This window comes from Alosa sapidissima, chromosome 6 (assembly GCF_018492685.1).
Source record: "Alosa sapidissima isolate fAloSap1 chromosome 6, fAloSap1.pri, whole genome shotgun sequence".
NCBI lineage: Eukaryota > Metazoa > Chordata > Actinopteri > Clupeiformes > Clupeidae > Alosa > Alosa sapidissima.
Window position 1 is genome coordinate 2317506 of NC_055962.1, and position 219389 is coordinate 2536894.

At 40.6% G+C, this 219389-nt stretch overlaps 3 protein-coding genes and 2 long non-coding RNA genes across 10 annotated transcripts; 3 read left to right on the forward strand and 2 right to left on the reverse strand.

Moving 5' to 3' along the window:
• Window positions 1-12761: 12761 nt before the first annotated feature.
• Window positions 12762-78587, reverse strand: mettl14 (methyltransferase 14, N6-adenosine-methyltransferase subun). Of its 2 annotated transcripts, XM_042095028.1 has the most exons (12): window positions 78265-78587; window positions 71727-71815; window positions 69243-69330; window positions 67452-67490; window positions 57873-57950; window positions 48821-48908; window positions 34334-34424; window positions 33934-34075; window positions 31541-31633; window positions 23555-23671; window positions 19924-20134; window positions 12762-13566 (listed from the first exon to the last, which is right to left on the reverse strand). In XM_042095028.1, exons 1-12 carry the CDS (start codon window positions 78328-78330, stop codon window positions 13268-13270), a joined length of 1401 nt encoding a protein of 466 aa, XP_041950962.1. In that variant the 5' UTR covers window positions 78331-78587; the 3' UTR covers window positions 12762-13267. The 2 variants fall into 2 exon arrangements, with proteins under 2 accessions (XP_041950962.1, XP_041950963.1); XM_042095029.1 differs by lacking the exon at window positions 67452-67490 and having other exon boundaries at window positions 78265-78584.
• A 4202-nt stretch (window positions 78588-82789) lies between these two features.
• aig1 (androgen-induced 1 (H. sapiens)) lies at window positions 82790-190684 on the forward strand. 5 transcript variants are annotated; one of them, XM_042095037.1, is made up of 5 exons: window positions 82790-83026; window positions 149028-149183; window positions 158747-158848; window positions 165911-166026; window positions 190320-190684. In XM_042095037.1, exons 1-5 carry the CDS (start codon window positions 82886-82888, stop codon window positions 190498-190500), a joined length of 696 nt encoding a protein of 231 aa, XP_041950971.1. In that variant the 5' UTR covers window positions 82790-82885; the 3' UTR covers window positions 190501-190684. The 5 variants fall into 5 exon arrangements, with proteins under 5 accessions (XP_041950971.1, XP_041950973.1, XP_041950975.1 ...); XM_042095040.1 differs by lacking the exon at window positions 82790-83026 and adding an exon at window positions 145338-145389; XM_042095039.1 differs by lacking the exon at window positions 149028-149183.
• On the forward strand, window positions 101865-103338 carry LOC121711438. The gene is made up of 3 exons (XR_006032325.1): window positions 101865-101955; window positions 102854-102859; window positions 103090-103338. It is a non-coding gene; the product is annotated as an uncharacterized LOC121711438 (long non-coding RNA).
• Window positions 148628-172887, reverse strand: LOC121711442. Its single transcript, XR_006032328.1, has 3 exons — window positions 172877-172887; window positions 163097-163100; window positions 148628-148696 (listed from the first exon to the last, which is right to left on the reverse strand). It is a non-coding gene; the product is annotated as an uncharacterized LOC121711442 (long non-coding RNA).
• On the forward strand, window positions 174518-175334 carry LOC121711429. The gene is made up of 2 exons (XM_042095043.1): window positions 174518-175226; window positions 175264-175334. Exons 1-2 carry the CDS (start codon window positions 174578-174580, stop codon window positions 175308-175310), a joined length of 696 nt encoding a protein of 231 aa, XP_041950977.1. The 5' UTR covers window positions 174518-174577; the 3' UTR covers window positions 175311-175334.
• Window positions 190685-219389: the final 28705 nt, after the last annotated feature.

The window sequence follows — 219389 nt, forward strand, 5'->3', positions numbered from 1 at the left end:
AGGTGCGTCTTTTTCGACAGTGTCCACTAAGCTTACCATGCTTATTTCGGCCCTCTGCCCAACATAGCTGGAGGTGCCAGTGACAATAGTGATGATAGTGTCCGTAATGGACATGGTATAGACAGCAGGGGTTGTAAAAATAGGGCTCTGAACTGATTTGACCAGGCTACTTTATTGTATAGTAGCATAGGGTTTGTGATTATAGTAATAGTTTACTATTGTTGGTTTACATGTGACTGTTTTCCTGTTCATTTTTTATGTCGGTGAAATGACAAAAAAAGAAAGTAAAACTGCTCAAATATGTTCAACATCTAGTATTTACTGAAACGTGCATAATTCACAGTGGTTGCCATCCAGTGATGTCATAATATGCAAATTAGATGAGTAAATTTACCCCCTTCATAAACTTCTGGTCATACTCAATGATTTTCACATTTATAGTAGGACTTTATCTCTGACCACTTGCAAGCCATGGCCTTTTGAAATTTTGATGTAAAAATCCAATTTATATTCTTCAAAACCCTGGCGGCTAAAGGGTTAAACTACTCAACTATTTAACTTTTCAGCCATTCCAACTGTCAGTTGTCATCAACTATGACTTGCATTTTCATGCACTGGTAATTCCTCGGAATTACATTTTCAGGGTTTCCCCAGGTTTGACCACCCCAAATTTAAGACTTTTTTAAGACCTTTTTAAGACCACTTAAATGAAAATAAAGACCTACATCGCACCCATTATGCGGTTGTAAAACACCAGATCAAATCCATAATGACAATTAAAACACTTCCCCATGATGTGCTGTCTCTCCTCTCGACTGATTATATTGATTCATTGCCGCCGGTGCGAAAACCCAAAGTATTGCGCATACTCCAAGAAATTAGACTAGTGTAGTTGTCACGATACGAAAATTATTATTTCGATACCGATACCACGTCAAGAATTGCTCCACCATACTTGACATCATCAGTAGTATTGAATAGTGTGATCATTCACACCAGTGGGCATCCTAGATTCTGCACGACTCTTTCCACACACATACACAAACACACGGAAAATGATGGCTTATTTCATGTTACTATTTCATATATCTTGGAATTCATATAAAGTGTATATTTTGTTAATAATGTGTAGTATTTTATAATCTGCATAATTACTATTAGTTAAAATATTTATTAATTTAAATACTTCATATTTATTTTACTATTTACATAACTATTACACGTAGGCAAATCTTTAAGCGTACAATCTGGCTCTCTTCAGACTACAGATCCTGTTCAACTGTTTCCTCTGCCCACAAATGTTTCAAAATAAAAGTTCTCACTACAATAATTCCCTATTAAATAATTTAACAATTTAAACTATCCAGTTATTTAACTGTTCAGCCATTCCAACTGTCACTATGCCATTCCAGTTATCATCAACTATGCCTCCAGCTATATTAAACCACCACCTACCTAGCAACCAATATAGCAACCATTAATTTAAAGCATCTGCCAGTTTCCATAGCAACCAACAGGTTGATTACCCTAACAACCATCATAGAAACAGCTTTATTTAGCATTGCAACAACCATGTCTACCTAAGCAAAACCATTGTAACTATCTCTACATTATCTGTTTTAACATATTTACAGTGGGTCCCAGTTAAGTTTGGACGGGTTCCTTCATGAATCACGCACCCCATTTTCTCAGCAGAAATGGCACAAACTGCAGTTGACACAAACAACCACAAGGTGTCACTTGGCAGTTCTGCCACTACTATTTTTGATGCGACTTGACTTAACTGCTTCCATGACGCAGTGAGCTAGGCCTGTCAAACTCGATTCCTTTTAAGGATCCGGGTTATTCTGAGTCACTCACTAAACTGATCCGGGTTGAACGAGTCACTTGAGTCACTTGAGTCAGTATTACTAAATCGCAAAGAAATTCAGTCCTACGTTCAAGCAGTGCCATGGGGTGCTTCATTTCATTAAGTGCCTTCTCATGTTGGATGTGGATCCTCCATGATTTGAAACCAGGTTTTTGCAGCACTTGCATTTAGCCTTTAGAGTTTTGCTCTCCTGGTCAAAGTGCATCCACACATTGTTCATCTTTTTGGTGCTCATGTTCAGAAACTTTGATCTTATTGACAGAGAGGGTAGCCTATATTATAATAATTAATTATTTGTTGTTGTTTTGTTAACAATAGAAAAGTTTGCCTAGGTCTAATGCTACTCTGCTACAATGTTTATTACCACTACTACTAATAGTAGGCTACTAGGAATTTATTCTAATAAGTATTATAGGCTGCTAATAGGCAACTAATATTACTATTAATCATAGCTCTACTGTTAGGTAGCCTATTATAATATCATATAATATAATATAACCTAATATAATAGCATCAAAACCTCCACCCACTCACGGGAAAGAAAGCAGTTTGAGCCAGACTGTTGATTTATTGTCTTAACAACCTAAGCAATTGACTTTCAATGTAGACATAGAAACAGGAACGTAGAAATGCCCTGCAGTGAAATTATTATTGTTATTATTATTATTATTATTACTACTACTACTACTATTCTCATTAGGCCTATTATTATTATCACCTTGACACGAGTAGAAACTAGGCTACTCGCTCGTCTACAGATCCACTCATGTAGCCGGCTGATTCGACTGACTCGCACTCATAACAACATAACGTAACCGGTCCGCCAGGCTGATCCAAATGACCCAGGTAGGCTAGCCTACTCAAGCAACTCCATACAGAGCTTGCAATGTTTCGGACTGTCTTCGCGACCTAATTGCATTTTAAAGTAGGCTATGCGTGCAGAACATATGTTATTTCAGAAGTGAAAGCATGGCTTTTGTTGTGGATTTGTTTTTCACCTTGACGAGGAGTTACTAGCTGCTCTAAAGATCCACTCATGACAACGTAGCCGGCTGATTCGACTGACCCAGGTAGATACTCAAGCAGCTCCATGAGCGTGCAGTTCGGACTGTCTGCACGACCTAATTGCATTTTAATATGCTACATCTATACACCAAATCTAATTATGTCTAGGCTACATGCAGAACATTGAATGTTATTTCAGAAGTGGAAAAATGGCTTTTGTTGTGGAATTGCTTTTCACCTCGAGGAGGAGCTACTCGCTCTCGCAGATCCACTCATGACAACATAGCCGGCTGATTCGACTGACTTGTACTCAACGTAGCCTAACCGGCCGGCTGATCCGACTAACCCGGATTGCTAGCCGCTCCAATCTGAGTCACATGGTCTGTGAGTCTGCAATGTTTCCGGCTCTGCGGGAAGTTAACCAGTTATCTCGGACTGCCTGCTCACTCAGTCGCTTGAGTTGATTTGTGGAGTTGTGGTTGCCTACGAAATTGTTAAATTTTTGGCAGCTACGATGGCTAGGGCTAGGAGGCTAGCTAATTTTGCAAGAGGTTTGTGTGTGGCGCTGTTTATCGTTTTAGATTGAATTGTAGTAGGACTCAACTGATCCGAGTTAATGATACTAGAGACTCGCGACTCATGGGTTAATTTAAAGACACGGGTGAAAGATCCGAGTGAATCACGACTTAAACACCTTTACAGTGAGCCATATATGATAATACAATAGCGTGAGTTTATATATCTTATACCCTATTTGTCACGGTTACTTATAGATTTGATAGTGAAACGATAAGCGCATGAGACTTTCAGCGGGGGCACGGGAACTTAAATTGATCACGGTAGTTTAAGCTTACACTTACACGTCCGAATCCCAGGACATAACGCACTGGACCTTATAATAGGCTCGAGATATAATTCCAAAGGGGGCAGATAGGGGCCTACTGCACTTAAAACGTTAAAAGATTGAACAAAGCTTCCCGAAATTTGAAATTGCGATCAGTGACTGGCATCGGGTGAAGCTTTTCGAAGTTGAACAGGCTATTAAAACTATTTGCGCACCTCAATGTCACAGGAGAGACTGGGCTCTCCCTTATGAATTGAAAAAGACGTTATGCTACCTGCAAACTGGCCTATGATTTCATTGCTGAGTTTGCGGCAAAGCAAGACAATGTTTTTTCAGAGTCAGGATATGGCGAGTCAGTGTCATTTATTTGTCCAATGGCTACAGACCAGTTTCCATAGTGCACATCTTATCAACAGTTTGAATGTCGTGTGTGTTTCTGCTCATTGACAAATAGGCTACCGTTCAGCACAATGATTCATGCCCAATTAATTTCCTCTGTTAAAGTGTTCGCCTTTGTTACACTATTTGGTTTCGTGATGTAGCCTATGATAAACAAATATGTGACTCAGCTAATCTTATAGGCTATACAATTTCCCCTCTTAAAGACAAGCTGGTGTAGCTTATTAGACTAGGCTACTAAAATGCACCGACGGTAGCCTTGGCTATGTGTAAAGTAAGCTATCGCATGATTTCATGCACGTAAGTTCATGCATCTGTCAAGTTCACACAGGGCCCTGCAGCTCCTCCTAAGACAGCGAGGAAAAAGTTAAAATACGCGATAAACCCGGGAAAAGTTGACAGGTTTGTTTCGGTCCCGGTCAGGGGCGGATCTAGAGATTTTTTCCTGGGGTGGCATGAGGTTCCAGGAGGGGGCCATGGACATTATTCAAAACTTAAAATTCTACGGATTTCATTGAATATGTTTTGTTCTCTACATTACATTACACGAGGTGGGAGGCAAATCGGAGATGTAGCTGGCGTTTTGGATGATGTGGGTCTTAATATGTGAATTTCTTTCTCTGTGTAATCACTATACAGTCTGTGTAGTCTGTACTTAAATTATACAGTGTCAAAAAGCAATTCTAGGGTGGTTTGGAGGTATGTTCCCCCAGAGAATTCTTTTAAAAAATGACCCCTCAAATGATTTCTTCTAGTTAGTTTTGAGGGAATATGGATACATTTATAAAATAAGCCATCAATAGATTTAGGTTATAGCCTACCTACCTAACCTAGATTCAGGTTATATGGATTGAAACAAGATTCTGATGATTTGGGGGTATTTTTAAAACATGACCCCTCAAATGATGTCTTCTAGTGAGTTTTGAGGGAATATGGACAAATGTAGTCATACAAAATAAGCCATCAGTAGATTTAGGTATCTGAATTGAAACAAGATTCTAATGCAGGATTGTTGCAATGATAACCATGACTGTGACTGTCAAAACATTTCCATCTGATTCCTTCTTGGTCAAAACATTCTTTTTTGATTTATTATAATACAACAATTTAAAATGTACATAACAAGAGTGTAATTCTTAATTTACCACCTCACTAATAAACATGCAAACACACACATTGGTGGACAGTAACTAAGTACTGGGTATGGGTATCTAATTCAATTATTTCATTCTTTGGAAGGTTTTTACTTCAACCCCCACTACAATTAAAGGCCAAATATCTTTAGCAGGGATTAGAAACGGTTCAAAGAATGAAAATGAAAACCGGAAACGAACACAGTTTTTGGAAGGACGTAACTGAAAACGGGAGCCAAACCAATTGTTCCGGAGTGAAAACGTCATTTTCAAATTTAGATAACCGGTTAATAATGGTATTTATCATTCTGATTAACCTTTGTTTGAATATTATTCAAAACTCCATAGGCTTGGAAAGTCACCTGCCCACACAGTGTTCCCCAGACCCCTTATAAGATGAATTTAGTCAGATGTTATGTATCGGTATCTTCCCTGCATAATTGGCTAGAACTACTAGTTGATATTAATATCCAACACTATGTATGTAGTCTAAATTACTTAAACAATTTGTGAAATAAGATACCAGAGACACTAGGCAAATATTTAGGCCTGTCATGCTGGTAGCACCATACATAAGTTAGGCTATTGCAAGCCTTAAAGCTATTATTAGGTCTTATAATATTATAAGACCTAATATTATATAGGTATTATAATATTATGATATCAAATAATGTTTTTGCTCAGAACGAACCTAAATGGAAATCAGTCCCCCTCAGTCCCTGATCTTTAGTGCCAAATTATGTTTAGCCATTCACAATTTAGGCTACTCACTCACTCACAAAGTGGTGAATAATGAAGTACATGTATACTGTATTAAAGTACCTTTATAAATATACTATTAAGAAACGACCTCAAACACGAGTGAACAAGCAACATGTTCTTGAGGACACAAACTCCTGTGCTGGCCTCAGCTTGTTGGTTCATCTACCAGCAAATGATTGAAATCTATCACCCAATGGAACTGGACGATTTAACTGGAATCTAAGCAATTCACTCATGCACAAAGCTTCATATGTGATGTGCTTTGACATCATCAAACGTCTAGTCTAGCCTACTCTGAGTAGGGTTTGTTTGAAAATAGTAGGCTACTTTTACTTATTGTGATTGAGTAGAATTTCAGTCATGTAACTGTACTTTTACTTGTGTAGATTGATTTACACCGTGTATGAAAAGAAAGGAAAAAGAAAAACGCAACCGCCACCAGCTTGACACCGATTAGATAGGCTATTCTAGTTTGATTTGACATGTCGACCAAATTTAGATAGTCATAGATGCAGGGAGGATGCATGACAATTTTGAGAACCCGTGTTGAATTATCACGTGTATTAATGGGTTGACATCGACAGCAGTATTTACAATCAAAGGTTATAAACTAGCAAAACACACAAATAGACTTTAGACTTCAAACGTTAAGCTACGCATGAGCATGCCCTTATCTGACCTGACCATCATCGAAAATGACGTAGACTAACAGTGAGGTTGTTGCCGGGTTAACTGATTTATGGACTGACTATGGGTCTGATTATGGACTTTTTCGACTTGGTGGTCAAACTTACCACTTCTTTGTAGGCCTACAGACTTGACACATAGTTGCATGCACTGTGCAATCTGCTGCCAATGGTGAAATTTCGCGGGGGTCACTGCGCTGATGGTGATTCTAAATCGGCAATTTCTGTTTGAGAGGAGTTTGGTGCGGGTTTCACACCTTCTCACAGTCCAACATGTATGAACATAAAATATACTTAAAAAAATATTATCTGATTTATAAATGGGGTGGCAACAGGGGTGGCAAGACTGTGTCCCAGGGGTGGCAGTTGCCACCCTTTGCCACCCCGTAGATCCGCGCATGGTCCCGGTGATTATTTGTGAAATTGTGCAAACGCCTTTTCAAGGCATTTCAAGGAAGGTGTCGTAGAATGCAAGCTCCCAAATTGACCCAGTAGCCTACAGAAGGCATCAATAAATTGTTGGGACTGGGGAGGGTCATGCGTTTTTTCTCAATCACTTTGGAGGGTCATAGAAAAATTTCTTGCTGGCGAGGGAGGGTCACGTCTTTTTTGACTAACGCTCCCAAAACTCCTCCGGTAGCCCCTTAAATAAATAACGAACAGTCCCTAATTGATTATAGCCTGTAGGGTGGTTTGGAGGTATGTTCCCCCAGAGAATTCTTTTAAAAAATGACCCCTCAAATGATTTCTTCTAGTTAGTTTTGAGGGAATATGGATACATTTATAAAATAAGCCATCAATAGATTTAGGTTATACCTACCTAACCTAGATTCAGGTTATATGGATTGAAACAAGATTCTGATGATTTGGGGGTATTATTAAACTTTGACTAACGTTTCGATGTGTCGATGTTTTTGACTAACGAACATCGAAACGTTAGTCAAAGTTTAATATTTTGGCTAAATATTTCTAAAATCATTTGAGTTTCACTAGTCACATGTTTTAACAAGGAACACTTGTTATTGAACTAATAACAGACGTGTGTCAAAAATTGACTTTATTTTCCATACGGAGAAATAACATATGCAGAGTCTAACCAAGGTCAATCTTGCCAAAAAAGCCCTCAAACCTGAAAACACATTAGGGAAAAGTGCAAAACATCACAAAACTAACTAAACTAACACGCGCATATGTTTGTATTGCAATCATTGTAGCCTACAGTTGTAACAGCGCGTAACAGTTGTTTTACTCCCCGTATGCGCTCATTATAAAGAATGTTTAACGTGTCCCAAAAACATCAACTAATCACCAAACGTCTTATAAACAAGTATTGCCAGGAGCACCTTGCAACACCTTGCAAAAAATGATAACAATAGGCCTAGGCCTTTATATGGCTCTGCTTCTGCCTAGATTTGAACTCAGAACTGCCTGAAAGTTGCAGACCTGTTCTGGAAATACGCGCATTAACCCAGTCGACCATCAGACAACGCTACCTGCCTCGAGTAGGCCTATTGGGTAGGACTGTAGCCTACACTGGTTGCTGTGGCACAGTCTTAAGTGACCGAATTCGTTTTCCTTTGTCATATGAATGCTGTCATTTAACCTCGTTAGTGTAGTAAAACAAATCAGAACTATTCACAAGGTTTCTGGGCAGCATATTTATGTTCTGTTAGCAAGCGAACTTCTCATGACTGCCGACAAAGTAGCCTACTGCCAGCTGACGAAGCTCTCATTTTAAAACATTACTGAGAGACAGGCACTGTACAATCAAGACATCTTGCCACTGAATCCAAAACTATGTTTAACATTACGTACAAAGCTTATAGGCTACAGTGGACTAGCATGTTGCAGGGGCTGTAACGCACTGAAAATTCGGCCAATCACAGCCCTTGCTGTCGAATGCTCCGTCCGGTTCGACCGTGGAACGCCACAGCGGACTATGCTGCCCCCAAGCAGCTGCAGTTGTACTTACATTTCACCCAACTGCGTGAATCACCTTGATGGTGAATGAAGTGTCATTTCTGGGCATTTTGTATTTGAAATACGTATTTTAAATACATGTATTAGAAATACTGACCATCCCTGGCAACATGGTAAAAAGATGAAAATGATTTTACTTTCAATTCCTTTTACATTCTCCAAGGTATTAACATTAACATTTTTCATAACTTCATGTAGGACGTACATAAATGTAAACACTGTGGCAGTAGTAATGCAATATTTAGAAAATGTAGACTACTCTTGTACTGTTGATACTCAAGTACTTTTAAAAACAAGTACTTCAGTACTTTTACTTAAGTAGACATCTGACTGTTGTACTTTTACTTGTACTTGAGTAAAATTTAGCAAAGGTTATCTGTACTTTTACTCAAGTAATGAAGCTGTGTACTCTGTCCACCTCTGATTAAATGTAACGTTTCATGTGAATCAAATTAAAATGTTTTCTTTGCAAACGTAGGCATAGGCATATGGTGACAGATTAATTTAATAATGCTGCTGTGTGAATCACGGCAAGCGCGAATGAAGTGGCCACTTCTTAATGGGACGCACTGTATGGAAGTGGGCTAAGTAAAATAGAGATGTTTCAAATAAGATAAGGTTAATCAGAATTCTACGATATGCCCGCTTGACAACGGCAGAGAACTGGCCTTTGGCCATAGCAACCATCCATTTAGAACGATTGGCCTTCATAGCAACCAAAGGTCTGAGCTCTGTTGCAATGTGAGGCAAAGTATAGAAAGGTGATGAAACATACAGAGACAGGTGAAGAAATATAGTGCAATGTAGACCGTAGTATACAGTTGATTTACAGACGGTGGTTTAGAGTAATATGAAGGATTCCTTTATTCTGAGATACATCTGAGATAGGCTACATCAATAGGCTCTCAAAACAACCCCAGGCTCACAAAACAATCCCAAACAGACATAAGGTCTTTATAGAGCAAATCCATATAGATTATTTGTCAAATAAACCAGTAAAACATAATTTGTGGGATGGAATATATAACATTCACACTCATATTTTTTAAAAATAAATCAGTGAAAAGTATCCTGACAAACAAGCAGCTTTTTAATGCCTTGGTCATATTTCATAATTTCAATTCCTCTGTAGGTTACCTGATAGCCCAGTTTGAGAGGCGCAAGACGCGTGACATTTATTTTTACAGCCAATCACTGCTGTCATTTTATTTTATTGATTTGATCTCAGTCATAGAAGCTAAATTCGAAGGCAGGCCAAAGGTAAAATCCAACAAACCGCATTCAACCCGCAAGCCAATAGTTGAATAGTCCTCTCCTAGAGCTTTTGAGATATTGCCACTGCTCCAACACTGAAAGGCACTGTTACAATGCCTGGATCAAGCCAGGTTCAGCATAGTGTATGCCACTGTCTGCTCACGTTGGTGACCGGACCAGGGCAAGCACACTTTCGCAGTTCCCGCCGGAAATGCAGTCTACATGTAGTTATACATTGTTGTTTATTATTGATATTTTCCTTAATGTAGTCTTACCATGCTATTGTTACTATTGATTAAATTGACATTGTTATTTATTATTGCTATTCTCCTTAATATAGGTTGACTAACATCTTAAATTGTTCCCCGTTAAATTGAAGTATTATATCGTTTTGTATTTGTATGTCGCTTTGGACAAAAGCGTCTGTCAAATCCCATATCCATACTGAATCACAGGGTCAGTTCCTGCCCTGCAAGTGCCTTATGCATATACATCGCTACATGTGGATCTTTGATTTAGTATCTTTTACTGTCCATATTATTTATGTGGATTTGTTATTTTATCATACTGTTTATAGACTTAGACTTCTTTAATGTCCATAAAACTTACATAAAATGGAAAATTGTCTTTGATAGTGGCACAACACTATGCACAATAAATAGATAAACATGGGTAAAAACTATGAAATCAGTCCAGTTTGCTCCAGAAAAGAGTTAAAAGATATAAATAATAATGAGTAAAATACATAAAGTGCCTAACCGCATACATTTATCTGACTATGGGCAGTTCTTTGTTAAGGATGGTCACAGCTGATTGCCGTTGGGACTGCTCCGTTGGGAAGTCTCCATCCTGATGGCAGCAGCTGGAAAGCACAGTGGAGGGGATGAGTTGGATCTTGATAAACCTGTAATGCCTTTTTTAATAAAATCTGTGAATACAGGTTTATGTCCAATGATCTTTCCGCCCTGGTTGACTATTTGTGCCAGTGTGTTCTTTTGTTTGACCGAAAGGTGCCCATACCATGACACAGTGTTGAACGTCAGCACACTCTCGGTCAGTGATTTGTAGACCATGGTCATTGTGCGCTGGCTGGTGTTGAGGCTTCTGAGTTTCCTCAGAATATGTAGTCCACATGGTTTTGAAATTTTTTTTTTTTGAATATGTAGTCCACATGGTTTTGACATTGTAACTGGTGATCTATTATTGTTCCGAGATATTTGAATTGAGTGACAAGCTCCACTTCCTGACCCTTCATGCTGATTGGCTTGAAGGTGGGCACAGTCTTTGTTACCTCCTCTCCTGCTTCCCAGCCACATCTCCTTGGTCTTGGCGATGTTGAGATCCAGAAAGCTGCTGTCGAACCATGAAGTCAGGGTGTTGATGTATTGCAGATAGGGAGAGCTGTTTGAGTCCTGAAGGCAGGCAATTAAGGCCATGCCATCTGCATACTCAACGAGGGAGAGGTCACTGCTATTGCACTGTATTTAGTTTGTATATATGGAGAAAAGCAAAGGGGATAATACACATCCTTGAGGGACACCTGTGTTCAGGACAAGAGAGTCAGAGAGGCAGTTCTTAATACAGACTCGCTGGGGTCGGTCTCTCAAAAATTCCCTGATGAGGAGGACCAGGCCACCACTGACTTCCAGGTCACGAAGGCGCCCTAGGAGGAGGTGAGGCTGAACGGTGTTGAAGACTGAGGAGAAATCCATGAAAAGAATGCGAGCATGAGTGTTGGGTTTGTCCAGATGACTAGATGCTGTTCAGGAGGGTGAGTGTGGCTTCCTCCACCCCTCTGTTGGTTTGGTAGGCAAATTGCCTGGGGTCCAGTGAGTTGATGTTGTAGGTGTATGTTGTGTGTAATGTCTTAAGCTAGTGGGACCTTGAATGTCCCCTTGGGGATCAATAAAGTATCCATCTATCTATCCATCCTAATATTGGGGGAAAAGTGAGATGTGTGAAACACTATTTGACTGAAATGGTAACCAGAAGTAATTTGTTATTAAAAAAGGCTTAAATGTTTTAACTAAAACTTGACAGAGATACCTCTAGTTCTCTTTTGACTAAACCTAGACTAAAATGACGAGACTTTTAGTCGACTAAAACATGACTAACAAAAATTATATTTGAATGACTGAATCTGACAAAGACTAAAAAGGACATTTCGTCACAAGACTAAGACTAAATTAAAAACAGGTGACAAAATTAACATTAGTGTCCAAAGTCCCTAGGCTTCTCCCACTATATCCAGTTCAGCGTAACACTGGTAATGTTAGCCTAAAAGACTAAAATTTGCTTGACATTCAAAATACAGGCTAGCTAGATCTCTATTTAGAAGTTGAATAAACTTGTAGAAAAAGTACAGGCCTACAGAATTGTAAGCACGAGCAAGTTTTTCCTGCTACACCAGGCCGATTGCTTTCTCACTGCAAACTAACCGCTCGAGTTTAATTGGAAACGAGCCAAGACCATCTTCTCCAAGTGGTCTCAGTTCATTTGTTTTGTTCCAAAACAGAGTAGTATTGCAGCTTTCACATATACCCAATTGAACCAATCTTTGGGGGAAACGCTCCACGTTCAAAGAGCCAGGTGTGAAAGCACCCTTAAATTCAATGTTAACGCAATGTTTATTGACATTATTGTAAGTGACTTTGGACAAAAGTGCCTGCTAGTAAATACTATAAACAAACATACAATTTTTTGGCCACCTCATTGATGTCCGTGGGGAAACAAGGAGGGGTTATTCTACATTCTGCATCCTTCATGCAACAGCCCAAGACCACTAATGTTGTTGAAAGTGAATTTTTTTCCAAATCAACAAAGGGAAATTTACATTGCATGTCAATTTAATGCACAATAACACTTTCTTCTTGTATCTTAAATTTATGAAAAGTCAAAACAGCATAAATTTCTCTTGAGACACGACAGTACAGCAATTTAATTTGTATGTAGGTATATAATACACACAGTTCTAGGAAAAACAAAGATATCTGCATCTATACTGTATACTGAGTTTCAAAGTGTCTATGTAAAATAAAAAAGGTCCTGCTCCACACCAATTTAAAGACTATGTCCTACCACATTATATCTGTCAACGAAATTATGACTTTATTTTAAAAAAATAAAATAATAATAATAAAAAAAAAAAAAAACATATTTAGAGTGTTCAGCATTCTAATTCTAGCCTACAAAATGCAAAGTAATTTAAAAAAAAAAAAAAAAAATCAGGTTTGGCATTTACATCAGCACTAACTATACAAAGGAAGTCTCAGCATCCTGTGACTTTTCAAATTTATTTTTGTACTGGTGTTCAAGGATTGATACTGCAGTCCCTTTAGCGTGGGGGAAATCCTCTGTGGGGTGCTCCACGCCCTCTAAAGCCACCTCTCTCCCCACGGAAGTTGGGTCGATTGCGCTCCCGACCGCGATCACCTCTAACAGCTGCTGGCCCACCCCTGCCTCCCCTTTGAGCTCCCCCACCTCTCTCAGCCTTGGTTTTGGGAGGTGGAGACTTGGGACGAAGCCTCTCAATGTCTTCTGTGCAGCCAGAAAGGTGGGAGAGCTGGAAGAACTCCTCATAAGCCTCTGCATTAAAGTTACTATTTGTCAGAGTGGGACCAACAGTTAGCCATCCTGTAATAAACCAGAAACACACACAAAGTGCCATTTACATATAAGACAGACAAATGTATATATAATAAAGTAGAAACAGTATGTAATGTAAGATGGCAAAACAAAATGACCAAGCTCACTTTTCCATAAAAAAAAAGGGTGCAGACATCTTGATGTTTTTTTTTTTTTGGCCTTTTTATGCCTTTAATTAGACAGGACAGTGGAGAAAGACAGGAAGTGAGTGGGAGAGAGAATCGGGGTGGGATCGGGAAAGGACCACGAGGCGGGAATCAAACCCGAGTCGCCGGCATACGGTGCAGATGCCCCAGCCAGTTGCGCCACGGCTGGGGCAAGACATGTTGATTTTTTTATTAGAAAGAAAGAAAGAAATTCACTTTTATCTATGTCAAGGTAAAAAGAAAACAATGTGTCAGAAAATAATAATTCCACTAAAAGCTCTATGTTGCAAAGACCATCGTAAGCAACGAACTCAGGCCTAGTCCACACGTACCAAACCGATCTTTTTTTCCTCCGTCTTCCCTGGAACCATATCAAGAATATTTGCGTCCAAACGGATCCATCTCAACACGACTCAACACATTACTTCATACCCCAGGCCTATAGGTGGCACTGTTTCTTTACAGAAATTGACCAAAACTTGCAAAACTTGCACTTTAAAAACAGACAGAATAGGCTACGACAAAATGGCTAGTGCAAGGAAACCAGAATTGTTTGTGTGGACTGATGATGAACTGTCAACTGTAAAACTAATAAACTTTATTTTACGGTTTGTGAAGGCTGCAGTCCCGTCCTTTATTTGGCTAACGCAGGTAGGCCTACTAATCACCTAGGCTATTCTGTCGCCGCATTTATAATATTGCTATAAAACCTTCGTTAGTAACAGTCAATACTTTTGCCTGCATCAAATCGTGCATTCGCATTCAGTGTGCTACCATCGGCTTAACGTGAGTTCTAAGCGTCTTTGTATGCTTATATCTGATTTCACTCGACTGTGAATGCATGTATATATGTTGTAAGACATGTAAAGTAAATGAATGACACTGGCACTACGCACAAATTAATGTAGCCTAAACTTACACCGCACTTTCCACAAGTTCACAAGTTCTCTCGCGTCACTGACAGTAGCTAGAATGCATAAAAAAACACCGGGAAAAACAGTGTTCAGTCCACCAAGTCATAAGCTATCGGCGCTGCGCAGCACCAGTTGTGATATTTATCTTACGGAGTGTAATTGTAGGTAATGTCATGTATGAAAACTAGTATTGTTAGGCAATACTATAAGTGCAAGTCCAGGGCAGCTGAGGTGTGGCGATGACATCATCGATACGCAAGCAGGATGTGCGGTTTCGCTGTCTAAACGAACTCAAACGGGCTACGGTTTCAGATTTCTCCACTCTGGGACCAGGTTTCAGAAAAGTGCGGTTTCGGGCAATGCGTTTACAGGATTCATTTGGACGCTTGGCCAAGACGAAGCAAAACCTCTGCGTTTAACCTAAAAAGCGTCTCCGTGTGGACAGGCCCTCAGAGGACAAGCAAACCCAGAGCCGTATAAGTAACGGTCCTCTCACTGCCGGACCACAACCAGATGTCAAGATGGCCATGGATGGGACTATGTTTGTTTGCTGGAAACATTTATACACATTTGCCCTACAACCCAACATTTCATTGCAGATGCAGTGATGCAAAGCGTGGAATGCAAGTGCGGCTGCAATTAGCAGGGTAGCAGAAGAATTTTTACCTCATATTGTTTTTTCAGAATGTACTGCCTCTATAATTGACAAAATCAGTTAGCTTCACTTCGCACACAAATAGGCAGTTGGTTATTTTACTAGGCTATTTATTATAGGTTTGGTTGGTTCCTTGTCAAGATTGTTGATAAAAGCCTGTTACAATGAGATTCCATAAGCCTATATAGGCTATAGCCTAGACATCCGATATGACCTGTTTTGGGCTACCTTTTAACATGGCCACTAGTTCAAATGTATAGCCTATTTCTTTATGCAAAGGCTGACTGACTTAGCCCGACGAGCCAGACCCACATCAAGATGTAGGGTCTGGGAACTCACCATTGGCAGTGCTCAATCTGAGGAGTGGGATAAACTGTTGTCTTTCAGATTCCCTCTGCACGCAATAGGATAGCGTACAACTCATGAGTCCCATGCGTTTTCCCACCAGTGGAGCTAGTTGGCTAGTTGACCAAACTTTTGGCAACTTAAAAAAAGCTTAACTCGAGTCGCGATTCAAAGGCCGACTGACTATCATTAGCTCTGAATGAAGAAATAAAACCATGGTTGAAGAAGAAACGTGTTTATAGAAAGCACAGTGAACGTTATTTTAAATGATTCTGTCCTCCTGCACTCCTCACACTCTATCCCAGTCCTGTAGCCTGATTTGTTTTTGGAAAGATTTCATTTTTATTTGGTACCAATTAGGGCTGTCAGCGTTAACGCGTTAATCACAATGTGATTATGTTGTTCAATTGAATTAGATTCTGTTGTTCTTCTCAATACAACTCTGTACACCAGCATCGCACTTTGCCGCCGCCGATTCAGTTCCATTTTGTTGCCACCATTCCATAAAATCCAGTGTTTACCAGTTAAAAACTTTGGCGCTGATGTGCGTGGCAATTAACAGTGGACTTTCAATTTTATTTGAAATAATCAAATGTCTTAAAGGTTGTATCAACACTTTTTGTTAGAAATTGTTTTTGTGTGCAGATCGCAGAGCCTAGGCTGCCTACAGACGCGTTTTTTTAAAATGGCCTGTTTATGGGGCGGGCAGCTAATGGATCGTTAGGAAAGATTAGATCAGGGGTGGGCAAACTGCGGCCCGCGGGCCGGATCCGGCCCGCCAAGCACTTTCATCCGGCCCGCCGAGCATTTCATTTAGTTATCAGGCTGCTCGCTATTTTTTTCCTGCGATAGAGACGACGTTGGTTAGCTCTACTGCAAACTGCTTTTCACTCTCCTTAAAGAACGTTTACAATGTCAATGTCAAAACATCATGTTAAATAGAGATAACATCATGTTAAACTAAGTTAACTCTTAGTTATCTCCTTTGCAGCAGATCTAACGTGAACATTATGCAATCCATTTAATTGGGAACGCGTCTGCACTCACGAGAGGGAGAGAGAGCCGCAGGTTCCAGCTGGCTTGTGATTGTTGATAATTGATATCTCCTTCTTATAAGAAAGTTTTAAAAGAAAATCATGAAGGCAACAGTAGTTCCCACTACTGACCATTTAAAAACTGTGAGAGGGCCCAGCCGTAGGTACAGCACTAGCCACAGCGGAGCAGGCAGAAGATCATTGAGAAATGATCTCAATGAATTGAATTAAATCGACGTGAATTAAAGCGACAGTGCACACAATTTATACGTTTGTTAAACAGCATAAAATTAGCAGCATTTTTAAGCAATTAATATTTTAAAACAAATACTTTTCATACTAAATTATAGGCTATAAATGTATTTAAAAAATTTATTTTTTTTATGCGTGTGGCGTGGGGGGGTTGTTGTGCGGCCCGCCGGCCAATTTTCGAAACCCAATGTGGCCCTTGAGCCAAAAAGTTTGCCCACCCCTGGATTAGATGCATGTGATCATTTATGTTTGGGCCTGCAATCGCTAATACAACCTTTAAAGTTAAGTTCATGAAGTAACTTTCTTTGCTTTCATTTGATTCCCAAGCAAAGAGCATGTGTCTTGGTGAATAGGCTAACCAATGCTGGTGATTGTTTTTTTTTTTATCACAGTAGCAGGCAACTATAAAGTAGCTTGCAATCACATCACAATATAACAAACTACAATAAGAAAGCAAGTGATTTCTGTCTGTGTTGTAACACAGCAGGCATATACTGCCTAATCCAAAACTGAAAATATGCTAGCTGCTTTATCAACTTACATTACTTTTGGGTAACTACAGTAACAATAGCCAGCAGATCTTCCACAATAGCAGACTACCTCAATTGCCAGTTTATAGTTTTGCCTATACCAATTACAGTTTGTCAATGCTTGTTAGGTAGCAACAAAGATCACAGCCTTTTACATTCTCAGTGTCATGTATTTTGAACCCAACAAACCAGTTTCTGTCTGGACTGTGACAGCCACATAATGATAGCCAGATAATGATAACCAGCTAGCTTACTGCACTATAGTAACGGACACTGAATATTAACATGGTTTGGTAGGCTATGTGCATGGTGTACTGTCAATTCATTTTTGAGCTAGTTATATATTTTTTTTGTGGATGTGTTTTGTATGCCCCCCCCCCCCCCCCTCCATCTGATGGAAACGATCATTTGACTGTTACCACTTGTTGGTGTTGTTGAATGTATAGCCTGAACTATCTTGTCAGTGATTTTATATTAGGCTATTTTATCATTTCAATCGGTAGAACAAAGCAGACAAAGTTAAAGGAAAATTCCGGTTTCTGTCAATGGAACTCCACAAACCACTCGGTGAGTTGCACAGTTTTGAAAACGAACGTTAAGGGTTGTTTTAGGACATGTTTGAGTAGCCTACTACAGTATGCCCATTGCCAGCCACCCTGAGAAGCGAAAAGGCGATTCAAAACGAGTCAGAAAAGTCGAGACAGGACCAATCGTCAAAATGTCGGTGTCCACCACTCTAGTTCATCCAAAACAAACCAGAAAAGGGCCTTAAAGTGCTAAAAACCGGAATTTCCCTTTTAAGACATTTTATCGATTTAAAATACCTGAACAAGGAAATTAGATGAAACAGATACATGCCTAATGCTCCATGCTCTAGCCAGGGAAAGCTAGTGACAGACAGAGATATATGATGACAGTGATGTATGACACAAAAAAACGTTCAAAAGGACTGCTTAAAACCGAGTCATAAATCATAAAATATTATTTTTTTAATCAAAATTGTGTGCAAAAGTAACACATTTAACCTGACAGTTGCCTTTAACCTGACAGGGTATGCCCATGGCCGTATTATCATGACCACGAGCCCTGGGCATCGGAATGGGCCCCCTCTCCCACCCCGCACGCACGCAAATAGCCAACAAGCTCACTCTCGCAAAGGAATTCTGGCAGCTAACTGGACGTTTTTCACACAATTTTGGACAGAAACGTTAAGCTGAAGACAGGTAAGCTGCCCGTCTGGCTCATCCAAACCACACACTGCATGCGTGAAACAAACACTAACAACTTGGACATCCCAATAAATGAGGATACCCATAAACAAATCTGCACTGATAAAAGATAATTGACAGAAATAAATTTCATTTGTGTAGGCTATCATCTAGAAAATAAAGTCTTTCTAAGCAGCCCATCAGTGGTTCTTAAAGCTGCTGTAACCTAATGATTGTGCTTTAGGATTAGTGAGTCTGGCCATGCGAGCCAGCATCTTACCTGCTGAACCAGTAATATGTTTACCTTTAGCTTCGTCTCTGGTCAAAACGTGTGTCATATTCATAGCATGTAAGACTTGTCTGCATTAGATTGCAATCTATACCTGGCATTAACAAACACGAATGCGCTCGCTCTATGCGTAAAGCCACTAAATTATGTGTGTGCTTACCGTGCTACACTCAAAAGTTTAGACAGAAGTAGATTTCATGTTTGTAGGTTGTTGAAGTGTGGACTAACTGCTCAATTGTGTTCAAGAAACCGCTATGTTAGCTAAAATGACATCTCCACACGACGAGTAGCCTAGTCTGGATGTTATGAACAGTTTCGACGTGATAGCTCGCCTTCACTCACTGAGCGTGTCAGTGTCAAAGCTGACGGCAGGCGGCATTTGTGCAGGCAGCTACTGACACTGTTTCTGACTTGATTTAACATAATATTTTGATCAAACGGGTTGCACAAATCTGCATATGATTAGGGAAGTGCGGACTGCTTTTGTAACGTGATCGAACATAATATTTTGACTGTGCACAGGGCCCCTTACTGGTCCTGCTAGGTTAATTAGCTTATTTGCCGTCTCCCCCAGTTAGATAAGATGATGCATACCTTTCTCGTCTATATACCAGAGACTTTCTAATGAGGAGACACCTCTCAAAGAATCTCCCATAGAAATGTATGGGGTTAGTTCGTAACGCAAACATGGCAGTCGTTTACACATATTCCACTCCTTCCGCCGCCAAAAGTTGACGTGAATAGATCATGCCAATCATGTGGTATGTTGTGAATACATTGTGACAATCATGTGTTGTGATCTCGCAGCTGGAGCGAGGTTGGTGTCGAGAAGCCTTGCGCACGCGCAGTTTTGCCTGAAATAGATGTCCGATAAGTGCCCAAAATGCGTTACAAGATGGCCGCCGAGTGGAGGGACTTGCCTTAAAGGACTTTGTCTATACAGCAAAATAATGTGATATTTTTATACATCACCTGGCCTTATGGTACTGTCACGACCAAACAGGTGCAGCCTTCGACGTCCAAGGCAGAAGTGCTCAATGATGTGGAAAATCTCAACTGGTTTCTCAATGTTGCCAATCTCTGGCTCTTCAGTAATGATCAGGTCAATGTCCACATTTGCATGGATGAAGTCACCATCTGTGCTGCGCCGCACTGTACCTTTAATACCCATCAGACAATGCTCCTGGAGACAAACAATGATGCACAGCAAATAAGTATTTACAATTCAGTGTTGAGAGTATGAGTCATTCTGTGTCAAATCAGACAAAATCCAGGAAAAAAAAACAATCTTTTTGTGCAATTAATAATTTGGGTTACAATTTGTACCCACCCACCATTATGAATTCAGGGGTTGTTTAAGTTTTGATTTCAGTGGACAATTAGGTTTTAACATTTCAATAGTAATCGCCCATACCACCCTAACATATGAAGACTCCTTTTAAAGTTATTGCACACCTGAAATCTCTCCATGATCTAACAAAAAAAGGTAATGCACAGTCGTGCTCAGTCATGCATGCCACAACATTTTCAGCGCTATTATACAGCAGTAGCCTACGGAGGAGAAAAGGCCTGTGAGCTAAAGCAATTGTTTTTCAGTCCTTGAACAATCATGCAAGAACCGTATTTGACGAACATGGAATGGCCACAGAACTTTTGCAAAGATATGCTTCCATTGGCTACACCAGACGAGCAAGTTTTTTTCCCCTTTACTGTCTATGCGTGCGAGCAGCGTGTAGCCTATGCACTCCGCTTCCGTTGTAGTTTAAAGATTGAATGGGAAACGGATTTGGAGCCAAAGGCTAAAATTTAATGCAGCTACAATTATCAGCTACAATTAAGGTATCACCAATATCAATTTAATGTTACAGATGTATGTACCATTCATTATGTACCATTCTTAAAATGGTTCTGGTCTAGACTTAAATATCTATTGAAAACTTCAATATGGAGTGTGTTTTTAGAGCGTGATCTGCAGGCGACCTGTTGGCTATTTTTAGAAGGTGCGCTGGGGGCGCCTCATAGCCGTCCCGCGGGCTACCTGGTGCCCGCGGGCACCGTGTTGGAGACCACTGGTCTACACAATGTTTAGGTTCCATAACTAAAACCTGTAAAATATTTTTGTTCAATTCTATTGTTTTCATAGTCTTTTTGCCCTTGATTGTTTACACTCTCTAAAAGGCCATAGCTTGGAGGCCATGTTTGGACATTCATATATTCACATACAAAAGTATTATTCCTAGCCTGACCAAAATTTGTAAAATGGAAGAAAATGTTCACATTTTGATTCCATAACTGCTGCTCAAACAGGGAACTGTTTATATATTATAGCCTCCACAATGCTACACAAATGCAGAATATAGATAGGTACTTTACTGATCCCCAAGGGGAAATTCAAGGTCTCAGTAGCATACAGACATCACACACAACATGCATTTACAGCAGAAAAAGTAATATAAGTATATGAATATAGCCGCAAGCGGCAATGTGGGGGCCTAGCAGAACACTAGCAGAAATGGCATTGCCATGGCATGAGCAAGCACTCACAGCAACTTTCATGGCAATTTGATAAAGAATGGCTGAGATATCAGCTTCACTATGTTACAGAGCCCCTAGAGGCCAAATTAAACCAATGTCTTTGTGAGTGCCTACAATAAAGTGCAATACAATAAAGTCCCTGTACTAAGTTTGAACTTCATACATCAAAGCATTGCTGAGATATGAGCTCACTTCCTGTATTGCAGCGGCCCCTATAGAGGCCAAAAGATACCAATTTCCTAGTATGTCTTCACAATCAGGTATCAAGTCCCTATACCAAGTTTGGACTTTGTACATCAAAACGTTGCTGAGATACAAGCTCACTTCCTGTATTGCAGCACCCCCTATAGAGGCCAAATGAGCTCACTTCCTGTATTACAGCACCCCCTATAGAGGCCAAATGATGCCAATTTCCTAGTGCGTCCTCACAATCATGTACCAAGTCCCTGTACTAAGTTTGGACTTCATACATCAAAGCGTTGCAGAAGCTTGTACGTTCTACTGCAAGTGCCATTCAAATGAGGTCCAATCATTTTGTGGCCTATAGTCAGACAGTGTTGAAGCGGACCGAATGAATTACGTTGCTTTATCAGTATTCAAGAATCTGTGAGTAGCCTAATTTGTTCCTCATCATTGAGTGAAAGTAAGCAATACGTTTCTATGCACCATCTGAAACTTTGTGTGCCGACGTTTATTTTCTCAGCAGATGCATGAAATGGTAACCAAATGACTCGTAAGACTCGTGAAGTTTCTTTTTATTGTTTTGGCAAGTAGCCGTACAGCCTAATAAAATGTATTGTCCTTCTTTACGCTTCTCTCATATTATCAAAGGAACTCTTTATCTCATTCATAGAGAACATTTGGTCCTTGGTTACCTGTCGTATTACTGTTAGCCTGAGTGGCCAGATCTAGGAAGACTGTTGGTTGTTCCAAACTTTTCCATTTGCGAATGATGGAGACTACCGTGCTCTTGGGCACTTCCAATATTACAGACATGTTCTTGTACCTTTCCCCAGATCGGTGTCTTCACACAACCCTGTCTCGCAGGACTACGGGCAATACTCTAGACCTCGTGGCTTGGTTTTCACTGACATACATCAACTGTGAGACCTTATGAGATGTGTGCCTCTCCTAATAATGTTCAGTGAATTCATTTAGGCACAGGTGGACTCCAATCAAGTTGTAGCAGCATCTCAAGGACCATTGATAGAAGTAGGATGCACCAGAGCTCAATGGCAAGTGTCATAACAAAAGGTGTGAATACTTATGTAAATGGTCTATCAGTCTTTTATTTTTGTATACATTTACAAAACACTCCAAACACTAGCCTTTTTGTGGGGTGTTGGAGTATTGTGTGTAGATTGTTGAGAAAAAATAAATAATTGAATATCTTTAATTAAAAAATAATTTTAAGATGAGTCTGAAACATAACAAAATGTGGAAAAAGTGAAGCGCTGTGAATACTTTCCGTATGCACGGTCTCGTGGACTATGTGTATTTACAGCTTGTAAAACCAAACCCTCTGTGTTTGATCATTTCTTGATGTATTGGATGATCCAGATTCGATGATCTGGATTTTATTACGTAATTGTATTGTTATTTGCTTTAAATATGTATGCCATTATATTATGATTTTACACATGTTTTTTTTTTATTTTGAATGAAAATAATGGCTTTATTTCATTTTGAAAATGCATTAATTATCTGTCTGTTTGGTTGATTTTGCTGTATTTCCTTTGTACAGCACTTTGTAACTTGTTTTTTTTTTTTTAAAGCGCTATATAAATTAACATTATTATAGATTATTATTATTATTATTATTATTATTATTATTATTATTATTATTATTATGTGAGTGCTGTGTTTGTATGGCTACTGTAAGACTATAATTTCTGTTTGGGGATGAATAATGTCTGACTGTCCACACATTTATATTCCAAGAAAAAATATTTCAAATGAGTTCGCCTTCACAGAATTTCCAACCCTCAGCCCAGCAAGTTTGGCGACTCCTGCACCAAAACATGATAAGTATAATCATGGCTCAGAGAGATGTTTTAAAGCTCCAAACCTTTGTTCTTTGGAAAACAGCCTTTGGGTCCAGAGTTTTTGTCTTCCCAGGATTGTTCTTATTGGTCTTGATCCAACAAATATCTTCACATCTTCGAAATCCCCATTTGCGCAGGCACTGCAAAAACATATAAAAACTTAATAGCTCCTCCATATTTATTTTATGCTTCTACTGCCGTCATACATAAAGGACTACACCAAATGAAGATAACTGAACATTCAAAAAAGGACAATTTCTGCATCTGAATGAATGAATCTGGATGGTGTACAGTATGTTCTTTTTTTATTCTATTAAAACTACTTTACGTTCTTTTAAAGGGACACCAGGCAAGCCTGATACTTTTTCTCTACGAAACTCCCCCTTCGCTCGGTCTGAAGCTCTTTTCCTTTTCTTTGCATCTTCCGTCAAGGGTTTTCGCTGCTTTTTCGCCGGCTCTGCCATTATACACACGTTTGCAACAATGGAGATCTATGTGATTTCTCCTTTAATGGCGCTATCCCTTTAAATGCAAGCAAATCACACATTAGGCTACCTTCCTTAATTAGTTTACACCTTTGTTGAAATGAAAGAAATTGAAGACTGAAACTAGGAAGTAAGAGAATTAACATTAGCTCAGAAGTCTTGTTTTATATGCTCACATTATTTTGTGTGAAGGCTACTCTTCGTGGGCTAAAGGTTACAGTTTACAAAGCCCTGACAGGGCCACAAAAGGCGATGACAGTTTTTTTTTTTTTTTTAACAGAACTTTCTGGAAGGATGCATCGTAGACATCTATGACCCGCTGTTATCTTCCACCGGCAAACCATGGCATTGGCTAACGCAAGTGTTAACTAACTTAGCTCCTGTCAGTATGGTCAGAAAATTAATGGGATAACAGTCGAAAGAGACAATTACAGTGCTGTTAAGTTATTCAGTATAACCACGTTTATACACCAACAATCAAATTAGCCTCCATCACTCAACCAATGCTAACGTTAACGTTATTTTACCTTTGGACGTAGCCGAACATTAAGCTGGTGACCAATGGCTCTAAGATTAACGTTACTGAAGTAAAAATCAAGCATGTCCAATAAACACTGAGGTGTATTTAGGGTTATTTAGGTGAAAATCAGTGTCTTGCAGCAAGAAGCTGCGCTATCTGGTGGACAAACCACATAACAATGGCGGACATTTAAATTAAGGATTTCCTTTACTTAATTAAAAAATATTTATTTATCAGCCATTATAAATGATGATACCAATAGTTGAAAACTATTATAGAATATAATATGTAAGGGATAATAGATGACACGGTGGTCTGTTAACAGAAATTAATGCATGGTCGAGGTTATAAAACGGCTCTGACGCGCAGCCTCGTAAGTGCATTCATTTCCGTTAACAGACCACTGTGGAGTCCATTATCCCGCGTATTCCGTTGTCACTTATATTGTGTTCATTTCCTGTTATAATTTCAATGTTTTAAATCGCTAAAGCTGTCTTGTTTGTAGAACTACTTCTTTCCAACACAAACAAATTTCTCAACTTGCAGGACAAACTGTCGTTACGAGTTCTAAATGGATAGTTGCTCTATCTCTCCCGTTGTTCTATCTCTCCCGTTGTCAAGTGGGCATATCTATGCTATATTTTCTTAGCCTACTGCCATCAAATAGCTACAAGCCACCTCCGTCATATGTTAAATATGTCATATGGATCTACTTCACAGGTGTTCAACATATGTCATTGCATGTTCTAAATTACGCAGGACATGTTCAACCAAGCAGTGGAATAAATAATGATAATATCAGCCCACCGATAAATCGTCCGGGCTTTAATCTAAAATGATGTGTTATCAAAAGTTGTGTGTAAAGGTTGCAATCAAAATGCATTCATTCTGTTACATCCTGTGGGCTGATAGGAGTTGTCAATGCTTTATGACATTCAATAAATCATAACAATGATTTACTACAACTGAATTTATTACAATGACCTTAGGTAGAATATATGAGCTGCAGAGCTGATTAGGGCTGGGACGGTAACTGCATTACCATAATACCGCGGTCACATGACGCCTACCGCGGGTCCGAGCTCGTCATCACCGCAAAAAAAAGAATCTGTGAAACATTTGGGGGATTCGACTTCATGTACCCGCTTGCAGAGTTCTCAAGCTGACTGCATAACGTGATTATGTCTGACATACTTTTCAACCATGACCTAGGCCTATGCACAATTTCGGGTTAAAAACGAAGCAGAATCTCAGAAATAATCACGTTATGCAGTCAGCTTAAGACTTCTGCAGGTGGCTACATGAAGTCGAATCCCCCTATTGGCCTGCACATGTGTGCGCATAGTGTGGAATGTCGTGATGTGTAATGTGATGAACCATCTTATGACATTGATTCTCAGAGAACCACAGTTACGTTAACCTACTGTAACCTTCCTTTTTCAAAACAAAACTTATCATTAAATGATGAAGCAAACCCGACCTTTTGCGTTTGTGTTGGGGAGCGCAACATTCCATTTGTTTACTATGCGAGAGTAGAGGAGAGCTGGGACAATCGGAACACTTTTCTATTCTCTCCGTTCAAACTTGATTTACCCAAAGCTGTTAAATGTGAAAACTGTGAAATTTGGCCAGAAAGGAGTCATACACTGTTTACTCCATGAAAATTGAAAAAGAATTTAAAAATATGTTCTAGTTTGTTAAGAATTTAACTTAACAGCGACATTTAGGCCTAGGCTAGCCTAGGACCTACCTTTGTTACAACCTGACGCAGCCATTAAAACGTGCAGTAGCCTACCCTTGTAACATCAGTTCTAAAATCGTGATAGCCTTGTTGATAAACTGCTGATTTCTTTCATGTCTGAAGCATTTGGTCCAGTGATCTTTTAAGTTGCTGCGGCTGTCTGGCTGTGATGGCGGTACAAAATTCATAATCCATAGCCCTTTTCACACAGAGATCACGCAAAATTTGCAGGAAGAGGAGACGTCTTTTTTGCCGCATCGTGTGTCTGAAAACGAGGTGAAAATTTGCCGGCCTGCAGATCTATTCACATGAGCCGGCATTTTGGGGAGCCAGGATCAGCTAGCAAACGTGATGTGCAACAGGGGGCGTGTAGAGTGGTAGTAGAGTGAAATTAATGTATGAAAATAAAGTTGTGCGTCATGTTATTGAAGGCCGATAACCGATATGTAAAACCGATATGTCAGTTGTCAAAAAGGGGGGTAGATAGTAAGGGCAAACATTTCATTCAAAAGCATTTAATTATGCAAACTTTTCTTTCTTCTTTTGATACACAATTGTCTATCAGCTTGCATCACAAGTGTAAATGCTGTGTATCATGTCAATCCAAGAGCTGAGTGATGGCAATTATTTTCATAGACCAGGCCTGCACAATGATGTGCTTGTAAGGGACCGGTCACAAAGAGGATGCTTTCCCAGTGTGTGTGAGTGCACGAGAGAGGGAGATGAAGAGGTGCATGCGTGATGGCAAGTGTTACGGTTGAATAGTTTAACAAAACAGTTTTAAAATAGCTATTTAAGCATGCAATTTGTGTCCATATGTAGGCTATAAGCTACACTTTTGTGAGCCTAAAAGGCACGTTAATAGCCAGCTCAGGACAGATTTAGTTCAGGTCGGATTAATTACGTTTTTATTTACGTAATTAATTACTTGTCTACTATGTAAGAGATATAGTCCGCCGAGGTGTCCCATTATTCACAATTAATGAACGAGGCGGAGGCGAAGAACTCCCCGAGTTTGTAGGCTAACTAGTAAACAGCATATCACTAACGTGCATCAATCGAGAATTAGCTAGGAAGTGGGTGCTTTACTTATTGATCCGGATCAAAGAGACAATAGTTTACAAAGTGGTGTTTTTGCAACTTCAGTGTAGTGGATTGTGATTCATTGCAACCTCAGCAATGTAAGGTACCTTACCTTCGAAAAATAGCTCCGTACCACTGGAGCCCATTCTACGATCTGCCTCAATGAGAAGCCTAAACTTTCTGTATTCAGTCTTCGATCCTGATTGGCTGCATTCGTGCTTACTAACAAATCAGATGGTGTAGTGGGAGTGAGAGACTTTTTACAGACAAAGTAGCGTTTCAATTTTTATCTATTTCAATATCGGTCTATGGGTGGAAAAAAAGGGCCGATACTGATTATTATAAAAATGCTAAATATCGGCCGATAATTGGTCGACCCCTATCAGATGTAGCTACAGTTCAGCCTGTTGTCGCAAGTTTTGGGCAAGGTCCATAGGCTATAGGCTACAACAAAGTGTTTCGGGAGTGAAACTTTGAATTTGGCGAGACACTTTGTGTCGCCTCGGTCTACGTGAAAGGGACAGGCGTTCCGCGATTCACTGGTACATAAAATCGTGGGGATTTTTGCAGTGTGAAAGGGCCTAATCCATGACCCATGACTCGCAATCAGATAATTCACCTATCTAATGGCGTCTCTTCCGTTTTGCTACGTTAAGACGGATCGCTACTGCCGGTCATGGGAACACCATTCATGGTGAATGGCAATTGCACAGATGATTTGCACAAGGTGGTATTATGTACCTCTGTGTACCAACAGCAGATAAAAACAACCATATTTGAGCTTTCATAATTTTCCCCGCAATGTGGACCGTCGATGAACTTCGTGTTTGTGTTATGGTGAGTGAACGGCAAACGTTTCTCGCTCATTGTAATCGCTTTTAAAAAGCACCTAAAGATGAATGCTTCAGTTGTGCCAAAATGTATGAAATACAATTTATGCAAGTGTTTTACGTTTCTTAAACCCGTGGGCAGCTCCATGAAGCACTGCTGTGTGCCAGTCTGCTCGGTTTCAAGTAGATATTTAAACGCAATTTTAGCTTCCACCTTTTTCCTAAATACACCAGCCTACGGCATGACATGAAAGACGAACTTTGTGTTTGTGTTATGGTGGGTGAATGGCACACGTTTCTCGCTCGTTGTAATCACTTTTAAAAAACACCTAAAGATGAATGCTTCAGTTGATGTAAGTGTTTTACGCTTCTTAAACCCGTGGGAAGCTCCAAGAAGCACTGCTGTGTGCCAGTCTGCTCTGTTTCAAGTAGATATTTACGTGATTTTAGCTTCCACCCACCTACGTGCACTACGTGGAGTTTGTCTCTACCTAGTGCTGCACAGAGCCAATAGCCCTAGGTAACAAAGATATAGATAGTAATGTTAGCTAGGTTTAGACCAGGCATGCAAACTGGTCAGGGGTGAAAAAAGTGTGAAAGGCACGCGAAGTGACAATAGTGCATAGCTTCCACGGAGTATGAAATGGCCCAAAACCAGAGATTTACAAAGAAAACAAACTATAAAAATCACTAAAAAAATTGTTGTGGCCAAAAATATCATATGTATGGTAAAAATAAGTGAATATAAAAAAGTGTCTTCTTCTCCTATTTCTCCTTAAGTGTGAGGGGCCTGTTGCACTGTTTGGCAGCATGCTTCAGCATGGCCCTCCTCTCCTCCTAAGCAATCTACATGAGTTTTCTTTCTTTCTTTTTTCTCTGTGCCTGAAGTTCAGACATTTCTGAAGATTTCAGGCCTATTGGACATGAAGACATAGTAGGCATAGTATTAGAATAAAGATGATAAGTTTGAATATTTGTTGAACCAAACCAGGTGAAACTTGCTTGACACACACTATTTCAGACTAACATTATATAAAATAGGGTAGACTAGACTAATTTGTAAAATCGATTTGAAATGTTTTAACTTCCTATGGAATAGGCATTTTTGTGTCTAGACCTCTTGTGAAGCCGTGTGCAAAAGTAGATCAAAATAAAATGAAAAATGAGTCATTTAGACCATTATTTGCTAAGGTATGCTCATGCGTTTTGTAAAATGCCCAATGGAAACTCCCCATAGGACTTTTGGTTACCACAATGCATACTGACAATAAAAGCCTTACTGTGTGGTTTCTGGACTATTTGGATTGTTTGTCAGAGGTTCTGATGGAATGACTACACTATGGAATAATTACAGAAATGTCTTTGCATTTTCTTTGTTGGTTCAATGGGTGTGGATAAGATGGATTATACATCTGCACAAGAAATATTGGATAAAACAATGGATAAAAATATGGATTCCTGTGACTATTTCAATACCCAATTTTTATATATATATATTGGTTTATAGTTTGTTCATTGTGTTCATTTTGGGTGTTCATGTATTGTTCCATGTTGTGTATTTCTATGATGTCCACAAGTTTTTCAATGAAATATGTTTCTTGTTTACTTGTTACTTTGACACTAACCTTTATAGGGCATATCTAATTTGAAGAGTGGATTTCACTCTTCAGCGTCCCGATGTTTAGGTTTAGGTTAGGTTACGTTTACCTGAGTGCGTGGCATGTGCAACAATGTGATTACAGTCCTCTACCAACACACAAAACAGCATATCCCCGCAGTCTTGCTGGCCGAAGTAGTGTTAGTAATAGCACGGTGAGTGGAACATATTAGCAAAAGTTTCTGAACCTTAACTCGTGGAACAACAACTAAAACTTTTGGGAAAGAAATAAGAGCTTTGTCTTCCATAGTGTTGCAACACTTTGTTAGTTATGTGTGTTTCTATGGGGAAATGTTTTGGATATCATACAAATTATGATCATATGAAGGACACATACACACAAGGCATTTAATCAATGATATACCAGCTTGGTTTTTTTTGTAAGATTGCCTTTTACAATGTACCTACATAAAAGGCAATCTTACATAAAAAGCCAAGCTGGTATATCATTGATTAAATGCCTCGTGTGTATATCGGTCCTTCATATGACCATCATTTCTATGATATCTAAAACATTTCCCCATAAAACACACCTAACTTTCACAAGTTAGGCTCCTTACTGTAGTCTACACAGGAAGGTGCATTTGTTAGTAACATGCAAGATGCTCAAACATCGCCCACGTCTCAGACATCGACACTGTTGCATCCTTCAATCAACTAGGCTTCAGTGACGTTTAGCACGAAAAACAAGGTAGGTAGCGTTTGTTTGTCAATTATTGATGCATACTCTAGACAACGTTTTTGTTGACAAACCATAGCCATTTGTGTTGAATCTTTTTAATATTATTTGGCCAACGCACCCCCTTCAAAAAGACTGTTGTAAACAATAGCTATTTCGGCGTACTTGTTCCTTTTGCCCCTGACAGATTCAATGTTCACTACACCTCATTTGCGCGGCTCCTCGTTTTTTCTAAGAGATTGGTAGCACAGTGATCTCACAACGACACTATCATCTAGGCCTACTACGTTGGAGACTATACAAAAACAACATGCACACAATAATTTCAAAATAAAATACTGGATAATTTCTTTACACAGCTTTATTGAAGTGCATTTACAAGCTGTTTGTATCTGACGTTAGCCACCTAGCTAGCTGACATCAACATTACCTTCACAAAACATAAACTGTTCATGGAACAATCTATATCTACAATCCAATTCTGATGGTTTAGTAGAAGTAGGCTACAGGATAATTTTGTTACACTGCTTTATTGAAGTGCATTTACAAGCTGTTTTGTGTCTTATCTAGTATTACCCATCTAGTTATCTGGTATTAGCCATCTAACTAGCTGACTGACTTTACCTTCATATTTATATATAAATTGTTCATGGAACAATTTATATCCCCGATCCAGTTTAGATCGCTTAGTTTTCGTGTGATGTTCCACAATATCTGCCACCTGTGACAGATTAATATTTGCCAGATGCCACAAATTCCTTGTAAACTTGTAGATAGCTCCGATAACGTTAGTTTCTCCATAAGACATTGTTAACCGGAAGTGAGTTTATAGATATCTATACGGCTTATAGATATTCAAAACGGCGGCGTGAAATAGGCGAATGCGGTAATTTCTTGATTTCCAACTGCGGTTAAGAAAACTTCCATACCATCCACGCCCTAGAGCTGATACTAAAATGTTACCAGCAGAGATGGAAGATGGGATACAAGAGTTGTAATTAATGTGGGACTTACCATTCTGCCCAAGTCCAAGCCTTCTCCTGAACCACACCATAGAAAAACAAATGACCTGAGAGCAGATATCTCTTCAATTTCCAGCTTCATAATCTGAAAGAGTTTAAATGCACCACAATTAACTGTTACAGTAATGCACATACAGTTAGGAAAGACCTTGAAAGGAATCTAGTTTTAAAGGTGCCCTGCCAGAAAAAACTGTTTTTACTTGTATTTGTTGAAATATGTTAGGTCCATATGTATTTGTTATGTCGTGAAAGTGAAAATGAACTGCTACCTCCTCTATCAGCTCTAGCCACTGAAAAGAAATAAGCGGAGAAATCAGGCCAATTACAAGAGCTGGTCAGTGTGACGTGGAATTGACTGAGCTCATTACTATTCATGGGCACACCCAGTTGAGACCACAACCACAGAATTTGTTTAGCTCAGTGACAGTTTTTGCATGCAAGGATGGATGTTGAATGATAACGGGCTTGTGTGCTATGCATGAATAGAACTTCAACAATGCATGTTGCCCAAGAACCCAGAGTTGAGGATTAAATGGCTTCAGTTTATGTTTTGGAACAATGCCACAGGCTTTGCAAAAAGATTTCTGTTGAATCCTGGAGCAGTAGGCTACCATCGCGCCAGTCTACGACCAGTGCCCAGTCCATAAGTAAAACGCTATTGTCAACTCAAGGAAATGCTATGTTGTACAGGTTTAATGCACTCGCTAACCTAGTAGGTTTTATGCCCATTTGGATAATACTACACACTCGCAAGCCAAGCTAAGTTCATGCCATGAAGCTAAGATTAGTTGATAACAGCGGTCATGTTATGGACGAAACAGACTAGCTGTTAGCCAATCAGTCAAGCAGCTTAGCTTGTTGAATATTAATGAGAACTGGCTTAAATCAAGCCTTTCTGCAAGCTTTCTATATCATGCTAGAATGGCTTGAAACAAGGTAACCAAGGCAATTTCCCACAAAAAATGTTAGACTCCATGGTAGAACTTCAGACATTACCACAAAGTAATGAAATACGTGTGACAGGGCACCTTTAAAAGGTCTCATTCACTGAGAAACCGTTTAATACTTGTTACTTTCGAAATACTATAGCTCACTCCAAGTTGCATATGCATGCTGCACGTGAAGATGATCTTCTACCCCCATTGCCCGCATTAGCCAATGAAAGAAAATACATGGAAAAACAAGCGAATCAGAAAGAGCCCTTCCCAATGACGCCGAAGGGAAACTGATTATTCATGGCCTCGCCCACCTTGGCTTGTGACCACCTACAGGAAGACTGGAAGATTTTGTGGCTAGGGGATTGTCTCTCTGCAGCTAGTAGGAGCTAACAGCAAGTTGCTAACATCGCAGAAAAAATTCGTGCCTGTGTTATTTGTGGCAATAACACTTCAATGTTGCATGTCACTCTTCAGCACTCTCAAACATTTCCCAACTCTGAACTCACACTATACTGACTTTGCACTCATTCACTCCTCAGCACTCATGCCCCCCCCCCCCCACACACACACACCTACAAGACTTTTAGCACTTTTACATCCCTCACCCTATGCTATAGACCTTTTATTATTTTCTTATTTCATCACACGTCAAAACACACACACACACACATATCTGACTTTCTCCAACTTTTGCACATCTCCATAGAACTTTTTATTTATTATTTTTGATTTCTCCTCCATCTACCCATGTCCTTGATTGCCTAGCTTCTCCAACACACATCCCCAACATACTTACAGCACACTGTTGCGCCAGCACATTGTCTCATGAGGAAGCTTCTCCAACACACATATTGCACACTGCCCTCTCCCCACATACACAGCACACTATCACATCTCCCCTGTCATCCCCCCAACACACACACCAAGACCCCTGGCAGTTGGGTTAGCCCCTTGAGCCGTGGATCTGCCCAAGGTTTCTTCCTTGGTAAGGGAGTTTTTCCTTGCCCCTGTTGCTCTTGGGTGCTCCTTGTTGGTGCCCCCCCCCCCCTCCCCCCCAATTCCTATCCTCCCTCACCTTTCTTATGCAGCCCTTGCCACTTAATCTACTAAACCCCTCTTCTACTGCACTTTTTACCCCCCCCCCCCCCCCCCACTTTGCACAAATAGGCTGACACCAGACATAATTTCACTGCATTTCTTACTTCCAGTAACTATATGCATGTGACAATAAACTTCCTTGTATCCTTGTATCCTTGTATTCATGACTAGAGGCGAAATCCAGTCGTTCCTCCCCGCCCACCTTCCCCACCAAACTAGAACAGCATGAAACAGACGCAAGACAGCATTTTTTTCACTAAAACCGGCTCACAGGGCATTCATCAATACTACAGACCACTGCAAAAATAATGAAAAAACGATGAGATGAGACCTTTAAGCAGTAACTTACATCATCCCAAGTCCAAAAGCGTTCACTAGCGATGATACCTGACTCCCTGTAGTACTCCTCTAGGGGTGGCTCCAGGAGGATCACATCAAACTTGCACTTCAAATCTCTAAGGTCAAAAACATCCAGATCTGCCTGCAAATACCTATCACGCATAAAGCAAATGTTGGTTAAAGACCAGAAATATCAAGTAAGTTACATAACTTGTGTTTCTGTTTCTTGTTTACTTACCAGATTTTATTTTTATAAATTTAGATTTTAAAGTAACATAAAATACCAAAACGCCTAAAATGATATTTAATTCAAGGTCAATGTAACCACACTTGTGTATGCTCATATGAGATGAGTAACATTTAGTGTGTTTATATATTTTTTTTTATATATATATATATATAGGACTTACATGGGTGGTGTATTAGTGGAGGCAATGAGTTCATCTTTAAGTCGGATCAGCTCTCGGAGTTTGGGATACTCTTCAAAGCGGTCTGCTAGACCTAGAAAGAAAAAAGAAACACAAACAAACAAACAAATATATGGATTCATCAAGGACAATGTGACCATTTTCATGATGAAATTCAGTGGACATAATCAGAATCAGCTTTATTGCCCAGGTTTGCGTAAACAAACAAGGAATTTGACTCTGGTTAATCTTTGATCTCAAAGTACAACACACATATAAGAATAAAAAAATAAAAAACGTAAAAAGAGTAACAGAATAAAAACAGAACAGTGAGAATAGAATGAAGGGCAGTAGAATGTGGCTATGTATAAGAATAAATAGTGGAGATAACGTGGGTAGCAGCAACAAACAACGTAGCCTTTTTAAAGGTCTCCTTCACTGAGAAACCGTTTAATACTTGTTACTTTCGAAATACTATAGCTCACTCCAAGTTGCATATGCATGCTGCACGTGAAGATGATCTTCTACCCCCATTGCCCGCATTAGCCAATGAAAAAAAACAAAACAAAAAAAAAAAACAAGCAAATCAGAAAGAGCCCTTCCCAATGACGCCGAAGGGAAACTGATTATTCATGGCCTCGCCCACCTTGGCTTGTGACCACCTACAGGAAGACTGGAAGATTTTGCGGCTAGGGGATTGTCTCTCTGCAGCTAGTAGGAGCTAACAGCAAGTTGCTAACATGGCAGAAAAAAATCGTGCCTGTGTTATTTGTGGCAATAACACATCAATGTTGCATGTCTTGCCTTAGAAACAAGAGGAAGAAATGGTTCGGATTTATCGTTGGAACACCACCACCGAAGTAGTGCAACATTAGTTCTGTGTTCCAATCATTTCGACCACACTCACTGCCTACAGTTAAAAAGTGGTTTTGCATCGATGTTCTGAAAACCTGGTTCTGTACCGTCATGACGATCGACCACAAGCTCACAGGCTGTAAGTACAAACTTTTCCACCTAACGTCTGTTACAAAATAGCATGTTCATATTCTTCACGTTAGCATGCATGAAAAGGGTACAAGCTAGGCTTAGGCTAGCCTATATTACAGGAAGCTACACCAGGCACGTAACTGAAGTGTTCTGTTCGCGACGTGTAAAATCAGAGAATGAAAGGGCTCTGGTAAAATCCATTAGAGGAATGGTCTATTTTCCCCGAACGTAGCCTACAGGCCACTAACATGCCAGGTGTAGCTACTTCCATTGATTAGGCCTATTGGAAGCTAATTGTTGCAGTACATAACGCGAACGGAATGCTTCAGCTACACTCATAAGAAACTGACCACACTACCGAGAGATTTAGCTTGTGGAACCTATAATCTTCTAACCTAAACGTTAAACCACAAATAATAATATTAGCAACAATATCTTATGTTCAACTAAGTACGGGTATTGTTCTAGTCTAAACAGGGAAAATCAAAAACACAATACCCGTGCACTATTAGGCTAAGTTTCTATCACTAGAGCTCAGGTATTTACACTTCAGTCTAATTTATGTCTTCTTGCCATTATTACATTGACCTTTGTAGGCCTACAATGATGTTTTGTTTGATTACTTGCTGTTTACTTAGTGTTTTGTATGTCTTCCAGAGCACATCCTGATGTCAGGCTACACAGCTTTCTAGCCTACATTAGGTCATCACGTTAGAAGCAAAGGTTTGTGATCTAACTTTTATTTTTGTGCTAGTTAGTTTCTAGAAGTCTTTTTCTAGTAGGCTAATACAGGTTGTTATGTGCTCGTCAATGTTTGGGAAAGTCAATTCATGGGTTTCTTCAGGTCACTTTCCACAGGTGTATAAAATCAAGCACCTCGATTATGAATGCAGACTGCATGGTGCTTGATTAATACACCTGTGTAAATGGACCTGATGAAACCCATGAATTGCATAACAGATAGAATTGATATTACTGAATGTCTTCTTGTGGGTGTGCTACTTAGTACATCATACACCTTACCACAGTCACTAAAATATTTTTTTTTCCATTGTGCCAGTACAGTTTTGTGTGAGATAGTGAATGTCCTGTGTACTATTAGTATCTTGTAACTTGACAGTAATACACATTTATTTACTTTAGGTACCCAACAAGAATACTTCATGAAAAGCATGAGTATTGATACAAGCACTTCGGATATACCATGGGCATGGGGGCCTGCTACCTCTATTGCCATCAAGCCTGTTCATCCAAGGCCAGCTAGAACTCATCTATTATATTTTACCACATTTACTTGTGGAACACTTGAGATAGCTTGTGGACCACACTTTGAGTACCACTGCTGTATGTAAATATAATAAAGTTATTTATTGAAAATGTACCTGTTTTGTATTTGTTTTAGGAGTTTCATCAGTTTTTGTCCCTTTTAAGCTAAAGGTTTATCTTACCTTTCATATCTTCTGTCTCACAGAGGGCCATAGTCGTCATAGTCGAATGTTTAGTGCATTTTGAAGGGGGTACATTATGCTAAGGCAGACTGGTTCTAATCCTGGGTACAGGGTCATACAGACAACAGGGGTACTGGTGTTGCCCATTTTTCTAACCACATGAGCAATCCCCTTACGAAAAAGTAGTATAGGAATCTTATAGTATTTGGGACAAAATATTATAGTAATCTTATAGGAATAATTGGGACATACTGTAGAAGTACTACTAATAACTATAATATCCTGTAACCGCTATAGTTTTTCTATAGTACCTATAGTATGTCCAAATACTATAGTATTCCTATAAGATTACTGTAATATTTAGTCCCAAAATACAATAAGATTCCTATAGTAGGCTACTTTTTCAGTCATACGTGACAGAAAACAACTTGAGTAGGCTAGCCTCTGCCAGATGTCAGGCTATCAAAGCCATAGTTCTCATTACCGGAGAAGTCTTGCAGCACACATTCTCTGCTTCTGTAGGCATTCTGGTACAATTCCAGCAAAATATAGCTAGGTAGGTGTTTTTGCATTTAGATCTATATATATATATATTGGGCTATGACCAAGTGGTCTTTCAATGATAGTATCATGGAATTCAAACCATAACAATCTATTCCGATAGCATTAGCAGGCTAGGTCAGTGGCTGATCTGCATTTAGGGTGCTTACCTGTGTTGTGAAGTAAAATATCTACTAGGAAGATTGCAAAGACTTTTGACTGTGTAAAGAAATAGGTCTTTATTTTAAAACGTTTCCAACTGTTTATTACTTGAAAGCAAGATGACTATTGTCACAAACGTTTACCTCTTTTAGGAGAAATTTTAAGCTGACAGGCAATTGTTACCATTCTATTAAACCAACGTTCACCGACAAACGATCAGGAAGCGGTTCTTCTTCCTACTCGGATACTAGGATCAAACACATGAAGTTGTATCTCCGAAGACATTTTGTGCAACAGGTTTGACTCGAGTTTTAGCACTGTAAAGTTGAATATGGAGCATAGCACAGGCAGAATCGGATGAGGACGCACTGGAGGAAGCGTCACAGTACTGTTAGCCAATCAGAGGTGAATTCATTAGCATGTCATTAATATTCATGACTAGAGGCGAAATCCAGTCGTTCCTCCCCGCCCACCTTCCCCACCAAACTACAACAGCATGAAACAGACGCAGGACAGCATTTTTTTCACCAAAACCGGCTCATAGGGCATTCATCAATACTACAGACCACTGCAAAATTAATGAAAAAATGATGATGAGACCTTTAAAACAACGAACGAAGCGGACTCTTGCTGTCCATGAAAAGATACTGGCTAGATCTTGTTAGGCATGTTTAAGTTAGGCTAATGAACATGTTGCAGTCTGTAGCCTACAGCCTGATTATGTCATTCTTTAAGCTACATAGCCTGTCTCCAGTTTTCCTCAATTTGACTAATTAAGAAGGGAAAATAGGATATTTGACTGGCATATCATCAAAATGTCCGGAAAACGAAACCTCTGCCGGTCACTTTGACCGGCACCATTTTTTTCTAGCGGAAACTCTGTGCCATCTCTAATATGAAATTCTTTCTAGAATCGTTTCTTTACTAGGGTTGGATATCGAAAACATATACAACAGTTAGGCCTGATTGAACTATTTATTAAAATTTAATTGGACGAGGCATTCTTGAGAGGCAATATCTAAGAACATCCCCTCTCTTCCATTTTCCACCAATGCAATTCTGGTACTGGTTCAGAATCAGTTACAAATCTCTGGAGACACCTCCATCGTCCCTTTAATCTCCCAAAAGATCTCTACAACTGAGTGTGCACTGAACAGTCTGTGATTTTAGGCATGTTGTTCAGGTGACAGTGTGCCAGTGTCAGAGAAGGGCTTCATCAGCCAGTTCAGCAAGCCAGGTCACCGATCAGGTAATGTCCAACACTGAAACCAGAGATGGTCACTTTGTTTTGCCCTAGTAATTCCCCTTTATTTAGGACCTCACACAAATGTGACTGCCTTATAGTGGGGCTGTTAAGCTCTTAAGATAAGGACGATCTTGCTTTTTATGAAAGAAGCATGAAACTTTCAGGGTTTGTTCTTGATGACCTAAGCTTTAATTTAAGATCTGGAGGCATTCTCAGTTTGACCTCTGAGGTCAGATAGAGGTCACTGACCTCTGTAATATGTTGTGACACTACAGTTGAATGGGGTAAAAAAATGAAATAATATACATCACCATGAAACTTTCTCAGTTGATTACTCATGTTAAGCTAAGAAAAAAATGTAATTAAAGTTTTTTATATTTTAATGTTTAAATATGCAAATTAGGCCTTCTCATTAAAAATGCGCTAATTTGCATACATTTAAAAAAAACAAAATCAGATTGTCTGATAAAGCCAGGCTCAAAATATTTTTTTCATTTTCATTTTGTTGTCATATGAGATGGGAAAAGAATTACTGAGGGGTTTATGGACATCTACTTCTATTATCCTGTAATTCACCTGTACCTCTGTGATATGAAATTTCTAGGCCCGAAATTAGAAATGGGTGTATCTTAGGATCTAAATGTGATACAGATATAAACTAAATATGTTTTTCCATGTTTCTGGGCATGAGGAACTCATCTATAGCATTGATAGCACTCTAAGAGGTCAACATCATTAAGTGCAGTGAAGATCACTGACAAAACATCTACTTCTGTTATCCTGCATATACAGTTAAGAACAAAATTATTCATACCTCTGGCAAATATTGATGTAATGTTGATTTTCTCTTAACCAATGTGTGTGTTCTGACTAAAAATACACTGCCACATGCCAAAAGGTTGTAAGACAATGTGGTAGAAACATGGAATAAAATAAATAAATAAATAAATAAAATAAATCGATTTAATATTTTTGAACATTTTTATGAATAATGGCAAGTCCAAAATTATTCATACCCTATTTAAATAATCAATGGAAACACTGATTATTTACAACTCCCAAAATGGTTCTTATAATATTGATTATTTGCCATCACTCTGGCCTTGTGCTCACTTTTTTGACGGATTATTTCCTCCAGAATCTCAGTGTAGCCTCTTGCTTTAGTGTTACCGTTTACTTTGAGAAGTTCACCAGGTTCAATTGTCTGAAAAACACCCAAAACTAATACATTTCTATCGCTATTCTCCACATTGTGGATGGTGTTTTGGTGGTTGAAATTTTCACTCCATCTAAAAATGGATCACTTGGTCATCTTGGATGCTGATCATGGATCACACTTCTCCAAACATGCACAACTCAGCTAAACCTTTACAGTATAAGGGCACACCTGAACAAAGAATTTAGCTTTCGTTGGAATTCTTTTTGACCCAGGGACATGGCCTAAGATTGGCATAAAAAAGAAGCATTAAATTCCAATGACACCATGTCCATTTCAATTGTGGGGGTTAGAAAAGTATTCTTTTGGGATATTTTTCAACCAGGGGGACCAGGGGCCTCATGTACAAAGCTTGCGTACGCACAAAAATGCTGCGTACGCCATTTCTCACGCTCACGTCCGGATGTACGAAGACTGACTTGAACGTGAGAATGTGCGGTCCTCCACGCAAACTTCATGTCTGGCGTACGCACATTTCTAATGTGTATCGTCAGTTGGCGACACTTAGAGGCAATGCAGCGCAACAACATTATATGATCGCGAGTCTAGGCCTTTATTTGCACAGTATATTGTGAAACGTGGGTTATATAAAAATAGGCCTATGTTTCTAAATTTGGACATGCAACATGCGCAAATTCTACTAAGTTATGCAACAACCTATCTATGACAACTGTAGACTTATTAGAGGATAAAAATTAAAAGGGAATGTGAAACATAGCCTACACAGCCCCGATATTTGGTTACGCGATTGTTGATGACTGGTTATCAAACATTTCAGATTCTGAAGAGCTTTCCACAAAACCTGTGATAAATGGGGTCGGCTTCACGCATTTGCCCATGCCTTAACATTTGCCGAGTGTTTTCCCTTCATATCTCCGATAGTTTTCATTTTAAAAGAAATACATATGGGACAGGATCATGCATGTGAATAGAAAGGCTGACTAATAAGTGCGAATATAAGATATTTCCCTGATTGACTGCATGGCTACTTTGACTTTCCTTGAGTAAGCATTTGCATTATTGTCACACTTGTGTGCAAATATAGGGATATGATCCAGAAATCGTAATGTTGTGGCGAGGTGGCCTGGACCAACTGAGTTCATTCCATTCGGGTGCACGATGCGTGGTACTTGGACACGATTTATTTAATGATTTTTTAATAAATGCAGTTATGTTGTCATGGTCCAAATGCATTCAACCCAGTTATGCGAACCCTGTCACCTACTTGCAGACTGACCAATTCTGCCACGGTCTCAGCCTAGCCACTGCCACGCTCTGCCACTACTGTTTTTGTTTTGTTATTAATTAATTACAGATGATAAAGACATAAGATTCTTGCCATTTCGTCAGATAAGCACTTCTACCTCGCATTCGCTGGAAATAAACTTTTTTATTCATTTGATGATTTCAATTATTAAACTTTGCAAATTGCAACAGGTTTGAGTATGAATGGATCCACAGATGAGTTTTCATTGTTATTAATATTGCGGGATAGGCCATTTTGTCTTCGCAGAGGTCTGCTCTCGAATGTCCTTCTAGGTAGCATATTAAAATGAGCGTGATTGAGGGAGGAGAGAGGGTGGAGTGTAATGCTCGTGCATGTACGCTTAATTTCACGTTAATTGGGATGTACAAAGAAAAGCTGCGTGGAATGCTGCGTACGCACAGTTTCATACATCAGGATTTTTTTGTGCGTACGCTACTTTTCAGGTTTGCGCGTACGCAATGTTTTAGTATGAAATCCACGCAAGTCTTTGTACATGAGGCCCCTGGTGACCTTCTCAAAGTAAACGGTAACACTAAAGCAAGAGGCTACACTGTAGTGCTGGGCGGTATACCGGTTCACACCGTATACCGGTGTATATTTTCGTTATGATATGAATTTTTAATATACCGCCATACCGGTGTATTTGATTACACAACGTTTGGAACGCTGCGCCGCGCAACAGTGTTTCAGACGGGACTTTTTTCCCCACACACAGGCATGGTGCAACTGCGAGGCATGGTGAGGGAAAACACAAAACACCTTAAGTTTTTCCCCTGAAGTATGACCCTTAAGGCTTAATTTCTCCTTAGGTAAGGGGTTTATTTAAGGGTGTTGCACAGAATACCTTAAATTGTTTCTTTAGTTAAGGAAAAACGTTAAGGGATACTGCATTGAAGGGGTTTACCGTCACAAAAATTCTATTGAGATTGTTCAACAGCTGTAACTAGCTGGCTAGTAGGTGATGTCGTTAGTTAGCAACCCACCGAACACAGTGAAGTTTAATGAACTTATCATTCGTCTCACCTTAAGAATCTGCTGAAATTATCCAGGTAGCAAGTAAGGCATGTTATAGACATGAACTGAGCAATACTAGCTGGCTAGTTAGAAATGATCCTGACTGATCCTGACTTTTTTGTTAATGTTTTGCCTAGCGAACCGAACCGAAACTCATGACAGGCTAACAAGACATCCACATCCACATGAAGTTAACGTTAGCCTACCACTAACGTCATGTAAACCACACAATAACAATAAGGCATGTTTCTGATAGTCCTATTTGACAGAGTAATAAGCATATTAGCAGAGAGGTTTTATTTTAAATTGTATAATTTTCAAAAAAGTATATTATTGCAAGTTGCACTACTTTTTGTATTGGTTTTATACAAGATGTTTGTGATTTGCACAGTAAAAGTTCTGTATTTTGACTGCAATTGTCTTTGCATTCTGATTAGATTCTTCATTAAAATCATGAGTGGCTCTTTGTAAACAGCATCATTTTCTGGGGCCATGGAAAACTGCATTACCCCTTGTGTGGAGTTATTCTACATCATGACAGTAAAATAGACCATCCTTAGTCAATGTACTGCAGCAATTCCTCCCTCAACCTGTAGAAAATGCTGTGAACATCTGATTATGCATGAAAAAAAATACCGTCATATACCGTGAAACTGTAAGACGTTTGAAAAATACCGTGATATACATTTTTGGTCATACCGCCCAGCACTACTACACTGAGATTCTGGAGGAAAAGATCAGGCATTGTGCCAAGAGACCTGCCCCAATAGGCATCATTGGACCATTAAACCATACAATGATCAAAAACATACAGCCAAACAAGGCAAGAAATGGTTAACAGAGAACAATGTCAACATTTTAGAGTGGCCCAGCCAGAGTCCAGACCTAAATCAGTCAAAAAAGTTAGCACAAGGCCAAAGTTATGGCAAATAATCGTTCCTGCCTCAAAACCCAGATTGCTGCCAAAAAGGTGCAGTCTACAATCATTGTGGAGACATGGAGACGCTTGGTAGGTATTATAAGAACCATTTTGAGAGCTTTGATGGTAAATAAAGATGTTTCCATTGATTATTTAACCTTCTAACACTGTTCTGGTCAAAAATGACCGATTTACACATTCCCTGTACCATAAATATGGCATTTTTCATCAAATTGCCTCAAGACCTTATGATATCCTTCACAAAAGGCATTTGAACACATTAAATTTATTGTGACTAATTTCTTTGAATTTTGAGGGATTTATTCAACTTGGTCACACTTTTTTTGTTAACGGTCAAAAATGACCGCCATAGGAAATGAATGCGAAAGAGTATAATTTTCATCAAGGAGATGAAAAGGGCCAGTCACATTACACGCGGCATGCGCTATGAAATGCATTATAGTCAATGGCTTGCGCACGCAAGAACTGGTCTGCCACTGCGCTGAGCAAAGCGCAGCACAAGGGGCATTTTGCCGCTTTGCCACCCTTGTGCGCGCAGCGGTCAAGTTCAATCAGGTTGTACCGCGGCACGCTGTACATGTAAGTCATTGGTATTTTGCGCTGAGCCCAGTGGCAAGCACAACAAAAATCTTTGAGACGTTACTTCAACCAAGAGCAACCTAGCGGCGAGCGCAGCGAATACCGTGTACAATGTGATAGCCCCTTAAGACATCTCCATACATGCACTCCTACAAATAAGAGCAATTAAAACTGGACGGTCAAATTTGACCGCGAACAGTAAATTAAGGGGGGTAGCAACGAACAGTGTTTAAAGGTTAAAAAGGGTATGAATAATTTTGGACATGCCATTTTTCATAAAAATTTTAAAAAAGATAAAAACTTTTTTTTATAAAAAAAAAAAATGTTGATTCCATGTTTCTACCACATTGTCTTACAACCTTTTGGCATATGGCAGTGTCCTTTTCAGTCTGAACAAACATATTGGTCAAGAGAAAATCAACATTACATCTATATTTGCCAGGGGTATGAATAATTTTGTTGTTAACTGTATAGGCTATAGCAGGGTATTCGTTTGTGAAAATATTTCTGTTTACAACAATGATAAAAACAGCAGGGGAAGGGTGAAATGAACACTTTGAGCAAACAGGTGGCCAATCAGAGATTCGAAAACAAAGGAGAGACCAACATGTCACAATGCAAAAACGCCAGTTTCCCTATTTACATGCAACTGCGAAACTAGAGTTTTCCAAATCGTTGTGGTTTTCGTGTAAATAAGAGGTCAAACCAAGTTGAAAGTCTGCGTTTTCCCTTCGTGTAAACGGGATCTGTATTACTTACAAGCTGCTTTGAGGCAACACATCAAAAGAGCAATGCACCAGGCTAACATATGGAGCCTTGCCTTGGTTCCTAGCCCACAGTTACCAAGTCCTTCAGACTGGGGATTGATTGATACAGATGCAGCCACGTTGGACAATACTCCCTGAGGCATTACAGGCATGCTATGAGCTTGTGCACTGTGGTTGTAAAAAGGGTTGTACCGGACACTGTCAATGCAAAAAGGCAGCATTAATGTGCACAGCACTCTGCACATGTGCTGGTGACTGCAGTGACTAAAGCCGTTTTGTAGGCCTTTTTCTTACCTCCAAAAGCTAAGGGCTCTACAACAACTTTCACTGTACTATTTTAGAATTCTGATATGTTACCTGCTCAGTGTTACATTGGGGATTTGTGATAGGAGTTCAAGTTGTGAGTTTCTGATAGCTCAAGTTCAAGTAGGGCTACATTTTTGTCATGTCCATATTTATATGGAATTGTTTGGTGAAATTATACATTTTGTACTTGGATTTGCCCAATCATTGGATCTTTTGACAGTGATCTTCACTGCACTTAATGATGTTGACCTCTTAGAGTGCTATCAATGCTATAGATGAGTTCCTCATGCCCAGAAACATGGAAAAACATATTTAGTTTACATTTCTATCACATTTAGATCCTAAGATATAGGGCTGGGCGATAAAACGATAGCGATATATATCGCAATAGACATGTAATCGATATCAATAAAAAATGTGTTCGATAGAACATTCGATAATTAAAAGCAACACACACCTCCCGCCTTACGTTGTCCATAAATAAATATATCTTGCATTGTAAATATATCTTGCATTGTAGCTCGTATGTGCAACTCTACCAGAGTAGACGATAGAAGTAGGCCTACCTCAACACAGACTCTCAATGAGCCCTTGCCCTGTGCTCGCTCGCTCGCGCTCTCTCTCTCTCTAGCATGCACATGTAATCCAAACATTCACAATCGTGCAAGACGACTGAATTGCTATTAAATTCGGTTAGCATCATTAGCACGCTGCACGAATTTGTTCAAAACTGTTGCATTCAAATTGACTGCTAAATTCTAATCAACTCAAATCCCGATGCAAATGGAAAAGTATTTTCCAAGACTCAAACGGGCCTGTCCCAAGGAGAAAAAGTATTCATTTGAAACTTAAACACACGTGGGGAAACTGAACAGTCTAACCAGTAGACTTACTATGATAAACTAGCAAATTACTTTGTTTACAATATTTCCAGGCTTCAACCAGTGCTGCTCATTCAGACTTATAGCACAATTATTTATTTGAGTGTTTTTCATGATTGTGTTGCTATCTCTTTTCCCTGTTTGCTTTGATTGATAACTGAGGTGATTCAAATCAGAGGAAGGTTCAGTTAAAAATAAAAGTGTTTAAATTGAAGTTTTTTCCCCCTTCTGGTCCTTATCTGAAATAGATAAAAAAAAAAAAAAATCAATAATTATCTATATCGACCGATATGAAATACTTATATCGTGATACAGTTTTCAGCCATATCGCCCAGCCCTACTAAGATACACCCATTTCTAATTTCGGGCCTAGTTACAGGATAATAGAAGTAGAAGTCCATAAACCCCTCAGTAATTATTTTCCCATCTCATATGACAACAAAATGTAAAAGATATTTTGAGCCTGGCTTTATCAGACAATCTGATTTTGTTTTTCAAAATGTATGCAAATTAGCACATTTTTAATGAGATACGGCCTAATTTGCATATTTAAACATTAAAATATAAAAAAAACTTTCAATACATTTTTTTCTTAGCTTAATATGAGTAATCAACTGAGAAAGTTTCATGGTGATATATATTATTTAAATTTTTTACCCTATTCACCAGTAATGTCACAACATATTAGAGGTCAGTGACCTCTATCTGACCTCAGAGGTCAAACTGAGAATGCCTCCAGATCTTGAATTAAAGCATAGGTAATCAAGAACAAACCCTGAAAGTTTCATGCTTCTTCTTGAAATGCTTCATAAAAAGCAAGATCGTTGAGCTTAACAGCCCCACTATTAGTATTCTTGCATCGTGCACACTACGTGGTTAGCTCACGCATATATTCCACAATAGACCTTTACCATCCCCAACTGCTTTCAATACAATGGAATGCCATCCTTTCCTATTAAAGTAGTCACAAGGATACTCTTCAGGTGCAATGATCGGGATGTGGCTTCCATCAATTACACCAGTGTTTCTTAACTGGTGGGTCGGGACCCAATAGTGGGTTGCAGAACCATTCTGGGTGGGTCGCGGAGCTTGTGGTTAAAGAAAAAAAAAACTATATCACCCATTTAAAATGCTACCTTATCAGATCTAATATTGGACCTTTATTTTAATAGACTTTATTTGTATAGTCATTGCTATTGATATAGACAATGTTTATGTGACAAGTCATGTCGGACATCATTAGCCTAGGCTACGACCCTGAATATTTGAAGTAGGATATGGATTCACTTAAATTGAGACAAAATGGGACAGAAATCCCAGTTCACTGAATTGCTGGCACATGAGAGAAAATTCACTTGTTCAATGAAAATAAAGTTGAATATACTCTAATCTAAAAACTAGAAATATGAACTAAACTGATACTCGTTGAAAAGTCAAACTGCATGGAACTGACAGGGATTGTTTTTTTTGTTTTTTTACAAACACAAATCAACCAAATAACATAATAATATGCTGATAGCTTTTGCTCTTTTCAAACACAATGAAGCCAGGTGCGACATGACCTTTCATCAATCCACTTGCAGTAGGCCTAAATCCCAAACACAATTGATAAACAAACTGCCCAATTTGTGATTGTTTTTAGAGATTTTAGAAATGTTATACAGATGCTACAGATTTTGTGGCTGGTGCTGCAAATATTTTAACCTCTGTAGCACCAGTGCTACATGCAAAATAAGTTAACATATAGCCCTGTGGATTGCTGCAATAAATGTGTGGTCTAGAATCATTGTGGAGAAATGGAATGTCTGGGTAGCCATCATGAGAACCATTTTAAGTGCTGTTATGACAAAAAAAAATCATTAATTTTTTTTTGTCAGGAGAAAGTCATGGAATGTAACATTTGACCAACTTTGTTCTAACAGAAGCAAAATACAATACGGCCAGTAAAGGGGTGACCTTAATATTCCAGAAAGGAAGCCTTGAGTATTGGACAAGAAAATCAGTCCATGCTAGGCAAACTCCGATTTATCAGACCTGTTTGCATCTGAGGTGTACCTCTATTTGCTGCATAGATTACTTCAGCAATACTTCCTTCAGGCTAATGAGATAACGTGAGTGTTCACTGACTTGACAAACTCTAACTATAATGATTCCATCTGTAATTCAGAGATAACCTCTTTGCCATGGTGTAAGGATTGTTTCACAGAATAGCATCTGTGGTAATTCACAGGATTATTTGTGTTCAGATTCTGCAATGTTTGACAGACATAACAACAAAGAGGCGGGCTTTGCTTAGTAATGCAAAAGATATCGTTAAATATATCGGTAAAAGAAGCACACATTGGGTTTCTCGGCTCTATGCAGTGGCTATTCAAAATTACGTAAAAATTATGTGCAATGAACTGACACTTCGAATAACTCGGGCTACTTTGGACTTGAGACTTTGAAAAAAACAACGACAATTGCGACTGATAATATTCAGTATTCATTATTGAATGTTTAGCTGGAATGATGTATGTTTAAAGCATGCATACCTGCGGTCATGTAATTGGGCTATGGGTTTTCTACAGGAATGGCATGTTTGAATAGCCTGGTCCTACCAGACTCTGGTACATTTCATAATGTAGAGAGTCTGGCCACTTTCCATTGCCAAGCGTTAACTTCCTTGAAGGCGAGTACTCTGTTGAAGTTTAAAACTATTGGATCTGCCATAACCAATCGCTAACGTTTGGTCGTGACGCATGTCTGGCTCAAACTAGCTCACAACCTCAACGTCATCGTTCTCAGCCACTCCCTCTGTTCGCTGATTGGACCTGCAGATTTTTGCAGGAGAAAACCCACGAATATACCGCAGACCCAGACGACGTACTGAAGGGAAAATTGAGCAGAAGTACGTAGGAGAGCGGTGCCAGGCTAATGTTTGAACAGGCACTGCACTAGTTTAAGCAAATCCAATTGAAAATGCATTTGCAACACCATATTAGTAGTCTGGAAAATACATTTGATAGTAATTAAATGGCTAAAACAGCTCCTAATAAAACAAAATACTTAAAATGGATCTTGAAAAAAGGAGAAAAAATGCCAAACAAATCCCAACACTTACTGCTGAAATACTGAATAAAATACCCTGTGCTTACCAACATCTCTGATGAAGTTCTGTGGACGATACCCTGTGTCCACAAAATGCTGGCAATAATCATTATGAGGATTTAGGCTTTGTGTTCCCTGGAACAATGTAAAGAGAACACAGTGAATTCATGATTTTAACCTTTATTGTAATTATCAAAGGACAAATGGACTGAGCACTATTCAGTGATTCCAACATCCCTGTGACTATGACGCTACACAAATGCTCTTTGTAGACTGAGTGGAACATAAAATTTCTTTTATATTTGTAGCACAAAAAGGTTTATTGTGTGGCTATGGTACAGGCCAGAAATCAAAGGGAATATAGAAATCTAATAAGGGAAAATAGCCCTTTCAAATTGTATACAACATAAAAAGTTAAAATGCAACACTTGTAAACATTTGTTCAAAATTCAAAAACAAAAACACCAAAATAAAACTAGAAATGCAATTCTAAAGAATAACCTGTGCATGAAAATGCAAAAAATGGCATGGAAAATATCATATACGGTTAAAGGAATACTTCACCGATTTGCATTAAGCTTTGCATCATTAGAAACCCGGTAGTATTTTGGAATGATTGTGCTTACCGCCCTCATTTCCCCTGAGAAGAGAGATATCTGTATTTCTGGGCTGGAAAAAAAATCCCCCAATGGTGCAAAAATCATCATTTTGAGTCATCGGAGGATTTTTTAGCCAGAGGCTGGAGACTACATTGCTAGTTCTGCATGTTTTCAATCCGGCCATAGGGGATGGGAATGTACAAATACTGTCTGCCATCTTTCTTTGAAGCTATGCTAACAGGCAAGGCTCTTGCTCTGCTCAGACTTTGGGAAATTGCCTGTGTGTTCCTGTTTGCCTGCATGTGTATGCGTGTTTATGTGTTTCTGCCAGGGATGGTATTTAAAAATGTTGTCCACCTGCCACTGTGGCTGGTGGATTCCAAAAATCTACCAGCCACTCAACATTTTTACCACCCACTACAGATACATGAAAATGTGATATGATCATAGTAGCCAAAATGGTCACGTTATCGTCATTATTGCTGACATTGTTGTGGAGATGAAGGATTAAATAGAAAATGCAATTCCAGAGAATTACCATTGCATGTAAATGCAAAAAAGCTGCTGTGTGTAACATATTACTTACAGTATGATTATTCAGATTACATAGTCTTACAGTATTCTTGAAAACCACTTACTTGGTTAGATGTTAGCTTAGAGTATATGACAGTCAGTAAAAATAAATTGTCAATTCAATATTGATCAACATTCTTTGTTTTAATACAGCAGAATGATACTCAGAATACACTAATGAACACTTACCAATGTAAGCTTCAAGTAAAAATCACAGTTGTGTATATTATATATACAGAACTTGATAATGCCAATCATATTATCCTAAGACAGATCTATTTATCAGTGGTAACTCTGAACTGGCAGCAACAGCTAGAGGCCTCAGTTATTCTGGTATTAGGTCAAATTTGATGGTGATACATACACTGAAGAATACAAGAGTCAGCCCTTCAGATGATCAGTTTTAGACAGAACTTAGGTTAGAATCTTATTTTTCACACAGCACAGCTCAGGTCTAAAAAGAGAGGTCTAACAGCACAGCTATGTTTCACAGATGTTACAGCACAGGTATGATTAAAGGTATGAATGGTTGACAAATATGATTCAAAGGTATACATGTTCCATATAGTTAGTGAGTATAGTCCTCACACAACAATATATTTCTCAGAATGTCTCAGTGTAGATCTCAGATAAGTCTCAGTATGGTTAAATGGTATGTGCACAGATATGGTCACATGTTTGTAAGAATGTAGTAGGTATGTTGCTAGCAACATTGTCAGAGATGTATGGTTGACAGGTGTGCACACAGACATCACCACTGGTCTGGTCTGGTCTGGAACCTAAAAGGCAAAAGCAAACAAGTTTAACAGTTATACCAAAACAAGGAATGTCTGCAATTGTACAATTGTCCAATAAAACAAAGGTATTTAAGTGAAGTTGTTACATTACATTAGGCTGACGCATTATAACCTAACGACTAACATGGTAAACAGTTTAAGCTTTTTAAACAATTTCAGTTTTAGTATAGGTGATAGTTAATCATATTTTTTTAAAATATAAAACGTAAACAGCTTAGAAAACTTTGCAGGCAAAGGGTCTGTTGTTGCTGTTGATAATCATATGAGTAAGGACGGATCATTCTGATACTAAGTATCTTGATAACCAACTGCTAGCCTATAACTTAAACAGCTTGCTAGGTCTGTCAGCCACATTTTTTCCTACAGATTACAATGTACTACAACTGGAAAGTTTGATTCACGTGCCAGGCTACACTTTAATTTATAGACCAGAACAATGCAGAAATGAGTAGGCCAAGTAAACATTGTAGCCTATGTTGACAACACAAACATAATAGCTCAACTTCTGTTGTGTGTTTTAACAAGACTTTAGTCGTATTGTCCATTTCCTAACAGTAGCCTATTCATGGCTTTCATACGGTCCCTTTCCACAGGAGTATTAATAAAGCACCAATGCATTCATAATCTAGGTGCTTGATTGTATACAACTGTTGAAAGGGACCTGATGAAACCCATCAATACTCACATCTATAGTATACCGTGATAGTGTTTACTTAGGCTACGTAAGAATCAGGAGTGTAGAATGAAACGTAGCCTGGCCTATTTGATACACAAACAAGCGGTGTACAACGTTAAACATATGTTAAAACAGGAGCATATATTTGTTAACTTTAACTAAAATGTGAACGGTAGAAGCTATAACGTTATGACCATCAACAAGTAACGTTAGCTAACGTTATTCATGCCATGAATGAAACCCATGATGGGTTTCATCAGGTCCCTTCACACAGCCTAGCCCTAGGCTATAATCAAGCACCACGAAGTCTGCATTCATAATCTATTCTAGGTGCTTGATTCTATACACCTGTGGAAAGTGAACTGATGTTGAACAGAGCCTAGTATCTGTAGGCCTACTTCTCTGGTTTACGTTAACGTTCTAGTTAAAATGCTCCTGGTAGGTAGGCCTTATGAACAAATGTAACATTAGTGCATTAGCTGCTACGTTTGATTGTCGTTAGCTATCGAAACCTACAGCTATCGGTCACTGTAAAGTTGACGACATATTAACGTTGATTAACAGTGGGTTTCCTTACATAATACATATCAACGTAGTAAGGTGCTAACGTCAACTATTTAACGTTAACGTTACCTTAAGTTATAACGTTAGTTTAGTTATTTGTGACCCATCATTTCATACACGCTAACGTTACATAATGTTTGACGACATAAATGACTCAAATACCAAAAACCGGAACACTTACCTTGTCTGTAATTAGAGAAATGTGCCTCTGAAGGAGAGTTTTACGAGCAAATAAAGTGACCAAGGCACAGCAGGTGAAGACGTTCAGAAGCTCACGTTCAACTGTTGATTGCTTTCAGCTGGAGGTCACGTCATAATGCTAAAAGTTGCCGCCACGGCAGTCAATGTTAAGTCAATGGGAATTTATTGCTCTTTTTTATCGTAAATATCTCAAAAAGTATAAAGTTCACAAATGTAAAATTACTTCGTACAATTGTCCATTACAAGACCTTTGTAGGAGTGTTTGAATGACGTCAAACGGTTCAGTGGTTTTAGTGTCATTAAACGTCAAATTTGGTCGGAAGAAGAATAATAATAACAGATAATAAGAAGAAGAACAGTGATAATAGTCCATGGCATTTACATGCAATGCAACAACAGGCAAAAACTATCTCCAAAGAGCTATATTTACTGAAAAGATAATGTTTCACGATTCTCGTGAGATTTGTCGTGCCGCCGTTCTTGAAGTTGCATGGCTGGTTTTCTCGGAAGGGATACGCTACGTCTATAGCTATGCTAGGTGAGAGATTCGCCTATTACAAGTTCGTTTACCATCAAATTGGCTTTGTAATGGTTATATTAAGGTGTAAATCTTGCATAGTGTACCTTTAAGCACAGCTCAGCTTTAAAAAAAAATAAATATTTAGCATTTAGTGAAAATAACTTATTAAGGCTACTAGGGCTGTCACTTTTGTGAAAAAATCCTGTTCGATTTTTGAGACATAAGTGTTCATTGAATCGATTGTAAAATCGATTTTTTTATGTCTAAAGACGTTTCCATTTTCAACGCCAAATATAGGCCAATCCACAAACAACTAACAGGCATTAGGACGATCGTAAAGAGGGCGCTTGTAGACGCAAGCCAGCAATATTTCTGATGATTTATTGGTGTGAAGTTTCGTGCACAATGACAAACAGGAGTGCAACATTCTCGAAAAACAATAAGCCGAGTGGACTGCCATTACATCAGTGACAAACATGACTGCAGGCTTCAACATAGCTGTGTCTGTGTTTACGATTAGAAATGTCAAACAAATTTTGCCTACGTAGAACTCGATTGCACAGTTTGCATAGCCTACCGCTTTGTTCTTCTCCATAGTTTGATATACCAAAAATCCGAAGTACTTCCACATCGAACTCCTCAAGTTATTAGGGCCCATCACTCGTCTCTCTACATGTCGCACAGGTTGATCGCGTTGTCCTCCATTTTTTGGCAAAACACGAGCAGCACAGCAACTGATTGAAACAGCCGTTTCCGGTGCGTAAAATGGGTGGGAATTTTCTTCTTAGCTTTCGCAATGCTTACTGCACTTCGGAATTCTTTTATATTCTTGTTTGTGAATTTTGTTACATCTATCTTTTTTATTTGTTTAATTCGTTAATAGTGTACATATTTGGTTAAACTCGATTCCCTATTTTAGTTTTCGAAACTTGTGTTGTTTGGTCCAATCGATTGTGCAATCGATTTTTGAATGTAAAGTGACAGCCCTAAAGGCTACATCTACAAACTCTTAGCCATGAGCTGTATATCTTCTGATTTTAATATTTACAGCTATCTAGGCGATATTGTTAACATTTATTTGGTATTTGGCCTTTAATGAAATAATGTATTGAACAAAAGCCCAAAGCTGGAGACCACATAGAAATGTGCTACAATTTCAAAACTGAATTACTCTGGAACCGCTAATTGTACAGGGAAATGCTTTACACCTTTGTGTTCCGTGAGGTCTGCCATTTATTCTGATATATGGGTTGTAATTGGCCTAGAAATCTAGACGCGCCCCTAGCAGCAGCAAATTACATTTGCTGCCAGGGCTAGTCTAGCAACTCTCCGTTGGCTTGTGAGCTCCAGAAATCGAAACTCAATCAGGCCAATGAAATCGTGTATAGAGTCGTTAGGTGGGCTTAACATAATGATTGATGGCAGAGTTGCAACGGTTTGGCTTGAATTCCCTGCTACTTGAAAACAAATAAAATGGATGTTGCTGTTGGCGAACAGTGTGACACGAGTTAAGCTTTTATTAAGTTGGCAAACGTTTGAACTAGCCAACTAGCTCCGCTGGTGGGAAACGCATGGGACTCATAGTGCGGCCGCTGTCCTATTGCGTGCAGAGGGAATTTGAAAGACAACTGATTATCCCGCCCCTCGGACTGAGTACTGCGAACGGTGAGTGCCCAGACCCTACATTTTAATGTGGGTCTGGCTCGACAGGCTAGGTTGTAATATGTTGAGTAAAGAGTTTGTGAGATATTCCACCATGATGAATGGGTGTGGATATGTGTGTCTGTCTACCTCATAGGTCTAAATAGCAGTGTCATAGTTTTCTGTGAATGTGTCACGGTCCGGATTAAAGTAGTAGCCTATGCTGGCCACTTCAAAAAAGAACTATTCGCATGAGAATATTAGCCTGTGAAGACACAACACAAATCCACAGATCTTGCTAGGTTTATGTTTATGCAGTCATCCTGAAATAACCGTAACAGTGGCACATGAAAGCATAGCAACAGTTTCCACAGTAGTGGTGGAAAGTGAAGTGCTGCACTAGTGCCTATATGCTGCGAGTGACTGCTCACTGGTAGTTATTGTAGATAACTTTAAAATCAGCGTGATTTATGTGTGCGCGTGCGACGTGCGTGTTTATACAGTGGGTTGCTTAAGTTTACACCCCCATGTTAAAGTTGACTAAAAAGAGGAATAAAAAACATCTTTTGAAAATTAAAAAAAAAAAAAAAAAAAAAACGGGGAAAAAAAAATCCACCTTTTTAGGACACTATTTTTTTTGTGAATCAATAATGTATCATAAATAAAGAAATGTTCTTCATTAAAGTATATAAGTATATATACACTCTTTTGATCCCGTGAGGGAAATTTGGTCTCTGCATTTATCCCAATCCGTGAATTAGTGAAACACACTGCACACAGTGAACACACAGTGAGGTGAAGCACACACTAATCTCGGCGCAGTGAGCTGTCTGCAACAACAGCGGCCCTCAGGGAGCAGTCAGGGGTTAGGTGCCTTGCTCAAGGGCACTTCAGCCGTGGCCTACTGGTCGGGGTTCGAACCGGCAACCCTCCGGTTACAAGTCCGAAGTGCTAGCTAACCAGTAGGCCACGGCTACCCACACAAAAACAGGGTGCATAAGTATACACCCCGCTATGTTAAATTCCCCTAGAGGCAGGCAGACTTTTATTTTTAAAAGGCAGTTATTTCAGGATCCAGGATACTATGCATCCTGATAAAAGTTCTTTTTTGGGGTTGTGGAAATAACAGATAAGGCTAATGTGTGTATGTCTTTATGTGTGTGTATGTGTATTTATTTGTGTGTGTGTGTGTCTTTATGTATGTGTTTCTGTGTGTGTGTGTGTGTGTGTGTGTGTGTATGTGTGCGTGCATGTAGCTTATATGGGCCACCATGAACGAAATTCCACGACACTTGGCATGCATTCAGAGGGTGTCATAATGATCCTACACTTCAAATTTCGTACAGTTTAGAAACTGTCAGCCAAAGATACCTGCGATTACAGTGCCTCGTTTTTGTCATTTTATTTTTAACTAGGTGGCGCTATACCTCAAATGAGTGAAAATGGGATGTGCCGACATGAACCATGGAGACCAACATACACAAATAATTTACTCATTCTCGAGATAGTCACAGAAAACTGTGTCCGGCCATCTACAGGCCAATTGGAGTTTAGTCATCAAATGTACACATTAACTTATAGAATGGGCCCCCCATGAATAGAATTCCACGAAACTGGAAACTGGCATGCCGTCAGAGGGTGTCATAATGATCCTACACTTCAAATTCCATGCAGTTTTGAACATGTCAGCCAAAGATACCTGTGATTACACCTAATTTTTGCTTTTTCATTTTTAACTAGTTGGCGCTATACCTCAAATGAGTGTTGTCTGTCTTGTATGTCTTAGTGTCACGGGAACGCTGGCGACTACGCCGCTCCGTCCGGCATTTTTTGTGTTATTGTCTTTTGTTTTGTGTCAGTGTCTTATATGTGGAGCGCTTTGGGTAACACTCTGTGCATGTTAAATGCGCTATACCAGTGGTCCCCAAACTTTTTCTTCCGATGGCCAGCTTACTATGCCTGGCTGTAAGAGAGGGCCAGAGACTCGGAATATATCAGTAACCATAAATAGCTTAGTGCTGTGAACAACAGCAGTCTAACTTAGTTGAATATTCCATTACATTTAATCTATAGGCTATTGCAATTTAATACCATTGTTAGCTGTGTTTATATTGCCATCATGCCATATCAGTGTAAAATTTAACTCAAATTAAATAATACTAATAAAAAGACTTTTGCATTCCCAAAAGTATTAGCAGGTAGTCCCAAAAGTATATTTCATCAAAAATGTGTGAACTCTGAACATTTAAAAAAATGACCACCATTCTAACTTTCACCCACCTGAACTTGTGAACATTGTATGAACATTTGAACAAATAAAAATAATTATCCCAGAAAGTCCCAGAAATATGACTTGAATATAAGTTAGTTAGTTATTAACAATTCATTGATAAACTTTTAGAATACTTTGAGCACTGATGCGGTCAGCATAGGCCTCTTACATTGTTTGCAGGTAGGACTACATTTCATTCCATTTTGATGGCAAACGCAAAACAGCGCCAAAACAACCACCAGTGGACAAAAAGAGTATTACATGTGTACTGTTAAGACTCGCCATAGAGAATGAATGGGGGAAATTGCGGAGGTTATAGTTTGACGATTTCATACTCCCGTGCGGGCCAGATGCTATACTACGGACATGTTTTGGGGGGCCACCCAAAATGAGGTGGCAGGCCGTATCCGGCCCGCGGGCCGTAGTTTGGGGACCACTGAGCTATACTAAATAAAACTGACTTGACTTGACTAAAAAGGAAAAATACTTGTACTTTTGAATTCTTAAGTATTTTTAAGAGCAACTACTTCTGTACTTCAACTCAAGTACAAATTTTCCTTTGCAACGTTCACTTGTATCGGAGTAAAATTTAACAAGGTGTATCTGGCGGCAGCCGTGGCCTACTGGTTAGCGCTTCGGATTTGTAACCGGAGGGTTGCTGGAACCCCGACCAGTAGGCATGGCTGAATTGCCCTTGAGCAAGGCCCTAAACCCCTCACTGCTCCCTGAGCGCCGCTGTTGTTGCAGGCAGCTCACTGCCCCGGGATTAGTGTGTGCTTCACCTCACTGTGTGTTCACTAGTGTGTTTCACTAATTCACGGATTGGGATAAATGCAGAGACCAAATTTCCCTCACGGGATCAAAATAGTATATACTTATAATGCACTTATTTATACTTTGACTTAAGTAAAGGAATTGTTTACTTTGTCCACCTCTGGTAGAGTGAATTGTCAACTCAGCACTTCATCGTCAGGTAGTAGAAAAAACTGGCGTCACAAATCCCTTAACCAATCATATTGCCATTAAGCTTATTATTTGATGTTTATAAGGAAGTTTTCCTTCATAAAATCAGTTGCTAGATGGCAGGGATATTAGACTCAATATAATTGGTGCTCAGGTACCAATATTAGAACGGTCAATCTGCAAAAGGTTAGATATTACAAATAGATTTTTCAGAAACCAAAAAGATACAAAAATGCTTACATCAGACAACATGTAGTGACATGTTTACTAGTGACATTAACTCTGGTCTCTACCTTAAGGAAGGTGCTTGAGTCTTTGTAAACTTCTTCATATGGACTGTTCACATCTGGCTGCGGAGGTTCCATCTCATCCTTTTTTGAAAAAGAAGAAACATTAAAATACGTCACTCATAAACACCTTGAAAGGGAATTCCAGCATTTTCAACCTGAGACCCTTTTGTCAGATGTATGTACTTTAATTAGTAACAAAACGATAATCCATTTAGTATTATACTAGCTAGCCTGCTAAAACAGGAAGGGAATTTATATGTTATGCGGATAAGAAGTTTTACCCGTCTTTTTCACCTGATGACTACCATTTCTGCTTGAATGTGTGCATACCTCAGGGATATTTCAGTCTGGATGAAAGTGAGACATTTTCAGCTCAGTCTCTTCAAAAATTTATTTTGAAACCACTTTTTATTTTGAAACCATTCCTTCCGCGAGATCAGCTACTAAATATAACAGAAAATTAGACGTGAACATGGAGAAATTAAATAACACAGGATGATAATTTGACTGTTATAACACAAGGCGAAGCGACACAAGGTCAGTGTTCAAACAACACAACAAACAGGGCAGCCGTGGCCTACTGGTTAGCACTTCGGACTTGTAACCGGAGGGTTGCCGGTTCGAACCCAGACCAAGGCACCTAACCCCTCACTGCTCCCCGAGTGCCGCTGTTGTTGCAGGCAGCTCACTGCGGTGGGATCAGTGTGTTTCACCTCACTGTGTGTTCAATGTGTGCTGAGTGTGTTTCACTAATTCACGGACTGGGATAAATTCAGAGACCAAATTTCCCTCACGGGATCAAAAGAGTATACTTATATATACTTATACTTCAATTCTGATTATTCCCCGAATAATCACCCGATAGCAAAAGTAGCGCCTGTTGTGGAAATGGCACGTCAGAAATTTAGGATGTATTACCAGCATGGTTGCGACATCTCCATTCATGAAGCCATCAAAGGATTTAAAGGCAGCACAGAGCTACGGATCTAAATGCCTTTCAAACCAGAAAAGTTTGGCATCAAGTTCTGGGATCGGTGTAACGGCAACACTGCGTACATGTCAGACCTCCAGTTGTACTCAGGCAAACGAGACCAGACACCTGTTCAGCGGCTCTAAAGCTTAGGATAAAGCAGTGGTTCTCAAAGTGTGGGGAGGGCCCCACTAGTGGGGAATGGAGACATGACAGGTGGGGTGCCACGAAAAGGAGGAAATGTATTTTTTTGTGCAGGGTTCCCACGGGTCATGGAATTTCTGGAATATCATGGAATTTTAGAAAGTCTATTCCAGACATGGAAAGTAGGGGAATTTTATAATTTTTGGGGCAAAGTCATGGAATATCAGGGAATTTTGTTAGCCTGGGTGCCAGCCGAACTTAGTCCCGCCCACAACATTTGAGGTCGGGAAGTTCTAGCATTGCTCTGTTGTGGAGCAACCAGGAGGTCAAGAGCGTGCAGATTAGCTTCGGCATGTTAGCATACGCCATTTTCAAATATGGCGCTGCATGGAGCATTTGGAACCAGATCCATGCACGAAAATCCGTGTTGGGCACGAGCTCTCATGCGCGTACATGTTGGTGGGCGGGTACCTATCCGGCGGCTACAGCCAAACGTTATTCAGTGCATATTTCTTGAGGAGCCTATGAGAAGACGTGCATATTGTGGTTGTTTATCCATCATATGACAGATAAAGAAAATTGTATTGATCTTGTTTCGTTGTTGTTTGTCCCGAACAAAGATAACCTAAACATGATTAAAGACAATAAATTACACAACAGCGGCATAAAGACCTTGTCTCGTTACACCATGGGTCTCCAACATGTTGCTCTCAACCTATAGCCGCCCCCTTTGGAGCTTGCCAGAGGCTGAAGCACTAGGCTACTACATTTAAACACAATTATTGCCGCGAGGCATTCCAGCCTACGAATTTAATAAAAAGTAAACCATGCATAATTAAAAAAAAAACTCAATGTAGGCTACTATGCAATAAGGTTTCCATTAGAGCACAGCGCACGTTCAATGAATGAAGGAAAGGCCTTCTCGCAATAAACAGCTGGAAATTCCAACACTTTTTCAACAACACGAAACTTTACAGTGATCATCAAATACCCTCTAGATCTAAATGCCCATCAGTCTCAACATTTAACTATATAATAAAAGTCAAAAAGTAAATGAAATCTCATACCAAAACCGAAAATCATCTGCGTTTGATAGCCTGGTATGCTGCTCCAAACAAAACGCATGTCTCACAATAACGTAGAAAAGGTCTGCCTCGAATAAGCCTACCTCAAATAAATACCTGTGTTTTGCGCAGCCTAAGTAAATAGCAGACGCCGGACATAATTTAGGATTTACGGAAAGTATGCCATCATATGATGTTGGACGCCTGGCGATGCTCTGGCCGTCTACTGTGCCTCTGACACCGCTGCCTCATTTGGATGGTAACTCCACAAGTGAGCGCGAAGATTGGATGTCGTGGATGCGCAAGTAAACTGTTTTTTGCTGAGCCCGCAGACAACATTCTCTTTAACGGTTACTTCACCATCTGCGGTGTACAACTCAAAGTAAAGACACCACATTTTAGATGAGTTGGGGATGTAATTGTCCGCTCAGGCTGACCGTTCTGTGCGTTATCTTCAATAATATTGAATATCTTCAATATTATTTTCAAAACAGGGTGGCTATTGAGGGCTCTGGCTCCAGTCATTATTGTGGCTACTGGCTATTATTGGCTTGATTTGGTCATGGGCCAACACTAGAATACGTTTAGAGCACCCGCTATGAGATGGCAAACAATAAAAAAAACAAAAAAAACAATCATAGACTGTAAAAATGCGCTACACTTGGCACTAAAAACCGAATAGTTTATTTATAGTTCGACTACGGATATTTCACGTCATGTTCGAATGCATATTTGCAGCAGGACAGCAGGCAGACCGCTCTTAGTTAGAGCCGCTGTTATCCAATGAAATTAAGTTGCGCTTCAGGGCGACTTCACTCGGACTCCATGCGCGTTCCCGAGCAACTTTTTCTTCTTCTTGTTATGAGGCAAGGACTTTATGTGCATTATCGCCACCCTCTTACTGGAGGAGGACTCTCTTTTCACAGAATATCCAATAAAAATCGACGTTGGTCCATGCGTCATTTCCAGCTTTGTAACTTGGCGCATGGTCAGAGCCGACTGCCGCTGGATCCGAACCCCAGTGTTCAAGATGGCGTTGACTATGAATTGGCCGGATTTACTAGCCTAGCCTCCACCATTCATTTGTATGAAGGGCGGGACTTAGTCACTCTCTCCAGTTATATATAATACCTCCATGGGAGCAACTATGCTCAAACCAGAGCTGTTAGGACCAATCAAATTGGGCTTTACGATGATGGACAAGTGAGCAATAGCGCCTCATCTACCACGTCATCATTTCAGAGATGGCTGCAGACATACAGACCCAATAAAAGGTAGTTCATCTTTTCCATACAATTAGATGAAAACAGACATCAGCAATGCTGCATTACTGCTGGTTTTCGTTCGCTTTTGCTGTGGAAGTGGTCTGCTTTTCTGTGGAGAGCTACCAACACGAACCATGGCCCAGGAATGTTTTCGATGCCTTGATGATTATTTCACCCGTAATGGCTTTTACGTAACCAACTTTGTTGGTGTTGGATTATTTCAGCACTATCAACTATGAATATCCAAAAGCAGAAGAAAAACAATTAAAGATGCCCTGCCACACGTATTTCATTACTTTGTGGTAATGTCTGAAGTTCTACCATGGACTCTGTAACATTTTTTGTGGAAAACATGCCTTGGTTACCTTGTTTCAAGCCATTCTAGTGTGGTATTGAAAGCCTGCATGAAGACTTGGCTCGATTTGCGCCAGTTCTCATTAATATTCAACGAGCTAAGCTGCTTGACTCTGATTGGCTAACAGCTAGTAGGTTTCGTCCATAACATGACAGTCGTTATTAACTAATTTTAGCTTCATGGCATGAACTTAGCTTGGCTAGCGAGTGCTAGCATTGTCCAAATGTGCATAAATAAAACCTGCTAGGCTAGCGAGTTCATTAAACCTGTATAACATAGCACTTCCTTGAGTTGACAATTACGTTTTACTTACAGGCACTGGTCGTAGACTGCGATGGTAGCCTGCTCCAGGCTTCAACAGCAACCTTTTTGCAAAGCCTGTGGCATTGTTCCAAAAAATAAACTGAAGCCATTTGATCCTCAAGTCTGGGTTCTTGGGCAAAATGCATTGTTAAAGTTCTATTTGTGCATAGCGCAGAAGTCTGTTGACATTCAGCCATTCTTGCATAGGCCTACGAAAACTGTCAGAGCTAAACGAATTTTGTGGGCATGGTCTCAACTGGGCGAGCTCATGAATAGTAATGAGCTCATCAATTCCACATCAATCTGAAGAGTTTTTGCAATTGGCCTAATTTCTCTGCTTATTTCTTTTCAGTGGCTAGAGCTGACAGAGGAGTTAGCTGTTCATTTTCACATTCACGACATAGCACAAACACATATGGACCTAACATGTTTAAAAAAATACAAGTAAAAACAGTTTTGTGTGGCAGGGCACCTTTAAAACAATAAAAGTGTAAAATGAATACAAAATCAAAGCTGGATGTGCATATTGAAATTGTAGTTACTGTATTTTCCGGACTATAAGTCGCTCCTGAGTATAAGTAGCATCAGTCAAAAAATGTGTCATGAGCAGGAAAAAATGAATTTTTTCAAATAGAAATGTATTTCACAAAATCCAAAACCAAAAACAGAGACTATGTAACTGGATTATTGAGGCCAAAAAGATTAATGAAGATGGAGTGAAGGGAGCCAAGAGGAGGGCAGGAAGGTAATTGCAAAGCAAAAGATTCACTGAAAGAAAATGCCATGAGGTGCACCAAAATGTTACTAAAATGTGGAGAATACAATGCAATCAAGCATTTTGGGCGATGTGGAGTCACAAGCTGGCAGCAGATTAAATGCTCATGAGAGAGAAAAAGATGCCGTTTTAGAGGTGACCGAAACAATAGGCCTATAGGCCCGACGGTAATTGTAAAGCAATTTACAAAAGAGTCACTGAACAAAAATGCTGATATGATACATGAAAATGTAGCTAAAAATGTGGAGAATACAATGCAATCAACCTTTTTTTGGCGATGTGGAGTCACAAGCTGGCAGCAGATTAAATGCTCACGATAGAGAAAAAGACGGTTTTAAAAGGACGTGACCTAGCTGAGGCAAGCCATGGCAATAGGCCAATAGGCCCGAAGGTATTTGTAAAGCAATTTACAAAAGATTCACAGAACAAAAATGCTGATGTGGTACATGAAAATGTAGCTAAAAATGTGGAGAATGCAATGCAATCAAGCATTTTGGACGATGTGGAGATACAAGCTGGCAGCAGATTAAATGCTCGAGAGAGAAAAAGATGCGGGTTTAAATTGACGTGCAGACCGAAGCTGCAGCAAGCAGGTGATATTTAGACATGTATTTCACAAAATCAAAGACTAAGAACAGACAGACGTAACAGATGTAACTGTACACATTGAGGCCAAAAATATTGAGAATTCTACAGGGAATGTTAATGAAGAAGAAGGAGTATAGTGGCAAGAGGCAAGCCGAAGGCTGCTGACAAGGCCCGACACTAATTGTAAAGCAATTTACAAAAAAAAAAAAAAAAAAAAAAAAAAATCACTGAACTCAAATGCTGATGTGGTACATGAAAATTTAGCTAAAAATGTGGAGAATGCAATGCAATCAATCATTTTGTACGATTTATTGGCACAGGCTGGCATGCAGCAGAACAATTGCTTGGCTGGCCACCTCAGAGAGAGCGAGAAAAAAAGATGCACATTTAAAAGGGTCTAAATTCCAGCGCGGAATTGCGGGTATTGCGAATAAATTATTACTTAGTATTGAGCATAATAATAAAAGTCCCGCAAATCTAGCCATCATAATGCGAGAGATTCCCACACATTTTACCCTGTACCCTGTCTGACATTACTATAATAATGGAGCGGCCTGAGTGCGGGACTATTGACGGACCAACTCTGACTTCAATTGAACCCCAATTGAACCCCATGCAGAGACACACACGCGTGCACGCAGGACCACTTTGGGGGTGCCTCTCTTTCGTTGCTCTCTCTCTCTCTCTCTCTCTCTCTCTCAGCAGGATTTGTCACCGCTGAAGTCAAATTATAGCCTAGGTGCTTCAACATTAACCGCTATCGACAGGAAAGGAAAACAAACATTTAGCGATCAGGAACCGCCAGGAATTTTGCAAATACAGAAGCATGACCGCCTAGGCTATAACGTAGAGAACATGGATGACTTCTCTATTTGACGTTCGATTGCGGACGTGAACAGACAGCTACAGACACGGAGCGCACATTAGGCCTACTTTCACTTTCTGTGCGTATTCATTACGTGAAAGATAATTAGTAGCAAAACAGCGATCAAATATTACATGGCAGTGCGTTTTGTTTTCAAATGTTTTCATGCATGTCTAGAAAACAGCTGAGGAATGTTTAGGAGACTCGTAAATCCTCAAATTTAGGCTGCGCAAACCACAGCACCTTTATTTGGCCATGGCTTGTATTCGAGTCAGCTAAAATATAATCCTTTATTTCTTGCGTTTTATTGTGAGACATAGGCCTACTTTTCGTTTGGAGCGGCATGGGTAGGCTATCAAAAGCAGATGTTTAATTTGAGATTTAATTTACGTTTGGACTGTTGATTATATTGCTAAATATCGGGACTGATGACCACTGATCTGTGGGGTATTTAATGGCTTACTATTAAGTTTCATAGTGTCGGGAATTTCGATTGCCATCCACTTATTGCGAGATAAGGTATCCGCACTTTCATTCATTCGTGTGCTGTGCTGCAAGGGAAACCTTATTCCGTATAGCCAAAGATGTCTAAGATAGCATAAATGTAGTTATTTTTTAAATTATGCATGATTTACTTTTTTATAAAATTCATAGGCTGGTGCCTGGCAGCAACAATTGTGTTTAAATGTAGGCTTCAGCCTCTAGCTCAGAAGGGTGCGGCATGCGACTAGCTTGAGAGCAATGAGAGCAACGTGTTGGAGACTCATGGTGTAAATGACTTTTCATTGGCAACAATACCAACCAACAATATAAAATATTAAGAAGAGCTCTTTTATGAGTTAAATTGAAACAAAATTATACTGGCTTTTATTTGTCCAAATCTGAGGCCCGGCTATAAATAGAATCCCTGACATAATTTGACGCACATGTGTTTCAGGCTTAGTGCAAGCACTAATCTCTGACTGAAAGTGCACAGGACTTGTGCATTTGAGAGCGCTCTCTCGCGGCTGTAGACGTAATGTTTCACGTAGGGTTCATGTCAGTTAATATAAATTAACATTTTAAAACATGTTCAATTATATATTTTCTCATATATATGTCGCACCTGACTATAAGTCGCAGGACCAGCCAAACTATGAAAAAAAGTGCGACTTATAGTCCGGAAAATACGGTACTGCACTTTGCCTTTGTATTAGTGTTTTAGTTGCTCAGAGTAATAAAGTGCAGTATCTACATTTTTGGGGTCAAAGGTCATATCAATGGTGTTTTTTTTACTATATATACACATTTCCACGTCTTGCTACTTATGGCACGACAGCTGCGCATATGTGTGTGAGGAGAAAAGACGCGCAGCCACAGGCTAGGGGAGGAGGCACAAGAGGCATGCCTTGCGCACATAAATGTTACTTCAAAAGCACACGGTCTTAAGACTTTTTAAGGCCTTAATTTAGGAACATGACTTAAGACTCCGTGGCTACCCTGCAAGTGGCCAAAGTCGTTATCGACATGTCATTTTCCAGTGAAACTACTTGAATTTCGGGTTAAATAAAAATCCATTTATTTCCAAAAATGAAAAAGCAACCAAAAATGGTCACAGTTCTCATTGCTTTCTCATCTCTTTGCCTTTGTAGGGCAGAGTGCATCAACCACATTCAAGCATTTCATATAGCCTAGCCCAGGGGTTCCCAAACTTTTCCACGACAAGGCCCCCCAAATACCACTAGGTTCTGGCCAAGGACCCCCGTGATGTGTTATTAAACCCATCGAGAATACTACGGCAAATGTAAAAATACATTAAGCTAATCCTAATAATTATTTTAGCCACAAACACTTTGCGATGGAGCATACAGTGTGTAAAAATTGTATTTGGGGATTTCTGCTATATGAGAGCTATCACTCTACTATTATTCCCAGTCATTATCATGGAAAATATAATGTTCAGATATGCGACACATTATTATAATGGCATTGTAGAACAACCCTAATAGTAATAAGTATATTTTAACATTTTGAAATGTATTTATTTGTTGCTTTTATTTTTCCTTCCAACTCCCTGGCACCCCCTCGCGGCCCCCGGCCCCCACTTTGAAAACCACTGGCCTAGCCCACATCTTAAATAAACTGAGTCATTTAAATAAAATTACTGTAGTCAAAGTTTGAATAGTCAGTTTGAGAAGAAAGAGAAGTTAACTTGGCCAGGGAAAAAGGCTCACATTGCATTTCATTGCTTCTTAATGAAAAGCGTCAGCCTCATGACTAACCCCCCCCCCCCCCACACACACACACAATGGAGGACTATTTTTTCGTTTTCTTTTCTCCATCTCTTTTTTTCTTACTTTTTCTTTTTTTGCCTGCACGAGGTATGTGAAGGTATGTGAACTGTGACACTATCATATGTATTAATCAAAGTTGTTTTACCATGAATTGTTAATTTATTGCCATACCATGGTTGCAAAATTTTAGACACTCTACTGAGCTTATTATTAAAATTAAGTAATGAAAAATGTTCTATGTTTTCTGGAATATAGATAGGTTCATAGAACCATCTGTCCATTTGATCGGTAACTCACAAGGAAGAGTAAAATTGGTTTTCTTCAGTGGACCAAGTCTCATAATATTACATTTATCATAGTTAGGTTTTAGACCAGACATTTTTAAAAAAATATTTAAATCTAATATTAAGTTTTGCAGAGATATACTATCAGAATTAATCATGAAAGTTGTATCATCTGCATACATAGACATTTTGGATTGTAAACTGTGTTTTGAAAGTTATAATATTATTATTATTATTGTCTTGAATCTTATTTTCAAGTATCTCTATTGCTATAATAAATAGGTAAGGGGATAAAGGGCAACCTTGCTTCACTCCTCTTTTAAGTGTAATTGACTGATTGATTGACTGACTGATCCGTTGATCATTATTTTACTTATTGAACTATTGGAGATCACTTTGATCCAGGCTATCAGGGTCTCCCCAAAATGAAAACAATTTAAACATTTGTGTAAAAAGTCCCATTTTATTTTATCAAAGACTTTTTCAAAATCTGCAACAAAAATTAATCCTGTCTTTTTTAATGATATTCTATTATTTCTAGTACTATTATTTTTTGGATCTTTATAGTGTCCATTTGAATCCTGTTTTAAGAGCACAGAGATTGCACTCTCTTTGGGTACCAGAGAGAATACCTTGCTCATATGAATAACACATGATGAGTGGGTTTTTGATCTGCTCATAAAATATCTGGTATACCTCCACAGGAATTCCGTCAAGACCAGGAGTTTTCCCTTTCTGAAAAGACATGATTGCATGTTGAAGTTCAATACTTGTAATTTTACCCTCACATGTTTGTTTTTGTTCTTCTGATAGTTTAATACAACTTTGTGGGAAAAAAGCTTCTTCAATTTCTTTAACATATCCAGATTCCATTATTATATCTCCTGTAAATAGTTCTTTATAATAATTTTCCATTTCATTTAAGATTGCTGTCGGTGTGCTCAGTATATTTGAGTCATCTACAATAAGTTTTTGTATATTCTTTTTAGATATATTTCTTTTTTGTAATTAAAAAAAAAAATATTGCACCTCTCCCCTTTTTCCATCCATGATAGATTTTTCTATAATAACATTTTCATATTCTTTTTGCTTTAGCTCCAATTCATCCAACGTATCTTGTGTTGTTTCTGATTTATCTGCAGTATATCTAAAATCATAAATTCAATTTCTTTTTTGATGTTTTGTTCTTTTTGTCTATATAATTTTTGTCTGAGTGAAGCCCATTTTAATACATGTCCTCTAAAAGCTATCCCAAACCATAAGTGGGCTTGCCGATTCAACATTATCTATATAAAAAAAACTATAATACATTTTTTAGTTTTTTCTACAAATACACAATCATTCAATTATTTTTGGTTAAATTTCCAGTACCCAGGTCCTCTAAGACATTCTGACATTTGCATATGTAATGAGATGAGTTGGTGGTCTGATCTTAATTTGTCCTTCACTTTAGATGTCAGTGAGAATGATGAGAAAATAATCAATTCTGCTGGCCTGGCCATCTTTGCAAATTAGGATACTTTAGTCTCCAAATATCAACCAAGTCTTTTTCGTCCATTATTAGTTTAATCCAGGGGTGGGCAAACTTTTTGGCTCAAGGGCCACATTGGGTTTCGAAAATTGGCCGGCGGGCCGCACAACAACCCCCCCACGCATAAAAAAAATACATTTTTTAAATACATTTATAGCCTATAATTTAGTATGAAAAGTATTTGTTTTAAAATATTAATTGCTTAAAAATGCTGCTAATTTTATGCTGTTTAACAAACGTATAAATTGTGCACTGTCGCTTTAAGACAGTCGCTTTAATTCACGTTTATTTCTCAATGATCTTCTGCCTGCTCCGCTGTGGCTAGTGCTGTACCTACGGCTGGGCCCTCTCACAGTTTTTAAATGGTCAGTAGTGGGAACTACTGTTGCCTTCATGATTTCCTTTTAAAACTTTCTTATAAGAAGGAGATATCAATTATCAACAATCACAAGCCAGCTGGAACCTGCGGCTCTCTCTCCCTCCCGTGAGTGCAGACGCGTTCCCAATTAAATGGATTGCATAATGTTCACATTAGATCTGCTGCAAAGGAGATAACTAAGAGTTAACTTAGTTTAACATGATGTTATCTCTGTTTAACATGATGTTTTGACATTGACATTGTAAACGTTCTCTAAGGAGAGTGAAAAGCAGTTTGCAGTAGAGCTAACCAACGTCGTCTCTATCGCAGGAAAAAAATAGCGAGCAGCCTGATAACTAAATGAAATGCTCGGCGGGCCGGATGAAAGTGCTTGGCGGGCCGGATCCGGCCCGCGGGCCGCAGTTTGCCCTACCCTGGTTTAATCTCTTTTTGAGCTTGAATATGATAGCTGGTGGAGTTATTTCCTTTACGATCCAAAACTCTATCTTAAGTTACATTATAGTCACCAACCATGTGTAAGTGAAAGTGTAGTATTACTGAGAAATAAATATGCAATCTGCCCAGGGTGGCCACTCACCCGGTGCTCCACTACATCATCTTCAACATCTTCTCCCTCCATCTGGCACTTCCGCTTGGTGACTGGAACCAATGTGTCCAAAGATACCCTTCAGAGCAACAAGAGAGAGAAACCACACCTCATAATTTTAAGAGACTTATTTTTTACATGAATTTAGATTGAAATAGACTGTAGGGAGATAGGATCACATCACTGGGTCAGCAGTGTGTTGGGCAAGTTTTAAGTTAACCCTCTATACCCCAATAGAATTCTAGAATACTGCAGCTGTTTACTGAGAACAATGAAAATCCCATATTTTTTGTCATCCTGAAATATATAATAAAATTGAAAAATATAACAAATTGCTATATTAAGAGAAAAGGAAAAATGACAACAACAAGTTTGCTTTGTTTTTAAGGGCATTGACAGATTTTCTTTGAAAATGTTCAGGTTCATACACCTTTATTAGGTTCCCAAGGCCTTTGGGAATAAAAACAGCCCCACAATAGCACAGCCCCTTCACCATAATTCTCATTAGGCATGGGGTTCTTTCCAGTATAGTCAAAGATCCTTTAGAACACCATCTTTATCAACCGTCTCTGGTATAGTCATTCTTCTATGTACGCCAAACACATCTAAAGTGTTTCTAGCCAAAGAGCGCAACTTTAATTTCATCTGACAATAGACCACACTTCCAGACAAAGTCACTGTACCATTCATTAACTCCTGCCGTTTAAATTGGTAATTAAATGACTGGACAGGCTTTTACCTGGCATGCCCTCTAAATAATCTATTAGCAGTGAGGTCACAAGTTTTTTAGGAACTTGGTGACCCCAAGATGATACCTTTGTCTGTAACTCTCCCATACTGTAAGTGGGGGCAAGATAACCATGGGTCTTTGTCCAAGCATGCTCACTGCGCCGGGATTAGTGTGTGCTTCACCTTACTGTGTGTTCACTGTGTGCTGAGTGTTTTTCACTAATTCACGGATTGGGATAAATGCAGAGGCCAAATTTCCCTCACGGGATCAAAAGAGTATACTTATACAACAAAAGCATTTTCATTGAGTACAGGGGGAACAAGTCATGAGAAGTAGGCTATTTACGACGGCAAAGTAAAATAAAACTAAACAGTTAATTGTTGTTATTTAGTAGGTTTAAATAATTGCTTACAGAGTGTTCCTCATCATCACTGTCAAGAAGCTCTTGCATTAGTGGAATTGAGTTCTAAAAGACACATAAACCCTGTTTCACAAGTGCTGTAGTGGCGTCCATATCGTAAACCATACTGTCTGTAATCCCAAATAACCGTTCGTAAACTCATAGGGAGTTAGAACGCTTATCTTTTTCGAACTTCAGAGCGTTATTCTATTTTCAGAGTGTCAGATTGAATTTACGAACGCACTCAAAATATAGCCTATTTAAGAGCAGAGGAGTGTGCCATGTTCGGTAGCCCAAGAGTTCATGTATCCACACACAGCAGCTGAAATTAGCAGCACACCTGCAGCCACGAAGCTACTGAGCCTCTGTGCTTCACACACACTCTAAAAAATGCTGGGTTAATTTTTCAACCCAAGCACTGGGTTGACACTGTTGGGTCAATTTCTGGGGTTGTTTTTACTCATGTTGGGTTATTTCTGTAACCCAGCTTGCTGGTTTGATAGCTTAGGAAAGTGCCCCCTCCATGTAACTTACGGGGTGGTTTTTGGTGGTAACATTATACCCAACTTGGATTCACTGAATAATGTGTTAACATTAGCTAGCTAACGTTAGCACTGCCAATACTTAACTTGTGTGTCAGCCTGCTAATGTTATCTAGCTAGCTAATGTTATCCAGCTCATCTCCATACGCACGTTTTGTATTACCGGTACGTTTAAAACAACTCCATAATGTGGTCATGGTTTTCGAGTGTGTTGCGGTAATATTTTGTTTCCTGGTGGATTTTCACTGATAATGGTTTCTGAAAGTCTATAACAGTGATTAATGCACTCTTTTTTTTCTTTGATTGACAGGGCTGACCCCCAAAGCGGACCGTGGAATCTGCCTGCCTTCATGGAAGTATCACATGCTTTTCAGGCGATCTGTTCAAAAATAAATTAAATATCAAATAAATAATTCGGTCTAACTGTTTTACTTCATTACATGGCTATTGTTGCCCATTTTAATGTACATTGTCTACATCAGGCCAAGCTGTTAACAAAAAGGTGTGACTTTCAAGTAATGTGGATTGTGGACAATAAAATATTAAAATTAATATAATGCATCATCCTATTTCTATTTCGGCTGATACAATTCCGCCCTATTTCACTTTGATGTAGGCCTACTTAAGTAAAATAAAGTAAAGAAATCTGGTTTTGTAAATCCATAAGCAAAAAACAGAACTCAATAGTGGGTCAAATACATAGAGGTGAATATAAACGAGTAATGGGTTATAACCACTTACCCATCAAATAAAATGTTACCATTTTGCATGCAACTAAGTGGTTATAAAATTCTGCCGCTCACCTGCAAATCTCTCTCGTCTCCTCAATCTCCTTTTGTTCATCTTTACTATTGAGCACAGCACCAATACTGTCTGCACTCTCAGCTCCAAGCTGGAAGAAAACCATACAAATCATTAGCATTAAGCATTTATAATTGCACTAAAATTAGGGCTGTCAAACAATTTTTTTTTTTTTTTTTTTTATCACGATTAATCGCTGAATTTATATAGTTAATTGTGATTAATCACCTATTTTATCACATGATTAAAATTATATTATTTTACATTTCTAAACATTCCAGAAGTCCATATTAACAATGCAAAGCCATTTTACCAGTATGTTGATTGGGAATCAAATGGAAGCAAAGAACGTCATTTTATGAACTTAACTTTAAGACATATTTGATTGTTTCAAATAAAATTTCAAAAGTAGTGGGCCTGAGGCAACACATTGTATTTTTCAAAAATATAGCTAATATAAACTGAAATAAATGCTACAGCAGAAGTGCACGTACAAAATGTACGCATAAAGGGCATAACAAATAAAACACACTCCATATAGCCTATATTCATCATCTTTAGAGTTCAGTTGAACATATGGAACTTTTTAAATTGAGAAATATGCAAAACCCAAATGCAGCGATTAGTTTTACAACTGACATTTGGACGTCAAATGTGAGCCTGATGTCCATGCTAAGCCTAACTGCACAGTGGGTAGATGATGACTTCCAACTACACCAAGTCATGTTACAATGCCAAGAGATGGTCGGGTCCCACACTGCTGCCAATCTGGCCTTTGCACTCGATAGAATGTTACAACATTGGGGAATCGACAGGAGTAGGTGCATGTAGTGTTGCGAGACAATGCAAGGAACATGGTGAAAGCAATGAATGACGCCAACTTGGCTAATTTGCCCTGCCCATGTATGCCCATACATTACAGTTAGCAGTGAACAAGGGTCTGCTGTCCCAACGAAGCATCACTGACATAGTGAAAACTGGGAGGAAAATTGTTGGACATTTTAAACACTCACCACAGGCCTACTCGCTATTTCATGATATCTAGGAAACAAGGAAGTGCCTGCAGCAAGATGTCATCACAAGATGGAACAGTACTTTCTATATGCTAGAATCGCTGATTGAGCAGAGACGTGAGCTAGGGGTATTCGCTACGGAGAATGACCTGCCGGCCACTCTCACTATGCACCAGTGGGGGTTAATTGAGAATGTGCTCATTATGAATTTATTTTATTAATAAATTAATGAATATACATAGGCCTATCATATAGTCTGTTAATATCTGATTCTGAAACAATACTTTCTTAAATCCTTCTTTTTTTGTTTGTGCAATAGGTACAATAATTGCTACTTCTCCAATGAAGTGAAAGATCAAGTGAAACAGGAGCTTCTGACTGCACTGCAGAGGGAGACCAGATGCCCACCAGAGGAACAAGCTGCTGAGGTATCCACAGCTCGTGGACCTGACCCAGAAGAAGCACCGCCAGTCAAAAAGCCACGTAGCTTACGGTTTTCAGTTCATGACGAAATTCTTAAGGAAAATACTGGAGGTGGAGCAACAACTGGCCAGCCCCTTGTCTGTGCAAGTACAGAGCTACCTGTCAGAGGCGCCCATTGGCCGAAGTGAAAATGCATTGACCTACTGGAGGATCAACAAAGATCATTTCCCTGCACTTGCTCCACTTGCCCAAGCTTACCTCTCTGCACCATGTACAAGCGTTGACAGTGAGCGCTTGTTTACCCTGGCTGGACATGTGGCAGATGAGAGCAGAAACTGACTATCTGGTGACAAAGCAGAAATGCTTCTGTTTGCGAAGAAAAACTTGCCATTGATGTACAAGTGATTGCAATAGGCTTGTGTGTGTGTGTTTTGAGAAATATCTTTATATAGCAAGATGATATTTTATTATTATTCCACTGCTTGGTTGAATTTCCCATTGTCCTACGTAATTTAGAACGACCATTAACCGTATGTTATCTGCACACCTATGAAGTAGATCCATTTTTTTGGCCGTATCACACTTGTATATTAATTCGCCGAACTCGTTTTTTTCGAAGTTTAAATGAACCGTCACGTTGCATCCGAGCTGTAAAATGCAGACGTTCAGAACATTGCAACATTGTAGCATATGACGGAGGTGGCTTTTAGCTAGATGGATGACAGCAGGCTAAGTAAAAGCGATGTTTCAAAGCTAAAGTTCATCAGAATCTTGGGATACGCCCGCTTGACCACGGGAGAGATAGAACTAACGTCTGGCCTGTGAGTTGAGAAATTAGTTGATATGTGTCGAAAGAAATTAGTTCTACAAACAAGACAGTTTTAGCTATTAAAACGTTTAATCCGCTTCGCGTCGGGGCCGTTTTACAACCTCGACCGTGCATTAACTTCTGTGAACAGACCACCGTGTCGTCCATTATCCCTTACTTATTATTATTATTTTTATTTGTTATTTATATATATTTTTTTTTATTGCCATTACCCGTTTTCATACAGAAGTTTAGTTTGCTAAATATATCACAATTTTTAGTTGGATATTGGATATGAAAAGAAAGAAATGGTTCTTCCATACCACTGCACTTTAGATGTGTGTGAACTTCGCACACCAGGAGTAATAAACTGGTCGCAGGTCGCAGGTCTGGCGTATAGCAGGGGATACCATGGTCCTTAAACCAGGTAACTGGAAGCTTTGGCACTGTGTGCAGGTGCCAAGTCCTGTTGGATAATGAAATCTGCATCTCCATAAAGTTGGTCGGCAGCAGGAAGCATGAAGTGCTCTAAAACTTCCTGGTAGACAGCTGCGTTGGCCCTGGACCTCAGAAAACACAGTGGTCCAACACCAGCAGATAACATGGCACCCCAAACCATCACTGACTGGAACTTTACACTGGACTTCAAGCAACATGGATTCTGTGCCTCTCCTCTCTTCCTCCAGACGCTGGGACCTTGATTTCCAAAGGCAATGCAAAATTTCCTTTCATCAGAGGACATAACTTTGGACCACTTAGCAGCAGTCCAATCCTTTTTGTCTTTAGCCCAGGTGAGACGCTTCTGATGCTGTCTCTTGTTCAAGAGTGGCTTGACACAAGGAATGCGACAGCTAAAACCCATGTCTTGCATACGTCTGTGCGTGGTGGTTCTTGAAGCACTGACTCTAGCTGCAGTCCACTCTTTGTGAATCTCCCCCACATTTTTGAATGGGTTTTGTTTCACAATCCTTTCCAGGGTGCAGTTATCCCTATTGCTTGTCAGTGTTGTAGTACTCGAGTCCGAGACTCGAACTCGAGTCCGAGTCATTAGCTAAATTTAGAGACTCGTGACTTGACTTGGACTTGAGCACTGAATGACTCGAACTTGGACTCGTGCATTCACACTCGCGATGACTCGTCGAGGACTCAACTTTTTTTTGTAATATATCATAAGGCTATAATTGTAGTATGTCAATTTGCTATATGGTTTTAATATCTACATTATTTGTAATAATAATTTTAGTTCAAGGGAATGTTAGGCTACTGCTTCGTGTCATAGTAGGCTACATCGCAAGTCACATCATGTTCACATGCAAAGCAAACTAACGTTAACACCAAAATGCCTGGAGACATGGCTGCCGCTATTTCAATGTAGTATTGCCAGGCAATATTAGTTCTCATACATGACATGACATTACCTAAGATTACACTCAGCCCCTGGCTAAACATCACACACTGCTGCTGGATAGCTGATCATCGTGACTTGGTGAACAGTGTTTTTCCTGACTGACGCAAAAAACGAGGTTCCATTCATTCATTTTCATTTGGGGCGTGCCCTGCCGTGCTTCTGTCTGTTAATTTGCAGCAGGCTATTATCGGATGAAAGAAAAATAAACTGAAAAGTTTTCCCGATCAAGATATAGCATACTTCTTAATTTTGGTGTCATAAAATATAGAAGCATAACATTAAATTGCCTAGTAGAGTGTCCATGTAGAGCAGGGGTGGGCAAACTGCGGCCCGCGGGCCGCATCCGGCCCGCCAAGCACTTTCATCCGGCCCGCCGAGCATTTCATTTGGTAATCAGGCTGCTCGCTATTTTTTTCCTGCGATAGAGACGACGTTGGTTAGCTTTACTGCAAACTGCTTTTCACTCTCCTTAGAGAACATTATGTCAATGTCAAAACATCATGTTAAATAGAGATAACATCATGTTAAACTAAGTTAACTCTTAGTTATGTCCTTTGCAGCAGATCTAACGTGAACATTATGCGATCCATTTAATTGGGAATGCGTCTGCACTCACGAGAGAGAGAGCCGCAGGTTCCAGCTGGCTTGTCATTGTTGATAATTGATATCTCCTTCTTATAAGAAAGTTTTAAAAGGAAATCATGAAGGCAACAGTAGTTCCCACTACTGACCATTTAAAAACTGTGAGAGGGCCCAGCTGTAAAAAAAATATATGTTTCATACTAAATTATAGGCTATAAAAAATGTGTATTTTTGTGTATTTTGTGTATTTTTTTATGTGTGTGTCGTGGGGGGGTTGTTGTGCGGCCCGCCGGCCAGTTTTCAAAACCCAATGTGGCCCTTGAGCCAAAAAGTTTGCCCACCCCTGATGTAGAGTGTCAATGTAGGCCTATGTGTCGGCGCAAGTGAAACTGACAAACTGAACCTCTCATGGGTAGGCCAGAAACAACTATATTTAAAACCACGAATTACTGTTCAAACGAGCGATTTGATAGCCTAATCCACTGCACGAAAAAAAAGTAAATAGCAACTTGTTATATTTCTAACAGGTGAATATCGTAGCAAATAGTAGCCTATGGCGATGGCAGCTTAAAAAAAATATTTATTTCACTCATCTCGCTGAAATGAACGTAGAATGTGGCCTGTTGCGCAAAGAAATGAATTAGGCAGATGATCTGCATCTCCGTTAACCGAAAGCTAGTTTTCATCTCTATTGTTGACGTGAAATATGTCTCCATAGTGTCAGTGAAGTGATAACATTATGCAGTTGCAGGTAGCCAGTGTTCACGTCACGGGAGTCAGAAAGAAGACTTGGACTCGACTTGATCAATAGGGACTCGACTCGGACTCAACGTGGATCAATAGTGACTTGACTCGGATGAGTAGTGGACTCGACTCGGACTTGGAATTTTTTTTTAATGACTTGGGACTTGACTCGGACTTGAACACTGGGGACTCGAACCTGGACTCGGACTCGAGGCATAGTGACTTGACTACAACACTGTTGCTTGTACACTTTTTTCTACCACATCTTTTCCTTCCCTTTGCCTCTCTATTAATGTGCTTGGACACAGAGCTCTGTGAACAGCCAGCCTCTTTAGCAATGACCTTTTGTGCCTTCCCCTCCTTGTGCAAGGTGTCAATGGTCGTCTTCTGGACAACTGTCAAGTCAGCAGTCTTCCCCATGATTGTGTAGCCTACAGAAATAGACTGAGAGACCATTTAAAGGCCTTTGCAGGTGTTTTGGGTTAATTAGCTGACTAGAGTGTGGCACCAGGTGTCTTCAATATTGAACCTTTTCACAATATTCTAATTTTCTGGGATGCTGAAAATTAAAATAAATTAACATTTGAAATATATCGATCTGTGTAAAATGAATGAATATAATATACAAGTTTCACTTTTTGAATGGAATTACTGACATAAAAATCAACTTTTTGATGATATTCTAATTATATGACCAGCACCTGTATGTGTGTTTTCAGGCATTCAAACCTTTTATAAACTTAAAAAAAATGCTGTTGGATTGAAAAACTAGACGTCACGTCATTGACCCACATATCTATCTAGGTTATCTACATATTTATCTATAATGTGCGCTACCGCTGAACACTCCCTGTCTCTCTTTACTCCTCTCTCTCGTTACTCTCAAGGGTCTCAAGGTGGGCTTTGGTCTGTAACGTTTTATGATATCCATTGTATTTGATGTTGTTGGGTAAATGTTTATTACCAACCATCAACTTTTGTTGCTTTTGTAGCGCCACGGTTCATTAGCAGCCTCTGGTTTGTGGTCAACCATTTGCGCGTAAAGCGACGAGCTATTAGGACTTATGAATGGGTTTTGAATCTTTGTACGATTAATAGCCGGTAGGTGAGGTGAGGTGAAATAGAATGCGAAATATTTTTTAAAAACAGGCATTTGACTCGTAACTTACACATGTTTTGCATTTTCACACTGCATCGCAATTTCGTTTCGTATCTTACAGACCTTAACTTACCGATTAGAAGAGTAGATTCGATGGATGTTTAAACTAAAAGATTGTAGATAGGTTGCCACCTAAGTTACTTCACGTGGAAGATAAAGTAAACGTTACAGCCACAGTCCTAACCTCAGTCAATGTAGCATCCCCTAGCAGTTCCAGCTGTAAATGTAGGCTAACGTTAGTATTTACTGCTCTCTGAATTAATGATCCTGGATATTATTGTATGCCATTGTTAGGGCCACGAAGTGTACATTAAGGATACACCCAGCTCAGCTTTTCCGACGTTAACTTAACCGTTGGTGCTGTCACTGGCTGACATAGTATTGCTGGTATAACTTAGCTTACCTGTTGTGCCAAAAGCTGCCGCCTCAGCTTCTGTCTCTCTCTAATTTCTTGAAGTCGACTGTTCATTCTGAAAAATTGGCTATTCTCAACAACTTATCAAGTTCGGTGTCATTCAGTTCCTCTGTATAGACCATAAAGTCGCGCTAGTCACTTCGACACAACTTCCGGTAGCCAGAATAAAAGTCCCTTCAAAATGTATTTTTCGTCTTTGAAAATGTTGTGTTCTATCGACAAGTAGTGCAGTTCTCTATGTATGGACGAGTTTTTTTGTTCAATTTTCTTGCGGATTAGTAAGGGCACTTTCATAACTATTTTGTTCCGAAATTGAAACAGGGCAGACTCGAAAACCAACCCGGAAGTTCGAAAAACTGCAATGTACGTAAAAATCCGCCAGGGGCAGGTCCCAGACATCCCAACCTGGATAGCTAATAGTCGTCATTTCAGGTAGGCCCCCTATCCCGATACGAAGGGAAGTGGGATTCACTTGGTCTTCATGTATTCTGCACTGCAGAAGTCATCTCTTGCCAATGTGTTCACACGTTTTCATTGGGTTCACACATTTCTCACACCCTTTTGCAAAGCAGTTAACACAGATGTCATTCAAAGACCCCAAACTCTATTGGTTTCCCTGTGCTAAACAAAAGGAAAACATCTATTCACGGGTGGTAGGGACTTTTTGCATAAGTCTGAATCTCTGATGATACATGTGTGAAACTCCTTTGCACAATTCTTCAATCAGCAATCATTCATCGTCCATAAGAGATACCATGTCTGTTCTGTGTTGCCATATGCAAGTATGGATCTAAGGCACATTTAGAGAAAATACTGTATTGTCTGTTTGGTGAAGAAAACTGCAAAAGCTGACAAGTCCATGTGTTTAATGTAGGTCTTACATGTCAATGACCGTGAACTATTTCAATGAAAAATTACAATTTGTAGTTAAATGAAATTTGTCTGTAGGTCTTACATGTCAATGACAGTTAGGCTACATCTTGGGAGGACTGAATACAGTTAAGTTTTCAATACATTTACTCTTTTCAGAGTTTTTTCTGATACCAGAAAAATGAGAAAGAAATTAATTTTTAATTTCTGTAATTTACAGAAATTACAGCAAAAATTACGGCTGAAACTCACAGTGATTGGACTACAAGACATCACACAGTCACACAGTGATTTGACTACAACTGCCAATAGCGAGTACTTGTTTACCTCTAGTGGCCAACCTTGGCAAACATCCGGCAATATTTTTTCCCCCCCACCCCCATCCCCATCCCCAACACACACACTTACATCATCACTGTCATCACTTCACATACATACAGCACACTGCTTGCTACAGTAAGCCTCCTCTACATACTTGCTGCACACTGCCCCCCCCCCCCCCCCCCCCTACATACACAGCACATTGTCTTCAGGATCTTCTCCAACACACATCCTCTACATACTTACAGCACACACACACACAGTCACTGCTCCACTCCCCTCCCGCCCACACACACATCTTCACTGTCATCACTCACATACATCATACATACAGTACTCTGCTTGCAATAGTAAGTCCCTGCCCCCATCCCCCCCCCCCCCCCCCACATACACAGCACATTATTTCATCAGGAAGCTTCTCCAACACACATCCCCAACATACTTACAGCACACTGCCCCCACCTACACACACACACACACAGTCACTGCTCCACTCCCCTCCCGCCCACACACACATCTTCACTGTCATCACTCACATACATCATACATACAGTACTCTGCTTGCAATAGTAAGTCCCTGCCCCCCCTACATACACAGCACATTATTTCATCAGGAAGCTTCTCCAACACACATCCCCAACATACTTACAGCACACTGCCCCCCCCCCCCCAATACACAGCACATTGTCTCATAAGGAAGCTTCCCCAACACACATATTGCACACTGCCCTCTCCCCACATACACAGCACACTATCCCATCTCCCCTGTCATCCCCCCAACACACACACCAAGACCCCTGGCAGTTGGGTTAGCCCCTTGAGCCGTGGATCTGCCCAAGGTTTCTTCCTTGGTAAGGGAGTTTTTCCTTGCCCCTGTTGCTCTTGGGTGCTCCTTGTTGGTGCCCCCCACCCAATCCCAATCCTCCCCCACCTTTTTTATGCAGCCCTTGCCACTTAATCTACTAAACCCCTCTTCTACTGCACTCTTTACCCCCCCCCCCCCCACCCCCCATTAATGCACAAATAGGCTGACACCAGACATAATTTCACTGCATTTCTTACTTCCAGTAACTATATGCATGTGACAATAAACTTCCTTGTATCCTTGTATCCGTTAGGGATATTGAACATATTTAACATTCTCTAACCATCGTGATTTCGAATTGGTGCAGTTTTCAGCACAAAAACTCATTTTATTCTTTTGCTCTTTTGCATTGCTCTATGCCAGTGGTCCCCAAACTTTTTCTTCCGAGGGCCAGCTCACTATGCCTGGCTCTGAGAGAGGGCCAGAGACTCGGAGTATATCAACCATAAATAGCTTAGTGCTGTGAACAACAGCAGTCTACCTTAGTTGAATATTCCATTACATTTGCTAGCTGTGTTTATGTTGCCACCATGCCATATCAGTGTAAAATGTAGCTCAAATGAAATAATACTAATAAAAAGACTCAAGTTGTGAACAAGCAATATCCTACAAATAATTTAAAGTTATCAAACTATGAGAGTTTAATGAAGTGCTGGCAAACACATCTGAAATGACCACCATTCTAACTTTCACTCACCTGATGAGAACTTTGAACTCTGTATTCATGAACATTTGAACGGTTGAATAAATAATAGAAATTATCCCAGAAAGTCCCAGAAATATGACTTGAATAGAAGTTAGTTAGTTATTAACAAATAATTGATAAACTTTTAGAATACTTTGAGCACTGATGCAGTCAGCATAGGCCTCTTACATTGTTTGCAGGTAGGCCTACACTTCATTCCGTTTTCGATGGCAGACGTGAAACAGCGCCAAAACAACCACCAGTGGACGAAAAGAGTATTACATGTGTACTGTTAAGACTCGCCATAGAGAATGAATGGGGAAATTATGGAGGTTATAGTTTGACGACTCCCGTGCGAGCCAGATGCTATATACCACGGACATGTCTTGGGGGGCCACCTAAAATGAGTTGGCGGGCCGTATTCGGCCCGCGTAGTTTGGGGACCACTGCTCTATGGTGTTCTATGGTGCTTTCTGCCTCTTGGTTGCGCACCCATGTTTTCGTGACGTTCCATAGAAATCCATGTATAGGTACATTTCAATGATATAGGATGGCCCGCCAGGTTACCCTTTACCGACTTTTCCTCAAATTTGCCAACAGGACTTTTTCTGAATGTTTGTTAGCTATCGGTGGGGTGTACTACGAATCTCGATTGGGTTAGCGAGGTATATTGCGCTCAAAGCCAGGGTATGCTGTGACACGAAAGTGGATCTGTTTTAGTGTCGCCATCACCATGCATGGTATCTTATGCTGTCAACCAAACTTGGTCGGGAGGAGGTTATGTGCTAAATTATAGCTCAAATCGTGTAATCTACCGCCCGCTGACCAATCAATTGTCTTAAAAACGAAGTTATCTCACGTGTAGGATTCTGTCATATTTACAGGTGGAGCTCCGCCTCTACTAACATTTTGGATCTCGAATGCGCTTTAATAGTGCTGTGCGTGCAAATATCCAACTATGGACGTGCATACCATACAACAACTGATGACAATTGATGTATTTGATGTTATAGGTTAGACACAAAAAATGACCGCAGTGTAGCTATCGCTCATGAATGCGGAAGTAATTGTTTTTAAATAGAGGCGGTGTGCGTCTCCACGTTACACGATTGGCCAAAGTCATCCCAAACACCGAGAACGCGCACAGATCTGAGCTGAAAGCCTAGTTTGACAAATATATGACATAACGGCAATCGTAGTATCACTTAACGTATACCCCTGAGTCAAGGCTTTGTCAAGCCTCGATATGTCTACATAGCAGATATGTCTAACGTGCTTCGTAGCATACCCCACTGAAAGCCTTTGACAAATATATCACATAACTGCTATCGTAGTATCACTTAACGTATACCCCTGAGTCAAGGCTTTGTCAAGCCTCGCTGTCTACATAGCCTAGATATGTCTAACGTGCTTCGTAGTATACCCCACAGCTCTCCCTCTATGACCATTTGCCAAGCGCAAAACTTGTTGGGGATGGTCTCTTTTTCCAATCATTTTGGAGGCGGCCGGGTCTATTTTGACTAAAGATCTCAAAGCTCCTCCGGTAGCCCCTTAAATAATAAAAAAAAAAACAGAAAAAAAACAGCAGTCCCTTATTATTTTTTGAGGAGTAACAAAAACACAACAATGTTACTCTCTTATACCCATAATGAGATGTAGGCTAATAAAGACAATCTTGAAATCTTGAATCTTAAAACAAGCACCCTCACTAGCACAGGCGACGTCGATGCATGTCGCTATAGTAACAGCAGCCTACTAGCCGTACTGTCCTGCGTGCTCTACGCTACAACACGGTCTCAAAGACGAAGGATCCGTCACTCCACAGTCCCCACGGATGAGAACAATTACTCGGCTGACAGAGCTAGAAAATGGCGCTTATCCCCTCTCAAATATTGAGAATAGCTATTCTTCTGTCGTATTTCTCTGTTCTGTGCAATTATAAAGCTATCGACATGCCTGCTCATCAAACCTATGGTGGTAGCTGGAAGTTTTTAACGTTCATAAATCTGGTAAGTGTAAATTGCTCCATTCCTACACCTTTTGGATTGTGCGACCTAGCCTAACTGTCCTCGTGTAAAAAAAAAACGATACATCGGTGTAGCCGGCAGGTAGGCTACATGTCAAATGGAGCGTTTGACGTTATGCGGCTCTATGAAATGACTCCAAGGCTAATGCATTGTAGGATGAATTAGATAAATTAGGTGGGGCTACCGTTAACGTTACGTTAATCCAAGGTCTTGTATTTCTTACATGTGGGCCAGAATCATTGTTGTGCTGGATGAATGTCCTCATGGACATCTGGTAACAAGACATAGGCTACAGGAGACCTACCAAAAAATATCACCTGGAAGCTAATGCTTCTATGAAGCTTGTATCTCATAGGCGTAGATGTAGCAGTAGGCTACGACTGTCACATGTGTTGCCATGTTATTATCCGAAGGAAATAAAGCATAGCCTACACGGAAAAACAAACAACAACAACACACTCTGGATTTATTTTATTTTATTGTAGGCCTATGGACTATGGTTGCACATGCATGACATGTCTCTAGAATTAGTCTAGAATTAGTCTCTTTCGGCTTACAAAATTGATTCATGCTGTGATTACCAAATTTGAGCAAAATTGTTTAAATTAAGTTTACATGAAATATTAGGCTCAAAGGGCCCTATCATGACATTCTAAAGTGCATCGTCACTCGTCAAAAGTCTATTCAAATTTAGTAGGATGTCCAGTTCACATTGGGAGGGGTTTCATTATCAAACGTGGAGCGCATGGCGCAACAAGGTGTTCCTAGGTTTTTTAATCAGTGATATGGGTGTGTTTGGGGCGTAACATCATTTTAAACCAATGAGAATGACATCTGTCATTCCCTTTAAAGACGCAAAGCGCGATATGTCAAATAAATGCATCGGTATTTTGGCATTCAACAGCGCATTTGAACGAGGCTGCTTGCGAGACCGTATGGAATAGTCAGGGGGTTTCTAGACTTTCGGGACAACCTGGGCTTAGCCCGGCTGGACCGGATGTAAATGTAAAGATTAGCTGAGGATTTTTTTTATATATACAGTACATAAAAGGTGTTATTGTAGTAGACAACAGACTAGACTGCCCAAATTATTTATTATTGAATTAGGTACACGTTTAAGTGTGAGGTTGCATGTAATGTATCATTAAGCACCTCCTTCTATTGATCTCCTTTCTCTCTCCATCACCTGATTGCTCTTTTGTTGTTTGATCTATGCCAGAGATCTACCAAAAAGATGTTTGATGTTAAAATGGGATTGCACACACAGAGAGAGAGAGAGAGAGAGAAAACAGATGAAAATCATGGAGTCAGATCAGTGTGTGGCAAACCAACAAAAACATACTACTACATTGCAGGATACAAAGAACTTTTGAGATTGCAATGTTCAGCTCTAATTACAAATGCTTTGCTTATGCATAGGGCATTTGCATACATTTCAGTGGACATTTAAATACATTTCCATGGAACATGTTCATTCCCATGAAACTTGGGTTTTTTAATGCTGTTTTATGTTTATGTCATCAGCTTTGTAATCACTTTGATGGTTAAATGGCTCATTACAGGGTGAATGAAAGCTGTCTCAGCCCCCTCTAGATATTTAATGGTTTATAGTTTGTCACTGTTAAAACATCTCCCTTATGAAAAATCCTACATTGCAGGCCTACTGTGTATCAAAACTGCAATTTTTTTGCTATAGTGTTAGAGAGTGTAACATCCTCGTCTGCTCTTCAGAACATACAAATGTTCAACAACGGGGGGAAAGCATTTAGCCCTTCTGGCTAAATTTAGTTATTTAGAGCTGAGTGTAATAAATCTCTCTCTCTCTCTCAAAACGAGCACTGACATGTGTCGTGCCAATTAACCTGACCAGATGCTTGCAGTTGCCTGCTTAGCCTACTAGCAGGGCTCAAAATTGCACCAGACAAATGCTGGTAAATATTGAAGTTGGTAGATTTCAGACAGAAAATACGGATTACCTATTGAATGGTGGGTGAATTTCGCCACTTCATTTGTCAGTGAAGATATTCAAGATAGTGAATGGTACATTTCAAAAAGTTAATTTTGACTCCTGCAGTGTTTACTAATGATAGCTTGCTAGCCAGCTAGCGATAGGATAGGTAAACAACACTAATAGCTGGCCTTTATGGAGTTGGTCGGACAGGACTAATCTTATATTTCAGTTTTCAAACATGAATTCTTACCCTTTTGCCTTTCGTTTGAAAAAGCCAAACAGTAGTTGAGAGCACAGATCCACTGATCTCAGACCAGACCGCGAAGCGACCCTCTGCCGCTCTCCACCCACCCCCAGCCCAGCCCCGCCCCGCCCCGCCCCGCCCGTTCTGCTTCTCCTTGTCAGAGTTCGGGATTCCTTGTTCTAACAGGCTACGAGGGATAGAATGCACAACGAAATAAAAAAATTAAATAAAATTTTTTTGGCTACCCGGGCTGAGCTCAATTTACCCCGGGCTGAAGCCCCGGTAAAATCGGCTGGCGACGCCTCTGGGAATAGTCATTCTTAAACCATGCTTTACTAAAACCTAGCTTAGCCTTCACGCATTTGCACTCGTCTATTATTTGAACTCATTGGCAAAGTGAAACTAACTTCACCAAGGAGTCAGTCAACGACAAGACAGTTATATGCAGTTACTTTCACTATTGACTGACAATGGGTTACCACCGAAAACATAGGCTGGAAAAAGCAACACTTACCCTAATATTGCTCAAATGACTGAATAAAACAACATTTATCCTGCAGAGGAGTTGCTTATATCTCGTGACAGGGCGTCTTCAGCTGTGCTCCATACGTGTCTCTCGCCTCTCCCCTAATCACTTTTAACCATCATTACCAATTTGCAAATGATGGTGAATAACTACTCATCATGAGATGTACAGTATTTCGTAATATCTTTATTCTAATTATGTTTCCCATTGTAATCGTGCAATTTGTAATGCTTTCAGTGGCGGATTTAGCAAATTGGGGGCCAAAGGCGAAGGTATGTATGGGCCCCCCCCCCATACAAAACATATTGATGTCAATGGTGCATTTTGCCCATGTTCAGGGTGGATAGTGAAAAAGAAAGATTTGCATAAGACAAGTCAAATTGGTGTTTTTAAAAAGAAAAGATCATGGAGAATAAAGAAAAAAATATTTAAAAAATCTTTGTATATTCCCACAAGGTGTTTAGGTGCTCTGAAAATGAGAATCAAAATGATTTTTTAGACTTGTAAGGTCTGCTGTTCAGACCCTGAAATGATTTATTTTCTGTTCATTGTTTTTTGTGAGAGTGTTTCTACTTATCTCAGTAAGGAAAATAAATCAAGAGCCTATGTTGAGTACAAATATGACTTCTGAAGGCTTAAACAGAGCCCAGCCAAAAACTCCAATAAAATTTGTATCAACTTTGAGGGACAGCTATGACCATGCAGGATTATCCAGACCAAACGTGACGATTTTGCTACATACTATTCCTATTTATGTACCAGCATGCAAAATTTGAGCCTCCTACATGGTTTAGTTCTTGCGCTGTGGGCTTGTGAACTTTGACAAAAAAAAGAGGCCGAACAAAATCGACACCCCCTCCCCCTGTAAAACTGGCTGTATCTTGGAAAGTATTGATCTTACATAAGAGTAATTTTACAGTGTTTCTCCTAGGTAACATAGGTACACCTGGTAATTTTTTCAGAATTTTTTGAGACCTAAGTGCGTGGGCCCTGGTTGAATTGACGTGGAATGACCTGCCTGTTTGCTTTTCTCCTACTCATATTATAGGCAACTTCTTGAAATATAATTGTTTTAATACTTATATACAGTATTAATTGGTACACTTTACATTTCTGTATACTATCTTGTCATAGCCTACACCAGAACGAGCATCAGGTGGCTGAAATGCAGTCATTTCTAACCTATTCCCAACTGCTGCATCTGCTTTGTACAGCTTGACATCTGATTATAACTTCACCATAGGGTAGCCTACACAATTTAACCGGCAATTGCTATATTTTGGATATAGGCTATAGGCTTAAATGTCACTCGGACAGACCGAGAGAAACCGAGCCCGCATTGACAACATGCTGCATAGCCTAAACAAATGTTATAGGTTTTTTCTACTTTTTTAACTTGTATGCTCGATTTCTAACTGTCTACTTTGTAAATGAAGTTGTAGCCTACTTTCTTTTGTTCAATGTGCTTGTTGAACAATGCTGGCAAGCGTGTCCCTGTTTCCCTGTCATCATGTCATTGCTCTCGTCTCGTTGTTGCTGCACCTTCCAGTGAAGTTTTCTGAGCTGTTAGATTTATAGAACATCTTCTTCCGTGTAATGACACAGGCTGATACCACATAAGCCAGTCGCAACTTTTATAATCGTGGGGCAACGCTTTGGGCGAATTCGCGATGTAGGCCTAATTCACTAACGAAACTGGCATGAGAGGGGAGATTTTCTGACGTTTCTGAGTTTGCCATCGTTGCAAGAAGTAAGCAAATTTGTCGCTAGTCGCTAGATGGCATTTTCTCTTGCTAGGGATGGCCAAAAGTCACTTAATCTAGCGACAAAGTAAGTTGGCAACACTTTCCCAGACGTCCTTTGTGTTTATCTTTCGCGCAACGCACGTTACAGACTAGTCTATTTCATTGTGGAAGTAGGGGGTGTATGTGTAGGGACATAACCATGAACTGGACATTTTAACTACAATGTTTTAACGTATTTCTTAAGAATATTATTACAATTTACCATACAAGCGTTCATGTTTTTATTTATTTTTATTTATTTTTTTAGGTTGGTTGGGGGCCCCCCTACTAAGACTACTGGTAGGGGGCCCCAAGCAGCCGCCTACCTATGCCTCTATGTTAAGACCGCCCCTGAATGCTTTGCATGGACGTGCGCTGGTGTGCGTTCATGAATGATAGAAGGATGGTGCGTGCACCTGCCAATATGACTGTTGACATGCGCTCTTAAAATAGCATATGAACAACTCGCCATTGACTTCTGACCAGGTTTAGGTGGTGTATGACAGGGATTTTTAGACAAAGCGCCAGGCCCCTCCCTAGGTTGTTAATTGCCGCACCCCTGGTCGCAATGTTTAAAAAATAAACGTGCAAAATACCGAATTAAGCTTTGCGCGGGTGAATAACGAGCTTTACGCCATGCGCTGGAGCCCAAAATACAGCCCAAAGACAAAACTGGGTTTTCAAGCCTCCAAAAAATAAAAGTATTAAAGTGCTCAAAACGTTTTTATTCTTTCTGGACATAATAGTGAACATTATGTAATTCAAATATTTTCTGGGCAAAAAATATAAGCTTAGTAGACAGCATACATTTTTACTCTGATTTCTAGAAAACAATCCCTAAAACGTCTTTCAGTGTAATACAATTTAAAATACAAAAAATCTTGGCAGGCAAGAAGATTAAGAGGATGTATGTGATTTATTATGCCATTCCAAAATACTAATTAATTGTCATTTGAAATCTTTACACTGTGCAAATATAAGTTTTACCCATTCACCAGGAATAGGTTTTTGCACCAAAGTAAATTCTGTTTAGAATACAATATTATGTAGTTTAATTGTATATTTTTTATGTATTTTAATAAACAAAAGTCATTATTAGCATTTTATCTATTTTTTATATCAAATATGCATTACACTGAATGACCCATTGATTACTCTGAATGTCTTGTCAAAAAGGTGTCATGGAATACCACTATTAGCACTACTATTGTTGTAATATTATTATCATTAGACTAAACTAGTCACAATCCTGAGTAAATGATGCAGTAGCAGATATTGCCAAAGGATAAGCATTTTTTCATTGAATATTTAAAACTTAACAAATAAAAGAACACTTAAAATTAGATGAACATTAGATAAACATTGTCTGATTATTCAGAAAACTTCAAAATAAAAATCCAAATAAAACATTCATGATTGGGAAAGCAAGGACGCATAGGAGACGACTAGCTGTTATTAAATCAGGCAAATTTGTTTAAAACTCTTGCATTTAAGTTGAGTGATCATCACAATTCCGATATTTTCCAAGACTCAAAAGGGCCTGTTCCAAGGAACACACGTGGGGAAACTGAACAGTCCAACCAGTAGACTATGATAAACTAGCCTAGGCTACTTTGTTTACAATATTTCCGGGCTTCAACCAGAGCTGATAGCTGAAGCAGCCGGAGACAGAAAGAGGTAGAGCTGTAATAGAAATAGTACCTAGGCTATAATATGCATGGTGTGTACTGTGCTGTCATGCATATCAGAAATTCAGTATATTCTCATTTTATATCAGTAGTTTATATCAACATCATATTGTCATAATATACTGTATTAATATCATATAATATTGTATATTATTATATACATTATGTGTATTATGTATATTCAGTGTTCTAATCAGGGCTTTGACTTTTGCCCAAAAATCATAGTCGAAGTTTGTTTGTTTATTAATATTAATATTCAAATATATTCAAATATTTATTAATACTATTTTGACCATTAAATGTCTTCAGTAAGCCCTATATTGGTATCAAACATAAGTTGTATGTTCTGTCCACCAGGGGGCAATGTATCAGTCACTGTTATCTCGTCAGTCTATCAAGCACAGCAACAGACTCTGAACAGGATGGTAGACTACCAAGCAAGCACTTAGGCAAAGTCTTTGACAGTCTATGGCAAGATCTGAATGTAAATAGATAATTCAAGCCTTCAAGCCAACTGATAAAGAGAGGTAACCTATGTGGTAAGACGTGCAAAGTGCCTGTAGCCTACTTGTTTGGAACATGCTGATGTTAGGCTCATTTGCAAGGTCCTCAACTCCTGACAACTTTCAAAGTAGGCTACTCGACAGGTTTGTCTATGATAGTATGGTGCTTTGTTTCCATTTCCATATGGTGTTTTAGTTTTGATGGTTTCATGCTCTCATGTGCCAGTAATGAACTGCACACCACACACTGTGGTTTCTGCTCTTTTTTTGTCCTCAACAAAAGTGAAAGCATTCTTGGTCACTCATTCATGGTCATTTTGCCATATTCTGCCATGACCTGTCACAAACATTGAACATTGTCAATGTCCATGGCAACGACTGGCATACAAATAAAGTCAGTGTTTCCCATACATTTACTTATTTGTGGCGGCCCACCACAATATAAACATTGACCACCACACAATGATTTTCCAGGTTGTACTAAATTGTGCTTAAATTTGGTTAGCATCATAACCATGCTGTGCTAATTTGTTAAAAACTGTTGTATTCAAGTTAATTCTGCAAACCAACCACCACAAATGGAATTCAATTCTGTGGGAAATACTGAAAGTCTATCAAAGTAAAGGTCTGACATTAGATTTAAGGGTAGGATTTTTTTTTCACCCAGAATGTTTCCGCGACACGCTTACACCACACTACAGTATACTAATGGAAATGCAGATAAGCTTACTATGCTAAGATTAGTATGTAATGTTTTTTAACAGTTTACTTAATGAGCTTCTAACAAACGTAGGTTGATAGAATATTTTATGTTTTGGCCCTTCAGTTGAGTTCAAAATAAAATGGACACAATGATATAACAAATACTTGATTTTTCTTTTTCAAGTTAGTCGTTTAGATTAAGATTAGTCATTAGAAAATTAGTTGTTAGTTGTTATATGTGTGCCTCCTGCATATCTTAAGGTGGAAACTCTGCATTCCAGATCATGAGCAGGTTGTGAGTTATCAGAGCAGCTTAGGGGTCTAGTATATCCTGCGTCAGCATTCTGTACGGTGTTGGCTAAGTGTGCTAGTGGGGTGGACGTTTTGAGCAATGGCCGAGATTGTGTTGTGCTTGCTGCTGGGCTCAGCAAAATAATATAGCTATGAGTTACGGAGCACCGTGATCAAGTGGGACATGCAAGAACACTGGAGTGTGTTGCGCTTGCTTGGCGCAGAGGCGGCCATGCATGCATTGCACGAGCCATGAGAACGATGGGTGTCGGGGCTCAGTGGAGCCCTTGCAGCATTTCTCAGAGCTCAGTGGAGCTGTTGCTGCATGGGTCTCAGGGCTCAGCAGAGCTGTTGCCGCGAGGGTCTCCGGACTCAGCGGAGCTCTTGCTGTATGGATCTTGGGGCTCAGCGGAGCCGTTGTTGCATGGGCCCTAAAGCTTGGTGGAGCTGCTGCTGCATGGGCCTTTGGACTCAGCAGAGCCATTTGCATGGGTCCTGGAGCTCAGGGGAGCTGTTGCTGCATGGGTCCTGGGGCTTAGTGGAGCCGTTGCACGATACAACATACAATACAGTATACATGATGGGCAGATAAGGCATGCATAGAAGAAATGATGAGTAGGTAGATGGAATGAAATGGCACGAAATGATAGGCATGAAATATGTGAGCAGGCAGATGGAATGGAATGTTGTTCCATGACACTGATGGGTGCCCAAGCTGATGGGGGTGGGTTGGTGGGGAGTAGCGATGTGGTCTCTACCGAAGCAGGCTGGAAACCGGAGACATCTAAGATTGCCTGTTGGTTGTGGGAGAAGGCAAGCTTAGATAAGTGGGGCAGTGATGTTCCGGAAATGAGATGAGGAGGGGAAAGGGGAGGGAGGGAGCAGTCGATACCAAGACTGACTGAAGGGGGAGAGCCTGAGACTGTGTCCCGACTGGAGGTGATGGAAGGGGAAAGGAAAGAGGCGGGGGTGGGAGTAGCAACGAGGTCGCTACCGAAACTGACTTTGAACTGCCACGACCTTGGACTGAGGGCTGAAAATGCTGCGCACATTTTTGGGTAGGCTGCGGCCTTAGCTCCTGCAGCCGTGGAGGTAAACCTTTTCATGCCCGTGCCGAACAGTCCATTTTTGGTGTTGGATGACCTCCTTACACAAAAAACCTTATTTATACCAAACCTATATACCATCAGGATAAAATTGAATTTCATTCACATAAAAATGAATTTTCATCATATTTTTCGAGTGTATGACATGTTCAGCAAATTGTGGGCTATTTAACAAAAAAGACTGAATTGGAATATCAATAACTTAACCTTTCAAAGTTATGATAAATTTAGTGATCAGTGTAAAAAAATGGTTTAGATTTATTTGGTCCATAAGAATAAACCATTTATTTTTATAAGAAAATGCTACAGTCAATAAGAATGATGTAGAAACAAACATGTACCTTACCAGTAATACAGTACAGGAAGTAAGTATACTGTATATTTATTGAAGATCAATACATTTGATTCAACAGATACAACTTCCTTATTTAAATCAGTATAAAATGAAAATTATATACATATATAAAATGTATTATTATTTATGAAAAGCTAGGAATACAATCAACTTCAACATCACTCAAAAATCTATGTGTTGTAAACATTTGAAAGTGGATTACATAGAACAAGCCTGTTAAGAATAAACACACACATACACTCAAACTCACACCCACACACACAGAGGAGGATAGGGAAGGGTGGGGTGGGGAACCTGAAGTTTGAACACAGAAGAGCCATGACTCATTACGAAACGCATCCCCTTCTGCAGAATGCCAAATCTGACAGCAATTTTGTTTACCTACCGCTACACTCCGGACCATACAAGCTACTTTAGTGTTATTATGTAATTTTTTTTTATAACAAAGCCAACAATATACCTGCTGTACAGGAATATGTACTTGATGAAAAGACGACAGAGAAGTAGTTGGAGCAGCTGAATGCGAGGCTGAAATTTCGACGGAAATGCCTGTCAGCTGTTGTGATAGATTTTCTCCAAAGTCTTTCTGGCTGTAGCTACCAACCCTTAACCTGACTCTCGCCAGATGAATTTCGTTCTGCCTAGCTAGGCGGAGCTAAGCGGAACGAAATTCATCTGGCGAGAGTCAGGTTAACCAAACCTAGGTTCAACACCAGATTCTGCATTGCCAAACTTGAAATAATAAGAAACTACTGACAACAGCAATGTCAATGGAGAAAAAGTACACAATATGTATAGCATTTGGTCAACTCTCCCTGATCGCTGCAGAGACTTGGTTCCCCACTAGCAATGGATATTAGGGAGGGAAGTGAAGCCCCATGTCAATAATCAATCTCAGAAAACTGTGAAACTCTTCTGGGGTCTCTTCGCACCATGTCCCTGCACTGTGTGTTTGCATACGACAGCCTACTAAGCACAACCTCCCACCCGTTCCGGTTCGAAAAACCACATATGCCTGGGACAATAACGTGAGTAAAAAACGACATAAGTCTATTTCACACAGTGTTTTAGTGGCAGTCTGCACCATCCTACACACGCCACCTAAATATACCTTCTTCCTCCATCCTCTCATGGTCTTCAACATTGTGAGCGCAAGCTCATCAGCAGTCAGCCATCTCTTCAGGCCTGCAAGGTCTGTGTAGGTCTTGTCATCCTCCATCTGAAACAACAGTACAATCATACAAATGTAATACCTTTATTAATTAAAAAAAACTATAGATGCGTGCGTGTGTGCACATACATACACAAGAAGATGTAGCCTAAACTATTGAAGCATTCTGAGTAACTCAAAAATATTTAGAAGTATGAAAAGTAATTTTATTGCACATGGGTTTAGCTACCCTAAATCTGATTGCCTGGCTGGCATCAATATAAAGACAGATTACATTTCACCTAGTAACTACTGTAACTGCTGTTTTCACATTATGTGTTCTATAACTACATATTTAGAGGAGTAGAATAGCTATCAAGTCATGCCATCTTAGAAAATGTTGAGACAAGCATGTCTGTTGTTTGTCATCTAGAAGTTAGCAAGCTAAAATAGTTCACTACAAACTGCCTAGCAAGGTAACAACCCGAGGAAAGGCAATATGTTAACCCTTAAAACCCGATTGATGCAAAGTGCGTCAAAAAACACACCCTTTCTTCTATGTTACATTACTTCGGAACTGTTCATCGCAGCGAGATAAAACCTTTATTGCGTGACAGAGCAGAAGTGGGGCTTTCCAACGAGACTACACAGTTGTCTGTACGATCAAGTATGAAAATAAAAAAAAAAATCATGAAATTAAATCAAATTGCATCATATTTATGGTCTATACTTCTCTGCGTTCACCTGCACACCCATTACTCTCGTTTGAATTACTCGCGAACCCGTGATCGCATAGATATGGCAAGCATATCAGATGAAAGAGGAGACACAGGGCTATCCATTGGTATCATTTTTATCGATCCTTATGGCTTATAAAAACAGACGAAGTGACTGCAAAATAATAACGTCATGTAGCTACACAAACCAACGCTGCACACCCATTACTCTCGTTTGAATTACTCGCGGACCCGTGATCGGATAAATATGCCACTCATGTCATGACACAGAGCTATACCAGGTACATCCTTCTGGGTTATAAAACAGACGAAGTGACAGCAAAATAATAACTTCATATAGCTGGACTTACCCCACGTTTTTGTCTGTTTTTGTGGCAAAGCATGTTTATAATCCAACGCTATCGTGTGTTTCTCTATGACAAAGCATGTTTATAATCCGGTTTTGAGCAAGCAAGCTTTTCCTAGCAAATTCCTGCATGGCATCCAATTCAAGGCTCACATTGCATCCCAATTTGTTCAACAAAGAATCACCTTTTTTGCCTTTACTTTGTTCATGGCAATGCAGTAAAAAGTTGAATCATTATGAGCACCTACACCATAGGCACACGCAGGCTATCACGCAAACTTGGGTCAAGTCAGGTCAGATCAGTTCGTGTCACAGATATGGAGCGCAGAAAGGTAATTTTTCATCACTAAATAAAAAATGGCATTTATTTCCGTAAAATCACACACCATTTTTATAATACGCTTTTTATATTTTAATTCTTAAAAAATCAAAATAAAATCAATGCTAGTGCTAATACATGAAATGATGGCAGATCTGGATAGCCTAGACTCTGCTGAAAAACAATATATAATATGTATGTGTGGCACTTACAATGACCAGAATAAATCCTTATGAATAAAGGTAGTGAAAATGCCCTAAAAACAGCTTAGGGTTCTAAGGGTTAATTACATTTCTGACAGAATCTGTGATTTCACATCTTGTTTTCTACAACTACATATTGAGAGAAGTAAACATATCGCTCATGGGGGGAACAAGATGGCGTCGTAGAGTGAACATCGCTGAAAGCAAGCTCCAGTGGCATCTATCAATATAGACTTAAATTATTCATGTACGTGCGGTAAAAGTATGCATTTTTGAACAGGAGGTACTCTAACATGAGCCTAGACGGTTATTTCTTGCAAACTTCAGACAGTATGAAGAAAACAACGAAAAAAACATTGAAGCCCAGTTCTCCATCAAACCCTGACGATAGCGGTGAGCTAACAGAGGCTGGCACAAATGCAATGGATCCGAGACTTATTCAAGCTTTGGATAAGATAACTGATAACCTCACTAAAGTTATTGACACCAAAGTTGCCACGGTCTTAGAAGCCATTAAAGATCAGATCTCACAGCTACAAGCTGTTGCCACGCGTGTAGATGAAGCTGAAAAGCGAATTGCTGATGTTGAAGTTGTGGCTACATCATCGGAAGCTAAGATTGCCTTTCTTGAGAAGCAAGTGCGTGACATGCGGGAACATATTGATTATCTGGACAACCGAGGTCGCAGGTGTAATGTACGTGTGATTGGCTTACCGGAGAACGCAGAAGGGCCAGATCCTGTGAAATTCTTAGAAAAATGGGTTCCTGAATATCTTCAGATGACCACGAAGGACGGCCGATTGAAACTTGACCGGGCTCATAGATCCCTGGCACCGAAGCCCGGCCCAAACCAGCGTCCAAGACCATTTGATACTAAGGGTTTCACAACTTTCGGGATAAACAGCGTGCCATGGAGGCTGCACGTCGGCTTGGCTCTCGCGAATCCGAACAAGACCACACACCCAGGGAACCAAAAGTCTCCTTCTTCAACGATTACTCGGCCGAATTAGTTCGAAGGCGTAAAGCATTTGATGATGCCAAGATCCGACTAAAGAAGATGAACGTGGATTATGCTTTGCTCTACCCGGCTACTCTAAGGGTGACGGTGGATGGAAAGCAGAAAAGGGTTGATTCACCAGAAGACGCCGAATTGCTGGTACAGTCATTAGAACAAGGTCGCAAAGGTACAGAGTGACATGGCCCGGACTCAGATCCTGATAAGTTTCATGTGGTATGTGAACTCCTGTTTGATTGCTATGCAGATGCATATCCTTTTTGTGCAGCACACAATAGCCGCTGTGAGTAGGCTGAAGTGTATGTTTTTTGTTGTTGTTTTAGCTAGTTACCACCACAAAGTGTTGTGGTTTAATGATAGGTCTACTGTTTAGTATGGAGGATGGGATGGCAAGCTCTTTTAGCTTGCTTTGGAAGAAGTTAAGATTTCCCTGCAGGTTAAGTGGCAGGGACAAGCCCCTTAAGCTCTTGGGCTTCATGTGTTTTTTTTCTGTATTATAGTTCTTGTTCACACTACTACTTTTATTTTGTTTTTGTTTTTTGGCTCAGTGTGTACATGTATGGTGTCATGTCTTTGGGATTCATGTCAAGATGCTCCTTCTGTATAAAAGGTAAATTTAGGCAGTATGTCATGTGATAAACTACGTCTATGTACATGGAATATAAGAGGGGTCCATAATCCTGTTAAAAAGAGAAAAGTGCTATCATTTTTGAAAAAAGAACATATTGACATAGCTCTTTTGCAAGAAACACATTTGGATGACGCAGAACATTTGAAATTGCAAAAAGAAGGTTTTAATCAGGTGTTCTTTTCCTCATTCACCTCAAGTAGCAGAGGAGTGGCTATACTAGTGAGAAGAAATTTGCCATTTTCAATACTGGACTGTATTATTATTATTATTATTATTATTATTATTATTATTATTATTATATGTAAAGAGTTAGGTCTTGCTGATGTTTGGAGAACGATTTATCCCGCAGATAAAGCATACACAGTAGAATTGATTATTTTTTCTTGTCAGGGCTTTCTCTGCTCTGAGTTTTTGCCTGCTCTATTGGCAGTATTTTAATTTCTGACCATGCCAATGTCATACTGGACCGCACCCTCAAAGGGGTAAACAGTGGAGTTAAATATTGGAGATTGAATATATCTATTCTGAAAGATAGTACTTTTTCTACTTATTTTACTACTGAATTCAGAGACTTTCTTTCCATTAACACTCAATCCACAGATAACTCTGCCCTATTGTGGGAAACTGCTAAAGCATATGCTAGAGGGCTGATCATTTCTTTCTCAGCCAGTAAAAAAAGGCAAAAAAGAGAAAAGCAAAACATTTTAATGGGTGAGCTTAAAGCTAAAGAAAGCGCATATGTCCAGTCCCCATCTCCCACTATTCTGAAAGAAATATCTGCAGTCAGAACGACCCTAGATAATTTCTTAACACAAGATGAGGAGCTCAAAATTAGATTTGTTAAGCAGAAATTCTACGAACACGGAGACAAGCCTGGGAGATACCTAGCATACCTTACAAAAAACAGGGCAGAGTCACAAATTATTACAGCCCTTTGTGACACGCAGTGCAACCGTATATATGATAACAAGCTTATAAATGACACATTTAAGGTGTTCTATCATAATCTCTATACATCTGAACAGCCAAGTGATGCGTATGTGTTAATGGATAGGTTCTTTGCCCAACTCAGCTTGCCCACTATACCATGTTGCGTTTTGTGTCCACTCTGGTGTCTACGGGGCTCCCGTAACACAGTAGAGATCGCTACTCCTGTAGGTGTGGGTGCGCTCGTCTTCGGACTGTGAGGATTTCACAGGGTAAAAGAGGAGGTGTGCGTTTTGTGACTACTCTGGTGTCCAAAGGGATTCCCTTTAACACAGTTGAGATCGCTACTCCTGTTGGTGTTCGTCTTCGGACTGTGATAATATCACAGGGTAAAAGAGGAAGTATCTTTCAGCGTGTGTGTCTGGTGCGGGGGCCCCTTTTCGACGGGTTTAGGCTGTACAAGAGGATTGACTTGATGGAGAGTCTCTAATTTGGGGTTTAGGGGCTAAGGAAAATAGACCACTTCAGAGTCTCTCTCTATCGCTTAGTCTCTATTCCCTGTTCCCTTCGACTTGTACTTCAATATGTGGTTAATTTCACTAAAAGAGGAAGAAATTCAGAGCTGTATTTGCCATAGTTGTTTGTCATCAAAATCTGAGAAAGGGTAAAAACTCACTACAGACATTCGTCTGTCTGTCTAGATCGGAGGGAAAATCAACTACCCTATTCTTTTGGGAGCTTTGTCAAATTGAAATTAAGGCTCTTTTTAAATGACAGTTCTTGTAACATATAAGAACTTCAATTGACCACAACGGATCTATAACAATTTAGATTCTATCTATAAATACACTTGTATTTATCAGGCAGATTTCCGTATCCTCGCTTGGGTGTGTGATGTGCATTTAGACCACAACGGGTCCTAGACTTTAGCTTCACAAACAATTTGTTGCGCCAAATAAATTTGCTAACAAAGCCTTTTTGTTTTTTTGTCTGCCCTGGACCATAGGACTTTCCTTCCCAAATGCCTGGCTGAGTTCGCTACTCCTGTGTATGTCAGTGCAGTATGTTTTTTGCCCATATACAATGTCTTAGAAAGTACCCCTCAAACGGACGCCTTACTTACCCGGAGCAAAGTCAAATAAGGCATCCGGGGTTCTCAGCAACACAGGAAAGGCAGAAAAATACGAAAAAAACGCTAGACGGTCTTTTTACAAACTCCTAATCAAAGGTTAGGATTTTGACTTTTATTAAATACAAACAAAACATATAAAAGGAATGAAAACTGTCTAAGTCTAAAGGCTAAATGCTTGGTCCAAAGAAAAATGAAAAGGAAAAAGAAGAACCCTGATGAAGGGGCCGTTCTCTTTTTATACCCCTCTCGGTCAGGCAGGACATGTCCTAGTTTGGTATTATATCTCATCATGAAATATTGGTTCTGCTTTTTTGTTTTGCTTAGTTGCCAGTCAGCTTTTTGTTTTGCTGAAAAACAGTTTCTTACAGCTGGTACATTATGTTCTTACATTCTGCCTTTACATTTTGTTCAAAGCACATCTCATTTAGCATAACACACTTTAATTCTAACAAAAACTTTTTATATCTAAGCAAACACATTTTATGTAAATATTAGCAAAACAGTTTTATAAGCAAACTTTCTTATATGTTCAAGAAAAACACTCTTTAAATTTAAGCAAAATCATAACAGGTTATTCTAGCAAAAACAATTTATGCTTTTAATTACGAAAACACACTTCAATTTTAAGCTTCTAAGTTTTTAAACATTATAAGTCTAACTTGTTTCACACTGGTTGTCTATCATTATCTTGCCGCATTTGCACATTTTTATTTGTTTTAGAGCAAGCTGGATTTAAGCAGTAATATGACTAAAAATATTTTAATAGCAAATTATGATTCTCATTATTAATTATTATCACATCTTCATTTGTATAGTCACGCTACAACCAGCAGATAATAAACTTGTTCTCAGCTCCCCTATTTCTAGCGAAGAGGTGGCCAACGCGATAAGGAACCTACACCTAGAGAATTTTACAAAGAGTTTTCAGGCCTATTAGTAGATCCTCTAGTCAGAATGTTTAATGATGCATTCTCAAATAATGAGTTACCCCGGACTCTGAGAGAAGCAAATATCTCTGTCCTTCTTAAAAAGAGTAAATGCCCAGAGTCTTGTGCATCCTACAGGCCCATTTCCCTTCTTAATGTAGACCGGAAGATATTGGCAAAAAATTTATCCACACGCCTTGAAGGCGTCTTGCCTAAAATTATTAGAGGATCAAACTGGTTTCATAAAGAGACGTAATTCTTTTAATAATGTTAGGCGGCTTCTAAATATTATTCAGGTTTTCCAGCAAGCTCAGGTCGATGGTCTAGTGCTTTCTCTGGATGCAGAGAAGGCCTTTGACCAAGTGAATGGTCATACCTGTTCTACTGTTTGGCTAAATTTGGCTTAGGGGAGGATTATATTAGATGGGTCAAGGTCCTCTATAGTTATCGTCAAGCTGCCATTATGGCAAATGGGGTTAGATCAGACAGCTTCCCAGTACATAGAGGAACAAGGCAAGGATGCCCCTTATCTCCCCTCTTATTTGCCATGGTTATTGAACCATTGGCACAGGCCATTAGAGCAGCCCCCTCTAAACAAGGCTTGCAAGTTGATGGGATACATCATAAGATAAGCCTTTATGCAGATGATGTCCTAATTTATATTTCAAGTCCTGATACATTTGTACCTGCGTTACTTAAAGGGAACACGCCACCCAATGTCAGTAGTAATATATGTTATTACCTTAACTTTCACAAGTTGAGTCATACCTCTCCTGTGTGGGTACGTGCACTCAAACGCTCTGGTGCACGGCGCGAATGTGTTAGCATGTTGCTATGCTAGCGGGCTTTGATGTAGCCAGCCGTAGAAGTAATCAAAAACATCCACGTTTTCCCGACTTAAATACAGTTGCACGAGTAGTTGATAGAAATGTCTACGGCCACACAACATGAAACGTGGCGATTTTCCAAGCGAATAAACAGGAGAACTACAATGTGTGGCGCAATAGCACTTCCTTTAATGTTATTGATTTGTTTAGCAAATTTTCTGGTTACAAAATTAACTTGACAAAATCAGAGGCCATGCCGATTGGGAGTTTAAAGTCAATACCTAAAGCACTGCCCTTTTTCCCCTTTAAGTGGTCTCCACTAGGCTTTACCTATGTAGGTATATTTATAACCTCTACATTTAACCTCTACAAATATATAAAGCTAATTTTGTTCCCTTATTTGAGAAAGTGAGACAAGATTTGCAGCGCTGGAATTCTCTGCCCGTCTCCTGGCTACAGGGTTCCCGCGGATCCTTAAAAAGTCTTAAAAAGTATTAAATACAACTTTCGGTTTTTAAGGCCTAAAAAAGTCTTAAATTGACTGGAATGTCTTGAATTTTCGAAAAGGAGGTATTACATTTGTGTATGGGACTGCCAGCGAGTCCGAGAGAGCAAGTGAAATGTCTCCATCCGGTTTCGTGTAATTGTGGCTCTAAAGGCTACTGAAGGAAGTGTAGTGGTTGCAGAGTGAAGATGTTTTTCACAGGTGTCGTTAAAGGTGTGAAAATGGTAAGAATATGTAAAAATATGCCTTACGTTTCGTGTTGTAGCCGAGGGCTGAGAGATACGTAGGTAGCCTATGCAAGCGATAGAGCCTGAGAAGGAGCTGGTAAGCCAGTTAGCGATAGGGTGGCCTACGTTCGGATTTGGGCCGGACAGTTTAAAAGACCTGTCTAGTGCAGCCTCAAGCCGGACGCTCAATTGTCCTCCTTTTTGGAGTTGCGCTGGGCTTCTAGAATCTTTGCTCGGACGCAGCATCGTTTCACAAATTATGGACGCGAAGACTGCTGGTCAAATTATGCGCGGTGCTTCTGTCACTCGTCTGATCATTTGCTGCGCAATTTATGAAGGAACCGCAGGCCGACAGAGGAAATACACATTAAGTTGATCTGTTGCATCTCTAGCGTGTTTTGCTGGCCTAGCCTCAGTAAATGATCACTGAAGTCTGTCATAGCAGCGCCACCGTTTAAACATATGACCTACTGAACACAGAAATACTGGAGACTTACTGTGGCTATTCGTAAGAAGTAGCCTAAATATCCGACAATTGCTAGTGTCAGCTAATGAGAATGTGAATAATAATAATAATAATAATAATATAATACTCAAGGTCACTTTACAAAGTCAACACAAACAAAGCAAGTAAAAAAAAAAGGGCATTTGCGATGAGTCAAGCGGTGGTTGAAGGTAAAAAGTGTTCCTGAAACATAAAGGTCTTGAGGTGAGCTTTGAAGAAAGGAAAGGAGGGACAGTCACGGAGGGATTGAGGGAGGGAATTCCAGAGCTTAGGGGTCATGGCGCTGAAAGACCTGCCACCTAGGGTAGAGAGTCTGGTGTGGGGGACAGAGAGGAGATTTTGATTAGAGAATCTGAGGGAGCGAGAAGGAGTGTAAGAGATCAGAAGGTCACAGAGGTAAGGAGGAGCAAGGAGGGCTTTAAAAGTGAGTAGTAGAATTTTGAATTTGATTCGGGATGGAACCGGTAACCAGTGAAGCTGAGAAAGAATAGGGGTGATGTGTGCAGATCTCTTGGTATGAGTGATTAGTCTGGCTGCAGAGTTCTGAATATATTGTAGTCTTTAAAGTGATTTAGTGGGGAGGCCAATGAATAGGGAGTTGCAGTAGTCTAGGCAGGATGTAATGAAGGAGTGAACCAGGGTCTGTGCATCAGTGGTAGAAAGGAAGGGGCGAAGGCGAGCAATGTTCCGGAGGTGAAAGAATGCAGTTTTAGTGAGGGATTTAATGTGGGGGTCAAAACTGAGTGAGGAGTCAAGCAGTATGCCAAGGTTTCTGACAACAGGAGCGGATTTGACAATTGTACCATCAATGTTCAGACTGAGACTATGAGATTTGGACAGTTGAGGTTTGGAGCTGATGAGAAGGATTTCGGTTTTATCTGTGTTGAGATTTAGAAAGTTATCTTGCATCCATAGCTTTAAATCAGAAAGGCAGTTAGTGAGTGAACTGGAAAGAGGGTCAGTGAGGGAGGATGTAATGAGATATAATTGGATGCCATCGGCATAGCAATGTAATTGAAGGCCATGTCTACTGATGACTTGGCCAAGGGGCAGGATATAAGGAAGAGGAGGGACCCAAGAACAGAACCCTGGGGGACACCACGAGTGACAGGGGATGTGGCAGACTTGTGTGGACAAAAGTTACAAACTGTTGTCTGTTGGAGAGGTAGGACAGAAACCAGTGGAGGGCTATGTCTGAGATACCAAGAGCTGACAGTCGGGAGATGAGAACATTGTGGTTTACAGTGTCAAATGCAGCGCTTAAGTCGAGGAGGATGAGAATGGTTAATGAGCCGTTATCAACAGACAGGAGATCATTTAATACTCGCAGGAGTGCAGTCTCTGTGCTGTGATGTGTACGGAAACCAGATTGGAAGTGCTCATTGATTGTCAGTGAGAAAGGAGTGAAGTTGTGAAGCAACCACTCTTTCCAGTACTTTGGCCAGAAAGGGGAAGTTTGAAATAGGACGGTAGTTGGAGAGAGAAGTGGGATCAGAGTCAGGCTTCTTTAAAATAGGGGTAACTGCAGCAGTTTTCAGAGCAGGGGGAACAACACCAGAGGCTAGAGTCAACTAGTAAGTTACAGCCACTGGTTCACAGATAGCTGTGGTGCATGCCTTAAGTAGGGGGGTGGGGGCAGGGTCAGGCTGACAGGAGGAGGGGTTAGATTTAGTGATAATATTTGTAAGGGCAGTAAGGGCATCAATAGGTGTAAAGTGGGTAAGTTTAGGGCCCAGCAGAGGAGAATACCGTAAAACTTCAAATAATCGCCGAGTCCCTAAGAGACGCCTGTCTCTTTTAAACGCTCGGCGTGGCTACAGGTTTGGGTTAAAGGCCGGTCTCCAGTAGAGGCCTGGTCTGTTTTTTAGTTTCGGGTTGTATTTAATCTTCTAAAACCCGTCAGATCGTCTGTTTAAAGATTCGCAATGACACGAAACCATTACAACAGAGACGCTAAAGGAACTCGGACTACTCCGGCCTGCAACAACACCGGACTCGCCTGCTACTCCTCCCCCGGAAAGAAAGCGTCGGAAGCGGTGTGCGAGGAAGCAGAAGAGGGGCAAGCGCGGAGGCGTCCGGGCCAGGCTAGCGGCCAGCCCAACTCGCCCAGCCATACCATCCATTCTCCTGGCAAATGTACAATCACTGGACAACAAAATGGATCACATACGACTGCTGAGATCAACGAACCGGACAGTAAGTAACTGCTGTGTGCTCGTCTTCACTGAGACTTGGTTAAATGACAACATTCCGGACTCTGCTGTACAACTGGAGCAGCTAGCATGCTATCGAGCAGACAGGGCCATTGTAAAGGGAGGTAAATCACGAGGAGGAGGAATCTGTGTTTACATCCGTGACGAATGGTGCCGGGACACTGTAGTAGTATGCAAACACTGCTCACCACTGGCAGAGTTTATGATCATAAAGTGCCGTCCTTTTTACCTGCCAAGGGAAATTACTGCGATTCTGCTAGTCGCAGTATACATCCCGCCTACCAACAACAACAGCGATAAGAACGCGGCTCTTAGTGAACTGTACCAACAGACGGCACACCCACACTGGAGATTTTAACCATGCTGATCTTAAAACTGTACTTCCAAAGCTACACCAGCATGTTGATTTTCCAACAAGAGGAGATAACATCCTGGACCTGGTCTACACTACACACAAAGGAGCATACAAAGCCACCCCCCTCCCCCACATTGGACTTTCAGACCATATCACTGTTATGCTAATGCCCGCATACAGACAAAGGGTAAAAGCGAACAAACCGGTTCGTAAGCAGGTAAAAGTGTGGCCTGAGGGAGCCTCCGATGCTCTTCAAGACTGCTTTGACACAACAGACTGGGAAATGTTTAAGCAGGCAGCCACTTACAACAACCAGACAGACATAGAGGAGTATACAGACACTGTAACCTCTTACATCACCAAGTGCATCGATGATGTGACCCACACAAAAGACATCATCACTCGGGCTAACTGGAAGCCATGGCTGACAGGGGATGTCCTCAGGCTGCTGAGGGCCAGAGACAAAGCCTACAGAGCTGGGGATGAAGCTGGCATGAGAACAGCGAGAGCCAACCTGTCCCGTGGCATCAAGGAAGCAAAAAAGGAATACACTCACAAGATGACCACCCACTTCAAAGACAGCAGGAACGCACAAAGCCTATGGCAGGGCATTCAGGCCCTCACGGACTACAAGCCCGCGCCACAGAGCTGTGAGAGCAACATCCCTCTGCTCAACAACCTGAACCGCTTCTTTGCTCGCTTTGAAGCACAAAACAGCACCTGCCCACAGAAGACCCATCCCCCTCTACATGAGCAGCCCCTGTGCCTCTCTGCCGACAGCGTGAAGAGGACACTTGCTGCTATCAACACCCGTAAGGCAACAGGTCCAGACAACATCCCAGGTCGTGCGCTGAAGGACTGCGCAGGGGAGCTTAAGGATGTCTTCACAGACATCTTTAACACTTCCCTGAAGCAAGCCATCGTCCCATCATGTTTCAAAGCTGCCACCATCATACCTGTGCCGAAGAAAACTGCTCCATCCTGCTTCAATGACTACCGCCCTGTGGCACTGACACCCATCATCATGAAGTGCTTTGAGCGGCTTGTCATGTCACATATCAAAGCCATTTTCCCCCCCACCCTGGACCCCTTCCAGTTTGCATACCGAGCCAAACGGTCGACAGAGGATGCAATCTGCCACCCAGCCCTCACCCACCTGGAAAAAAGAGACTCATATGTGAGATTGCTGTTTATAGACTTCAGTTCTGCATTCAACACCATAATACCACAACAACTCATCTGCAAACTTGACAAACTGGGACTCAGTACCTACCTCTGCAACTGGCTACTGGACTTCCTCTGTCAGAGGCCTCAAGTAGTACGTGTTGGCAACAATACCTCAAGCAGCATCACACTGAGCACAGGGGCCCCCCAAGGCTGCGTGCTCAGTCCGCTGCTCTTCACCCTGCTGACGCATGACTGCACTGCAACCTACAGCAACAATCACATAGTGAAATTTGCTGACAACACAACTCTGGTGGGTCTCATCACCAAGGGCGACGAGACTCAATACAGGTTGGAGGTCGACCATCTGACCACGTGGTGCAGGGACAACAACCTCCTGCTGAACGTCAGCAAGACCAAAGAGATTGTTGTTGACTTCCGGAGAGGTCACACCCAACACCTGCCACTGACCATCGACGGTGCTGTGGTGGAGAGAGCGAGCAGCACCAAATTCCTGGGGGTGCACATCAGTGAAGACCTCTCCTAGACCACCAACACTGCATCACTGGCGAAGAGAGCTCAGCGCCGCCTGTACTTCCTGCGGAAACTCAGGCGAGCAAGTGCTCCACCAGCCATCATGACCACATTCTACCGAGGCACCATTGAGAGCATCCTCTCCAGCTGTATCGCTGTGTGGGGCGGAAGCTGCACTGAATACAACAGGAAAGCCCTGCAGCGCATAGTGAACACAGCTGGAAGGATTATTGGTGCTTCACTCCCCTCCCTGAAGGACATTTACACCACCCACCTCACCCGCAAGGCGAGCAAAATTGTGAGTGATGCAAGTCACCCCGCTCACAATCTATTTGATCTACTGCCCTCTGGGAAGAGGTACAGAAGCCTGCGCTCCCGCACTACCAGACTCACCAACAGCTTCATACACCAAGCTGTAAGGATGCTGAACTCTCTCCCTCCTCTCCCCCCTCCACCCTCAGCTACATAACATCCTGGACATTGGACCCACAATGGCCGCCTGCACTACTCCACTTGCACACTTGTACTTGTACACCTTGCAACTTGTTGTTGTTGTCCTGAAAACACAACACTTCTGCTGCTCTTACATAACTTGCACCACTATGCCACTTTCTTTCTTACTTAGGTCAAACAGAACTACCCCAGCCTTTTATTGGCCTGATTTTGCACTAGTATTTTATTGACTGTCTATGCACAATTTCAACCAAATTTTGCTGCTCTTATTTTTTGATTATATGTGCCCTCTTATTTACTTATTTACTTACTTTTTTGTTTACTTGAATGTTATGTTTGTCTGTGGACTTAAATTGGTAAAATATGTCTTGTCTTCACCGTGGGATAGTGAGAAACGTAATTTCGATCTCTTTGTATGTCTGGAACATGTGAAGAAATTGACAATAAAGCTGACTTTGACTTTGACTTTGAGTTACAGAAAGGAGGTTACAGCAGTGTGAATTAGATGTTGCACGTCGTTACAAGCCGTTGCAAACCATTCACATGTCTGGTCACAGTTGCAAGGTTGCATCAAGTTGCTGCTCATCTCGTTGCGAATCTTGGGTGTTATTTGGGCTTAAGTATGGCGCAGACTGCGCACGTTATGATTAGTTTGACATTGGCATTAAAAGACTGCGGTGGGGAAAAGCTAGAGTTCCAAATTCTATAACTTTTTTTCCCAATATGAACTATGCCTATATGCAGGGCTCTACAGTGCGCCCATTTCACTCGCACATGCGAGTAAAAATTATGCTGTGCGAGTGCAAAAAAATATTTAGGCGCACTGGTGCAAATGACTTCTAACCATGTCAATGTTTGTCTACAAAATACACCGCAACATCGAGAAACATTACTGGTGCAAACCATAGAATCACGTCGCGAATGCAGCATAAAAACTACACCTCCCATCAACGTTAGCAGTTTCGCGTTGTGACTCACTAGTAGTCGCTTCTATCAAATCCAAGAGCGTGCAGAAAAAGCGGAAAGTTAGACTAGCCAGCCAAGATGCAAAGATTGAAGAAATTAGTTCTTCTATCCACCGAATTCATTGGATATAGGAGGAACAGGATGATATTCTGAGAATGCAGTGAGAGAAGGAAAGGTAATCTAACATGCCTTTTAGCCCAGTTGACGTATTGGCTGCAATATGCAAAATATAGCTGTAGCAAACCGGCGCAAAAGTAGCCTCCCGTAATACTCCCATTTTATTCAAAGGTATAACGCTATTGACAACTCCAGGCTTCCACGCATGCTTGTTTGTTTACACCGAATACAAGCTGAAGTGCAAAACGAAAGTAAGCCTAACGTTTGCCTACTGCCCCCATCAATGCAGATATTTCAAATAAAAACTAAAAGTATAAAACATATATCCTTGATTAGCCTATGTTGGGTTTTGTGGAAGAGAAAATGGACTGTTTTAGTAGTAGTATTAGGCAGTATGCAGTCAGATAGGTCACCATGGGCATATTTGGTTTAGCTATAGATGGATTTACAAACAAATAAATTAGCCTACATTTGGCAGGATACTTGATATACATGCTAAATGCAAATATGCCAATGTATTATATTATTTTACATTAGCAAAATGTAGGAAAATGGAACAGACTGAAAATAAAGTAGGCACTTTAAAATCCTGTTTCCTGTAGCCTAAATGTTGTCAGTCATTCTTAATATTAGCAATTGGTGCACTGGCATGTTTAACTGTTAGCTGCAGTATAATGTTAGATTATGTGTAAGTTAAGTACAGGACTGTGCGCCCAAATTTTTGTCTGTGCTCCTAAATTTTTTAACTTGGGCGCACAAGTGCTCTTGAAAAAAAATGTTAGTGTAGAGCCCTGTCCGACTTCGTCATCGTTCAATTCATCCCTTGTCTTTAAAATTTGCGGATAGGCCGATGGTAAGCTTGTTTTTATGCTGGCAACAAAACCAGAACGGTTCTCAAACGTTATTCTTTATTCTAAATGCCATGCCGATAAAGAGAAAGAAGTCAGAAAAGGAATTTACCTTAGACTAGGCTATATCAGAGCCCGTCTACGGACATTCTCTGGCTATATAACCTACTGAAATAGGTTTATGATGTAAAGTCAAGTGCGCTTCTAGGGACTGGTGTGTGCGCGCACAGTTTTTATTGATGAGTCAGAGTGGTAAGTGCTGCGCATAGTTGCAGTGGAATGTGGCTGCCCAGGGCATTATAATTAGACCTACTCATACACGGCGGTGAAATGCCGTATTTAGCTGTCTAAATTCAAATCATATGCTGGGGGAGAAATCGTCGGACATCCATGATTATTTTGTTATTCAGCACCCCTGGTCAAAAATATGTTCCCGCGCGCCTGGAAGTAGGCTATGATTTGAATGTAGACTGTTGTCAAATTTGGCAAATACAAAACCGGAGAAACAATATGGTTCATGCTCTCTCATGCCGTTTCATTCATGTCGAAAAGGAGGGAGAATGAAACATTAAGCACGTTCCACTTTTGCATAAATAATTCCTGAACGGTTTTGGTCAGGGCTGATAATGCAACTCTATTTGACAAAGGACCGATATAGGCTATTTGCTAGTGACAAAATATGAGCTTTCAGTGTGATATGATCTCTTTGTAGATTACATTTAATTAAAACGTGGTTCCTCTGTTCTGGCTATCCCCGCTATTTGGATCTTACTGTATCTCACTCAATGAACAACATCTCAACACTAAATGAATGATGATCCGTAATTGTCATCAGATAGCCTAGTCATATAGGTAGACATTCAGTGTGTTTGAAATAATTAATTCGATAATATTTTCCATCTTTGCAGAGGAAAAGTTTTGTGTAAAGGGAATTAAAGGCCTGTCTCATATAGACGCCTGTCTGTAATACTAGCCGGTGCAGTTTGGCGATTTGGGAAAATAAAAGCCTGGGCTATTATTTGGAGTTTTACGGTATGTAAAGACAGATTGAGCAGAAGGTTGAAAACTATGGTAAATCTGATCAATTTTGTCTTCAAAGAAATGAAGGAAAGCCTGGCACTGCTCAGGTGTTTTGGGGCAGGCAGTCGCAGGAGGTTTGAGGTTTAACCATCCTGAAGAGTGTTTTCGGCCTAGATTTAGAGAAGTTTATGAGTGATGAATAATACCTCATGAACCTCATGAATACCTCAAGTTCATGAACTCGTTCATATTTTGTGCAAACGTGAACTGAACGTACTGTATTACTGCCTGATGAACGTTACTGTGAACTCGTTCATTCTGGTGTCTGTGAACAGTTCTTTCAGTTTAACTTCGTTCAATAGGGTGCCAGATTTCTACAGAGCCTTCCACGCGAAAACCCGGCTTAAACACACCGTAAAAAGGTTAGCAAAGCTAAGATTCAACCTATTGGAAGGCTATTTAATTATGAAACGACATTTAATAGAACGACATGGATTTATGCAACTTCCATAAAAACAGAGCACAGACTATATAAAACACTGTCTAGCATTAAGTATTAAAGTCAGCCAAAAGCTATTAATTAGTCTTAGTTAAGGATAGTTAAAGATCTCCAGATCAGTGATTTACCCATGATCTGATCCGCCATTTCACAAAAGCTGGTATTGTTTTTCCTGAATCCTTACATTCAGGCATTCAAATGAAATGTAATTAAATAGCACATAAATATTCTATCAGTGTATGATGCTTGCATGAGGGAAACATCCCAAAACAACGGCACCCATATACTGTAATTGCTGTTGTTTTGACAAGTATTTCTCATGCAAGCATCATGCAACAAAGCAAAAACAATGAAACTATTGTAGGCCTAGTTATATTTTACATCAGTAAAGCAGTACTCTGATATGCATGTTTTCACAACCTTTTGTGAACAATCTTAGCACTTTAAACATTGACTGTTTTGAAGTGCATGTATAGCAATATAGTATAAAAATAATAATAATTGTGATATCATTATGATAATTTGATGGGGGGTGGGAGGAGGGGGTGGGTTCATGAAGGTGGGCCCTGTGACCCCAAAGTATGCCTTGACTGGGCCTCAGGTCAACGAAGTTTGAGAAAGGCTGATGTAGACAACAAAGCAGCAAGGAGGCGTTGTATTGATCATTTGAAAAATCGTACATTTCTGTGCAAACTTTGCCCGCACTTCAGTCACATCCACAGCAAACCTGAAACGGCACATTGAACTGAAGCACCTGTCTAGCCTTTCAAGGTATGTGCAAGCCAATAAAAAATCAAAAGACTGTCAAGACAGATCCTCAACCCAAATTAACTGCATTCTATATGGGCTGTGGCAATAATTTTGAAAAATAATAGCTCGCAGCAACATATGAAAAAAAAAAGAACTATGAACTAGTTCATTTTTGGAAAGTGTGAACTTAGTTAAAAATTTTGAATTATGAACTATGATCTGAACTAGTTCATTTAAAAAATTGTGAACTGAACTTTGAACTAGTTCACGTAGAAAGTGAACTTTCCCAACACCGCCTAGAGCGGGCCGCATTAAGGGCGTCCCTGTACTTGTGTGGTCAGTATAGAGCATACATGGGCAACATACGGCCCGCGGGCCACATCCGGCCCGTGGGCTTTCCCTGACCGGCCCGTGTAAGGTCCGTGAAAGAACAATAGTCAAGAGCCTAGCATAGAGATAATGCTTGCAAATCAATATCGTTGTTTTTATTTTGAAAGCGACTGCTATTTGTACGCCCATACATTTGTGCGTGGATGCATACGACGTAAACACCCTCACTGATGTGCTGGTGAATAGAATTTATGCTTCTGCGTCGACACAATGCAGTTGCCTTTACGTCGGCGTAAAACTTTCAAAGTTTTGTGTCTCTTATGTCTGCGTCGCTCACCACCGCAAAGGTTGTTAGAACGAACTCCTACTGCTGCTCGTTGGCGATACGAAGTGTTCATTTCAAAACGTTACTGGCAGATAGACCGTTTACAATCGGATAACCCCGTAATTGTAACCAAAATATGTCTGAGTTTATTTGCAAAGCTTATGTTAGCGAACTAGTATGATGCTACTACCCACAGGTTGCTTGAAGCAGCCGGCTCAACACACAGAGCGAGTTGACTAATCACAGTTATGTGCATAAATTTAAAGCAAAAACATAACCTGTGCATGTTAATTAACTAATGACAGCCTACTATTGTCTGCTCCACATTTTTGTAGTCTAATTCTGCATAGAGTTAATTTAATGATGGTAATGATTTAATGATGAAATATTGCTGAGTGTTGATGAAATGGTGGCACAGGCCTATCGGTTCTACTGACTCCTTCACATTTTCATGACCTAGCCTAATTATATAGATATTGTAGTACTTTTTTATATCCGTCTTTGAAAACTGAAAAAAAATGTCAATGTCAAAAAATCATTTTCGAGAATGAGGATTAAATACTGGACATAGATTAAATATTGCTGTTTTTCCTTTGTCTCCCTCACATTTTCATCTGCACTCACGACTAGTAAACAAAACCATATGATTTACTTAATGTTATACAAGAACAGAAAAGAATTAAACAGAATTGAGCTCAGACTTGAGTTCGGTATTTTGGGTCCGACCCTCCTCAACAGTCCCAGTTTGTCATGTGGCCCCTTGGGGAAATTAGTTGCCCACCCCTGGTATAGAGCATTGAGTGAATGGTAAGACCAGTTTTCTTATACAGGCGCTCAAGACGGCGGCCTGTAGCCTTCATTTTTCTAAGCTCAGGGGTGTACCAGGGGGATGAGCGGGTGGCAGGGACAAGCCTATTCTTTACAGGGGCTACATCATCCAGCAATCTAGTGAGAGTGTCATTATAGCTGGTGACCAAATGATCAGGTGAGGAGAGCTCATCCTGTAGGTCAGATAGAGGAGATGCCTGTATGGAAGCAGCAAAGAGGTTGTGGTCAACGGACCTAATGTCCCGATAGGTGATAGATATTTTCTCAGAGGAGGGGGAAGGGGAGGTGGTATGGAAACTGCATTCAATTAATTTATGATCAGAGATACCAGAGACAGAACCAGTGACAGAGATGTCATTCAGACCAGTAGAACAAAGCAGGTCTAGCGTATGGCCCTGAGTGTGCGTTGGAAAGTCAACATGCTGCACCAGGTTAAAACAGTCTAGCACATAGATGAACTCAGAAGTGTAGGAATATTCAGTATCAACATGGATGTTGAAATCACCAAGCATAATAACAGCAGGGCAGACAGATGAGGTAACTGTGAGGAGTTCATTCAGTTCAGACAGAAAATTAGTAGATGGTTTAGGTGGCCGAAAGACTAGCAACAGCATAATGGGGTTGGGGTTGAAACAATCTTAACTCATTGAATGCCAAGCTGTTTTCGGGACCTTTGTCCTAGAGTGCCAGCAATCTTGACCATTGTTGATGATTTTTGTACAGCCACAGCATATTCTGTGTTATACTGTAGCTATGAACACATACAATGGTTCATTTAAAAGGTGAGACTTTAAGCTTTCGGTGGGTGCAAACCGTGTATTTCTACACGCCTCTGTTCCTGAGAAATCCCAAGCTAAACAGTGGCTGTTTTTTTCTAGAAATGGAGATATAACGTCTTTCATGAAATATGAAGTGTTGCCTGTTACTTACTTGTGTAAACTTTCCGGGAAGTGATCAGCGAGACCTGGCGAGACTGCCACCTAGTGATAGACCCACGAAAATGGCCTGGTTTTGACCTGATGTGCATGCGTCACTGATTCGAAAGCGGCAACCGAGTTATGATAAAATGTCCAGATAAAATGTCCAGAATGTGCGTTTTCATGAGTTTTCGATCGTCATATATTTCATTTCCATTAATCACAGAGTTCCCAAAATGTTAGTGTCTAGTTTCGTAATTTAAAAAAAAAGCTAAAAAAAGCTAAAATATTACGTTTTTTGGCACTCAATGAGTTAAGAGTAATGCATTCAAAGGATGTCACATTGAACAGAGAGAGTTGTTTGACAGACAAATCCGAGCGATACACCACAGTCAACCCTCCACCTCTTCCTACTGATCTAGGTTTAGATAAGTATAAGTATATATACTTTTTTGATCCCGTGAGGGAAATTTGGTCTCTGCATTTAACCCAATCGATGAATTAGTGAAACACAAACAGCACACAGTGAACACACAGTGAGGTGAAGCACTCACTAATCCCGGCGCAGTGAGCTGCCTGCTACAACGGCGGCGCTCGGGGAGCAGTGAGGGGTTAGGTGCCTTGCTCAAGGGCACTTCAGCCGCGGCCCACTGGTCGGGGCTCGAACCGGAAACCCTCCGGTTACAAGTCCAGAGTGCTAACCAGTGGGCCACGGCTGCCCCAAGTAGCTATAACTGGGGGGGGGGCAGCCGGGGGCAGCAGGTTTAACTGTGTGTAGTCTCCAGGTTGTTGACAGGTCTCTGAGAGACAAAACATGTCCGTTTTCTTGTGGAGGATGAGGTCATTGATAAACAATGTTTTATTAGAAATGGACCATGCATTCAGATGGGCGAGATTGAAGTAATGACGAGTTGGAGGGGAAAGATCAGCCACAGGGGGACGACGAAGATGGTCATGATTTATCCGCCTGACTGCTTTCATCTGTGGCCGACGTGCATAGCCTTTAGTAGGCCTACATAACGTTGGAATTTGGGCATCACATCTGTAGAAAAGCGACGGTCCTCTTTTGGAGGGGTGTATATAACGCGGACAACGGGTAATTCCAAGTGAGCGGCATAGTTTGTAAGACGCCGAGTCCAGGGGGGCATGACAACGGAGAAGCTTGAGGGCAGCCGATGTGTGTAATGGTTGCATTGCCAGGTGGTAAGAGGCAGACAAGCACAACACAACACAAGGCCAGCAGCAGTGGGCTGAGAGGACTTTAATCCGGACGCCAGTGGTTATGTTAAAAAAATGACAGTAGAGCTGCGACATAGCAACCCCGCACGAATGCTACATGGTGGCCTTACATTGTACGATTTTGGTCTGTTTTCACAGTCGGCGACTAAATTTCCAAAGTCGGACAGAAATCATGGGAGTTGTACTGGAATCGCAGCGCGCTCCCATCAACTAGATCGTCAAATGTAAGGTGCCAATCTTAGCGGTTTTAAGTTAGTCGGAGTCAGTCCTTTTGTAGTTTTGCCGTTACGACAATATCAAACATGTTTGATATTATCGCAAGTCTTTCTAGTCGTGGCTCATGCAAATAGTGACGTGAACTATGAAAACCAATAGTGACCTCTCTCCAACAACAAACAGGAAGGGGCAAAGTAGGCGACAGCTGTAGCCTACAGTATATGATTAATTGTTGTTCTTATAATATTTGTCATTTCTTATACATATTTAGTCGGCTCTTCCACGTGACCGAACAACTCTATATCGGTTAGGGATGTCACGCATGAAACAATGCTGCAGAAACACGAAAATACGACTTTGAGTTTAGTAGGCTATCATTTCAGTTCCTGTTTATCTATTGCACGATGGGTAATCATTTAAAGGAATCTAGTTGCAGTCTTGCAAATAGTGACCCTGCAAGATCCCTAGTCATTGCAAAATCATAGTCTGTGACTTAAAACTCTACTACTTGTCTTTAGATGTGAGAGGGTCTGAGACTGTTGTCTTTCAAAAATCTTTTCCAAATCTTTGCAAATCTTTCCAAAGTCTGTCAGTGTAAGGAGGGCTTTAGCCAACCGGACTCAACACAACCAAGATAGAACTATGATCGACGCAGGTTTGTGCGATAACCACAGAAACAAACTGGCAACAACAACGAGGCAAGAGGGTGGACACACACTCCACCCTGGGCAAACGATAGTAAATGAATGAAGCATGAAGAATTATGGATTGAGTGAGCTCTGGATGACTGGCCACCGTAGGATAGCCTACAAGAACTTGTGACGCTTGTCGTGGCGAGCCATGTTAGAATTTAGAGCATTTTGAATCACCTGGATCATCTGCAGCGTGAAACTGCGGTCGTGGGGGAGCATGATGTTAGATCCTTGAAGTATGGTGCATGCCATAAATCAACTCTTAGCCTACCCTGGCTCTGTGCGATGGCCTGATAAGCACCGATGAACCGAATGACTGTAGCCCATCGATTGGATGTAGCTTCTTGAATTGTTGAAAAGTTGTCAGTGAAAAGTCCCAGCTCCATACCGACGTCTGCCTACTGAGGCTTTGCAACTCCAGCATGACGTAAAGGGCAGTAAGGAGGGTTTTATTCCCAGTTTTATTTTATTCCTCCTATGGGCTCCTCCCGAACTTTGTTTAGAAAACATGATTTGTGGTAGCCTATGTCTTCATCATGTAGGATAGGCCTTCTGGGTCATTCTATGTGAAAACAGCCAATATCGGGGTATAATGTACATGGTACCTCTCAGATTTTGCTGAAAAAACTGTGAAAATATGTCTTATGTTAACCAAACGAGGGAATCTGAAGTTTCAGGTCAATATCTTAAACGGTTTGCCCGTGGCGTCCATTTGAATTTCAGACCACAGTGTTTCCCCTAGATTTTTTTCCAGCAGCGGTGCTGTTGATCGTAGGAAGTCCCCCCCCCCCCAAAAAAGAGAACATTTTGAAAAAATAACTCCTTAAATGGTGACTGCTGGTGGATTTTGTGAAAGAAATGGACAGATTGAATTACAAATTATCACATAACCATCAACACAAGCATTTACAAAGCATGATTATTGCAGTACTTGAACAGGAATATTCATGTTTTTCTTTCACCTTTTTCATTTACATTATTAGTAATTAGCCACTGTACAACTGTACACTGTAGGCCACTGTACAAACTATTACTATTTAGAATATACAGTGCTGTGCGTAAGTTAAGACATTTATTTATATAATAACATTTATTTATTTATACATGATACATTAAAAAATAATTGATGTCCTATTTTTTTTTTTTAATTAAGGCATTAAGACAAAAGGCAAAATATGTTTTTTATTCCTCCCTTTAGTCAATTTCAGCATGGGTGTCTTAACTTTTGCACAGCACTGTATAAACTATGGGGCCGTTTATACGAGAACGATTGCGAAGGAAGACGACAAAATATTTTATCATAACTGTGGTCATAAGTGCCTTTCGTTTACACGGCGACCCCGCCATCGGGGCTTGAAGACGCAAACATCTGAAGACTCCTTCCAGAGTGTAGAGTTTTGAAGACAACCCGGGTTGCGTCTCCGTCTAAACGGCTAAACCAAAGATCCTTGATTACCTCTCTGGCTAAACTGTCAAATTAGAATGTCTGTGCGTGATGCACCGGGGTTCTATCACACCACCACCCAGCGGTCTGGAATGCATATCCAATCGAATATCACACTCTTGCGTCTTCATATAAACAAAGATTTCCCCCTGAGAATGCTCGTCTAAACGCGAATAAAAAATGAAGACGAGACGCCAATTTTGCATCTTCTCTTTTCATCGTGACCTTATAAACGTAGCCTATATAGACTTCTCTTTCATGTCATTACACTGTATTGGTGCTATGCAAGTCGAATTGAGTGCCTGTCACTTTAATGCCGTGACGCCCGTGAGGGTTGCTTGATTCTCACGGTTTTAAGCTAAGTTAGTAGTGTTGTTGTGCATGGTGCATAAGAATATGTGGATGAAATGAATTATGTTTCCCATGTCATTTGGTAAAATAAATGGTCAAAAACTCGAAGAAAATCTATCTTGGATTATAGCAGATAAGTGTCTTGTATCATATCTATAATTTTGGTGAGCTCTACAGGAATTACAAACTATCTCAGATGGTTGCGTATCCCATTACTCAAATTCAATTAAACCCAATAGGCTAGCTAGACCTTAGTTTCACAGCCTAGGTATGTTTGTAACATAGGGCTTGAAAGCATTGCCTGTATCACAAACAAAAACGAAACAATGTGTGGAATTTATCTGGGAATAGGCTACTGAAGGTAGGGGCGAGCTATCTCGCTGGCGTGTTTAATTTGGTTCCTTGGTTAACATAATGTAGGCTAGGCTACGTTTTTTTGCACAAAATTGCGTCTGCTAATAAACTTAAACATAAACACAAACAAGCATGATCTCCTGTGGAATCCCTGACTGCGCCTTCAATGTTAGCCTAATATTATTTGTTGACATGAAACCTGAACGAACGGCAGCTGTTCTGAAGTTCACTTGCGTCTATTTTTAATTTTTTTTTAATTAGGCAACTTTTTTTGCAGTGGCGCTTGAATTCCAGGAGCGGCACTGCGCCGCTGATGAATACATTGTAGGGGAAACACTGGACCAAAGTCCGAACCAGCACTTTGTGTTAAGTTGCATTGTATACATTTGATCCCGTTATTTTTGGTTCCACATTGTAATTTTGCTAACAAAGAACTTTGCATGACATACCTATGGTGTCTCATCACTACCTACGTATGTTGCGTCTCCCTTTGATTGGTGTGTAGACGGGCGTGCGTCTGACACTAGTGTGTTGTCAATTTGGCAGGTAGCCTTTGGGTCATTCCACGTCAGTTCAACCAGGGCCCACGCACTTAGGTCTCAAAAAATTCTGAAAAAGTTACCAGGTGTACCTATGTTACCCAGGAGACACACTGTAAAATTACTCTTATGTAAGATCAATACTTTCCAAGATACAGCCAGTTTTACAGGGGGAGGGGGGTGTCGATTTTGTTCGGCCTCTTTTTTTTGTCAAAGTTCAAAAGCCCACAGCGCAAGAACCCATGTAGGAGGCTCAACCCAAGGCTTCCACCTTGTGGGAATATACACAGATTTTTTAAATATGTTTTTCTTTATTCTCCATGATCCCTTCTTTTTGAAAACACCAATTTGACTTGTCTTATGCAAATCTTTCTTTTTTATTTTCCACCCTGAACATGGGCAAAATGCCCCATTGACATCAATATGTTTTATATAGAGTCACCACACTGCCACCTGTGGTTGTATAGAGTAACCTAGGGTAGCTCTATACAAAACATATTGATGTCAATGGTGCATTTTGCCCATGTTCAGGGTGGAAAGTGAAAAAGAAAGATTGGCATAAGACAAGTCAAATTGGTGTTTTTGAAAAGAAAAGATCATGGAGAATAAAGAAAAAATTATTTAAAAAATCTTTGTATATTCCCACAAGGTGTTTGGGTGCTCTGAAAATGAGAACCAAAATGATTTTTTAGACTTGTAAAGTCTGCTGTTCAGACCCTGAAGGAATTTATTTTCTGTTCATTGTTTTTTGTGAGAGTGTTTCTACTTATCTCAGTAAGGAAAATAAATCAAGAGCCTATGTTGAGTACAAATATGTCTTCTGAAGGCTTAAACAGAGCCCAGACAAAAACTCCAATAAAATTTGTATCAACTTTGACGGACAGCTATGACCATGCAGGATTATCCAGACCAAACGTGACAATTGTGCTACATACTATTCCTATTTATGTACCAGCATGCAAAATTTTAGCCTCCTACATGGTTTAGTTCTTGCGCTGTGGGCTTGTGAACTTTGACAAAAAAAAGAGGCCGAACAAAATCGACACCCCCCTCCCCCTGTAAAACTGGCTGTATCTTGGAAAGTATTGATCTTACATAAGAGTAATTTTACACTGTGTCTCCTGGGTAACATAGGTACACCTGGTACATTTTTTCAGAATTTTTTGAGACCTAAGTGCGTGGGCCCTGGTTGAATTGACGTGGAATGACCCCTTTTCTATATGAATGAAAATGAATGAACAAATCCCGATTGCATTATTATGGTATTACTATGAGCAGCAACAACATCAGCACCAACTGCAAGTGCAGTACTCGAGAGAAATGTACTTTGTAGTGCAAAAAGTATGTCGTCGCCGACAGGTAAAGAGGCGAAGACTGCAAGCACTCCTGCGAGACTTGGCAACTTTTTTTCTGGAGAGACCAGTAAGGTGAGTGTTAGCCTACTACTACAATGACTGATAGGACAAAAGGGCAAGACAAGAATTCCAAGAAATTACTAGTGCATGGAAATGCAAAAAATAAAATGTGCAACCCTGATTGCTAGGATAATCATGTTGCTATGGTGGTTGCTAGGTTGACGATGGGTTTAATGGATGTGTGTAGGTAGATAGTTTAACCCTTTGCAGACTGTGCGCAACATTCAATTTTTTCATAGCCTACTCGATGCACTTGTGACACAAAAAGTATTGTGTAGTTATGCTACATGAGAATGATAAAATATGGGTGGGTACCATTGTAATCAGGAGAAATGGCTCTTTACCATGGTGTGAAATATAATTAATAAGTTTGAGAACACACATAATTAAAAAAATATATATAATCCAACGCTGTCATTTGTTTCTCTATGGCAAAGCATGTTCATAATCCGGTTTTGAGATCCTAGCAAAATCCTGCATGGCATCCAATTCAAGGCTCACATTGCATCCCAATTTGTTTGACAAAGAAACCTTTTTGCCTTTACTTTGTTCATGGCAATGCAGTAAAAAGTTGTTATAGAGAATCATCATGAGTAGTAGAGGGTGACAATTTTTCTGGAATCCCGCGGGTCATGGTATTCCCGCAGGATTCCTGCGGTATGGGAGTCAATTTCACTGTTGGTAACGTGATTGGGACGGGATAGAGCATAGCAATCAACGGGAGCGGGCGGGAGCAGGACTGAGCCGGAGATTAAATAAAAAAAAATACGCTGCATGAGAGCGCCCAAAGATTGCGAGGCGTTTCGTTTTAGAAAAGAGAACCACTTACAACTCACAATATGTTTGTTGATAGGCTAGCAGTAGCCAATCAGAGCAAGACAAAGCAGCTGCCCTGTTCACAAGCCAATCAAGCGTCTCTCCAGTCTCCAATACATTGGAATCGCTGCGCTCCACATAGGACTACTACGACAGCATAGTATAGGGCTGTCACTTTTTAGAAAAATCTCATTCGAACGGATATGAAATATCAAGCAATGTATGTCGAATATCTACGACCTCTTTTTAATATTTTATATTGTTGGTTGGTTTAATAACCTATTCGAATATCTACGACCTCTTTTTAATATTTTATATTGTTGGTTGGTTTAATAACCTACTGTTGCCAATGAAAAGTTGATGACCATGGGTCTCCAACACGTCTCAAGCTAGCCGCCCCCTTTTGAGCTTGCCAGAGGCTGAAGCAGTACTACATTTAAATACAATTGTTGCCGCAAGGCATTCCAGCCTACGAATTTAATAAAAAGTAAACCATGCATAATTAAAAAAAAATAACTCAATTTGGGCTACTTGGCTACGCAATAAGGTTTCCATTAGAGCACACGCACGTTCAATGAATGAGTGAAAGCGGCTGCAGCTGGAAATTCTGACACTCTTTAAACTACATGAAACTTAACTGTGAAACATCAAATACCCCCTAGATTTAAGTGCCCATCAGTCTCAACATTTAGCAATATAATCAAACAGTCCAAAAGTAAATTAAATCCCAAACCAAACAGAAAATCTTCTGCTTTTGATAGCCTGGTGTGCCGCTCCAAACGAAACGCATGTCTCACAATAAAACTCACAATGTAAGAAATAAAGGCCTGCATCAAATTCAAGCCTGCCTGCCCCAAATAAATACCTGTGGTTTGAGCAGCCTAAGTTAATAGCAGATCCCGGACATAATTTGAGGATTCACGGAAAGTAGGCTATGCAACGATGTTGGACGCCTCTGGCCGTCTACTGTGCCTCTGACTCCGCTGCCTCATTTGGATGGTAACTCGACAGGTGAGCGCGAAGATTGGATGTTGTGGATGCGTAAGTAAACTGTTTTTTTTTTTTGCAGAGTCGGCAAACTACACTACGGTGTAGATCCCAAAGTATTTCCAGACGGCACTATTGAGAGTGCTCTGGGTGACTATTGAGAGTGCTCTGGCTCCAGTTATTATTGTGACTGGCTATTATTGGCCATTACGTTTAGAGCACACGCTACTGGATGAGATGGCAAACAATAAAATAAAAAACAAACTAATCATAGACTGTAAAAATGTGCTACACATGGCACTAAAAACCGAATAGTTTATTTATAGTTTGACTACAGATATTTCACGTCATGTTCGAATGCATATTCGAATATTGAATAAAAAGTGACAGCCCTATTAAAGAAAGCAAAAAGTAGCCTAGCCTACAACTGCTGCTGCTGCGTGCGTGCGCTGTTATTCTCTCTCTCGCAGGTGTGCGTGCATATAGTTAATTCATTTTGATAACGTGTGTACTTTACGTTAATAATCTTCTATTAAGATCAAAGAATCTATTTGGTATTTTATTAACATGGTATTGTATTAACATGAAATTGTGGCAGATTTGGGTAGCCTAGACTCTGCCGAAAAAAACAATATACTGTAAAACTCCAAATAATAGTCCGGGCTTTTATTTTCCCAAATCGCCAAACTGCACCGGCTAGTATTAGAGACAGGCGTCTATATGAGGCAGGCCTTTTAATTCCCTTTACACAAAACTTTTCCTCTGCAAAGATGGAAAATATTATTGAATTAATTATTTCAAACACAATAAAAAGTCTACCTACTGTATATGACTAGCTATCTGATGACAATTACGGATCATCATTCATTTAGTGTTGAGATGTTGTTCATTGAGTGAGATACGTAAGATCCAAATAGCAGGGATAGCCAAAACAGATGAAACACATTTTAATTACGTAATTTACAAAGAGATTGTATCACACTGAAAGCTCATATTTTGTCACTAGCAAATAGCCTATATCGGTCCTTTGTCACTAGCAAATAGCCTATATCGGTCCTTTGTCAAATACAGTTGCATTATCAGCCCTGACCAAAACCGTTCAGGAATTATTTATGCAAAAGTGGAACGTGCTTAATGTTTAAATTCTCCCTCCTTTTCAGCACGAATGAAACAGCATGAGAGAGCACGAACCATATTGTTTCTCCCGTTTTGTATTTGTCAAATTTGACAACAGTCTACATTCAAATCATAGCCTACTTCCAGGCACACGGGAACATATTTTTGACCAGGGGTGCTGAATAACAAAATAATCATGGATGTCCGACGATTTCTCCCCCAGCATATGATTCGAATTTAGCATAGACAGTAAAAGAAATGGACGAACAGACTCCGTCGTTTTCAATGGGAGGGCACTGAGTCAAATAGAACGATTTTTCAGTTGGTCCCCCCAGTACTGCGCAGACTCACACTTAACTTTGTGACGTTAGCCATCGAACTGAATCTTGTAACTCATATGATAGATACACAGAAATTCTTCTCACACTTCCTTCTCCTTCAAAGTCATCAAAGTTAAACATTTATTTATGTATTATTATTAATATCATCCTCACCAAGTCGTGTTAATGTTGAAGCTACCATACATGATCATCTTCAAAAACAGTCATGCTAAAACAAAACAAAAAAGTTATAGCCTTGAAGCTAATCTTCTTTCCACTTTTCCGACCTAGGGTCAATCCATCGAAAACCTCTGAAATGATTAGTGCCGTTTTAAAAAAATAGGTTTACTTTTTTATTATTATTAGGTTGCCTCTGTGTAATGCTTTACCTTAACATACGGTCGTGTATGCTAGGTTTTGCTTATGAGTTACCGTCATAGACAGTAAGGTGCACTGAGCTTCTTATCCAAACAATACGGTTATCTCCCTACGGCGCGAAAGAGAGATTACGTCTAAGCTAGCTTCCCTCCAACCGAACAAGCTAACCATTCTTCTTACGGGTAACCAACGTAACGGACGAGGTAGTGGAGTCTGTTTTGCCTTTGTAGTGTTTATGTGGATTACACAGAAGCTACAACATCATTAACCTATTTCAGTATAGCCAGAGAATGTCCGTAGACGGGCTATGATATAGCCTAGTCTAAGGTAAATTCCTTTTCTGACTTCTTTCTCTGTATCGCCATGGCATTTAGAATAAAGAATAACGTTCGCGAACCGTTCTGGTTTTGTTGCCAGCATGAAAAAGTCTGGATGAAAAGCAGCACTGGTTGAAGCCTGGAAATATTGTAAAAAAAAAGCTTAATTTGTTAGTTTATCATAGTCTACTGGTTAGACTGTTCGGTTTCCCCACGTGTGTTTAAGTTTCAAATGAATACTTTTTCTCCTTGGGACAGGTCCGTTTGAGTCTTGGAAAATACTTTTCCATTTGCATCGGGATTGAGATGATTAGAACTTAGCAGTCAATTTGAATGCAACAGTTTTGAAAAAAATTTGTACAGCGTGCTAATGATGCTAACCGGATTTAATAGCAATTTAGCCAGTCGTCTTGCACGATTGTGAATGTTTGGATGTGCATGCAGGGGAGGGATGTGCCTGTTGAGAGGGAGAGAGAGAGAGCGCGGGGCAAGGACTCGAGTCTGTTCTATCGCGTACTCTGATAGAGTTGCACATACTAGCTACAATGCAAGATATATTTAGCCTATTTATTTATGGACAACGTAAGGCGGGAGGTGTGTGTTGCTTTTAATTATCGAATGTTCTATCGAACATATTTTTCATTGATATTGATTACATGTCTATTGCGATACATATCGCTATCGTTTTATTGCCCAGCCCTAGCTTCGTGGTCGACATATAGTTTCAGCTACACACCAAATTTGGTAGGTGTGTGGGGCTCCCAAAGACAAACAACTTTTGTATGTACATTGCATTACACTGCATGAAAAGTGTGATTTCCGTCAGTATGCGGCACTGTAGATTGTCGTGAAAGTTCAGTTTAATGGCTGTTCACGGCAGTTTGCAGGCAATGCCGAAAACTGCCATGAATTGTCAGAAATTGACGTGTGCCTTGCTTGACAGTCGTCCGCCCCTGACCCCCTTGCTTAAACAGTGGATGTGTTAACCACCCTTCACACCAACACAATGAGAATTTCAGAGGCAAATATATAAATGATTATCTTTATCACTATCTTCATTCAACAAAAATATATGCAAAACTGCATATATTTTTGTTGAATGAATATATATATATATATATATATATATATATATAGCTTGGCTATTTCCTTGGTAGTAGACTATTTACACAGTCCAAAACATTCTCAGTCTATACGCCACAGCAGGGTCACTTCAATAAACCACTAAGTCCAACCGTTACGCCCCCACGCCAGCAGGGGAGACACTTCCTCTAGTGAGCAGTGGTTGCACTGTGGTCGCGCTTCCACCAGAACAGCTGATAGGATAAACAACAGTCAGTGTGCGGCGGCAAATTCAGAGAGGGGCATCTCCAAGCCTCGCTTTCCCACAGGCTGCAGCGAGCTGTACTTGGATTCAGAACAGAAAGGCTAGCCTGCAGTTTCATTAGGCTACTACTTCACGTTACTTGGATGTATGTGGATGTGAATCATAAACAACGCGCCCGCGATCGCTCATTCCTTCTAGAAGAGGGGACCTTTAAACGAGCACTTCCCTTTTTTCTTGGAAGAATGGAGAGCGTTGGATCTAGTGCCAGATGAGTGGTTACTTGTCTCGCCAGGAGAATGGACATCTGCTGTCGGGAAATCAACTTTAAGAAGAGAAGACGGGTGCACAATCCCAAGCTTGCGGTAAGAATATGTTCAATGACTGCTAACTAAGCTAAAAGTACCCTAGCCTAAAACTAAAGCTAAGAGTAGCCTAGTAGCCTTGCAAAAGAACAAGTGAGCAGAACCAGCTTTATTAAAGTGTATTTTTTTGTCTTGTCATTTACAGGAAGCACGCCGTCTTCACAACTCGGAGACAAATTGCAGGCGCTACGAACCAGAGCAAGGGTAAGATTTAAAGAATATGCTTTCATTCTGCGGTGCGGTATAAGGAAATAGATACGTATAGATACCATAGGATAGATACCGATCATAACTGTACATTTTGTTTTCACAGACTAATCTCTCCTCATAATGAGGCGGTGAGCTCCTATTTGCTCGGAGCAATATCTGCAAGTCCAGATTTACATGATGTTGATAAAGACGACATTGTGTGTAAGTGATTTTTAAAAAAATTTTTTTTTACTGTTTCTCCTTCCTTGTTTAATGTTACTGTGACTTGCGTTTGATTTTTATTCATACCACTCTCATTTAATTGTTTTCAAGCTGCCTGTAGGACGTATTACGAGACGGTACACAGGAGCTTTAGGTAGGCTATACCCAGCCAGAAAACTCATTGCGGGCGGAAGCGGCGAAGAGTTCAGCTCGGAGTCGAGCGAGAAGAAAGAGGGTAAGACTTTATTTAGTAACTGTTGGATTCTCTGGTTGTTGCGTTGTGTTTTAGTTCTAATGTCTGTATTGAAGATGGTCAATAAAGCTTAACGGCGGGATCAGGATTGGCGATTAGATGATGATTTATTGTAGATGGTACAACAATGAATAACGGCACACAAAACTGAAACAAAACTGTGCAGAGTCTAACAGTTGTGATTGTTATTAGAAGCGGCTGCTGAGCCTTCCGACAGAAGATGCTCCTCGGGTTGCTTCCTCGATCCGTCTCCAAGTCAAAACCTAAGACAAAGCCTGTTATACTAAAACACAGAAACGTCAATCATGCCAACGTGGCAGGTGCCAACCAGTGTACAAAACCCGGCCCTGGCCAGATGGAGATACTAGCCCGAATAGGCAGACATGCTGTCTCCCTCGGCCCATGTTATCACTGATGTTCCTCGGATGTTCCTAAACATCAGGCTGTATGACCTTCCTGCTGGTACACAGGCCTAAGGCACAGTTATGTACAATAATATGAACCTCTCCCCGTTGTATACTACACACAGATGTAACATATGAACACATCAGAATACAGTGAGAATACCCCAGAATTCTACATGACTATTTTTCAGGTGCATTGATAGATTTGTTGTGTCCATACGCAGTGCATCGCATCGCACAGTACTGATTCATTGTTTTTTTTACAGCTGCTGGAATCGAGACCGAGTGTGCTAGCCATAGACTGTATATATAGAACTGGACAGTGTGGTTGCATTCAGCAGTGTTCTATGGAATTGAAGCCGCCGAGGCGATGCCATCTTGGAAAATTTGCAACCAATTTGAAGTGCGGCTGCGCAGCAGAAGTTGAAGCATGCGCAGTGAAGAGGAGTCGCGGTCAGGCACGCCCACTCAGCGAGTTAAACACGCCCCTTGTCGAGTGAAACCCGCCCCCTTCTCCTTTCCACAACACGGGTCGATAATGAGGTCGACTCGGCGCCGAAGGCTAGCTGGCTGGATGAATTTAGCGGCTGTGAGTTAACTAAACAGCACAAACAACAGTCTTCGGTTTGTTCTTGTCTGGTAAGTTTTGCATGTTTAGTCGGTTTTATTAGTTTTTGCTGTTTTCAAATATCTCAATCTGAATGTATGCCATCTCAACATGGAGTAACCATTGACTGTACATGGAGATTACACAGTCAGTACAGTTTATGATGTGATAACTTACGTTGCTTTAACGTTATATGAAGCATGGACCTCATCAACTTGTCATATTAATGTAACTACTAGCCCGTTTGCCAACGTTGCATTTTTTCTAGCGTTAACGACAAAGACACCTCCGTTAGAGCTACACCTGTGACGGTAGGTCGGTAGTTGTAGACCGCGTAAGTGAATGATCGATAAATGAAACGCCTGCATTAAACACTACGCCAAGAACCAGTCACAAATTCCCAGGGATATCGGTAACACCTCAATTTGTCATCTAACGTCCATGATCAGTCATACTGATAACGTTATTTTTCAAGCTGATGCAAGTTGATAACATTCACATATTTAAATATAGAATTTAATATTAAAATCGCATGTTTAAACGTGTAGTTAACATTAGGTAGGCAGTGACATTTATTGCACACATATATTTAATTAATTGGTATTACTAGTGTTGTTGAGTGCCTCATTATATGCTTTGTAATATTGTAAAATTGTCTGACTAACTTTATTGTAACTTTCCTTTTTGCAGATAAGGTATGGGTGAAGGCTGAATGTACTGGAGGTGGCAGCAAGGAGGTCTCCATTAGTCTGCAAGGGAATGCCTACGTGAAGTGGTTTGGCTGGGGTGGTCTAAGGTGGCATGTCCTCCCCCTTTCTCCAAGTTCCCAGACATTCATCTCCCTGACACCACCCACTGTCACTGGATCAACCTGAAGCCCCTTATACTGTACATGGGACATGGCACAGCACCACTACGAAACACATGACTTTCAATAACTTGCGTGGCACCAAGATAGATCTGCCGCTGCTCTGAACCTTCTGTTAACTTGACATCATTCATACTTGAGGCTGTACACATCACTTTGTTTCTATTTTCTTTATTGATGCCACCCAAACTTCAACTTTCTGTATGCCCCTGAACTCACACAAATTGTAAATTGCAATGCGCCATTTAACCAGTGGTGTAGTCTAGTTAGCTGTAGTGGTGGGTATACTGTGAGTACTGTGAGCAATCCTTGCCTATTTTAAATGGGTATACTGAGATGGTGATGCTTTTTAAGTGGGTTTACTGTGTAGTCCTGTGTATCACAGACTATACCACTGCATTTAACTGCCTTTTTTTGGGTATACTGAGATGGTGATGCTTTTTAAGTGGGTTTACTGTGTAGTCCTGTGTACCACATAGACTATACCACTGCATTTAACTGCCTTGGTATTTAACAGTAGCCTACACACAGATGTAGAAGTTAGAAGAACATTAATATCAGAATAATTATTGGTTGATACTAAATCAATTTTGAATGTTTTTATTTATTTTCTTTGAAGTATCATTCAGAATGCCGCAGCACGCCTGGTCTTCAATCAGCCTAAGAGGACACATGTAACCCCTCTCCTAGTTACTCTCCGTTGGCTCCCTATAGTAGCCAGAATTAAATTTAAATCTCTCACTTTGGCCTATAGGACACTGACTGGATCTGCTTCTTGTTATTTTGATTCAACGATCAAGATGTTTCAGCCCACTGCAGTCTTCTGTTGAGCGTCTGTTATGTCGACCAGTCTTAAACGCTAGGTCAAATTCAAGACTCTTTCCCCCAGTGGTTCCATGTTGGTGGAATGAGTTGCCCAGTGCTCTTTATTCCTGTGATAGTTTTTGGTCTTTTGAGAGGGGTCTAAAGGCATATCTGTTCAACATGCACTTAGTTCATTAAGTGCTTCTTAAGTGTTATGGTTTGTATAGTACTGTGTAATTTTCATTAGGCTGTTGATTAATTTGACATGTTTTATTGATATTCTCCTTAATGTAGTGTTACCATGTTACTGTTATATTATTGATTGAATGGGCATTGTTATTTATTATTGCCCCCCCCCCCTCATTTTCATTGTTTATTTCATTAGGATATTGATTGATCCCTGTTAAATTTAAGTATTATATTGTTTTGTATTTGTATATGGCTTTGAACAAAAGTGTAACCTAGCCATCATAATGTGGTATTTTCTTATGCACTTGAAGCAAAAAATAAAAATATGTTTCTTTAAATGTAGTACCACTTTAAACACATGACTCACTGAACAGCAAAGTAGCTTCCTGATTATGTGTAAAATGTCTACAGAGTATCCTGATGTAGTAGGTCCATGTTCTCATATTTTTACAGCTGACATGAAGGCTGCAATATTACATTTTTGATTTCTAATGGAGCACCCTCTCTGGTGAAAGACTAGTACTAGCTAGGATGCAATTCATGAAAATTGGGCACTTCTGGACAAGTTTTTGATTTTTGGCAGGGTGTTAGGCATAGGCCTAAGGTTTTCAAAAATCCATGGATACAAGTTGGGGCGGCCCCCCTAGTGGCAGTTATCCATAAAATCCAAAATGGCCCCCGCCGAAAAGAGAAAAGGTTATATCTCAGCTTCCTTTAGTCTTAAATTGTTGTATAATGTATTTTCTCTACTTTGTTTGATACAAGGAATCCAATTTTGATATGTTCTTCTTATTTTAAGTCCATTTCCATGTAGTATTATAGTCATATATAGCTCATAAACTGTCAATATCTCTGAAAAAGTCACATTGAAATACTCAGGTCTCTAGACCCATATTTTTACCTCCAAGGTATGCTTTTCTTTGTTGATTGGACTGGTCACTATCACTATAGTGTCAAAAATCACATGTTGTGACCAAAAGGACCATTGTTGAGGACCCATACAGGCTACCACACAGCTACAGTAGAGGAGTGAGCATCCCTTGCTGGCATCTAGATAGATAGATAGATACTTTATTGATCCCCAAGGGGAAATTCAAGATCTGTCTTCTGTCAAGCATCTTCCAGATCTGTCCAATATGGCACCCAGACTTTGGTTCTGTCATTCCATTCCCAACCCCACTCACTGGGGTCTGAAATCTCTGGAGTTTTGGAGAGGACTCCGTCAACCTGACTCCGCCAGATAGATTGCTTCGCATTTGCTCCGCATATCCATCTGGGAACTTTCCGTTGGAGAATGTTTGGGAAAGGGGCGAAAATACTGGTTAGCTGATTGGATAAACCATCTGTCTATCACCACCTATGTTGGACGGTCCAAATCAACCAATCAGATAAATGAAGCGTTCACATGATGTGACGTTGTATCAGTAAGTTGGCAAAAAAAAAGCATGGATTGCGTGGGTAGCTACCCAGAAGTCACCGACACCCTCATTCTGATCACCAAGACCCAACCAGCTGGGTCCTCACACTGGAATCAGTGCACATGCAAGTTCTCAAATGCTGGACTGTACTCATGTATAGTAAGAACTGCGGTGTCGAGTCAGTCAATGAAACCCGGAAGCTTCTTTACATTACATTACATTACATTTAGCAGACACTTCTTGACCAAAGTGACTTACATATGTCAGCTATATTACAAGGGATCACATTGTCCCCGGAGCAACTTGGGGTTAAGTGCCTTGCTCAAGGGCACAACGGTGGAAGCTGGGAATTGAACCGACAACTTTCAGGCTACTGAACGCTAGCCCAGCTCCTTAACCACTACACTACCACCGCCCCCCACTTCTTTTCACTCATGGCCTCAAGTCCCTGGATTCAATCCCCCCGACCCATCATGCCTTATTCCAGCATGGAAAGCATGCCCTGCACACTGCAACTTTTGTCTGGAAGCAGTCCCTCTCCAAAACTCCAGATATTCCAGACCCCAGTGAGTAGGGTTAGGAGTGGAATGACCGAACCAAAGTCTGGGTGCCATATTGGACAGATCTGGAAGATGCCAGCAAGGGATGCTCACTACTCCTCAACTGTGGCTGTGTGGTTGCCTGTATGGGCAACTGTAAGTGCCACCGAGCTGGACTTTGCTGTACCACATTGAGCAAGTGTGAGGGAGGCTGTACTAATAATGATGATGAGTGAAACCAAAAATCTTTGAATAAATACATGATGTTTAAGCAAAGTCCTTTTAGGCAAGTCCCTCCACTCGGCGGCCATATTGCAACGCCTTTTGGGCACTTATCGGGCATCCATTTCGGCAGAAATGCGCGTGTGCAAGGCTTCACGACACCAATCTTGCTCCAGCGGTGAGATCACAACACATGATTGGCACGATGTCTTCACAACACACCACATTATTGGCTCAATGTATTCACAACACAGCACATGATTGGTTCAATGTATTCACATGTCAACATTTTGCCGCGGAAGGGGTGTGATTTGCGTAGACAACTGCCATATTGCCGTTACAAACTAAGCTCATGCATTTCTATGGAGGATTTTTTGAGTGCTGTGTCTCCTCATTAGAAAGTCTATGGTTTAAGTATGATTTTTTTTTTGTGTTATTTGACTAAAATATAATATTGATCCTTAACATGGTGAAAAGCCTATACTGTAACTTTTCACTGTGGCATAATTCTGAATTTGTGTTTATTTAAGGCCTCAACAATGGTCCTTTTGGTCACAACATGTGATTTTTGACACTATAGTGATAATGACCTGTCCAATCAACAAAGAAAAGCATACCTTTTTTTTTCAGATATTTTCAGAGATATTGACAGTTTATGAGCTAAATATGACTATGATACTAGATTTAAATGGACTTAAAATAAGAACATATCAAAATTGGATTCCTTGTATCAAACAAAGTAGAGAAAATACATTATACAACAATTTAAGACTAAAGGAAGCTGAGATATAACCTTTTCTCTTTTCGGCGGGGGCCATTTTGGATTTTATGGATAACTGCCACTAGGGGGGCCACCCCAACTTATATCCATGGATTTTTGAAAACCATAGGCCTATACCTAACACCCTGCCAAAAATCAAAAACTTGTCCAGAAGTGCCCAATCTTCATGATTTTTCACATATTCCTTCCCAGCTATACTAGCAACCCTGTGGTAGATTCATACGATTACAGACATATTGAGAGAGCCTATGATGAGTTGTCACAGTTTTCAATTTAGACGTATTGAAATGGGGTACGTCTACGGGAGGATTTACACATCACTGGCAAGACCTGATCAAATCATACCAATGCAAAATGCTTCTCCAGCAGTGCAATCACAGGTAACAACGATACCTTAACTCAGCATTTTCAGATACCGCTGTAATGAGCATACTAAGCAAATTGTCCATTTGTAACTTTGAATCCCTCCTCACGTTAAGCTATGGTCCAATATGTGTTCACTAAAAAACAAGTAACGTTATTTGTCTGGCTTATTAATGAATGGTCATACCGAGGTTGTCGACCTAGCAGGCTAGGTGACGTTTATTGCCATTCGTGCAAAACTAAGCAAGAGTTAACGTTAATGAAACTTAACATCGCCTTCTCCCAGTGACTAAAGTGTATTCAAATGAAGTTGCAACGGTGGTGGCGGCAATCACTGGTTACATTAAACCATTTGAAACGAGTAGGACTGTAAATGATCGTGACTATGGCTAACGTTACTTCGGATCAATATAGCAGAGCCCTTTTACTTTACCTATCAACTGGCTAATGCTAGCATGATTTAGCATGCTATAAGCTAATATACTTAGCAACTACGAAAGAACAGCACATATATTTTTTCACTAAGAATCTGTCACAACTAACAATGATGTCTCTTACAAACAATCACACAATGTATGACTATCAATATGTATTTAATCAGACTGTGATAAGATATAGCCTAATGATAATAACAGCAACACTTATTTAGGTTAGATTACGTGTATATCAGGTGTCGTTAAAATAAGGTAGCGACAAAGCGTCGAGTCTGCTGCCAGCCAGCTGTCAATCATAGGTGTAAACACGCCCTTTTTAGATTTGTTAAAATAACATTAAAAAAATAATTTCAGCGAGAAAAGAAAAATAGTGTGTATTGAAGCATCTTGAAAACTATTTTTTCGAATAAAAAGTTGTAGATGCAAAAATAGTTTTAGGTGAGAAAAGTGACACGGAAAGTTGGCTACTTGCCCATTGAAATACATGGAGATGGGCGGAGTTACGCATTGTACTGCAACCAGCCACCAGGGGGCTCTGGACTAGCGCTCGCATCACTCTTAACAGACGGCACACTGTCCAGTTCTATATACAGTCTAAGGTGCTAGCAGATGACGAGGTGGAACTCTGGAAGTCCGCCACCGTAGACCTCATGTCTGACGAAGAAGATGGCGTTGTTGGCGGGGTCTCTGGATGGATTGTATGGTCGCCGTCATTTCGTAGGCCGGAGCTCTCTGAACTCCGCCAGTGAACGCCGCTAGTTACCTACAACCCCGAGGAGGCAAACGGACAGTTCACTGAGTTGTAGTTTTTGGATCATCCTCTACCCATGTGTGGGCAGATCCTCACTTTGTATATAGTTGTGTTTGTTTTAATAAAGCTCTTTCTTTGCATAAACATGTTCCTGGCAAATGTTCATTTCCTCTAAAAATTCATTCATGTCCTTGATGGTAGCCTAATAATAGTGTAGTAGCCTACATAGGATAACAATGACATGAATATACAGCATAAAATGAATGAATGAATAAATAAATAAATAAATAAATATATATAGCAAAATAATGCATTATTATATTTGCAAAATAGCAAAATAATGCATTTTTATGATTTTTTATGATAAACAGGAAATGTGTCATAAAGTCACAGTACATTGAATGAATGGTCTGAAACTTCTCAGGTTAATAGATATTAGGATTGTGATGATATCCAGACACCCAATGGGCCTGCCTGGCATAGCGCCACCACCTGGCCAAGCAGGAAATGTGCCAGAAATTGGCAATGCCTTAACTGATTGATCTGAAACTTTACAAAATATTGGATATCATTCAGGGTTCTAATTTAACATTTCTGATCACCAGCCAATGTAGAATTTCCACTAGCCAATTTTTTTCCGGTGAAAATAAGAAAAATTATGAGTGCCACTGAATGCATTTGATCCTTTTATTAACATAGTTGGCATGAGAAACACATATAAAGTAATATATACAACAAAATACAATATACACAGAAAGTGCAAACATTTCATTTCAAGTTTGGTATCTATCTACTGTATCTATCTATCTATCTATCTATCTATCTATCATTTGAATCACATGTCTTCAGAGCTCTTCTTCTTCTTCGGAGGTGCCATCAGAATAAATTACCGAGAACAGAGCCTTATGTATCATGCATGTAAGGGCCTGTGTTCACCAATCGTGTTTTTTGCAGGTTGGCAGGTGTTAATTTAGAACCCTGACATCATTTTTGTGATGATATTCACATGTGTAATTCACATGCCTAGCATAGTGCCACCATCTGGCCCAGCAGGAAATGTGCTAAAATGTTCAATGCTTTGATGGATTGATCTGAAACTTTACAAAATAGTGGATATCATGATTGTGATGATATTCACATGTGTAATTCACATACTTAGCATAACACCACCATCTGGCCAAGCAGGGAATTTGCCAGAAATGTTCTATGCCTTGACTGATTGATCTGAAATTGTACAAAATATTGGATATCATGATGATGATATTCATATGTCCTATTAACATGCCTGACATAGCGCCAACAATTGATTCATCAGATTAATCATATTAGATGTATGACATCCAGACACCCAATATGCCTGTCTAGCGCCACCAGCTGACCAAACAGGAAGTGTGCCAGACATTGACAACACCTTGGTTAATTGGCTGGAAACTTAAAATATTGGATATTATTATGATGATGATATTCACATGCCTAATTAATGTGTGGTATAATGCCACAAACTGGCAATAGAAGGATTTTTTTTAATGTATTTTGTATATTGATATCAGATTCATTAGATTAATTTAGTTCAGGTGCATGTCAACTTACTAGTGTCCCACCTTCATACATCTACACTGGAACACACACACACAGATACACACACACACTTACATAATCTGACACACAAAAAAGGCATTGTTATTAACATGACCAGTAAAAAACACGAGTCTCACTACACACTACACACACGCTATCTCTCCTGCTCTCTCTCTCTCTTTGGTAGAAATGCGCAGCCCACGGAATTATTCAGCTATGATATGCTATACTGACTTGCCAAGATTATGCTTACCTAACATGCAAATTGGTACCAGAAAACAAACTTACTTACAGGTTACATACTTACAGGTTTTTAAATTAAATGTTCAAATGAAAATAATTGACATCAAAAGCAAACAAGAATATTACAAACAGTTCAGAGTAATGCAGATAGCTAAAGTTTACATGACGGTACACTAGCCCACGCTATGCCATAATGTTGATGCTGATGAGAAAGCATATCACTGTCAAATAACATCATTTTAGGACTACAAATTAAGATCAACCAGAACCAGCACCAATTTAGAAAATAGATTACTTCAGTTTATCCAGCTGTGTGGTGTCCAGTCGATGTAAACTCTAACAATGTGCAGATGGCGTCCGGCTGTCCACGTCAAATGTACTGACTGAAGTGAGAATTTTTTCATGACTTATCTTCAGGCATCCAAAAAATGTTGCGCCATAGACTTCCTAACTAATCATATCAAATTGTAGCTTATGTCGTCAGCACTACTTCAGAAATGAAACCAATCATTGGACAGCTGAAATATTAGACGATTGGTCATCCAAGGCCATAGGTTTGCCCCCCCCCCCCCCACACACACACACACACACACACACACAACTGAAGTGACATTGACTGTTACCGAGAAGAAATGTATGCATCGCTTTCAAATGGCCACTTCAGTCGCGCATTACGAGGCGTGAAGCTGCGTGAAGCTTTAGTATACCACTTTCAGCCACTGTGCGTCGCTCTGCCACTGTACATCGCTCTGCCTGCCGCCCCTTCTGAAAAAGCTCGATTTACCTCGATTTAGGCTATTTGGATATGGCTTAAGGCTTGACTACACGGTGGTAACGAAAATCAAAATCGAAATTTGCTGTCTACATTATTGTCAGTGTTGGGGTAACGCAACTATGCAAATCAAAACAGTGGTGTGATAATTGAGCCAGTAGAGAAATAACTGTTCAGAATTAATCTGTAGCCTTGGGTAGGCTTCTGCGACGTTCTGCCCGAGAGACGGAGCACCCACGGTATCGGCGCCTATGACAAGCGTATCTCGTGGTTGCATCCATTACAAACAAACATGCAATGTGAACGTCTGGGATTAGGGAGAGCACTAAATGCTCTTCTGAATAAGCACGAAGTCAAGCCTTTAAATTAAAAACACTCTTTAATAATCAAAAAAATAAACGCTAATGAAGTAAACTTGTGACCATCAAAAATTGTCTATCGCCTGTAACTCTGTGATAACAGGACGTAACAGGAAGGCATTTGGCTGAGCAACGGAGGTTAATATGCTCTATATTTTGTCCAAATGATGTCTGTCTATCATCGTTGCACTCGGAGAAAACCAGAATGTTTAATTTGTCCTGCGTTTCTTCTACGGCTGCAAACGGGATTCACTCGCCGTTAACCAAATATTTCTTTATTAGGGCAGGGCAGGCATATTTCTGGCTATTAAATTATTTCTAAACCAGTCTGCTAAAGTCTGTAGTGAAGTCTGTGTAGGGTTTTCCAGCTCCATTTCTTTTTACGAGACACCCTGCTCACTTGAGACCTCTGCCGGTTGTTGCAGCGTTGTTGCAGCGTCGTTGCAGCGTCACTGGAAAAATACAAATTAAAGTCGCGTGATGCCGTGTGACCCCGCGCGCGGACCGCGAGGGAAGCTGGCCAAGTCGAAGCACTGCCCACTGTAGACTTTGATTGACCCTCCACACACAGACACATAGAAAGTGATGGCTTACGTTTTACGGGTTTCTATTCGTATTTTGGAGTTCATATAAACTTGTTAATAATTTAGAGTATTTTATGATCTGCATAATGACTAATAGCTAAACACATTTAGCAATCTAAATACTTCATATTGATTTTTAAATTATTACACTTGTCTTTAATGTCATTACATTGAGTGTCTGTCACTTTAGGAAGAATGTGAAAGTAGTTACCTTTCAGTTTCACGGTTTTAGGCTAGTGGAAAATAGTTCCTCATAGTGCAAGGATATGTGGATGGAAGTCATTGCATTTTCTATGTCATTAGATAAAATAAATGTTCAAAAAACTAACAATTCAGACAATCTTTCTGGGATCGCAGAATGAGTGTGGAAATGCACCATAGTTTATATTTTATTTCTTTGCATTGTGCAGGCTATACTATTACTCACAAATACATTACATACACTGAATCTAGAAACAGGAAAATGTCTCAGATCCATTGTTTATTGCGACTGCAAGATTCTAACTTAAGTTATTACACGGCTCTTCACAAGGCAAGTAGAACGCTCCATTGACTTGAATGGGATTTCCCAAAGTTCTTGCGGTCATTATTTCCGAGGAAAGGACCTCTGAAAAAAATAATGACAGCTGTCAATGGCAACAGAGTTTGTGCTTCTAATTCAGGTATTTCATATCACTACGAAAGGACTGGAACTTCATTCAAAAAAGTGAAAGCAGACGGTTGATCAGCTGTGTTCTAAATAATCTTTGATTCAAGTTCAACGTGTGTTGTTGCGAACTACTATTTGTTTCTCAGCAAATGGCACGATGAACGGTAACAAATAGGCTAGGCTATGTAGGCTGAAGTCATATTGTGGGGAGTTTATTATTTCGATTTGGCAAGTAGCAGTGTAATAAGCGGGGTAATGTATAGAATGCCTGTCATTATTGGTAAAGTAAGTCCCTTCAGGGCGGAACAAGACCCCTCCGTTGTGCGTCGGGGTCCGGTTCGCCCTGCCGGGACTTATTTTCCCAATAATGACTGGCGTTCTATACATTATCCCTTACGTAATTAACAGTCAGTGACATGGTAACTCTATCATGATAGCGCGACTTCTGTTCTGTTGTGCTATATGCGACTATCCGTGCTGCACACAACTAATCAACATGACTCCTAACCTTGGTTGAAAGCTAGTTTAGCTGTAACAATATACTGGGTAACTATCACCAGTTAATACTATTTTCCACAGTAGGATCCTCATTTGAAAGCTTGGTCATGTTAGGCTAACAGTTGTAGTTGTCAGTTTGTGTGGCTAGTTATTTTGCCTATAGACTCTGCATAATGAGAAAGCTTTGTATGTCCCTTTTCTTCTTTGGTGGCAAAGCTGATCTACAAAGCAAAAAAGGGGCAAACATGTACATGCTGAAGGGCAAAGGGAATATTAAAATGTTTTACACTGGTATTTTTTGGGTAATGTACTGGTAGACAGCCTTGATCACTTACCCTACCCGACACACCCGCTCACTTGTCTGCCAGTGCCACCACAAAGTGAAGTATGCTTTGACAGTCTCGTGCATGTCAGATAACCCTCCTTCGGTTTCAGCCAATCTTTCTTTTACTGTTGTCCTGGCTGTCGGAATCAGTCCAAATAACACAAAAGAGTTTGCTAAAATATTGGTGGGCACAATTTTGTCATCTCAAAATATTGATGGTGACTAGTCACCAGTGTCCCAATCAAAACCTACGCCCATGTGGTCATCTTAAAAAAAAAATATGAAATTAGAACAGTCTGGCACGTAAGGGTTAATGGATGTTGATAGACATAGTTTAATGGATGGATGAATGAATGGTTTGAAGTGGATGGATGAGAGACAGTTGGATGGAAGGTGCCTTGTATTCTTATTGAATAAAGAGAGACACAGGGACAAGGCAGTTGAGCAGATGGCAGTTGGAACAGAAAAAGTTTGAATGAAGTTTCTAAGTTAAACGATTCAAGTTAAATAGCGTATGGAAAAAGTGGTAAGCTGAATAATAATAATAAGAAGCCTAGGAAGAACAGTGCAGTGCATTTTCATACACTGTAATAATAATAAGAAGCCTAGTAAGAATAGTACAGTGCATTTCCATGCAATGTAATAAGAAGCCTAGGAATAATAATGACATAAAATAATAGTAATAATATAATAGTCAATAAGACTTTACATGGGTAATCCAAAACGTAAAGTAAAGTGTTGAAAAATAACATGAATATATTGTTGATTTTAGGCTAAGCAATGGAAAGGCATAGCCTTATAGGGACAGACTATGTCTTTTATCTACCCATGTCCTTATTGTATGACCATTATCAACTAATTATCAACTAAAATTTAATGAACATGACAGACCTATAGACAGGTTGTAAGTCTACACCATGTCGTTATAGGCTATGAGATTGTTAATTTTGAAATAGATAAATAGACATTTGCCTGCTTGTTTTGAACACAGCCTTCTTGCATGTGTTTTTTGTTTAGATGCTGTGTTTTAATAATTTCATAGGGCCTAATCATTTATATTTATGTGTGTGTGTGTGTGTGTGTTTTTGTCATCTTTTACAGAAATATCTGGGCCCAACCAGGGTGTCATGATTGGTGGCAGCATGTCTGTGACAACTGGACAGAAAGAGATTGGCTGCTCAATTTTAGAATGAGAAGAATCTTCTATAATCTCTGTGTCTTCGTCCAAGGCTGACTAGACAGGATACGAGATGGCACCAGGCAGTACCTGTGGAGCTGCGCGAGGTTATGTGTTTGTGGAGGCTGGCCACCAATCTCGAGCTCCAATCTATCCCTCACCTCTTTTGTGTGGGATTGTCGAGATTTTTCACCCAACAAGTTTTCGCTGCCATCAACTGTGCCCTAAAGCCACAATATACACCTTCAGCTAGTCAGAGGATAGCTAGTCAGGGGATTCTGTGACAGATGGGGGTTCCCACAGTGTGCTGGGGCTGTGGATGACACTCATATTGACATTCTGGCACCACAATTGACTACTACAACGGCAAAGGCTTCTACTCCGTAATCCTGCAAGGTGTTGCGAACCACAGTATAAAGTTTTGGGATGTCAACATTGACTGGCCTGGGAGGGTTCATGATGCCCTCAAACTCCTCCCTTTATGAACGAGGGCAGAATGGACCACTCTTGCCAGGCTGGTGAGAAACCATTCATGATGTGGATGTACCCCTTGAGATTCTAATTAAAGCCTGACCGAATTACGTTAAATTTGGCATTTTACAAATTATCGGTGTCTGCATTTATAACGGCCAATAAATATTTTTTAAAATCAGTAAACAAAAACCACATATTGATCCAATACTGCATTTCCACACTTGCTTCACTTGGTTCCACTTCACTTCCTACAACGCACAAACGACAACAGTAGCTTGTATGTACTCATGGTAGAATGATTTACATGTGAAATGTAATTTCCATTTCTTCTTCAAGCCGAAATAAACCTGAAAAAGTTTTATCGGATATACTCATTTTTTACTGCAGTAACATTAATCTTTTGAAAATGCTGACAGTTAGCCATAACGCTAACGTTCGGTAATGCCATGGTTTGCTGATGGCTTAGGATAGCCATACTGTAGGTTATGTGAAGATAATTACTTTCTCTTTGGAAAGCACAACAGTTATAGAGTAAATTATTTTTTTCAAGGGTCAGATGGCAGTGTCGTATGGTTTTGTAATGAATTATTTATAGTATGATGTGTTCTCTCTGCAAAAATAAAGTCTGTTACAATTAAATCCCTAGTTTCCCAGCATTTTTGATGACAATTTTCTTGCTGTTAAAATTAACAAGGTTCAGCAATGTCACAGTGGCCATCATGCGCCATCATGTGCTCACACAAAACTTTCATGTGCGCACATAAAAGTTTCAGGTGCGCACACGAAACTTTTTCATGTGAGCACAAAACTTTTTAGTGAGCACATGAAAGCCTGTTATATATTGATGTAGGCTGGGGCATACTGGAGACTGACAGCTAGAGAAACAAACATCTGGCCAACTCCACGGATATAGGTGGATGTACAAAAAAGGAGAATGAATGTATTAAACATAAGGAAAGAGGATGTTTGTTTAATTCTAGGGAAACTAGCCCCAAGGGGTGCTGCACTCTGTCGCCAAAACTACTTTGCTAAAGGGCCTACTTAAATGTGATACAAAGAACACAGACAGCAGCCATCCTTTCAATCTATGCCAATCTATGAGTTGACATTCCAAACAAGCAAACAAAGTTATCATGACTTGCAGGGCAACGAGTTTGCAGTTGCAGAATTCGGGGTCAGTGCAGGGGAATACAGTTTGCAGTTGCAGGGCTCGGGGTCAGTACAGGGGAGTACAGCTTGCAGTTGCAGAGCTATGGGTTAGTGCATTGGGAATAGAGGACTGATGCAGTTGCAGATACTCATGGCACGTGATTCAAAGATTTATGAGTGATTCATGAGTTGACATTACAAATTTACAATCTACAATTCTGCTTGTTTGGCAAGACCCATAGCCAGGGTCATGGAGTGCTTTGCAAGGTTTGTGCAGGAGTGTACAGCGCTGGCAGGAGTCAAGCAGGATCGATGCGATCACCCCAAAAAATGCAACCCAATTGAAAAGACCCTGGCTAGGACCCTGTAGGCTATAGATAAGGTGACATTAAAGGTATCTAAGGACCCTGGCATCTATGGCCCCTGGATTATTTGAGCAAGTGGTCGGGTAGACCATTATTTGCCTCAATGAAACCTAAAACGGTCTGTGCCAATACCAATATGCGTTGGTAGATATTCGAGTTGCCCTTGAAACCAATGAGGGTTACAGAAAATTTGCATTTTGCAGATAAAAATCAATATATGTTATAAGGGAAAACTTTACATAGCATGTACGCATGGTTTGAATATAAGGATAGTTACTGAAAAGTGATAAATGGGTGTTACAGGTTTCTTCTTTGCAGTATTACGTTTCTAGAAAACACTGAGCTACCTAGCATTATGGTAGCCGATCTAGAGAATAAATATGAACCGGCAGCAAACACTTTAATACTGGCAGTTTTGCATTCAAGAGCATGAGAAGAAATTTAGAGAATGAGAGCAAGCGTCTAGGCTGGAGTAGGTTAGGCATTGAAATGAAGATCAGTACAAGTGAAGAGCCTGATGAGCCATCTTGAAGCTAAAATTAATTAATAGATGTCAAGAAAAACCATGCTTGGCAGAGTCTATGGCTCAGACAAAATACTCTGCCGGGATTATGCAGGAGTCACTGTGCAGGCAGGAGTCAGCAGGATCTGTGTATGCAGCCCAAGGATGAGGGCAACTAAGGCACCATAAAGATGAAGCAAGAGAGTTTGTAAAGAGCAGAACATGAAGAGCAGAAAGAGAAACTAAATATTCAATAATGTCCATAGATTGACCTGGGTGTGATCTGGAAAAAAAATTGTTGGAATGATGCAGTGACCCCATGAGTGGTGGCACCAATCCAGGGAAAGAGGGGTGAAGGAGAACCAGGGACGGGGTCCCTGGCTGGGAAAGAGATGCGGGCACGAACGCGGTTCGCACCGGCGGGAGAGGATGGGGAAAGGTAGCGACACAGTCGCTACAGGGGGAGGGGGAGGAGGTTGCGCAGCACCCTGGGTCGAAAAGGGAAGAAAAGAGGGGAGGATTGATTAGCTGGAATAGAGAAAGAGACCGCATTAATGAAAGGCAAGGTAGAGGGCTGCACGAAGGGGCACCCATAACTTGCTGGATTGACAAAGCATGTTGCATGGACAGAGGAACGGAGCTCCGCTCTGCGGCGCTGGTGCTCGGTTGATCGGCTATAGCAGGAGGGGAAAGAGAAAAAGGATTGAGTATCTGCTCTACCCTGACTGGGGAGAAGTTCAGGAGAAAATCGGGAAAGTGTTGCCTTGATTTGAAATTGTTTGTGAATGTATGTTTCAATTAGCCAACACCTATCAAGCAATTCAAAATGAGCGAATTACATTTAGCCACAAAGTACAATGGAGACATAGTCTAGTAGTTGTAGGCTGTTGCTTACAACAAGCTTTGATGATACAGGCCTTACACCCCTGGATGGTGCATATATTTACATAGAGTTGTGATAATTGAGTTTGAGTAAACCAGGGATAGCAATATGTGCCAATTTAGCAATAAGTGCAATGGAGAAAGCCAGGAAGCAACTTAAATACTGTAGCTAATGTCAAGAGAAATGGTGCGCAGCAACACATTATTAGAATGGATTCCAAGGAACAGAGCAGAGCTACAGTACACGCTTATGTAGCTGCTTCCAATCCTTGGTCAGCTAGGAGAGTAACAGAGCAGAGCTACACGCTGGTGCAGGGGCTCCAAGGTCAGCTAGGGAAGGGCTTGAATATGCTGGCACTCAGAGGAAGAGGAAGGCGAAAGAGGAAGGAGAAAAAACTCCCAGACACTTTAAAGGAGAAAAATTCCTTTCTTTGTCCTCTTAGCAATGGGCGACAGAGCAGCAGCTCCTGTGTATCAGCTGTCTTACGCCAAAGCCTGAGTTTGGGTGAAACCAATGCTCCCTGAGTGAACTTAGATTCCTGATTGGCTAGCCAAACCTGAGCATCGCCATTGGCTATTCAACAGGAAGTGCCAGAATCGTCTCAAAAGTATTCATATACTTGTAGAAAATACTTGTACAAGCAGAGATTCGTAATGGCAGAATAGCTTCGTAATTGAAAGACAGCATCTGTGGAAGGTTTAGTACCTGTGGAATATATTTGTAAGTGAAGGACATATGAGTAATACTTAAAATCGTTTGTGTTATTTTGTTGTTAAATCACAAATCATTTTTACAGTTACAAATCCTGATACACACACACACAATACATATGAGACACTTCTCATCCCTAAGGTGGTGCAAAAGTCTGTGCACTTGCAGAAAAGATTTGGGTAACACTTTACTTGACAGTATCGACATAATAGTGACATGATACTGTCATGACACATGAACTCTAACCTTAATCCTAACTCTAAACCTAACCCTAACCATACACCTAACCCTAATCCTCCTAAATATGATATGTTATAAAATAATTAATCACAATAGATCCATAATGTCTATGTCATAAAACATCACTTTTGAAATTGTCTCTGGAGAAAATAATATTAGTTGTATTTGTGTTAAATTATTCTAGAGGCTACGAATTCCAGTAATTTCAAATATACACTGGAGAGATGTTAAATTCCTAGTAGGGGATTTTACATAGCTGCCAATCAACAATCAAGCCTATTTACTATCCAAAAACATCACTAAGAAATCAATCTTTGTGGGCAAATAACATCACCAACAGAACAGCCTTCAGGAGCATTTCACTGGGGTTATCAAGCAGGTATGTTCCTTCATGGGTGTTTCATTGAATTAGGCCCATGACACCAAAAGGCTCAACAATGGTTTCTGGCGGACCAGACCCACCCCCCTTGACAGTCATGATGGGTTCTCTGCCAAAAATTCCGTTTCAAAAACGCTCCTCCTGAACTTCCGTTTGTAAATGCCATTTTGCATGCGTAAAGGACAGTGTGTGGGATTTCTTCAACACGACTTACTAATAAAACCCATTGGTCTCCCATGTAAAACCTAAAAAGCATCAACAGTCTATGTGCTCACACAATGTGAATGTTTGATATTGTCGTAACGGCAAAAGGCAGACTCCGACTGACTTAAAACCGCTAAGATTGGCACCTTACACTTAACGATCTAGTTGACGGGAGCGCGCCACGATTCCAGTACAACTCCCATGATTTCTGTCCGACTTTGGAAATTTAGTTGCCGACTGTGAAAACAGACAAAAATCGTACAATGTAAGGCCGCCATTAGAAGGATTTGAAAATTTGAAATAAATTATTTTGATACAAAGGCTACAGAGATGGAAAAATATTTGTTCAGAGGTTACAAGAAGGCAGTCCTCCAAAGTGCTAAGAATAAAGCAAAAAATCTAGAACAGCAGTCCCTTTTAGAAAGTGGGAGTTCTAGACAGTGCTCTGAAAGGGTTTTCTTTTCCACTAAATTTAGTACAGAAGCACACCACTTAAGAACATTATCAGGAAAAACTGGAGTCTACTACAATGCAATGTCTTTTTGAGAAAACATTTTTGGAACCCCCCATATTTAGCTTTAAACATTCACCTACTTTGAATTATAAACTTGTTCACAGCTACTTGCCAGCACCTTCAAGAAACATTTGGCTGTCAGTTAGACCCTGTGGCAGTTTCAAGTGTGGTCAGCGTAATCACTGCTCTAATGTGGTGAAATGCAAAAAGTTTCATGATACACATGGAGACAAATCATATGAAATACAACATTTTATTAACTGTAAAACGATTTTTGTTATTTACAAGTTAAAATGTCCACTCTGTAATGTGTTTTACGTTGGCAGGACTAAACGGCAACTACAGGATAAAAAATAAAAATGACAATTACCCAATGGCTCGTCATTTTAAGGATAAACATAATAGTGACCCTTCAATCCTAGGCAATTGGCATTGATCACATTCCACAAACTGTAAGGGGAGGAAATAGATTAAAGCAACTGAATCAACAAGAGTGTTTTGGGATTTTTAAATTAAAAGCAACCCTTTACCCAGGTCTCAATGAAGATGTAGAATACTGCCATTTCCTAAAGACTTGAAAAAAGCTTATTGTATGTGTGATGTACATGTTTATGTTTGTCTATACCTCATGGACTCTTACTTTGCTGGGTGGATTTGAGGCCCCCTGTTGGCCACCTACAGTATGTTTTATCTGATTGTGGCTACCTTTGTTTGCCATTGGTTAATTGATGATCCAATGTTTCACACCTGTTCACCCACTCATATTGATGTTTCAATATTGATGAGTAACAGGGGTGAGAAAAAACTCCCTAGAATTGGAGATACATAAAGGAAGAAACCTCGAGCAGATCCATGAGTCAAGGGCCTGACCCATCTGCCTAGGGTCAGTTACAGAGCAGTAAGGTCTGTATACATGATAAATGAATAGGATAGTTAGGTGTAGAGAATAGAACATGGTGTTTAAAGCCACCTGAGATATATGTTACATATCCAGTATGATAATGCATTAATCCTATTTAGTGTCAGAAAATTCAAATAGTCCAGTGTAGGGAATGAATTGTCCATGGGGATTAGGAGTTGTCATGGGGCAAGTAGTGGGTCGCTAGGCTGCGCCGGACTTGAAACAGACTTGTCTCAGAGATTGTTCACTTCCTGACAAAGGCTTTTGAGTGTGAAGTGTTTTTTTAATCATGATCTGCCAATAAAATAAAGGCATTTTAACAATTTCACCAGTTGAGTGCCTAGGTATCTTCTAACTTTTGCATTTGATCAAGCCCTCAACCTAAGAGCACCAACTCAATAACAAAGACATATTGTTCCAGGCAGCACTCCAACTCAACAGCTTTTTTTCTTGTCAAAGTTGTTTGGTGTAAGGAGGCCATTACTTGTCAGGTTTCTCGGCAAGAGGACCCAAGCGCAAGACTCTTCCAGAGGGGTATTCCAGAAAGGAGGTTTAACAAACACTGAGATAAAACCTCTGGGTTGTCTGAACCTGTGGCGACTAAACCCGAGCTGTCGGTTCCAAAACACCGGTTACCAGTTAGTTCAATCAACCCTGTGTTAGATAAACTAGAGTTGTGCGCATTCACGGCGAACTTATAAAGGCATCATCTATTGAGAGTCAAAACCATGAGTGAAACCGGCGAAACAAAGAGCACCGTATTTTTCAGAGGCGGAGTAGTCGAGGCTTACGAGGAGGAGAGAACTGTAATAACAAAAAAAGAGCAATAGGCTACTTAAGCGTCTGCGTCCGAGATATGCTCTGCGTCTCCAATAGCCTACTAACCTTACAAAAACTCCCAGTCGGAGAGCGATCATCGATGCACATAATTTCAAGTATTTGGAGAGGCAAAAAGTGTAGCCTATTGAAAAAATATTTTATCCCAAATGCCATCGGCATTCTTAACCAAACTAGTGACAACACGAATACCTGGCTGAGCTGTTATGTAGTCAATATAACTTATTATGACCACCGCGTAGCGAAGCGGCGGTCATATAGGTTTAGTCAGATATTTTTTTTTTTTCTTGAAAGACCAGGGTACACGAAACTTGGTGGGCATGTAACCCCACATGGATAGCATGGAACCATCGCTTTTTTCGTTTTGATCTGTAGCCCCCCCGCTGGACTGGACACCCCGAAAGGAGGGTAGGGCAGACACAGTTTTCTGTGAATATCTCGAGAACCGTAGGGTTTAGGAGGACCATTTTTTTTTTGTATGTTGATCTCAAAGGGCCATGTCAACCCATTCCATAACCACTCATTTCATGTATAGCGCCACCTAGTTAAACACAAAAAAGTAAAAATGAGGTTTTGTAATCGCAGGTATCTGTGACCTAACATAGTCAAAACTGCCCGAAATTGGAAGTGTAGGATCATTATGACACCCTCTGTATGCACGCCAAGTTTCGTGGAATTCCGTTCATGGGGGGCCACACAATAAATTAATTTATGTTACTATACACCAACTGGCCTGTAGGTGGCCGGAGACAGTTTTCTGTGAATATCTCGAGAACCGTAGGGCCTAGGAGGTCCACTTTTTTTATGTATGTTGGTCTTAAGGGGGCATGTCAACCCATCCCATTACCACTTATTTCATGTATAGCGCCACCTAGTTAAAAATTAAAAAGCAAAAAATTAGGTGTTTTCATCACAATATCTCTGGCTGACAAGGTCAAAACTGCACGGAATTAAAAGTGTAGGATCATTATGACACCCTCCGAATGCATGCCAAGTTTTGTGTACTTTCGTTCATGGGGGGCCTTACAATAAAATAATGTATGTGTACATTTAGTGACGTACACCAACAAGGATTCCCGGGACACTGAAAGACCGGGGTACACGAAACTTGGTGGGCATGTAACCCCGAAAGGAGGGTAGGGCAGACACAGTTCTCTGTGAATATCTTGAGAACTGTAGGGACTAGGATGACCATTTTTTTTCTGTATGTTTGCCTCCAGGGGTCATGTTAACCCATTTCATGTGCACACATGTGCACAAACAGATACACACACAGACACACACACACACATATATTCACAGTAATCATACGTATGACACTTACTCACACAGTAGACATATGTACGCTTGCATGCACAGGCACATACGCAGGCACACACACAAGCACGCACGCACACACACACACACACACACACACAACATAAACATGTACATGCACACATGCACACAATTCAAGAATTTCTCAGAATTATGAACAGGCAAGATGGAGGTGGGGTTGTATAAAATGAATTTTACATGTGAAATCTATGAACTAATCATGTTTTGGTACTTGTTGTCTAGCAGATATCAGTGAGAATTGAGTGTGGATAATGCAATAGTGAGACAGTTAGAATCATATAGTCCTTTCAGCGTGATTTATTTTTGTGGAAAAAATGTGCTGGACTGGGCGGCGGTCATATTTTGTACCGCTCTGCGGTACATCTAGTTTATTCATTTTTTATATGTTTTCTCTTTTTTTGTAGCCTACTGCACTGTAATTATATCTTCAGTGTGTCTGAGATGTTTTTTGCCCATCCGATGTCTGGTGAGCCAAAGGTAAATGTCCTATGGTGTTGGCTAGCTAAGATTTATTTTATTCTATTTAAATCCATGCGTAGCCTAATAAGGGATGGAGTCGAGAATGCTTTTCAAGTAGCCTAGCCCAATTTAGGATTCAGCAAGAAAACTATAGCGCTCTTGAAAAACTCGTTTGGAAAAGAAAGGATGGGCTATCATGTGATGTCGTGGTCTTCGCCCTCTCACGGCTAATTCCACGGATAACTATTACATGATTTTGTGCTTCTTTGTCAATCGGACCTTCTTCAAAATGAAACGTCATTGTGTGACAAGTGTAAAAATAGCGGCCTGGTTGAACATGCACTGAAATAACCGAACATAATTGAACATAACCTGAACAAAACCTACCCCCTACCAAGTTCAGAGCCTATGTTACCATAGTTACTTACATAGCCTGATCATATTTGAGCGTTCTGGAACTGAAATCCCAGGTTTACCGGTAACTCTGGGTTAACATACCCAGTTAAGCCAGTAAACCTGCTTTCTGGAATACCCCACAGGCAGATGTTCAGACAAACACACTTTATTGTGATAAACTTACAAATTTACAAGCTTACTACAGACAAGACTCGGACAGGATGAACAGAGAGACGAAGCGACAAAGGACAGAGGAACAGGGGGGTAGAAATACACAGACTAATTAACAAAATCCTGACATTACTACCCTAAGTAGTCTGACCATGTTTTTAAGGTGTACAGGTATAATGAGAGGTTCTGAATGCACTGTGGAAACTCAGTGTTCTAATCACATGTGTTATTTGCTAGAAAATCAGTAAATAACTAACAAATAATGCCCACAAAATCCCCAGTGAAGTGGTGCCTATCAGAATCATGGATCATGGTCAAAACAAATGCTGTTAAGTTACCCGACTACTGTATAATTTGAGTCCATGTAATACACCCTCTAACATTTAAACATGCACACAATGTTACAGACCCTGATGTTTACTATGGTCCTTCTCCTTAGGTAATCCAAACAGTATTTTTCGGTGTGGGGGTGCTGACAGACTTGACCAGCCTGTTGACAAAAGGCGCTATATGCCAAGAGCAGGAGAGGCAGCGCAGGAAATTAATTGGTCTTAGGGACTGGTTAATGGCTGTGCTGGCATTTCCTGTTGGTATGGTGAGTAAATCACACTCTTCAGACATTATTCCTCCCAATCGGTTTCAAAATGAATGACATACATGTACTAACCAGGTTTTTTATTCAGTCATTAGAACATTATTGAGATTAAGTGTTGCTTTTTTCAGGCTGTGTTTTCGATGGTAACCCATTGTCAGTCAATAGTGAAAGTAATTGACTGTGTGTAACTGTTTTGTCATTGACACCACAGTGAAGTTAGTTTCACTTTGCCAATGAGTTCAAATAATAGACGAGTGCAGATGTGTGTAGGCTATACTCAGCTAGGTTTTAGTAAAGCATAGTTTAGTAGACCATACTATACGCTATACTAAATAAAACTGACTTGACTTGACATACGGTCTCGCATGCAAGCAGATTCCTTCAAATGCACCGCTGACTATCAAAATATGGATGCACTGTTTGAAGTTGCGCTGCTGGCTGTTAAAGGGAATGACAGATGTCATTTTCATTGGTTTAAAGGCTATTACGCCCAAAACACACCCATGACTGATTAAGATACATAAGAACCGCCTTTTTGCGCCATCCGATAAGTCGTATAAGATGTGGACCATGGTAGCATGTTTGCTGCATGCATCCATGCAGCAAACACTATAGCTGTGTAACCAAATGGCACGGGTGTTTATATAAACTCAAACCATACCATTTCAGTTACATAAAAAGAAGAAACAAGCAGACCAGAGGCGGAAATTATTCGTTCTACCATTTATTAATTTGGAATAAACGTAGTCTGGAAGCAGCTGTGGGAACAAATCATTAATATAATAATTTATTATTAAAACAGATCAGTACAACCGACACATAAAATAGCTACAGCTACAACACAACTAGCAGTCTAGCAGCTAGGGATTGAGCCAAGGCTCCAGGAGAAGCAGCGCTGCCTGTGAGGAAAAGGGTGGAGTGTCAACTACTCACCACTAGGAAACCTCGCAACACATGCAATCACTCAGGTGTTTCGTGGGTACAATCACATACATGCGCTACAGTTGGGTTACAATCACAGCCTCACGAGGGAGGAATCCAACATAGACAAAAGCAAACAATTAGACAACGTTACACACGGGCAAAACAGCAACCAGCTGCGCCGTCAATATCTACCCATACAAAATGCGGAAGTGTGGAGGCTGCCAAGGAGTCATAGTGAATTCAGTGAGCTCTAATGTCAGTAGATGCACACCGAGTGGGACTGCCATTCACCACTGTGAATGCGTTTGCGCTACAGCGCCATAGAGGGAAAAGGTGCTGCAAGTGGAGGACCGAGGCTGGCTTAAATAGCCTCAGTCTAACAAGCAATCAGCTCGTCCCGCCCCCTAATCAAGGTTGCCTGCTCGACTAAGCTACTATGCAGTATTCCACTACAGCTGCATGGTTGCATCAGTCAAAGTGATTTATTTCGATGGATAATTCTGGCTATTGGATCTTCCACATTGTTAGATGCATTGACAGCATGGCTCTACTTTAGTTTTGGGCTTCGGGATGGTTAAGAGTATGAAAAAGACCTAGAGACTGGGTCAGAGCGTCTTCAAAACTGCAGCTCTTGTGGGGTGTTCTGCAGTGGTCAGTACCTCAAAAGAGGTCCAATGAAGGAAAAGGGTCATTCTATACAAGGGGTCCACTATAAAACTGTCAAAATGTGCATTAGACATACCCTGAAAATCCAGAGTTCTCACGAGAGCACAATGGAATTGTCTCTGCGAGACACTCTGGCAAATAGCAATGATGCACGTTACTTTTCCCCCAACATTCCGGGGAACCAGCTAATCTGATGAAGATAGCGCTGCAACGTTGGAGGACAGTACACATTGGTCGTAGTGTTATTCGATTGCGTCGAAGTCCGAAATCATTCAGAGTAAACATGGTCTAGTGTTATCCAATTGGGTGCAGTGAGATTTTTAAATGCATGCTTGTTGCCGCCCCTCGAGTTGGTCCATTACATTGCTCTTTGCCAGACCCTTAATCTTTCTAGATTATCAGGGTCTGGATTTTCCAGACTACATTAGACACATGATCACTCTCCAAATTCGCCACAAAAAAATCGCCACATTTCATGTTGTGTGACCTTACACATTTTTATCAACTACTCGTGCAACTGTATTTAAGTTGGGAAAACGTGGATGTTTTGGATTACTGCTATCTTCCTCCCTAATGGCTACGTCTGAGCCCGCTAGCATAGCAACGTGCTAACACATTCGCGCCGCGCACCAGAGCGTTTGAGTGCACGTACAGTACCGACACGGGAGAGGTATGACTCAACTCTTGAAAGTTAAGGTAAGAACATATATTACTACTGACATTGGGTGGCGTGTTCCTTTAAGTAAGGGATTTATTTAAGTGTGTTGCACAGAATACCTTAAATGGTTAAGGATCAGTGCCACGTGGTGCTAAGTGCTAAGCTGGTAAAACACGTTGAAACGGCTATATCCTCCTACATTTAAAAACAATTTATGAGGTAGAAATGATGCCACACGTCTATATGCAATGCTGTCGATGCCACGTTTGTTTTGATCCAGTGACACTGCAGTCATGGAAATAAAATAGAATATTTATTGTCATTGCATATCAGTATACAATGAAATTGCAGTGCTTCTTCGGCCAGCGCATAATAAATATTAAAAAGAAAACAGTACAGGAATAGATGAATTTATTAAAGCAAAGAATAAAAGGAGAAATAAGCATAATGTACATAGTGCACACAAACTTTGAGTTCAGGGACTTGATGGCCCAGGGAAAGAAACTGTTTTTAAGTCTATTTGTCCTGCTCTTGAGGCACCTGTACCTCCTGCCAGAGGGCAGTAAGTTGAACAGGTGCTGTCCTGGGTGTGAGGGGTCGGCAGTGATTGCCCTAGCTCTCCGGAGACACCACATGCTGGCGATTTGAAAGACAACCGATTATCCCGCCCCTCGGACTGAGCACTGTGAACGGTGAGTGCCCAGACCCTACATTTTCTTCTAGCGAGGGTAGGGGACTGCCAGTGATGTGTTGTGCTGTCTTAATGGCCCTCTGCAGGTTCTTTCTGTCCACCACAGTGCAGTTGGCATACCAAGCCATAATGCAGTACATAAGGACGTTCTCGAGCTTTGGGATGCAGCCAATTCACCTTATTCACCCGTCGGCCAGAACAAGGCTACAGGGTACACTTGCCATTACACCTCAGTCCAGCAGATGGTGGTAATACACTCCGTTTGCAAACTGCCAAGAAAATAGCTCACCGAAAAAGAAGGGTTCGCTGGCCTGTTCTTCTTCAGTCTTTCAAACGTGGCCAAGGATTTTCGTCGTTTTGGGCAGCAGAATTCGATGTTTCAGCTAGCATTTTTACTGAAACAATCTCTGAACCGTCATTGCTCGCCTGATCCACCTTGATCTTGTTTGCAATCTCCAGAAAGATGTGGCGCCTGGTAGCAGCCTAAATGCTGATAATTCATTGCTGCTGAAACAGTCACTGTAGTGGTTTTGGGTGCAATTTTTTTCTCCTTCCTTTCGGTTTTCGTTAGTCAGAGTTTTTTTTTGTTTTGTTACTCACTTTTTTTTGTTTACTTTTTCACATGGTATTGGAAATGTAGCGAAATACAATACTGCACTCAAAACGTAATCAAGTACATTTTAAATTACCGATTTTAAAAACTAATTGAAAAACACAAAATACACAACAAAACTACTCAATAAGCCAGACCCAAGCCAGACCCACATTAAAATGTAGGGTCTGGGCACTCACCGGATGCAGTGCTCAGTCCGAGGGGCGGGATAATTGGTTGTCTTTCAAATTCCCTCTGCACGAAATAGGATAGCGCTATGAGTCCCATGCGTTTTCCCACCAGCGGAGCTAGTTGGCTAGTTCAAACTTTTGCCAACTTAAAAAAAGCTTAACTCGTGTCACACTGTTCGCCAACAACATCCATCTTCTTTGTTTTCAAGTAGCAGGGAATTCAAGCCAAACTGTTGCAACTCTGCCATCAATCATTATGTTAAGCCCGCCTAAAGGCTCTATTTTAAAGACTCTCCATTTTATTGGCCTGATAGAAGTTTAATTTTTCAAGCTCACAAGCCAACGGAGAGATGCTAGACTAGCAAATGTAATTTGCTGCCGCTAGGGTGTGTCTAGATTTGTTAGGCTAACTCAATACAGTAGCGTGAGTAAATGTATTTTGTTACTTTCCACCTCCGCTCATTGATACTGCATATAGAAGAGCCACAAGAGCCACATTAGGTTTTGAAAATTGGCCAGCAGGTTATGAAAATTTTTTCATAAAAATGTTTTATATAATTTAAATGATTACAATGACAAAGCAATTTTGTTTTAAAATATTAATTGCATAAAACATACTGCTAATTTAATGCTGTTTAACGCATTTATAAATGGTGCACTGTCACTTTAAAGGAAAATTCCGGTATTTAGCACTTTGAGTCCCTTTTCTGGTTTGTTTTGGATGAACTAGAGTGGTGGACACCGAAATTTTGACGATTGGTCCTGTCTCGACTTCTGACTCGCTTTGAATCGCCTTTGACTACTCAGAGTGGCTGCCAACAGGCATACTCAAACATGTCCTAAAACAACTCTTAACGGTTCTTTTCAAAACTGTGCAACTCACCAAGTGGTTAGTGGTGTTCGTTGAACCTGAAGCATAGACAGTGGCGCAGTAATATCAACGTGCAATGAATCTTCCAACAGAAATCAATGGGATTTTACAAAATGCCAAATAAAACACGACAGAAACTGTATTTCTCTACGCTACTTGTTTTGGAACATCAACTAACACCACTAACCACTCGGTGAGTTGCACAGTTTTGAAAACTTCACGGTCATTCTGGTAGCTCCGAATTGGCCTCAAAAACACTGTTTAGCGGCGATAACACAGATGCTTTACGCACACCCGTGGTCGCTACCGTTGCACAGAGATCTACTGTCTCAAGCACAAGGGGAAATCTTTGACCCCCACCCAGTGCGCCTGGCCCTCTGGGCTTGGCCCATGATGGGTTGAATTTGACATCTTGTGGTCTACCTGAAAATGTTATGACTATTCAAAGCGCAAGAGCTCCATCCACGCGTACTTTGTCTGATGCTAAGTGGCGTGTATTTGAAGAATGGTGCACATCTACTGGTGAAGTGCCCTTTGAGTGTTCTGTAGGGATTGTGTTAACGTTCATGCAATCTCTTTATTTAGGTGAAGATTAAACACATTAGCAGTCACTCCATTTGTCCACGCCGCTATAAGGTTTTACGGTAGAGCTAAAATGTAGCCTTCTCATTAGGCTACTCGTTACTCAATGTGTAAGCTCTCTATCGTTCTTGGCTGATGCAACCGAATATGAATGTGAAAGCCTTTCAGGGCACGAACGGTCAAAAGCACTAACTTTTAGAAATATCCTGGCATCATTTTACGGACCAGGAGAAGTTTTCCATTGACATAGCAGTAGCACATTTTAAAAGTGGGCCTATAGCAAGGGGGCAGGCGAACGTTCGGAGAGCGTAGACACTATGACTGATCTGAGGCTAAATAGTAGACCAGTTCACCTAGCCATCCCATTGAAGCCCATTCAATGTTGGCGCCACTTTGACATCAAATAACGTTACAGTTGAAGCGTTTTAAGCCTTTATATGAACTTTTTCTATTTTTGGAGTAATACAACATTGTGTATGTGGCGTCATAACATCGTAACTGACTTAACGGCTGAGTAATAAACTTTTTTCCGAAATCAATGCTAAAGTGACGTAATGAGCATACAGCCAGAGCGAGTGAAAGCGTTGCACAGGAGCAAAATAACCGTATTCTCTGTATAAGAACGAAAGCATCGGAGCACAACATTTCAGCGAAGTTTTGATGGATTGACAGTAGCCTAGGCTATTAATGTGGCGAGTGCTGTTTATATTAAATCACATTTATCTACGAACAACTAGGACATTTAGAACAGTAATGTAGACATGGTGGGAACGAAGTCAGTGGCTACCAATCTCTCGGTGCAGCTATCACAAGAGTTACACGAGTCAGACTACGTGCCTACGTTACATTTACGTCCCCTGAGCCTGCGCAGAAAGCCTCGTCGACCAACAGGAAACGGTTGAAATTTGCTTCACCCGCCTTGATTGACGTCTACGTGATGACTCTGTCCATATCTTTTACTGTCTATGGCCTATAGCCTACACAATCTGTGTACATAGAACTTCTTCTCCCCTTACTTAAGCCTATCACAAAGCAGTGTTTATCACACTGGATTGTGGAGGCGATCACCTTGGCCTATTCGGCTCGAATCCCCTGTTGATCTACGTGCACATTCAACGAGGGGAATTGCCACGTCATGGTCTTTATTTAAAGTGGTGTCGATACAGGAAGTGTGTGCAGATGCTTGCTGGTCTTCCCCAACGACATTCATGAGGTTTTACAGACTTGACGTTACTGCACCTCGCCAGGATCATGTTGTTCTGAGTGTGGATTAAGCGGGGACGCAGAATGCGTTAATATGATTGGAAAGGTCACGTATCACCGAGGTTGGCTTGTCCGACAATACGGGAGTAAATATATCCCATATGTGAGATACTGAACAAATGCTTGAAAGAGAACTTAAGGTTACGACCGTAACCCCGGTTCTCTGATAGCATGAGTGAGGTATCTCACCGGACCACTCTTCTTGCGTGGAGCGAGATATACCATATATAAACGTTTGCCTATGGATCTGGGCCAGACTCTCTGTGAAGTCAGAGAGTCTGGTTTCCAGGCTAGCCCGTTTACACGTAGGGAAAACATATTTTTTATGCGGTTAGGCCTTTACACCAAAACGGACGTTTTATCACTGAAAACTAGGGCTGTCAATCGATTAAAAAAATTAATCTAATTAATCTAAATTAATCGCATATATAATTTTTGCTTAGAAAGTATTTTAAATATTTACATTCAAATGAATCATTGTATAATCAGCATTAGTGACATTAAAGTTCAAAGACTCTTGTATTATTATTTTCACTGTTCAAATAATTGCCATAATAATCTATGATATGACCTAATATGCTGAGTAAATAAATTCAAAAGTGCTTCGGGAAGAAGTTTTTTTTTCACATACAAGGCATTTCAGGCCACAAATATAACCTAGTAACCTGACTCTCGCCAGATGAATTTCTTTCCGCCTAGCTCCACTCATCCATCTGGGATCAATCCATTGAAGTGTTGCTTCAGAATGCTGGGCCTAATCAAAAAATGCTTGCATATGATTGGATAAGCCACTTGTCCGTCATCTATTGACGTGCTACTTCAACCACTCACATCGAAGCCAACCCGTGACGCTGATAACAGTCTCACAGTCGCTACTACGCTATGTCACATCTATGAAACTCCCGCCCTGCGTCCTGATTGGCTCTACCATAAAATCTGGCGCAGAAATCACTCTCAACGGAAGAGGTCCCAGATGGATGTGAGTGAATCTAGGCGGAGCTAAGCGGAACGAAATTCATCTGGCGAGAGTCAGGTTAATAACCTAGGGGACACAATGAAAATAAATTAACACTCCCCTCAATGTCAACACTTATTTCTTTGCATTGATGTGCGACTATAGAGTTGATGAACTCCGGTGATATGCAAATTCCTTGCTGCAGACATTGCAGAGGACTTTATTTTCAACACTTTATTTTTTTATCAACACCATCAGGTCATTTTTTAAAAGTAAATGTTCCAATCAATGATCCAGGCAGCACGTTTTCTTCTCTTTTCTTCATTTTACAGTCTAATTTTTACTGACTAGAACGGCTCGGGGTCAAAGGTCATACGGAATCGATTAATCTGCACTAATTTTCAGTTATTTTTTCTGAAATTAATTAATCGAAATTAATCAGTTATTTTGACAGCCCTACTGAAAACGATTATTTCTGAAAACTCCGGCCAAAGTGGAGATTTGGGAAAACGTTGGGTTTCACATTAGCATGTAAACAGGGGTAAATGGCATTTTTGCATTGTGAAGTGACGTTCCCTTGTTTGTTTGAAATATCTGAATGGCCACCTGTTTGCTCAACGTGTTCGCGACACCCTTCTCCAGCTGTTTTTATCATTGGTGTGAACGGGATTATTTTTAAAAATGGAGGGGAAAATATCCGTTTTTCAGAATACCCTGCTATGTATACACATGGCCTCAAGGATGACCGCAACAAACTTTGAAAATCAACTGCTGCTCAAAGTTAACAAGAAGTTTGTAGACTAATGCTCTAAAGGTGGACACACAAATAACTTTAATGTGGACACACAAATAACTTTCATGTAGACATACAATGGGAAAGGTTTTACATTTTTAGCAGCAGCCATGGAGTTCATTCTACGAGTTAGGCCTCGCCGCAAATGTGTCAGCTGTCAGCAGACTGTTGCATGTCAGATGCGTTACCTGTCCATTTTCATTTCGGCACCCATGTTAACAGGTTAGACCCTGCACACTGCCTGAAAACCCATGCATGCTAGAAATAGGACCAGCGCCAGACCAGACATGCAAGCTTGTTGGAAACGTTTCCATTCAAAAGTAAAAGTGAAAAAATGTTTTAAAGCAACACCAAAGAGTTTTTTGTACCTTAAAATAATGTTTTCCAAAATCATTTCAGTGGTTCATCAACTTGTAACAGGGTGAACGCCACTTCTACATTCGCTTTGCGGCCCTCTATTGGCTATAACCGCACTATGTAAGTTTGCCAGATCGGGTAGCGGATCTGTAGTTCAATGGAATGAGACATAAGAAACTACAAATCTGACTTGCATCTGATGTTGTAATACATCGTACTTTCATAAAACCATGCAACATATTCTACCTTGTCTGTGGACATCGTTATTTGCAAAGCCGGTGCTGGATAAACAAATAGCGTGCGTGCAACAGAGCAAAAGATCTTTGGTGTTGCTTTAATTGTTTTAAATTGTACAGATGGCCGCAGCAGCACCACATCAGAGACGTTTCTGGTATGAATGCACATATAATATGAAACGCAGCAGCCACGGAACAGACACGCAACGCAAACACCACTTCCGCATTCTGAAGGAGCCCTTACAAGTTTATTTGATGTGTTTTATCAATAGACATTAAAGGAGAAATCCGTGCAAGTTTTCACATAGATCTCCATTTCTCGAGGTCACTGAGTATGGACGATAAGAAAAAAACGAAAACAATGGGTTTTACCTAGCTCAACTTGCTAAAGCCAGCAGCTAACGCAGCCAGGCAGCTACAGCCTTACACTGGGGTAATGTACATGAGGGCTCATGGACATGCCCCCAGTGTGAAGCGCAATGCACACAGTTTTATTTTGGCAGAATTTTATTTATGGAGGCAAATACTTGATTTGGCCTTGATTTACAGTATAACTGTTGTTGATGTGTGTGAAGAAAGAAAAGAATGATGGCCCTCAGAACTAACAATTAATGACCCCCCCCCCCAACTTTTTTCAGATGGATAATTTCACTTGTACTTGAGTAATATTTCATCAAAGTATTGGTACTTTTATTTGAGTATATTTTAGTACTTTTTCCCCCTCTGTCTTCACTCCTTATCCCACTGAGTTTACTAACATCTATTTTGGATCTTCTTTTTATAGTTTGTTGTGACCATGTTTTGGATCCTCTACCTGTTTGACAGAGACTTAATATATCCACGACTCTTGGATAATTTCATTCCACAGTGGCTAAACCATGGAATGGTAAGTATGAAGAAGATTTTAATCTTATGTCACAGGCCCTTAATCTTACGTCATAGTAAGATTAGTTACAGATTATGCTACACCAACCTTTGCCTACCATTCAAATACACCAGTAGAGGATACAATCACCATTACACTCCAATCTGAGACATCTGGATTTCTCCAACACCTATGTGAGGATGTTTGTTGGTTTCAGCTCAGCATTCAAAACTTTTCACCCATCCACGCTGATCACTAAATTTGAATACCTTGAAGCCTATTTTATGGTTGATCGTCACCATAGCTTTGCACTCTACTCCAAGCCCTACACCCTACTTTACACCATGATGTGCATCTCTTCAAAATTGTAACGCCAGGCAGACCTTAACTGTGATTGGTCACCTCGCCCCATGTATTGATAGATGGTGTACGTCTAGGCTACTGCTAAATTAAGCAAAATAGTAATAATCACATGCTGCAGCATTACAGCAACTGTATTGGTCTCACAACATAGCTAATTAAGTCATTTGTTTAACCAAAATGATTTAATTAGGGCTGTCAATCGATTAAAAAAAATAATCTAATTAATTACATACTCTGTGATTAATTAATCTAAATTAATCGCATATATAATTTTTGCTTAGAAAGTATTTTAAATATTTACATTCAAATGAATCATTGTATAATCAGCATTAGTGACATTAAAGTTCAAAGACTCTTTTATTATTATTTTCACTGTTCAAATAATTGCCATAATAATCTATGATATGACCTAATATGCTGAGGAAATAAATTCAAAAGTGCTTCGGAAAGAAGTTTTTTTTCACATACAAGGCATTTCAGGCCACAGATATAACCTAGTAACCTGACTCTCGCCAGATGAATTTCGTTCCGCCTAGCTCCACTCATCCATCTGGGATCAATCCATTAAAGTGTTGCTTCAGAAGGCTGGGCCTAATCAAAAAATGCTTGCATATGATTGGATAAGCCACTTGTCCGTCATCTATTGACGTGCTACTTCAACCACTCACATCGAAGCCAACCCGTGACGCTGATAACAGTCTCACAGTCGCTTCTACGCTATGTCACATCTATGAAACTCCCGCCCTGCGTCCTGATTGGCTTTACCATAAAATCTGGTGCAGAAATCACTCTCAACGGAAGAGGTCCCAGATGGATGTGAGTGAAGCTAGGCGGAGCTAAGCGGAACGAAATTCATCTGGCGAGAGTCAGGTTAATAACCTAGGGGACACAATGAAAATAAATTAACACTCCCCTCAATGTCAACACTTATTTCTTTGCATTGACTTTGCATTATTTCTTTGCATTTGCATGAGGACTTTATTTTCAACACTTTATTTTTTTATCAACACCATCAGGCCATTTTTTAAAAGTAAATGTTCCAATCAATGATCCAGGCAGCACGTTTTCTTCTCTTTTCTTCATTTTACAGTCTAATTTTTACTGACTAGAACGGCTCGGGGTCAAAGGTCATACGGAATCGATTAATCTGCACTAATTTTTTTAATCAGTTATTTTTTTTTAAATTAATTAATCGAAATTAATCAGTTATTTTGACAGCCCTAGATTTAATATGACAGAAAATGAAGATGGATTTACACCAAAAATTAAATCCAGCTGTTTCAGGGTCTTGTATGTTGTGCAATATGCAAATCTAATGTATGTTAACATGATTCCATATATCAAATTGCCACATGCTGTAAAGTAAAAAGCATAAACACAATTGGTTTAATCTATGAATATAGTCTTTACTGCTGTTTGTGCTATGATAACTTTAACCATGCGTGCCATTAGCCATCAAAAAGTGTTACAACACTCTCTCATAAGCTCTGATATAAACCATGACGTGCAGACCTGCCGGCAAGTCATGCACGGGTCGGCGTTTTTAATGACCCGCACCCAACGGATCCGTTTTGGAGATCCAATCCGCCCTGCCTGTCCTAACAAAATGTGCACGAAACATCAACCCGAACCCGACCCACAAATTGCTAATTTCAATGATAAGTAGATATATAGATAGATATACTTTATTGATCCCCAGGGGAAATTCAAGTAACATGTATTTTGACCGTATCATGGAGTAGCCTACCCTGGAAATCCAGAGTTATCGCGAGAGCACAATGGAATTGTCTCTGCGAGACACTCTGGCAAAGAGCAATGATGCACGTTACTTTTTCCCCAACATTCCTGGGAACCAGCTAAACTGATGAAGACAGCGCTGCAACGTTGGAGTACAGTACACATTGGTCGTAGTGTTATCCCATTGCGTCGAAGTCCGAAATCATTCAAAGTAAACATGGTCTAGTGTTATCACAGTGAGATTTTATATGCATGCTTGTTGCCGTCCCTCGAGTTAGGCCATTACATTGCTCTTTGCCAGACCCTTAATATTTCTAGATTATCAGGGTCTGGATTTTCCAGGCTAGGAGTAGCCATGAAACTAAAACGCACTTCTAGGAAATTACCAGTGCAAAAACTATTCAATGTAAAATATCGTTATAGTTAAAACAGATAATACAAACACAGAGATATGTGTTACAGTGTTGCTAGGGTATAAATGGTGGTTGCTATGCTAAATGAAGTGGTTGCTGTGCTGGTTGCTCAGGTAATTATGTTGGTTGCTTTGGTGTTTGCTAGGTTAACATTATGGTAGTGGTTGCTAGGTTGTTGCTAGGGTAATTGAAATGGTTGCTAGGGTGTTGCGAAAGTAATCATAGTGGTTACTATACTATACAAAGTGGTTGCTATGTTGTTTGGTAATTCAGTTAGTTGATATGGTGGTTGCTAGGTTAACATTATGGTAGTGGTTGCTAAGGTGTTGCTAGGGTAATTAAGATGGTTGTTAGGGGTAGACATGGTGGTTGGTATGCTAAATAATGCGGATGCTATGCTGATTACTAGAGTAAGCATGTTGGTTGCTTTTGCAGTTGCTAAGTTGACATTATGGTAGTGGTTGCAAAATACTTGATAGGGTAATTGACATGTTTCCTAGGGTGTTACTAGGGTAATCATAGTGGTTACTATGCTATATAAAGTGGTTGCCATGTTGGTTGCTAGGGTAACCATGCTGGTTGCTGTAGAGGTTGCTAGGTTGACATTGATTGCTAGATTGTTGCTAGAATAATTGATATGGTTGTGAGAGTGTTGCTAGGTTAGACATGGTGATTGCTATACTAAATAAAGTGGTTGCTATGTTGGTTACTAGGGTAATCATGTTGGTTACTATGGCGATTGCTAGGTTGACATTATGGTATGTGTTGCTAAATTATTGTGTTGCTAGGGTAAGCATAGTGATTACTGTGATATATAAATGGTTTCTATGCTGGTTACAAGGGTAATCATGTCGGTTACAATGGCGATTGCTAGGTTGACATTGTAGTGGTTGCTAGGTTGTTGCTAGGGTAATTGAGATGGTTGCTAGGGAGTTGCTATGTAAGTATAGTCATTGCCATATAGTCATTATAGTGGATACTATGCTATTTAACTCATTGAATGCCAAGCTGTTTTCAGGAGCTTTGTCCTAGAGTGCCAGCAATCTAGACCATTGTTGATGATTTTTGTACAGCCACAGCATAGTCTGTGTTATAGCTATGAACACATACAATAGCTCGATTAAAAGGTGAGACTTTAAGCTCTCGGTGGGTGCAAACCGTGTATTTCTACACGCCAAATCCCAAGCTAACCAGTGGCTAGTTTTCATCAAAATCGCTGTTTTTTTCTAGAAATGGAGATATAACGTCTTTCATGAAATATGAAGTGTTGCCTATTACTTACTTATGTAAACTTTCCGGGAAGTGATCAGCGAGACCTGGCGAGACTGCCACCTAGTGATAGACCCACGAAAATGGCCTGGTTTTGACCTGACGTGCATGCGTCACTGATTCGACCCAAAGCGGCAACCGAGTTATGATAAAATGTCCAGATAAAATATTCAGATTGTGCGTTTTCATGAGTTTCACGATCGTCATATATTTCATTTCCATTCATCACAGAGTTCCCAAAATCACATATACGGTGTGTTAGAGTGTCTAGTTTCGTAATTTAAAAAAAAAAGCTAAAAACGTAATATTACGTTTTTGGCACTCAATGCATGGGAAGGAAAAACGTAATATTACGTTTTTGGCACTCAATGAGTTCAAGTGGATGTTTGCTAAGGTAATTATATAACCTAGCCAACACTTTGGGATCTGTCCCCCATTCTCTCATCTGGACAGCCTTTGACTTCTCTCATGTGCCAAAGAGCATCACGGACCTAGTCAGAAACTACTTCCAAGATTTGCAATTTTGTATAACAACAATAGAATACACAGCATCATGGCAATCATTGGAAGTGGGAATAATGGCAGGATGTACCATCTCCCCATTAACCTTCACCATGGCAATGTTAGTGATCATCCAAGCTTCCAAGTGGGTGATCTTCATCAGGGGAAAACTTGTAGACCAGAGATTCCACATCAGCAAAACACCCATTCCAATGGTGTCAGAGCAGCTTGGGATGGTGATACAATGAAAGCTTGAAGGACGCAGACCAGAGTAACCAACTGAGAGATGAAGCCATCAAAGGCCTTACCACCATACACAATGTGGCCTCTAACAATCTACGAGGTCCCTATCACTTAGGTCGAGAAACTACATTCCTACATTAAGAAGTGGCTTAGATGCCTGCGTTGTCAAAGCAGTATTGATGGGGTACTCTGGAACTGCCCGTCTCCAGCCTCACTGAAAAGTACAAGTGCACCAAAGTGAGGCTAGATATGACTGACTGAGTCTCAAGATGAAGCAATACAAGCGGCTGCTCCCAGACTGGCAACTGAGAGGAAATGGACTCCATCAGAGGCCATACAGCAAGTAAAATTCACTCTCCGACATGGAGATATAGTTGGACACATTCAGCAGGGAAGGGCAGGGTTTGGATTTTATGCCAGTCAACCAATGTGACACAAGGCTTCATCCACCCAGAGAAGAAAGCTGGTGGTTGAGCAGGTTCAGCACCAAGAGGAGACAAAAAGATGCACAAAGGCAGTCTCAACAGTCCAAACAGGACCAGCTGGGAAAACCTGGAACAACGCAAGCTCACCTGGAAAGATCTCTGGGTAATGAAAAGAAGTAGACTCGTAGCTTCATAATCACCCAAAAACCTACACCAGTGGGTAGAAGATCCCAGAAGATCAGAAGACGCGTGTTCTCTGCCAAACTCCAGCAACGTTGAGGCACATCGTTACCAGGTGCAAAACCAGCCTGTCCCAAGGCCGCTACACCAGGAGGCACAACTAGGTCTTGCCATCAACCAAAACCATCGTTTAAGAATGAACACGACCGTCCTTGACCTGGCCTGTGACTGGAAAATGCAAGTTGACCTTGACCACAAACTGGTCTTTCCAATAGAGATGATAACAACTACTCTCAGGCCAGATGTAGTCTTGTGGTCAAGTTCGCATAGGATATTATACATCCTGGAACTAACAGTACCATGGGGAGTTGCAGTTGAAGAAGAGTACGAACGAAAAAGCTTAAAGTATGCTGAAATAGCTCAGGAAGAACAACACAACTGGCGTACCAAGGTGTTCCCTCTAAAGGTTGGGTACTGTAGATGGTTTGTTGCTAAGACTTCAACTGGGCTCCTGAAAGGAATGGGGATGCAAGGACAGGACTTCCTGCAAGCGGTCAAGTCACTCTCTGAGGCCATGTGCACACGACAACGGTTTTCGAAAACTGGTTTCAAGGTGGGAACTTTTGAAAACCCTGTTTTCCTCGTGCCGTGTGACCATGCAAAAACGAAGTTTTGATGACAACATAGGCCCACCCCTAACCTTTGACATTTAAACCCAGCTACCGTACTCGACTTGACACTCATTATAGCATTGCCTAGCAATACTAGTTTTCATACACACAGTAAACATCACAAACAGGTGCTGTGCAGAACTTTATTAGTTTTAAAATATACAGTATACTCTTTTGATCCCGTGAGGGAAATTTGGTCTCTGCATTTATCCCAATCTGTGATTTAGTGAAACACACTCAGCACACAGTGAACACACAGTGAGGTGAAGCACACACTAATCCCGGCGCAGTGAGCTGCCTGCTACAGCGGCGCTCGGGGAGCAGTGAGGGGTTAGGTGCCTTGCTCTAGGGCACTTCAGCCGTTCCTACTGATTTGGGTTCGAACCGGCAACCTTCCGGTTACAAGTCCAAGGCGCTCAGGAATGCTTTACTCACGCAACTGCTTCGGAGAATGCATGGACTGTATAAAATAAAGAATTCTATAAAATAGTGAATCGTGAAGCATCTGCACCGCCGCAGTGACATCTACTTACAGTACTTGCCTGGCATATGCACTACAGCGTTTTTTCGCCCGTTTTCACCTCTTTGTGAGGATGCAATAACTTTTTCAAAGGGGTCGTTAAAGGTGTGAAGACGGTAAGAAAAAATATCGCCATCATTGTCATGTAGCCAAAGCCTGAGGCTGCTGAACAAAGCAGCAACTGGCTGTGGATCAAACGGAAGGACTCCAACTGGGCTGCAAGATGACCATTGAGGGGTAAAAGCAGAGGGCGGCACACCTGGGACGTCAGGTGTTGCTGTTGAGCTCTCTGGAGGTGTCGTGGGCCTAAATCAACAAAACACCAAGGACAGAGGGTGCCCACCTGATGACCTCAATGAAACAGTGATCATTGACCTGTTGCATAAGAAATACAAAAATAAACAAGAACAAATCTCACACAGTTACAAAGAGAGACCTAAAACATCTTATCATGTTCATGCACTGTAATAATAATAATAATAATAATAATAATAACAAGCCTACAGATAACATGCACTGTAATAAAAAAAGCCTAGGTGATAACAGTACAGTTCATTTTCATACACTGTAATAATAAGCTTGTTTTTGGTTGGTTTTGTATGGTTTATTTAATTAATTTCGTTAAAATGTTGATACTTGACCATTTATTTTCACAAATATAACAACAGGAATTAGAAAATAGTATTTTGTATAGGTGAAAAGCATGTATTAGAAATACTGTGTATCCTTGTATTTACCTAATAATTAATTTCTTCCTCAAGCACACAACAGTACTCCCCTTCATCATAATTGAGATGAGAACAACACCACACCGTTATCCAAGTCGGCTCTGTGGACTTCTGACTGTTTGCAGCTTCGCCATGGGATATGTGCTATGGTAACAGCAATTCACTTTTCTCCTTCAAGCTCCATTTTGATGATTCTTTTTATCATTTGTCATAATTAAACTTTATTGCTCTTCTTATAAATTGTCATAATTCAACAAGTAGTTCATAGTATCCTCAGTCAATGGGCTATTTTGATGGTGAAATCAGCACATTTGCAATGTTACACAGTACTCAATTTACTTTAGAGGGAGATGCAACATGGATGGATGAATCAGACCCACATACAGGTGCATCTCAAAATATTAGAATGCCGTGGAAAAGTTCATCATTTAGTTAAAAATAGAGACTTTCATATATACAAGCCTTTTTGATTTTAATCTTGGTGATTTTGGCTCACAGCTCATGGAAATAAAAAAAATCCAGTATCTCAAAATATTAGAATAAAAAATATATAATACAGAAAAGTATTTCCTGAGCCTATTGTCCATTTTGTTGTCATAGTGATGGCACCACGTATGACAGCAGCTTTTTCCCTATTTATCTATTTCAGCTATTCTTGCTGTTATTTTTTCCTCATGCCATACTAGGCAGTGCCTTTATATCGACTGATAATTCTTGTTTAGTTTTTAGGTAGTTTAGTCAGTTTAGTTAGTTTTTGCATTTTTCATGGAGCAGCGTCTATTTAAATAATGTTGCGCTATACAAGAGTGGCGCTTCTGAAATATCAGGCTCATGTGAGCGTTACACCATCAAGTATACCTGCTGAGCTAGAGAGACACAGACGAGGGACTAGAGCAGGATTGATAGTGAGAATGAGACGTATGAGAGGGACAAGGGAATGGAATCGGGGCTCATCTGGACACTATATTTACCATATTTGGATGACAGGCATGAACGCCGGGTGGCAACATTCCGCCATCGCCAGGTTTAAGACATTTAACGGACATTGAATAGAAACAACGTGGTTTTATGCAACTTCCATAAAAACAGAGCAGCATTAAGTAATAAAGTCAAATTTGAATATAACGTGGCCAAAAGCTTTTAATTAGTCTTCCTGTCAAAGATCTCCAGATCAGTGATTTACGCCTATCTGATCTGCCATTTACCATTCACAAAAGCTGGTATTGTGTTTCCTGAATCCTTACATTCAGGCATTCAAATGAAATGTAATTAAATAGCATGTAAATATTCTTTCTGCCTACCAGTGTATGATGCTTGCATGAGGGAAACATCCCAAAACAATGGCACCCATATAATTGCTGTTGTTTTGATAAGTATTTCTCATGCAAGCATCATGCAACCATGCAAAAACAATTAAACTATTGTAATTATATTTTACATGAGTAAAGCAGTCCTCTGATGTGCATGTTTTCACAAACATTTGTGAATAATCTTAGCACTTTAAACATTGACTGCTTTGAAGTGCATGTATAACAAAATAGCATAACAATAATAATTGTGATATCATAATTATAATTTGATGGGGGGTGGGTTCATGTAGGTTGGCTTTATGACCCCAAAATATGCCTTGACTGGGCCTCAGGTCAAAGCATGTAGGCGACAAAGCAGCAAGGAGGCATCGTATGATCATTTAAACAAGTTTTATGACAAGGTCGGTGAGGAGGTAACGTAAAAAGTTCAGATTTAATAAAGCATTCCAAAAAGCTCAAAAGATCCATACAAAAGCTCAAAACAAAGTACAATCCAACAAAGCAGTTTGACAAAGACTCAGTACAGGAGTAACAGAAAACCATGTTTAAATACACACACTAATTAATCACATGACGGACAAAGATGAACTTTGTCCGACGCAAAATGGCTGACCCAAAATGGCTGAACACACATAACGAGAGGCGGGGAAAACTGGAGCACATGGCACATAAAAAACACAGGACACATGATCACACAACCAGAAACACGAAAACAAGGTAATAGTGGCCACCAGAGGCCAGAAAAGTCCCAAAATCATAACAGAAATGATGCCACAAGTCTACATTCAATGTTATACAACAATTGGGTTCTATGGAACTATTTATTTGTTTCTGATTGGCCGAGAGACGTTCCATGAGTTGGAATATCCCTGGACATTTCAACTCAGACTTTGCACAGCTAATAATAAATCACTCCGCGATACAATGCGAAGATTTGACACAATGTTCTCATCCCAGCTCTCCACTATTTCAAGCAATGGGTCCCTATCTTTTACTGTCTATGGTTACTCCTTAGCAAACCATAACGAAACAGTGCTTCACCACATCTGTGGATTAAGCCACACAGTCAACTCAATGTAAGTAAGCTAAACGAGGATGCTAATTGTTCTCAGCATTGCCAGCATTGTGTTTAATATGATTGTCACTCGGAGGAGACTTGTAGATAACTAACGTTAGCATACTGTAGTTAGCTAACCGCTGCTAACCTGCTAGCATCGTCACGTCAGGCTGTGCACAGTAGTGTAACATTTATTCACCATAAATTAATAAAGTTGAGTGGTTCTGCAATGTAGACTATGTTTCCGTTTTTTTGCAGTACCATGTCCCTTACATGACATGGCCCATCCTTGTAACATGCATGCAGCAAACCTAGATATGAATGTGATTTCAGCCCGACTTTCAACATTTCTTTCAAGAAGACACGTAAACCACAAAGACCCGTAATGAGGGATCTGGAATGTTGGTTACCTAGCAACCAAGACGCTGTCTATTGAAAAGGGAACTATTTTTTGGTGCGTAAGAACGATGTCGAAATTAACATTTTTAAACAATAACGGGATGTTTTCAGATTATTTAGTTTGTGGTAGAATTGTTGTATAAAAGCAATATAGCACTCGTGATCGTGGGATTGGTCATGGATATTCCCACGGCTGTTGTTGCCTGCACTACTCGGCCTCCGGCCTCGTGGCTACGGCCGAACAACACCCGTGGGAATATCCATGACCAACCCCACTCTCACTCGTGCTATATTGCTTAATTATTTAAGCCACTTCGAAAGTTTGTTTAGATCCAGTGACTGCTGTCATGGAAACGGAACGTCACACTTCGGTACTCTATTGTGAACTACTGATAGAGTTCTAAAACCTTTATGACATCACCCATACTGTAGCCACTGTAGTCTCTCAGCTTATTAGGAAAGCCAAGATATTTTGCAGGTGTACAGCACCAGGTATACAGATTATGTAAACCCAATCCATGTTACGGTAAATATAGATCTCTGTAGATCAGCTGTAGATCTTGTAAAATCATGATAAAAAAAACAAACAATGCCAATAGACAGACACAGAGATCAGAAGTGAGAGAGAGAGTGAGTGTATGTATGTACATGTGTGTGTGTGTGTGTTAAGGTGAGTGTGTGTGTTTATCAGAGATGGGGAATTGCTTGCCTTGGTTGAGCAAGAGCAAAAATGTTTCAGGATTTGTATTTGCAATCTTAAAGAGACACCAGGCAAGCCTGATGCTTTTTCTCTACGTAACTCCACCTAGCGTCTTTTTTTTTTTTACGTGTGCGAGCCCTTGCTCGGTCTGAAGCTCTTTTCCTTTTCTTTGCATCTTCCGTCAAGGGTTTTCACTGCTGCTTCACCGGCTCTGCCATTACACACACATTTGCAACAATTGCTGGCGTTTCGTTAGCCTGCCTCTGTGCTGGGGATGCAGGATGTAAACCGATCCTGCTTCTTGCGATGTCTGAGACTTTGTGAGACTGAAGGTCGGCGGGTCAGATACACTGAACTTACAAGCGGGATATTCTTCTTAGGGACTGTTTGGTATTTATGGAATGGACCACCAGAGGAAAATAGGGGAGGGTCATGTCTTTTTATTTTTTGTTGAGGGGAGGGTCACCCAACCTTTTTTAGTCTAGGAGGGAGGGTTACCCAACTTTTGTATTCATGAAAACAGCAAAAAGTCCAAAAACAACGATGATCCGATGATGAATCCCAGGACATAACGCCATAGCCTAATAGGCTCGAGATATAATTCCAAAGGGGACAGATAGGCTACTGCATTTAAAACTTAACAAGATTGAACAAACCTTCCCGATCTTTGAAATTGCGATCAGTGACTGGCATCGGGTGAACGAAGCTTTTCGAAGTTGAATGGGCTATTAAAAACTATTTGCGCACCTCCATGTCACAGGAGATATAGTGGGCTCGTCCTTCTATGAATTGAAAAAGACGTTGTAGGCTACTGTACCTGCAAGCTGGCCTATGATTGCTGAGTTTGCGGCAAGGTAACGATAAGCAAGAAAATGGTTTTTTTTTCTGAGTCAGGATATGGCGAGTCAATGTCATTTATTTGTCCCATGTTAGCCTACAGACCAGTTTCCATAGTGCACATCTTATCAATAGTTTGAATGTCGTGTGTGTTTCTCATTGACAAATAGCGTTCAGCACAGTGTTCGCCTTTGTTACACTTGGTTTCGTGATGGCTTATGACCAAATATGTGACTCAGCTAATGTTATAGGCTATACAATTTCCCCTCTTAAAGCGATGGTTCGGAGTAATTTCATCCTAGGGTCCTTTGCACCATGACCCCGAGCCAAACACCCTCCCAGAACCTTTTTTCCCTTGGTCGAACCCTGGTCGAGTAGCGCTGTCAGAAACTAATGACGTTCTGCAGTCGTGATGGAACCTACTTTTATCTCGTAAATTACCCCACTAATAATGCCCTGAATGGTACGAAACTTCTGCAGTAGTACAACTATGACCTTTAGTACAATAACGAGGCATTAGAAAGTTTGTAAGTGCACCAGGAGTTTATTTAAATAAGACTTGCCTAATTATCTGCTACTATACCGCTGCGTCGCCGTTTCTTCCGTGATTTGGGAAAAGCCTGTAAAAGTCCTTGCAGGAAGCGATTACATCAACGTTTTTTGGTATATCCAGTTTTAAATATTTTTTTCCGAAGTGTTTACAACTTAGTGTTAACTAATAATTGTTGCAAACTGGACTATGAACAAAATATTAGTGCATTCCTGGATCTACATCCTTATGCATGCTTAGGCTACACTAAAAGTGTAAGTAGGTAGCCTAGGCCGATATGACTGGCGTTTCACATGTGAAGGCTGTGACTTCTAGCCTAACGTAAGCAGAGCATGACACCAGAGTCCTGTATTTGGCTAAATTAAGTTACAGACGTCTTTTGTAGACTTTTGTAACTTCACTAACTATATAAAGAATCCAAATATACTGTATCGCATACAGTAGTAAATTAATTAATCTTCGTAGTCAACAAAATTGTCTTACCGGTCGCAATGGAGGCTGCCATGATTGTGACGTCAAGTCGGGTACCTTGGGCCACAAGATTTCCACACGAGTCTCCGAGCAAAAAATCCGACCCGACCTTGCGTTCAAGTCATTTTTCCTATATCAGAGGTCGGAATTTCCGAATATCCGATGTGCAAGGTCCCATAATTATGTTCCCAACGCCTTTGGGAATAAAAACAGCCCCACATTATCACAGCCCCTCCACCATAATTCTCATTAGGCATGGGGTTCTTTTCAGTATAGTCATTCTTCTATGTATGCCAAACACACCTAAAGTGTTTCTGGCCAAAAAGGGCAATTTTCATTTCATCTGACAATAGACCGCAGTTCTAGACAAAGTCACTGTACCATTCAGTAACTCCTGCCATTTGCATTGGTAATTAAAGGTTGTATCAGCCATTTCAGGCCCAAAAAAGGCCCAAACATAAATGATCACATTCATCTAATCTTTCCTAACGATCCGCAGGCCGTCAAAAAAACGTGTCTCTGTAGGCAGCCTAGGCTCCGAGATCTGTACACTAAAACAATTGCTATCAACAAGGGTTGGCAACCCCTCAAAAGCAGAACAATGTGTTTCAACCAATAGCCGACGAGATGCGTGTTTAGGAGAGTTTTAATTGCACGGGAAAGTAGTGTTGACGAACTGACCGAAGTGTCGGTTAAATAACCCGGTTCGTGTCACTGAGCCGGGAGAATCGAGTGCCAAACGTCAAAAACCGACTCAGTGTTCCTAACATCATTCATTTTCACATAGAGCAACACTGGCTTGATTTGCTGTGCTCGAGTGTTCTCGTTGCTACTCTTTCATCGTATCGCGTATTAGCGCTTCTACTGGAGAGGTAGTATAATCAGTCAAACTATGATGAGCCTGTATGGCTCTGGGCCTCATAACCGTGGCTGTCAAACGAGTCAAACAGTTCGCTAGGTTCTCAGCAAGTTGTAATCAACCGATCACATAAGCCTTTCTAGTGCAAACTAGATGCTTATGTTCATGGAAATTTTATCGATGGGAAAGTATTATATCACATACCTACAAATACATATAGGCCTAATGTTATCTTAGTAGTCATGTTAAATAAATGCTTAGAAGTGAATGACTGTAGGCTGCAGGCTGTCACGAGGAGACAGAATGAGACCGAATGTAACCGTGCAACAACCGCTGTACCCTTTATCTTGTCTTGGTTCTTGGCAAGTTTGATTCATACCAGCCTTGTTAGTGCATCGTAGCCTAGATTATTTATTCATGGCAATCCACACATTATCGATGGGGAAGTAGGCCTACATCTTATATTAGCCTACACGTCATATTATCTTAAAGTTATAAAATTAAATGTTAGAGAAGTGAATGTTGCTGGCGTCATAGTAGCCTCACGAAGACCGTGCCAATCTGAACGAGACCGTAATCGAGGGTCTAATGTTATCAAACGGTCTAGGTTCTCGACAAGTTAGTTATTAATCAAGCCTTATTCTAGTATCGTAGATGATTGTGTTCATGGCAATTTACACATTATTGATGGGGAAGTGGCCTACATCACATAAGCTTCAAATAGGCTACACGTTATCTGGGTAGCCTAGTTATAAAGTTAAAGGTTGCTGGCTTCGTTTGTCACGAAGAGACCGCGCATCAGGCTACTTAGCCTACTAAACGAGACCGTAACCGAGGTATAGGCTATGAGTCTATGTAATCAAAACGGTTGTCTAGGTTCGCGGCAAGTTATTAACCATGCCTTGTTTTTAGTGCATCGTAGATGCTTGTGCTCATGGCCATTCATATATCGATGGGGAAGTTCACATAGCCTACAAATACACGTCATGTTATCTTTGTAGTTAGAAAGTTAAATGTTAGAGAGGTGAATGTTGCTGGCTTCATAGTAGGTTCACGAAGTGACCGCGCGCCAGGCTACTGAAGGAGACCGTAACGGAGGGTATGAGTCTAATCAAACGGCTGTTATCGCAAGTTTGAGTTATCAACCGATCGCAGAAACCTATTTATTTCTCGTGCATCTTAGGTGATTTTGTAGCCTACATAGAGGTTCATAGGCTACATTACCGATAAATATAAAATACAAATACACGTCATGTTATCTTGGTAGTTATGTTAAATGAGATGTTTGTTGGTAGGTAGGCTGTCACGAGGACTGTACAACAGGTTAGAGACCGTAACTGTGCTAATGCATGAGTAATCAAACGGGTGTCTAGGTTCTTGGTAAGTTGAGTTATCAACTGATCCCAAAAGCCTTTATGTTTCGTGCATCTTGGAATTGTTCATTGAAATTCATATCCTAAATTACAAAGGGGGGAAATATTATATGACATAGGCTATGTTATCTTGGTAGTTATTGGTTAGAAGTGAATAGGCTATTGGTAGGCTCACGAGGATACCGCACACAGCTGACTACTGAACAAGACCGAATGTAGGCTAACCATGGGCAGTACTTGAGTCTAGTGTAGGTCAATATGAGTGTGTATGTCAGCTAATTTCAGAGACATGGAGAGTATGACATTTGCAGCTTGAGACTACATGTCTTGGAGCGATATGGCAGGGGAAGTAACGCGCGATATAACCCCCCCCGTCGCGCGAACCGGTGACCGAATCTATTAACTCGGTAGGCCAACCAACGACCGTCCGGTTGAACCGACTTGCATATAAGAGTCGGTTGTCCCATCACTACGGGAAAGAGGGGGAGGGAGTAGCAAGCTAGCTCTCTGTTTTGTTTTGAACATCAACAGATTTTGAGGAAGATGCACCTGACTTTCGATGGCGCCGTGCTGATGGCAGCCTGTTGCAGCAGCTCTTGCTCTGTGTGGAGTTTTTTTTTAAGTGTCCTAGTTGCATTCTTTTATGTTGCATCTTATAAGTAGTGGCGTCTGGCTAGCTGTCAGTATACTGTGAGATATGTGATACTCATCCATGCCACTAGGTGGAGTCATGTATTGGTTAATAAGGATATGCTACCTAGCCTAGAAGTAGAGTGATAAGGATAGACTGTGCAATGCTCAAGTTGGCTGTATGCTGTTAACGCTGGTTTTGAATAAAGCAAGTAAAGCAAGTAAGTCGTGCTATTCTACTACACAACATATTGGCGACGAGGATGACGACCTTGCACTTAAGCCAGCCTGTGCCGTTTCTACAAAACGTTGGTGAACCGCCGATACCTTTCAAGGCATGGATTCGCACGTTTGAAAACTTTCTTCTGGCTATGTCTGATGAGGACTTGCCTGCAGCCAGAAAGCGCGCGTTGTTGATTCACTGTTTGGGCACGGAGGTCAGCGCACGGGCGAAACTACAGACCAGTTTGTGGCTGCTTTGAGGGAGCTAGTTGCAACATGTCAGTTTGGAGCAATGGAAGAGGAAATGTTACGGGACCAGATTGTCGAAAAGACAAATTCAACGCGCATCAGGGAGCGTTTGCTTCTAGAGGTACCATTGACTCTATCTAAAGCTTTAACAATAGCACGCCAGATTGAGACGGCTGTAACAGAGGCTAAAGCTATGTGCACAGAAAGTACCGATGGCCCGGTACATGCAGTTCAAGTCGAAGGCTCACAGCAGCATGGCAAGTTCAGGAAGGGGAAAAGTCAACCGCCTCCATCTTTTCAAAAAGTACTAGGAAAAACATGCTACAGGTATGGTTCTGCTCAACACACAGCTAATTTCCAGGGGTGTCCTGCTAAAGAAGCACTTTGCAATGCCTGCAAAAAGAAAGGACATTTTGCAAAAGTATGCAGGGGTAGCCAACAGGTTCAGGAGATCGCTGTGCCTGAGGTAACCATTTTGAATGTGAGTGTTGGAAATGCTTGCAATATCATGTGCACCGTTAAAGTGAGTACACAAGGGATGGAGAGCCAGGACATTGATTTAATGCTAGATACAGGCTCAGCAGTGTCCATCTTACCAGAGACTGTGTACACAAAGCTCTTCACTACAGCTGTACTTGAAAAGCCTGCCTACAGACTTAAAGACTATGGGGGTAATGATATCTCTGTGCTGGGTTGCCTGAAAGCGACTGTGACTTTTGGTGGCAGTAGTACTGTCTCAGACCTCTACATTGCAAAACGCGGGTCTGCAGTGCTAGGCAGGGATTTGTTTTCTGCATTACAAATGCAAGTGATAGATGGCCAAGTTACACCGAAGCTGTCTACAGCCACTGTCCAGAACGTTAAGCGGAACACACTGGGATGTGCTAAGGGCTTTACACACCTGGTTAAAGTACGGCCAGGGATCACACCAGTTCACCAGAAACTGCGTAGGTTGCCTTTTGCTGTTAGAGAAGCAGTGTCTGAGGAGTTGAAAAAACTGGTGGAGCAGGATGTCATAGAGCCTGTAGATTCTTCAGAGTGGATCTCACCCATAGTTGTCACCACAAAGAAAGGGGGCAGAGGACTGAGGCTCTGTGTTGATTTGCGAGAGCCTAACAAGGCTATAGTGGTGGATGGCTTTCCACTGCCGCACATGGAAGAAATGTTTACAGAGCTGAGAGGATCGACACTGTTTTCTACATTAGATCTTCAGAGTGCTTATCACCAGGTGCCTCTTCACAAAGACAGCCGCAGTTTGACAACATTCATCACCCATGATGGCCTGTTTCGATTCAAGCGGGTGCCATACGGACTGGCATCCGGGCCCAGCTGCTTCCAGCGGATGATGTCATCGATCCTGAAAGACATACAAGGGGTTCAGTGCTACTTAGATGACATCATAATAGCAGGACCAACAGCTGAGGTACATGACCAAAGGCTGACTGTGGTGCTCCAGCGCATCAAGGAGGCTGGACTAATGCTGAATCTGTCAAAATGCAATATAAGACAAAAAGAACTCTCTTTCCTGGGCCATACAGTGTCAGAAAATGGCCTTCAGCCAGATGCCACACATGTGACAGCTGTCACTCAAGCACCACCACCTACAGACCTTCCCAAACTGCGCTCATTCCTGGGGCTCACATCCTGGTACTCCAAGTTCATACCAGGCTACGCTGCTGTTGTTGAGCCTCTCCGAGCACTTCTCCGTGGCTCTGAGTCATTCACATGGACACCTGAGGCTCAGAAGAGTTTTGACACTGTGAAAGAACTCATAGTGAATAGCCCTGCACTTTCCCTGTTTAACCCAGAACTACCTACAGTTGTCACTACAGACGCCTCTGATTATGGCCTTGGCGCGGTACTTACCCAGATGCACCCAGATGGATCAGAGAAAACTGTGGCCTTTGCATCACGCACACTCACCCAGGCAGAAAGGAAATACTCCACGGTAGAAAAAGAAGCTTTGGGGTGTGTGTGGGCAACTGAAAAGTGGAGAACGTACTTATGGGGAAGACATTTCACATTACGTACCGACCACAGTCCTTTGACTACACTGCTTGCATCTAAAGGTCAAGGTAGAGCAGGCATGCGGATCGCCAGGTGGTCGTCTAGACTGCTTTCATTCACATACGACCTCCAGTACAAGCCAGGACGGGAGAACGTAACAGCAGACTGTCTATCCAGGCTTCCACTCCCTCACTCAGAGCCTAGTTTAGAGGAAGATATAGAAGTTGCACTTACCTCTACACTGACAGCTGTTACCGATGCTGAGTTTAAGGCTGCATGCACCTCATGTCCTGTTCAAACACAGTTGCGTGGACTTCTTACCTCAACATGGCCTGCTTCAGCAAAACACCTCACTCCAGCCCTGCAGCCATTCTTCAAACTTCGATACGAACTCTCCCTACAGGGTGATTGTGTGGTACGTGGCCCACACAGACTCGTGGTGCCAGACAGTCTTCAGTCGAAATTCATCTCCCTGGCCCACGACACACACCAAGGCATAGTGAGGACAAAGCAAAGACTCAGAGAAGCATACTGGTGGCCTGGCATGGATGCTCAGGTAGAGACTGCTATCAAATCATGCATCACGTGCCAGTCCCATGACAAGTCAGCGGTCACTCACACTCCTCCACTACAGCCTGTGCCATATCCTGATGGTGCCTGGGAGAAGGTGGCAATAGACATAGTGGGGCCTTTTGAAAGGGCACCCATAGATTGTCGCTTTGCAGTTACACTGATTGATTACCACAGCAAGTGGCCTGAAGTGGCTTTTCTTTCCCATGCCACCTCTCAGACTGTCATCCAGTTCTTGTCATCTGTTTTCAGCAGGGAAGGCGACCCCAAAGAGCTGATTTCGGATAATGGATCTCAATTTGTGTCACTGGAGTTCGAGACGTTCCTCCAGGACAGGGGGATTGTACATAGGAAATCATCGGTCTACTATCCTAGAGCAAACGGTGAGATTGAACGCTTCAATCGAAGCCTGAAAGACACCCTGCAGACTGCGCTGCTCGAAGGACAACCATGGAAAGAGTTCACACGTGAGTTCATCCATGTTTATAGGGCTACGCCGCACTCCACCACCCAGTGCTCACCTGCGGAACTGTTGCATGGTCGACCCATGCGCACCAGACTTCATGTGGCGGGACGTCCACTTCCACAAAACCACTCACCATCTCTACAGCAAGTTGCATCCAAGGTGGGAGAAAACCAGAGGAAAAGCAAAGCTTACACTGATCACAAACGGGGGGCCAAAGGCGTGTCCTTCCAGTGTGGGTCATATGTCCGGGTGAGAAAACCTGGCATTCTTCCTAAGACACACTGCAAGTTCTCAAAGCCACTTAGAGTGATGGAAAAGAGGGGACAGTACACTTACCTACTCTCTGATGGACGTTGTTGGAATGCTTCGTACCTGGCACCGGTTTCCCTTCAAATGGAAGAAGGTGAGGGCGAGCTGTTACCTCTGAACTTTGAACACACTCCAGCTACACCACAACCTGATGTAGCTACACCGCCTGCCAGACCGTTCAGGTGCAGAAGAGCTCCAGAGTGGACTAAGGATTTTGTGCTGAGTCCATAAAAATGAATTACTAGTAGAGTAAGGGATAAATCATACAAAGGTTCAAGTCTTCATTTTGACTGTAAGGGTTTTACATGATCAGTTCACATTTTAAAAAATGCTCCTCATATCTTTAATTACAAGTGTATATTATATACTTAATGGGTTGATATACTGTATGGTTCCAAGGTGAATAGACCTACACTGTTAAATACTATTGATGTACTATGTGTTCTCTTATTAAGGGGGATATGTGAGATATGTGATACTCATCCATGCCACTAGGTGGAGTCATGTATTGGTTAATAAGGATATGCTACCTAGCCTAGAAGTAGAGTGATAAGGATAGACTGTGCAATGCTCAAGTTGGCTGTATGCTGTTAACGCTGGTTTTGAATAAAGCAAGTAAAGCAAGTAAGTCGTGCTATTCTACTACACAACATATACTATGGATGCTAAGTGGCTTGTGCGACTTTTATACTGTTTTACTGTTTTTATAACGTACACGGGAGATCATGTCAACACGGGCAGTATACTATACCTTCGGGACCAGCTGATAGCGCTCTCCAAACCACCACTACTGCTGGGATCAAGACATCAAATCCCCAAGGAGTTGAGAAGAAGACGCCGGGGGTGCAGGGCCGGTGTGTGACGAAGAGCCAGGAGAAGGAAATTTAAACCTTTTGTTCCATCTATCGTCATGGGGAATGTGAGGTCGTTGCCAAACAAGATCGATGAACTTGCGGCATTGACAAGGACACAGCGGGAGTACCGGGAATGTAGCCTCATGTGCTTTACCAAGACGTGGCTGCAGGAGCATGTTCCAGACTCCAACATCTCCAACCATGGCTTCTCCACGGTGCGAGCTGACCGGGATCGCAGGCTGAGCGGTAAGAAGAAAGGAGGGGGAGTCGCGGTGCTTGTGAACAACAGATGGTGTAATCCTGGGCATGTCACGGTTAAGGAGTGGAGCCGTTTGCAATCTGAACATCGAACTGTTAGAGGTGAGCCTGCATCCATTCTATTTACCTCGTGTCATGGCGGTCACTGTTTACATTCCACCTTCAGCTGATGCCGATGTTGCATGTGACGTCATCAACTCTGTCACTGCTAGACTACTCACTCAACATCCAAATGCATTCATAGCAATTTCTGGGGATTTTAATCACGCTTCTCTCTCTGCAACACTTCCAACATTTTAACAATAGTGGACTGTCATACCAGGGAAAATAAAATACTGGACTTACTGTATGCAAATGTGAAGGATGCCTACAGCTCCACTGCCCTTCCCCCCCTGGGCAGATCTGATCACAACCTGGTCTTGCTCACCCCCACCTACACACCCATTGTGCAGCAGCAACCAGTGACCACAAAGGCTGTGAGGCGCTGGACACCGGAAGCCATAGAACTTCTGCAGGGGTAGACGTCACAGATTGGGATGTGCTCTGTGAACCCCATGGAGATGACATTGACTCCATGTCTGACTGTATTACATCATACATACATGACTGAGTACATCACCTTCTGTGTCGACAACATAGTACCTACAAGAACGGTGAGGTGCTTTGCCAACAACAAGCCTTGGGTCACAAGTGAACTGGAAAGGACTAAAACAAAAAGAAAAGAGCTTTCAGGGAGGGTGACCAAGAGACACTCAGGAGTGTGCAGAGGGAACTGAAGGTGAGGCTGAAGGAGAGAAAGGAGGCATACAGGCGTAAGCTGGAAAACAAGCTCCAGCAGAACAACATGAGAGATGTGTGGAGCGGGATGAAGACCATCACTGGATTTAAGATGAAAGGGAGTCAGGCGGAGGGTGGCCTTGGCAGGGCCAATGAGCTGAACACGTTTTTCAACCGATTCAGCGTCAGCATCTACCTCCACCGCCCCTCCCAGCTCCACAAGCCCCACTGTCTCTACCTCCACACATGTCCCCTCCTCCTCCCTCTCCTCCAGCCCTCCCACCTGTTTGTCCGTCACCAGCAACCTGGTGAAAAGGCAGCTGGTAAAACTCCACCTGAATAAGGCTGCAGGCCCAGATGGCATCAGTCCCAGGGTACTGAAGTCCTGCGCTGACCAGCTGTGCTGGGTTCTGCAGCACCTATTCAACCTTAGCCTTGGGCAGGGGAAGGTACCTGTGCTGTGGAAAACATCCTGTCTGGTTCCGGTCCCAAAGAAGCCCTCTCCATCAGCCCTCAACGGTTATAGACCAGTTGCCTTGACATCACATGTCATGAAGGTGCTGGAGAGACGGGTTTTGGCCCATCTGAGACCACTGGTGGCCCCCTCCCTGGACCCCCTACAGTTTGCCTACTGTCCCAAGGTGGGAGTGGAGGATGCCATCATCTACCTGCTCCAGAGAGTCCACTCTCACCTGGAAAGAGCAGGCGGCACTGTAAGAATCATGTTTTTTGATTTCTCTAGTGCATTTAACCCTTTAGCCGCCAGGGTTTAAAAAAAAAAAATTTTACATCAAAATTTCAAAGGGCCATGGCTTGCAAGTGGTCAGAGATAAAGTCCTACTGTAAATGTGAAAATCATTGTAAATGGGGTAAATTTACTCATCTAATTTGCATATTATGATGTCACTGGATGGTAACCAACGTTAATTATGCACATTTCAGTAAATACTAGATGTTGAACATATTTGAGCAGTTTTACTTTCTTTTTTGTCATTTCACCCACATAACAAATGAACAGGAAAACAGTCACATGTAAACCAACAATAGTAAACTATTACTATAATCACAAACCCTATGCTACTATACAATAAGTAGCCTGGTCACCACTTTTGCCACTGGCACCTCTAGCTATGTTGGGCAGAGGGTCGAAATAAGCATGGTATGCTTAGTGGACACCGTTGCAAAGACGCACCTCCATTCACAGACCGACTGTGACTATCAGTCAATAGACGATCGATCATATTCTCCAAAAGGCAGATATTGTCCTTCAGAATCAGAATAGGTGAATGACAGACCCAAGACTTCATCACACGTGAATTTTCAACATTTGGTGTATTTCTGTTTCAATTTGTGCAAAACTATGGCCCGCATCGCTTCCACTTTATGGAGGAAATGCGCATCTTCTTTGTGTGTTTCTTGCGTGCTTCCTGAAAACTTTGAAAAAAAAGATTGAGCTTGAATCGAAGGGTGTCTGCCAACTGGTCAATTGTACAAATGAGATTTTGCACTGTACTCGGGTCTATCGTCTGTTTTATTCAGTAATGACGCTTGTCACAATATTGCGACTTGGGTGGATAGAGGGTTAACACCATCCAGCCTAGGCTGCTGGGGGAGAAGATGCAGAGGATGCACCCTCACTTTCTGGATTATGGACTACCTCTCAGATAGGCCACAGTTTGTTCAGCTGGGGGGCTGTGTGTCTGAGCGGGTGTTCAGCAGCAGGGTAGGAATTTCACGGCTGCCACGACGGCCATGGCCGTCGCCCCTTGCGTTGGCCGTGATGTCCCTTTGAAAATCAGAGGTTTACAGGCCACGGTGGCCTTGGTGCCCCCTTCTTTCAATATTCTGCTTTGCGTCCTACTAATAGCGATTTTTATTTAGCCTGTGGCATGTCAAAATAATCTTAGCATTCACAGCGCAAATTAATTTAGTATTTTACGCAGTGGAGCAAATTCACCCATTCTTCTCAGGCAAAGTAGCAGTGGCAAAGTAGCCTACTCATCACACAGACATCACAAGTATCACATGAAAGAGCTTTTTCTCAGCTTTTAAACAATGTTAGCCGATAATTGCTGTGTTGAACGGTTCGCGAGAAAAGTAAATGATATAATTCAATTTAATCATACATTCTGGTTTTATGTCCATGATCTCCCTACCCATTCATCTCGGTGGAATACTTCACAAACCCTTCTTTTAATACATGACGAACCGTATATCAGAATAAACAGCAGACCTTACTGAACACAAAGGTGTAAAGCAGTCCCCTGTACAGTTAGCAATTCCAGATTTCAGTTTTGAATTTGCAGTAAATTTTGACATGCATGGATGTCTCCAAATTTGGGCTTTAAGTTTTACAATGTGTTTAAATTGTTCCACATGATTTCATAACGGGGCAAATACAAAATAAATGTAACAAATATTGCCTAGCTATTGGTAAATCAGAGGATGGCTGACTAAGAGTTTGTGAAAGTAGCCTGAATGATCACAAAATGCTAAGCATGCATCTAGGCTATTTGAGTTTTTTTAAAGCTGAGCTGTACTTAAATTGTTCTATACATGATTTCATAAGGTCAAATATAAAATAAATATTAAATATAGCCTAGATATCTGTACATATTAGATGATCAGATGATTTACAATTCTATGTAATATGTCATGTTTCATGTTTTTGTAATGTTTCATACAGTGATGCAGGTCTACTGCAGTGAATAGGCTAAATACAACTTTGATCATTTTTATAGCCTACTACTGTATAGTTAACTTTGGCCTTGGTGCCCTGACATGTGGCCTTTATGCCCCCCACCAAATATGCCCAACTGAAGGCCAAGTGGCCTTGCCCCCAGAATGGTGAAATTCCAAGCCTTGTCAGCAGTACAGGAGCACCTCAGGGGACTGTGCTATCCCCTTTCCTTTTCACACTCTACACCTCTGACTTCCAACACAACTCTGAGTCTTGCCATCTGCAGAAGTTCTCACATGACTCTGCATTGGTGGGGTACACTGCAAAAACTGCTTATCTAACACAATCTAACCAAGTGTTATTAATCTTATATCAAGATAAAAAAAAATAGTTGGTATTGTTTTCAGTATAAAGAGACTTACCTAGTGCTTTCTCATGAAATCATTTGACTTAATTTAAGAAAAGTTTGACTTATTTTAAGACATCTCATCCAGTAAGCCCATGACATTCTCTATTCCTGTATTGACAAGAAATAGAACACAAATGCATCGAGCTTATAGGGTAAACCAGTCCAATCTCCTACCCGTACCACATCAACCTCAGATTTCCCCCATGGATCATATTTCCCCAACACTTACAGCAAAACTAGCACTCCTAAATATCAGATCTCTTTCAAACAAATCATTCTTAATTTATGATCTAATTTGCACACACAACCTTGATTTTTTACTTTTAACTGAGACATGGTTAGATCAAGCAAACAGTGCTGCTACTCTCATCGAATCAGCTCCCCCAAACTTCAATTTCTTGAGTGCTACCAGAGCAAATAAAAGAGGTGGGGGGATAGCCACAATTTTCAAGACGTCTTTTCAGTGCAATCAGTCGTCATTCGGTGACTTTACTTCATTTGAATATCTGTGTGCATGCATTAAGTCTTCTCCTCAGATTCTATTACTGACAATTTACAGGCCTCCAAAACATTCAGCTAAAGGTTTTCTTGAAGAGCTAGGTGAACTGCTATCAGTTGTTTGCATAGAGTTTGACTGTCTTATTATATCAGGGGATCTAAACTTGCATGTGGATAATCCTGAAAACAATTATGCCAAGGAATTCATTGCACTAATCGATACTTTCTCCCTAACACAGCATGTAAAGGGGCCAACACACTCTCTCGGCCATACCCTCAACCTTGTTATCACAAAGGGTCTCGATGTCTCTACAGCTGTTAAAGACCTGGCCTTATCTGATCATTTCTGCGTGTTGATGTGTCTATGTCCCCACACACTCAAAACACAGCTATGATGGTAAAAAGGAGAATCATAAATGATCAGACAAGTGCTCTCTTTGAGCAAGCACTTTCACTAAAGTCAAGTCAGCTGTCAGACTCTGAAGACTTATTTGATCACTTTAATGCAAAAATGGCAAACATTATGGATGACATTGCTCCATTACAATTCAAGAAAGTTAAGGACAAACAGAAAGCACCATGGAGGCAAAATCCAGCAGTTAAACTTCTAAAAAGAGAGTGTAGGAAGATTGAAAGAAAATGGCGTAAATACAAACTTCAGATCCACTATGAAATCCATAAAGAGATGCTCCGCACATATAACTCTGAAATATGCAAAGCAAGACAGTCTTTCTTTTCTAACATTATCAATAGAAGTTCAAATAACACTCATATTCTATTTTCAACTGTTGATAAGTTAACAAATCCCCCCTCACAATTAGCGCCTGAACTTCTCTCAACTAATAAATGCAATGAGTTTTCATCTTTTTTTGAAGGTAAAATTGACAAAATCAGACTCGACATATCTGCTCAATTACAAATTCAACAACCTGAACTTCCAGCAACAGAGGGAAACTAAACTTGATGTCAGAGTTCAGCTTGATAGACTACGAAACACTTGAAAAAATGGTACAGAATCTCAGCTCTTCCACATGTGTCTTAGACACTCTGCCTACCAATTTCTTCAAAACTGTTTTTCACCTCATAGCGGCAGATGTCCTTCAAATTGTAAATGTATCACTGCTGTCTGGCACTTTTCCTAAGTCACTGAAAACAGCTGTTGTAAAGCCACTCTCAAGAAGAATAACCTGGATGCCTCCATGCTAAACAATTACAGGCCCATATCCAATCTACCTTTTATTGGCAAAATTATTGAAAAAATAGTCTTTAATCAATGAACCACCTTCCTAACATCAAATGGGTATTTTGATTACTTTAAGTCTGGTTTTCGGGCAAATCACAGCACTGAAACAGCTCTCATTAAAGTTTCCAATGACATACGCCTCAACACAGATTCAGGTAAAACATCAGTCCTAGTGCTACTGGACCTTAGTGCAGCATTTGACACTGTTGATCACAATATTTTACTACACAGACTAGAACACTGGGTTGGATTTACAGGCATAGTTATCAGCTGGCTAAAATCATATCTACAAGAAAGGAGCTTCTTTGTTGCCATCGGAAACTGTACCTCAACACCAACGTCCTTGACCTGTGGTGTTCCCCAGGGGTCGATCTTGGGGCCACTATTATTCAACCTCTATATGCTCCCACTTGGACAAATCATTCAAAATAATTTGATTTCATTTCATAGCTATGCAGATGACACACAAATGTACTTAGCTCTATCACCAAACGACTATGGTCCTCTTGAATCTATGTGTCAGTGTATAGAACAAATCAACACCTGGATGTCTCAAAATTTTCTTCAGCTGAACAAAGAAAAAACTGAAGTAATTATATTTGGTAAAAATGAGGAAAGACTTAGGGTTGCCACTCTCCTTGACACAAAAGGGTTGAAGGCAAAGGATACTGTTAAAAATCTTGGTGTATTAATTGACAGTGATCTAAATTTCAACAGCCACATGAAAGCGATAACTAAATCAGCTTTTTACCACCTCAAAAATATTGCCAAACTCAGAGGGCTGATGTCAAAACATGACTTAGAAAAACTCATTCATGCATTTATCTCCAGCAGGGTTGATTACTGCAATGGACTGTTCACAGGCCTTCCTAAAAAGACTATTAAACAGCTTCAGGTGATACAAAATGCAGCAGCTAGGACTCTAACAAAAACTAAAAGAACTGACCACATTACTCCAATTCTTAAGTCCTTGCACTGGCTTCCAGTAAGTCACAGAATTGACTTTAAAGCACTATTGCTTGTTTATAAATCAGTAAATGGAGCAGGACCTAAATACTTGTCAGACATGCTTCAGCAGTACACACCTTCTCGTCCTCTCAGGTCCCAGGTGAAAAACCTGCTAGTAAAACCTACAGTTAGAACTAAACATGGTGAAGCAGCTTTTAGCTGCTATGCGGCTCAGCTGTAGCCAGTTTTAAATCTAGACTTAAGACCAAACTGTTCTCAGATGCTTTCTGCCGAGTTACAAATTCTGAATCTGCCTTGATAATTATTCTACTTTGTCTTTTATTACTTTTTTTACTACTTTTGCCTTTGTTTTTGCTTACTAATTATTCTTTATTTTTAAATGATTTTACCTTGTGTTTTATGTTTTCTTTTTATTATGATCTTTACCTTTTAACTATTCTTTGACTATATTGCCCTTCTATGCTTTTATTTGTTATTATTGTTTGGTTTTGTTTATGTAAAGCACATTGAATGACCTCTGTGTATGAAATGTGCTATATAAATAAACTTGACTTGACTTGACTTGACTTGAAAACAAGCAAATTTGTCTGCCAGTGCGTTAAGCAAATTTGTCCTAAAAACAAGCAAATTTGTCTTGATAAGACTCCTTAAAATAAGTCAAGGTCTTCTTAAATTAAGTCAAAATGATCTTACGGGAGAGCACTAGTAAGTCTTTCCATACTAAAAACAATACCAAATAGATTCTTTGATCTTAATAGAAGATTATTAACACTTGGTTAGATTTCATTTCTTGCAGTGTACCGGCAGATGGTGGATCGCTTTGTGGAGTGGTATGGTAGCTACCACCTGCTCTTAAATGTGGCCAAGACCAAAGAGATGGTGGTGGACTTTAGCAGGAACAGGACTAAGCCAAACACCATCACCGTCCTAGGGGAAGAGGTGGAGGTGGTGGAGAACTATAAATATCTGGGGGTTCACATAGACAATAAACTGGACTGGAATCATAACACTGGGGCTATTTACAAGAAGGGTCAAAGCCAAAAGGGCCAATAATTCTGGAGGGTACTGTGTGTGTGTGTGTGAAAGTGAATATGTGTGTGTATGTGAAGGTGTGTGTATGTGTATGTGTGCGTGTGAGTATATGTGTGTGTGTGTGCATGTACCTATGTTTTTGTGTATGTGAAGGTGTGTGTATGTGTGTGTGTGAGTATATGTGTAGGTGTGTGTGCACGTGCATATGTGTTTGTGTATGTGTATTTACGTGTGTGTGTGTTTGTCAGTGTGAAAGTGTGTGTATATGTGTGTGATTCCACACAAATGTAGATGTGAATGAACGAGACCCAGCCACTATGTGCCTAGTATAACATATTGCCAATGGACTACAGTTGAAAATTAGCCTGCTGGCTAACGCTGGCATATTTACAGAAATGTTGATTAATGTGCACTGTTCTTTAAATAAATAAATGAAATGAAAATGAGAGAACACAGTAGTAGAGTTACAAAGTAGCAGCAAAGCTGGCAAACAGGAAGTCAGGTCATGTCTCAGCAACACTTTCATCAAAGATTATACGCGGAGCAAGATAGTTCATCATAGTTCATGTCTATGGACGCAAAATGGGGATTGAGTCCTGTCTGCGTACGTAGCAACTGGCCATCAGCAGCAGAAAAAACAACAGGCACACACTTGTTATAAGGTTGATTTTCTCCAGACTGGAATGCTCAAAAAAATGCTAAATGATTATCATGAAAACGTGCACAATATTCACATTCCTATCTCCAGAACCAAGATCTTATGTGGTGAAATTCTGAGCTATGAATGGAACAGTCGCTGCCTCTGGTCTGCATAAAGCCCATCACACACGGCCGACGATCCGACAGTCAAACACAATGGTGGAATTCTGTTACACTGCATGAAAAGTGGGATTTTCGTCCCCGTAAACACCCGGAAATCTCCCTAATTTTCGGCAGTTTACGACAATTTACAGCCTGTAAACGTTTGTCTGTGCCACATATTGTCGGAAACAAACTGTGAGGTATGTGGAGAGCTCGCGGAGTACTATGGTTCGAATTAGCATATGAATGGCAGCGAAAGGACAGAGGTCGTATAAGGGCAATTCCACGCATAACAGCAACTAAATACCAAGGCATTGTGTTGGCGTTAGGGAAGTGAGTTTTGCGCGGAATTGCCCATAATCCATCCAGACACTCCTCCAACAATGCCGTCTTTCTCATCAGATATCAGGTCAATGTTGGTGCACTTCCAAAGGTCCACCTCTTCCTCAGCTAGCACACTCTGTCTCGCTTCCAGCAGCTGTAGCCTAAAAACAATCAATAAAGACAATCAGTACTGCACGATGCACTGCATATGGACACAACACATATAATGCACCTGAAAAATAGTCACCAAAAACGGATTTCTCAGACCCTCCTTCTTGATCGACTCCGAGCTGAACTCTTCACAGCTTCCGCCTGTGATGAAAGTCTTAGTATGTAGCCTACCTGAAGCTCCTGCATAGCCTACTGTCTTGTAGGCCTAATAGGTCTTACAGGCAGCTGGAAAATAATTAAATGAGAGTGGTATGAATACAAAAATGTAGGGCTGTAAGTCACAGTAAAATTAAACAAGGAAGGAGAAAACAGTAAAAGTTACTTACACACAATGGCGTCATTATCAGCATTGTGTAAATCCGGACTTGCAGACATAGCTCCGAGCAAATAGGAGGTCGGCCTCTTAATGAGGCGAGGTTAGTCTGTGAAAACAAAATGTACGGTTAAGATCAGTAGGCCTATCTATTAACGTATCTATTTCTTTATAGTCTACAGCAGAATGAAAGCATTCTTTAAATCTTACCCTTGCTCCAGTTCGTAGCGCCTACAATTTGTCTCCGGGTGAACCCGTAGGGCTATGGATGATCGGCTACCACAGTGCTGATTTCCCGACGACTGATGTCCCTTCTCCTAGCCCGGAGAACTGGCTTGGCACTAGATGATCCAACGCTCACCATTCCTCCAAGCAAAGGGGGCCGGCAAAATTTTCATAGCTACTAATGGCTGAAGCTGCCACTTCATGTACAGACAGTGGTTAAAGTGGGATTTGGCAGGTGGTTGATGCAACAGGGAAAAATGACTCACCGTTGGACAATATGAGTATCGTGGTGTAGCAATACTTTTTGGACAAGAATTGCTAGCTTCTTGGTCACCTCGGTACACACGAAAAATTAACTCATTATTTATTTTAACAATATCATCGCGCTATATTGTTAGTATGAAAGAATATATTTTTTATTAATTTATCTGAGGTGGCGGAACTGCGTCCCCCCACACACACACACACACTTTAACCCCTGTGTACAGATGTCTATTATATTGATTTATTAGATCTCAATATTTCCCTAGCAATGCATGGCTTAGACTATATATTTTGGCTTACAAAATGATTTGCTGGCTGCGGCTGAAACTCTAAATGGTGCAAATGGCAACGGCTTCAGGGTCTAAAGTGAAGTAACCAAACTGTAGCCTTTCTGTTTGAATTTGCCGGGCAAGCCCTTTTACTGTCTATGGGCAAGCTGCACACTGACTGGTTGTTTACCCTATCGGCTGTTCTACTGGCGAAAGCGACGGGCGGGTCTTCCACTGCTCACCAGAGGAACTGTCTCCCCTGCTGGGGGCGTAACGGTTGGACTTGCGCTTATTGAAATGTTCTCTGCAAATGGACACTGTGGCGTATAGACTGAGACTGTTTTGGACTGTGTAAACAGCCTACTACCTAGGAAAATATCTATTTGTATACATATTTATTGAATAGCATATTTTTATTGAATGATGATAAAGACAGATCATTTATATATTTGCCTCTGAAATTCTCATTGTGTTGGTGTGAAGGGGAAATCCGAAAGTTTGGTTACATTATTGGAGTTTGCAGGGAACAGACATGTCATACCCAGCATCATTTCTGCCTGTTGAGCGCATTGCTGGGAGTTTAAGCAAGACCAAAGAAAAGGTCACAGTCATACTTTCATTAAATAAATCAATTCAAGCTAAAATTTAAGAGTCTATAATTAGGCTATACTGTGCCTGATCTATTTATACCAGAGCTTTTCTTTTTAGGAGGAGGGGTGTGTCATGGGGGGACGACTGCCAAACAAGGCCCACGTCAATTTCCGACAATTCACGGCAGTTTTCGGTGTTGCCTGCAAATTGCCGTATACAGTCGTATACCTGAACTTCCACGACAATCTACAGTGCCGCATACTGACGAAAATCCCACTTTTCATGCAGTGTAAAATGCTTTACTACACACACTACTGGCGACGCGATCACCCATCGATTCAGTGAAGATACAAGGACCAGACAACTGTTTTCTATTATGATGTATCGATGATGTAAAACCCGTGCGATCTGGGTTTCTGATGTGGCTCCTCCTGATGAAATATCTTGCATTATCCTATGTATAATCTTTGCTTTCATGTATCAAAGCCAAACTTGCTATGTGGACTTGTGGATCCATTGCACATACAATGATGGTGCCCTTTGAACTCTAGGGGGCACTGACATTAGCAAACATGTGTTTGGGCTTTTAGGATGTTGTGTTACTGCATGTAACTTTTGATCCGTATGCCAGCTTTTCAAAAAGGAGGTACTGTTGGAATCCTTGGATTTAATTCAGTAGTGTAATAATGCTGATGACTTGTTTTTATAACCACTTTCATGTGAACTCACACTTTCTCACTTTCTTTTCTTCTTAGGATGTGTTGGGTCCATCATGTGACTGGAGTATGGGTTTACCCACTGTTAGAGTATCTTGGCACAATGTCCAAAGTCCTCTTTTTCTTTTCTCTGACCATTCTTATCAGTGTATACTATGTTCTTGGAGAAATTCTCAATAGTTATATATGGGACTTCACAACCAAGAGTAAGTCTTCATGAATCAGCAATTAGCATAACCTATGCTGTCTAAATGTTTCATAGTCATACTTGAAATAAAAGCATCATGATTGTTCATAGTCTCACTTGAAATAAAAACATCATGATCATTCTTGTGCATTTGTTTCATGATTGATGACTAAGCTAAAAACATCAGAGATGTATAAATGAAAGCATGCTAGAAAAATACTTCATTGTAAGTGATGAGTATTTCATATTTTCAGACTTGAGTCATATTATTTGTGACTACTGACATAATGATATAATGAAAAATACATATGTGTCAATTGTGCCAGAATGAGGGTAATCTGATGTGTTTTCTGTTAATTAATGTCAGGTTAAACATCTTAGCAGGAATTAATATCTAATTACAGTGCATGAAAATCAGAGGCGGACAGAGTACACAGCTTCATTACTTGAGTAAAAGTACACATACCCTTTGCTAAATTTTACTCAAGTACAAGTAAAAGTACAACAGTCAGATGTCTACTTAAGTAAAAGTACTGAAGTACTTGTTTTTTAAAGTACTTGAGTATCAAGAGTACAAGAGTAGCCTACATTTTCTAAATATTGCATTACTACTGCCACAGTGCTTACATTTATGTACAGAAACGTCCTACATGGAGTTATGAAAAATGTTAGTGTTTATACCTTGGAGAATGTAAAATGAATTGGAAGTAAAATCAAGTCATTTTCATCTTTTTACCATGTTGCCAGGGATGGGCAGTATTTCTAATACATGTATTTAAAATACGTATTTCAAATACAAAATACTATTTTGTAATTGAAACACTTGAAACGAAAACTATCATTAACTTGTTCAGAAAATTGAAATAGTCTGGCGAGGTGGGGCCACAGGTTGGCACATTCCCGGGATGAACCTGCTGCGTCTTCATCCATTGTTTTGTCCAGGGTCTGACCATGGAGTTGACTTTGGCGGAAAGCTGAAGGTGATTGCTGATAGGCTGTCCCAATCAGTGGCACCTGCACAATCCAATCACGTTTGAGAGGGAAACAACAAATTGAGGGTTTCCAAGATTTTTCTTTTTTTTTTTAGAAGTAGTAACGGGTACTCATGTTATGGATAGAAATGTAGTGGAGTAAAGAGTACAATATTTGCCTCTCAAATGTACTTGAGTAAAGTTATGTGTACTCCCCAAAAATGATACTCGAGTAAAGTACAGATCCCTCAAAATTGTACTGAAGTACTGTACTCAAGTAAATGTACTCCGTTACTGTCCGGCTCTGATGAAAATACACTGTACTGTTATCAATGCGCTATATTGCTATTCCAAGGCTTTTTCTTTTTTATTATTATAATTACAGTGCATGCAAATGTCTAGTCTAGTTGGCATCACCATCAGAGTACACCCTCAACCAGGGGCGCAGCTACCCATTTTTGAGGGGTATGCAACAACAATATTGGCGCCCCCCCCCCAAAAAAACAAAAAAAAAACACAAACAACTAAAGCAAAACAAAAGGCCAATAATTTACACTATTACTGCATTAGTGTCTATTGAATATGGTTGAATATGTTTTTAAAGAAATGCTGCCACTTTGATGTTTAACTTGATGTTATACTTGATAAGTATTGATAAAGTGCATTGCCACTTTAAGAGAGTCTAAACGGTTCTCATAACATCCTTTTGCCAGCTATTGCTCACAATGGATAAGGCTGTTAGGCACTCTAGCCTTGTTTGTTTGCACCACATTGACAACACAATATTAAGTTATTACAAGAAGCCTTCATTGTTAGGATATGGAAACATGTAATGAGTTGCTGCTAGCATGACATTTCTGTTTGCAGTTGGCCATTAAAAGTGCAGTATGAGCCACCTAGCTATCTGAATGGAATGGACTGTTTCAATCGGCATTATGCTTAACAAACGCTAATTAGTCTGTAACGTTCATATTTGCAAGCCTTTAAGTACAGACGTCATCACTTTAAATCCTACCTGTTGTCTTTCACCGTCCACTTATTTAACTGCTGTTGCATCCCTTGCCATGCCATCTCCTTTTCCCTCTTTCTTTTTCTATTTTTAGTTGTCAACAGCTTTTTTTTTGCTGTACATCTTTTTCCATAGACGGCAACTCACTACTCGTAGGCCTATCTGCTCGCCCAGCGCTCACGGCGCCCCCACTCCCTCTTCTATGTCAAAATTCTATGATTGAATCTTATGAGATAGGGCGCCTACTCTAGCCTGTTAGTCCTCTAAAATGTTATAGAACATTGAGAAAATGATTTAAAAAAGAATTTTCTATATGTAACAGTAGTTACATATAGAAAATACCAAATTTATTATTTCATTTTTTTACCATCACTTTGGCGACCCCATGGAGCTGTGCCCCTATGCGCCGCATATTGTGCATACCCACTTTTTGCGCCACTGCCCTCAACCACTATGGGAATAACCCTGTCACAGTCTCCTCCCGTTCAGGAGGCCTATCAATGCACTTGGTGCACATGGGTGTCTCACACACCCCACTACTACCTGCGTCTCCTTGCCATGGAGATCCACATGCTAGGGCTTCACCCATTTCTGGCAACACTCACACAGGTGGTCATCTAACTGATGGGCCTCCAATGGCTGAAACCTGAGAGCCGTCATGACACCTGGCTTTGAACCCCCTAGACCTCCAGTTTGACCACAACGCTGAAGAACCAGACTAATTCACAAGGAAGTCACAAGACAAAGTGAACCAGAACAAAGTAAACCAGAACCAGGGTGGCTGTGCACCATCACACTTACAACAATTCCCTACACCTGTAGTGACTAATACACAACAAATTAACACACATACACACCATGAAATATATTTTTAACTGACTTGATAACAGGACAGGTTAACAACCATTTTTTTTTACTTGCAACAAACAATTCCCTACACCTGTAGTGACCAGTATGCAAACAATTAACATTTATTAATTAGACGTTCTATTTATTGAGTATTAACGTGTAATTGTTTATGTGCATGTTTTAAAATGACTTGGTCTTATCTGTTGAACTCTTGGAATTTCTATCAGCCAATTCTGATAGGAAAGACATGATTCAAATCTTGCATTAAGGCCTGTTGCTATTTTATAATTCCACCTGTAGTAGCAGTATTGAATCTAATTAGTCGTAACTGCTTGACTCACCTGAAGAAGAAACTGGTTAACTGGAGTTTACTGAAACTGCAACTTCATTTCTACTTTTCTTTTCTGCAATACAGTGCCAAATAAACATTGTTTTGATGATAGCCTGGTGAGACAATGGCTTTCCTTTACATTAGGCCTAACTTTATTGAGGGTAAAAGTTTCCCCCGATGCCTGAGACGTAAGTCGAAGTCTCTGTCTAGCATTGCAATGTCAGTGTAGCCTACTGATTCATTGTCCCTTCATAGTTTGCAAGATATATTTCAGGTTGGACGTAGCCTATTTAATAAACTGAGCGTAGCCTATTCATCTGTCAATATGAAACGCGACTTAGCCATTCTAATTAATGATCGGAAGAACACGTATCGACCACCAATACTGTAAAATATCCACGTATGTCCATAAAACTTGATTTTGGTCAATGTGGATTATATCATCACACTGGCAAGAATATGATTACATTTAAAGATGCCGTACCAAGTATCACAATGCTACGTTCAACTGCTTTGAAATTACAATGTTTTTTTCACTTCCTGAAAAGTAACCGTTTTGGACATACGTGAGTTTCATCCAGGGGGTCAGGATTTGAAGGGTTAGCTTCAGCCACTTAGCATGGCATTTGGTCGCCGACATTTTTGAAAACATGGCATTACATGGTTGCAACTTCCGGCACCAGTTTTTACATGCTGATTGGTAGATGACAGCTCCTGCACGAGTTTAGTGTTGGGCACGAGCGTCCTCGCACGTCCACGTTGGTTTGCATTTCTGGAAGACGACAAATAAAACAACTTACTACTTGGATTAAGCTACTGATACTTGACTTAATGCCTACATGGTATTTGCCGTATATGCGGGGTGCCAATTACCTTAAAGTAACTGACTACTGTATGACCATACACTTTGGCAGATGCATAGCAATGACCTATATCCAATTATTAGCCTACTCATTGCGTTGTGTATGAAGACTATTTTAAAACGCACAGGCTGTAGTTCTGTAGAACGCAACGTCTGGATCATGTAACCTATGTCTCCCCAAGTGATTTAAAACGAAACAAATGTCAATGACTTATTTCGTTTGCTTTCTTGCAACATTGACATGATTAGGCTATGCATTTGATTTAAATGTTCAGGCCAAATGTCCAACAACAGTTGCAGACTCTATGCCTGCTCGAACCACAATACCCGAGGGATGTGCGCTTCTATCGGAAGTTTAACTTGCATTGGCTTCATTTAGTCTGCCTGCAAATGTAGCCTAGGCTTAACAAGCTGCAAATTCACACTGGGTGCAGCAAGAATCCCAGCTATCCACATGTTTCCTACATACCATGTCTACTTAATTAATAGTCATTTTCGTTGGATAGCCTATTGCGTAATAGGCCTACAACCTGTCCAAATATAGTATTTAGGGATCATTATTTCATACCTGTCAACACTCCCGTTTTTCCCGGGTTTCTCCCGTATTTCAAGGTCATCTCCCAGCACCCTCCCATTTTGTTATTTCTCCCGGACAACTCCTGTAATTTGCATGGCCATCAAACTTCATTTTAAAATCATTCTATTCAGGTTGCCAGATTGTGTATGAAATACACCCTACACATACACGATCACTTAGTTTCAATTTCAACCGTTTTGTCATAGGCTAAAACCTGGCAACCCAAAACCCAAATAAGGGAAGCGGGTGCCGACTGCGCAGCCTGAGTCTCGTTGTAAGCAAGCGGGCTAGTTGAATGGGCTACTCCAGAACTAGCTGTTGTGAAATTGTTGGGAATTTAATTGAATAACACATCACATAAACTGTTATTGAGTGTTGTTGATACACTGAACTTGTGCCCTCGGAACCAAATCTGACAGCAAGCAGCTTTGGAGTTTTGGAAGTAGGCTGCAGGCAGGCAGCTGGTGGATACATAACTGGCATGCGTAAGGTAAAAGCAACGACCGAAATGCAGTGTTGAAACACGTGTATGAAACGTATTAAATATGCAAACACAGATCCGGTATAAACACTGACCCCCTCCCCCCCGAAAAAAAATCTCCCGTTTTTGGAAAGCTAAATGTTGACAGGTATGCATTATTTGTGAAGCCTAAAGTGACACAATATTGATTCGCATAGTTTATTATCACATATGAACATCACATTAAATAACCTAGGACTTCAGAGACAGGGCAAACTTTACCACCATTCCCAAAATGTTATCCCAACCAATTAAATGAATTTGCGCTTATAACGAGGTGAAGCGCGTTCCCGAACAACTTCTTTTCCTCTGAGGGAATGTCCAATCTTCATCAGCGACATACCGTTGAACCTTACGTTGTCTCCGTCTGTAACGTGGAATCTAATAGGCTAATTCTAGCTGGTGCCGGAAACGAACACCCATAAAACGCCATTTTCGTAAAGATGGCTGCGGGCAATTTCATGCTTTTTTGGCTGAAGTAGTTAGCCTAGCATGGGCTATTGAAATGAATGGGGGCGGGACTTAGTCACTCTCTCCAGTTATATATAATACCTCCATGGTTTCATCGGACAGCGACACTTTGTAACTTTTATACTTTTTAAACTATTGATTAAAAGCCATTAACATTTTCCCCATAGACTTAACATTTCCTAGCAACCAACATGATTAACCTAGCAACCAGCATGGCAACCACCTTAAGTACCCTAGCAACAGCCTAGCAACCATTCACAATGACAACTTAGCAACCAACATTAACCTAGTAACCAGCATAGCAACCAATTCAGTTACCATAGCTACCACCACAACTACAGTAACCTAGCAAAAGCTTAGCAATCACTTCAAATACCCATAGTATCTGCCTAAGAACCACTCCACAGTTACAATCTAGCAACCAACATGATTACCCTAGCAATCAGCATAGCAACCACTTTATTTTGCATAGCAACCACCATTATGTACACTTCGGTAAATCCGGTGTGGCGCTGGAGCGCTATCAGGCCTGTATTTGGCACGCAGGTAGCCCAAACAATTGCAACTATTTTGAGATTTGGACACTGATGAGGGGCTGAATGACGTCACACCTGTAACAAAGCGTGATAACTTAGCTGCACAATGTTATTTTTAACGGCACAAATCAGCACAAACATAGCACACGAGTAATAAATAAACCATAATAACTTAGAAAACATAGTAGCACAAATGTTTCTTTTGACGGCACAAATGAGCACAAACGTAGTACAAACGATTGAGACTATTTTGGGAAGATTTGGACATTGACGGGGGGCTGAGTGACGTCACTGGCCAGAAAATGTAACGTTTAATTACTTAAAACCCTTAATAGCACAAACAATATTTTTTACGGCACAAACCAGCACAAACGTAGCACAAACGAATAGCAGTGTTTTTAATAATTTTTGAATAACATGGGGGGCCAGCTTCACGCAGGTACTCTGAGTGGGTAGGCTGAAAGCAGTTTTTAGGATAACTAGTCAACTGTTATCTACCACAAAATGTATGTCATAAACTAATAACTTGGAAGTGTATCATTGTACCCTACATATTTGTGATGTAGTGCCATCTAGTGACTACCATCGGTGTAAAACGTCACACCCAACGGGAAGTGAGCAAGAGCTTCCGATGTAGAAAACATGCTAAACAAATAGCACACACATCAGATGTATATTTGACAAACGCACCACATGTCAGTCCTTTGTTGGATTCCGAAATGTCAAGGGTCATGGACTGCAGTTGCTCAGGCCCGCCATTGCCACTTGCAGCTATATTTTTTGAATGGTTTTACATGATCTACAGACGATCTACAGAGATCTATATTTGACATGGATCATGGATTGGGCTTGTATGATCTGTATAGCAATTCACCATAGTTTACATTGAAGAGAGAGAGAGAGAGAGAGAGAGAGAGAGAGATGTCTGTGTGTGTGTCAATGTGTGACATTGTTGGCAACTTAATCTGTAATCTGTCGGCCTTTCTTCATGAACCACACAAGGTCTGACCGACTGGCTCATACAGTGTTGGGTCCTCCGAGTTTACAATCTTATAGTGCCTTCATGCCGGCCGTAAAAAAAAGGAGGACCCAACTAAAAATCCGACCTCCGAAAAAAGTGTGTTGGATTAGATGTGAAGTGTGTTCAGCTCGGAAAGCAAATACAGGAAACACATAAATACGTTAATGGAACTGCTTACTATGGTTGAGCAAGAAGGAAAATGCCTTGGGCAAGTGTTTCTATCTGTAGTGTTAATTTAGTGATAAATTACCTTGCCTATGTAAAGACCAGGATTTTGGGCCAAAGCTGCAAAATGGCTATGCCCAAATGTTGACCCCCAAAGGACTTTCCTTCACTACACAAGGTGCCAGTCTCAACTAATTATCACACAGCGAAAACTCAAACCAACAGAGTAACTGGTTTGATGAGCACTTCTGTAAAATATATGTTGTGAATATAATACGTTCATGTTTGGTCTTGAATTAATACTTGTAATATGGGCAACAGTCTGGAAATGGTTTAATTATAATCTAATGTATCTGTGCATAGTTGTAGACTAAGAACTATGCTGCAGTCTTTAGGTGTGAGAGTCACAAGCCTCACACCTACACCTATTCCACCAGCTATCCAATGATCTGCAGGCAAGTTGGGAGAGTCTTGAATATTCAAAGGTGGTGTAGAATAAAAAAGGAGATAAAGTCTCTTATTCTTCTACTATGGCTGTTGGGGGAAGGTTACGCTAACCTCTCAGCCTCTCTTCTCTTTGCTCTTGGCCTGTCTTTACTCTTCTCTTACCTATAATAGGTCTACACATTTAATTTAAATTGAATGCCATGATAAATAGTAAACATCCTTTTAAAGCTTCTTTAGCAGCCTAACGTGCCATCTAACCACTTGATAAAACAAATACATAGCCTAATCGGTCCGTGTAACGCTTTGCAGTGCTATGTTCTATTTGCAGAATTCACATGAAAAAATATAAAAATAGGCTTAAAAATCCGTTATCCATTCTTTAGGACGGCACAGTAAATGGGTTATTGTTGCTTATTTTGATTTTCAATTGAGCACAGTTACGGTTTTCTGTTCAGAAGTTAAAAATTGAAATGATGCGTCAATTTTCTAATTTTCCTTTTTTGCCCTTGTGGTTGGACTGAACCACGAACACCGGGGGGAGAACACCATCTAGCTGGGCCAGGCTAGATGGTGGAAGGGAGCGCCGCCTGAAGTTGTTTGTGATTTTGACTCATTACTTTAGAGATTAATGACAAACTTTTTGGGAGAAGGCACGTTAAACATAACTTTCAGCCTATGTTGAACATATCTACAGTAGCCTATATTTGAATACCATGGCCATGCCATAGCAAATATTTCCCCAAAGCAGAATGCTTTGCCATCGACGTCAGTCTTGGCTATACCGGGCTATACAGGCTACCCCGAGCACTGTTTGACATGGTATTTTTGCTTATTTAACGCTTTACGCTAGACTAGGTTTCATTAGGCTAAACGAAGACACAACGGTGAGCCTAATTTATCCGTTTATCCATTTATTAATTTCAACAGCAAATAGCCTACATTGGCCTGTAGGCTACTAGGGCTCACGTAGGCCTACTCATAAGTGTCAGGACGCAGCAATGTCTCCCTCTGCATCTGAAGTTCTGATCTCGAGCTGACATTATCAATCGCTTGGCACCTTGATGCAAGCGGAACTGTGTTTGATAGCCCTCCATCTCTACATCTATTTTTTACAGTCTATGCTCTACATCCGCTGATAAAATGTGATCACCAACACCGCGCGCCAATATCTATCAGGTCACCCACCCCTACGCGTGGTTCAGCCCAACAAAAACAGTAAAAAAAGGGGCCAAAATCCAATATTAACTGAATTTTACTTTTGTTTCCAATCCAGTTTCTGTTTTCTTTATCTTGCGTGACTAATGACACATTTAGAAAATAGCAGCAATTATCTATTTGCTGACCAGTTAAAACAAATTGAAAATTGGATTATCGAACACATTTTTTATTTGGACCAGATGGATGGAACAAATAGAACAAAGCACTGCAAAGCGTTACACGGACCCTAATCGTGACCCCAGTTCATTCATACATTTATTTCCCAAAAATGCAAATGAATTGTTAGCAATAAGATTCTGCTGATTCTGCTAAGCAATGCGGTCAAGGACGATGAGAGATGGTGTGGGTGATATTTGCCGGGATTCCCCCAGGAAAATGTTGAAATACTGACTGCTACACAGCAAATGCCAAATTGTTATTTTTCCAGAATTTGAGGTTATAGAGTATATATTTTTACACTGTTGAGTATATTGAGGATTATTACAGTGCATGAAAATGCACTGTACTGTTCTTCCTAGGCTTCTTATTCTTATGCTTATTAGAGTGCATGAAAATGCACTCTACTGTTATCCGAATTATTACAGTGCATGAAAATGCACTGTACTGTTCTTCCTAGGCTTCTTATTACAGTGTATGAAAATGCACTGTACTGTTCTTCCTAGGCTTCTTATTATAGTGCATGAAAATGCACTATACTGTTCTTCCAAGGCTTCTTCTTATTGCATTGCATGTAAATGCAATGGACTATTATCACTGTTCTTCTTATTATCGTCTTTTATTGCATTGCATGTAAATGCAATGGACTATTATCACTGTTCTTCTTATTATCTGTTTTTATTAGAGTGCATGAAAATGCACTCTATTGTTATCCGATTTATTACAGTGCATGAAAATGCACTGTACTGTTCTTCCAAGGCTTTTTTACAGTGCATGAAAATGCACTGTACTGTTATTCCAAGGCATTTTATTACAGTGCATGAAAATGCACTGTATTGTTCTTCCAAAGTTTCTTATTACAGTGCATGAAAATGCACTGTACTGTTATTCCAAGGCTTTTTCTTCTGATTACAGTGCATGAAAATGCACTGTACTGTTCTTCCTATAGGCAACTTCTTCTTATTATTCCGCTTACCACTTTTTCCGTACGCAATTTCTTTCGAACAGTTTAACTTCATTCAAACTTTGTAACGTAGGTATTCAAACGGACCAAGCTGCTATGTCTTTTCAACTTTGAAACTTTTATACTTTTTAAACTATTAAAGAAAAACTTTTTAAAAATCCCCATAGACTTAACAGCAATTAGAATCCTATGGCAGGTGTTCAGGCCACCTGGATCAACTGCCAGTCTCAAGTCAAGTTAAGTCAAGTTTATTTATATAGCACATTTCATACACAGAGGTCATTCAATGTGCTTTCCATAAACAAAACCAAACAACAATAACAAATAAAAAGCATAGAAAGGCAATATAGTCAAAGAATAGTTAAAAGGTAAAGATCATAATGAAAAGAAAACATAAAACACAAGGTAAAATAATTTAAAAATAAAGGATAATTAGTAAGCAAAAAACAAAGGCAAAAGTAGTAAAAAAAAGTAATAAAAGATAAAGTAGAATAATTATCAAGGCAGATTTAGAATTTGTAACTCGGCACAGTTAGCAGAAAGCATCTGAGAACAGTTTGGTCTTAAGTCTAGATTTAAAACTGGCTACAGTTGGGGCCTTTTTGATGTCATCCGAAAGTTGATTCCACAGCTGAGCCGCATAGCAGCTAAAAGCTGCTTCACCATGTTTAGTTCTAACAGTAGGTTTTACTAGCAGGTTTTTCACCTGGGACCTGAGAGGACCAGAAGGTGTGTACTGCTGAAGCATGTCTGACAGGTATTTAGGTCCTGCTCCATTTACTGATTTATAAACAAGCAATAGAGCTTTAAAGTCAATTCTGTGACTTACTGGAAGCCAGTAGCCTGGCGGGCCATCCTATATCATTGAAATGTATAGTCTGGAATCGAACCATTTACCTCGCTTAATCCAAGGGGCGGGCAGAGAATTGTCTTTCAAACTGCCTAGGTATGCAATAGGCCAGCGCTACAACCATATCCGTATCCGGTCGGCAAAACGGCAAATACATCCTTCTTCGAAAGGAATTACTTAAGTGCATTGTGTTGCTCAACTTTCAAAGAAAAGCACAAGTCCAACTCCTCCAAAGTTGACGCCAACGCCGATTCAAACAACCGCTCTTCGTTAGCCATAGCCACCTTCTTTGTTGTTCACGTCACAGGACTGTCGTTATCCTGTTAAGCCCGCCTTAAGACTCTCTAACAAAATAGAGCGCTGTGATTGGATGAAGTCCACGGCGTCAGCCAATAGAAATCCCTATGGTTTGATACTAGACGTACAGGCTGAGCAAATTAATTTGCCGACGCTAGGGTGCGTCTAGATTTCTAGGCTAGGAAGCCAGTGCAAGGACTTAAGAATTGGAGTAATGTGGTCAGTTCTTTTAGTTTTTGTTAGAATCCTAGCTGCTGCATTTTGTATCATCTGAAGCTGTTTAATAGTCTTTTTAGGAAGGCCTGTGAACAGTCCATTGCAGTAATCAACCCTGCTGGAGATAAATGCATGAATGAGTTTTTCTAAGTCATATTTTGACATCAGCCCTCTGAGTCTGGCAATATTTTTGAGGTGGTAAAAAGCTGATTTAGTTGTCGATTTCATGTGGCTGTTGAAATTTAGATCACTGTCAATTAATACACCAATATTAATCTTAAATCTCCTTGTTACCATCTACTTTCTACGGATTTACTGGCTACCGATTATATCTCGTGAACAAACTGTTGCATAAACTGTTGTTGCTCGAGGCTTTGGATTATCGGACTCTATAACCTTGATCGCCAAACATTTCTGTCAAACGTTAACGTTAAACGTTAAGCCAGTATCAAGGGCTGCAAATAATACCGGGCCAAGGAAACGCTATCTGGAAGAAGAAAGCATCAAATTCCTTCTAACGTCTCTCAAAACCAGCGACTCAATATAAAAGTGAGATCTTCCCAGATTACTTACCCGCTACCTGTGTTGGAGTTATCAAGGAACTGCACGATATCGCTGTTGCTAGCCAACTAGCAAACAAACGTTTAAAAGACAGTTGACACCGACGACCCCTCGCCGCGACACGATGCCTCCCCTCAGCTGTGCACCAGGCTGCGACTCATGCGTCCTTCTCAGCGAAAAGATAGTGGAACTCGAAGCCAGAATAGCGACCCTCCATCAGATTGAGAAGGATGAACAGTTCCTCGACACCATTCTCTCCGTAAGTAACGTTACCTCTCTTACACACACAAATGCCAGATGCCCTGATTTCACTCTGTCCTCCAATACTTTAACCATGCCATGCACTAATGCAACTTCTGTCCCTGTTGCCTCTCCCCGGCCTCTGCTGAGAACCAAGCCTGCTCTGCTGGCCAGCTCCACTCCACACCAGCCTGAGCCATGGCGTAGAAGCAAGCATCACAAGCACGGCAGACGGTCCGGACGGCACTCAGGCCCAGCCCAACCTATACGACTGGAAAATCGCTATGCCATTCTGACCGAGGATGAGGAGCCCCTCCTGCCCCGAGACAACCATCCTGGTCCCTCCTCAAAGTCGGCGCCCCCCCCGACCCCCTCCTCCCCGGACCTCATCAACCTCCACCCTGGTCATCGGCAGTTCCATGGTTAGAGACCTCTGCATTCCCCCATCATGTAGCGGTCCCTCCAAGGTCTACTGCTTCCCTGGTGCCAAGGTCCTTGACATCCAGCAGAAACTCCCAAGCATCCTGGCCTTCCACACCAAGGTCGACAACATCATCGTACACGTGGGCACGAACGACATCAGAGATAAGCAGTCAGTAGCACTGCAGGAAAACTACAAAACTCTCATCACCACTCTGATGGGCACAGAAAAACGCTTTGTCATCTCTGGGCCTCTCCCTACCTACAGAAAAGGTGCTGAGAGATGGTCCAGACTGTTCGATCTCCACACCTGGCTCAAACGCTACTGCGCTTCCCTAAGCATCCCCTATGTCAACAACTGGGGCTTGTTCTGGGAGAGGCCCAGTATGCTGAAGCGTGATGGTCTCCACCCAAACCAACATGGAGCCAGGCTACTCTCTGACAACATAGCGTCCACACTGAGGCATTGACATTCTGTAGAAAATATTACAGATTCACGCCCCCCAGGTATTGATTCGAATGGCATTATACATGTGGATGGGTCTGAGAATGTTTTCTGCAGGGTAATATACAATACTACTACCATAGATCAAGCTGCGTCATGCAATAGCATGACTTATGCTTATAGTTCTATTCCAACGTTGATTTCTACCCAACGTATAGTAAAAAGAAAAGACAAATTTAAAACTAGAAACCTAACAAATATTCTTTCCATACCTCAGCATATTCCTCAAAAGCCAGAGGCATTTTCAGCTAACATGGGTTTACTAAATATAGGTGCACTTACTACTAAAACCTTTGCAATCAATGATTTTATTAGTGAAAAAAATTTGGATTTTCTGTTTCTTGTTGAAACCTGGCTGACTTCAGACAGCGAAGCTGTTCTTGTTGAGACTTGTCCCCCAAATTATAATTTCTTCCACTCAATTAGACAAGGCAAACGAGGTGGTGGAATTGCCTCCATTCTCTCAAACAAATATAGTTGCACTAGAGTCAACTTTGGCGAATTCGCTTCCTTTGAGTATATTGCCCTCACTCTGAAGGCTGACCCAGCTGTACTTCTATTAACCTTATACCGCCCTCCTAAACTATGGACTGGCTTTCTCGACCAGTTTTCTGAACTTATGTCGCTCATCATCACTAGCTATGATCGGATAATTGTAAATGGCGACTTCAATATTCATGTCAATAAGACAACTGATGCTAAAGCCAGTAAGTTCCTTAATGTGTTGGACAGTTTAGAGCTAAAGCAGCATGTTACAGGACCCACCCACAACCTTGGCAACACCCTCGATCTAGTCATTTCTAGAGGGATAGAAGTCACAGACTTATCAGTAAATTATATAAATATGTCTGATCATCATTGTGTATCTTTTAATATAGTACTACATACTCCAAAAATTCATCCCGAAATTGCAATCAAATCGCGACTCTTGAACATTAGAGCAGAACAGCAGTTCATAGCTCTTATAGACTCCATAAATTTAGATATTTTACATCATCCCATTGATCAAATGGTAGAGGCTCTCAATCGTGAATTAGGCGCTCTGCTTGACAGAGTGGCACCCTTAAAGACTAAAAAAAGGCCCTGTAGCAAACTGACACCTTGGATGAACGAAAATATCCATGATCTAAAAAGATCATGTAGAAAAGCTGAGAGAACATGGAGAAAAACTAAGTTACAGGTTCACCGTGCCATTCTAAAAGAAAAAATATCAAATTATAATAGAGCTATTCGGAATGAGAGGAGGAACCACTTCTCTAAGGTAATTGCTGAAAACAGTGGAAACTCTAGGGTGTTGTTCTCTACCATTGATAGGCTATTGCATCAAACACCTTTTGATACACTCAGTCAGGCATCCTCTCTAAGATGCGAAGAATTTGCAGACTTCTTCAAAAACAAAGTCATTTCTATAAGGGAGGCTATTGGTAACACAAGTAATATGTTTGATAGTACACCCAAAAACAGCCCCCCAAAATTAAGGTCCTTTAGCACTATTACTCAATCTGAGCTTGGTAAAATTATAACTCAAACCGGCTCCTCAACATGTGTTTTAGATCCAATCCCTACTACATTCCTCAAAAAAGTATATGATAGCTTAGCTCCCTTTTTTCTCAAGGTAATAAATACCTCATTAGAAACAGGTATATTTCCAACTGCTTTTAAAACCGCTGTTGTGAAACCTTTACTTAAAAAGTCAAATCTTGACCATACCAATCTGAGCAACTACAGGCCTATATCAAATCTATCGTTTTTGAGCAAAGTACTTGAAAAAGTTGTTTGTAATCAGTTAAATACCTTCCTCAACGAAAACAGTATCCTTGAAAAATTCCAATCAGGTTTTAGATCAAATCACAGCACAGAAACGGCTCTAGTAAAAATAGTCAATGATCTCAGACTAGCTACCGACTCAAACAAAGTCTCAATCCTTATTCTTCTGGATTTGAGTGCGGCATTTGACACCATTGATCATAGCATCCTAATTCACCGCCTTGCGAAGTGGGTGGGTCTCTCTGATAATGCTCTAAACTGGTTTCAAACCTACATTACTGGCAGAGATTTTTATATCAGTCTAGGAGATCATGTATCTGAAAAACATGACTTGCCTTTTGGTGTGGCCCAGGGGAGCTGCCTTGGTCCCCTGCTATTTTCTCTATATATGCTTCCATTGGGAAACGTCATAAGTCAGCATAATGTAAACTTTCACAGCTACGCAGATGATACCCAATTGTATATTTCTGTGGAGCCAACTAACCTAGATGGCCTTTGCTCCCTCACTGCATGCCTAACCTCCATTAATCAGTGGATGAGCAAAAACTTTTTGAAACTAAATGATGACAAAACAGAGGTACTTCTGGTTGGACCAAAACTAAAGCGAGATATTATTCTTAGTAATCTGGGGAACTTGGCACACCAGGTTAAACCAAAAGTAACAAGCCTCGGTGTCATCTTAGATGCAGAGTTAAGTTTTAAGCCCCATATCAGTAAAGTTACTCAGACAGCCTATTTCCACTTGAGAAACATTGCCAAAGTGCGGCCCTTTTTAACTCAACAAGATGCAGAAAAACTAATTCACGCCTTTATCACTAGCAGGTTAGACTACTGCAATGCACTTTTCACTGGTCTTCCCAAAAAACATCTAAAGAAATTGGCACTCATACAGAACTCTGCGGCTAGACTTTTAACTAAGACTAAGAAGAGAGAACACATCACCCCTGTGTTGGCTGAACTGCACTGGCTCCCTATTTCCTATAGAATTGATTTTAAGGTTATGTTAATTACTTACAAAGCTCTGAATGGCATAGCACCTTCATATATCTCTGAGCTTTTAATATCTTATCAACCACAAAGGAAACTTAGATCATCCAATTCTAATCTTTTAATCGTACCCAAAGTGCTCCACAAACAAAGTGGAGAAGCTGCGTTTATCCATTATGCCCCAAAACTATGGAACACCCTGCCTCTGTACATCAAGCAGGCGAGTTCAGTAAATATTTTTAAAAAAGATCTGAAAACATACCTGTACAGGAAAGCTTTTAGTTAACTCATCTTATCCTGTAGACTACATTTTCAGATTATTCTACATCTGCTACTATTGGAGGGTGCAGCCAGCCAGAAGCAGATGGGCTCCCCCTATTAAGTCAGGTTCTGCTCAAGGTTTCTTCCTGGAATATGGGAGTTTTTCCTTGCCACAGTTGCCATATGGCGTGCTTGTGGGGGGTAAGAGGGTTAAGGCTGCCAGTCTTATGACGTCATTTTCTATATTTTTGATATGTTGCTGAGAAGATCATAAACAGCAAAGAAAAGTGATTGATAATGACTGACTGACTATCATTGTGTTACATGCTTCAAATGTAAAGCACTTTAAGCTGCATTATGTGTACGAAAGGTGCTATACAAATAAAGCTTATTATTATTATTATTATTATTATTATTATATTTTTAACTGTATGCCTACAACCCTTTTGTGTCGAGGAGAGTGGCAACCCTAAGTCTTTCCTCCTTTTTACCAAATATAATTACTTCAGTTTTTTCTTTGTTCAGCTGAAGAAAATTTTGAGACATCCAGGTGTTGATTTGTTCTATACACTGACACATAGATTCAAGAGGACCATAGTCGTTTGGTGACAGAGCTAAGTACATTTGTGTGTCATCTGCATAGCTATGATATGAAATCAAGTTATTTTGGATGATCTGTCCAAGTGGGCGCATATAGAGGTTGAATAATAGTGGCCCTAAGATCGACCCCGGGGAACACCACAGGTCAAGGACGTTGGTGTTGAGGTACAGTTTCCGATGGCAACAAAGAAACTCCTTTCTTGTAGATATGATTTTAGCCAGCTGATAACTATGCCTGTAAATCCAACCCAGTGTTCTAGTCTGTGTAGTAAAATATTGTGATCAACAGTGTCAAATGCTTCACTAAGGTCCAGTAGCACTAGGACTGATGTTTTACCTGAATCTGTGTTTAGGCGTATGTCATTGGAAACTTTAATTAGAGCTGTTTCAGTGTTGTGATTTGCCCGAAAACCAGACTGAAAGTAATCAAAATACCCATTTGATGTTAGGAAGGTGCTTAATTGATTAAAGACTACTTTTTCAATAATTTTGCCAAAAAAAGGTAGATTGGATATGGGCCTGTAATTGTTTAGCATGGAGGCATCCAGGTTATTCTTCTTGAGAAATGGCTTTACAACAGCTGTTTTCAGTGACTTAGGAAAAGTGCCAGACAGCAGTGATACATTTACAATTTGAAGGACATCCGCCGCTATGAGATGAAAAACAGTTTTGAAGAAATTGGTAGGCAGAGTGTCTAAGACACATGTGGAAGAGCTAAGATTCTGTACCGTTTTTTCAAGTGTTTCGTAGTCTATCAAGCTGAACTCTGACATTAAGTTTAGTTTCCCTCTGTTTGTTGCTGGAAGTTCAGGTTGTTGAATTTGTAATTGAGCAGATATGTTGAGTCTGATTTTGTCAATTTTACCTTCAAAAAAAGATGAAAACTCATTGCATTTATTAGTTGAGAGAAGTTCAGGCGCTAATTGTGAGGGGGGATTTGTTAATTTATCAATAGTTGAAAATAGAATACGAGTGTTATTTGAACTTCTATTGATAATGTTAGAAAAAAAGGACTGTCTTGCTTTGCATATTTCAGAGTTATATGTGCGGAGCATCTCTTTATGGATTTCATAGTGGATCTGAAGTTTGTATTTACGCCATTTTCTTTCAGTCTTCCTACACTCTCTTTTTATAAGTTTAACTGCTGGATTTTGCCTCCATGGTGCTTTCTGTTTGTCCTTAACTTTCTTGAATTGTAATGGAGCAATGTCATCCATAATGTTTGCCATTTTTGCATTAAAGTGATCAAATAAGTGATCAAAAGTCTCAGGCTTTAAGCATACAAACTGGCCCTATTAAGACTACACATCCTGTTCAATTGCTTCCTCTGCCAAAAACTGTTTCAAAATAAAAGTCCTCACTACAATATTTCACTTTTAAACAATGTAACCCTTTAAACTACTGAACTTTTTAACTGTTCAGCCATTGTAACTGTTACTTGTCATCAACTATGACTCCTACCCACTGTAGCTAGTTAGCATGGTTAGCATAGTCTTCTTCTTATTATTATTATTACAGTGCATGAAAATGCACTGTACTGTTCTTCCTAGGCTTCTTATTCTTATTCTCCCGCTAACGCATTTAATGCAGCTTCAACCGTTTAACGTAGAAACTTCATTCAAACTATGTTACGTAGGTCTTACTTAGGACATGGGGGCTTTGTATTTTTCATCTTTGTAACTGTTATACTTTTTAAACTATTAATTAAAAACTATTCAAAATTTCCCCATAGATTTAAAGGGGTGCTATTATGCTTTTTCGTTTTTTCCTTGTCCTATCGTGGATTACATAGCTTTTTGTGTATGTAAATGGTCGGCAAAGACACAATATCAAAAGTAACCACTAGGGGGGAGTAAATGAATATCGAAAAGACAGACTACTGAGCTGCCTAGAAACGCCTCGATGCGAATTTCAGCCGTTGCTTTATTTTAGTTCCGGTACGAGGTGACGTAACCTCATACTTTTGCTGGGAGTAAATGAGACAGCGTCATCAGATGATTTCACAGTCAGTCTAGAACAGTTCGATTTCGCGTTTCTCAGCAAGTAAAGTTTCGGTTAGCAATGGGTAGAAGGTGTTTTCTTCGTTGTGAAGGGACGTCTCCCTTGTATGCTTTGCCAAAGGCAGAGCCTACACGTACCTGTTGGCTAGAGTTTATTTTTAACTCTATTCCCCCAACTTTACCGACCATTTTTCTGTGTCCCCGTCACTTCACGGATGGCTGCTTCAGCAACCTGCGTTTGTTCAGCACAGGATTTTGCGAAGCTGCTTGCTCTGAGGGAAGATGCTGTTCCAACTTTGTGTGGCCCTATGGGTGAAGATGTCGCTCGACATGTAAGTAAACCTTTTGTGATATTAACAAAAGTTGTTGTGTGTAAGGTTGACGTTAGTTGGGTAATTAACCCTACAAGCTTGCGAGCGGAGATAGCTAACTGCTAGTGCTAGAGGCTGACTAAGTTCGTGGTCTGAGCTGAGCAAAGGTGTAATTACAGTAGCTTAAAAGCAAGCTCAGTGGTATAATTAAACCAATGTGTAGCAGTTAGCTCTGATAGTGAGGCTACCATGTTGAAGTAGAGCGAATTCAGTCTGTAGTCTTGACGCAAGGCTGATTAATTTGTCACTGGTGCTATTTGTAGCCTAACGTTATAAGTTAACGTTAGTTTTCGCGGGGGATCTCAAACAAATTCTAAACGGTAACAGAGTCCGTCTACGGACAATTAACGCCAGCTATGTGAGGGGTACTATTTGGTTGAATGGTTATAGTTTTTGTTTCAGATGTTAACTGTTAGGTTGTATAAAATTATTTTCGTAACAGATTTTGGTGTTATAATTACAGGACTCCAGTGCCCCATATAGCCCCTTCCAGCACGTCGGATGTCAGACCAACTCTCCTCAGCTTATTTCGGCGGGAACCCAGACAAGTAACACCGTGGGAATGCATTCTGTGGGAGTACAAAGTGCGCCATTGAAGACGACTTCAGTCGGCACACAGTTGTCCATGGGATCGCTGAAAACGGCACACATGAGAAGCAAAGGTATTGTGTGATGTAGTTGTTAACCAAGGTCTACTCTGTATTATATCTTCAGTACCCAGGACAAAATCATCAGCTGAATTATTTTTTATTTTCTAATAAGATTTGTCTATATTATTCGTAGGTATCCAGACAAAGCTGCCTCTTCTCAGTGTAGGCACTGGAATCATTTCTGGTATAGACTCACCACTGGCGTCTACACCAATAAAGGGCCCAGGCTGTCGACCTAGCAAGAGACCACGGCTTGAGTTGGAGGACGAGGAGGAGAGCGACTCCTCAAATGAATTTCATAAGGAGCCTCTGGACTCGACTTACAACCCTGGAGATTCTGTACTTACAGAGGAATCTGACATCTCGTAAGTTTTTAGCATTGGCTACTGTTTAGTATTTGAACTAGTTCAGAATTAAAATTGTGAACTTTGAACGTGAACTGTTCACTTTGAGCATGTATGAACTGAACTTGAACTAGTTCAGAAAAGCTGTGAACTGGCACAACACTGTACCAAACACACTCGCTGTTTAAAGTCATACAACACGGTAAACAAAAACTAAAATGTTACAAATGTGGCAAAATTAATATAGGCTATTATCAGCCATGACATTACTAGGCTATGAATCGTTCGTTCATTTTTTTTTTTTGGGGTGGGGGGGGGGGGGGGGGTAACAAACTTATTCAAAATCATCCCCCCCTCTGGTTTTTACACAAATCGCACCCTGGTTAGCACACTATAACGTTACAGCACAGGGTAATCCTAATTTTATGCATCAAATTTATTCCAATCCAACTCAAAAGTTTTGAACAACACAAAGTGATGGTTTTATCCAGATCAAAACCAAGAATAGATTATGTGATCTAATCCAATTTCAGGATCCTTGTTTCCCTTTGAACAAGCCATTTTCAAAATTTTATCCAATCCAATAGCCGAAATCCGGTAACTGAAATCCGATAACCGAAATCCGATCACGTTTCTTTTGAACAATTGGGCCCAACCAATCAAAGCATATGTAAAACTAAAAAGCTATGCTACCTCATGTTCGTTTTGCTCGGACCCTGTAATGACGCTTCGAATCCTCACCAATGCATGCACGGTACTCAGGGGGTGAAAAAAACAGCCTGCACACACGCGCACAGCGATTAGCAAAACTACATTCTGGAACTACACTGTTCATCAACATTTGGGATAAATAATTAATTCTTAATTAATGTTGTTACCTCTTAAAGGAGAATTCCGGTGTGATATTGACCTAAAGTGTATTGAAACATGATACTGAGTGTGAACGTATGTCTCATAGCCCATCTCGGCTTGTCCCCTGCACTCCAAAATCTGGCGCTAGTTAGCCGATGCTACCAACAGCTTTTTCAATAGTGGTGCTTCGGCATCGGGCTAGCCATGCAAATAAATCACTGTTTTACACCCATTTACGAGGCTCAATGTATCTCCACACTTCATTGGTAGACTTCCGAGGGCCCTGACATTTAAAAACGAGACATTGAGAACTTTGAAAAAGCACTGGTAGTTTACTTACAAGACAATTTATACAGACAGTATCTTCACGAAGTTTAGGGTCATTCTACGAAACCGGTGCCTTTTCACTTTGACATTTTTTTAAAAAATCATGTAGGACAAGCCATATTTTAAGACATCCACATGATATAAGACATATATGACCTGCATAAAAAAACATTTTCCCACCTCAGGCATAAATCCCTATTAATATTTTCCTTTTTATTGTAGCCCAGGTGTCTTTTTTTTTACCACCCCGTAACGGACAAGATGCGCTCCATTTAGACATAATGCATAAATTGAATTTAGAACATTTCATGTTTTCCTGTCATAAAAAATGTCCTTAATTTGATATTAAAAGTTATAGGTTTGTTTTTTAATTGGAGATTTGCAGAATTTAGATTCTAATCTTCAAACTGTGAATTCCGCATGCCCATTGGTTGGTGTTTTGAACAATATTGGCTATTTTACTCCCTATTGTCAAATTAAAGTTACATGTGTAAATAGGCCCACTTCATCACACTATGATCAAACATTTATTTATGGGCTATTTCACTCACTCTCTAGTATTTAAAAAAAAAAAAAAAAACACATGTTACAGGGTGGTAAATCCTGTTACGGGGTGGTTAATTTTGTTTGTTTCCATAATTTAACAATAATTTGATTAGTTCTGGACATATATGTGGACTGTTAATGTCGTAATAAGGCAAGATCCAAAGTATATATAAACATATTTATTGATATGAAGTTTAAAATGCAAATTTATGTCATGAAATACTGGGTACATTCAACATGGATATATTTCAGAAGATTGAGTACATTCATTTTTGAAATATGATCATAAAATTGGGTACATTGAAAAAGATAAAGTACTCTCAGGAGGGGTGTCAAAAGCCTTCATTCTAGCCTTCGCCTACCCTGGAAATCCAGAGTTCTCGCAAGAGCACAATGGAATTGTCTCTGCGAGACACTCTGGCAATGAGCAATGATGCACGTTACTTTTTCCCCTTGCATCCCGTGGAACCAATCAAATCGGATCTGACATAGGCGGGCCAGAGGCGCGCTAAACTGATGACGACAGCGCTGCAACGTTGGAAACATTGATCGTAGTGTTATCCAATTGCGTCGAAATCCGGAATCATTCAGAGTAAACATTGGTCTGGTGTTATCCAATTGCGTGCAGTGAGATTTTCAAATGCATGCTTGGTGCCACCCCTCGAGTTGGGCCATTACATGATTGTTCGTGGCCAGACCCTTAATCTTTCTAGATTATCAGGGTGTGGATTTTCCAGGCTAGCCTTTGCCTGCTTTCTCCTTTCAGGGCTAGTCCACACGTACCAAACCGATCTTTTTTTCCTCCGTCTTCCCTGGAACCGTATCAAGAATATTTGCGTCCAAACGGATCCATCTCAACACGACTCAACACGTTACTTCATATCCCAGGCCTAGAGGTGGCACTGTTTCTGTTACAGAAATTGACCAAAGCTTGCATGCTGTAGGCTATACAAACAGACAGAATAGGCTACGACGAAAATGGCTAGTGCAAGGAAACCAGAATTGTTTGTGTGGACTGATAGTGAACTGTCAACTGTAAAACTAATAAACTTCATTTTTACGGTTTGTGAAGGGTGCAGTCCCGTCCTTTATTTGGCTAACGCAGGTACAAATAATCTGCTTTACTTTCTTTGGTTGTAGGATAGTCCGCGATTCACATTAGTTTTGGCTATCACCGCAAGTGCATAGGCTACTGAACGCTAGGCCTACCCAAATTCTAGGCTATTCCGTCGCCACATTTATAATATTGCTATAATACCTTCGTTAGTAACATTTAAACTTACACCGCACTTCCCTAATAAATGGACGGGGCCTCATTCTGTTCCTTCCACTTTTTCCTTAACTGTCGTTGGTCCCTCTCACTCAGATCTTTGATCAACAACTTCTTCCCTCTTTCGACATCTCGTCTCCATCTTTGCCGCTCCATCTCTAGATACTGCTGCCTCCTCTCTGGATCAGCATTGCGGCGAGCACAGAATAGTCACTGTCGTTCAGCATTACTCATTGGAGCCAAGTACTCTCACATTTTGAAATGCATTCATTTGCTGTGATGACCGCAGAAACCTCCGTTCTGCTTGTAGTTAGCCCTTCCCAACAAATCCATCACAACTAGTTAATAATTATTTCTCACCACAATAGTCTCCAGTAGGCTAACATTGGCATACAATATAGTCATAAAATATTAACAGTGACCAATGCATACTGATGAACCAGCATTCAATAGATTAGCTGGTTGCTATGGACTCATTGCTAAGGGCTCACTGCAGAAAGAACAGAGGTTTCCCCCAGTCATCACAGTATGTAAAACTATATATAAATATAATTTTTATGAATTGTGTAATCTAAATGGCAATGACAACCACTCTACATTCCCCTTATCACCCCCTCTACATTCCCCTTACCACCCCATAACGATACAAAGTGTTATGGGGTGGTATGTTACGGGGTGGTAAATTTCACCTCAGAATGGCTGCAGCTAGCACTGTAATTGACTAGCTAAGATAGCAAATATACCATTCAGTTTAAAATTTCCTTCACTTTACATTACAGTTGAAAAACCCCCCCTAATTTAACAGTTTCCCTATCTATTATACGTTATGGGGTGGTAAGGTTAAGCTTAACGGACCCTATCTAACTACCAAAAAGAGTAAATAAATCATATCAAATTGTGTGGGAACTTGCCTGCTTGAGACCTTGGCTCCTGCAAGGGTTTGAGTGATGTCATCTGCTGTCTGTGATGTCACTTAAAGAAACAGTGTCTTTGTAATAGCCAGAACATGTAAGCGTTATGGGGTGGTATGTAAAACTACGGGACGGGCATAAATCATGATTTTTGTATGGGAAATCATACTTTTATTTAAAAAAAACATATAGTATAGTATCAAGAGCATATTTTTAATCATGACATTAATGAAAATTTGGTTAAAAAATGAAATGTTCTAATTCATATATTAGGTGCGAATTCCATATGTGACTTTCCGGACATGGGGAAATTGGCCATGTCCTTGGTAAAGATGACTAAAAAGTGTAGGATTTATATTTACAATGACATTGAAATATGCATTATGTAATTCATAACACTTAAATTAACAGGTTTGATCCTTTGAAATACATTTTGACACATTTTTACATTGTTGAGAGCTCATGAAATGGACCGGACGCAAAAGGCACCGGTTTCGTAGAATGACCCTTTAGCGTTTAGAATAATATGACCGCCTCCCAGTCCAGCACATTTTTTTCCACAAAAATAAATCACGCTGAAAGGCCTATATATGATTCTAACTGTCTCACTAAATTGCATTATCCACACTCAATTCTCACTGGTATCTGCTAGACAACAAGTACCAAAACATGATTAGTTCATAGATTTCACATGTAAAATTCATTTTATACAACCCCACCCCCATCTTGCCTGTTCATAATTCTGAGAAATTCTTGAATATGTGTCATACGTATGATTACTGTGAATGTATGTGTGTGCGTGTATATCTGCTTATGCACATGTGTGCACATGGAATGGGTTAACATGACCCCTGGAGGCACACAAAAATTGGTCATCCTAGGCCCTATGGTCCTCAAGATATTCACAGAAAACTGTGTCTGCCCTACCCTCCTTTCGGGGGGTCCAGTCCAGCGGGGGGGCTACAGATCAAAACGAAAAACGATGGTTCCATGCTATCCATGTGGGGTTACATGCCCACCAAGTTTCGTGTACCCCGGTCTTTCAGTGTCCCGGGAATCCTTGTTGGTGTACGGTCACTAAATGTACACATAAATCATTTTATTGTAAGGCCCCCCATGAACGAAAGTTCACAAAACTTGGCATGCATTTGGAAGGTGTCATAATGATCCTACACTTTCAATTTCGTGCAGTTTTGACCATGTCAGCCAGAGATATTGTGATGAAAACACCTAATTTTTTGCTTTTTAATTTTTAACTAGGTGGCGCTATACATGAAATAAGTGGTAATGGGATGGGTTGACATGCCCCCTTAAGACCAACATACAAAAAAAAGGTGGACCTCCTAGGACCTACGGTTCTCAATGCCCAAATTTCTGTCAATGATTCCCGGGACACTGAAAGACCGGGGTACACGAAACTTGGTGGGCATGTAACCCCACATGGATAGCATGGAACCATCGTTTTTCGTTTTGATCTGTAGCCCCCCCGCTGGACTGGACCCCCCGAAAGGAGGGTAGGGCAGACACAGTTTTCTGTGAATATCTCGAAAACCGTAGGGTTTAGGAGGACCATTTTTTTTTGTATGTTGCTCTCAAGGGGCCATGTCAACCCATTCCATAACCACTCATTTCATGTATAGCGCCACCTAGTTAAACACAAAAAAGTAAAAATGAGGTGTTGTAATTGAAGGTATCTGTGACCTAACATAGTCAAAACTGTACGAAATTGGAAGTGTAGGATCATTATGCCACCCTCTGTATGCACGCCAAGTTTTGTGGAATTCCATTCATGGGGGGCCACACAATAAATTAATTTATGTTACTATACACCAACTGGCCTGTAGGTGGCCGGAGACAGTTTTCTGTGAATATCTCGAGAACCGTAGGGCCTAGGAGGTCCACCTTTTTTATGTATGTTGGTCTTAAGGGGGCATGTCAACCCATCCCATTACCACTTATTTCATGTATAGCGCCACCTAGTTAAAAATTAAAAAGCAAAAGATTCATCACAATATCTCTGGCTGACAAGGTCAAAACTGCACGAAATTAAAAGTGTAGGATCATTATGACACCCTCCGAATGCATGCCAAGTTTTGTGTACTTTCGTTCATGGGGGGCCTTACAATAAAATAATTTATGTGTACATTTAGTGACGTACACCAACAAGGATTCCCGAGACACTGAAAGACCGGGGTACACAAAACTTGGTGGGCATGTGCCCCCACATGGATAGCATGGAACTGTCATTTTTCGTTTTGATCTGTAGCCCCCCCGCTGGACTGGACCCCCCGAAAGGAGGGTAGGGCAGACACAGTTCTCTGTGAATATCTTGAGAACTGTAGGGCCTAGGATGACCAATTTTTTCCGTATGTTTGCCTCCAGGGGTCATGTTAACCCATTCCATGTGCACACATGTGCATAAACAGATACACACGCACACACATACATTTACAGTAATTATACGTATGACACATACTCACACAGTAGACATATGTACGCATGCATGCACATGCACAAACACACAAGCACGCACATACACACACACACACCCACACACATAAACATAAACTTGTACACGCACACATGCACACAATTCAAGAATTTTTCCCGTCATCTACTTCCTGAATTTTTGATCATTGATACCCGGGACACCGAACCACTGGGGTACATGAAATTTGGTGGGTATGTAGCCCCACTAGACTTTTACGGAAAAATTTCATTTCATCCCCGGAGAACTGGGGGAAATTTCATTTCGTCCCCGGAGATCCCCTTGTAATATCAATAAGGACCTAGGTAATGTTACCGTTAGCGTTGGTTGAGTGATGGAGGCCCAATTGATTGATTGCATTTGTAGAAAACTATAAATGCGGTTATACCAAGCAAATTGATAGCAGCACTGTTTGTATCTTTCGACTGTCATTTATTGCACGTGCTACAAAATCATTCTGTGCAATGGAAGATTTACCAACGTTACACCGGTCTGATACAGTTTTGCCTATACATGCGTGAGACTGAGACGCCTGTTTATTTTGTTTTAAGTGCGTGCAGGGTGTGAGAGGAGAATCGATGTGCTTTGATTCCAGCTTGGTAGTTGTAGTCTGTGAAATTAAAAAGCATGTGTGTGTGAAGTATCCAAACAATGACACCTTCATTTCATTATGGCTGCTTTAGCAACACACCTTAAGCTACTGTGTAGTGGGTCCCATTTAGAAGTGGCTACTTCATTCGCGCTTTCCTTGACTCATGGAGCTGCGTGGATGTTATTACAACTTTTCGCCACAATATGGCAGTTTAAGTCCGCTTGATACTGTAAGGCGTGAGCCATTGGTTTCCAAAGGAGATTTTATTTTACATTACATTACATTACATTACATTTGGCTGACGCTTTTTAACCAAAGCGACTAACAACATGGTAAACAGTAAGTTTTAGAACAATTCTCACAATTTTAGGACAGTTTAAAAAAACATTAGAGTACAGTAAGAATAAGTGCGTCGGTGAGTGCTGTTTTTAAAAGTTACTTGTCAGTTTAAAACGGCTGGTGAGTGCTAGGATCAGTAAGACTTGTTGTAAGTGTTGCTATGAGAGTAGATGTTCTCTAAAGAGCTGGGTCTTCAGGAGTTTTTTGAAAGTGGAAAAGGATGTCCCTGCCCTTGTAGGAACTGGCAGTGTGTTCCACCAACGAGGAACAACAGATGAGAAAAGTTTGGATTGGCTTGAGCGTACCGGTGGTAGAGCTAGACGTCGTTCGTCAGAGGAGCGCAGCGGTCTGGAGGTAGTGTAAGTCTGTATGAGGGCATTCAAGTAGGTGGGAGCAGAACCGGAGACTACTTTGTAGGCAAGCGTTAGAGACTTGAATTTGATGCGGGCCGCCATAGGTAGCCAGTGTAGCTGGATGAGCAGCGGGGTAACATGTGCCCTTTTGGGTTGGTTGTAGACCAGGCGCGCCGCCGCGTTCTGGATCATCTGAAGTGGTTTCACTGCGCAGGCTGGGAGACCTGTCAGGAGGGCATTGCAGTAGTCGAGTCGTGAGATGACTATTGCCTGAACCAGAAGTTGGGTAGCATCTTGAGTCAAGTAAGTCCTGATTTTCCGTATGTTGTAGAGTGCAAAACGGCATGACCGGGCGACTGAGGCAACATGATCTGAGAAGTTTAGTTGGTTGTCAAGAACAACTCCTAGATTTCTTGCAGTCCTGGTCGGTGAAACAGACAGGGAGTCAAATTTGATGTTGATGTCGTGGTGTATGGTAGGTTTAGCTGGGATGACCAGCAGTTCAGTTTTTGAGAGGTTCAGCTGGAGGTGGTGTGCCTTCATCCATGTAGCTATGTCTGAAAGGCAATCCGAGATCCGTGCTGAAACCAGGGGGTCGTCAGGTGGAAAGGACAGATAGAGCTGTGTGTCGTCTGCATAGCAGTGGTATGAGAAGCCGTGCGAACGGATAATCTGTCCCAAGGAGGTGGTGTAGATAGCAAAGAGGAGGGGGCCCAGCACTGAGCCCTGGGGGACCCCTGTGGTGAGATGGTGAGGTGCGGATAGCTGACCAAGCCATGATACGTTAAACGAGCGTCCTGTGAGGTAGGATTCAAACCAGGAGAGAGCAGAACCGGAGATTCCCATGTCAGCGAGTATAGAGAGAAGGATACGGTGATTAACTGTGTCAAAGGCAGCCGATAAGTCAAGCAGAATGAGTACTGATGACCGAGCGGTCGCCCTGGCTTCTTTTAAGGCTTCTGTTACAGACAGCAGAGCCGTTTCGGTAGAGTGGCCGCTTTTGAACCCAGACTGATTTGGATCCAGAAGGTTGTTCTGTGAAAGGAAGTCAGAGACCTGTTTGGAGACTGCTCGTTCA

Bases quoted from the DNA above. Each gene is read 5' to 3' on its own strand.
- mettl14 (XM_042095028.1), bottom strand. From the start codon at position 78,330: ATGAACAGTCGACTTCAAGAAATTAGAGAGAGACAGAAGCTGAGGCGG. The intron at 67,491-69,242 runs GTGAGTGGCCAC...ATGTCTTTTCAG, and splicing joins ATGATGTAGTGGAGCACCGG to AAAGGGAAAACTCCTGGTCT. The intron at 34,425-48,820 runs GTAAGCACAGGG...TTTTCTTTCTAG, and splicing joins GAACTTCATCAGAGATGTTG to GTCTAGCAGACCGCTTTGAA.
- aig1 (XM_042095037.1), top strand. From the start codon at position 82,886: ATGGCGCTTATCCCCTCTCAAATATTGAGAATAGCTATTCTTCTGTCG. The intron at 149,184-158,746 runs GTGAGTAAATCA...TTCTTTTTATAG, and splicing joins TGGCATTTCCTGTTGGTATG to TTTGTTGTGACCATGTTTTG. The intron at 158,849-165,910 runs GTAAGTATGAAG...TTCTTCCTCAAG, and splicing joins AGTGGCTAAACCATGGAATG to CACACAACAGTACTCCCCTT.
- LOC121711429 (XM_042095043.1), top strand. From the start codon at position 174,578: ATGGAAGAGGAAATGTTACGGGACCAGATTGTCGAAAAGACAAATTCA. The intron at 175,227-175,263 runs GTTGCCTGAAAG...TGGTGGCAGTAG, and splicing joins TAATGATATCTCTGTGCTGG to TACTGTCTCAGACCTCTACA.